At 42.4% G+C, this 255,174-nt stretch overlaps 1 protein-coding gene across 2 annotated transcripts; it reads right to left on the bottom strand.

Annotated features, from left to right (window-relative positions):
- Window positions 1-69,749: 69,749 nt before the first annotated feature.
- vta1 (vesicle (multivesicular body) trafficking 1) lies at window positions 69,750-249,733 on the bottom strand. Of its 2 annotated transcripts, XM_059648754.1 has the most exons (9): window positions 249,537-249,636; window positions 204,196-204,258; window positions 186,031-186,125; window positions 161,239-161,366; window positions 150,245-150,320; window positions 116,057-116,168; window positions 107,714-107,905; window positions 93,833-93,916; window positions 69,750-71,338 (listed from the first exon to the last, which is right to left on the bottom strand). In XM_059648754.1, exons 2-9 carry the CDS (start codon window positions 204,197-204,199, stop codon window positions 71,193-71,195), a joined length of 837 nt encoding a protein of 278 aa, XP_059504737.1. In that variant the 5' UTR covers window positions 204,200-204,258; window positions 249,537-249,636; the 3' UTR covers window positions 69,750-71,192. The 2 variants fall into 2 exon arrangements, with proteins under 2 accessions (XP_059504737.1, XP_059504736.1); XM_059648753.1 differs by lacking the exon at window positions 204,196-204,258 and having other exon boundaries at window positions 249,537-249,733.
- Window positions 249,734-255,174: the final 5,441 nt, after the last annotated feature.

Genomic DNA, 255,174 nt, shown 5'->3' with positions numbered 1-255,174 from the left:
AACCCTTCAATCATTAATAATTAAGGCATTCTATCCTCTGCCTAAATTTACTCAATGTCCTAACATCCACCACCAAACTCTGGAGTAGTAAAATCCTATGACTCATTTGAGAGAAATAATTTATCCTCATCTCTGTTTTAAAGCTGCTACCCATTACACTAAGCTTGCAGGATCTTTTATTATGGATTGCTCCTCATGAGCAAGCTCTCTACATCAACTTTTAGCATCTTATATATCTCAATGAGATCTCCACTCATTCTTCTAAACTGTATCAGTCTAGACTGTTTGATTTCACCTCATAAGACAAACCCTGTATTGTTGGAATCAATCTTGTAAACCTCCTCTGAACTGCTTCCAATTTAATTACATCCTTCCTCAAGTAAGGGGACCGACTCTGTACACAATACTTTGGGTGTGGTCTCACTAATAGTTCAGTAACTCTCACTTGTACAATCTCCATTACCCTGTCTTCCATTGTTATTCAGATAACCACAGTGTGTACTTTAAACATAATCCATGACTGAACTTCCACGGCCCCTTCTGAGGCAGGGAAAATTTCACAGCTTCGCCAACATCTGAGTAAAATGACTTCCCACCCATTTGTTTATCAAAACTATTTCTAACTCAGTTTTGAATAAATGTGAAGAACCAGCCTCCCTCAGGTTCAGGGGGAAAGAGCTCCACAATCTGTTGAGCCTCTGTAAAAAAAATACTCCTTATCACTGCCTTAAAAGAGGAATCTATGGAATGGGAGGTTGACTCAGTGGTAAACACTACTACCTCACAGCGCCAGGGACCCAGATTCGATTCCAGCCTCGGGTGACTGTCTGTGTGGAGTTAGCATATTCTCCCTGTGTCTGTGTGGGTTTCCTATGGGTGCTCCAGTTTCCTCCCGCAGTCCAAAGGTAGGCAGGCTAGGTGGATTGGCCATGGGTAAGGCAGGATTACAGAGATGGGTAGGGGGAGGAATGTCGATGTTTGGATGGAATGTTCTTCACACAGTAAATGTTGACTTGATGGGCTGAATTCCTCTCTGCAGGGATTCTATGATCTAATAAATAATAGGAAGTTTTAAAAAGGGCAAACACACTGCTAGGAATACACTCAGAGATAATAGGAACTGCTGAAGCTGGAGTCAGAGATAACACAGTGCGGAGCTGGGGCAACGCAGCAGGCCAGGCAGCATCAGAGGAGCAGGAAAGTTGATGTTTCTAGGAATATACTACAGATCCCAAATAGTGAGACCAGAGATAAAAGAACGTATCATGGAATGATAGAATCCCTACAGAGTGGAAACGGGCCCTTCATCCAACATGTCCACACTGCTCCTCCGAAGAGCATGCCACCCATTCCACTACCCCTATATTCCTCTTGTATAACCCACCTGACCCACACACCCCTGAGTACTATGGGTAATTTAGCACCGCCAATCCACCTATCCTGCACATCTTCAGTCTGTGGGAGGAAACTGGGGCACCCAGGGGAAACCTGCGCAGACACGGGGAGAACATGTAAATTCCATACAGACAGTCGCCCGAGGTATGTAGGCAAATTTTGGAAGAAGAGGGCAACAATAATAGAAGACTTTAAGTATCCAAATACCACCTAGGTTTCAAATAATGTGAGTGATATTGAGGGTGAAAAATCCAGGATTATTTTTTAAACAATATGTGACAAGCCCAACAAGAGAACATGCAAATCTGGATTTCATTTTGGCAAATGAGTGACCATATCGGGGATGGTGGCCACAATTAGGTTCAATTTATGGAAAAAGACAGAGATAAATGAGGAAGTTGATAAGGGAAGGCAAATTTTACAAAACTGAACAAGGCTGTTAAAGGATAATCAGCAATGTGAACCAATGGGAGGCATTAAAAACTGTAATCCCTAGGGCACAAAGCAATCATGTTCCCTTCAAAAATAAGAATTGTATTACCAAATCTAGACCTCCATGGCTGTCCAGAAAAATACAGGGGAAGAATGAACAGAAAAAGAAAGTGAATGATAACCACAAAAAATTCAATGCTGCAAATAGCCTGGCGAAGCATAAAATGTACAGGGATCAAGGCAAAAAAGAAATAGGGAACTTGAAGAGAGGGCATGAGAAAAATGTTAGCCATCAAGATAAAAGGAAACCCAAAGATGTTTTGACAGACATATGAAAGGATAGTTAAGGGAAAAGTGTGACAATATCAGATGAAAAAGAAAACTTATGTGGAAGAGTCGATGATAGGGGAAATTTCTGTATTTACAAAGGAAAGGGTTGATATGGATATAGTAATCCAAGGGAAGCAGTGAGGAAATTTACACAAAATAAGTGTCAAAGGATTTAGAATCCCTGAAAGTAGTTAAGTTGCCAGGGCCAGATGGATTGTTCACTAGGATGTTGAACGAGGTCAGGGAGGACAGAGGAGAGATGTCGGAAGGCTGAGGAATTACTTTGGTGATAATCAAATAGTTAGAATCAATCCTGAGAGACTGGATAAACTGACACTTAGGCATGGATTGAACTGGGATAGTCAGTATGGCTTTGGTAAATGGATGCCATGCCTTACAAATTTGATTGAATCCTTTGAGGAAGTGGCAAGGAAGATTGATGGGGTAGTGTAGTGGATGTTGTCTACATGGGTTATAGCAAAGCATTTGACAAGGTGCCAAATGGCAGTCTACTAAGAAAAATGTTGAATTGGATTCAAAGTTGGATTTGTAACAGGAAACAAAGGCTTATGGTCGATGGCGGCCCTTATAAATGGCAAGTTGTTTCAAATTGTGTTCTGCAGGGCTCAGTGATGGGACCCTTGCTGTTTGTTTTATATATTAACAACTTGGACCTGAACATGGCGGGGGGTGGGGGTCACAATTGGGAAATTTGCAGATGATACAAAAATTGGCTGGATAGTGTAGAGGATAGCTGTTAGCTTCAAAATAATGTAGATGGGTTGGTGGAATGGTCAAGAAAGTAGCAGATGGAGTTCAACTTTGACAAGTGTGAGGTAAAGCATTTAGGGAGGTCAAACAGTAAAAGGGAACACACCACAAACAAGAATATATTGAGATGGGTAGATGAAGTGAGGGATCTTGGTGTGCAAGTGCACAGGTCCTTAAAGGTAGCAGTGCAGGGATAAGGTTATAATGAAGGCACATGGATGTTCTCTTTCATTGGCAGAGGTATAGGATACAAAAGCAGGATGTAATGATGAAACTTTTCAAGACACTGGTGAGGTTACAACTGGAGAATTGTAACTATGAGGAGAAATTGGAGAGTGCGGGGATTTTTTATAGAACAGAGAAGGCTGAGTGACAACAAGGTTAATATCTACAAAATTGTAAGGAGGTAGAGATAGAGCAGACAGGAGGACCCTGTTTCCCTTGACAGAGAGTTTGAAAACCAGGGGACCCAGGCTCAAGCGAAGTAGCAGAAGGAGTGGCAGAAGGCAGAAGGAGATGTGAGGAAAATCGTTCTTACTCAGTGAGTAATGGGTGTCTGGAATTTACTGTGTGAATTGGCAGTCAAAGACTCTAAACTCTTTTAAGATCACCTCTTGTTCTTCGAAATTTCATTGAGTATCAGCTCAACATCATCAATTTTATTTCATAAAATGAGCTGAGGTATGAGGTGAATTAGTCAGAAGGCAGCAAGATAATTACAAACAAAGCCAATGAGAAATCCAGGAGAAACATTGTTCACCCAGAAATGTGGAATTAGTTAACATCTGAGTGGAAGCTTTAGTGATTGTAACAAGATCAGCCAGGTGGATCCATAGAATATGAGTTCCCTGATTGGAGCTGTTAATCTGGTCCAATCAGGGAGCCCTGGCTGACAGAGATAAATAGGATTTCTTGTAGATGTCCCGTTACAACCTAAACAGCCCTTCACATTGTCCACCAACCTTCATGTCATTGGCAAACTTGCTACCCCACCCTTTCACTTCCTCATCCAAGTCATTTATAAAGATCACAAAGAGCAGAGGTCCCAGAACAGATCTCTGTGGCACACCACTGGTCACCGAGCTCCAGGCTGAATACTTTCCATATACTACCACCCTCTGTCTTCTATTGGACAGCCAGTTTTGTATCCAGACAACCAAATATCCATGAATCCCATGTCTTAGACTATTTGCTGTGTAAATGAAAAAAACACGATTTGTGCTGCCGGAAAATTGAAGCTGTTATTTTCCATTCACTTGAGAGACATGGATATCAATTGTTGGGGCCATCAAAAGTTGGCAATTGTTACAATTGAGTGGCTCAGTATTGTGCGCAGTTTTGGGCCCCGTATCTCAGGAAGGATTTACTGGGCCTGGAGCAGGTTCAGAGCAGGTTCACGAGAATGGACCAAGGAATGAAAAGCTCAACATAAAGGAACGTTTGAGGACTCTGGGTCTATATCTGATAGAGTTTAAAAGGATAAGGGGGGATCTAATTGAAACTTACAGAATACCGAATGGCCTGGACAGAGTGAATGTTGGCAAGATGTTTCCATTGGTGGGAGAGACTAGGACCCAAGAGCACAGCCTTAGAGTAAAGGGAAGACCTTAAAGAACAGTGATAAGGGTAAGCTTCCTCAGCCAGAGAGCGGTGACCTAGTGGAATTCACTGCCACAGAAGGCTGTGGAGGCCAGGTCATTGAGTATACTTAAGATGGACATAGATAGGTTCTTGACTGTCAAGCAGATCAAGGGTTATGGGGAGAAAGTGGGAGAGTGGTGTTGAGAAATGTATCAGCCATAATTGAATAGTAGAGGAGACTCCATGGGCTGAAAGGCTCAGCTTCTGCTCCGAAGTCTTCTGATCTTATGGTGGCTCACTTGACATTTTCCGAGGGCAGTTGAGAGTCAACCACATTGCTGTGGGTCTGGCATCACACAAAGGCTTGGCTGGGTAAGGATGGCAGATTTCCTTCCCCAAAGGGCATTAGTGGACCAGGCAGAGTTTTCCAACAATGGTCATCATTAGGCTTTTATTTCTGCATTTTTTTTCATTGAATTTGAATTTGACCATTGTGGGATTTGAAGCAGGTCCCCCCAGTACATTATCTGGGTCGCTCGATTAATTGTTTAGCATTATTATCACAAGGCCATCACCTTCTCGTTATATGCTGCTTTGCCTTGTACACCTCAATTTGAGGTGACCTGCCAAAATTTCACTGAACAAAAAACTAAAGAACTGTGGATGCTGGAAATCAGAAACAAAAGATTCTGAGGAAGGGTCATTGGACTCGAAATATTAACTCTGCTTTCTCTCCACAGATGCTGCCAGACCTACTGAGTTTTTCAAACAATTTCTGATTTTGCTGCCAAAATGTGCTGTTTGGGTTAACAAATGTGAGCAATGAGAGACTTGAAGAGGATGCAATATTCAGTATCATCAGAAGAGAAGAAGTCAAAAACAAAGTCAAAAATTAAAGCAAGTGCTGGCCAGAGGTTTGTTGCAAAAATCCATAAGTAATAATTAAAACTTTCGATGTACCGAGGATCATTGAATCTTCAGGGGCAGTTAGGCTAGTTGAAGACTATGTAAAATGTTGAAAATGGAATTGTCTGCTCACAGCACATCAGAGTTTAATTACCACTGAAATGACTAGAACAGAAACTAGGTTGAGCACTTCATGGGCAGGTAACTTGATATTGGCTCAGTGGAATTATTTCTTCACAGTTGTCAAAAAATGTATCATCTTTGCACTTAGCCATTCAGCTAGGTACTGATAAATAAACACAACTGATCGTGCTGCAGCTATAACGATGTGATTATCACAGCCAGTAAAAGCTTGCCCCAATGCAAGAACGTATGCATTGATGATACAGTATGATTTTGCTAAATGAATGTAACAGGCTTTGGTTGTCGAAACTAAGAGCAAGTCAAGACATGTATTTTGCAATGGATGTGACTCAGCCATTTCATATGAACAGGGTTTACCGGTTTTCCACCAACAACCTGTCAATTTAGACCCCACCCCCGCAACATTTTACCATCAACTTCTTGACCCTGGGGATACCTCAGTCAAGTGTATTATTTTCAAACCCAGAAAAGAGAAAGGCTCCAACTAACAAAAGATACTTTGTCAGAGCATGTCTGCATTGCATATAGCTCATGTCATAGCCAATACTTATTGCCATTGGATAAAGAACATAACTGCTATTGTAGAATCAGGAATAGACAATTCAGATCCTAGAACCTGCTTCCTCATCCAATTCCATCATTGTTGATTAGCCCATCAACTCCACCTTCCTACATTCGCTTTCCTTCAGGGCCAAATCCAATAAAAATATGAAGTTAAGTGCGTAACTGAATCTACATCAAATTGATCCTATGGTGCAATCATATCTAGAGTCAAACAGATGTACAACACAGAAGCAGACCCTTCAGTCCAACCTGTCCATGCTGACCAGATATCCTAAATTCAGCTAGTCCCAATTACCAATATTTGGCCCATATCCCTCTAAACCCTTCCTATTTATGTACCCATCCAGATGTCTTTTAAAAGTTGTAATTGTACCAGCCTCCACCAGTTCCTCTGACGGCTCATTCCATACATGTATCACCCTCTGCTTTAAAATTTAGGCTTTGAGGTCCCTTCTAAATCTTTCCCCTCTCACTTTAAACCTATGCCCTCTCATTTTGGACTTCCCTACCTTGGGGAAAAGACCCTATCTATGCCCCTCATGATTTTATAAACCTCTGTAAGATCACCATCAGGCTCTGACACTCCAGGGAAAATAGCCCCAGCTGATCCAGCCTCTCCCTATCATTGAAAGCTTCCAAACCCGGCAACATTTTTGTAAATCTTTTCTGAACTCTTTCAAGTTTCACAACATCCTTCCTATAGTACAGAGATCAGAATTGAACACCGTATTCCAAAAGTGGCCTAACCAATGTCCTGTACAGCCATATCATGAACTCCCAGCTCCTATACTCATGCACTGACTAATAAATGCAAGTGTGCCAAACACCTTCTTCAATGCCCTGTCTAGTGCAACTCCAGTTTCAAGGAACTATGAACCTGCACGCCAAGGTCTTTTTGTTCTGCAACACTCCCCAGGGCCTTACAATTTAGTGTGTAGGGGAGGCAATGGCCTAGTGGTATTGCCGCTGGCTTGTTAATCCAGAGTCAGATAACATTCTGGGTTTGAATCCCACCACAGTAGATGGCGGAATTTGAATCCAACAAGAAGTATGTGAAATTAAGTGTCCAGTGATGACCAAGAATCCGTTGCTGCTTGTGTCTTAAGGGAAGGAAACTGCCATCCTCACCTGGTCTGGTCTACATGTGATTCCAGACCCACAGCAACGTGGTTGACTGTTAACTGCTCGCTGTGCAACTGGGATCGGCAATAAATGCTGCCGAAAAGTGATGTCTTCATTCCTGTGAATGAATGAAGGGGGAAAAAAATAGTCCTGTCCTGATTTGCCCGACCAAAATGCAACACCTCACATTTATCTAAATTAAATCTTATCTGCCATTCCTTGGCCCATCCAATCAAACTCCTGTTGCACTCTGAGGTAAACTTCTTCGCTGTCCACTGCATCACCAATTTTGGTGTCATCTCCAAACTTACTAACCGAGCCTCCTAACACCACATCCAAATTATTTATATAAATGACAAAAAGGGGCACAGCCGGTCACAGGCCTCAGATCCGAGAAGGAATCACCACCACATTTCATGGCATTATTGCCATAATTCTTATTGTGTCCCTGCTATGTTGTATCCCCTCCCCACCTTGGCCAAGGGGAGTGTACCTTGTCACTGAAATGGCAATCCAGAATCCCAGGCTGTGGTTCCATGCACATGAGTTTAATTCCGCCAGGATGGTGGTGCAGTTGAATTCAATGGAAAACCAAAAGTCTGGGATTTAAAAATTAGCCGAAAGGAGATTATGTCACTGCTGCAGAATTGTTGCCAAAAACCTGACTAATGTCCTTTAGGGAAGACAATCTGCCGCCCTTACCAGGTCTATATTACATGTGACTCCAGGCCAGCAACAAACTGGTTGACTCTTATCAGCCTCTGGGCAATTAGGGATGGGCAATAACTGCTAGCTTAGCCAGAAAAGCAGCAATTTGTAGGAACAATATCATAAATATACAATTTTTTTTAAATTCCATGCACCAATAAAAGCAAATAAGTCTTATATTGTCCTATTATATATCCATGACATTATCACTATGAATTTTCATTGTTTTTCTCTGATGTCTTCATTCACTCATGCAATTTTGGCATTACTGGCTGGGCCAGCCTTTCTGATCATCCCTAGGTACCCTTGCAAAGTGCTGTGAGCTGCCTTGTTGAACCACTTTGAGTTATTGGGTGGAAGTACATCCCAAATCCCATTGGGGAGAGAGTTCCAGCATTCTGACCCGGCAACACTGAAGGAATGGTGGTATATTTCCAAGTCAGGCTGGTGAGTGGTGATGTATCTGATCCCATAACAGCTAATAAGAACATAAGAAATAGGAGCAGTAGTCGGCCATTTGGCTCTTGAACCAAGAAGGACCCGAGGGGCAACTTCTTCACGCAGAGAGTGGTGCGTATAAGGAATAGGCTGCCAGAGAAAGTGGTTGAGACAGGTACAATAGCAACATTTGAAAAACATTTGGATGTGTACAAGGATGGGAGGAGCTTAGAGGGATACGGACCACATCCAGGCAATTGGAAATAGCTGAGTCGGCACCATGGTCAGCAGGGATCAGATTAAGCCAAAGGGCCAGTTTCCACGCTGTATTACTCTATGATTCTATGACTCTATGACTCTGCTCTTCCATTCACTAAGGTCAAGGTTGCTCTGACTGTGTGGTCTTACCCTCAGTTTGCTGTCTGCCCCCATGTAACCCAGGCTTCTTTATTGACTAATAATTTAACTCATCCTTCAATATATTCAATAACGCAGCCTGCACTCCTCTCCACAGTAGGAAATTTTAAGACTATCAACATGTTATTAGGTTTAGACCTTAGGTTTAGGTTAAAAGTTCGGCACAACATCGTGGGCCAAAGGGCCTGTACTGTTCTGTGTCTATGTTCTATGTTGTATGTCTGGGAAAAGAAATTATTGTCTTAAATGGAAGACCCCTTACATTGGAATTTTGTTCCCTAACTCTACGCACTTTACCTGTTATGTGGATGCATATGATGCCATATTTTGTGAAAACAAATGTACTTCTGCATTTAGGTCCACAGTAATAATTTACTTACAATTAGATATTTGGATACGTTAATCTGGTCATTGAGTCATAGAGTCATACATCACAGAAGCAGGCCCTTCGGTCTGACCAGCCCATGCCTACTGTAATCCCAAACTAAACTAGCCCCACCTGCCTGCTCCTGGCCCATGTCCCTCCAAACCTTTACTATTCATGTATTTATCCAATGTCTTTTAAAAGTTGTAACTGTGCCCACATCCACCAGTTCCTCAGGAAGTTCATTCCACACGTGAATCACCCTCTATGTAAAATATCCGCATAATTTCCCATCGTATTTCATTTCAAATTGAGCTGCCTTTACGATCATATTCATCAAACACATCTCCAGAAGCCAGCAGCATTTATGTCAACATTTTACAAATAGGGCTACTTCGACAACGAACAAGTCATACAGCACAAAAACTCATCCGTGCCAACCAGATATCCGAAATAAATCTAGTCTCATTTGCCAGCATTTGGCCCATATCCCTTAAACCCTTCCTATTCATATACTCATCCAGTTGCATTTTAAATGCTGTCATCGTACCGGCCTCCACCACTTCCTCTGGCAGCTCATTCCATGCACGCACCGCCATCTGCGTGAAAAAGTTGCCCCTCAGGACCCTTTTAAGCCAGAGACTATTTCCCAGGGCAGAAATGGCTAGCACGAGGGGTCATAGTTTTAAGCTGGTTGGTGGAAAGTATAGAGGGGATGTCAGAGGCAGGTTCTTTACGCAGAGAGTTGTGAGAGCATGGAATGCGTTGCCAGCAGCAGTTGTGGAAGCAAGGTCATTGGGGTCATTTAAGAGACTGCTGGACATGTATATGGTCACAGAAATTTGAGGGTGCATACATGAGGATCAATGGTCGGCACAACATTGTGGGCTGAAGGGCCTGTTCTGTGCTGTACTGTTAAAAAAAAAATCTTTCTCCTCTCACTTTAAACATATGCCCTCTAATTTTGGACCCCCTTACTCTGGGGAAAATACCTTGGCGAATCATTCTACCTATGCCCTTCATGATTTTATAAATCACTACACGGCCATCCCTCAGCCTCCGACGCAGCCTATTCAGCTGCTCCCTGTAGCTCAAACCCTCCAGCCATAAAAACATCTTTTCTAATGAGAGAAGAGAACAGGCGCCATGCTGAGGTAACGCGGGGATCAGCTCGCTCTTTGAGAAGATTTCTGAAGATGGAGAAGTGGTAGAAATAGCAGTAAATTAAGGAAGTAAAACATATCAAACTAAAAGTTGAATTTTGCCAGCTGCATTAATATGTAACATGCAGCAGAAATTTAATCAAACAAATCTACTTGGGTATTCTATAAATTTTTACTTATGCTTCAAATGGAGCGTGGGACATAATCATTGAACCCAAACCAACGTATTCCTATTTGCATATGATCAAGCAGTGAATAACCTCTGTTACACAACATCCCAAACGCAGTTTAATTACTCCACCATGTTTGTCTGTAATGCTGCAAATGATTGTATCTTGCAGCCGAGGATGACGGAATGGCACTCATTGCAACACAGAGCTAGGGCATGCTATACTGAAACAGGTCAGTCAAGCTTAAACATCAGAGTAGAGAATGAAATCTACCTGAGTCAGGGCAAAACCTGATTTACAGGAGCTAGGGAAAGTGTGGGTAGAGGTGTTAGAGAATTCACTGGCTAACTCAGGACATCAAATCAAATCAGATTCCTATTGAAAGAGCAGCCTGGGTCAAAAGGAAGCCAAAGCAAACCCTTTGTACCTTATGGTACCCATTGGGAGTGTCACCAAAACCTCCCTGGGTTTATCAATTTCAACGGGGCTATATCCTGTGTCCCCCAAAACATCCTTGAAATAGTTTCAACCCCATATTGACCTGGATGAATATTTACAAGCGGTGAACTAAAGCCAGTTTTAACATTCTTTGATGATTTATTAATATGTTTCAGGTCTCCTGCCTGTAGCTGGGTTGCTCTGTGCAGGGTTAGCTCTACCCATAAATTATAAGAAATATGAACAGGAGTAGGGCATTCAGCCCTTCACCATTCAATAGGACCATGGCTGATTCAAAATTCCTCAAGCCCACTTTCCTGCCCTTTCCCCATAACCCTTTGTTCCTCGACTGATCAATAATCCTTCCATCTCAGTCTTAAATATACACAAGAGCTCTGGCCGAACAGCTCTCTGTGGCAAGGAGTTCCAAAGAATCTCAACCCTTTGAGAGAAGAAATTCCTCATCATCTCAGTCATAAACTGTGCCCCCCTTCATATTGAGTCAATGCCCTCTGGTCCTAGACTCTTCCATGAAAGGAAACATCCTCTCAACTCTTACCCTGTCAAGCTCCTTAAGAATTCAGGATATCATGGTTTTCTCCTGTGGCCAATGACCAACCAATGACCAGTAACATTTTTTTTTCTCCAGTAAACTATGTCAAACTGCTGCCCGTCCATTTGCCAAAGCAGGAAAGAGGAACCAGTCTGCCTTCCATGACTGTTTTATTTACATTTCAGAGTTCAATACAAACTGTAGGCTGTTTTCTCCCACTTCCTGACCAACTGGCCCTGCCCTTCCTTTCTTTGTAAATGACTACCAAATCACCCAGTTTAGACAGGCAACAAATCATAAGGACTGCCTGCCAGGAGCAAAGCATCCAATAACAAAAATGAAGGGAGGAAGGTTAGGCAAAGAGAGAGAGGTTAAAATTAAAATAGAACAGGAGGGGGTAGATAATGCACTCAAGCCACTGTTGATGCCCACCTCTCACTGAAAGCTTTGAGGGCGTTTGGGCACTGTACGCTCCCTCTCTGAAATCACCACAGTGTAACTTTGGAAGGGAGGAAAATATCATTTTATTCACCTGCTGTGCCAAATTTTATGAGCTCAACTCTTTCCTTTTGTAAATTTCCTTTTCCATCAACTTATTCAAAGATGTTGGAATACAACTCTGGAGTAGGCGGGACTTGAACCCAGACCTCCTGGCTGAGATGTAGCAACGCCAGCACTGAGCCACAAGGACACACCCCTTTTCTTTGCCCAGCCACCATCAAGTTTATCGCAACTGGACCAAGTGACCACCAGGGATCGTGCAACAGTAACAAAGATGAAGAAAGGGTTAAAAAAGAGGAAGGGGACTAAATTAAAATTGAGGATTCCTTTTGATATATTCACAGGATGTGGGCATCACTGGCAGGGTGAGTATTTATTGCCCACCCCTAACAGTTAAGGTCCAACTACCTTGCTGTGGGTCTAGAGTCACATGTACGCCAGGCCAGGTAAGGATGGCAGTTTCCATCCCTAAAGGACATGAATGAATCAGATGGATTTCCCCAACAACTGGCAACCGTTTCATGGTCATTATTAGATTCTTAATTTCCAGGTATTTTCTGGATTCCACCATCTGCAATAGCAGGGATTCTCAGCGAGCTCCCTGGATTAATAGTCCCATACATATACCATGAGGCCATCACCTCCCAGTGTTGAATGGGAGGTAAAGCATTCCATCCTCCGAAGTGTCCACCTCTATCAAAAAGCTTCAAGGGCAATGGTGCAGACTGCATGCTCCTTCTCCAAGGACACCCAGGCATGAACATAGCTGCAAAAGAGAGGCAGGCATTCTGGATTTACAACCGAAAACCAGCACTTCTTAAATTTTTTATGCCTGCCCACCACCAATCACAAATTAAACAAATGAATTGTGGAGCTGGATGAACACAGCAGGCCAAGCAGCATCTCAGGAGCACAAAAGCCGACGTTTCGGGCCTAGACCCCTCATCCCTTCCTCTCTGATGAAGGGTCTAGGCCCGAAACGTCAGCTTTTGTGCTCCTGGGATGCTGCTTGGTCTGCTGTGTTCATCCAGCCTCACATTTTATTATCTTGGATTCTCCAGCATCTGCAGTTCCCATTCCCATTTATTCCCAGAGGGACTAAATCAAAATATGAGTGGGAGGGAGATGAAAACTACGCTGGCCAGCCCCCATGTGAAAATTTGCTCCGAGCAGCATTAACACTGTCTGCTATCTCTTGAGCCTATCCTGGTTTATTGTTAAAGTGACCAACAGTACACTTGTTATGTGGAGCCAGGATGGGGCTTTTTGATTCAGGTACAACCCAGTATTGAATTTCTTCATGTGTACTAATCAAATCTCCGTGATATGTCATTCCTAGGTTAGTGCCACTCATTGCTAATTTCACAATTAACTGGTATAAAGGTATCCTTTGCTTTGTCAACTATTTTGTGAAGGCTGGCATTAGCCTTTGATCACAGGCTGCCCACAGCTTCCAGGTACCTGACCGGAATGCAGCTTGTGCAATTCCATGGAGACCAAAGATTCTCACAAAGTTGCATTATCTCAGGTGCACCATAGACATTGATTTCCTGGCTTATATACAACTTCTGCTGGTCATGCAGTGTTAGGACAGCACAATGTTACCTGCTGGACCAAGTGCAGAGGGCTGAATGGCCTGCCTTTGTTCCCGAGCTCCTGTGAGCACACAAACTTGGTGGGCCACCTGTCAAGCTGGACTTTTCTGTTACCATTGACTTTCTGAAAGAAAGTCTTCCATTTGCATAGCACCCTGCCCCGAAAGAATGTCTTCCATTTGCATAGCACCCTGCCCCGAAAGAAAGTTTTCCATTTGCATAGCACCCTGCTGCTACCTTAAAGTCCCAAACCACTTTGCAGCCAATAACACACTTACAGTGAGCAGCTGCCCTTGCAATGTGAGGAACGCAGAGACAATGTATGCACAGCAAGATCCAAAGTAAAGCAAAAGTATTCTTATTTAGAGTAATATTGATGGAATTTAACCAAAAAACATAGGCATGGACACTGGGGAAAATTCCATCATTTGGCTTCAAAGTATCTCATAAGAACTTTTAGATCCACCTGAGAACAGACTGGGCCTTAGTTTGATGTTTCTCCTGAAGGACAACACACATCCAACAGTGTGGCATTCCCTCGGTACTGCACTGAGAGAGTCCACTTGGGTCTTCAGAAAAATGAGAAGCTGATAGTGGGAGTTGAAACCTCAACTTTGTGTTTCAGAGGTGACACAACTCAGAGTGGAGCTGGAGAAACACAGCAGGCCAGGCAGCATCAGAGGAGCAGGAAAGATGACGTTTTGGGTAGGGTCCCTCTGATGCCGCCTGGCCTGCTGTGTTCCTCCAGCTCCATACTCTGTTGTCTCTGACTCCAACATCCGCAGTTCCTGCTATCTTTCAGAGGTGTGGCTGTTTTACTATCCTTTTCAACTGTGTTCACACAAATGATTGCTACCTTCCCTGGGCAAAATATAATAAAAAACCCATCACAAGACAAGGGATAATTAAATTGCCATATAAAGGACAGTACTAACCCCAAGCAAAATTCCATGAGAAACAGTCAGATGTCACAGAGGAATATTTAAATCATGCAAGCATTTGTCAGGCTGCTTACTCCAGTTTTGAGAATAGCCATAACTGGGCAGTCTCACCAAGGCAATGACCCTTGGTAACAGGGGTATGACTTGAACCAATTCAACAGAATGCAGCATATTATCAACCAACCCTACTACATCCAGATAGCACTGCGTTCAGAGCAGTCTGTGACTGCGTTTCCAAGAGGTATTCAAAGATCTCCACTCGGGAGGAAAACAGAAATTACTGGAAAAACACAGCAGATCTGGTAGCATCTGTGGAAAGAATTCAGAATTAATGTTTCAGGATCACGACCCTTCCTGGATCCAAAACGTTAACTCTGATTTTTTCTCCATAGATGCTGCCAGAACTGCTGAACGTTTCCGGCAATTTCTGCTTTTGGTTCTGATTTCCAGCATCCACAGTTGTTTCTTTTTTATTATCTCCGCTAGGAACACTGTCTGGCAAGGATGATCTTCCCAATGTCAGTACAAGGTTCAACTGTAGCAAGCCTAGTTATTGAAATGAGGTCAACCAGCTGGACCTCATAGAATGCGAGTTCCCTGATTGCGGCTGTTAACATGATCCAATCAGGGAGCCCTGGCTGACAGATAAAAAGGGGAGGGGAAGAGATTCTACCACTCTTGGTGCTGCATCTGAACAGGTAGTACTGTAGCCAAGGGCTCTTCATTGTGTATATAAAGGGTGACTTGGCAACAGGATGCCAGCCTTTTTGCAGTTACTTTAGTAAGAATTAAAGCTACAGCCAAAACTGGTGAATGGTAAAGACTGTTTTGAAACTATGTGAGCATTGTCCTCATAAAACCTACAACCAATGTCACTCAAACAGATAAGCTTGTTATTTATCTCATTGCTGTTTGTGGATGCTTGAGTGTAAAGATTAAATGCCACGTTTCCTTTATTTACATCAGTCGCTCCATTTGAAAAGCTCTGATCACTAGTTCACCAAAGATCCTTAGACATCTTCCAAATATGCAAACACTTCCATCTACAAGGACAAGGGGCAGCAGATATATGGGAACACGACCATCTTCAAGTTCCCCTCCAAGCCACTTACCATCCTGACTTGGAAATATATCATCATTCCTTCGCTGTTGCTGGGTCAAGATCATGGAATTTGCTCCCTAATGACATTGTGGGACAACCCATAGCAGGTGGGCTGTAGCGGTTCAAGAAAGCAGCTCACCACCACCTTCTCGAGGGTAATTAGGGAAGGGCTGGCCCAGCCAGCGACGCCCACATCCCTCAAATTAATAATTTTTTTAAAAAAATCACCATCCCGAAAATGATCCCCTTATTCCACTTGGAGGACACCCCCAACTTATTCCAACTTCGTTCATCCCCTCCCCCCACTGCATCCCAAAACCAGCCCAGCCTGTCTCTGCCTCCCTAACCTGTTCTTCCTCTCACCCATCCCTTCCTCCCACCTCAAGCCGCGCCTCCATTTCCTACCTACCACCTCATCCCGCCTCCTTGACCTGTCCATCTTCCCTGGACTGACCTATCCCCTCCCTACCTCCCCACCTATACTCTCCTCTCTACCTATCTTGTTTTCTCTCCATCTTCGGTCCGCCTCCCCCTCTCTCCCTATTTGTTCCAGTTCCCTCTCCCCATCCCCCTCGCTGATGAAGGGTCTAGGCCCGAAACATCAGCTTTTGTGCTCCTGAGATGCTGCTTGGCCTGTTGTGTTCATCCAGCTCCACACTTTATTATCTCTTATTCCAACTTCTGTTCGTTAGCCAATCCTCCATCCATGCTGCACGCCATGGCCTCTTATTTTATTGTTTTAAAGTGGTGCTTTATCAAACACATTTCTGAAAATCCAAATCTAATATATCTATTCATCGTTATCTATCCTGTTTGTTGTTTTCTCCTCAGGCATGATCTCTCCTTCAAGTGGCAAGTGATTCTGTGCAATTCGTCTGTGGTGGGCTTAGCTTTTTTAAAAAATTCATTCACAGAATGAGGGTGGCACTGGCTAGGCTGCATTTATTGTCCATCCCTAATTACTCAGTGACAGTTGAGAATCAACCACATTGCTGTGGGTATGGAGTCACATGTAGGCCAGACCAGGTAAGGATGGCAGTTTGCTTCCCTAAAGGACATTAGTGAAGCAGATGGGCTTTTCCTTCCAACAACCAACAATGGATTCATGGTCATCATTAGCCTCTTAGTTCCAGATATTTTTATTGAAATCAAATTCCAATTGCTGCCATCGCGGGATTCAAACCCAGGTCCGCAGAACATTCCCTGGGTCTTTGGATTGACAATCCGGTGACAATACCACCAGGCCATCGCCTCCCTTGGCAGTGACAGCTACTGGAAGGAATTTGAACTTACTGTACATTCCTGCTGGCACACCTACAGTGACTGAGCTTGGGTGTATTTCATTTCAATTCTATTGACTCATGCACTAGTCTTGTCATATGGTAATTTTCATTCTTAAGCAGTGAGTATATTTTATGCACAGATAAAAGATAATAAACATGCGCAGGCCATTAATTCAGGATATTTGTAACTATGCCCATAAAAGAATTCACTTAGCTTAATGGAAACATTGGTCGTGTTTGAACAAAGCAGTCTGACCGAATATCACACAAAGCTGCCAATCTCACAGAACTAGTTGACCGGGATTATTAATAAAATTTTTCTGTTGACATATCTGTCTCAGCTTATCACTCAAGATGACGGGAATTAGCACTGTTAACGAGTTGGAACAATTCACTTTAAAGCACTGCCAAAATTCCATGGGAACAGAATATCAAGTTAGAAAAAAAGGCATTTGCCAAATTTGTATCCAAACCAATCCATCAAGACAGTGACAGCTATCAGCCCTCAAGCAGAAAACTTGCTAATGTTCATAAACTGGGATGCTGCTAATTCTCTTCTGAGGGTCTGCTTTCAAGAGGAGATTTCACATCGACAAACATCAAGACTTTGTTCACCTACGATCCAACAAGTCTCATTTACACATTGTGTAAGGATCATTGACCTGCGTTGGCTCCGACTTCAATAGTAGATTAAACTTAACTTTCTCATAATCTTAAGTTCCAATCCCTCCCTGGCCTCAGCTCATCCTACCACCACCAACTCTACAGCCTGAGAAGATCTCTGCTCTCCTCCAGTCCCATCACCTTGAGCATCTCCCATTTTCATTGCCACACCATCACCTTCAGCTATCAAGGCTGTAAGCTGTGGAATTCCTTCTTTAACCCTCTTAGCCTCTCCAACTCTCGCCCCCTGTGCAGTGTTCATTTAAACCCACCACTTTGACTAAACCTGCAGTTGTCTGTTCTAATATCTCTTTCTGCAACTGAGCAAGAAAATTTCTGTGAAGCTCCTCAGGATGTTTTCATGCATTATATTTATGTCGCTGTTGTTCATTCTAATGAAATGGGTGTTCATATGACTTTCTAAAGCCTACAGCGGGTACAAGAGACAACATTTCTGAATATGAATTCGAGCTTCGTTCATTCTATGCAAATGCAACACAGAATCACAGAGTTGTTATGATGAATCTGTGTGTCTCTCTCTCCTGAGACTCTGAGAATTTTCTCAGTGCCAATCTCCTGCCCTTTGCTCTGTAATTCTGCACATTATCTCTATTTAAATGATCATCCTCATGCCATTTTTGAAGGCCTCAGACGAACTTACATCCATCAATCTTCCACGCAGTGCATTCCAGATCCTAACTACGTCAGTTCACATTTGTTTCTTTTGCAAACATTTTAACACTGGGCTCCCTGGTTTTTGATTCATTTATGAGCAGAAGAAGTTTCTCTCCATCTATCCTCTCCAGGCCCCTCGTGAATTTGAAAACTTCTGTTGAGTTTCCTCTTAGCTTTGTCCTCTCCAAGGAGAACCGTTCGCACTTCTCTAATAAAAACCGAAAGAACCGCAGATGCTCTAAATCAGGAACTAAAACAAAGTTGCTGGAAAAGCTCAGCAGGCCTGGCAGCATCCGTGAAGGAAAAGAACAGAGTTAATGTTTCAGTTCCGGTGACCCTTCCTCAGAACATTTCTGCCAGACCTGCTGAGTTTTTCCAGCAACTTTGTTATAGTTCCAACTTCTCCAATCTTTCCTCATAACTGAATTGTTTCATCCCTGGAACAATTTCCTTCTGCACTCTCTCCCATGCTTTCACACCTTTCCTAAAATGAGGTACACAGAACTGTACACAATACCCCAGCTGAGACCTAACCAATGTCTTCCTCACAACCTCCCTGCTCTTAACCCACATGCTACTATGAATGGAGACTCGAATACTGAGGCTTCACTAACAACTGCCCTACCATCTTTAATGACTTATGTACTGAGACAAGTTCTCTCTGCTCATGCACACCCTTTCGAATCACACCCTTTCATTTTATTCTCTCTCAATATTCTTTGTCCCAGCCTTTATCACCTCACACTTGTCAACATTGAACTTTATCTGCTATTTGTCCACCCACCTCACTAACTTCTCAATGTCCTTTTGAAGTTCTACACTGCCCTGCTCATGGTTTACAATTCTTCCATGTTTTGTATTATCCACAAATTTGAAACTGTCAGTTGAACACAAGATCAAGATCATTAAGGTATATCAAGAAAAACAAGGGTCTCAATATTGACCCCTGAGGAATTCTACTGAAAACCCATTTGCAGCCTGGAAAGTATTGACTGAACATCACACTCTGTTTCCTATCACTCTGCTAATTTTTAGCAACTGAATCCTTTATTCCATGATCTGTAGAATTCCTCACACTTCTAACACTTCTCCCAATCAGAGTCCACTTGCCAATCAACCAGTACTGTCCTCTCACACAACTTAAAAAATACTGTTCCACTTCACAATTGGTATTTCTTGAGACTGTCCTGATGAATATAGAATGAAAACGTTAATAAAACACGTTTTTTTCAGCGGTACTCAACATTTTACTGCCAAATGAGTATGTTGAAGCAGAATATTAAATCTGATAACACTGTAAAGGGCCATGTTTTAATGGACTTCACCTGTGTTTTGTAGGCATTTCCAATGCAATGTCAACCCAGCAATGTGGCCCTAGGCCACAAGTCCGTAACAACTCAGAACATGAGTAGGCCACTTGGCCCTTTGGGCCTGCTCTGCCATTCAGTAGGATCATGGCTGACCAACCTTTCTTACATCAACTTTTCTGCTTTTTGCCCAGAAAACTTGAATCCCTTATGGATCAAGAATCTGTTCACCTTTGTCTTCAATGTCAAGAACTCTAACCTCAAAGCTGTCTGTGGTAAGTAATTTCAAAGACTCACAACCCTCTGAGAGAAAAGAATCCCTCCTAATCTTAGTCTTAAATTGACACTCCTCAATTCTGAGACGATGACCTCTGGTCCTTCTGTCTCAACAATCTTTGAAATGGCCAAATCCTGGTTTTGCTGATTGATACTGTTAAAATGTGCGGACACTCCCCTTCTGTTTGCTTTGTCAGTATGACTCGCATCTCAGAATCACAACCCTGTGAGTTTAAGCACTCCACCAGGTGCTTGAGTCAGTCACAGTGCACTGAGCAAACAGTGGAGCTGCTGTCTTGTGGATCTTCTGCTAACTCAAAATCTTGTTCATTCTGCCGAAAGGTCAAAATGAAAGGGTGTAAGGGGTGGGAATGGAATTAAAACATCAAGGAGATTTCCATGTGTCTTGGTCAGCACTTACCCAACTGAGTCCCAAAACAGATTGGCTGCTAATTTCGAGATAATGGGAATTGTCGATGCTGGAGTCTGAGATAACAAGGTGTAGAGCTGGATGAACACAGCAGGCCAGGCAGCATCAGAGGAGCAGGAAAGCTGACTTTTTAGGTCTGGACCCTTCTTCAGAAATGGGGGAGGGAAAGGAGACTCTGAAATAAATAGAGAATCCCCACCGATTCTCACTTTTACTGGCTCTATCCCCACCTCTTTGACCTGTACGCTTCCTCTGCTCCTTTATCATCTTCCATCTGCCTCCCCCTACCCCTGACTATTTATTTCAGAATCCGAAACGTCAGTTTTCCTGCTCCTCTGATATTGCTTGGCCTGCTGTGTTCATCCAGCTCTACACCTTGTTATCCCTGGCTGCTAATTTAGATCATTTACTGTTATTGGACCTTGTTTTGTGCAAATATCATCTACAGCATATTTTAAGGCTGTGAACCCAGGTGACATTCTTCAATAGTGACCAACAGCCTGTAGGAAGTACCTTTACTTATTTGACTGAGGGTTACGGTGCTGTTTGATATTTTCAAATGTTGGGACTTCACAGATGGATCTCAATGCTTCCCGTTCACTCTTGCAGTCCTTTGGTGACAACTTGCAACAATGATATGCATATGACTAAAAACAAGTAAGATAGTGCCCCTCCCAGGCACAGACAAAACAGGTCTTGGAATTTCCTGTCTTATGACGCCTGATGCACTTTAGATAACATTCCACCACACTCCTTCCACCTCACCCACTGCAGGCACAAGTGGAGACACAGGTGGAGCAAATTTTCACCTTCGCTATTGTACCAATTCGATGATTCCAAAACTGGCACCACCAATACCCGGACTCCTTTCTACTGTCCTTCACTTTCAACATGTGCCCCTAAACATACTCCCCAAGTACGATCCTGCGCTGACCTAAATTGCAGGAAGGAAGCTTTGAGTTCACAAACAGTTCACAGCGCAGCTCCCAGATCACAGACTGAGCAAGTGTACACCTACCAGCTTGCCATTCTACCTCTATAAGGAGCAATAGAGTGTAGCTGCCTACAGGCAGCCTTCTCTGGGGAATGCCAAACACCAAAGAGCAAAGACTCATACAGCATGGGAACAGGCCATTCGGCCCACCAAGCCTTTGCCAACAGAAGACAACTTTCTATATTAAAACCCTTTGCTTCTACATGGTTTATATTCATGTATTCCCTACCTATTCACATATCTGTCAGGAAGCCTCCTAACATTGAGATGGCCCTTAAATGTTGAGAAGTCTCTTAAACATTGAGTTCCATGTGCTAGGGCTGCTTTGTTGCCCAATAAATGACACAGCCTCAACCAGATTATGGCCCAAATACATTTTGGGTTCAGATGAACATATAGACTGGAGAAGGATGATGTTACCAACTTGGCCTATCCAAGAGAGTGAAGTTTATCTTTCAAGCTGTGTGGGCTGTGATTGTTGCAGACTGCACAGTGCTCTTGACATTGCTTTCAATTGAAGGGACAGCATGACATGATACAGGCCCTCTGAGGAAACATCATTCTACTACCTGAGTCCAAAAACCACAACATTTGTTTCATTGTCTCATAGGAGTTTGGTGATTCCTATACCACATGGGCTTAGCAGTTTGGGAAGGCAGCTCACCAACACCATATCAAAGGCAAATCTCCACCTTAGGCCACTGCACTGTCATGGAGAGTTCTCACCCTTTCTGCTTTATATGAGTTTACTAAGTTATTACTGCACAGGAAGAGATCATTCAGCCAATGCTGCTTGTCTTGTCCCTGTAAAAACATTAAAGACAGTAGCGTGATGAGGCCATTCAGCCCTTCAAGCTTGTGAGGAAGCAATTTATCTGCAGTTGCAACCCTAGTCAAGACATTGCACCTTTTATCAAGAAAAACTCTGATACTTTCTTGAAAAACTCAATTGATCCTCTGCCACCACACGCCCAATTGGTTTTGTACACAGGTATTTCTACGATAATGCATGTTTCATTAACAGAAATTGGCTGCAACACGATTGATGAATAGTAGATGCTGTTTTGATAATAAGGACCTCCAGCTGTACAAGCATAACGATTTGCCCATTATGTGATTTTCTATAGTGTGAGATCTCACAAGAACGCAACTGTCATATTATAGGAGAAATACTTATAATTCAAAATGGAGGTCAATTAAAAACAGCGTGTTAATTTCCAGATACTGTTGCTTTAACTGGTTTCTTCTCTCTCTAGGAAACCAAAGATCCAGGTTAATTCTCTGATGATGAATTCAAATCATGGCAGCTCATGAAATTTAAATTAATTGAAAGGTGAACATGATCTTGATTGATGTAAGGTCCCGTCTCAATCACCAGTGCCCTTCAGGGATGAAATTCTGCCATCCTTACCCAGTTTGGCCTGTATGTGGCTCCTGACCTGCAGCAAAGTGGTTGACTGGTAACTACCTTCTGGAGTGGCCCAGTATACCACTAAATTCAAGGCCACTTAACGATGGGCAACAAACAACTCAAGTATTGTGCACAGCGTTGGGTTCTTCACCAAAGGAAGGATTTCCTTGCCATCGAGATGGTGCAGTGAAGGTGTCAGACTCATTCCTGGGCTGGTGGGACTGTCCTGGTATTGAGAAGAGATTGAGGAGATTAGGCCTGACCTCTCTGGAGTTCCAAAGAATGAGAGGTGATCTCATTGAGAAAATCCAAAACTCTTACAGCCTCGTCAAGGTCATTGCAGAAAGAGAAACAGAAAGTGCTGGAGAAACTCAGTAGGTCTGGCAGCATCTGTATAGAGGATTCTAGAACTCAGGGGCACAGTCTGAGAATTAGGGCTGGGCCGTTCAGGAGTGATGTTAGGAAGCACACTGATGCACAGAGGATGTAGGAGTTTGGAACTCTCTTCCACAAATGGCAGTGATTGTTAGATCATGTGTTAATTTTAAATCAGAGATAGATACATTTTTGTAAAGCAGAAGAATTCAGGGATATGGGCTAAAACTCGAGCATGGAGTTAGGCCACAGAGCAGGCATGGAATGACAGAACAGGTTCAAGGGGCTGAATGGCCTACACACCTTCTCCGCAGCCATAACATTTTATTCCTTGCTCTGTTCTATTATCTGAATGCACTTTGTCTGGTATGATTTACCTGTACTGCACGCAAAACAAAACTTTTCACTGCACCTTGGTACATGTGACAATGATCAATCAAATCAAATCCTAAAAACAGTGTTGTATTTTGAGTCCAGTGACCTTTCATGAAAACTGATCAAGTATCACAGGGCTCGAAACATTAACTCTGTTTCTCTCTCCATAGATGCTGCCATTCCTGCCGAGTTTTTCCAGCACTTTCTGGTTTCAGGCCTCCAGCATTGACGGTTCCATGTTATTATTTTAGATGCAGGAGGGACTATTCCCCCAGCTAGGGAGAGGTGCAGGAACAGAATACACAATGTCAGACCAATTGGACAGGCAATATAGCACTGGGAAGAGGTGGGATTTCATTCAAATGCTGGTGAATCTTTGCAATTAACAAAGCACCTCAGAGCGCTGTAGAAGATCAATCATTTGGTATACTCAAGATGGTGTTGGCAGAGTTCTAGATATTAAAGTCACCAAGGGACATGGAGCCAGTGCAGGAAAACGGTCCTGAGGTAGATGATCAGCTGATCTCATTAAGGGGAAGGGGAGTGCTAGGGGTGGTGATGGCCTAGTGGTATTATCACTGGATAGTTAATCCAGAGACCCAGATAACACTGTGAGGACTAGGACTTGAATCCCACCACGGCAGATGGTTGAATTTGAAATCAATAAATATCTGCAATTAAGAATCTACTAATAACTATGAACCCATTGTCGATGGTTGGAAAAACCCACCTGGTTCATTAATGCCCTTTCAGGAAGGAAACCCCTATCCTGGACTGGTCTGGCCTACAGCTATGTGGTTGATTCTGAACTGCCCTCTGGGCAATTAGGGATGGGCAATAAATGCTGCTTGATCAGCAACACCCTCATCCCATCAATGAAAAAAAGAATTAAGTAGGACAGCAGGTCAATGGGCAAAATGACCCCTCCCGCTCTTATTTCCAATGTTTCTCCAGTACTACCCATTTTGAGCATGAATTCTAAACAGAGTTTATCATGATGGATCAGAATGGGATCCTTGTCTTTGCTCCAAGCAAAGGTATCAAGAGATATTGGCCAAATGGAGGCATATGGAGTTACGTCAAAGATTAGCCAGGATCTAATTGAGTGGCAAAGTAGCCCTCAGGGAAGTTGAATGGCCTACTCCTGTTCCTATGTTCTGTGCAATGCTGTAATTTAAATTGTCAGGAACACTCCAAACAGAGACAGAGGAAACAGAAGAGATAATGGGAGGTGTAGACCATCTCCCCCCTGTCAGCGGAAAGCCACATCCATCAGACACATCTGCAGGAGTACACATCCACCAGACACATCTGCAGGAATACACATCCATCAGACACATCTGCAGGAATACACATCCACCAGACACATCTGCAGGAATACACATCCATCAGACACATCAGCAGGAATACACATCTATCAGACATATCTTCAGGAATACACATCCATCAGATATAGCTACAGAAATGTACACCCATCAGACATATCTGCAGGAATACACATCTATCAGACATATCTGCAGGAATATACAGGGACAGGGGTTAAAAAGTCTGTTTCAGTTCTCCTGGAGTGGACAAGTTGGACTGAGTGCCACACACACACGCACGCACGCACGCACGCACGCACACCCACACACGATGAGACACTCAATGACTTGTTATATGAAGCCTGAGTGTCTGGCAGTATTGCAAGGATTCAAGATCAGCCCAGGTCTATATATCCTGATGTCTCATGCCTGTCAAAGAGGCTGGGATTGTTCGCCTCAAGGAATGTGACTACACTGACAAATTGCATGCCACTCTCAATGACGGTATTACTGGGGTTTTTTTGCTGGTAACCTCCTCCATGTTCCCTCTATTTAGGTGACCTGTGGCAGTCTTCTGCCTCATGAGATGATGTTTTGCATGGAATGATGAATATTATAGGATTGTTATTGACCGGTTTTTGGTTTTGAGTGTTTTGTTTAAACCCAGTCATAGTGCATAAGCAATTACGCGGCTGCAGACTCATAGTAAAACAATCAGTTTGTTATGTTAACAAAGTGTGGAGCTGGATGAACACAGCAGGCCAAGCAGCATCCCAGGAGCACAAAAGCTGATGTTTCGGGCCTAGACCCTTCATCATCCTCTCTGATGAAGGGTCTAGGCCCGAAACGTCAGCTTTTGTGCTCCTGAGATGCTGCTGGGCCTGCTGTGTTCATCCAGCTCCACACTTTGTTATCTTGGATTCTCCAGCATCCGCAGTTCCCATTATCACTGATACAGTTTGTTATGTTGATTAGGGGATAAATATTGTTTAGGAAACTGGGTAAAACTCTTCTGCCCAAGATATCATTAATGTGACACAGCAATTAGATGCACCAGCATTGTCTGAATAGGAGATAACAAAGTGTGGAGCTGGATGAACACAGCAGGCCAAGCAGCGATTCTCCAGCATCTGCAGTTCCCATTATCTCTGATACAATATTGTCTGAATAGGAACTCATTAAGCTTGTGAAACTTTCAGTTCATGCATTTGAGTTCAGCATTGACAATGACATCAATGAATATTCTGCTCTGAACCATTTTTGAGAGAATGAGACCTAACCTGCCACCTCTTTGCATATATCCAATATATAGCTGACAGGATTGATATATTTGAATCTAGCTGCATGTAAGACTATCCTAGATATTGCAATCCAGTGGGATTTGAATTCATTGAAAAGCAATCCAGAATTAACAGTCAGCTGATGCTCTTGAAAGCATTGTCAATTGTCTGAGAAACCCATTTGGTTCATCAATGTCCTTCAGGGAAGGAAATCTGCCATTCTTACCTGATCTGGCCTATCTGTGACTCCAGGCCAAGGTAATGGTCGACTCTCAGCTGTTCTCTGAAACGGCCAGAGCAAGCCAACCTGTTGTCTCAATCGCAGTGAACTCTCAACAAAGAAATGAAATGGATGGACCACTCGGCATTGATCTAAGCACCAGAAAAGACAACGGCAGAAACAGCCTTGTCAACCCTGCAATGTCCTCCTCACTAACATCCGGGGGTTACTGCTAAAATTGGGAGAGCTGTCTCACAGACTAAGCAAGCAACAGCCTGACAGAGTCATAGTCACCCTTACAGACCCAGGCCTATATATCCTGATGTTTCTTGCCTGTCAAAGAGGCTGGGATAGTCAGCCTCAAGAAATGTGACTACACTGACAAAATGCATGCCAGTCTCAATGACGGTATTATTGTTTATTTTTGCTGACTACCTCCTCTGTGTTCCCTCTATTTAGTTGACCTGTGGCAGTCTTCTGCCTCATGAGATGATGACTTACATGGAATGGTGAATCATACCTTACAGGCAACATCCCAGACGGCACCATCACTGTCCCTGGATTGGCCCTGTCCCACTGGCTCGAAAGACTCGGCAGAGATGGCAGCACATTGGTATACAGTAGGGAGGGAGTTACCCCAGGAGTCCTTAACATGGATTCTGGATCCCGTGAAATCTCATGGCTTTAGGTTAAACACAGGCAAGGAAACCTCCTGCTGATTACCACATCCCATCCTCCCTCAGCTGTTGAATCATAGAACATAGAACAGTACAGCACAGTTCAGGCCCTTCGGCCCACAATGTTGTGCCAACCTTTTGCCCTACTCTAAGATTAAACTACCTTGCATACCCTTCATTTTACTATCATCTATGTACCTATCCAAGAGCCACTTAAATGTCCGTAATGTATCTGGTACTACCACCACCAGTGAATTCCACACACCCACCACTCTCTGTGTAAAGAACCTGCCTCTGACATTTCTCCTGTACCTTCTTCCATTCACCTTAAAATTATGCCCCTTCATGGTGGTCATTTCTGCCCTGGGATAAAGTCTCTAGTTATCCACTCTATCATCGTCTTGTACACTTCTATCAAGTTACCTCTCATGTTTCTTCGCTCCAATGAGAAAAGTCCCAGCTCCCTCAGCATCTCCTCATAAGACCTGCCCTCCAGTCCAGGTAGCATCCTGGTAAATTTCTAACACACCCTCCCTCCTAACATTAACTTCACCCTGTTCGAGCATAATCAGTGCTCAACCATGTTGAACAACACTTGGAGGAAGTACTGAGGATGGCAAGGATGTAAACATGTACCTGGGTGGGGAATTTCAATGTCCACCACCAGGAGTGGCTCAGTAGCAGTGCTGTTGATCAAGCTGAGCGGGTATAAAAGGACATACTGCTAGACTGGGTGTGCAGATCTAAGGCTATCTATTTCTGAAAAGTGCCCAGTTTCCCGCAAGTTACCCTGGAAGGATAAGATCTCCTAAATATGTTAGCAATAGATGAATTTCATCCTGATGCTATGCTGTAGCAACTTGGATTTCTTTTATTCGTTTACGGGATAGGGAGGCTGCTACTGGGCCAACATTTATTCCCCATCCCTAGTTGCCTTGTAAATGTGATACTGAGCTGCCTTACTGAGTATTCTGCAACTGGGCAACACTTATTCAACAATCACAAGTGCGCCAAGTATTATACAAACAACCAATTTAAGGTTATCTGTTGGATTTGTAATGTGGCTCACTAATGCTTTTGATATATTCGTACAGAAGACATAGCCCTCTGCAGGAGAAACAAACCTGTTGAGACATTATGCCATTTTCATTAAACTAAAGCTTTGCCATTCAGAGTCCACTTGTTGATGAATACAGTGTTCTGTTTATCATTCAGTGTAACGTGATGTTCCTTTCGAAATTTGATGCTCCTAATGAGTGCAAGATGTAATACGTCAACAGCATCAACTTGGAGAACCAATCTAATTACCAGAGCTGGGCCCCTCAGGACTGCACAGAGGTGTCAGCGTAGGTTTGTAAAGGAACTAGAGCAAGACTTGAACCAAAATCCTTCTGACTCAATCAAGCATGTACTCACTGAGCCACAGCTAAACTGTAAAGCCATTGCTTAGATTAACTCTGGCATTGTGATGGAAAAGGTTTACGCATGCTAGAAACTATACAGATTCATACATGGAGACCCAATGCAAACAAAAAGCATATGTTCAAACCTTGTGCCATTTTTAATTGCCTGGGGGCTTGAGGAGCCTATGGTTCCTTATTATTTTGCCTGTGGTAATGTTGCAGCTAATCAGAGTCAACTTGCAAATAATACTGCTTCTTTTCTCCTGTTCTATAAATTGCTGTGATCGCTTGAAATTTGACATTCTTGTTTTGGTCCTGATAAGTATGGGACAAATCACTTTCTTAACATGTCTCTATTTTCAGTGAGATTCAAGTTAAGAACTTTATTGATTTGGTGGTGTTTCTGGATTCCTTTAATGTTGTGAACTGCTAGTCATTTTGACTATAGGAGCAATCTTTTTTGTTTTCATCCACTGCTTACTGCCTTTTTGCCTTGCACTCTGAATTCAAAATAAATGTTGACTATGGAATAATGTGAGGCAGGACATCAGCAGAAAAACAGCATAATAAACTCTTGCACAAATCCTGCAGGGATGGAAACAGCCATTATTAGTACGTAGCTAACCTCCCTACCCTGTGGTGTGCTCCACCCAGAGGACACACCTCTGAGCAAACAGTAAAGCTTCTAAAAACTGGTCCCAAAGAGACCTGCATGTTCTTTCACTGTTGGGTAATTGGTGAGGGGGCTCCAAGCAATCAGAGGAGCTCACTTTTAACTAGTAACAGCAGCTAATAATTGTTTCATCTTCATAATTGATGGAGAAAGCATGGCTGGATAGGAATGGCGACAGTGAAATGAAACATAGCAGGCATGATGGCTCAGTGTTTAGCACTGCTGCCTCACAGCGCCAGAGACCCAGATTCGATTCCACCATTGGGCAACTGTCTGTGTGGAGCTTGCGCATTGTGTGCGAGAGTTTCCTCCGCATGCTTCAGTTTCCTCCCACGGTCCAAAAATGTGCAGGCTCGGTTGGTTGGCCATGCTACAAGCGTCCAGGGATGCGCAGGCTAGGTGAATTAGCCACAGGAAATGTAGGGTTGCAGGGATGGGGTGGGTCTGTGCAAGATGCTCTGTAGAGGTTCGGTGTGGTCTTGAGGGACCAAATGGCCTGCTTTCCCACTGTAGGATTCTATGATCTGTGATCAGATGTGCCAAATATAGAGGCAATGACAGGTTTGATCACCGCAATATTAATCCGAAAACAAGTCAGCATTTTCCTGTTCCTTATTTGCAAGTGTGAAATTCTAGGTGTAGATGGTGTCTCAACGTATGTTTCAGTTTGATCCTGCATTTCCAAATGGGAAATCTACAGAGCTCCAGTTCAATCAGATTGAGAAACTGTTGCTTATGTTATCCAGGTGGAAATGATTGGCATTGATAAAAAGACAGCATTTCTGTTATAAATGAAAACAAACTTTGAGCATTGCATCACAACCATGGTATCCACCAGGAAGTGATCTATATCATAGCCAGACTCAACAAGGCTGTAAAAATTATCGGGCTGCGGTGGAAACATGTCACTGTGGTTTGTTATTGGCTATGCTTAAGGCAAATTCCAGGTCAAAACAAAGGCGAGGTGCATAGCACACTGGGTGGCTTTAAAGAAACTTTGAAAATGATTTTGAATAAAGCATTCCATGTACCAGAAAGAAACTGAATACAAGCTCACATGACAGAGATGGTCAAAAATAATCTTTCAATGTGCCAATCAACAAACTAACAAAGGGATTTTCCAGAGGCTTTAACTGATAGCTAGACAACACCACTAAATCACACCATCTTTAAAATTGCAGGAGTAGCAAATTTGATTTGACTTAATCTTGATAGATTAATTATTTCACACTATTTAAATAGATTTCAGCTTTGTAAGAGAATATCTATTTTTTCCTTTTACACTATAAATTGTAAAGTGGAAGTTGGTCATTGCTCCATTCGTAAAATATTAGAAAATGGTATAACTTGAAAATCAAGTGATGTACATTTTACTAGATTATATTGCTTTTAGAGCAACGTGTTTGTAACATCATTGTAATCAAACACTTTTTTTGAGTTAAGGAAACCCTGCCTGAGGACAGCCTTCAGAATGGTCCAGCTGCAGTTTGTTACAGATCTATGAGGGCAGTGCAACCAAAAACATCCGGAGTCAAGAAACAAAAAAAAATTCTCTCTCTACTCTCTTTGTGAGCAAAAAGATTAAAAAAGAGCCAAGAGATTAAGATTAAAAAAATTCTAATATCGCAAACTTCGCTTTAACCAGCACCTTACGTTTTGGCGCTCTCAAAACACTGGCAAAAATTACATACCTGAAATACCAGAAGCCTTTGCAATGCCCAAGTAGTCAGTTGCAGCTGTGATTGAGAAGGCTGTATTATTTAAAGCAAAGTTACACTATCATTTCAGTGATTTATGCTGTAAATAAAGTAGGTCAGTGACATGTATACCTCTCGCATTATGTTTCCATTACTTAGTGTGTGTGTTTTTATTGATTATGTAGACCTCTTGATAATCCAGAATATTTGATCAGTCAACACACTCCTGGTCCCATAGGTTGATAAAATGTTTGCTGTGCAAGTAAAGGTGTAGGTCCACCTGATCAGCTATTAAATCAAAGAACAATCATTGCTCTGCAACATCTTGTCTGAAAAGAGAGATCAAAAGGAGAATCTCACCAAACTAATTGTGGGTTTAACAAGAAACTACCCGGATTTAAGATAAACTCTGCTGTGACTGCCGGAGATTAGATGAAAGACAAAAAGGGTTTCTGTCGACAGAAAAGATCATGCCTTCTTTTCAGGTGATCTAAATCCTGACAGTGTGGAAGCTGGCCATTTGGCCCATTGAGACCACTCTGACCAATTAGATTAGATTCCCTACAGTGTGGAAACAGGCCCTTCTGCCCAACAAGTCCACACCATCCCTTGGAGCATCCTACCCAGACCCATCTCCCTATAACCCATACACCCCTGAACACTACGTGCAATTCAGCATGGCTGATCCACCTAGCCTGCACTTCTTTGGACTGTGGGAGGAAACCGGAGCACCCGGAGGAAACCCATGCAGACAAGGGGAGAATGTGCAAACTCCACACAGACAGTTGTCTGAGGCTGGAATCGAACCCGGATCCCTGGTGCTGTGAGGCTGCAGTGCTAACCACTGAGCCATCGTGCCGCCCCAATCCCATTGACCTCACTCTGACCAATTAGATTAGATTCACTACAGTGTGGAAACAGGTCCTTCTGCCCAACAAGTCCACACTGCCCCTTACAGCATCCCACCCAGACCCATCCCCCTATAACCCACACACCCCTGAACACTCCAATCAATCCCATTGCTATATTATGAGAAATGGGAACTTCTCAAACTCTTTAGTTGGAGTAGGTAATACTTATTTGATTATAAGTCTTAGGAGTAGAACTAAGCCATTCAGCCCATCAAGTCTGCTCCACCATTCAATGAGATCATGGCTAATCTGATAACCCTCATTTCCATTTTCCTGCCTTTACCCCAGAACCCTTGATTCCTTTTCTTCCACAGAGTGGTATGAATGGCAAAATGTTAATAGACAGGATACATGGAAAGTGTTTCTCAGTTCCATCACTTAAAGTGCACTTCAAATGTGTTCAATTTTCTGGCACAGTGGCATCAGAAATTGTCAAGAAATTAGCTGTAATTAGTTGACACATTCCTAGGAAATGTTCACTAGAGGGAAACTTATAGTTTTGTCCATAATCACAGAAAGTCCAAGTGAGGTTAAAGAGATAGGACTGCTACATGTACACATTCCATCCGCATTTCCACAGAAATATTATCGTAGTATTTAATCTTGCCTTTAGAGGAAGGGTAACAGGAAGATCTTGAAGAACGACTTAGGAACAATAAGATAACGTGTAGAGGTGTACCTGGATGTACAATATTGGCTAGACATGTTTTGAGCATAAAGGACAGTCAGAACTAGTAAAACAACGTTGTTAACAAAAATCGAAGAATGACCGATGCTGTAAATCAGAAACACAATTAGAAATTGCTGGAAAAGCTCAGTAGATCTGGCAGCATCAGCGGAAATAAATCAGAGTTAACGTTTCAGGTCCTGTGACCCTTCCTCAGAACTCAGACAAAGAAAGAATATCAGGTGGAGACAAAGATTCAATACGTGTTGGAAAATGGCATGATCGAGACTACTCATAGAAGTTGGAGTTTACCATTCATGTTAGTTCTGTAATGTAATGGACCAGTTCAATCCCGTATAGATTATAGGAAGATAAATGTGGTTATGAAGAGAGATTCGCACCCACTTCCACAGACTATATTGATAAGGTAGGCACTTCCTTATTCATGTCTAAGACTGTTCAACTGAAGGGTGCCTTACAGCAACATGCCCACTCTCTGAATTGTGTAGTGCTCTGAACTACGACAACCTGCCTGCTTCTGCCTCTGTGTTAATCAGCAATGCTTATAGAGGCTAGCATCTCCCAAATAAATATAAAGTAAACAAGCACCAGGATATAGATTAAGAACCTTAACGTTAATCTTGTTTGGATGTGTGTGTGAGAGACTCTCAGTGGCCCCACACTCACCGTCACTGCCACATCGGCCCCACTTTCACCACCACTGCCACACCGGCCCCACTCTCACCATCATTGCCTCACCGGCCCCACTCTCACCGTCACTGCCTCACCGGCCCCACTCTCACCGTCACTGCCTCACCGGCCCCACTCTCACCGTCACTGCCTCACCATCCCCACTCTCACTGTCACTGCCTCACCGGCCCCACTCTCACCGTCACTGCCTCACCGGCCCCACTCTCACTGTCACTGCCTCACCGGCCCCACTCTCACAGTCACTGCCTCACCGGCCCCACTCTCACCGTCACTGCCTCACCGGCCCCACTCTCACCGTCACTGCCTCACCATCCCCACTCTCACTGTCACTGCCTCACCGGCCCCACTCTCACCGTCACTGCCTCACTGGCCCCACTCTCACCGTCACTGCCTCACCATCCCCACTCTCACTGTCACTGCCTCACCGGCCCCACTCTCACCGTCACTGCCTCACTGTCCCCACTCTCACTGTCACTGCCTCACCGGCCCCACTCTCACTGTCACTGCCTCACCGGCCCCACTCTCACCGTCACTGCCTCACTGGCCCCACTCTCACCGTCACTGCCTCACCATCCCCACTCTCACTGTCACTGCCTCACCGGCCCCACTCTCACCGTCACTGCCTCACTGTCCCCACTCTCACTGTCACTGCCTCACCGGCCCCACTCTCACTGTCACTGCCTCACCGGCCCCACTCTCACCGTCACTGCCTCACCGGCCCCACTCTCACCGTCACTGCCTCACCATCCCCACTCTCACCGTCACTGCCTCACCGGCCCCACTCTCACCGTCACTGCCTCACCATCCCCACTCTCACTGTCACTGCCTCACCGGCCCCACTCTCACCGTCACTGCCTCACTGGCCCCACTCTCACCGTCACTGCCTCACCATCCCCACTCTCACTGTCACTGCCTCACCGGCCCCACTCTCACCGTCACTGCCTCACTGTCCCCACTCTCACTGTCACTGCCTCACCGGCCCCACTCTCACTGTCACTGCCTCACCGGCCCCACTCTCACCGTCACTGCCTCACCGGCCCCACTCTCACCGTCACTGCCTCACCATCCCCACTCTCACTGTCACTGCCTCACCGGCCCCACTCTCACCGTCACTGCCTCACTGGCCCCACTCTCACCGTCACTGCCTCACCATCCCCACTCTCACTGTCACTGCCTCACCGGCCCCACTCTCACCGTCACTGCCTCACCGGCCCCACTCTCACTGTCACTGCCTCACCGGCCCCACACTCACCATCACTGCCTCACCATCCCCACTCTCACTGTCACTGCCTCACCGGCCCCACTCTCACCGTCACTGCCTCACCGGCCCCACTCTCACTGTCACTGCCTCACCGGCCCCACACTCACCATCACTGCCTCACAGGCCCCACTCTCACTGTCACTGCCACACCGGCCCCACACTCACCATCACTGCCTCACCGGCCCCACACTCACCATCACTGCCTCACCGGCCCCACTCTCACTGTCACTGCCACACCGGCCCCACTTTCACCACCACTGCCTCACCGGCCCCACTCTCACAGTCACTGCCTCACCATCCCCACTCTCACCGTCACTGCCTCATCGTCCCCACTCTCACTGTCACTGCCTCACCGGCCCCACACTCACCATCACTGCCTCACCGTCCCCACTCTCACCGTCACTGCCTCACCAGCCCCACACTCACCATCACTGCCTCACCGGCCCCAATCTCATCATCACTGCCTCACCGGCCCCACTCTCACAGTCACTGCCTCACCATCCCCACTCTCACCGTCACTGCCTCATCGTCCCCACTCTCACTGTCACTGCCTCACCGGCCCCACACTCACCATCACTGCCTCACCATCCCCACTCTCACCGTCACTGCCTCACCAGCCCCACACTCACCATCACTGCCTCACCGGCCCCACTCTCACCGTCACTGCCTCACCGGCCCCACACTCACCGTCACTGCCTCACCGTCCCCACTCTCACTGTCACTGCCTCACCGTCCCCACTCTCACTGTCACTGCCTCACCGGCCCCACACTCACCATCACTGCCTCACCATCCCCACTCTCACCGTCACTGCCACACCGGCCCCACTTTCACCGTCACTGCCACACCGGCCCCAATCTCATCATCACTGCCTCACTGGCCCAGTCTCACCGTCACTGCCTCATCGACACTCTCTTATGACTAAAGTGTTGAAGTGTTGGATAAGTTTTTCTGAAAGTACAAATGATGCTGTGAAAAGGCTGGTATTGTGAGGACAGTGTGTGGAAGAGAGCTGTATCCATGGAGCATGCAGGGAAGTTAACTTCACGCTGCCAGGTTACTGTGTGGCTACCCTGTCAAGGATTGGTGGCATCTACTTTCTCATGTAAGAGCAGGAGAATTGTTAGCTACATAGAAATGAGACACATTTTGTCAGTAATGTGCTTTATGAGAAAATGCCTGTGATGAATATATGTGCACATTCTAATATGTGTATATGATATTCACATAACTTAGCTTTAAGAGTCTGCATTTCAAAATAGTGGCATATGGGCATTATCTTTGTGAAGAGCAAGTTTTTAAATAGGTCAGACAGTTTTTGTGGAATAGTAACTTTTGTCAGTACATGTCAGAGAACAGGTGACTGAAAATGCCTGGGCTGTTCCTGGAATATGATATCTATACTGTGGGTTTAAGGCAGGTAGAATTAACATGCAGAGTCATTAGTTTGTTTTAAGGTCAGAATAATCACGGATTGATTTTAGTTTTGATATCCTAGAGACTGAACGTTTTTAGAACCGTTCAGAGAAGCCTGATTGGGGTGAGATGCACATTTAGTTTTTCCTCCTTAAGGAAGTATGGGACAGTGCAAGAAAAATACAGCCTCCTCACTGGAAAAGAGGAGCTTGCATGTTTTCCAATCGAGAATGGCTTGGGTTGAAATCAGCATGATAGTAAAAGCTGAGAAAGTTTAAGCTCCGTTTGATTGGTATTCAAGTAAGAAAACTCTACTGTTTACAGGACAGAAACTGGGAATTATCAGTTAACTTGATTTGATATAGAAAGGAAGTTTATCAGGGTTTGAAGCTCTACACCAGATAGTGACAGGAACAGTTTGAAATGTTCTTTTGCTGTGATTTGAAATCCTGCGTTCTAAATTTAAACAGTTTGGTTTTCATGTACATCCTCTTTTATGTTGGAATCAATTTTACATTTTTTATATTTACTCATGGGATGTGGGCATTGCTGGCTAGATCAGCATTTATCGCCCATCCCTAGTTGCCTTTGGGAGGGTAGTGGGTTGCTGTTTTCTCGAACTGGTGCAGACTATGCGCTGTGGGGTTGACCCACAATACAGTTATGAAGGAATTCCAGGATTTTGACCCAGTGTCACTGAAGAAACAGTGATATATTTCCAAGTCAGGATGGTGAGTAGTTCAGAGGAAGCTTGAAGGTGCTGGTGTTCTAATGTATCTGCTGTTCTTGACCTTGCATTTGGAAATTGTCGTGGGTTTAGGAAGCGCTGTTTAAGGATCTTTAATGAATTTCTGTTCCTAAAGAAACTCAGCCACCTTACGTTTCTGTGCATGATCACCAAATTAGCTATGCACCAGGTTTCAGTGTGGGATCTAAATTGGCCAGTAGTAACATCAGCTGGGATCATTACAGTTGCAAATGCATTGAAATAACGCAGTTGCTTCACATTTGCAAGATTCTGCACTTTAGGCTGTTTAAAACTTAAGGGAAAAATTAGAAACGTTTGTAATGTCGAGTACTTTTTTTATTTTCACCTTATTTTCCCACGATTAAAAACAGACAAAACTGGAACAGCAGTAGCCTGTTTGGCTCCTTGAGTCTGCTGTGTTTTCAACAGGATCATAGCTATTCCAGCATTCCTTATATCCTCTTTCCTGGCCTTTGGCCTATAACTCTTGATTCCCCCAAGTAATCTAGAATCTTTCTATCTCAGCCTGAAATACAGCCTCACAGCTCTCTGTGGCAAGAACTCAGCCTCACAGCCCTCGGAGAGAAGAAATTCCTCCTCATCTCAGTCTTAAATTGGCACCTCTTCATCCTGAAATGACAGTTTTTGCTTGTAGATTCTCTGATAAGGGGAAACATCCTCTTGGCATTTGCCCTTATAAATCTGAATGAGATCACCTCTCATTCTTTTAAATTTAAGTGAGTAGAATCCAACGTGTTTAATTTTCACTGATAAGACGATCCCTCCATACCAGGCATCATTGTAGTGAACCTTCTCCGAACTGTCTCCAATGAAACAAAAAATTTCTTAAATAATGGGACCAAAACCTTTTGCATTTCTTGTCCCTTATACACAAAGCTCAAGGAAGCACAAAGTTTCACCATTCGTCTTAGTGATGGGTTAGAGGGTTTGAGTTAGAGGGAGAGGTTGACCAGGCTGGGGCTACTTTCCCTGTAATGTTGGAGGCCAAGGGGTGACATTATAGAAATTTATAAAATCACGAAGGGCATAGATAGGGTGAATAGCCAAAGTTTTTTTGCCTACAGTAGGGGAGTCCAAAACTATTGGACACAGGCTTAAGGTAATACAAGAAAGATTTAAAAGGGATCTAAGGAGGCAACTTTTTCACCCAGAGGGTGGTGCATGTATCGAATGAGCTGTCAGGAGAAGTGACAAGGACTGGTATAATTACAACTTTTAAAAGGCATCTGGACTGGGACATGAATAGGAAGAGTTTGGAAGGATATGGGCCAAATGCTGGCAAATGGGACTCAATTAATTTAGGATATCTGGTCGGCATGGATGAGTTGGACTGAAGAGTTTGTTTCCATGTTGTACATCTCTATTGGTCTGTGTAGACCATGAAACTATTATGGACTGTTGTGGAACCCTCTTTGGTTCATGGAGGCCTTTCAGAGAAGCAAATCTGCCACCTTGCCCAGTCTGGCACACAGATGACTCGATAATCACGGCAAAGTGGTTGACAATTAACCACCAACTGAAATGGCTATCCCAGCTGCTCAGTTCACAGGTGAATAAGGATGGGTAATAAGAGCTGAGCAAGCTGCCACAAGCCAAAAGGGAATGGTTAGAAAACTACTCTTCAAACCCTTGAAGAATTTGATGTAGGGTAGGATGAGTTCGTTTTGAATGCAATACTTCTTTAAAAGGGGTCAGCAAGATGCTGCTGCTGGAGCTTCACATTTAAGGTAAATTACAATCAAGGGCCAGAGTTTGAGAATAATGGATCTCCCAGTTAAAACAGAAATGACGAGGGTTTTCCTCCTCTGCAGTATCATTAATCTCTGGAATACTCTCTAACAGTGAGCAGTGGAAGCTGAATCCCTGAACATGTTGGAAGCTCATTCCAAGAGGTCTTTTAATTGGTGAGGTCAAGGATTATGGTGAAAAGACAGGAAGGTGGAGTTAAGGCTACAATTAGATTATCCACGTTTTTATTCAATGGTGGGGCAGGCTCGATGAGATGAATGGCTTACTCAAGCTCTGTTTTTCTTCATAATTCATGTTCATAGATGCTGGATGCCAGTTCACCAAGCCGCTGGGAATTGAGCTGGGAAACACAGATGTTATTACCTCATCCTCTGCAACTCCAGCATTTTCCATGTCAGGAGCAGCTATCTGAAGCAAGCCTCTGGCCACACGCAGACAGAGCTCCGAGCCGAGACCAGTACCTTGGCTTTATTCCTCCATCAAGGGAGCTAACAGTGTTATAACCACTGGATTGTTCATTGAACAACACTCCCTAGTCCCCACATCGCTGGCCAGACAGCATGTGTCTCAAACCACAATTTGGACTCAGTTTTTAAACATTGCAGGAAAACTCTCAGTTCTGCTTTCAGTGTGGATCATTGTCCTGAAGGTTATGTTGTGGAAAATCTTTTCCTTACGAGCAACAGAACTAAGACCAGACAAAAATAGACCATATCAAATTCACCCTAAATGTGATCTGTTCTTGCTCTTTCTGCCCCATATTAGAACATAGAGCATATCACATTTTTCCAATGTCCCCTTGTGTTCTTTTTCTCCCTCACATATGCATCAAACCTCCCTCAAATCATCCAATGAATTATTCATTCTTAGCAGCTACTGATTTGCTCAATGTCCCCCCTACTCCCACCTTCAATGCCCCCCCTACCCCCACCTTCAATGTCCAAGGCACCAGTGAAACTGCAACTAGCCCCACCCTGGCTACGTCTGACACAACTCCCAATCCTGCTCTCTTCAGTTCAAGGCAGGTTGACTCGACTATAACGGACAATTGGCTTCATCATCCAGAACCAGTGTTGACTGAAGCATCATTGGGTGCTGCTCTTGTTTGCTAAACCCCACACTATTCCTTGATCAGCCCAAGAGCAAAGTTTCTTTATCACTTTTCTCAGTCCTTCCCCTCCAACCTCATGTGTAAGGAGCTCATGAATATCTTCGTCACTAAGAAACCAGCTGTCTCTGTCACATCCTTCCTTCCACCAGCCCACTTCCTGTTCACTCATGGGATGTGGGCATCACTGGTTGGGTCAACTTTTATTATCTATCTCTAGCTACCCTTGAGAAGGTGACCATGAGCTGCCTTCTCGGTGGGGGTGGGGGAGCGTACAGTGGCTCAGTGGTTAGCACTGCTGCCCTACAGTGCCAGGGATTCGGATTCGATTCAAGCTTCGGACAACTGTCTGCGTGGGTTTCCTCCGGCTGCTCTGCTTTCCTCCCACAGCCCAAAGATGTGCAGGTTAGGGTGGATTGGCCAGGGGAAATTACCCACAGTGTCAGGGGTGTGCAGCCTAGGTGGATTAGCCAATGGGGAATATGGGGTTACAGGGATGGGTTGGGTGTGGGTGGAATGCTTTTCACAGGGTTGGTGTGGACTCGATGGGCCAAATGGCCAGCTTCTACACTGTAGGGATTCTATGAATCTTGAACTGTTGTGGCCTATGTGCAATGATGTTTGTGTAACCCAGTTATACTGAAGGAACAGCAATATATGTCCAAGCCAGGATGGTGAGGGGCTTGGAGCAGAACTTACAGATGGTGGTCTTCCCAAGTATCTGCTGCCCTTGTCCTTCACGATGGTAGTGACCATGAGTTTGGAAGGTTCTATCTCTGGTGAATTTCTGTGCTGTATTTTGCAGGTAGTACACACTGCTACTATTGTCCAAAGCCCAAAGGCACCACCTTTGCCCTAACTCTGAAGTTGGATCTTACCCTCATTTCTCAATAAATTCTACCTAGTTCTACCTCATCACCACTGCTGCCGGCAGTAATTAGCACTGAATGATTAGAGTGCTAACCTGACTTGCCGTATTGGATAAACAAAAAAGTCCTTCAATTATTGTTTTCAGTTCCAGCACCAGACTCTGTTTCCTAGAGACCGACTCCATTCCTCTTGCTGGCACCAGCCTGAGGAGCAATGAAGGAAACGTTGGTCAATCTGACCTAGTGTCTCTTTTGAGTGGCTCACGATTATATTTTGCTCCTGTGCTTCTATTAAGCTCTTTGGGATGCTTTACCACTTTAGTGGCTCTATACAGATACAGCGAAGTTGCTGCATTTCTCAGCACTGTCTGGGTAAAGGCATTCTGACAAATTTTTTATTTCTTGGAACACAGGAGTCGACACTGGGAGTAGGCCATTCAGCCCTTCGAACCTGCTTCTTCACTTGACAAGGTGAACTTGTTCTCACATTTGATCCTGAGATGAGCTGCTGATATCCCATTCATGCCATCACTAACACGATCTGTCTCCAGCTGAGCACCATTGTTCGGCTTTGCTTTCACTCATCCGCAAAAGGTACCCTCATCCCTGCCTTTATTACTCCTCAGCTCAGTTCAATAATTGCACTGCACCCCTGGCTGGCATTCTGCATTCAGCCCTCCCAATAATCAAAACCACTCTATTACCCGGAGTGCCCGGAGGAAACCAACGCTGACACGGGGAGAATGTGCAAACTTCTTGCAGGCAGTCGCCCGAGGGTGGGATCGAAGCTGAGTCCCTGGCGTTATGAGGCAGCAGTGTTAACCACTGAGCCACAGTGCCGCTCCTGAGCCATAATGCCACCCATTTGGTTTTGGTCTCAACTCCACCATCCTGCCCGCCCCCTGTAACACTTAAACTCCTCATATTCAAAAATCTGTCTAACTCAGCCTCGAATAAACCCAGGCCTCACTAACCTCTGGGGAACAGATTCCCAGAAATTGAAGCTGAAGCCCTCTGAAATGGAAGTAATTCTCCTCATCGCCAACTTATTCTTACATTGTCTGTGAGTGGCTAGCCTATTTTTTCCACAGCCTTATCACAAGCCTACAAATTAGGAGCAGGGGTAGACCATTCAGCCCCTTCAATAAGATCACGGCTGACTGATTACTCCACATTCCCACCCACACTCAGTAACATTTCACCCCTATCTTTAGCCAAGACCTATCTACCTCTACTTTAAAAACATCTAAAAACTTTATCATTGCCTTTTGAAGAAGTGTTCCAAAGACTAACAGTTTGCTTTGAGAAAAATATTCTCCATGTCTCTGTCTTAATGCTGTACAGGACATTGGTGAAGCCACTTTTGGAATGTTGCATTCAGTTTTGATCTCCCAGTTATAGGAAAGATGTTGTGAAACTTGAAAGGGTGCAGAAAAGATTTATGAGGATGTTGACAGGGTTGGAGGTTTTGAGCGATAGGGAGAGATTGAATAGACTGGGGCTATTTTCCCTGAAGCGTCAGAGAATGAGAGATGGCCTTTACAGATCACCTTATAACCTCGTGAGGGGCATGGATAGGCTGAACAGCCCAGGTCTTTTTCCCAAGTTGGGTGAGCTCAACAGTAGGGAGCATTGGTTTAAGGTGAGAGGGGAAAGCTATAAAGAGGACCTAAAAAGTGACTTTTTCATGCAGAGGGTGGTACGTTTGTGGAGTGAGGTGCCAAAGTGGTGGGGACTGGTATAGTTACAGCATTTAAAAGGCACCCGGATGGCTACATGAAAAGGAAGGGTTTAGAGGGGTGTGGGGCAAATACTGGCAAATGGGGCTAGATTAACTTAGGATATATGGTTGCCATGGACAGGTTGGACTGAGAGGTCTCTTTCCTTGCTCTACAACTCCATGACTCTAAATGGGCGATCCCTCAATTTTGAACACTTTATCAAAAGTGGAAGCATTTCCTCTGTAACCAGCTGTCAAAACCATTAATCATTTTATAGAAAATGAAAACCAAAAGAACTGCGGATGCCGTAAATTGGGAACAAAGACAGAAGTTGCCTGAAATGCTCAGCAGTTCTGGCAGCATCTGTGAAGAAAAAGTCAGAGTTAACGTTTCTGGTCTGGTGACCCTTCCTCAGAAGCATTTTTTTGGCCAGGAGGAGCAAGCCTTCTCAAATTCTCTTCTCCAGACAGATGAATCCTAGTCCGCTCAACATTTCCTCTAATTGATGCTTTCCTGATACATTCTCTGGAATATTAATGCTCAAATCAGAGAAGAGAACAGACCAACATCCAAGCACTCTACTTACGGTCCAGACTTCACTCTAGGCTTGGTAGCCATTTGAAGAAGAGCCAGTTCGTTCTTGTACACTGGCCAGTATTTGTCATAGAAACAGAGCAAAAACATAAACAGGAACAGAAATAAATCACCCAGCACCTCGAGGCTGGTCTGCGGTTCAGTTAAATCACAGCCGATTTGCAACTTAACTCCAGGGAGCTGGCTGGAGGTTCTAGAAATGGGGTCATGGTCTGAGCATACATACAGAGTGCATCATTTCAAACTGAGATAAGGAGAAATTTCTTCAAGGTGGAATTCTGTGGAGCCCTGTGGAATTCTCTGTCATGTAGGGTCATAATGGGACAGGACATAAAAGCAGAAGCAGGCTATTTGGACGATCAAATCCGTCCCACTGTTTAATGTGATTGCGGCTGATTTAATCATTCCCAATTCCACTTTTCTGCCTTTACCTCATTAACTTTGGTTATTATACTAATTTTAAAAAGCGCCAATCTCAAATTTGAATATACCTGATGGCCCAGCCTCTACAGCCCTCTGTCATAAAGAATTTATAGATTCACGTCCGTCTGAGAGAAAAAAGTCCTCCTCATCTCTGTTTTAAATTACCCCTTACTCTCAGATTATACCCTCTGGTACTAGAAGCTCCCAGAGGAGAACAATCTGTCTGTATCTAACCCATCTAGCCCTGTTAGAATCTTCTATGCTTAAATAAGGTTACCTGTCTTTCTTCCAAACCCCAATGAGTGCGGGCCAATGAGTAGACTAAGTCACAAAATACATTTCAGAAAAGAAATAGATTTCTAGACACTGAAGGCATCAGTGAAGAGAAAGTCAGAAAACCGAAAGAACTGCAGATGATGTAAATCGGAAACAAGAACAACAACGGCTGGAAAAGCTCAGAACACCTGGCAGCATCTGTGGAGAGAAATCACAGTTAACGCTTCAGATCTCTGAACGTTAATTGTGATTTCGCACCACAGATGCTGCCAGGCAGAGCCTTTCCAGCATTTTCTGATTTGGTTTGTGTAAGAGAAAGTTGGAATGTGGTATGGGAGATAGGGGAGCTGCCATTAGTATAGTGAATGGTGGAGTAGGCCCAATGAGCCAAACAGCGTACTCTTCTCCCTCCTTTCTATGTTTATTTGATATATCTATTCCATTTCCTTTGTTATAGAGCAAAAACTGTCAAATTCTGTCTTGAAAATTATAATTGAACAATGGTATTCACAACATTTCTTTAAAAAATATTTCAAGGGTGTGTGTCATCAGTGAGGCCTGCATCCGTTGCCAATCCCTAACTGCCCTTAAATGAGTGAGTGAAAAGACATGAGTGAACAAATTGGGCTTTCTGATGATCAGCAATGGCATTATGATCAATATTAGGCTCTTAATTGCAGATTTCAATTGAATTCAAATTCCACCATCTCCTGTGGTAAGATTCGAACCCTGGACACCAGACATCACCGGGTTGTCTGGATTATTAATCTGGTGCTATGCCACTATGCCAGTTTTGAATTGGTTCATTGGATGTGGCTAGGGCAACATTTATTGCCCATCCCTAGTTGCCCAGGGGGCAAATAAGAGTCAATCACGTTGTTGTGGGTCTAAAGTCACATGTAAACCAAACCAGGTCAGGATAACAGATGATTAGCGAGTTTTGAGAAGATTTGTAGCTCAGGTTGAGGTTCTGGATATGAGCTTGCTCGCTGAGATGGAAGGTTAGTTTTCAGACGTTTCGTCACCATTCTAGGTAACATCATCAGTGAGCCTCCGACGAAGCGCTGGTGTTATGTCGCGCTTTCTATTTATCTGGTTAGGTTTCCTTGGGTTGGTGATGTCATTTCCTGTTCTTTTTCTCAGGGGATGGTAGATTGGTTCCAAATCAATGTGTTAGTTGATGGAGTTCCGGTTGGAAAGCCATGCTTCTAGGAATTCTCGTGCATGTCTCTGTTTGGCTTGTCCTAGGATGGATGTGTTGTCCCAATCAAAGTGGTGTCCTTCCTTATCTGTATGTAAGGATACGAGTGATAGTGGGTCATGTCGTTTTGTGGCTAGTTGATGTTCATGTATCCTGGTGGCTAGTTTCCTGCCAGTTTGTCAACACTACATTGGACAAACTGGCAGGAAGCTAGCCACCAGGATACATGAACATCAACTAGCCACAAAACGACATGACCCACTATCACTCGTATCCTTACATACAGATAAGGAAGGACACCACTTTGATTGGAACAACACATCCATCCTAGGACAAGCCAAACAGAGACATGCACGAGAATTCCTAGAAGCATGGCATTCCAACCGGAACTCCATCAACAAACACATTGACTTGGAGCCAATCTACCATCCCCTGAGAAAAAGAACAGGAAATGACATCACCAACCCAAGGAAACCTAACCAGATAAATAGAAAGCGGGACATAACACCAGCGCTTCGTCGGAGGCTCACTGATGATGTTACCTAGAATGGTGACGAAACGTCTGAAAACTAACCTTCCAGCTCAGCGAGCAAACTCACATCCAGAACAGATGATTTTTCTGCCCTAAAGTGCGTTCATGAACCCGATGAACTATAATTGTTACAGTGGTGCCTTTAAGGTAGCTTATTCCAAATTTCACTGTCATATCTGTATTTGAACCTAGGTCTCCCAGAACATTAGCCTGGGTCACCGGTCTAGCGATATTACCACTTCACAGCCTCCCCATATTAATATTCCACTCGCTTGTTCTCTATAATGCAGAGAGCCTTTTTAAAACCAAACACAAGGATGCGGAGAACACTCATATCAGCCTTGCCCTCACTGAATGGCGTACTTCTGCTGCCACGTTTTATGGTTTAAAAAAACCCTGAAAACCAGTTTCTACAACAGTTAATGCATGCGGATGTACTCCAAATAACGAAGGAATTCAGGTTAAAATAACACAAAGCACATGTTTAAGATGCCTCAGAAAGATGTCATCAATAATAACCAGGCTAGCACCTTTGTTATAACAGCTAAAAAAAATCTCATTTTAATTCGTTACCATATTTATTATTAGTAAGGCATTGCACAATTTCATTAAATGGATGATTGTTGGACAATGACCCAGGCAATGCTGATCTGAAACATTTTGTTTTGTTGCCAGAGAGCCCAGCTGATAGTCAGAACCACCTTGCCCTCAGTGGTGTCTCTGGCAGATGTGCCTGCATTATTCTATACTTTTGTGCTTTGTCTGACTCTATTCCACATTCCCTATTTTCTTGCGTTTTTCTTCTGTACTCTCTGTTTCTGTTTGAGAAAATCAATGAAAAAATGCTGGAGATCAGAGCAGGTCAGGTACATCGGTGGAGAGAGACAGCAAGCTAACATTTCGAGTCTGGATGACTTCTCATCAGGGATCTTGAGTTGACAGAACTGGTGCATGCAGAAAGATTGGATCGGTTAGGACACAATATACTCACTGGAGTTTAGAAGAATGAGGGAGCTCTCAAAGAAAATGATAAAATTCTAACAGAACTAGACAGGGTAAATGCAGGGAGGATGTTCCCAATGACCATGGAATCCAGGGCCAAGGGTCACAGTTTAAAAATATGGGTTCGGCCATTCACAACTGAAATAATGTCTTCACCCAGAGAGTGGAGAGTTAATGAAATTCTCTGCCACAAAGTGATCAAGGCCAAAACACTGAATGTTTTTGAGAACGAGCTAGATATGACTCTCTGATGAAGGGTCTAGGCCCGAAACGTCAGCTTTTGTGCTCCTGAGATGCTGCTTGGCCTGTTGTGTTCATCCAGTTTCACACTTTGTTATCTTGGATTCTCCAGCATCTGCAGTTCCATTATCATAGATATAATTCTTATGGCTAAATGGGATCAAAGGGTGTAGGGAGAAAGAGAGAAAAGGGATTGAGTTGGACGATCAGCCATGACCATATTGAATGGCAGAGCAGTTTCATCGGGCTGAATGGCCTATTCCTGTTGTTAGGTTCTCTGTTTCCGTGTGGATTGAAACCTTCCAGTCTGGATTCTAAATCTGGCATTTTAAACTTGCGTTAGATCGAATTGCCTTGATAAGGTGTTTTCCAAAAATATTTTTATTCGGTATTTGCCCATCTCTGATTGCTCTTTGGAATGGCAGTGGATGAGTGAAACACCCGAATAAAACTGCTTTTGCCGCAAAATGTGTAACAGGTACCCATTCCAGTGAGTTGCTCGACCCAGCCCAGCTTCCTGGACAGACACAGGCTCCCAGAAATGCCTGAGCCTGCAAGAGGCTTGGTGCAGCTGAAGCTTTCTTCCCTGTTTCAAGTATTAAAAACTCGTGATTGAGAATGTCAAAACTTGGAAGGCTTCATTATCTTCCCATCTCAGAAGTAATGATAATGTCACCAGCTTAGTAACGTTGCGAAGTTAGATAGAGTACTTTTGGATTGGGAGTCAGGAATTTAGAAATTAGTATTTGCACAATGCTTGGGCTGGGGGTGTGGACAGCAGTGCAGGGTCCCTTTAAAAGATGATGTGCTTTTTCTATGCTTCGATATTGAGAAAGAGAATGTCTATGGGCAGCAGCTTGGAATTTGAAAGTACACAGAGAGCACTCACATTGAAATGTTTGTATCGAAAGGCTGCATAGTTAGCAGGCCAAGCAGCAGTTTTGTTATCAAGGCAATTTTCAATCTAGCAATCAATTTGAACCAGGCACATAGATACCAAAAAACAATTAAATTTAAATCCTATGTTTTTTTTTGACAATATAGGACCAATCCTAGTGGAAGAAATTGATATGTCATCAAGGGTATAAAAGAAGAGGGCAGTTGGACAAAGACAGGAGAATCAACTGCCATCTGCTTGAGTTAACAGCTCTTAGTTCGCAAAACAGAATTGCTGGCCCTCACTGTCTTCTCTAAGTTTGAGAGAAAGCACCTTCTAAATCAAAGGTATGTGCAGCACAACCAGTTAATATTCCTGGCAGAACATTCGATGGAGAAGGCACAGAACATTCTGGAAGACGCCAAATCTGGCTATAATTTCGAGAGATTAAATTACATTTTTTAAAAAAATATTTTACATAAGTGGAATTTGTATTTATTGGAACAGCTTGGTATTAGAATCTTTCTTTATTCAGAAATAGTTAGTAGTTATAAGGGGTTTATTTGGTTTGTTAACAGTTTAGTTAGTTTGTTCATTTTTAGAGTTAGATAAATAAATTGTTACTTGTTAATTGGAGTTCTGCTAAGTGTGGATGGGTGCAGTGTTGGTGTTCAATTCTTCATACAGTTATAGGATCCCTACAGTGTGAAAGCAGGCCATTCAACCTATCGAGTCTACACCAGCCCTCTGAACAGCATCCCATGCAGACCCACCCCTGACCCTGTAACCCTGCATATCTCATGGCCAATCTACCTCGCCTGCACACCTTTGGACTGTGGGAGGAAACCAGAGGAAACCCACGCAGACACGGGGAGAATGTGCAAACTCCACTCAGACAGTCGCCCAAGACTGGAATTGAACCCGGGTCCCTGGTGCTGTGAGGCTGCAGTGCTAATCACTGAGTTACCCAGTTCTTTGGCCTGCAGGCCATTATTAATGATTTTTTAAAGTTTTTTCATTCAAATTATTGTAAGTCTGTGGCTTGTCTTCCTGTCAGATGTAGCTTCCTTGTTCCTTAGAAACAAAAATCCCTGCAGTGTGGAAACAGGCCCTTCGAGCCCTACAAGTCCACACTGAATCTCAGAGCATCCCACCCAGACCTATCCACCTATAACCCCACCTAGTGTACACCTCCCTGAACACTACGGGCAATTTAACATGGCCAATACACCTACCCTGCACATCTTTGGACTGTGGAATGAAACCGGAACCCCCAGAGGAAACACACGCAGACACAGGGAAGAATGGCCAAACTCCAAACAGACAGTGGCCCAAGACTGGAATTGAAGCTGGGTCCCTGGCGCTGTGAGACAGCAGTGCTAACCATTGTGCCACCATGCCGCCCTCGTTACATTTGGATTAACTGCCTGTTCAGAGACACAGCTTTCCCATAGTTAACACCTTAAATTCCTTGTCATTTGTAGCACAAAAAGCCCTGAATTTATCAAACAGGTGTTAAAGCAGTTTTGTCCATAAAATCGTCACTCCCCTTCCCAAGACATAGCTAATTATCTTCGGTCTCATTGTTACAGCTTGTCTGTTTCTTAACAGCTTATTCCAGACAGAGCTATCACTGTTCCTTTTCATTTAGCATTTGTTGATTCCTTCAATCAATGAACTGTTATTAAAGTTCTGAAGTCTGTAAAACCACAAAACTCAAAGGCAGAAGGAGATGGTGTTGGTTGTCTTGAAAAACATTGAGGTATATAAGTCCCCTGGATCTGATGGGGTCTATCCCAGGATCCTGATGGGGGCAAGCAAAGCGTTTGCTGGGACCTTGACAGAGACTTTTCTATCCTCTTCAGCCACAGGTGAGGTCTCAGAAGACTGGAGAATAGCTAATGTTGTTAAAAAGGGAAACTTGGATAATCAAGGGAATTAAAGGCTGGTCAGCCTTACATCAGTGGTAGGGAAATTATTGGAGAAGATTCTTGGGGACAGGTTTTACTTGCATTCAAAGAAGAATGGACTTATTAGGAAAAATCAGCATGGCTTAATGCAGGGGAGGTATTGTCCCACAAATTTGATGGAGCTTTTTAAAGAAGTAATGAAGATGATTGGTGAGGGTAGGGCAGCGAAAATCGTCTGCATGGGCTTTGGCAAGGCCTTTGACAAGTCTCTCACAGTAGGCTGGTCAAGAAGATTAAATCGCGTGGAATCCATAGTGAGCTTGCAAGTTGGATACACTATAACAAAGTGTGAAGCTGGATGAACACAGCAGGCCAAGCAGCATCTCAGGAGCGCAAAAGCTGACGTTTCAGGCCTAGACCCTTCATCAGAGAGGGGGATGGGGTGAGGGTTCTGGAATAAATAGGGAGAGAGGGGGAGGCGGACCGAAGATGGAGAGAAAAGAAGATAGGTGGAGAGGAGAGTATAGGTGGGGAGGTAGAGAGTGAAAAGGTCAGTCCAGGGAAGACGGACAGGTCAAGGAGGCAGGATGAGGTGGTAGGTAGGAAATGGAGGTGCAGCTTGAGGTGGGAGGAAGGGATGGGTGAGAGGAAGAACAGGTTAGGGAGGCAGAGACAGGTTGGGCTGGTTTTGTGATGCAGTGGGGGGAGGGGAAGAACTGGGCTGGTTTTGTGATGCAGTGGGGGGAGGGGAAGAACTGGGCTGGTTTAGGGATGCAGTGGGGGAACGGGAGATTTTGAAGCTGGTGAAGTCCACATTGATACCATTGGGCTGCAGAGTTCCCAAGCGGAATATGAGTTGCTGTTCCTGCAACCTTCGGGTGGCATCACTGTGGCACTGCAGGAGGCCCAGGATGGACATGTCATCTGAGGAATGGGAGGGGGAGTGGAAATGGTTCATGACTGGGAGGTGCAGTTGTTTATTGCAAACCGAGCGGAGGTGTTCTGCAAAGCCGTCCCCAAACCTCCGCTTGGTTTCCCCAATGTAGAGGAAGCCACACCGGGTACAATGGATACAATGTACCACATTGGCAGATGTGCGGGTGAACCTCTGCTTGATATGGAAAGTCATCTTGGGGCCTGGGATAGGGGTGAGGGAGGAGGTGTGGGGGCAAGTGTAGCATTTCCTGCGGTTGCAGGGGAAGGTGCCGGGTGTGGTGGGGTTGGAGGGCAGTGTGGAGCGAACAAGGGAGTCATGGAGAGAGTGGTCTCTCCGGAATGCAGACAGGGGTGGGGATGGAAAAATGTCTTGGGTGGTGGGGTCGGATTGTAGATGGTGGAAGTGTCGGAGGATGATGCGTTGTATCCGGAGGTTGGTGGGGTGGTGTGTGAGAACGAGGGGGATCCTCTTTGGGCGGTTGTGGCGGGGGCGGGGTGTGAGGGATGTGTTGCGGGAAATGCGGGAGACGGGGTCAAGGGCGTTCTCGACCATTGTGGGGGGAAAGTTGTGGTCCTTGAAGAACTTGGACATCTGGGATGTGCGGGAGTGGAATGCGTCATCCTGGGAGCGGAGGCGGAGGAATTGGGAATAGTGGATGGAATTTTTGCAGGACAGTGGGTGGGAGGAGGTGTACTCTAGGTAGCTGTGGGAGTCAGTGGGCTTGAAATGGACATGGGTTTCTAGCTGTTTACCTGAGATGGAGACTGAGAGGTCCAGGAAGGTGAGGGATGTGCTGGAGATGGCCCAGGTGAACTTGAGGTTGGGGTGGAAGGTGTTGGTGAAGTGGATACACATTGGCTTGGCCATAAGAAACAAAGGATTGTTGTGGAGGGTTTTTTTCTGACTGGAAGCCTACGACCAGTGGTGTTCCTCAAAGATAGTGCTGGAACCCCTGTTGTTTGTAATATATATAAATGATTTGGATGAACGTTTTAGTGGTCTGATTAGTTACTTTGTAAACAACAGAAAAACTGGTGGAGTTGTGGATAGTGAGGGTTGTCAACAGTTACAGAAGGATATAGATCAATTGGAAAGTTGGACAGAGAAATGGCAGATGGAGTTTAATTGGGACAAGTGTGAGGTGAGGTGTAGACATGCTCGTCGAGCTGGTGGGTTTGGTTGCAAATGTTTCATCACCCTACTCGGTAACATCGTCAGCGGGCCTTCGGTGAAGCGTTGGTGTTCTGTTCTGCTTGTTATTTATATGCCTCAGTTTGTTGGGGTGTTTGGTATCACTTCCAGTTCTGTTCCTCAGTGGTTTGTACACAGGGTCTAATTCAATGTGTTTGTTGATGGAATTCCACTTGGAATACCAGGCCTCCAGGAATTCCCTGGCATGTCTCCGAACAGCTTGTGTGATTATCAACGTGTTGTCCCAGTCAAATTCACGACCCTCGTTGTCTGTGTGTAGTGAGTCAAGTGAGAATTGGTCATGTCTCTTGGTGGCTAGTTGGTGTTCATGTATCTGTACTGTCAGCTTTCTTCCAGTTTGGCCTATGTAATGTTTCTCACAGTCATTGCTTGGAGTTCTGAACATTACATTAGTTTTATTGGCTACGGGTATGCGATCCTTTATGTTCATCAGTAGCTGTTGTAGGGTGGTTGTTGGTCTGTGGAGTATCCTGAACCTAGGGGTCTGAGTAGTCTTGTGATCATCTCTGAAATATTTCTGATGTATGGTAGGGTGACTAATGAATCTGGTTGTGTCTTCCTGTTGTGGTCTTTCTCAGAGGGAAGAGCTGATTGTGCTTTTTGGGTATCCATTTCTTTTGAAACTCCACAGAAGCGTTCTTGTTCTGCTTTGTGTAGTTCTGGGTTGTTACAATGTGTTGTGGCTCATGATGGAGCTCCATTTGTGGGCATTGGGGTGGTTGCTAGTGTAATTAAGTATCTTGTCCATTTTGGAAGGTCAAATGCAAGATGAAAGTATACCCTTAGATCCATAATGACCTACCTTAATGGCCGCCCAGTGGCCTTGACATCTATCATTATGAAGTGCCGAGAGAGGTTAGTAATGGCTCACATCAACTCCAGCCTCCCAAATTGCTTCAGTCCACTACAATTCACCTAATATCTGCAATAGGCCCACGGCAGACACTATCTCTCTGGTCCTACATTCATCCCTGGAATACCTGGGTAACAAGGACATCTATGTTAGACTTCTATTTATCGACTTTAGATCTGCCTTCAACACCACAATTCCAAACAAACTCATCTCCAAACTTAGTGACCTAGGTCTCTTCTCCCATCTCTGCAACTGGATCCTTAACTTCCTGATCCATAGACCGTCATCACTAAGGATATGCGAGAATACCTCCTCCACAATAATCCTCAACACAGGTGTCCTGCAATACTGTGTACTCAGCCTCTTACTGTACTCCTTATACACTCACGTCCGTGTGGTCAAATTCAGCTCTAACTCCGGTACAAATTTGCTGATGGCATCATTGTAGTGGATCAGATCTCAAATAACAACAGGAAAGAGTACTAGAAAGAGATAATAAAATGTGAGGCTGGATGAACACAGCAGGCCCAGCAGCATCTCAGGAGCACAAAAGCTGATGTTTCGGGCCTAGACCCTTCATCAGAGAGAGATAGGCAGCTTAGCGTCATGGTATAAAGTCAGCAAAATGAAGGAGCTGGTCACTGACTTCAGGAAGCTGAGTAGAGGACAAGAGCCTGTCTGTGCCAATGGAACTGAGGTGGACGTGGTCAACAGCTTCAAGTTCCCAGGTATAAATATCACCAACAATCTGTCCTAGTCCATCCACATTGATACAATAGTAAAGAAAACACACCAACACCTCTACTTCCTCAGAAGGCTAAGGAAACTCTGCATGTCCACAGTTGTTCTTACCAATTTTTATAGATGCACCATAGAAAAGATCTGATCAGATACATCACAGGTTGTTCTGGGCAACTGCTCTGCCCAAAACTGCAAGAAATTACAGAGAGTTGTGAACTCGGTCCAGTCCATCGCACAAACCAGCCTTCCTTCCACTGACACCGTGTACACTTCCCACTGCCTCGGGAAAGCAACCAACATAATCAAAGACACCTCCTAACCTGGTTATTGTCACTTCCACCCTCTTCCATCAGGCAGAAGATACAAAAATTTTAAAACACCTATCAACAGATTTAAGAACAGCCTCTTCCCCGCTGCATCAGACTTATGAATGGACTTCTCATATATTAGAGTTAATCTCTCTCATCACCTTCTCTGTAGCTGTAACACTATATTCTGCATTCCATTCTATTATCCTAATGTACTTATGTAAGGCATGATTTGCCTGGATAGCATGCAAAACAATACTTTTCACTGTATCTCAGTACTTGTGCCAATAATAAATCAAACCAAATCAAATCAGAAGGAGCATTGATATACAAAGGGGTCTTGGGGCCCAAGTTCGTAACTCCCTGAAAGTGGCAACACAAGTGCGTAAGGTGGTAAAGAAAGCATACGGCATGTTTGCCTTTATGATCATGGCATTGAGTATAAAAGTTGGCAAGCCATATTACAACTTTATAAGACTTTAACAGGTGTGTTTGGCATATTTTGGGGAGTTCTGGTCACCGCATAATCAGAATGATGTGGAGGCCTTGGAGAGGACGCAGAAGATGTCTACCATAGTGTTGTCTGGACTGGAATGTTTTCACTTGAATGTCAGAGGCTGAGGGGTGACCTGACAGAAGTATGTAAAGTTACAAGAGGCATGGATAGGGTGAATGGTCGGAGACTTTATCCCAGGGTGGAAATATCAAATACTAGGGGACATAGGTTTAAGGTGAGAGGGAGAAAGTTTAAAGGAATCATAGAGAGATATTCATATAGTTGTACAGCATGGAAACAGATCCTTTGGTCCAACTCATCCATGCCGACCAAATACCCTGAATTAATCTATTTCCATGTTCCAGCATTTGGATCATATCCATCTATACCATTCTTGTTCATGTACCTATCCAGATGCCTTTTAAATGTTGTAATTGTACCAGCCTCCACCACTTCCCCTGGCAGCTCATTCCACACATGCACCACCCAATGTGTCAAAAAGTTACCCTTCAGGTCCCTTTTAAATCTTCCCCCCTCTCACCTCAAACCTATGCCCTGTAGTTTTGTATTCCCTACCCTCCCCCCTAACCCTGAGGAACAGGCCTTGGCTATTCAGCCTATCTATGTCCCTCATGATGTTATAAACCTCAATAAAGTCACCCCTCAGCCTCCGACACTCCAGGGAAAATAGCCCCAGCCTATCCAGCCTCTCCCTACAGGTCAAACCCTCCAACCCTGGCAACATCCTTATAATTTTTTTTTGAACCATTAGAAGTTTCACAACATCCTTCTTATAGCAGGGAGACCAGAATTGAATGCAGTGTTCCAAAAGTGGCCTAACCAATGTCCTGTACAGCCACAACATGCCCTCCCAAATCCTATGCTCAATGCACTGGCCAATAAAGGCAAACATGCAAAACACACCTTCTTCACCATCCTAGCTATCTGCCACTCCACTTTCAAGGAAGTGTGAACCTGCACTCCAAGGTTTCTTTGTTCAGCAATTCTCCCCAGGACCTTACCACTAACTGTATAAATCCTGCCCTGATTTACCTTTCCAAAATGCTGTACCTCACATTTATCTAAATTAAACTCCATCTTCCACTCCTTGGCCCATTGACCCATCTGATCAAGGTTCTGTCGTACTCTTAAGTAACCTTCTCCTTTGCCCACTACCTCTCCAATTTTGGTGTCAACTTTATTAACTATGTGTCCTATTTTCACATCCAAATCATTTACCGAAACGACAAAAAGCAGTGGACCCAACCCTCAGCTCAGAGGTCCAGACTGAAAAGCAACCCTCCACCACCACCCTTAGTCTTGTACGTTGGAGTCAGTTTTGTATCCAAATAGCTATTCTCCCTCTATTCCATGTGCTCTAACCTCGTTAACCAGCCTACCATGAGGAATCTTGTTGTATATCTTACTGAATTCCATGTAGATCACATCCACTGCTCTGCTTTCATCAATCCCCTTTGTTACTTCTCCATAGATGTGTGAGGCATTTTGTTTTACACAGAGGGTAGTAGGTGCCTGGAATGCACTACCAGCGGAGTTGGTCGAAGCAGATAGCAATGTTTAAGAGGTAATAGGAACTGCAGATGCTGGAGAATTCCAAGATAATAAAATGTGAGGCTAGATGAACACAGCAGGCCAAGCAGCATCTCAGGAGCACAATGTTTAAGAGGCATTGAGTCAGACACATGAATGGGTAAAGAATAGAGGGATACAGACTATGTGCTGGCAGATGGGATTATGTTAGGACGGTATAATGGTCTGCACAGACATGGCAGGTTGAAGAGCCTGTTCCTACACTGTACTGTTCTATGTTCCATGTAACATGGGCAAAGAAATTTCTCGTCATGTCAGGCCGAAATGACCTACCATGTTTCCTTAGACTGTGACCCCTTTACATTTCGATGAGAATATCTATCATTTAAATAAACTCCAGAAACTATCAGCCCAATATACTCAGTGTAGAACAATCCTTCAATGCCAGGAACAAGTCTAGTGGTTCTGAAGAAGGGTCACAGGACCCGAAACTTTAATTCTGTTTTCTCTCTGCAGGTACTGTCAGACCTGCTGAGAAATTTATGTTTTTGTTTCAGATCCCCGACAACCGCAGTTTTATACCAGTTTCATGGAACCTTGGTCGCATCACCTTCAGTGTTGGATCGCTTCTGTCATATACCTGCATTCGCCCTGTGAGCTGAAGACAAATCAAAAGTCTTGGCAGGTAGATTGGAGATTGCAAATCCGACTCGCAGTCGTGCACCTCATTACAAATGATCACTTTGAGTGGCTATCCACATCATGGAATGATATGCTAATGGGCTCTTGGTCTCAGCATCTATCATTGGTTTTGTTCAGAAGCTAGGTGGCTGGATACACATCTATCGTGGTATTCATATCTGTGACAAGACATTGTTGTAATTAGATGGTGCTGAATTAAATGTACATGTCAGACAGAAAACAAAAGAGCAAGAAAGATAAAGCAGAATATGCAGTCATCAAAAGGCAAATTGCTAAGAGCGAACAAAAGAAAACCAATGGAATTGGAATTGGATGTGTTAACAGAAAAGTGGGGTTATATCAGCAAAAGCAGATACCTGCACAAACAAGGATATTGAGTGGAAGAATAATATGTCTCAGCTCACAAAGTAAAGCAGGTAAAAGTATAGAGCAGCAAGACCTGTAATAAATGACGAGTCACATTTGGGCAAACACAACATGGGAACAGGAAGTCTGCCCACTCTGTTAGTGTTTATCGAGCAGTATTCCTAATCACATGTGCCTGTCTTGTTCCCATATCAGTCATTTCTACGCCCATCTGTCTAACTTATTTTTAAACATTTACACAGTCACTACTTAAGTCAGCAATTCCTGGCATAGTTTCCACGCCCTCAGGATTCCAGCTGAAAGAAAATGTTTTGCCCGTTTTCTGTCCTAAAGTATTAATGTCTGATCTCATACCTTGTTTCCTTGGTTAATTTCCTGCAATTACTAGAAACAGTCTGTTTCAGTCCTTAACAGCTTTAAATTCCTTGATCAAATTACCCAGGAATCAAGTAAAAATACCCCCAATTTTCCCAGTCTTTTCTCACATTTCTACAATCTACAAGGGACATCTTGATTGTAAAATTCTGATATTCTTTTCAATTCTTCCATGGCTTCACTGCTCCCTCTTTCTAAGTACCAGATATAAAACCTGTATGATTTTAGACATTATAAAACATTGGTTCGGTTACAGGTGGAATATAATGCGCAGTTCTGGTTACTATATGACTGGAAGGATATGTTTACACTGGAGAACGTACAGTGGAGAAACACCAGGATGTTGCCTGGGATGGGATTATGAGGAGAGAATGCATAGGTTGGAGTAGAGGAGGCTGACGGGGCACACGAATGGGTTATACAGAATTATAAGAGGCACAGACAAAGTAGATTATGAGAGCCTCTTCCCCATGGCAGACACATCTAAGATCAGTGGACATAAATTTAAAGTAAGGAGTAGGTGATCTGAAGAAAGTTCTTTTTTTTCACACAGAAGGTGGTAAAAATATGGAACGTGCTGCCTGAGATGCTGGTAGAGGCAGGTACTCTCACAACATTGAAGAAGATTTGGGTGAGCACTTGAATTGCCAGGACGCAGTAGACTAGAGACCAAGTGTAGGTAAGTAGGATTAGTATAGTTTGGTGTCTGTTGGTTGGCATAGCCAAAGGGCCTATTTCTCTGCTGTACGACTCTGAGACTCTATATCTGCATCTCTCTAATTCTGGTCTCTTGTGTATTCTAAATTATAATGACTCCACCATTGGTGGCTGTCTCCTCAATTGCCTGGACCTCAAACACTGTAATTCCCTCCCTACAATTCTCCACCTCACATTCTTCCTCTAAGACCATAGAAAATATGAACAGGAGTAGGCCATTCAGTCCCTCTGTCATTCAATAGGATCATGGTTGATCTAACATTCCTCACATCCACCTTTATGCATCATTAACCTTGATTCCCCGATCAAGTATCTACCTATCGCAGACTTAAATATTCACAAATTCTCTGCCCCCACAGCTCGCTGTGGCTATGAGTTCCAAAGACTCATAATTCTCTGAGGGGAGAAATTCCTCCACATATCTTAAATTGGTGCCCCTGTATTCTGACACAATGCCCTCTGATACTGGACTTTCCCATGACGGAAAACATTCCCTCAGCATTTACCCTGTCAAGGCCCCTAAGAATCTTGTATGTTTCAATGAGATCACTTCTCATTTTGCTAAACTCCAATGAGTAGAATCGCAACCTGATTGTGTTGCTTGTAAGACAATCCTTCCATGTCAGGGATCAGCCTAGTGAAGCTTCTGTGAACTGCCTCCAGTGAAATGATAATTTGGAAAGGCAGATCAGGGCAGGAGTTACACACTTCATGGTGAGGTCCTGGGGAATGTTGCTGAACAAATAGACCTTGGTGTGCCAGTTCATAGTTCTTTGTATGTGGAGTCGCAGGTAGATAGGAGAGTGAAGAAGGCGTTTGGTATGCTTGGCTTCATTGGTCAGTACACTGAGTATGGGAATTGGGAGGTTGTATGGGACATTGGGTAGGTCACTTTTGGAATACTGTGTGCATTTCTAATCTCTCCTGAAACTTGAAAGAGTGCAGAAAAGATTTACGAGGATGCTGCCAGGATTGGAAGGTTTCAGCCAAAGGGATACATTGAATAGGCTGGGGCTATTTTCCCTGGAGCATCAGAGACTGTCGGGTGGCCTTATAGAGACTTATAAAATCATGAGGGACATGGGTAGAGTGAATAGTCTTTCCCCAGCTTGGAAGGATGCAAAGCTAGAGGGGCATAGATTTAAGGTGAGAGGGGAAAGATTTAAAAGTGACCTGAGGGCAACCTTTTCACACAGAGGGTGGTGCGTGCATGTAATGAGCTGCCAGAGGAAGTGGTGGAAGCTGGTAAAATAACAGCATTTAAAAGGCATCTGGATGGGTACATGAATGGGAAGGGTTCAGAGGGAGATGGGCCAAATGCTGGCAAATGGGACTACATTAATTTAGGATATCTGGTCAGCATGGGATGAGTTGAACTGATGGGTCTGTTTCCATGCTGTACATTTCTATGACTATCTTCAAGTAAGAGAATCAATCCCAAGTGTGTAATGACTTCAGTTACTATTAATGTGTAAGTAAATACCCATTGCACCGGTTTGAAAATCTGTTCAATGGCCTGGTAATGGGTTAAAAATTCATAAAGATGGATCTTTCACAGGCCTACCTGTAGATGGGAGAGGCTGCTGCATCCCAGTTCCTGCTGATTACAATGACTCATTGGGGCGTGTTTTGCTACACGAGGCTCCACTTTGGGATCATGTCAGTTGCAGCTTTATTTCAGAGATATATGACCCAAGTGCTACAGGGACTAAAACAGGTGCAATGCTGCCTTGATGACATCTTGCTCACTGCCTCCACAGAAGAGTAGTCCTGGAGGAATCTGGAGGAGACCCTAAGGCAGCTGCGAGCACACAAGTTTCAAAAAAAAATAGTAGGAACTGCTGATGCTGGAGTCTGAGATAATAAGGTGTGGAGCTGGAGAAACACAGCAGGCCAGGCAGCATCAGAGGAGCAGGAAAGTCGACGTTTCGGGTCACCATTCCTACTTCCTACCTCCACTCACCTTTACTGGCTTCATCCCTGCGTCCTTGACCTTTCCATCTTCTCTCCCACCTATCCACTCCACTATCTACCTGCTATCACCGCACCCCCTTCTCTATTTATTTCAGATTTTATTTCGCTTCCCCCTACCATCTCTGAAGAAGGGTCCCAGCCCGAAACGTCAGGTTTCCTGCTCCTCTGATGATGCCTGACCTGCTGTGTTCCTCCAGCTCTGGGCTTTGTTATCTCAGATCCTCCAGCACCTGCAATTCCTACTATCTCTGTGACTTCTTCCTGAACTTGATGGGATACTTAAAGAACATCATTGACAGCTGGGGGCTCCACAAGGCACCAGAGATAATGGAGACAATTATGAGGCTCCTCAGCATTTAGGCACAACATCGAGGGCTGAAGGGCCTGTACTGTGCTATAATGTTCTATGTTCTAATGCAGCCCAATTAAAGTCATTTCGGCTCCCTTGAATTTTTGTCATAAATTTATTCCAAATTTGATGACCGTTTTGAAACTGAAAAGGCCAGTGTTGGAAATGGATCCCAGATTGAGTGAATGGATCTCACTGTCTGACAGGCATTCCAGAGGTCAGACATCCTAACTCACTTTAAGCTGAGGTTTGACCTTGCAATTGGTATGTGATGCCTCACTCTGTGGAATTGCTGTTGCATAGCCAACCCAACAGAGAGCAGAGGCCAATTGTTTTCACTTTGCATTCTCTCACTAGTCAAGAGACATGGTATGTCCACACTGGAGAAGGAGGCCCTGAGCATCATTTTTGGTGTGAGGCAATTAGTTATCTGGTTGCTACTTTGTCCTGCTAAACAATCAGCATTTCCTCATGCTCAGCTTTGGCGCATACACTGGGATTTCCTCAATGGTAGCCAGGCAACATCGGGCATGGGCCTTCCTTGTGTAGGACATAAGCTACAGGCACTTGGAGTGACATCCAAACACAGGTGCATTGTCCAAGCTGTCCCTGCCCTGGAGTGAAGGGCAAAGCTGTAGTAAGTTGAAAATTCTCTCCTGCTTACAATCAGAAAATGTGCTGATGATGGTGGCCTAAGTGAGGGATGACCCTGTTTTAAGCCAAGTGCTGGATGGCCTGCAGGAGCCAGTCCAAACTCACGCCCCAGAGGTGAGGAGCAGTCACTTCTGAAAGATTCAGAGATAATGGGGACTGCAGATGCTGGAGAATTCCAAGATAATAAAATGTGAGGCTGGATGAACACAGCAGGCCAAGCAGCATCTCAGGAGCACAAAAGCTGATGTTTCGGGCCTGGACCCTTCATCTGAAGGGTCCAGGCCTGAAACGTCAGCTTTTGTGCTCCTGAGATGCTGCTTGGCCTGCTGTGTTCATCCAGCCTCGCATTTTATTACTTCTGAAAGATTGCCCACTGTGGGGAACAAGGGTAATTATCTCCATGAACTTATGATGCAAGCTGCTGGATCAGTTGCACCAGGATTATCTTGGGGTGGTGAGAGTTAAAGAACTCACCAGGGGCTAATTTGAGTGACCAGGTTTGGATGCTCAGTTTGAAGCAAAAAACAGTTCATGCCAGGCTTGTGCCAAAATCAGAAACACACCACCACTGTTACTGTTACACCCCAGGTATGATTTGGTTTAATTTGATTTATTGCCATGTGTACCTAAATACAGTGAAAAGCTTTGTTTGCGAGCAGCACAGGCAGATCAGAGCAAGCAAGGACATACAGATCATAGGGTGAAAAATAACTTGGACAGAGTAAGGAATACAGGTAACATCAAAAAGGACATGTGCCAGGCAAGATTAATAGTAACACGGTCAGTGTTATTTGAAGTGAGAGAGGTCCATTCATCAGTCTAATAACGGCAGGTAAGAAGCTGTTCCCAAACCTGCTGGTGTGTGTTCAAGCTTCTGTATCTGCTGCCTGATGGAAGAGGTTGTAGGAGAGCATTAGAGATAATGGGAACTGCAGATGCTGGACAATCCAAGATAACAAAGTGTGAAGCTGGATGAACAGAGCAGGCTAAGCAGCATCTCAGGAGCACAAAAGCTAACGTTTCGGGCCTAGACCCTTCATCAGAGAGCTCTCTGATGAAGGGTCTAGGCCCGAAAAGTCAGCTTTTGTGCTCCTGAGATGCTGCTCGGCCTGCTGTGTTCATCCAGCTTCACACTTTGTTATCTTATGTAGGAGAGCATTACCAGGGTATGATGTGTCTTTGATAAATTTGGAAGCCTTTCTGCGGCAATGAGCCATGTAGATAGAGTCCATGGATGAGACATTGGCTTCTGTGATGGTTTGGGCTATGCACACCACCTTCTGTAGTTTCTTATGGTCCTGGGTAGAACAGTTGTCGTACCAGGCCATTATGCACCCGGACAATGGTGCATCTGTAGGATACGGTGAGGGACCTTGTGGACACGCTAAATTTCCTGAGCTGGCTGAGGAAGAAGAGGCATTGTTGTGCCATCTTTACTGTTGCACCTACGTAAGAAATCCAGGACAGTTCGTCACTCTGAGGAACTTGATGCACTCCACCTTCTGAACCTCAGTTCCGTTGATGTAGATGGGGCCGTGTTCTCCTCCTTTCTTTCTCAAGTCAATGATCCGTTCTTTAGTTTTGCTGATGATAAGAGAGGTTATTGTTGCACCATGTTACCAAGCCCTCATCCCCTTTCTGTATCGTTATCGTTTAATAGCTGTCCTATCACGGCGATGTGGTCAGTGAATGCATTTGTTGGCATTTGTTCAGAATTTGGCTACACAGTCATGGGTGTACAGGGAGTACAGTAGGGGGCTGAGAAAACATCCTTGGGGGGTCTACAGTGTTGAGTATAATTGTGGAGGGGGTGCAGTTGTCTATCTTCACTGATTGCATCAGAAGTTACACACACCAGGTTACAGTCCGATAGGCTTATTGTAAATCACAAGCTTTTGGAGTGATGAAAGCTTGTGCGATTCCACATAAATCTGTTGGACTATAACCTGGTGCCATGTGACTTCTGGCTTTGTTCAGCCCAGTCCGACACTGGCATCTCCATACCTTCACTGATTGTGGTCTATAGGTCAGGAAGCTGAGGATCTAGTTGCAGAGGGTAGAGCCGAGATTCCGTCTTGGAGTTTTGAGGTTAGTCTGGAGGAGATAATGGTTTTGAAGGTGGAGCTGTAGTCAACCAGCAGGAGTCTGATATAGGTGCCCTTGTTGTCCAGATGTCCCAGGGATGAGTGCAGGGCCAGGGACATAGAGTCTGCTGTGTACGTGTTACGTCGTCAGGCAAATCGCAGGAGATCGAGGCAAGCTGGGAGGCGAGAGTCATCCGACTTGAATGCTGCACGTCTAGTCTTTGGTAGGGAATGGATTTCCCAGTTTTTCTCAGATTACCAGTTGGGAAACATTTGGATTGAGCTCTTTGGCATGCAGGCCCCGAGGTGCAGTGGCAATGTGCCCACATTAATTCTGATGGCCACTTTTGAGGGTCAGATGCTGCTGTAATAGTTGATACTCATTCTGAGAGGCCATAAATGGTGGTAACGAAGTCCACTTGTGGAGACTGGACTGTAGAGAAACTGGACAAAATGTTCAATAGGTTTGGTAAACCTGAGCAGGTTGTTAGTCACAGTGGTCCTCAGCTCTTCACGCAGGAATTTACTGACTACACGGAACGTTGAGGCATTCGGCACATTATGTTGGTGCTCTATCATCTCTGGACCAATGGTGCAGAAAGATTCATACAATTGTTAAAATACCCATTGAAAGTGTCAAAGGAGGTAGGGGTCACTTGTTTATTGAGTTAACAGCTTTCTGGTCATGTACCAAAACACGCCTCATGGCACCACCCAGAACTCATGGCATACGTGCTGTTTAAAAGGAAATTATGAACCACATTCGACCTGTCACTACCTGAAGGTATGCATGAGGTTGTTGAGGAGAGTCAATGAGCCCAGATGCCCAGAAGAGCAACAAACACCAAGGGATGCCTTCGATGCCAAGTTCTGGTCTGGAGCTACAACACAACTGACGAGCGAGTACCTGGCCTGGATTGATTGCATATCTGACACTGTCCAGATCCAGCATGAGATCGCGTGGCTATGGCATGTTGACCAGCTGTTAGCAGCTCACTCCCAAGTGTTGGAATCAGCCATCTCTACAGAGTCTCAAGAAGGGGCGTGTTCCCTACCTCCTGGAGGCAGCACACTGCCCCTGAAGCAACCCACCATAGCTAGTAGGGGTAATGGCCCTGGGGAAGAGGCTGTCTCTCTGTGCCCTTGTGACAGTCCATCTTTACATGAGGTTTTCTGGATCACTAAGGTGGGCTAGACATAGGATAACAACGGTCTGAAACAGATGCATGCTAAGTAGACTCTCTTATTAAATGGTGCCTCTTGTTTGTTGTATCTAATGGAGCTGGGTATGATGACTACATTGATTTTTTTTTCTGCTTGTACGCATATGTTGTGTTTGGAACTATGTAGACATTGGGGTGGTTGGTTTAATAGGATGTTTGAAAGTAAAGGGGAGGGATGTCATGTATTATAGATGGTGTATATTATGTTGGGAGAGTGTTCCTTTAAGAGGTGAGCTGTGTGACACTGGTGGATGCTCCTGGGCTTGTTCAGACTTGTTTCAGGCTTTACAGAACACACACCTACAGAAAAAAACTCCCCTTTTGAGTTACAGACCATGACGACTTTTTTCTTCAGTTCTATCTGGAGGCTAGAAACTCTCCGGCACAGAATACGGTTAAAATAGCAGCCACCAAACTACTGTAATTCCCTTTTCCAGCACTTGGCACATAGCCTTGTATGCAACTGTACATCAAAATACTTGGAGACAGCAAGAACTACAGATGCTGGAATCAGAGTCAACACAATGTGCAACTGGAGGAACACAGCATTTCTGCTGAAGGGTCCTGAACTGAAATGTTGACTTTCCTGTTCCTCTGATGTTGCTTGACCTACTGTGTACCTCCAGCCCCAAACTGTGTTGACTATATCTACTTCTTCAATGTGAAGTATGTTTCTGCCTTACACATAGTGAGCTGCAGATTCCTACCACCCTCTGGGTGAAAAAAGATTTTCCTCATATCTTCTCTAAATCACTTTCCATCTTGTCTTAAACCTATGCTCTCCTCCCCAACCCCCCACCCCCCCAGTTATTGATTTCTCCAATGATAGGTATGTTTTATTTACCTGTCTATTCTGTCCAGGGCTTTCATAATTTTATACATTACAATCACAAAGGGTGGCATGGTGGCTCAGGGGTTAGCACTGCTGACTCACAGCACCAGAGACCTGGGTTTGATTCCAGCCTTGGGTAGCTGTCTGTGTGGAGTTTGTACATTCTCCCTGTGTCTGTGTGGGTTTCCTCCTACAGTCCAGAGATGTGCAGCCTGGGTGGATTAGCCATGGAGGGTCGGGGTGGATCTGGAAGGATACTGTTTGGAGGGTTCATGTGGACTTACTGGGCCAAATGGCCTGCATCCACACAGCAGGGATTCAATGGCCCCACTCGATCTTCTATTTTGCAAGGAAAACAACCCCCAACTCTATTCTATTGTAATGTGTGTGGTTGACCTTTAAGATTATGATAGCTCATTAAGCCAGATAGGTTCCCAGCTCTTCAGGCGGGTTAACATTTACCAGTGACTGTGGAGCAAACTGTCATTTATATTATCTGGAACACTCAGATTAAAAGTATTTCTGACTGTAATAGAGCAACAAGGAACCAAACAATGGATAATCATGATCGGCTCAGCAAAGTATCACTGATTGACCCAGTTCAGGCCTTTTAAAGGTTGGAAATGGAGAAGATGGTTCTATCCATTGTTTGTGAGATGGTCACAGTCGAAAACATTAAGTAAATGCGGCATCTGATCCCTGCTCAGGGCAGCTTTCTGTAAGGATATTGTATACCCCAGTACATCAGGTGTGTCGATAACACAGCTCACTTTCCAGCAAGTGGAAGCTGAGTTCTACTATTGTACTTTGCGCTGGGACAGAAAACCATAAGCTGAAGCACAGAGCACCATTGCCTTGCTTTGTAAGCACACAGATAGAATACATTCCAGCTGCTGTTTTCCATCAGCTGGAACATATTAATAAAAATAAAACCAGCAGTAATCAGTTTTCTGAGCACTTGGGATTCGTCCATGCATAATACAACTGACCTTGCAATTAAATGCTATTTCATTTGAATTTCTTAACAAGAGATCTTTGTGCATTATGCAGCCTATGTGGAAGATGACCTACATTCGGCCGAGTTCAGTGAATTAAATTTGATACAGTTCCCCTTTATCAGATTAAGCTTTCAGCAAATTGTCTACATTTCAGCTACTCTGTGCTTGCACCAGGTAAACTGCAGTGGGCCTACTTTTAATCAACCTCTTTCAACGTTATGACACACTTCTGGGTCAGGTGTTTGTTCAATCTGGACTCCTTGCCCAGAGGAAGGGATGCTACCACTGCACTGCAACAGTCCTGTCAAACATAATATATTCTAAACCAACCTGCTCAGGAGTGTTGCGACAAACTTTTGGAGTAGGTAGGCCAGCTCAGAGTTAGGGACATTACTACCACACCTCAAAGCCTGGCTTTTATAGATATGTACCAATCAAACAGTCCAGCTTTGTTGTTCCACATTTCTGGGTAACGGTTAAAGACAGCTGAGTATGCTGTACTTCAGCTGGAGTCCGAACTATTGTGGCAAAGTGCACTTTTACACGGGGGTAGCCTGGAACTGTGGACAGGGATGGAAGTGGCTCCATTGTTCATTCTGTCACGCAGTTGAGCAGGTAGGTCTTGAGTCAGAGCCTCTTGGGCCAGAGGTAGGGACATTACCACTATGCCTCAGACACCTACTTTTGTATGTGCTACAGCAGTCTGTAGGGTTAGGGGAGGAGGTGAAGTGGCAGAAAGGACCAGAGGGTTATTGCCTGCTAATGCAGTCAGCGAGTAATTTAGAAAAAGCAACACACCAAGCTCTTTTGAAGTCCTGTAACACTTTGTAGTCAGGTAGTTACATTTAAAAGAGTCCCTGCTGTTTTGTGGGGGAACCATAGCAACGTCAGCCTGAAGTAAATGGGAAAGGGTTTCAGTTTTGTTTGTTTATGGAATATCGATGTCAATAGCTGGGTCAGCATTTATGGACCATCTGCAACTGGCCTGGAGAAGGCAGTGCTGGTGATGCAAAGCTGCAGTATTAGGTCTGCACGTAAATCAGCCTTTTGGATTTAAAGGGATAAAGAGTAACAGATTCTCCACCTCCGTCCTGTCAAATCCTTTAGGGATCTTTCATCCTTTAGAAGCTAACACTTTCCCAACTGGCCTATAGATTTACTCGGGTTGATTCTGATATGGAGATTTTCTTATGAAAAGCTCAGTGGTTTGGGCGGGAGCTGTCAAGGTTGATTTATTGAGTATGTTCAAGGCAGAGGGAGTAAGGACATCAAAAGATTGGGAGAAGGCACAAATTGGAGTTGAGCCAAATCAGCTATTATCTCATTGAATGGTAGAGCAGAGTCTACAGACTGAATGGCCTCATTCTCCTATCACATCATATAGTCTTATAACAATGAACAATGTAGCACATTTGTTATAACAGCATGAAAAATTAATAGGTGGTTTAATAGTATTTAAAATGATTAAGAGTTGTGGAAAGGAATGTAAAGACGATGGTATAGAGGTCTGTTATTTCAATATATTATCAGATTTTTGGCAGAGGGCTGTTGGAGAGGATGCAATGTTTTGCTGTGTCTTAGAAAACTGGGTAACGGTTAAAGACAGCTGAGTGTGCTGCACTTCAGCTGGAGTCTGAACTATTGTGGCAAAGTGCACTTTTACAGGGGGGTAGCCTGGAACTGTGGACAGGGATGGAAGTGGCTCCATTGTTCATTCTGTCACGCAGTTGAACAGAAATCTCTCCTGCTCTTACAGCCTGCCATTGGCACTGTCTCATGGAAGATTTGCAGGTTGATACTCAAGCAGCTTGGTGATGTTACAAATGCATGCTCCTTGGCCTGGGATAAGATTCTGGCTCAGATGGAATGCTACTCTATGCATCACAACATCATCCATATTTAAAGGAATCAGACCGTATCTGGAATAAGAAAGCAGAGTCGTATGATGAGTTTAAAGGAACACACATAATATGGGCCAAACAGGCTCCACAAGTTTTTGGGGTTACTTTAGTCCAATTGAACCAATATGGGATGCTCAATACTACTGCTTAATGCAGTAGGGTACAAACAGAACCTGCACTCAGCTAACATGCACATTATTCAAATAATTCCCATTTATGTAGCATTTTTCTTGTTGTAAAACATACTAAAAATATCTCTCAGAAGTCGCTTCAGTCGCCAGTTCTTCAATTTTAATTGTATGGAATGGTTGGTGAATTAAGTAGTAACTTACTATAAACTAGTTACCCCTTCCATGAAGCTCCTGTTAATCGGCACCTATTGTCATCAGTAGCATTGCAAGGGGAATGGCAAACAAAGAGAATATTGTCATTGTTGCTGTGACTAGTTAAATTTTACTACTACACAGGACTAGAAGATGGTTACTAAATGGATTTAATTCTGCACATTTTTTTGTGACAACTGCGAATGAGTATCCACAATTATGGGTTAGAAAGGGCTGATGAACAGCCCTATGTTTAGAAGTGCGAGAGGCAATGGGCATGAAATATGCATAGTTCAAAGGGTCTTAAGAAGGTGGATGTGATGAGTTTAGAAATAAGGAGTTGCCCACTTAAGACAGAAGTAAGGAGAAATGTTTTCTTTCAGAGGGTTGAGGACCTCCAATTATCAAAAGGCAGCGGAAAGAGAGTCTGGAATAGTTTTATGGTGAAAGTTTGTAAATTCTTGGAAAGCAAAAGGGGGTGAAATGCTATAATGGGTAGGCAGAAATATGGAGTAATCAGAACAGTCATAATCTTATTGAATGATAGAGCAGGCTTAAGGGGCCAAGTTGCCTGCTCCCACCCTTACATTCTCCAAGTAGTGGATATAGAATAGAAAAGAAATTTATCATAACATGTACTTCTACACGAAAAATACAATGGAAAATTTTATGTCACCCCATCACTGTACTTACATCAATGAGAAAAGTCATGCATAATGATAAACAAAAGTAAAATGAAGACAAATTTAATCACAGTTCAGTTAATGGCTCCTGGGCTCAGGGAAAGCTGATTTGGGAATGATGGAAAACTCAAATTGCAACCTGGGCAAGGCCGGCAGATTGAGCTGTTGCATGCTGGGCTGGAAGCCTTCGTCAGAAAAGCCCACCATGCCAGGCCGCAGGAATACTGGGACACCAAAGACAAAGAAGACCTCCACAGTGGGATGAGACCACTACATCGGGAAACCATCACACAGGGAGACTGGCACGCTGGGCCGAGACTGCCTTTCTTCTCTTTCAGGCACCTGGGCCTAGCTGCAGGCCTGAAGCCTCAGCCTAGCCCGAGACCCTGGGCTAGGGGCGGGAAGGCGTGTCCGGCTCATCTTGGCGTTGCTGTTACAGCTGTCATCACCAGAGGCCTCCTCAAATACATTCAGTTGTGCAATGTGTGGCATTGACAATTTCGCTATGCAAATAAAAATAAGAGAGAATGACAACATTTGGACACGATGAACGTCGAGGAGAGCTGGAACCCTTAGATCTAAAGAACACCAATTTGTGGTCAATGGCAAAAATACCAGCATAAGGAAAATCCTTTTATGCAGTGGGTGGTTAAGATCTTAAAAGCAGTGAGAGGCGGAGGCAGGTTCAATTGAGACTTTAAAATGGGAATTGCATAACTTGGGGGAGTTGGTGGTGTTGAGGTAATGTCACTGAACTAGTAATCCAGGATCCCTGGCTAATATTCTGGGGCCATGGGTTCGAACCCCACCATGCAGATGGTAAAATTAGAATTCAATAAAAAGCCAGCCTTTTGGCTGCCATGTAATGAATGTCAATCGTCACAAAAACCCATTTGGTTCACTACTGTCCTTAGGGAAGCAAAGTTTCTAGCTTTACCTGGTCTGGGCCTACACATGACTCTTGGGCCACAGCAAAGTGGTTGGCTCTTAAGTGTCGTCTGGACATTTCGGGACGGCAACAGATGGTGGCTCAGCTAGCAACATTTGGGAAGTTATCAGATGATGGTAAATTTGCAGGGCTATGAATCGGGGAGTGAGACTCTTGCAGACAGCCAGCATAAACACAACATGGCACAAACACCTGTGCGATGTAACCATTCTAAGAAGACAAAGAAACTCTGACAATACTCCAAAATGCCTTCCAGTCAAGAAAGTGCTTTTGATGTGTAGTCACTATTACAACAGTGGAATGCAGCAGCCAATTTGCACACACCAAGCTATTACAAACAGCAATGAGATAAATGGCAAGATAGTCAGCTTGAGTGATATTCAGGCTGACAAATGAATGTTTCCCAGGGCACCTGGGCAATCTTCTCTATCCTGATTTGGAACCCTGTTGCAAGCTTTCACATGTGCCACACCACACTGGAATTTTAGCCCAGATATAGTACTCAAATCTCTGGAGTGGGACTAACACCCATATTTTCTGAACTGAGAAGAGAACACTGCCTATGAACCTTGCCTAACACTAATTTAAAGAAAGACGATCCTCATGTATTAGGCTGGAGACTCGATTAATTTTATTCGAGACAGATATTACAAACATGAAAGATGAGCAACACAGTCACAATGTGCACTGAAGAGTGAATGCCTCATTGTCACGGACAGTCCTGTGCAATAAAGTGACAAGTCCAACACACATTTTATTTCTGTTCTGGTTTGATCAGTACAAATAACAAAAAGTGGAAGCACTTCACAACAGTCGCAAATCGGATCCATAGAATCTTGTTGCTAATGGGAAGTGGATGCGCTCACTGATGATGGGCTTTGCTTGGTTTGAGAAATACCTCCAAAGGTGCAGTGATTCTTTTGCTTTACTACATTTCTTTGTCAAGCTCAAATCAAGTACAACTGTATAATGTTAAACCTATTATGTACTGACTCTAGTTGCAGTAAGCTTACTTTACTTTGCAAACAATTAATGAATGGTAATGTTTATTGTTAGACACACACACACATTCACACACACTTCACTCTCTTAATAGATAGTGCAAGTTATCTCACCATACATCCCAGAGAAAAAGAGAAACAGTCTGATACATATTTATTTATTACAAGACATCATGCTTAGTGACACTTCTCCATGCATGCTGAACAACTCCTCTGGCAACTGGTTATATTAGCTCCAAGGCTACATTGCTCCTCTGAATGGATATTTGGTTAAACATTCAAATTGGGTTTCAAAAGACAGTGGAAGGTACTGCCGACTGGCACCGTGAGGTTTGGCTGTCTGTGCAAATAACATTTAAGATATGCTTTGAAAAAGACTGCGCACAAAATTAAGATACCCACCACCCTTCTTTCAAATGTGCTTGGAAGAACTTGGCTTTCCACTGTTGTCTGAGGTGACACTTTTTGCATTTGTATAAGTCTCAGGTCATCTGAGGTCTCAGAAGCGAGCTGGATTCAACAGTCAAGCTGACTTACATAACATACAGCTATGGACCATCCTGGACAAGGTGTCAGAAAGATGGGAAAGAGAAGGGAAGAGGCGTTGATGTGTGAATTATGCTTTGCTATTGGAATCAGCCAAATAGGACAGGATACACTTAACCTCCTCAGTGCTATGAAAGGGAATACTAGACTTGCATTAAATTATTGTAACGTCCATATACGGGACAGTTACATTGCAAAACAAAAAGCAGCAGAATTTAAGATCCTGATTCATTATTCTTTAGTGTTGCCATTGCAAGTGCCATTAAAAAAAGGTCCTTAGGGATTAAAACCAAGCCATTAACATTCACAACTGGCACTGAAGGCATATTCAATCCTTCCATCAGGATAAAAAAATGCATCATGACCTGTTGATCAAAGTGTGGTACCAATGGGGAAACAAAAGGCTCTTTAGTTATGCAAGGGTGGAGTGGAGCCACGTACTGGTTAGTTCTTTGTGCCAGTGGAGAGTACGTAAATTATGTGTCGGTACAGTTGGGCAGGGTCTCATTCCCTCCCTGTGGTGAGCAACTTGAGGGCCTTTTGGAGATTCTGCACGGCGGTCCCCACATCTTCGTACTGGAGGGCGCTGCCCGCATATTTGCAGTACTTCTGAGCCCTGGCATAGTCTTCTGGGGTCAGGCGCACCTCCGCTGTGGGAAAAAACAATAAGTCAATCATTAGGGGATTCAGTAGAGGTGTTAAAAAGAGCGTGGGAGAAGCTGCTTCTGTTGGCAGAAGGGTTAATAATCAGATAACAGGAATATTGTAAGTGCTGAACACATTTTCAAAGAAGGTTACAATGAAAAACCAAACTGATTTAACACTAGTGCTGAAAAATGATAATCCAGGACAAAATTAACACTCACTTTGACAATGATGGACTGGCGAAGGATGGAATTGTTGAAGGCAAATTATAGGAACAAATTACTGCTGATACTGAAATCTGGAGTGAAAACAAAAACTGCTGGAAATCATAGCAGGTCAGGCAGCATTCACAGAGAGAGAACAGGCTAATATTTCCAGTCTGGCTCAAAACATTAGCTTGCTCTCTCGCCATGGATGTGGCTTGACCCGCTGTGATTTCTAGCAGTTTTTGTTTTCAGTGAAGGAAAATTATGTTGACCTAACTTGATTGACTTGTTTTTTTTCGATGGGGTTACAGAATAAGGACAGTGTACTGATGTAGTGTATATGGACTTTCAAAAGATATTTGATAAACTGCCAGGAATGTTAAGTCCCATGGATCACCAGCGGCCGCATGGAGAGATGGTTGAGAGACAGGAAACGAGCAATAGTGGTGAATAGAATAGTGTTTTACAGATTGGAGGAAAGCAGATTGTGGGGCTTCTTGAGGTCAGTATTAGGACCACAGCTGCCCTTGAAGCATATTAATGACATGGAAAGACAATAAGGGCTGCCACTGCTGGAAGCCAGGGTCTATAGGTGTGAGGCTGGAAAAGCACCGCAGGTCAGACAGCATCGGAGGAGCAGGGAAGTCAACGTGCCTGAAACATTATGCTTTTCCAGCCTCACACCTACAGACTATTAAAGAACCTGGTTACAAGTGCACAACTCCAAAATTGGATAACACAAAATTTAAAAGAATTTAACACATTTCTACCGGAGATGGGCAAGTTTGTGCGATGTGTGGTCTTGTGGCAGTTGCAATTTACTGCAGAAGTGTATTATGAGACATATTTGATAGGAAGAATGAACAAAGTAAGGCAATTAGGCCGGAACAGAGATCTGAGGATATGTGCGCACTGTGATTAGGGATATTACACATTATCATTTGTGAATTTGGATTTTAAAGTGGAGGTAAATTGATGTGTGGTTAGAATCTGGAATGCAGTGCTTGCAGGGGTGGTGGAGGCAGACTTAATTCTGGTTTCAAAAGACTACTGAGTAGATACCTGATGAGGAAAACTAATTGCACAGCTATGGGAAAAGGGCCAGCTCATGGGAGTTGCTGAATTTCTGTTGCAGAAAGTCAGCATGGTAACAATGGGCTGAATGACACAGTTGTTGCAGACAGAGGCATGTGAATTGGCTCTCTGGTAGTTCACTAAGTGCCATTCTCTAGCCTTCTACCAGTAACTCTACTTGTTATTGCTTTTCAAATCACAGTCTAACTACCTCCTCTATTGGTGGTGTAAGCTGTGTAAGACACAGAGTAAAGATAATTGTTAAAAGAATAGGGGGTGGAAGGGAGCTTTTTGAAAGTGTTTTTAAGTCAGTAGCTTTCATGTTTTGGTGTTTAGTGCCTGAAGGAGTAGTGGAAAGACTCAGTATTAACTTTTAATAAAAAAAGCACCAAATATACTTAGACCACACATACTGTTGGGTTATGGGCGATGAATGAGGTAGTTTGACTAATGCATAACACTTTCAAAGAGCCAACAAAAAAGCAATGGACTGAATAGCCTTCTTCTGCTGTGTTCTCCGAAACTATTTTGTAATGACTGGGAGACCATTAAAGCAAAGGAGAGTGGAGGGACTTCAATAACAATGCTGTGAGTGAGCTTGATGAAGTGGCTGTTCAGATGTCCCAGTTCATGTTACTGTTCACTGTGCCCTGGGACTGGATCTGTTACATACAAAGGGCTGAGTGATTAGAACAAAGAGTAGGAGCCAATGTTGAAGACTAGTTTAAAACAGACCTGACTCTCACATGGTTCTGCTTTAAAGATGCTTTCAAACTAGCATTAAATGGGTGGGAAGTACAGAAATCTGAATTCATTGTAGAATACAGAAAAACCTCATATTTGCAAACCATCTTATTCCAAAGTACTCAAGTGCTTCTCACAATTAGTTATGTTTTGAAATGCAGCTAATTGTTACATCGCAAACTCAGCAACCATTCTACAACTGACACCCCACAAACTAAAAGGCAACTGGCTAATTAACCTGGTAGTGGGCGGCAGGCCGGTGGGAGGGGTGTTTTCAACTGGACAGTTTGAAGATTTGCTTGACAGAGAAGGGGAGAGGTTTACAGCTTAGTAATAAAAACAGTATTATAAATCCTCCCCACTCGTCACCACAAAGGGAACATCTTTAAACGAGCACCCATAATTCACATGCCAGAGTGAGCTCAATGCTTTTCTTCTTCCACCCGAATCCCTCAAAGGGATACATTTACCAGACAGTGAAAGCACTCCAAGCTTTGTAACTTATCTGCCTTTAATGAAACAGCATGAAAGAATAATTAAGTAGAAAGAATGACTGGTGCCACTAGAAAAATTAAGAAGTTAGAACGTAGGTCATTCAAGATAATTAAAAGTATCAGAATCTTCACTAAAGCAGTCTAAACGTGTAATCAACTTTTCATTTGTCACAAGCAAAAAAACTGAAACTGTCAATTAGATTCCAGCCTGCGATTCACTCCCTGATATCCATTAACCATCCTTCAAAGGGCCATGTCCTATTCCAGATTAACGTCTTAGTCACTCCTTACGTTCATACACTATCGTTATCTACATACCTTGCCAAAACTAAACGACAGTATGAACTTTCCTCACCAAGTCTGTGTGTTTCTTTGCATTACTACCTTTCCCTTCATGTTAGGTACCTTCACTACAGTTTGAAGATGCTGGAGAATTAACTATTTGGTCAATATCAATAAGCTAGACAGCAGTTTCCTCTGACCTCACTGGAAAGAAAGCCCAATGTTTTGAATTGCCAAACATAACAATTCTTATTTAAAATAAACTGACTTATTTTCTTAGAATCTGATAGAATTGAAAGTCAGGATTTTCCAAAGGACACCACTATCACTATGTGGGATCATCATGGAGTTTGGCTCTCTACCTCTCATACCCAAGCTTCACTACAGGAGTTGCTCAGGTGCTTTTCGAGCCTCTGTGAGGGAACTGAGCCACAGCCGGACAAAACAAGCAATATTTCAGTATCACTTTGATGTTTACTTGCAAATTCCATCCAACTAGTTGTGGTAATCTGAATTGCACTTGTATCGCTATTATTCCATAAACCGGTCAGTGTAAAAGCCCAAAACACAAACAGAATTTATTGCAACAGCTTAGCAGGTCTGGCAGCATCTGTGGAGAGAAATCAAAGTTAACATTTCGGGTCAAGTGACCCTTGCTCAGAACTGATGCTGCCAGGCCGGCTGGGCTTTTCCAGAAATTTCTGCTGGTGTTGATTTACAGCATCCATAGTTCTTTCGGTTTTTATTGTAAAAAACCCATCTGGCTCACTAAAGTTTCCTATGGAATGAAAATCTGTTGTCCTTACCTGGTCTGGCCTACACGTAACTCCATGCTTTTAACTGTCCTCTGAACTGGCTTATCAAGGCACTCAGTTCTATCAAAACCGCAGAAAAGTTTCAAAGGAATGAAACTAGACGGACCGCCTGATATCAACCCAGGCAACAAAAACAACAATGGCAATCTCAGCCTTGTCGACCCTTCAAAGTCTCCTTATGAATATCTGGGAGCTACTGCCAAAACTGGGAGAGCTATCTCATGGTCCAGTTAAGCAACAGCCTGACATAGTCATACTTGTGAAATTGTCCTTCATAGCTAACTCTCAGGCACCTTCAACATCCAGATGAAAACCTAAAAGAATTGCAGATGCTGTAAATCAGGAACAAAAACGGAAGTTGTTGGAAAAGCTCAGTAGGTCTGGCAGCATCTGCGGACAGGAGTCAGAGTTAACATTTTGGGTCCGGTGACCTTTCCTCAGAACTGTTCTGAGCATTTCTAAGAAGGTTCCTGACCCGAAATGTCAACTTTTCTGCTCCTCTGACGCTGCCCGGCCTGCTGTGTTTATTCAGCTCCACACTATCTTAGCTATGACTCCAGCATCTGCAGTTCTTGCCATATCTAACTCGGTACCCCGTTCCAGCTTTCTTCTAATAACCAACAGTTGGAAGTACCCTGGCTGGAGCTGTTGGAGTATCCTGTGTTCTTACACTATCAAAAGTAGCTCTTCTCTGAAGAACGCAATATTGAGCTGGTGGGCAAGGATTTAGAATGAGAAAATCCCCAGGGTTCCAAACATCAGGAAGCTTGGCAGCATCTGTAGAAAGAAAAACAGAGTTATTGTTTCGAGTCCAAAGACATTCTAGACTTGAAACATTAACTCAGTTTCTGTCTCCACAGATACTGCCAGATCTGCTGAGTTTCTCCAGCATTCTCTGTGTATGTTTAAAACAAAAGCCTGAATGGAAGTGTGAGAGAGAAGACAAAGGTTTAAGAAAAAAAAACCATAATTTATTTTGGACAACGGTTTTCAGTTGAGCTGTAAACTTTCCTACCCATAATTGATAAGTGAAATAAAGCATTGACAGTTGACTCAATCTTCTTAGTCATTTACTGTACTGCCTCAGTGATCCAAAGAACCACACAGCATTGTCTTTGAATTGTGGAACAGGAGTATAGGAAAGAAGTATATCATTTAAAAATCAACCATGAGAATCCTCATGCCCACTGTCCTACGGTATTAATCCTAGAGTTCAAATCCCTCCATATTTCTGGAACCTGCTCTGGTGTCAGATTTCCCAAGATATGCTTTTTGAGTAACACTGATTTGGGCTGCTCTAAAATTGCAGTGAAGCACTTTGGGATATTTTATGACATTAAAGGAGTCATATAAATGTAAGAGGTCATTGTGTCATTGCAGAACTTTTCCTTTTGCTGAAACCAGAAAAAGACCGTTTAGCGGTTTAGCTGTCCCAGCTGGGAGTCCAGAGAACTGGGATTCATCAGATTTCTGTAAGCTTTTTCTTGAATGTGTATCAGCGTTATAGTATTTTTATGAGATATTTTCTGATTACACTGCATTTTCTTTTGGCAGTTAATGGAATTTTGGAAATCCTTCTTACCCTACCCCACTATATCTTTCCACCCTTCTACCCAACTCAAGAAGATTGAACTGTCAGCTAAAAAATAAAGAAAGAACAGAAAGCAGAAACTACCAGATATCAGTGAACTGAATACATGTATGAATGAGTGGGTCTGAATGGAGAAGTGGGGGATGGAAGAAAGGGAAAGAAGGAACCAATCCAACATGTGGTATCTGTCAGAATCATCTTTTCAAACTTCTATTTCTGGCTCCTATAGAGTGATACAAAAAGAATGTTGAGAACCACTGAGCATTCCTTTGTTCTTAGCCCATTCGTGGCAAATTATTCTCCTTCACTGACTGGCTGTGCTCTCAAGCTAGTAAACACATGGCATTGACTAAATGATGTAATATACTTCCTTGTTCCTTCTGGTGAACGAACATCAGAGGTGAAGTTTGTCAATTTTTCAATTTAAAACCAAAACCCTCTTGAATGAATTGCTTTCTCACATCTCAGCAACTTTGCTGCAAATTATTTTGTCTCTTGTACAAATTAGAACACGGTTTTGAACTGTAGGCCTTTAATGTTTTGGGCAAAGAAATTTCACCACTACACAATGTAATACATCTATTGTATGGATGAGGGAAACCAGAGAGCTTTCTCCTTTAGTGTTTTAGTTTGCTTCTCCTTTTTCACCAGTCCTCTTTGGTGAGCAGCAGTGCAAAAAAGAGAGACAAATGTGCTAGTCTCTGTTAGTACACAACCTCTCCATTGTTAAGTGCACAGCCATGCCTTCTGATGGTGGTTCTTTGAAACTGGGTCCCTTGAAACACAAAGCTGAAGGTTCACAGGAACTCTGAGGGAGTTTTGTCACCAGACATAAAGCACACACCAGCATGTGAACACACAGAACCCATCTACCTGCTACGGGCAAAATACCTAAAAATAGAAATCTTTAGTGAAGCCCAAAGATGGACGGAAATCAAAACATTTTGTGATTTCAGAAACCCCTGCATCCAAGCTAGTGTTAAACAAAGCACTTTTCATTGCTTTGCACTCAACTGGGGAACACAACAGGGCTTCCCAACGTTCAGATAGCTCAGCATCACCAGAGATATTAGCCCAGGTTTACACTCTGGAGAGAATACTTCACTTTCAATGTAGTGCTAACATGGGGGGAACAATTACCAATGAGAAGCCCAATTCACCTGGCACACAGAATGGAAGCTACAAGTTCTCTCAGATGGTGAGGAATCTGTCCCACTAGTCAGCCACCACTCATGTCAAGTGAGGCAGCCTTGAATGAGTAAGGTGTTGACCTGTTCTGGTCCATCTATTTCAATATTAGCTTTGAGTTTAAAGTCTTGCTGTAAAAGGGTACAGAATCCATCCTAGTAGGTAAACAAGCAAAACAAAATGAGAGGATGATGCCAACTCTTAGATTGGCCAGCTGGAAAGGCAGCTTAGCAAGGAAGGTAGTGCAGCAGAATGCCAGGAGTTTCTGGGGGTATTTTAAGAGATAGAGCAGAAATTCATCCCAAAGAAAAAGATACATACCAAGGGAAGAATGAGACAACCACGGCTGGCAGGGAAGTTAGGAAAGCAAAAATGCAAAAGAAAAAAAACTTACAATGTGGTGAAGATTAATGGGAAGCCAATGGCTTAGGAAATCTTTAAAAACTAGCAGAGGACAACAAAAAGATGACTGTGGGGTGGGACGTGGGGCAGCAGGAGAAACGATGAAATATCAGTTTCAGCTAGCTACAAATATAAAAGAAGATTGAAACAGTTTGATTTTGACAGATTGGCAGTTCAACTGGCAGTTAGGAAGGCAAACGCAATGTTAGTATTCATTTCACAAAGGCGAGAAAACAAGAGTACAGATGTGCTGCTGAGGCTGTATAAGCTCTGGTCAGATCAGGTTTGGAATACTGTGAGCAGATTTGGGCCCCATATCTAAGGAAGGATGTGCTGGTGTTGGAGGGAGTTCAAAGAATATTTACAAGATTGATCCCGGGGATAACTGGGTTCTCATTTAAAAAACACCAGAGGACTCTAGGTCTGAACTCAACAGAGTTTAGAAGGATGAAACTTCTAAATGAAACTTTGATATTGATAAGCCTGGAGAATGTGGAGATGGAGAAGATACTTCTCTGAGTAGGAGAGACCAGGATACGAGGTTACAGGCTCAAAGTTAAACAACAATCTTTTAGAACTGAGATAAGGAGGAATTTCTTCAGCCAGGGGGCAGTGAATCTGCAGAAGTCACTGTTGCAGAAAGCTGTGGAGGCCAAACAATTAAATGTACTTCGGACAGAGATAGGTAGGTCCTTGATTAGTAAGGGAATCAAAGGTTACCGGAAGAAGGCAGGAGGACGGCATTCATAGACATATCAACCACATTCAAATGATGGTGAAGACTTGATGGAATGAATGGCCTAATTCAGTTTTTAAATCTTATGGTCTTATTGTGGTTCAGAACGTGGTTCACTCCATTTGGTTTGCAAATCAAACAAGGTAGTTATCCTCAACAGCATCTATATTCCAACACATTGCTTCAACACGGAGCGTAAGAATGTTTCATACTGTACTTCACTACAGAGGGAGAGACCTCTAAGGAGTTCGACACTGCAATCCCAAGTCAAAAAGTTTTCAATTGGGATGCTCAGTGTGTGGATGGGTGCAGCTCATGACGCACGACCCTCCAACATCAGACATCATGGCCTGGAACAGATAAACCTGTATGGATAGAAACTGCTGAAACTTTGCTGTTAGCATTAGCTTTGTGTAGCTAATACCTTTTTTCAGAAAAGTACATGCCACAACATGTGAAGATATCCACGATCAGGGCATTGCCACGAGCTGGCTCTGATCATTACCAGACATGACTGTCACAGCAAGATTTTCAACGTATGCAGTTACCACAGCGCCAACTGTGAAACACAAGAATCCCAGGTCTAAGCCAGGGTCATGGTGCAATACTGCCCATACAGATAAAAAGTAGCAGTCCCTTGAATCAAGTGAGCAGAAGCTCTCCAACATTCCCACACAGTGTAGAATAGAAATGGAACAGAATTTTGAGATGCCATCTGAAGTACTGCGCTCTCAGCATATGGGAAGCAAAGCAGAAAAACGCTGACTGGTTACAGACAACATCACTGTGATGGAATGTGGCATGCTCTCATAAATACAACAGACGTTTGAACAAAAAGACTCTGAAAGCATTAGGAACGGAAGAAAAGTCCAACGGACTGCTAGATGATGTACCAATGACCACTGACTACAACTTTGCCAGAATATTGACAAGGGAATTCTAAGGTCATATATGAAGGGTTCAAAAAGGCAACAAATGAATGAATTCCGCAAACGGCTCAATTTAAAGTAAAGATGCTAACTGCAATGAGCAGTTGTAAAGAATATTTCCTTGATCTGTACACTGTCACTAAGCAAGTTTGGTCTGGACACAATAGAAAGCTTGTCCATTTGGATATTAAACCAACAGTGAAGAGGATTATGCAAAGCTATTGATTTACTTGTCATGGGCAAAGCTCCAAGTATACTATTGCAACATGGGAACCCACACAGCACAGGAAGTTGACATGCTGAAACATCTTTCAGGAACTTGCATTATATTTTGTTCTTTCACGCAATGTGGGGGTTGTTGACAAAGCCAGCATTTGATATCCAATCTTAACTGTCCTTGTCCTTAGTGGCTTTCTATGCCATTTCAGAAGACGGTTAAGAGTAACCACATTACTGTTGATCTGAAGACACGTGTAGACAGGAAGGAAGGACTACAGATTTCCTTTCTTAAAGGCATGAGTGAATCAGATGGGTTTCTATGACAATCGACAAGAAATTTCCCACTCATCATTATGGAGACTAGCTTTTCAATCCAGATTGATTAATGAAGTTAACTTAAATTCCACCTGCTGCCACAGTGGAATTTGAACTCTGATCACCAAAGCATTAGTTTGGTCATCTGGATCACTACTGCAGTGACACTGCAACTATACTACCATTGTCCATGACATGGGGACCTGGTGTATGAACAACACAAGAAATGATATCTGGTGAGCACAGCTCATAAACAGCAGGTTACTTTTGGCCAATGGTTCCCAAAACTCCCCACTATGGGCGCGTTTTCCCCACCTCTTGTCCAAATCTGCTGCAGATTTTAGTATAGAGGTTCATTGCTATGATTAGTCAACAGCTCTATTATTGTCGTATCGTGATGTGTGAATGCCGGTGCTGGAGTGAGGTGGACAAAGTCAGAAATCACATGACACCAGGTTACAGTCCAGAGGTTTATCTGAAATTTTGAGAAGATTTGTAGCTCAGGTTAAGGTTCTGGATGTGAGTTTGCTCGCTGAGCTGGAAGGTTCGTTTTCAGACGTTTTGTCACCATTCTAGGTAACATCATCAGTGAGCCTCCGATGAAGTGCTGGTGTTATGTCCTGCTTTCTATTTATCTGGTTAGGTTTCCTTGGGTTGGTGATGTCATTTTCTGCATTGGTGATGTCATTTCCTGTTCTTTTTCTCAGGGGATGGTAGATTGGCTCCAAATCAATGTGTTTGTTGATGGAGTTCCGGTTGGAATGTCATGCTTCTAGGAATTCTCGTGCATGTCTCTGTTTGGCTTGTCCTAGGATGGATGTGTTGTCCCAATCAAAGTGGTGTCCTTCCTCATCTGTATGTAAGGATACGAGTGATAGTGGGTCATGTCGTTTTGTGGCTAGTTGATGTTCATGTATCCTGGTGGCTAGCTTTCTGCCAGTTTGTCCAATGTAGTGTTTGTCACAGTTCTTGCAAGGTACTTTGTAGATGACGTTTGTTTTATTTGTTGTCTGTATAGGGTCTTTTAAGTTCATTAGGTGCTGTTTTAGTGTGTTGGTGGGTTTGTGGGCTACCCTGATGCCAAGAGGTCCGAGTAGTCTGGCAGTCATTTCGGACATGTCTTTGATGTAGGGGAGAGTGGTTATGGTTTCTGAGCCCGTTTTGCCTGTTTGTTTGGGTTTGTTGCTGAGAAATCGGCGGACTGTGTTCATAGGGTACCCATTCTTTTTGAATATGCTGTATAGGTGATTTTCCTCTGCTCTGCGTAGTTCCTCTGTGCTGCAGTGTGTGGTGGCTCGTTGGAATAATGTTCTAATGCAGCTTCGTTTGTGGGTGTTGGGATGGTTGCTCCTGTAGTTCAGTATTTGGTCCGTATGTGTTGTTTTCCTGTAGACGCTGGTTTGAAGTTCCCCATTGGCTGTTCGCTCTACTGTGACATCTAGGAATGGCAGTTTGCTGTTGTTTTCCTCCTCTTTTGTGAATGTTATTCATGCAGGAAGTACAGCTGTTCGCGGGTGGCACTCTGTCGGATGGCATTGGTTTCCCTTCTTCGGGCCAGTTTTAGCGTATTGCGCCCATAGGTGCGAGCAAGTTTTGAGAAGATTTGTAGCTCAGGTTGAGGTTCTGGATGTGAGTTTGCTCGCTGAGCTGGAAGGTTAGTTTTCAGACGTTTCTTCACCATTCTAGGTAACATCATCAGTGAGCCTCCGGTGAAGCGCTGGTGATATGTCCCGCTTTCTATTTATGTGATTAGGTTTTCTTGGGTTGGTGATGCCATTTTCTGTGTGGATGTCACTTCCTGATTTGGTGATGTCATTTCCTGTTCTTTTTCTCAGAGGGTGGTAGATGGGCTCCAAATCAATGTGTTTGTTGAAGAAGTTCCGGTTGGAATGCTGTGCTTCGAGGAATTCTCGTGCATGTCTCTGTTTGGCTTGTCCTAGGATGGATGTGTTGTCCCAATGTGGTGTCCTTCCTCATCTGTATGTAAGGATACGAGTGATAGTGGGTCATGTCGTTTTGTGGCTAGTTGATGTTCATGTATCCTGGTGGCTAGCTTTCTGCCTGTTTGTCCAATGTAGTGTTTGTCACAGTTCTTGCAAGGTATTTTGTAGATGTCGTTCGTTTTATTTGTTGTCTGTATAGGGTCTTTTAAGTTCATTAGCTGCTGTTTTAGTGTGTTGGTGGGTTTGTGGGCTACCCTGATGCTAAGAGGTCCGAGTAGTCTGGCAGTCATTTCGGGAATGTCTTTGATGTAGGGGAGAGCAGTTATGGTTTCTGAGCCCAAACAGAGACACGCACGAGAATTCCTAGAAGCATGGTATTCCAACCGGAACTCCATCAATAAACACAATGGCTCCAAATCAATCTACCATCCCCTGAGAAAAAGAACAGGAAATGACATCACCAACCCAAGGAGACCTAACCAGATATATAGAAAGCGGGACGTAACACCAGCGCTTCGTCGGAGGTTCACTGATGATGTTACCTAGAATGGTGACGAAACGTCTGAAAACTAACCTTCCAGCTCAGCGAGCAAACTCACATCCAGTTTATCTGAAATCACCTGACGAAGGGTCGGCACTCCAAAAGCTTGCGATTTCAAATAAATCTGTCGGTCTATAACCTGGTGTGGTATGACTTCAGACACTGTAGTATCACCTCAGTGGATCCTTAACTTCTTTGGAACAGGAGGCTGGAAGTACACAGCAAACCAGGCAGCTTCTGGAGGAAAGAAGCTTTCAATGTTTTGGGTATTACTCTTCTTCAATAAAATGCAGAAAAGGAAGCTGATAAACAAGATAAGTGCCCATGGTGTTAGGGGCAAGATATGGCATGGATAGAGGATTGGCTGACTGGCAGAAGGTAGACAGTGGGTCTTTTGCTGAATGGCAACTAGCGACTAGTGGAGTTCAACAGGGGTCAGTGCTGGGACAACAATTATTCATATGATACATTAATGATCTGGATGAAGGAACTCAGGGTATTGTTGCTAAATTTGCAGGTGATAAGATGATAAATGGAGGGACAGATGGTGTTGAGGGAGCAAGGAGGCTGCAGAAGGGCTTGGACAGGCTAGGAGAGTGGGCAAAGTAGTCGCAGATGTAATACAATGTGGGAAAGTATGACGCTATGCACTTTGGTAGGAAGAAGTAGTGTACACTATTTTCTGAACAGGGAAGGCTTTCAAAATTTGAAGCGCAAAGGGATTTAGGAGTTCAGGGTTATCTTAACATTAAGATGCATGTTCAGTTGGCAGTTAGGAAGGCAAGTGTAATGTTAGCAATCATTTCAAGAGGACTAGAATACAAGAGCAGAGAAGTACTGCTAAGTATATATTAGTCTTTGGTCAGACTGCATTTGGAATAATTTGAGAAGTTTCAGGCCCAGTAAATTAGGAGGCATGTACTGGCCTCGAAGGGGGTCTGGAAGAGGCTTAGAAGGGTGATCCCGGGGATGAAGAGATTGTCATTTGAGGAATGGCTGAGGACTCAAAGTCTCCTTCTACTGATTCCCAGGTATTGGGAGATCCAGGTACAAAACTAATCCCAATCCATAGCACAATGCATGCACAGACTAGCCATGAGAATTTGCCTGTTAGTATAATTAGCAAGAAGTATTGTCCTTGCATCTAAATGTGCAAAACATCCATTGTGCTATGACCACAGTACTTGTCACGAGAGTAGGAATAACTTATTTACAGAAGTTATAGACTAGGATCATGGGTGAAACTGAAACCAGAAAGAGGACACGAAATATGAGAGAAGGGGAAAGCAACAATCAACTTCCGTTCCTGGACATCAGGGTAGAACGAGTGACCAATGGGGAGTTCCAAACTACAGTATATAGGAAGGCAACCCACACTGACAAATCCTCAATTTCCATAGCAATTACTCAACGTCCACAAGCAAAGCTGTGTTTTGAATAGTGTCCAATGAGCCACAAACACTGCAACAAGCCAGAACTACACAAGGAGGAGGGAGAGCACCTACACAAGGTATTTGCTAACAACAGGTATCCCAACTTCATCCACAAGTGCATAGTAGGTAGATAATGCCAAGAGGATGCAGCATGTCCAAGACGCTGGCCACACTAACTATATTAAGAACTTATCAGAACTGATGAAACTCCTACGATCACTAGGAATCATGGTAGCACACAAACCCACAACCACACTACAACAAACACTCACAAGGACCAAAGACACTACACCCATGACATGCAGGGCCAACACAGTTGACAAAGTACCCTGCAATGACTGCAACAAACATAACATTGGCCAGCCCGGAAGGAAACTAGCCATCAGGAAACACGAGCACCAGCTAGCAGCAAAATGAACTTTCCCTCATCTCAGTGCACTCAGACAATGAAGGCCATCAATTTAATTGGGACAATATGACCATCCCAGCTCGAGGCAACCACAGACACTCACGGGAATTTCTAGAGACTTGTTTTTTCAATTTGTAATGCAATCAACAAACATGTGGAATTAGACGCTATGTACAAACCCATGCAAGAAAGAACCCGAACTGACACAACCCAACTTAACTGACCGGATTGTATAAATTCCAAGTGGAGTAGAACAAGCTTGCTTCAACGCAGGCCGCACTCTTGGTATTACTTAGCATCGTGATGAAACGCCTGTACAGTAATCAGCCAGATTGGGGAGCAAACCAACAACCTCATCAAATCACATGCGTGACATTAGAAAGATGACAGGATGTTAAGTGAAAACGCTGTGTTCTGAGAAGAATTTGTCAAATAAAAGCAGAAATTTAGACAGCAGAGTGAGTTGGAACAGGAATTCCAAAGGGTGAGCAATGGATATAAAATATTGAGAAATGAGAATTAATTAAGGTATTTTGATTTTTCTGTCATTTCACACTTGAATCTCATCTTTATTATTTTGGTGAACCCTTCCAGAATTTCTTGCACAAAAGTGAACTTTAATTTTCTCTGCGCTCTGTTTGTATTCACACAAATTCTAGTCTGCATTGCTTTAGCACACTCTGAAGCAATTAGTATTAAATAGATTAATCACTAAATGGCACAATTAAATACAAGCAATATAGTAAAGTAAACTGCGTCCAGTTCTGGGCGCCCTATTATAGGAAAGATGTGGATGCTTTGGAGAGGGTTCAGAGGAGGTTTACCAGGATGCTGCCTGGACTGGAGGGCTTATCTTATGAAGAGAGGTTGACTGAGCTCGGCCTCTTTTCATTGGAGAAAAGGAGGAGGAGAGGTGACCTAATTGAGGTATACAAGATAATGAGAGGCATAGATAGAGTTGATAGCCAGAGACTATTTCCCAGGGCAGAAATGGCTAGCACGAGGGGTCATAGTTTTAAGCTGGTTGGTGGAAAGTATAGAGGGGATGTCAGAGGCAGGTTCTTTACGCAGAGAGTTGTGAGAGCATGGAATGCGTTGTCAGCAGCAGTTGTGGAAGCAAGGTCATTGGGGTCATTTAAGAGACTGCTGGACATGCATATGGTCACAGAAATTTGAGGGTGCATACATGAGGATCAATGGTCGGCACAACATTGTGGGCTGAAGGGCCTGTTCTGAGCTGTACTGTTCTATGTTCTATGTAATATAAAGTGTGTCTTTGCTGCATTCCTGCTTTACTTGTGAGATAATGTTGCTAAATTGAGCCCACATTCTTGGGTTATCTCGAAAGTTAACTTAACACTGGATATAGCCTCTTTCTTCTCCTAGCTCCTTCTCCTACTCACTTCCAAGCAAAAGTTGTTCAAGCAGACTCTTGATTATCTTGATGTTATGACTTGTAAGAGTTTTGAGAATGAGGGTTTATCATAGTTCTGAGGAAGGGTCACCAGACCCTAAACGTTAACTCTGTTTTCTCTACAGATGCTGCCAGACCTGCTGAGCTTTTCCAGCAACTTTGTTTTTGTTCCCGATTTACAGCAACTGCTGTCCTATTGGTTTTTATTCACTGGCCAGGGGTGTCTCAGTAAGCTAATTATTGAAATTACGGTCCTTTCTATCACCTTCTACACACCATCACACTTCTAATTTCACCATGACAATTATATAAATATCAACAAAAAAGAATATCACAACTACTTGAAATCTCCTTTTTATTTTTCAATAGAAATTTATTGTTCAAAGGTCTGAAAATGTTTCTCTTCTCCTCTCACCCCACCCCATGACCCCCTCAAACATTATGTTGCCTGCAGTAGGGAAGGTACGCATTAGTTAATGAAAGACCTTTTCCGTTATCTAGCAATGTTGAGAGCTGAGATAATATCTTGGGTCACCGGTTCAACTGCAATCACAACTTTGGTTGTCAGCTGCTGGCTGCCGATAGATAGTTAATCAAAAAAAATGGAATCTGTCTTAGTTCACTTTTGTGCTGTTTTTCATCCATTCAATTGCATCCCACTGCATTCTGTTCCTAAGGCAGGATTCCTTCAGTGAAGTCTCACTCTCTTTCCACACCCCTTTGCCCCTTAACTGCCTTGTGAAGATGACGGCCTCTTTGTATTTGAGACATTATGGACAATAGGGGGGAAAGTAATAAAAAGGCAGACCCTCTCGAAAACAGTGACCGTAACATGGTGGGATTTAGCATTCAGTTTGAGAGTGAGAAACTTGGGACAAAAACAACTGCACTGAAATTAACCAAGGGCAGTTACAAAAAACAGAGGGCAGAACTAGCCAGACTGGGCTGGGAAAGGGGTTTAGAAGCAAAACTGATGAGGAACAATGGCAGACATTTAAGAAAAAATTGTGACTCGCAATAAAGATATATCATAGTGAGAATGGAGTAAGCCAACCATTGTTAACCGAGAAGTATAACACTGAAATAAAAAAATACAATGTGGCAAAGATTGGTAGTAAGCCAGAGGCATGGACAAGTTTTAAAAGCTAACAAGACAGGACCAAAAATAAAGTGGAAGGAAATTAATTTTGAGGGTAAATTTGCAAGTAATACCAAGACGAACAGCAATTGCTTCTTTAAATATATGGAAAGATAAAGTAAGTCCAAAACATAGGGCCCCTTAGAGAGCAAGGTTGGGCATTAATAATGGGAAACCAAAAAATGGCACAGGAGTTGAATAAATACTTGAGGATAGTATTTAGGGTGGAGAGCACCAATAAACTTTTAGAAAGAAAAAATAATCAAGGGGCTAAAGATGGGGGAGTAGATCAATATAACAACTATCATGAGAGAAACTAATGGGGCCAAAAACAGATGATTTCCTTTGGCCTGTTGAGATGCCTCCTTGGATATTAAAGGATGTGGAGTGTTGGACTGGGACAGACAAAGTCGAAAGTCACATGACATCAGGCTATAGTCCAGCGAGGGAGACACAGAATATATAACTGTATTATATACCGCAAGCCCACAGATAACCTTACGATGTCTCACTTCTCCAGCTTCCAGCCTAAACACGTTAGAAAAACATAAAATATGTATTCTGTGTCAGTGCGCCTCCTTCCACTTCACCTGACAAAGGAGTAGAGCTTCGAAAGCTAGTGATTTTAAATAAACCTGTTGAACTATAGCTTGACGTCGTGTGACTTTTGAAATCAAAGGAGGTAGTTACAGAGATCATAAATGTATGGTATTAATCTTCCAAAAATTCTTATATTTTCAAAAAGTCCCAGAGAATTTTAAAAATACTGACTTAACAATCTTATTACAAAAGGGAAACCGCCAGAAAAGCAAGCAATTCCAGTCCAGTTACGTCAACATCCGTCATTAGGAAAATGTTAGACCATAATCAAAGACAGTCAGCACAGTTTCAGGGAGGGGAAATATTGCCTGGCCACTTGGTGGGAATCCTTTGAAGAGATAACAAGCAGGATGGATAAAGGGGGCCCACTGGGTGTAATATATTTGGATTTCTAGAAAGTGTTTGATAAGGTACCACATGTTTAGCTGCTTCACACTATGGGCTTTTGTTTTGTTACAAGTAGCATATTAGCAAGGGTAGAAGACTGGTGCACTAATTAAAAACAAACTGCAGGTTGAGGTAAAATGGTAATTTCAGGCTGGCAACCTGTAACTTGTTGATTGTCATATGGGTTTGTCAGGGCCTCATTTATTTAGAATACTTAAGACCAGGAGATATATTGAGCAGAATTAGGCCATTCAGCCAGCAGGTCTGTTCTGCCAGTCAATCATGACAGATACATTTCTCAGCCCCATTCTCCTGCCTTCTCCCTCAAACCTTTGATTTCCTTATCAAGAATCTCTGTCTAAGAACACTGAATAACTTGGCCTCCACAGCCTTCTGTGGCAATTAATTCCACAGATTCACCACCCTCTGGCTGAAGAAATTCCTCACCTCAGTTGTAAAGGGTTGTCTGTTCACTCTCGGCCTATGCCGTTGGGTCCTAGTCTCTCCTACTGGCGGAAACATTTTCTCCACGTTCACTTTTAGGAATCCGACTGTGTGCCTGGGACAACTTGAGTTAGTTCAGATTCCAAACCTCAGAAAAGTGTGAAGCTAATTAGATGCAAAATACTAGTGAGAACTGGCACATTTCACTTGATGCAAATCCCATTCAGAATTGTTTAGGCCTGAAAAGCTCTAAACTTCAAAGAAAGCACTGTAGTCCACTGAAAGGTAGAGAGGGAATTCTAAAGAGAAGCATGCAAAGGTATTTTTAAACAGATTACATAATTTAAATAACTCAATAAACTTCTTCTTCTCATCCACCCTCCTGCAAAAATGCTATCCCATGCTCTCAATTTGTCTACCCCTGCAGCATCTGCTCCCAGGGTAAGGCATTCTACTCCATGACGTCCCAGATATCCTCTTACTTTAGAGTCTGTGGTTTCCACTCCTCTGTAATTAAGGATGCCCTCAACCGCATCATCTTGATTTTCTGCACTTCTGCTCTCAATCCCCCTGTCCCCAACAACAATAAGCTTAGGGTCCCCTTAGTCCTCACATACTACCCGATCAATCTCCAAATTCAACGTATCATCCTCCAACATTTCTGCCACCTACACAACCAGACCCAACCACCTGAAAGTCATTTCCCTCCACATTCCTGTCTACTTTCCACAGGGTCCATTCATTCCATGACTTCCTTGACAGCTCTACACTCTTCACCAATTTCTCCACTACTTCTGGCACCTTTCCCTGCAACCGCAAGAGGTGAAACACCTGCCCCCACACCTCCCCTCTTGCCTCTACTTAAGGCCCCAAAAAATCCTTCTGAATCCAGCAAAGAATCACCAGCACTTCATCTAATCTCATCTACTATATCCGTTGCTCCTGATGTAGTCTCCTCTATAATCGGGGAGGCCAAATGCAGACTAGGGACTGGCTCGTGGAGGATCTTCACTCTGTTGCACCAACCGACCTGACTGCCATTCATTTTAATGAAATGTGAGGCTGGATGAACACAGCAGGCCCAGCAGCATCTCAGGAGCACAAAAGCTGACGTTTTGGGCTTCCCCCTCCCACTCCCCTGTCCATTCTTGGGGTCCTCCACTGTCACTGTAAACTGGAGAAATAACACCTGATGTTTCACCTTGGGAGTTTACAGCCCAAGGGCCTGAATATTGACTTCACCTTCAAAATCCCTCCAGTCTTATCCCATATCCCACCTCTGTGACCTGACCTAATCTGTCCATCTTCCTACACATCTATCCACTCCACCCCTCCAACTGACCAATCACTATAACCCCTTATCTGCATCCACCTATCACTATCCCACTTACATTTTCCCAGCCCTACCCGACACCTTCTATTTATTTCTGGGCTCCTTTCCTACTCCCCTGTTCTGACAAAGGGCTTTGGCTTGAAACGTTGACTTTCCTGCTTCTCTGCTGCTGAGAGACCTGCTGTGTTTGTCCAACTCCAAGTTTATTGGTAGATTATAGTGACATCTTGTAAAAATATCATACAGGAATATTTTCTTTCTTTACTAAATGCATATTGAACGGTGACTTGAATCTGAAAACCCCTCAGTTGTTAAACTCAACTGGCATTTGGTAAGCATAAATAACTATTTCTAAAAGCTACAATACACTTGTGCTAATTAGCATAGTTTGTGTGAACAACCTGCATGAACCTCCAGAGAGACAAGTGGAAAAATGACGTAAGCTGCAAACTTGAATGGATGTGTCAATATTAGATAAAATATGAGGCTTAATACTGTCTTTTTTGTTCTTCTTTCAAGTTAAACCTTTTCTGTTCTGCTTCAAAAGCCCTACCTGCGATTTAAGCCATGTTGAAAGTGAATAGTAAAAGCAATTTAATTTTAAATAGAAGGGAAAAAAAATCATTGAACTATATTACTTAGCCGTCACTTGTGGTTTAGTTCCAACTACATGTCCTGTTCGTTTTCAAGAATTTGATAAAAAAACTTGGAAGGTCACAGAGAATCAAAGCCACCATTCATGGCTGGCTGTGGTCCCTTCATCAGGATTAATGAGCTTGTAATGAAAGGGATCTAGAGACTACCAAAATGACCATGTAACACATTTGGTCTCACTTAAATAAGTCCTGTAAGTTTTTTGTCTGTAAATGCTCTTCTGTTGTGGTTCATTACAGATTTAGATTCCAGGAATCCACTTCCTGTATTTATTCGATTATGCCCATTTACTGTAACCCAGTAGCTGACTTTGAAACTAAGGTAATTCCGAGTCTAAATATCTGCTGCCAACTAATTTAGTAGCATTAATGCTGAGACTTGGCCCTGAATTAAAAGCTTGAGCAGCTGATGACAGTGATAACTAACTCTGAATACACTGCAGACTTGCTGTGATTCACAGAAATGCAATAATGAAAAATGACTTGGTTGTATCAGTGAGCTGAACTCTTTACAAGAACAATCAATTCAAAACTTTAATCAACAAGACCTACAAATACCAGATCACATCCAAACATAAATGGTTAGAAGCCAAAAACACTCTGAGGTTGAGTGGTATTAATTAAATTAGGTTGATAATGCAGAGTCTCACAAGAATACATAGGGAGAGAACAGGAAATGTCAGGGAAATAGATGATGTGTGCAAAAGGAAAAGCCTCAAGGACAGCTTGGGCTATCCTATTGTATATTTTATTGCATCCTGTAATATACTCAAGTCTATGCATTATAAATGCTATACATAATCAATTTTGGAAATTAATATGTTTGTATCATGCTGTGTCTATTCTGAAGGATGTTAAAAATTTCATGATATTGCTTAAGGTAAAGCATTTTAGTCCTCTACACATCTTGGCAAACATTCCTCCCCAAAATCAACATCACCAAAGACAGATAAACAATTCCGATAAAAGCCCATTAACTGTAAACTTTTAACATGATTCCTTTTGCAAAGATATTGCCAGACCTGGTTATTTCCCGCATTTTCCAGGAAGGTTTTGCAGTAAGCGTGCATGATCAGAAAGAAGGTTTTTTTTCTCAGAAAAGTAGAAATCTGGATAGGTAAGATTTGGCAACTTTAATGTGCCTCATCACAGAAATTCAACTGAGGCCAAGTATGGATCTGTGTAGTAATGAAAATGCATCGATCTTCGGTTGTTTGGATTATTTTCCAAATGCAGAAGATTGTATGGAATAGGAAACGGAATAATTCTGAAAGCAACAACTTCTATATTTATCTCCAAGACAGCAAAACTCCTCAAGGTGTTTCATAGGAATATTATAAAATAAACATTTGATATCAGAAGAGGAGGTATGAGGGCAGTTAATCAAAAGTAAGTTTTACGGAGTATCTCAGACTCATAGATATTTACATCACAGGAGGTCATCAATTGGCCATTGTGTCCACAACAGTCAACAAAGGTCTGAATATACTAATTCCATTTTCCAGTTCTTTATCCATAGCCCTGGAGGCTATGGCAATGCAAACAAATGTCTACATACTGCTTGAATGTTATGAGCGTTTCTGACTCAAACATTCATTTAGGTCACGAGTTCCAGACCCCCAATAGACTTCAGTGAAAAACATTCTCCTTAACTTTTCTCTTAACCGTATACCCCTGGCCTCAAAAACATGTTCTGGTTATTGGCACCTCTGGTAATGGAAAAAATGTCTCCCTATCCATCCTACCAATGCCCCCCAATCTTGTACACCTCTACCATGTGCCCTCTCAACCTTCACTGTTCCAAGGAAAATACTCTAAGTCTAGCCAATCTTATTCTATTGTATCCCATAAACCTTCTTAATCACCTTATCTACCTGTCCTGCTACTTTCATGCATTAATGGCTAGCTACAGCAAGATTTCTCTGATGATACACCATTCATTGTGTACTTTCATGCTTTGTTATCCCTTTTCAAGGGATATTTCTCAATTCCAGGTTTAATTCCATTTGCCCACTGTTCTGCCCACCCAACAGTCTGTTAATATTCTCCTGCAGCTATCCTCCTCACTTTGTAACACTCTATCAATTTTTATTCTCATTAATAAGCCTCTTGATCATAAATCTAGGGGTGGTAGGTCCCAATAATTAATGTACATCCCAAATAGCAAGGCGCCCAGCACCATGCCTTGTTTAAGTCCACTGGAAACAGACTTCCAGTAACAGAGACATTGGCTACTGTCACTCTGTTTCCTGCCACGCAGCCAAAGGTGATCCAACATGCTACTTTGCTTTTGATCCAATGGGTTCTTACTTTCTTGACTACACTTACCATGAAAAATCTTATCAAAGGCCTTGAAGTCCTTCTAGACCACGCCAAATGCATGACACTTATTTGACACTCCTGCTTAACCTCCTCCAAAAGATTTGATCGGATTTGTCAAACATGACATGTTTAGCACAGTTTCCTTGTGTCTGCATGGGTTTCCACCACTTGCACTGGTTTCCTCCCACAGTCCAAAGGTGTGCAAGTCAGGTGGATTCGTTGAAATTGCCTGTAGTGTTCAGGGATATGTAAGCTAGGTGGTGTAGATATTGGAGAAGACACAGGCACAACAGATCATCAAAAAGCTTGGCATCAATACCACCCATATCTATACAATGGGTACAATTTTAAAATTAAGAAGCTATCTGGCTGCCCCTGTGGCTTAGAAGGATATTTGAAAATCCCACAGCATGTATGTAAAAGAGGAGGATGCACACTTGTCCTGAAGACCAACACTTGTCGCTGAATTGATACAACCAAATAAATTCACCTCAATTGGCCACAGGAGCCTGCTATTTAAAAAAGAATGCTTGCCACTCAATGGAATGGAAACACCTCAGAAATGACTTTTTATGAGACTTGACAGTGTGACGTATTTACATGCAACATTCCTTCTTGGCTGACTGCCCCCAAGTTTTCATGGCTTTGCTATGTGATTGCACTCTTGATTAGATGTACTGGCAATTCAGCTTCAGGCTATTGAGCTATTGGTTGTTGCTGTCAAATTGACATTGATTCCTCACTAAATGTTCTGAATGAATGATCTATATCATGATGTGTTGCTGCCAGCACTCAGGTCACATGTATGGCATCAGATCATTACATCTTCTTGTGCACAGCATGAATTATCTTATTGCTGGAAATCTTGCAAGAATTTCTGATCTTACCCTGAGGCTTTACGCTGTACAACGATGGGTCAATTATTGGTATATTCTGTGGCACTGGCTGTATTGTTGGAGTATTCTGCAATACTGCAAAGAGAGAAAAAGATAATTATTGGGAAAAGAACAAGTGAGATCGACACAGCAGTAGAAAGCAAGGATTTCATCATGAGGAGTGGCCTAGCTGAAATTTCTGCCTTACATGTCAGTATATTCTGAAGTGGATCCTTACTACTCTTTAAATGGGATTGAAGTCTCTATTTTAATTAAATTCTACCATCAATGCAACTTCAAAGTCACAATTTAGTCAGCTCATATTACCAATATCTATGAATGTCACTTTACCTTTAAAAGATAATGAAACCCCAGCAACAGTGATTGCTGGTTACACAAAACACAAATTCCAATCTGACATGATTTTCTAAAATCTGATATTACACTGATAATAAAAAAACACTCAAAGATCTTCATAGTCATTGTTTATTACATACAAAATAATACCACTTTCTCCAAATACAGGAGGCACATTAACATTTTTGTTCTGCATTATTAAATCTCAAAGCAAAATGTAACATGGAGCAATGCAGTATGACATATGTTCTTTAATCGCAGCTTTAGTAGACGTGACAATGATCAGGAAAGTGTGACTTTCAGTTCTCTTTTCTGTTTGACTTTCTAAAATAAGCCGAGTAACCTTTGATTTATTCCTCTGATCCTTTCAGATAGAAGTCATTTGTAGAATAATGTCCAGGCTGTGAGGCTTGTGTCTACAACCGCACATGTTTTTATCCAGGAAGTGGTTAATGCTTGTTTGCTTTGACTTTAGTTTCTTCCTAGTTATTTCTCCACTTCCAATCCAAAACAATCCTCTAGTGGCGGTTAATCTAGCTCTAGCAAAACTGCCAGAGAGAGTCTGGCTTGTCAGTTTGGCTTCCTTTCTCATTGGGAGACTAGTAACTGAGTGAGCGAGGGAACGTGGCTTGATTATATACCTGACAACTTCATGAGCCACTGAGTCATGAAACCAAGGGCATAGCATGATTTAGAAGAGTGTATAACTTGTGGTCAGTTGGCAAAGTTAGCTTGTAACATAGTCACGCAAACAGAAGGCTTTAGATCCTGTTTTCATCCAGATTAGGTTAAAGAAGAGCTGTGTCAGTAGGTTGAAGCTACTCTGAGATAAGCAAAGAAATAATGGGCCTGGGCACCAATGTGATCACTGTAAGTGGAAAATACCCAACTTTAGAAGCAGGGTGAGAGGTATGCAGAGAGGTTTAGGGAGAAAGTTCCAAAGTTTAGAGTCTAAGCAGCTGAAGGCATGGGTGCCAATGGTAGAATAAAGAAGACTGGAGCTGTTACATTAAACTAGAATTAGAGCTCTGCAGAGATGTTATAGGTTCATAGGGCAGAAGGGGTTACTGAAAATACAAAAGTTACTGTGTTTGGAACCAGAAGCCAATTTAGGTTAATGAGTCCAGCAGGGATGAGAGAACAGGACTTATGCAAGTTAGGATTATAAAAGCAGAGTTGTAGACGAACAACACTTGCAAAACAGAAGTGGGGGCAAAAAAAAAACTAAGTTCAGACTTCAGTTACTTTTGCTCAGACGTACCTGGGATACCATCAGTCAATGCTGTGCCAACCCAAAGGATATGAGACAATATTATATTTGCATGCTTTAAATCATTCTTTCTCTAAAACCTTGTTCACAAAAGTGGAAGTGGTGAGAAGACCAAATGTCTGCTTTCCATTTTGTGGCTTTCGGTTTACTTTTGTGTTTCATTTCTTCTTTTAAAATAAATCAAATGACATTAACAGTTTACACACAAGAGCAACTGCAGAAAGGTGAAGGTTTGTACAGTCAAAGCAAGTGCTAGGGACAATAGGAGAATGTGGAGAACTCAAACTGAGATGTAAAGGGCACAACCAGATGCTTCTGAAGACTAAACAAGCTGGACCAGCACAGGTTTACCATAGCACTTGTGTAATATAGTTCTAACTAGTTTTGTTGCTTGGAAAACAGCAGAGAAGTTCCAAGAAAATTTGAAAATTCAGTTCGATGATGTATCAGGTACGACTTGAAAAGTCATTCTCTCAACTACACAATGCTGCTGCATCCTAGATAAACTGTACTTAGATCAAGGGCTCCTGTTGTCACATCATGAAGACAAACTGATGGAATCATCAGAGACACATGGCGCAGCCATTTCCAGCTGCTCTGCTTGGGCATTCTGTATTACTCAATGTGATCTTCCATGGTGGAATAAAATTGTTTCAATCTTCGCACTGAAAAGGATGCCAGCTCAGAATAGCAATTTCCTCTCTGAAATTGATCCAACTGGCACACATCATGTAGCCAAAATATTATCCTTGGGATTCACTTCAATGTCCCAAATGGAAAGCTGCTCAGAAGCCAGAAAAGATGATGGCCAAATCAGCTAGTAATTGCTATTGATTTTTGTTAAGACAAGAAGCAGAGCCAGTCAATGATAAAACTTGGGATGCACTACCTCCAAATGCATATGGAGAATCAACTGTGGTGTCAGCCCGCTAGAATCACTCACTTTCAATGCTGACGGTAACAATGAAATGTCTTGAGAAAAATGGTGCAAATGAAAAATACTGCATGCCACCTCCTCAGTAGGTGTTCAAGGAATAGCTGAAAAGAAACAGTCATAAACACAAAGATTTTTGTCTTGTTTTCAAAGAATATTTTTGTCTGCGAGTTTCCATCCATGCTTTGAACACAGGAAAACTCACACCTAACCAGACCATTGCCAAGGGTTGCCACAATTTTACAAACTATCACCTCTCCCGAAGGCTGGGGCCCACAAGGAGAGGGCAGAGCTTTATCCATACAATTAGCCAAGAGAATGCAGTGCTGGCCATTTCCAAACATCATACTAAGACTGGGAATTAAATAAGCTTCACTACTTAATTAGCAATCCGCCAAGAGATTCCTGCCAATCTAGTTTGCATTGTCGTGCAATTGTTGCAGCTAATTTAACAGACAACTGGGATTAATTGTAACTATATTGGAAAATTGTTTGAGGATAATTCCTGCATGGATTTTTATAAAGATTTATTTTGGCAAGGAAAATAAATTGAACTACAGAATAAAAGGAGCCTGGTGTTGCAGTTTACAGAAGACTGATTAAAACAGAAAACAAATTTGGAAGGATAAAATCACTTATTGTTTGGGTATGGTGTCGATCTTGGTCAAAAGCACTATTCTAGAGGCTTGAGGAGTACAGTGGTATACAATTAGGAATGGAACAGCCTTGGAGTCCTCAAAGTTGACTGAGTCAACTAAATTAACTTAACCCTTTGAAGTTTCACTGAATCAGGTCAAACATGGACAAGGAAACCTCCTGCTAATTATCACTTACGGCCTTCCCTCGGTCAATGAAACAGTACTTTTCTATATTGAACTGTATTTGGAAAGAACAAAGAACAACGAACAATACAGCGCAGGAACAGGCCCTCCAGCCTGCACTGACACATTTTGTCTTTCCATACTGAAATATTTTCACTTACAGGATCATATCCCTATATTCCCTTCCTACTCATGTATTCATCCAGGTGCTTCTTGAATGTTGCTCTTGTGTCTGCTTCAACCACCTCTTCTGGTAGCGCATTCCAGGCACTCACCACCCTTCGTGTGAAAAACTTCCCTTGCACATATCTCTTAAACATCGCCGCGACCACCCTCTCGCACCTTGAACCCACGACCCCTGGTAATTAACCCCTCCATCCGAGGAAAGTGCCTGAATTATTCCACTAGAGCACAAATGGTGAAAAGGGCACAGAATGCATTCTCGCTGCAGACTTCAATGCCTCTTGAAGAGACAGCGCATTAGCAGCCCACTACAACCAAACTGAAGGACAGTGGGAATGTCAATAAGAGGGAAAAAGTACTTGAACTGGCCTCACAAACCCACTTACTGCAAATATATCTATTCATGAGTATCAGTGGGGGTAACTACAATACATTCCTTGTGGAGGCAAAAGACAAAACCCTATCTTCACAGAGGATGCCTTGTTGAACAATGCTAATGTTGTGCTTAATGAAACAGACTCACAGCAGGTATAGGATGCATGACACATTACGTGCCTACAACAGCAGCAGACCATATTACAATTGTGCTACGTCCAGTCTTGAATAGTGGTGGACAACTGACGGTGCCACAAATATCTCGATCTTCAATGACACAGGAGTCCAGCACATCAGCGAAAAAGACAAAGCATTTGCAACAATTTCAGACAGAAATGCCAAGTGGATAAGCTACCTCAGTCTCCTCCTGAGAATCCCACCACCACAGATGCTAGTTTTCAGATAATTCAATTCACTCGAATCTGATTTTAAAAAAATGCTAGGAGCACCAGATACAATGAAGACTTTGCCTGACATCATTCCAGCAATTATACTGAAGATTTGTACGACAGAACCTGACAGGCCCCTAGCCAAGCTGTTCCAGGTGAGGTACAACACAGGTGTTAACCCAGTAATGTGGAAAATTGCTCAGGGATGTCCTCAAAATAGGACAAATCCAATCCTTCCAATTAGAACCCCATCAGTCTATTCTTGATCATGAGTAAAATGATGGAATTGTCATATTCAGTGCTAACAAATGGCTTTTAGTCAGCAATAGCCTGCTCATGAATGCATGGGTTTCACCAGGGCCACTCAGTTCGCTATCTCATTACAGCCTTAGAACATAGAACATAGAACATAGAACAGTACAGCACAGAACAGGCCCTTCAGCCCACAATGTTGTGCCGACCATTGATCCTCATGGATGCACCCTCAAATTTCTGTGACCATATGCATGTCCAGCAGTCTCTTAAATGACCCCAATGACCTTGCTTCCACAACTGCTGCTGGCAACGCATTCCATGCTCTCACAACTCTCTGCGTAAAGAACCTGCCTCTGACATCCCCTCTATACTTTCCACCAACCAGCTTAAAACTATGACCCCTCGTGCTAGCCATTTCTGCCCTGGGAAATAGTCTCTGGCTATCAACTCTATCTATGCCTCTCATTATCTTGTATACCTCAATTAGGTCCCCTCTCCTCCTCCTTTTCTCCAATGAAAAGAGACCGAGCTCAGTCAACCTCTCTTCATAAGATAAGCCCTCCAGTCCAGGCAGCATCCTGGTAAACCTCCTCTGAACCCTCTCCAAAGCATCCACATCTTTCCTATAATAGGGCGCCCAGAACTGGACGCAGTATTCCAAGTGCGGTCTAACCAAAGTTTTATAGAGCTGCAACAAGATCTCACGACTCTTAAACTCAATCCCCCTGTTAATGAAAGCCAAAACACCATATGCTTTCTTAACAACCCTGTCCACTTGGGTGGCCATTTTAAGGGATCTATGTATCTGCACACCAAGATCCCTCTGTTCCTCCACGCTGCCAAGAATCCTATCCTTAATCCTGTACTCAGCTTTCAAATTCGACCTTCCAAAATGCATCACCTCGCATTTATCCAGGTTGAACTCCATCTGCCACCTCTCAGCCCATCTCTGCATCCTGTCAATGTCCCGCTGCAGCCTACAACAGCCCTCTACACTGTCAACGACACCTCCGACCTTTGTGTCGTCTGCAAACTTGCTGACCCATCCTTCAATTCCCTCGTCCAAGTCATTAATAAAAATTACAAACAGTAGAGGCCCAAGGACAGAGCCCTGTGGAACCCCACTCACCACTGACTTCCAGGCAGAATATTTTCCTTCTACTACCACTCGCTGTCTTCTGTTGGCCAGCCAATTCTGTATCCAAGCAGCTAAGTTCCCCTGTATCCCATTCCTCCTGACCTTCTGAATGAGCCTTCCATGGGGAACCTTATCAAATGCCTTACTGAAGTCCATATACACCACATCCACAGCTTGACCCTCATCAACCTTACTAGTCACATCCTCAAAAAAAACTCGATAAGGTTTGTAAGGCATGACCTACCCCTCACAAAGCCGTGTTGACTGTATTTGATCAAGCCATGCTCTTCCAGATGGTCATAAATCTTATCCCTCAGAATCCTTTCTAACACCTTGCAGACGACAGACGTGAGACTTACCGGTCTATAATTGCCGGGGATTTCCCTATTTCCTTTCTTGAAGAGAGGAATTACATTTGCCTCTCTCCAGTCCTCAGGTACGACTCCAGTGGAGAGCGAGGATGCAAAGATCTTCGCAAGTGGCGAAGCAATTGCATTTCTCGCTTCCCAAAGCAGCCGAGGACAAATCTGATCCGGGCCTGGCGACTTGTCAATCTTAATGTTTGACAAAATTTTCAGTACATCAGCTTCCTCTATCTCTATCCATTCCAGCATGCACACCTGCTCTTCAAAGGTTTCATTCACTACACAGGTCGTTTCTTTCGTAAAGACAGAAGCAAAAAACTCATTTAGGGCTTCCCCTACCTCCTCAGGCTCCACACACAAGTTCCCTATGCTATCCCTGATCGGCCCTACTCTTTCTTTGACCATTCTCTTATTCCTCACGTAAGTGAAGCCTTAGTCCAAACATGGAAGCAAAAGAATGGAACTTGAGAGGAGAGGTGAGAGGGACTGCTTTTCACATTAAGGCAACATTTGATGCAGTGTGGTATCAAGGAGCCTGAGCCAAAATTCACTCAATGGGAATCAGGGAGAAAATGCTTCAGTGGTTGTACTCATAGCTGGTACAAAGAAAGATTGTTATGGTTGAAGGTGACTCATTTACTTCCTAACAGTCTGCTGTAGGAATTCCTTAGAGTAGTGTCCTAGGTCTGCAAATCTTTAGCTGCTTCAACAATGACATTAATATCAGAAAGCATGCAATATATTCACAAAACCGTTGACTGTGAAGCAGTCTGTATCTATTTTCAGAAAACCTGGGCAACATATGTGCAAGTTGTATTTGCATCATATACGTGCCAGGCAATGAGCAACTCCAACAAAAGAAAGTTTAACTATCTACCATTGATATTCAATGGCATTATCATTGCTGAATCCTTCACTATCAGCATCCTGAAGTTACCATTAATCAAGGGTTGAACTGGACAAGCTACATAAATACTGTGGCTATAAGAACAGGTCCTAGGTTAGGAATTATGGCAAGAGTAAACCATCTCCTGACTCTTGAAAGCCAGTCTGTCATCTACAAGGCACTTTTCAGAGTGTGATGGAATAGTCTCCACTTGCCTGGATTGGTGCAGCACCAACGACACTCAAGGAGCTCAACATCAGGCCAAAACAGTCCTGCTTGATTGGCACCCCACCCACCAGCTTAAACATTTGCTCCCTCCAGCAAAGTCACACAGTAGCAGACATGTACAGATGCATTGCAGTAACTTCCAAACCGCTATCATTTAGAAGCACTAGGGCAGCAAATATATGGGAACACCTCCACCTGCAAATTCCCTTCCAAGTTACACACTTTCCCAATTTGAAACTACATTGCTGTTCCTTCAAGATTGCTAGGTCAAAATTCTGAAAACTCACTTATAACAACACCGTGGGTGCACCTAAACAACATGGACTGCAAGTGTTTCAGATAGCAACTCATGACCAACTTCTCCAGGACAATTAGGGATGGGCAAGATTTGAGGCCTCGTCATGTTCTACCAAAAATTAAATAAAATCCCAAGAATGATTAAAAGACAAGCAAAAAAGATAGTGCATCAAAGAATATGAAAACCTGGCTCCACCTGCCCTCTCAAAGCTGCATAAAAATTCCACAGCACGACACAGACAGCAGCAAGGGGGTTCTCTGGCTGCCCCTGTTTAGAATTTATATAAAAATTCCTACAGTAGGTCACCTGGTCAGTTATTTCATCACTGCTAATGGAATCTTCCTTTGCATTAACTGGGTTGTTGTACTTACTAATAGGAAAATAATTACAATTCAAAAAATACTTGACTAGCTGTGATTTATTTCCTGAATAGTTGGAGGAACATGAAAGGCACTACATTAGTGTAATTGTTTTTCTTGTCTTATAGTCATTTGTACAGCAATGGTTATAGGGCCCCTTTAAGAACCCTTAGAGCAGCTCATGAAACTGCAGTTTCTCAACATGAGCACAACACAAGAGGCTTGATGCCCACTCAGCAGAGTAGTGTTTTATTCCAATATTCCACCAGGGCTGAACAGTACAGGCTGCAATGTGAAATAAAGACAAATGAGGCATTGTGCACATGAATGACCTAGTCTCAGAAATATGATGATAGTCGGCTATTACACTATTTGTTGTAGAAAGCTGACTGTTATCTTCATAGGGTTAACATGACTTACTGGAAGATAGTGCTCACTGTGGGAGTGAGGGTAAGGGAGGGAAAATGCTTTGCAATCTGGTCTCAATTCAAATTGTTTCATTTTGCAGCAGCAACTTCCATATAATCACTTGTTTGTATTATTTACTACAAACTAACCAGTTTCAAGAAAAAAAACTTGAATTCTCAGGAGTTATGCCAATCTGTCTTACTAATTTAAAAAAAGTGTTTAGAAGAAGCTGGAATGAACTATTGATCTTCATTCTGATAGCACAGCTGGTCTCTTACAAATGGAGAAATTCCTGCCACAATTTTCAAACCAGGTTCCTTTGGAGTTCTCAATTTTACTGTCTCAAAAAACGAAAAGGTTGGCTTGTACTTTCAACAAACAGTGAAGACTATAAATCTGCCAGACCAGCTTGACTGAATTTTTCAAAGTGGTAACCAGGTGTATAGATAAGGGCAATATATTCAATGTAGTTTACTTGGACTTCAACAAGACTTTTGGTAAGGCCTCAACATCGGAGACTGTTAACAAAGTAAGAACCCATGGGATCCAAAGAAGTGCAGCAAACTGGATACAAAAATGGCTGCGTGGTGGGAAGCATAGGGTAATGGTAGAGGGATGTCTTTGAGGCTAGAAGCCTAAGTCCAGTGAGTTCTACAGTGATGGGGCTCCTGCTGTTTGAGGTCTGAACAAATGATTGAGACTTGAACGAAGGTGGGTTGATCAGTAAATTCACAGATGATACAAAAATCAACATTTGTTCACATGCCCGCCAGTGTCTCAAAACAGCAGGTGAGGTAGGTAACATTGTTAAGAAGAAAAATGGAATAATTACTTTGTTAGCCAAGGTACAGAGCTCCCGAACAGGGAGGTGATATTGGAACCATATAACATGTTCGCTAGACCACAGTTATTGCACACAGCTCGGCAATCCACATTATAGGAGGGATGTGATTGTACTGGAGAGGGTGTAGAGGAGATTTACCAAAATATCACCCAAGTTGGAGGATCGTAGTTTATGATGAGTGATTTGATAGACTCAGGTTGTCTTCCCTGGAGCAGAGAGGACTGAGGTAGGGGGACATGACTGAAGCGTGTAAGATTATGAGGGGTCTAGACAAGGCAAGCAGGAAGAAACTTTTTCTCTTACTGGAGGGGTCAATAACCAGGGGGAAAGGAGCAGGAGGTTTAAGGGGTTGTAAGGATTTTTTTTTCAGCCAGAAGGTGGTGGGAATCTGGAACTCACTGCCTTTAAGGGTGGTAGAGGCAGAAACCTTCAGATCATTGAAGTAGTACTGAGATGTGCACTTGCGATGCTAAGGCATACAATGCTATGGGCCAAGTGCTAGAAAATGTGATTACAATAGCTAAGTTAACGAAGTGTGGAGCTGCATGAACACGGCAGGCCAAGCAGCATCTCAGGAGCACAAAAGCTTTTTAGCTTTTGTGCTCCTGAGATGCTGCTTGGCCTGCCGTGTTCATCCAGCTCCACACTTTGTTATCTTGGATTCTCCAGCATCTGCAGTTCCCATTATCACTGTTACAATAGCTAAGTGGTTGTTTTAGACCAGCACACGCTCAAATGACTGAAGGGCCTTTTTCTGTGCTGTAGACCTTTAAGACTCTGTGACATTCAACCCATAAACTAGTAGGTTTGTATAAGTATCCACTGTTGATCAATTTGTTTTCCTGTTAGAATGAATCTTACTTTATGACTAGTTCTATTCTTGCTAATTAAGGGTATATTTTGCTCAGAACTGTTCTTCTCATGAAGGTTGTCATGTTTCCAGTAGAAGTTAGGATCAGAGGGTGCCCGCAGGAGTATCTGCATTAGTTAAAGTTCGAAGAGTTTGTGTATTTCCTGAAAGTTCACCAAGGTGCATCAACATTCATGATAATCACTGATTTGGAGGTCTTCCAAATCAAAACTTCCTTTTAGTTTCTGATATGCAACTCTCCTTCTGATTCTGAAATAGTGCAAGAGCCATACTCCTTAATATAAACAATTATAGGCAATTTTATATCTGAATTGCAAACAGTTTTGCCAATAGGGTTCCTCCCAGCCCTGATTCCTTGCCCTTTCCCATACCCCTTTGAGCTTATATTTTTAAATTCTTTACCCTCTTCATTTTAAGTAGCTATTGAGTTCTGCTTTCACCACTGTTTTGGAGAAGATCTTCCACATCCTAACCAAGCCCCTTGCATGACAATAGAAAATGCTGTCAACAGTGTGCAGCAATACAAGCTGAAGCAGGAAATTTCAAATATAAACCAAAAATACAGAGTTTAGAAAATATCAGCGTGAATAGAGAAAAGTTTAAGGTCGATGCTATTCCATCATAAAGCTTTAATAAAAGTTTTTGCTGACTCAGAACTTGAACTCCAGTTCCTTCACTGAATGCTGCCTGACTAGCTGAGTAATGTCAGCACTATCCATAATTCTATCCATAATTCAATTTCAGCCTCTGCAGTCTTTCACTTTTAATGCACGCTTTTTACTTTTTGATAGTCTTTCATTAATCGTGGATCCCTGGAAATATTTAGTGAATCTCTTTAGCGCCCTTGCCATCAACAGACCTTAATCCTAAAGAAGGGTGCTCAAAACTGCAATTAATGTCCAAAGCATATTTTGGCCTGTGATTTGTATAGTTCCGAGTTCAGCATTTCAATTCTATATTCATTATGCTCATTTACATTGGATCCCTCATGCCTCTTTTTTAAAAAAAAGTCAGCTTTATTGACTTATTTATCTACCGTCATAAAAATTTATAAATCTGAACTCCCAGCTGTCTCCTGTCCTCCACTGTTTTTACAGGTTAATCATTTTAGGGTGCGTTCCTTCTCCTTTTCTTACTCAATATCAGCTCACATTGTTCCAAAATAGATTCCATCTTGTTTTTGCTAAGTCCATTACTTGATTTTTCTTCATCTGAGGCGCCCCTTATTTTAGCATCATTGCAATAGGGAATTGAGACGTTTTCCGAGCAGTGCATTACGATGATCTGGAATGTAATGCCTGAAAGGCTGAAGGAAACAACCTGGAAGGTCAGAGAGCTAAAGGCAGAGGCAGAGATAGGGAGCAGGCAGGGAGACAGACTGAGTTGCACCAAAACAAGTTTTCGTGGAAAAACCGATGGAGGTCTAGGAGTTTTTTTGGCTACCCACCCAGATATTCCAGATGATCCATAATGGAAGGAAACCAAGACAAATGGGGATTCAGAACGTATAATTAAACTTTGTTATTCAAAACCAAAGTATTCAACCAGGAAAATAAATTACAAAACTCAGTCTGAAACCTGTTATTTGACCCTGGAATCTTAAAGATAGCATTCTAATTCAAAACCCTTCATTTTCAGTAGTTCCCAAACCCCCCATAAAGCTGGCTTTCAGCTTGTTTCCTGCAAATGGAATGTTTTAATTTTATGCATGTAAACACAAACTCTCCCAAGCTCCAAATGTGCTTGGTAGCTGGAGAGTGCTTGATGCAGAAATAAAGCTTTCTGTACGCTGCTCCACTAATAAACCCAACTAAACCAAAGGACACTTCCTGTCAGAGCTAATCGGTCATTTCAACTGTGTATCATGAAAAAGGTGGCTTGAAACAAAAGTGATGCCTTTCAGCCAGGGGTAGCATATAGGACACCTAGGGCAAGATTCCTGGATGCAGAATGGGGGCTGAAATAAGGTGTGGGGGAGTGGAACGTCTTGCAATGTGTTGACATACCAGTTTGCTGAGACTAATCTTCCCCAATTCAGTTTTGGAGTTGCCAGGTTGGGGGTGGCTCAGCTACACGCCCTCCCAACAAGTAGTATGGATTAGGACTGGGTTCAACTCTATGAGCGCCTCTCTCTGGCAGAGTTGTAAAGCAATTGTTACAGTTCAATATCATGGTTTTGACTCAATAAGGAAATCCTGTCACAAGCGTCAACTTTAGCACAGGTAAAGTTGCTTCAATTTCCTTCCAGACTGATAGATAAGATATAGATTCTAGCTGCAGTAAACAGTTATGAACAGCTGGCTTATACCAATGGCCAAACATTCACACTCATGCTAGCCTGGAGACAATCATGTTTGTCAGGGCAGAAGGCTTTCATCACTGATCTACAGAATGATGTCCAGGTGTCAATCAGATATAGGCCAAATCTTTGTAAACAAACCCTGGTTTCAGCCTCAGAGATAATGGGAACTGCAGATGCTGGAGAATTCCAAGATAATAAAATGTGAGGCTGGATGAACACAGCAGGCCCAGCAGCATCTCAGGAGCACAAAAGCTGACGTTTCGGGCCTAGACCCTTCATCAGAGAGAGGGATGGGGAGAGGGAACTGGAATAAATGGGAGAGAGGGGGAGACGGACCGAAGATGGAGAGTAAAGAAGATAGGTGGAGAGAGTGTAGGTGGGGAGGTAGGGAGGGGATAGGTCAGTCCAGGGAAGACGGACAGGTCAAGGAGGTGGGATGAGGTTAGTAGGTAGATGGGGGTGCGGCTTGGGGTGGGAGGAAGGGATGGGTGAGAGGAAGAACCGGTTAGGGAGGCAGAGACAGGTTGGACTGGTTTTGGGATGCAGTGGGTGGGGGGGAAAAGCTGGGCTGGTTGTGTGGTGCAGTGGGGGGAGGGGATGAACTGGGCTGGTTTACGGATGCAGTAGGGGAAGGGGAGATTTTGAAACTGGTGATGTCCACATTGATACCATTGATACCTGGTTTCAGCCTACCTGGAGTCTTTCGCCTTCTACCTGAGCAGTGCAAACAGCACTTAGAAGGAACGTCAGGTAGCTTGCTTTTAAAAAATGCAGAAACCCCTTCAACTGTCCTTGGTTTTTAAAACAATCCTTCTCCCATTTTTGATTGTGGACTGAAATATTGAAAAATAAAAAGCTATGGTCTTCATAAAGTGAACAAAATAAGGAAGTTAGAATGGATTTTGTGGTGTGATTTTTTTGGTCTCCCAGGTAGTGTCTAGGCTTCATTTAGTTTAGCCTAAGAAGTTGCTCCAGATTTGTTTTTCAATGTGCAGTTCCAAATGAGTAACTGGAGATGGATGGGGTTGCATGGTCCAACAGTTTGAGAGAATACAGCTAAGTGTACGTTATTTTAAATTTCCTCTCATATCTCTTTTAGAAGTGTTAAGTACTCCACAGTTCATAGATGATGCGCACTCAGAGACATTTACTTAGAGCTTGTATATTTTATACATAAGGACACAACCCAACTTTGAATTTTTGCATATTATTGGCAGGAGAGGAATTGTCAATGAATGTGTACCGTGTATTGCTGTGAATATAATTGATGAATTGTCCTTAGAAAGTCATCGCTGAAATTTAGACCAAGACAAAGCTGCAAGGATACCAAACATGTTCTCACCCAAACCTTGTGTGACTAGTGCTAAACAATTGACAGCACCAGGTTTCGCTGTGCGTTACTGAATGTGTTAGCTGATTGTGATGATGTACTCCACAATTTTCATCCAGAAAATTCATGATGTATATGCTTGTGATTTCCAAACATGTATGTTAGGAGTGGCTCTGTGTCAAGATTGAACAATCAGAAAACAGCTGCATGCTGGCAATACATTGTATGCACCTTAGAGCCTGTTCCTTGCATTCTGTACAATTACTGCGGTGTATCATACCTGAGCTGCCTGGCACTTCGGCTGGAGTGTTGGCTGGAGCATGTGCGCCAGGAGGGATCTGAATGGTTGAGAAATTTGATGGAGGGTGATCACCAGGATGCATGTGTATGCTGGAGAGGTCTGCAGCTGGCATGGATTCAGTGGGTTTATTCAAGATTGGTGACTGTGAATCATCATGTTTACTCTCGTTTTCTGTAAATAGATAATATATTTTGTTACTCAATATTTTTCGAATCAACAAAGAAATGCAGCATGTCTAACTGATCTTAGACTCTTGGGTTGGAAAAAGAGCAAATTAGCCATTGTTCATCCATACATAGCAATATTCAGTTGGTTCTGATTGCATTAAATTATAATGCAGCTGATCTCTATTATAACTTCATTCACCAAATTTGTATTGCACCTTAGGGTCATACAGCATGGAAGCAGATCTTATGGGCCAAACAGTCCATGCTGACCATAATCCATTCTAAACTAGTCCTACCTGCCTGCACCTGACCCATATCGGTCCAAACATTTCTTATTCATCTACATATCCAAATGTCTTCTAAATGTTGTAACTACACCTGCATCCACCACATTCTCTGGCATTTCATTACACACACAAACCACTTTCTGCCTTCATGTCTTTTAAAATCTTTCTTCTCTCACATTAAAAACATGCCATTTGTCTTGAAATCTTTCATCATAGGGAACAAAAACACCTGCTATTCACCTTTTCTATGGCCCTCATGATTTTATAAACCTCTATAAAAGGTCATCCCTCCTTCAGCCCAGGGAAAAATATCCCAGCCTATCCAGCCTCTCCTTATAATTCAACCCCTCCAACCCGCTGCAGCTTAACTATATCTTTCCTACAACAGGGCAACTAGAGCTGCAGGGTGTACTCCAGAAGAGGCGTCACCAACGTCCTGTACAACCTCAACTGACGTCCCAATTCCTCTACGCATAGATCTGAGCAATGAAGGCAAGTCTGCTAAATGCCTTCTGAATCACCCTGTCTAAAGGTGATGCAAACTTCAAAGAACCCCTAGGTCTCTCTGTTCTACAACCCTGCTTAAGTTCCTCCTTTAACCATATAACTCCAGCCCTTGCAGTTTTACCAAAATGCAATACCACACATTTGTCCAAATACTCGATCTGCCACTCCTCAGCCTACGGACCCAATTGATTAAGATCGCTTTGTAATCTTCGTTATCTTAGATAACCTTCTTTACTGTTCACTATCGTGAGTCAATTCTCCACTGGTGCAGAAGAAAAATCGCACGAGCAATTAAAAATAAAAACCATATAAACATTGGAGATACACAGAAGGGAAAAGCAAAAAGCTAATATTTCTGGTGTAATTCATTTAGTGGACACTGACAATCTTGAATTGTTTAGCAATGGAATTTATTCTTTTCTTTCCTTTTATATTGTCACAAACCACTTGGGACAATATTCTGACAGCTAGTCACAGTGTCAGAGTTATAAATGATGTGGAGGTGCCGGTGTTGGACTGGGGTGGACAAAGTCAGAAGTCACACGACACCCAGGTTGTGGTCTAACAGGTTTATTTAAAATCACAAGCTTTCAAAGTGCAAGATAATAAAATGTGAGGCTGGATGAACACAGCAGGCCCAGCAGCATCTCAGGAGCACAAAAGCTGACGTTTCAGGCCTAGACCCTTCATCAGAGAGGGGGATGGGGTGAGGGTACTGGAATAAATAGGGAGAGAGGGGGAGGCGGACCGAAGATGGAGAGAAAAGAAGATAGGTGGAGAGGAGAGTATGGGTGGGGAGGTAGGGAGAGGATAGATCAGTCCAGGAAGACGGACAGGTCAAGGAGGTGGGATGAGGTTAGTAGGTAGAAGTTGAAGGTGCAGCTTGGGGTGGGAGGAAGGGATGGGTGAGATGAAGAACAGGTTAGGGAGGCAGAGACAAGTTGGACTGGTTTTGGGATGCAGTGGGTGGGGGGGGAAGAGCTGGGCTGGTTGTGTGGTGCAGTGGGGGGAGGGGACGAACTGGGCTGGTTTTGGGATGCGGCGGGGGAAGGGGAGATTTTGAAGTTGGTGAAGTCCACATTGATACCATTGGGCTGCAGGGTTCCCAAGCGGTATATGAGTTGCTGTTCCTGCAACCTTCGGGTGGCATCATTGTGGCACTGCAGGAGGCCCATGATGGACATGTCATCTAAAGAATGGGAGGGGGAGTGGAAATGGTCAACTCATATTCCGCTTGGGGCCACCCGAAGGTTGCAGGAACAGCAACTCATATTCCGCTTGGGAACCCTGCAGCCCAATGGTATCAATGTGGACTTCACCAGCTTCAAAATCTCCCCTTCCCCCACCGCATCCCAAAACCAGCGCAGTTCGTCCACTCCCCCCACTGCACCACACAACCAGCCCAGCTCTTCCCCTCCACTCACTGCATCCCAAAACCAGTCCAACCTGTCTCTGCCTCCCTAACCTGTTCTTCCTCTCACCCATCCCTTCCTCCCACTCCAAGCCGCACCTCCATCTCCTACCTACTAACCTCATCCCACCACCTTGACCTGTCCGTCTTCCCTGGACTGACCTATCCCCTCCCTACCTCCCCACCTATACTCTCCTCTCCACCTATCTTCTTTTCTCTCCATCTTCGGTCCGCCTCCCCCTCTCTCCCTATTTATTCCAGAACCCTCACCCCATCCCCTTCTCTGATGAAGGGTCTAGGCCCGAAACGTCAGCTTTTGTGCTCCTGAGATGCTGCTGGGCCTGCTGTGTTCATCCAGCCTCACATTTTATTATCTTGGATTCTCCAGCATCTGCAGTTCCCATTATCACTTTCAAAGTGCAGTCCCTTTGTTGAAGGGCTGCGCCCTGAACGCTTGTATGATTTCTGACTTGGTCATGGAGCTGTACAGCATGGAAACAGATCCTTCAATCCAACTCGTCCAATCTGACCAGATATCCTAAATTAATCTAGTCCCATCCTTCAGCATTTGGCACACATCTGTCTAAACCCTTCCTATTCAAGTACCCATCCAGATGCCTTTCGATCCAACTTATCTATGCTGACCAGGTATCCTAAGCTGAACTGGTCACATTTGCCCGTGTTTGGCCCATATCCCTCTAAACCTTTCTTACAATCCTTCGCCCATTTTGGTCCACAATCCAAAATAAGCTAAAAATGTGACCTTCAAGTACAGGTAAAACAGTATAGATTGCAATCAGTACATCAAGAAAAAGATTTCTAAATTCAAACATGAAGTTCAAATCAACAGTTTGCACACACCTCAAGTTGCTGATGCTGCTTGACGAACATTGGCCAAAAAGCAACTCATGACAATATTTGCAATAACGTTGGCCCTCCAAATAAACTGATAGATATAACATTTAGGCACAGAAACAAAAATTTCTGGAAAATATCAGTAGGCCTGGCAGCATCTATGGAAAGAAAGCAGATTTACTGTTTTGGGCTCAATGACCCTTCTTCAGAAGGATTTGTTTGCTTCTTTTGTGTTTTTTTGACACATAGACTTAAACACGTGCAGTTAAATTGCTGTAGTAATTAGATGCAATTTAAATCAAAGCATACTGCTTACACTGTAGTCACAACACATCATAAAGCCCAATACAAGAATGGAACCTGTGATAATGAGTGTTGTTTGAAGGAATGGTGGCAAAATTTTAAAAAGGTAACTTTTAAAAGGGAAGTTTTAAAACAAAATCATTCATAGGATGAGGACATAGCTGTCTTGCCAGTATTTACTGCCCATCCCTAATTGCCCAGAGGGTAGTTAAGAGTGAATGTTATTGCTGAGAGCCTGGAATCACCTGTAGGGCAGGTGAGGATGGCAGTTTTCTACCCTAAAAGACATGAGTGAATCCGATGAGTTTTTCCCAATGAATTCATGGTCATCATTAGACTTTAAATATCAGATTTGAATTGCGTGCAAATTCCACCTTCTGCCAAGGTAGGGTTTGATCCTGGATCCCCATGACATTACCTGTGTCTCTGAATTAACAGCCCAGCAATAATACCACTAGGCTGTCCCTTCCCCAGCCTCTAATTGGACATGGAACTGAAACTTTGAGGTTAGCACTGCTGCTTCACAGCATCAGGGGCCCAGGTTCGATTCCAGCCTTGGGCTGTATGGAGTTTACACGTTCTCCCCGTATCTGTGTGGGTTTCCTCCAGGTGGTCCGGTTTCCTCCCACAGTCCAAAGACGTGCAGGGTAGATGGATTAGCCACGCTAAATAGCCCATAGTGTCCAGGGATGTTTAGGTTAGGTGGGTTAGACATGGGAAATTAGGGGAATAGTTCTGGGTGGGATGCTCTTCAGAGGGACAGAGTGGACCTGTTGGGCCGAATGGCCTATTTCCATGCTGTAGGGATTCTACGATCTATGAAAACTGTGGAAGATGAAGTGAGTGAGTCTAACTGAATAGCTCTTTAAAAGAGCTGGCACAGCAATAGTGGGTCACATGGCTTCGCTCTATGGTGTACGATTATATGGTCCATCTGTGACTGTCTGCTATAGCCAGGATTACTCCACTGAATATGTTTGAAGTTTCTGTGGTGCCAAACTGCAGAATTCTTGCAAGCGCGTTGCTTAAAAGCAGGAGGTATGGGATACAGGGTGATTTGGCTGTCTGGATTCAGAATTGGTTGGCTGACAGGAGGCAGAGAGTGGTTGTAGATGGTAAGTATTCTGCCTGCAGGTCAATGCTGAGTGGTGTCCCGCAGGGGTCTGTTCTTGGGCCTCTGCTCTTTGTTGTTTTTATAAATGACTTGGATGAGGAGGTTGAGGGGTGGGTTAGTATGTTTGCTGATGACACAAAGGTTGGAGGTGCCGTTGATAGTATCGAGGGCTATTGCAGGCTTCAGCAAGACATTGACAGAATATAGAGCTGGGCTGAGAAATGGCAGATGGAGTTCAACCTGGATAAATGCGAAGTGATGCATTTTGGAAGGTCAAACTTAAATGCTGAATATAGGATTAAAGGCAGGATTCTCGGCAGTGTGGAGGAACAGCGGGATCTTGGTGTTCAAGTACATAGCTCCCTCAAAGTTGCCACCCAGGTGGATAAGGTTGTTAAGAAAGCATATGGTGTTTTGGCTTTCATTAACAGGGGGATCGAGTTTAAGAACCGCGAGGTTATGCTGCAGCTCTACAAAACCCTGGTGAGACCACACTTGGAATATTGTGTCCAGTTCTGGTCGCACTATTATAGGAAAGATGTGGAGGCTTTGGAGAGGGTGCAAAGGAGGTTTAGCAGGATGCTGCCTGGCTTGTCTTACGAGGAGAGGTTGACTGAGCTCAGACTTTTCTCTCTGGAGAGAAGGAGGAACAGAAGTGACCTGATCGAGGTGTACAAGGTAGTGAGAGGCATGGATAGAGTCGATAGCCAGAGACTTTTCCCCAGGGCAGGATTCACTGCCACGAGGGGTCATAGTTTTAAGGTGTTAGGAGGAAGGTATAGAGGAGACGTCAGACGGTGGGTCTTCACCCAGAGAGTTGAGGGTGCATGGAATACTTTGCCAGTGGTAGTCGTGGAAGCAGAGTCATTAGTGACATTTAAGCGATTGCTGGACATGCACATCGACAGCAGTGAATTGAGGGGAATGTAGGTTAGGTTATTTTATTTTTTGATTAGGATTATTCCACGGCACAACATCGTGGGCCGAAGGGCCTGTACTGTGCTGTACTTTTCTATGTTCTATGTTCTAAAATTTGTCAGGTTTCAGTAGGAGGTACTCTGAAGGTTTTTCCAAAAAATATTCCAAACATGTAAATGAAGCACTTGGCATATATGCTAATAAGTGAGGCTATACAGCACTACTTATACATTGTTTCAACATGGACCTTTCTTCCATTCCGTTCGACTTACTCATTAGTTTTCTCAATTTGCTAATGGAAAAAGAACAAGACTTGCAGGCTATGTTTTCAAACAATGGAGTTCTTGTAATGGCCATGAAAGTGAAAAAGAATCAGCAACTATCTATCTTTCAAAAATCTTCCAATGCTGGCTTATTTGCATTTGATATTTTGCTCTGCACTACACAAGTGTTGCAGCTAACTTACTTCTTAAGCTTACACAATGTAAACAATATGCCAAAGTCAATAACTGAAATGACAAAGCATCAGTGAAGGCTTTAATGAATACTTTTATCAGCTTATAATGGGAACTGCAGAAGCTGGAGAATCCAAGATAACAAAGTGTGGAGCTGGATGAACACAGCAGGCCAAGCAGCATCTCAGGAGCACAAAAGCTAACGTTTTAGGCCTAGACCCTTCATCAGCATCTGCAGTTCTTTTGTTTTTTTTAAACAATGTGATAATGACTTGATGAACCTGTTTTTATGATATTGATTGAAGGTTAAACATTAGTTAGGATTCCGAGAAGAATTTCCTGCTCTTCTTGCTATTGTGGTATTAAGCTTAGTAACCTGTTTGTTAATGAAATACCAGGTTTGGCGCCAAGTGCTAATGAATTGGTGAGTGCAGGTCCATGCAATGTCGATCATGACCAACAGGAATTAATTTCACCTTCAGACTTTGGCAGGATTGGGAGCAGAAAGAACCAAGTTCAGAGGTTAAAAGGACCCACTAGGCTGCAGAATATCACAATCAAGATTTAAAGTTATGATCTGTCTAAACATGGTAATAATGGTTAATTTAAATATTGTAAGTAATTTTGGTGTTTTATTTTTAAATTGGAAGCATTTGATCAAGGAAGAAATATTTTTAAAACTATTTTTAAAACTAACTTGCATATTGAAAGAAATGCATCTTTTAACTCAGTGATTAGCACTCTCACCTGTGTTAATCATCATCAATCATAGAATCCCTACAGTGTGGAAACAAGACCTTTGGCCCACCACGTGCAGACTGACCCTCAGAGCATCCTATCCAGACCCATCACCCCGTTACCCACCTAATCTACACATCCCTGAACACTACGGGCAATTTAGCACGGCCAATCTACCTAACCTGCACATCTTTGGACTGAGGGGGGAAAACGGGAGCACCCAGAGGAAACTCATGCAGATAACGGGGGAGAACATGCAAACTCCACACAGACAGTCCCCGAGGGATCAAACCCGGATCGCTGGTGCTGTGAGGCACCATGTTAACCAATGAGCCACTGTGCCGTCCCCAGTCAGCTCACGTTGTCTGTACCATCAGCCCATAATACAAACTGAAATTCCCTGCTTTGCACTGAGCAGCACTCTCCAAAGTGATGAAAGATCCTTTGGCACTTTTTGAAGAGTTTTAGATGAATTTTCCCTGGTATCCAAGCCATGCTAAATTGACCCAGAGTCTGAGTTATGAAATGCAGGTATCAGGTAGGGGGTGGATTGGTGTGGACTTGATGGGCCGAATGGCCTCCTCCCACAGTGTGGATTCTGGATTCTGTGATGGTCCAACAATTATTCTTCGAACCACTGGTTATTTAGTCATGCGGTTGTGGAAATGCTACACTTGCCCCCACACCTCCTCCCTCACCCCCATCCCAGGCCCCAAGGTGACTTTCCATATAAAACAGATGTTCACCTGCACATCTGCCAATGTAGTATACTGTATCCACAGTACCCGGTGTGACTTCCTCTACATTGGGGAAACCAAGCGGAGACTTGGGGACCGCTTTGCAGAACACCTCCGCTCGGTTCGCAATAAACAACTGCACCTCCCAGTCGCAAACCACTTTAACTCCCCCTCCCATTCCTGAGACAACATGTCCATCATGGGCCTCCTGCAGTGCCACAATGATGCCACCCGAAAGTTGTAGGAACAGCAACTCATATTCCGCTTGGGAACCCTGCAGCCCAATGGTATCAATGTGGACTTCACAAGCTTCAAAATCTCCCCCACCCCCACTGCATCCCAAAACCAGCCCAGTTCGTCCCCTCCTCCCACTGCATCCCAAAACCAGCCCAGCTCATCCCCGCCTCCCTAACCAGTTCTTCCTCTCACCTATCCCCTCCTCCCACCTCAAGCCGCACCTCCACTTCCCACCAACCAACTTCATCCCGCCTCCTTGACCTGTCCATCCTCCCTGGACTGACCTATCCCCTCCCCACTTATACTTTCCTCTCCACCTATCTTCTCCTCTATCCATCTTCGGTCTGCCTCTCCCCCCTCCTTATTTATTTCAGAACCCTCTCCCCATCCCCCTCTCTGAAGAAGGGTCTAGGCCCGAAAAGTCAGCTTTTGTGCTCCTGAGATGCTGCTTGGCCTGCTGTGTTCATCCAGCTTCGCACTGTTATCTTGGATTCTCCAGCATCTGCTGTTCACATTATCTCTGATCACATTTATAGCCTGGCTGGTTGCTATTAGCTCCCACTTGTATTGAAGCACCAGGGGTTAGTGCTTACCAAGTATTTCGTCTTCCATCCCTACAGGTCCAGACTGTGGAGTTTCACCATTTTTCAAGCAGTTGTGGATATACGCTGCCTTCCATTTTGCATATTTCCTGTGTTGAACATTCTAGCATATTGGGAAAAATAATAATAAAATCATCTTTGTTGCATAGTTAAAGGAAGGAAATAGACTCCATTAAAATGATCAGTTACTGAAAAAATGGTAACAAGACTTGTTATAAACAGCAGGTTCCTAATGACATACATTTACATTGCTTCTGCAACTGCGAACTGATCTATAGGATGAGCATCAATTTTTGTTGAAAATTTTAGCTTGAATTCTGTAAATGCAACTGCCACATGAAAGAAAAGTTGTGACATGATGTTACTCATGTATCAACAGGTCATGATTAACTAAGCAGCAGACAATTATCTCATGGGTTAGACACTTAAAGACCTATTTGCCATTCCATCAGACATTTGAACGAGCACTGCACTCAGAACAAATCTTTCAACTGTTTATTTTAAATGTCATTAATGGGTCCTAAGATTCACAGGCACTGAGAAACTCAGCACTGGATTTGGGCAGGCAAAGAAACTTGGGAGTTTAACTGTCCGCAGGGAAATTAACACTGACATAGCACCTTTAACAGAAGAAGATATTTCAAAGTTCTTTACTGGCTGAAGGAAAAATAGACATTTACACTTAATTTATTGAAATTGAAGTGACTTTGCTTGGTAAGACCAATAGCCTGGTCTGACAACTACAGCATGTTTTTCAGACCCAATGGAGGATGACATGATTAAATGAACTGCTAACAGAGGGATGTACAGAATGGAAACAGACCCTTCGGTCTAACTCATCCATGCCGACCAGAAAATCCTGCACTATATCCCCCAGCTTGAGATAAAAACTAAACTTCTATTCTGAAATAGAAATATTGATTGATTGCTACGTCAATACCAATTTTTCTCTCCATCCTTTAGTCATATGGCACTGAGCGTGTTAGGTGCCATCACTTAAGTATTGGGTAAGCTGAGACAGCAGACAGTAGTTAATAAACCAGGAAGATAAATGGATCATGGAGGATGGCAGTCGGACCATGAGAACATTTTCATTGTCTATTCGAGATGAAGAATCTGACAGATGTTTGGATCAAACAAAGTTACAGTAGTGGAGGCAGCCAGTCTGTGATGGAAAATACAAGGACAGAAGCTCAGTTTGATAAGATGTCAAGCCTGCAAATAGTCTGATTCAACCACAGAAGCCAGCAAGGGAAATGGATGAAATCAATGCAAAGGGTATGTAGCTTTGGGATGAAAAGAAACCAACTAATAACTTCAGTGGAAGTACAGAAGAGTAAGAGTAGAAACCAAACATATCAATCGTCAAACATAATAAAGATTTTGAACTGGAGAACTCAACCTGAGAATTGGAGGCCAAAAACTATGCAAATGTACTAGATTTGGGTCCATTATTTATACAGTGGCCAGATTATTCATCCATTTGCAGAAAATCCAATTATGTAAACCAGTGAGTTTTAACCTGGGAAAGAGCTGACCGAACTTTCAAAACAAAAAAACAGCACCAGTACGACCACAACAGTGCAGCAGTCTGTATCTCTCTCCATGTTCCAGCTCTTTCCAAAATACATAATGGCCTGAATTGGCAAATGTACAGTGCTAGCCAGCCAATCATTCCATGCATTCATTTTATTTGCCCATGGGCTTTCATACTAGAAATAGCAGTGATTTGAAATGCATTTGGTGTGATACCATTCAGGTATGTGTGTTTCTGGGAAAGCAAGGCATGTTAATAGCAATTTCCTGATGTCTGCATTTATGCGTCCCAATTTACTCATTAATAAAGTCAGTGCTAATCGCTTCACTGCAATTTTTACCCTCAAAATTCAAGCCATTATTTAAAAGACATCAAAATTACTTTCAATACAAAGTACACATCCTGCTGTACTTGGATTTTATTTTTAAGATTTAAAATGGTTTAAGATAGCCTATCATGCATTTAGTCTTGTTCTCACTTTGCTTTGTTTCAGTTTGGGAATGAACTGATCAACTGATGTCAACTACGGTAACAAACTAATCATTGGAAGGCAAGACATCAAAAGTCATAGTCAGGAATTATTATTACTTTTGACACACAAGTTTCATTTTCCTGTCCTTAATGGCATTCAAGGGATTTTGCTGCTCTGGATGCAGTTGGCTAATAGCACTGTTACCTTAAACAAACATTAACTGTCCCCCGCCAATTCTGAGGAAGGATCACCAGACCCAAAACATTAACTCTGATATTTTCTTCACACATCCTGCCAGACATGTTGAATTTTTCCAGCAACTTCTGTTTTTGTTCCTGATTTACAGCTCTGCTGTTCTTTTGGTTTTTATTAACTGTTCCCCACTATAAGTAACCTCTCTAGAATTGTTAAAGCTGAGTTGGGAAAATTACAAGGAAATCACAACAGAATCTAAAAAATATCTACATACCCTACAATGGGAAGTGATACAAGACAGAAGCACTTTCCTTCCAAATGAGAGTATTTAAAAAGAGAGAATTAATTATAAACTTGGGCATTAGAGATGGCGTTAAGTGGCAATTTTTAGTATATTAAGTATACATAAAATCCCATGAAGGAAATTTGATGACAGCGTGCCAATTTCTTGCTCTGAACTTTACGCTCCTATTTAAGGGAATCACCAGGACAACATGCAATGACGGCACTGATTTCAACATTTAAACTGTCACCCAAGGGGACTAAATGTGAACAGTTCAAGTGCTTCAAATGTTAGCTTAAAATGCTCCAAAGAAATGAATGGTTTCTTTTGTTCAGCAGTGTGCATGGTGCCTTTCACACTTCCTGCTCCATCTCATTCCATAAGTCTTTTACAAATCCTTTAAATTGACAAAAACAGAAGAAAAATAGTTTGAAAAATACTGCTTTTGCTCGTTGTTTGCACCTATTTTGTCAGCCATGTTCCTGAATTTGTATAGTCAGTCACATCAACAACAAAATGGCACAATGTAATATCATATTATCCCGAGACCATAAGATATAAGAGCAGATTCAGCCTATGGAGTCTGCACCACCATTCAAAACCTTGAGAGCTGAGATGAAAAGAAATTTCTCCAGCCAAAGGATTGTTAATCCATGGAACTCATTACTGCAGAAGGCAGTGGAGGCCAAGTCATTCCGTGTATTTAAGACAGATAGCTATGTTCTGAACTGGGAAAATGGCAAGAAAATCACAACAGGAACCTAAATATTTACATACTCTACAATTTCACCCTTGGGAAATGATACAGACAGAAGCATTTCCCTTCCAAATGAAATTTACATATAATAGCTAGTAAATTTATTAAAAGGAGAGAATTAACTATGCCTGGATAAACGAGTGCAGAGGTGGTGTTAAGTGGCAATTTTTAGTATATTAATCATACATTTACCATGGGACCAGAACTGCATCCTCCCAATCAGCAGTTTTAATACACAACCTATAATCGGCAAAATACTGCATTCTGGTAACAAATCACAGTGGCCATAAAGTGAACAGACTGTCAATTCTCAAAATCCAAAATCCTTGCTAAATGCATATGTTAATTCTGTCCAGACAATCAAAACAATTAATCAAAGTTTTTTGCATCATAAAACACTCAGTTTCTTTTATTCATTCATGAGATATGGGTTGCACTGGCTGGGCTAGTATTTATTGTCCACACGTAACAAGTGGTGGTGAGCTGCTTTTTTGAACCGCTGCAGTCTTTGTGCCTCACAATGCCCTTAGGGAGGGAATTTCAGGATTTTAACCCAGAGACAGCAAAGCAACAGCATTATATTTCCATGTCAGGATGGTGAGTGACTTGAAGGGAAACTTCCAGATGGCGTTGATATCACATATTTGTTGCCCTTGTCCTTCCAGAGGTCAGTGGTTGTGAGTTGGAAGCTGCTATCTAAGAATCGTTGGTGAATTTGCACTGCCATATTAAAAGCCAGCTATATACCATTTAGACATTGCAAGCTAGGAACTGTCTCTTACACTATGGCCTTGACTGGTATCGCTAAGGCCATGGCTCAAGATAAAAGGGCTCAGGAGGTCTTGATGGATAGGATGGAAGAGAGAAGCGCAGTTCTTTCTCCTATGGACCACTACAGGTAGCCAATCCATTAAACCATGACAACCTGACCCAAATGTCAGCCCAGATCAGCCCTGTATCCTCGGTGAAGCAGCACATTTAGCCATGTAGGGGAAAGGTCAAGTCTTCCGAGATAAGTGCCACCATCTTCTCTCTGCCACCTCACACACACAGGGGCATTACTCACTCTAACTCTGCCATTGCATGTGCCCTCCAACAAGACTCATGGATGACAACTCTAGACCACTCATGTAAATGGTATACTGGCAGCGACAGCATTTTACTGTATCTCTTATAATTGCTTCAAATATTTCCTAATGTATCGCCATCAAATACAATATCACTGACAAATTCATCTGCCATTTTACACAGAAAAAGTGCTTGTAAATTAGGGATAGCTATTGCAGTTAGTTAATCTTTTCATACCCAGGTTGATTTAGAGAAATATGCTGGCCAATAAAACCAACAGACCTCCTTAGTCCTCTTTCAATAATGTTGTAGGTCATGAATGCCTATCTCAACCACTGAAGCAAGTAGATGAGAAAAAAGATGCTGCTTGGCCTGCTGCATTCACCCAGCTCCACACTTTGTAATCATCAACTTATTGTCTTGGTTTAAGAACAACACTTCTAAAAATAGGATATCCTTGCTGCAAAGTCAGGTAAAAATTACCTGCTTAATTGCTGGAGTGGAGCTCAAGGCTACAACTTTCCATTCTCGTGGTGAGCTTATTTATAAATGAGCTAAAACAATGCAAAGTTAATTAAGGGAATTGGTCTCCAATCTAATCCAAATTATAACTGCCTTGGATGAAAAACCTTAATAGTTTTCTCTCTTCAAGCACCAAAATTCCTAACTTTACTAAGTATTAAAAAGCACATGGGCCTGAACAAGATCAAACTGATAAGTCCAAACAAGTACCTCAGCCTAAATCGTGAAAACCACATCTGCTACTCACTTCATGTCCCACCCGTGGCCAGGACAGACAATTACCATTCTTCTGCACCTACCAGTAGTTACACTTTTCCTTTTTCCCCCAATGGCAAAAGTCCCAAATGGTGTGAATATTGCTTGCTTTCAGACATGCAACTGAAAAACATTAGGATGAAAGAATTTGATTTTGTGATGAAGTACAATGCAGTTCTCTTTTTTTCTATAACACAAAGTAGCTCTTTGTTACTCATGTTTCCACCACTCGTGTCATGGAGGTTTTAGTGCAGGGGGGAAATTTAATTGGAAATAACCCAGGAAACAACAAGTCGCATCCAGGCTATTTGCCAACTCTGCCTTTCTAAAAATGGTTAAATTAAATAATACTGCTGGAGTGAAGAAAGATGAGCTGTTCAAGCCAGTATTGAGATTTATTAGCTTTCAAAGATTTAAATCAGTTAAGCAAGCCTGTGGGTTTTTCCACCAGAAGTTTTTGTAAAAATATCCATCGATATGTTCACCTGGTGGCCTAATATACTTGAATTCTTTTTGCTGCATGCATAGATATGCAGGTTGTCCCAGGGTTAATTAAATGAGGAGGCTATTTTCTGAAAATGTATCACATCTACCAGTCCAGTGTAAGGAGGCTTGAATTAGATAGCACCTTCCATAGAGCCACAAGATCTAGAAAGAGAATTAGGCCATTCAGCCTACTGGGTTTTTGCCCACCATTCGATCATGGCTGCCTTGATTCTCAGCATCATTCTTCTCCTCCTCCCTGTAACAACTGATCCCCTTACTAATCAAGAACCTACTTCTCTCACATATACACTCAATGACGTGGACTCCACAACCCTCTGCAGCAATGAGTTTCACAGATTCAATACCCTTTAGCTGAAGAAACTCCACCGCATCTCAGTCCTAAAGGGTCATCCCTTCACTCTAAAGCTGTGCCGTCAAGTCCTAGTCTGTCCAACTAACAGAAACATCTTCTCCATGTCTACTCCATCCAGTTCTCTCAATATTCTGTAAGTTTCAATAAGATTCCTTCACCCTTCTAAACTTTGAGTACGGAGTCAAGAGACCTCAGGTGCTCCTCATGCGAGTGGCCCTTCATTCTTATAAATTTCCTATGGACCCTCTCCAATGCCAGCACATCCTTTCTAATATTCAGGACCCAAAATTCCCTCAAACAAAAGCATGAAACAAGACCAACTGCTGTTATGAAAATACGCTTCTGGTTACATTCCTAATAACCAAGCTCTATTTTTAATATTATCCCCCATCTTATTCCAAATTCATTTACTCAACAAAATAATTTCTCTGCATTCTTCTAACCTCAAGGAATTTTAGACAGGTTTATGCAATCCATCTTCATAATTTAACTATTTAAAACACACTGGCATTATTCTGCATGGTTCCCTTCCAAGGCTAATAGGTATTTCCTGAAAATAGGGCAGCACGATGGCTCAGTGGTTAGCACTGCTGCCTCAGACAGCCAGAGACCCGGGTTTAGTTCCACCCTCAGGTGACTGTCTGTGTGGAATTTGCACATTCTCCCTGTGTCTGTGTGGGTTTCCTCTCGGTGCTCTGGTTTCCCCCCACAGTCCAAAGATGTGCAGGTTAGGCAGATTGGCCATGCTAAATTGCCTGTAGTGTTCAGATGCATAGCTTAGGTGGGTTATAGGGGAATGGGTCTGGGTGGGATGCACCAAAGGTCAGTGTGGACTTGATGGGTTGAGGGGCCTGTTTCCACACCGTAGGGATTCTATGTTCTATGTATGTTTAATAGACAACTGAAACTGAATACTGTACTGCAGTCAGGCTGTGGCCAAGGGTGTACAACTGAAACATTTCCTTACTTTTTGAATTCTAGTCCCTTGAGATAAAAATTAATACCCATTAGTCTTTTTGATTACTTCTTGAAATAGCTTTTAGTGGTTTATGCATTTGAACACCCAAATCTCTTCACTCCTCTACAGCTTTGAGGGTCTTATCATGAAGAAAATATTCCAGTTGGGCTTTCTCACATTTCAAGTGGATGACATCACACTTTCCTATACTGAATTTCCATTTGTAATAATTGCACTAACTCACTTAAATCTCTCTATATTCCCTTGCAATTCTCTCCACCCACTCTCACAACTTACTGTGCTTTAGTGTCATTCGCTGACTTGTATATGCAGCCTATCATCCTTTATTCAAGTCACTATACTATATGAAGAGCTGAAGCCACAGTACAAATCTCCTAGGAATACCACATGTAACAGCCCATCCAGAAGATTATTCCTATTCTTCGTCTTCTAATTCACAATAATTATCAATTTATGTCACAAGGTTATTCAGTGTGCTCTCATTCTTGAGAATAATGGAACCATAGAAAAGCCACAGTGCAGATAAAGGCCATTCAACCCATTGTAATTGCACTACTGAATAACTAGCGGCCCATTCTACTGCCCAGCATCTAATTTGTAACTTTACAAGTTACAGTGCTTAGGGTAGTAGATCTAACTTTAGAGACCCTATCCATCAACAATGTTGAATTCACCAAGTCTTTAAAAGTTGGAAAAAAACATTAGTCAGATATTGTCTCAACTCCACATTGACACTCTTTGATCAATCGCTAGTGTCCAAATGCTTTGTTTCAGATGATAGCCCCCAGTAATTTACCCACACTGAGTTTTAACTACCAGAACAGGTTTGAACAGTCAGTATGTGACCACTAAAAACTGACAGACTGCCCAATTTATTTCATACTGGGCCTAGCAGACACAAGAGGGCTTCATCACACTCAACTGGATTGAATTTGAAATCGAGGGATAACAACCGAATGAAACTGCATGTACTCATGATGAGAATAACAGAGTTCAGAAATATATGCAACAGTATTTACAGGTTACAATGAACCATCTGGGAAATCACTGAATGAGAGATTAACAATGCACTTGATAGTATGACCGCTTTCCAAGATCTATTTTGGCTAATAATTAGCTAAATGAAGCAGTGATTCAGTTGGGTTAATTATCTACATTTCTTTTTGCAGCATGTGGTTTAAATAATTGAGATCCACACTGCAGCTCAATAAATGCTTCTTTCCTCCAGATGGCCAGTTTCAGCAAAACAAATTGGTTCATTCTAAAATTGTGACACAACTTGTTCATGGTAAACAAGATTGAATCAAAAACAATCCTCTTCAGGGGTCAAATTACTCACTGAAGAACTCAAAGGAAAGTCAATCAGGGAACTGGATTGCCTTCAGCTTGGTTCATTTTCAGGAAAATGAAATATAAAGTTCTCTTAGCAGTCTTATACATCCACTAAATTTATACAAGGATACATAAACATTAATTATATTTGGTAAAGAGTAGGTCCTGCTCATAAATTGCAACAGAATGAAGAAATGAATGAACTTGAATATGTTGAAAATTCAGTTGGGCCAATCTTTACTGGTTGCAAAATGGCCCAGTTTCCGAAGGTGGGAAGACAAGTGCTGAGGGTGACACAGAGTCTGCAGAGGGATACAGAACAGGTTAAACATAAGGTTATGTACTTTGATGGGAAGGATTGAAGCATTGAATATTATTCAAATGGAAAAAAACTACCGAAAGCTGCAGCACAAAGACAGCCTTCATACATCACGAAACATTAGCATTTAAGCCCAAGAGTTATTAAGGAAGGCAAGTTCAACAGGTAATAAGGCAGGCAAATGGAATATTTGCTTTAATTTCAAAAGGGAATGGATACAAAATAGGGAAGTCTTGCTAAAACTGCACAAATCAACAATTAAACAATACCTGGTTTACTGTGAACAGTTTTGGTTTTGTTGCCCCAGGTAAGCTATACACTTGTATGGAGGGCAGTCCACAGCAAGTTCACTAAGTTGATCCCAGATACAGGGGGATTGTCTTCTAATGAGAGGTTAAATAGTGTGGGCCTATACTCATTGCAGTTAAGAAGTATGAGCAATAAACATATTGCAACGTATAATGCTTTTAGGGGCTTCACAGGGTAGTTGGGGAGAAGCTGTTGCATGTTTCTCCTATAATTCCTTTATATCCAATCTCAGGCCCATAAAATTTGGGAACTAGAAGCAGGAGTGGTTCATTTAAGTCTGCTCCACCGTTCAATATAATCATCGCTGATCCTCTATTGAAACATTGTCTTCATGTTTTCTCTCCAAATCCTTCATGCATTTAATAGCTAAACAGTTATCCTTCTTGAATATATTCAGTGACACAGCCTCCACTGCCTTCTATGGTAGTGAATTCGATAGATGGACTGCCGCCTGACTTGAGAAATATTTCTTCGTCTCAGTCCTAAATGGTCTATGTATATTCTGAGATTGTGACCCCTGATGTGAAACTTCCCAACTAGAAGAATCATCCTCCTTACATCTAGTCTGTCCAGTTAGAATTTTACACGTCTTTCATCCTTCTAAACTCTCGTGAATACAGGTTGAGTAAAACCAATATCACCTCATACAATAGTCCTGCCATTCTTGGCATTACCAAATGAATTGTTGCCACACTGCCACTGTAGCATATCCTCTCTATTTGGAAGACCAAAACTTGCACAAAATACTCTCTGTATCTCACCTTGGCAATGTATAACTACAATAAGACATTATTGCTTCTGAGCTCCAAATGTCATGCAATGTAGACTAACATAATCTGCTTTCCTAAATGTTTACCCCATTCCTGCCTGCCTACTTGTGCTGCAGTTAGTGAAAGAACACCCAGATCCGATCATACATCCACATTGCCCAACATATCACAATTAAATGGTACGCTGCCTTTTTTGTTTTTGGTACTTTTGAAAATACTTATCTTTGATGGGCTTTGGAACTTATTTTCAAGTCATTTTGCTCCAATGAAGAGTCCTGAAGGTCATGCCAGGAACAGAACCAGATGTACTGAAAAATGAGGTGTTAACCTATAAAACAGGACTACCTGCACGCTAAACAACGTAAGCAGCAGTGATAGTGAGGGTTAAGCAATTTCACAATAAAAGGAGATCTAAGTTCAGCAGTACAGACACATCCAGCATGAATGGTCATGGACAATTAAATAACTCCCTACAGGAGGATGCTCCACAAATATCCCCATTCTCATGAGCACAAAAGATAAAGCTTTGCTACCATCTTCAGGTAAAACTTCTGGAGTGGATGATCTATTTCAGCTTCCTCCAAAGGTCCCCTGCATCACTGATGCTGGTCCACAGCCAATCCAGGGTAATGTCAAGAAATAGCTGAAGGCACAGGACACTGAAAACTATCAGTATTTTGGCAATATTACTCAAAAACAGTCCTCCAGAACTTGCAATGCCCCTCGCCAAGCAGTTCCAATACAGCTACAACAAAGGCCCACATGACAATATAGAAAATTGCCGAGGGATGCCTTGTACACAAAAAAGCAAGATAAATACAACTGAGCAAATTATTGCATTATCAGTCTGCTCTCAAGCCATTATTCAAGAAATGGTAGGGGTCAACAACAGCATTAGCAGTTGTTTAGTAAAAATCTTCTCCCCAAAGCTCAGTTTGGATTCTGCCAAGTACACTCAACTCGTGACCTCATTTCAGCTTTTCCTGAAACATGGACAACGGAGCTAAATTCTCGAAGCAAAGTGGGAGTTGCAGTCCTTCTATCAAGGCAGCATTTGACCGGGCTTGGCATCAAAGAGATCTAGAAAAACCAGAGTCAATGGGTATTAAGGAAGCAACTCGCTGTTTGTTACAGTCATATCAAACACACATAAGATGGTTGTGATTGTTGAAGGTCAGTCATCTGAGTTCCAAGACATCTCTGCACAAGTTCTTTGGAGTAGTTTTTCAGGCAGAACCATCTTCAGTTCATCAATTCATCAATGATATCTCCTCTTCCATAAGATCTGAACTGGGGATATTGCACAGTATTCTGTGCCATCTGTGATTCCTCAGGTATTGAAGCTGTTCATGTCCAAACACAGCAGGATCTGGACAATATTTATATCTTGATTGTCAACAATAAGAACACAAGATGTAGGAAGAGGTCATTAAATACTCTGCATTCAATGAGAACATGGTTGATCTGATAATTCTCAACTTCACTTTCCTGTCTTTTCCCCATAACCCTTGATTCCCTTACTGATTAAAATCTTTCTACCTCAGCCTTGAATAAACTTAATAAATCAGCCTCATTATCTCTCAGCGGTAAAGAATTCCACAGTTCACTATCCTTTAAGAAATTCCTTTTCATCTCTGCCTTCAATGTATGACCTCTTAGTCTGGGATTATGTCCTCTGGTCCTAGACTCTTCCCACAGTGGAAACAACTTTTCTGCATCTATCCTCTCAAGTCCTCTAAGAATCTTGCATGTTTCAATAAGGTTTCCTCTCATTTTTTAAAATTTAGTAAGTACAGGCCCAATTTGCTTGTCTCCTCATAAAACAGTCCTTCCATATCTGATATCAGCCTAGTGAACATTTCACAGACCCTCTCAAATACCAGTACCACAGGTGAAGGGCCGAACACCATTCATAGTATTCCACCTGTAGTTTGTCTAGTGCCTTGTATAGTTTAGAAAAGCTTACCTATTTTCATACTCCATTCCCTTTGAAATAAAGGCCATCATTCCACTTGCCTTCCCTGTTACCCACTTGGATGATAGCTTTTTGTGACTAAGGACTCCCAAAGCTTACTGTTCTGTAACTTTCTGCAATCCTTCTCCATTTAAATAATATTCAGCTCCTCTATTCTTCTTGCCAAAGTGCATAACCTCACATTTTCCCCCATTATATTCTATGTGCCAAGATTTTGCCTACTCGCTTAATCTGTCGATATCCCTCTACAGATTCTGTCATCTTCGCCAAGTGCCTTTCCACTTACATTGTCACCTGCAAACTTGGCCGTAGTTCATTCACTTATCTCATTCAAATTATTACTAAATATTATAAATAATTGTGGTCCCATCGCTGATACCTGTGACATTCCACTAGTTACAATTATCATACTGAACATGCCCCTTTTATCACAATTCTCAATCTTCCATTAGTTAGCCAATCCTCTATCTATGCTAATATACTACCCCCAACACCAGGGGCACACTTGCCTTATTAAGTAACCGAATATGTGATAGTTGACCAAGTGCCTTCTGAAAATTTATACATTATACATCCACTGCTTCCCTTTTGTCTACCCTGCTTGTTACCTCCTCAATGAATTCTAGTAAACTTGACAGGCAGGGTTGCTTCTTCAAGAGGCAAGTAGCATTCATGCCAAACAATGACCATCTCCACCAAGAGAAAATGTAATCATCAGCCCCGATATTAAGTGGCAATACCATAGCTGAATTCCCTGATGTCAGCAGAATAGTCATATAAATGCTACAGCTGCAAGAGTAGGTCAGAGGCTAGAATTTCTGCTCCAAGTAACTGATCATCTGACTCTTCAAAGTCTGCCCACCATATACATGGCACAAGTCAGGAGCTTGATGGAATACTGCCAATTGCTTGGATGAATGCAGCTCCAACATCACTTAAAAGAGGCTTCACACCAACCAGGAGAAAGCAGTCCACTTGACTGGCACCATATCCAAGAACATTTGTGCCCTCCGCCACTGACGCACAGTAGCAGCAGTGTGTACCAACTACAAAATGCCCTGCAAAAATTCAACAATGTTGCACAGCATTTCTAAACCAATGACCACTACCATTCAGACATATCTATACAGTAACATGATCACTTATAAACTCCCTTCTAATCCATTCACCATCCGGACTTGTGTCAAAATCCCAGAATCGTGTCCTGAACAGCAGTATGGGTGTACACGTAAAAATGGTCAGCAGCAATTGAAGAAGGCAGCTTGACACCAACCTCAAGAGCAACTAGGGATGGGCAATAAATGCTGGTTTGGCCAGCAAACCACATCCCAAAACTTTGTTGACCTATTAACAGAAAGAAAATTTTGAACACTGAGACTTAGTCCAGGAGGTAGCACAGAATTCAGGTGAACACTTATGCAATACTGACAGAAATACAGCGCTGCAAAACAAAACACGCCGTTTGGATGGGATGAAAAAAAATGGAAACACCCTGCATTTGCTCTGATGACCTCAGGTAGACATTAAAGATCCCAGCACCAGAGATTAGCTCACTCCAGTCTCTTAGCTGGTTGTCAGATCAAAGTGTCTGCTCTGCTTCTCAAAACAGTAACAGATGCTAATCTTGGTTCTGTGGTAATACTACCACCACTGAGTCAGAAAATTGGCACCCAATGCAACAAATGTAACTAATTCAATGTGAAGGACTTTGAGATATTTGAAACAGCAGGCGAGACCCAACTACACTTAAGACTTTTTTTAGGTTGTAAAGTAATCTAGCAGAAAAAGCTTGAGGGTAATCATATCTCTCTTTCAGCATGAATTATAGAACATAGAACAGTACAGCACAGAACAGGCCCTTCAGCCCACAATGTTGTGCCGACCATTGATCCCAATGCATGCACCCTCGAATTTCTGTGACCATATGCATGTCCAGCAGTCTCTTAAATGACCCCAATGACCTTGCTTCCACAACTGCTGCTGGCAACGCATTCCATGCTCTCACAACTCTCTGTGTAGACAACCCGCCTCTGACATCCCCTCTATACTTTCCTCCAACCAGCTTAAAACTATGATCCCTCGTGTTAGCCATTTCTGCCCTGGGAAATAGTCTCTGGCTATCAACTATATCTATGCCTCTCATTATCTTGTATACCTCAATTAGGTCCCCTCTCCTCCTCCTTTTTTCCAATGAAAAGAGACCGAGCTCAGTCAACCTCTCTTCATAAGATAAGCCCTCCAGTCCAGGCAGCATCCTGGTAAACCTCCTCTGAACCCTCTCCAAAGCATCCACATCTTTCCTATAATAGGGCGTCCAGAACTGGACGCAGTATTCCAAGTGCGGTCTAACCAAAGTTTTATAGAGCTGCAACAAGATCTCACGACTCTTAAACTCAATCCCCCTGTTAATGAAAGCCAAAACACCATATGCTTTCGTAACAACCCTGTCCACTTGGGTGGCCATTTTAAGGGATCTATGTATCTGCACACCAAGGTCCCTCTGTTCCTCCACGCTGCCAAGAATCCTATCCTTAATCCTGTACTCAGCTTTCAAATTCGACCTTCCAAAATGCATCACCTCGCATTTATCCAGGTTGAACTCCATCTGCCTCCCATCTCTGCATCGTGTCAACGTCCCGCTGCAGCCGTCAACGTCCCGCTGCAGCCTACAACAGCCCTCTATACTGTCAACGACACCTCTGACCTTTGTTTCGTCTGCAAACTTGTTGACCCATCCTTCAATCCCCTCATCCAAGTCATTAATAAAAATTACAAACAGTAGAGGCCCAAGGACAGAGCCCTGTGGAACGCCACTCACCACTGACTTCCAGGCAGAATATTTCCCTTCTACTACCACTCGCTGTCTTCTGTTGGCCAGCCAATTCTGTATCCAGACAGCTAAGTTCCCCTGTATCCCATTCCTCCTGACCTTCTGAATGAGCCTACATGGGGAACCTTATCAAATGCCTTACTGAAGTCCATATACACCACATCCACAGCTCGACCCTCATCAACTTTTCTAGTCACATCCTCAAAGAACTCGATAAGGTTTGTGAGGCATGACCTGCCCCTCACAAAGCCGTGTTGACTGCATTTGATCAAGCCATGCTCTTCCAGATGGTCATAAATCCTATCCCTCAGAATCCTTTCTAACACCTTGCAGATGACAGACGTGAGACTTATCTTTCAACATCTTTAATAAACTTAATTATGCCAGGCTAGGAATGCTGATGGTACCTTTCAGACCACTGTTAATACAGTCCTCATATCCTCTGCACACTTGCTGTGTGGATCAACAATGTTGTAGGAACATAGTGTGGTAAGAACTTGGGTTCCTTTATTACAAGCCTAGTTTGTTTGGTTAAATGATAACATTTGCATCAGGCTTAGGCTTTCCCTTGTAAAAAGAATGAATATTCATTTTTCTCCCCCTCAAAAAGCAACTATAGATAGGCATGAAAGAAATGTTGTCATGTAGTGAATTATGTTGAAAGATACTTTACTGGATTTTCAATAAACCAAATACCCTGACAGTAGGCCCCTACAATATCAAAAGATAAACATTCAGGTTAAAATAAATCTGTCATAAACATTCATAGCTCAACATAAATTGTACTCATTGAGTAATATGACACTTCCAGCCCATTTTCCACCTCACGAGCTATTCATAGACTCTCCCTATTTAAAACATCCCAATGCAGTAATAATGCTTCTTTTCATATAGAACTTGTACCACAGAAGGACACCTGAACTACAAGTGTGTTCATGGGTGAATGGCAGGGCATTTCAAAACCTCTCCACGAAATGCTCTACTTTCATCTCATGAAGGCATATTATTAATGCTTGAACAACCAAAACCATTGAGCTGATCAACGTCATTGCATCATTTATTTTAACCCAACTCCAGACAATGTTAAAAACATCATGTTTTGTTTGGTTGTTTCACTTTTTCCTAACCGCCTACCCCTCTGTGCATGAGGACACTTAGTGTCACAGCTGCTCATTCACAGCAGGCAGTGAGAGTTTATACTGGTAACAGCAGGAATTCCGAAGTGTGTAATGTTGAACAAGTTCGTGGACACAGCTGCAAAGAACCTGCTCTGCCCAAATACTTTCTCAATGTCATGGAAAGACATCTTTCCATTTATAACTCAAATAAGAAAGGAAGGTTCCTTCACTTTTATTTTGGTTTCTGAGTTAAAGCTGTTTATTATTTAAAGAAACTTTATCTGTGTAAATTAATTAAAGTGACGCTTTGTTTTAGTTGTAAATCAAAGACATAAATCTACAATACTTCAAGCCTCCACTGTGACATTCTGTTTCATATCAAGTGCAAAGAAGCAAAAACATTTTTCTTACAATGATTCATTTGAATAAATCAGAAACAAGACTGTAATATTGAATTAGATAATAAGATTCAATTTACAACATGTTGAATGTTTCTGTCAGTTCAAGTAGATTTAGTGGTGTGTGTCTCTGAATATACAATGTCAATTGGCTAATCAGGTTGAACAACATTGTGTTGAAAGCTTTACTTACATGGTTATCCTCATTTCCAAATGCCAATCACAAACAAACTTGTAAAGGGCAAAGTAGTTGCACAATAATCTGAAAGTTCATTGTAAACAGGCTATTGTTGCGCAGTGGGCCAGGCTAACAGACTTTCTCTCAGATCCTTTATCAATGGAACCAAAAGATCAGTGCTCCTGCAAACAGAAAGGACTCTCCAGCAGCACAGAACAGACTTCGTTCCATTGCGCTACACTTGGGGGCATGGATCAGGACAAAATAAAAACTTTTACTCGTTTAATGCTTTCAGTATAATAAACTTTTCAACTCACTTTGATGGTCAAATTTAGGAATTCCCAGAGGGAGTTGACACAGATGAGGAAAACATACAAACTCTTTATAGACAGCTGCCTGAGACTGGAGTCAAACCCAGGTCTCTGGTACTGTATGGCAGCAGTGCTAACCACCGAGCCCCCATGATGATCCGCTGTTTCTTGCACTATGCGTTTATGGCAGCACAACTTCAGGTCAGTTCTACGTACAGCATTTCAGAAAGGTTTGTCTTTTGAAGGGGAACAACACAGATTTACCAGAATTAATACGAGGTCCTCCATACTGTCCCTCACCGTTACTCCTGCCTCAGCCACTGCTGACACCATTATCAATGCCTCTGTTCCCTTTAGGTTCTACTGTTCCAATGTACTCCCAATCAACTGTCCATATCTCCTGCTCTATTAGCTCTGAGCTGTGAGGCAGCAGTGCTAATCACTAAGTCACCATGCCACCCAATTAAAGAAAGATTGAACATGTACTTAAACAGCATGTCTGTGAACAAAAGACTTTCAAAGTGCTTTAATACTACTGAAATACTTTAAGGATGTTTGTGTTGCAAACTAAGAAACATGGGTATATTTGTGCAAAACAACATCCCATAAACGACTAGATAAAGTGTTGTTGTTTGAAACAAATATGTTGGCTAAAGCACTGAAATTACTCCGCTCTTCACTTAATTGTGCTGTTGGGTCTCATATTCACTTAAGGGGGCAAATGGGGTTTGATATTTGATCCAGTGTTGCGCATCCTTGGTACTGCACATAATTGTCAGATCATGATTGGGAGAGGAAGCTGGGGAACAGAGAATGAAACTGTGCTCCACAGAATCTCAGAGGTGTATGGCAAAGGAGGACAGTTCTTTGTTCGAATAGTCTAAAACCAATTGGAAGCTAATCTTTTCCCCCTCATTCTTTCCTGTCGATTGCTCACAGCTTCAGTTATCCATTTTTTTTTACTCTAAAGACAGTACACTCTCCCTCAATTATTCTTTGCGGCAAAGCACACTTTGCTAATTTAGCTCAGATGTCCTTTGAGACTCCTTCCTTACTATTAATGACAATTTTAAGATAATGATTATTCAACTAGAAGAGGATAGGTTTGGATCTGGTGTTTAGAACAGTAAAAGGTTACTTGATTGAAACAAAATATCCTGGCAGGTCTTCGCAGGACATATGTGCAGAGAATATTTCCTCTTATGGGAGTTGCAAGAGCTTGAGTGCCACTGTAATAACAAGGGGTCACCCATTTAAGGTAAGGATATACAGAAATTTTCTTCTCGCAAAGAGTCAAAAGTCTACGGAACAGTCTTCCTAAAACGGCACTGGAAGCAGAGCCTTCGAATCTCTACGCAGAGATACGTAGATTCTTAATTAAGGAGGTGGAAGATGATCATGGAAATGTGGAGTAACCTGCTCAGCCACAATGTAACTGATAGGTGGAGCAGGCTTGAGGGTCTGAGTGATCTAGACCTGATACAAATTTGTTTTTTTGATTTGATTTATTTATTGTCACATGTACCTTTTTACAAAATACAATGAAAAAAAGTGTTGTATAGTGTTGCCACACTCCGGCGCCACGTTACAACACAGAAAAAATATACCAAAATATAGAATATAAAAGCAGAAAAAGAAATGAATATATAAATAAGCGTTCAACTTTGCAGTTCTTCTTAAGTACTCCATCATGGGTCTAGTAGCCAGGAACAGGTCCCTTTTGCCACAATGCTGTTTCAGGAACAAAAGTCACCCATCTTCAGCACTTTCTCATTTCCACTGACACCCTTGCAAACACCCTCACTGGACCTCAACAATGCAGACACCACCAATGTTGCTAGGTTCCACGCCAGGCCAAAGTCACCTCCGCCTCCATGGACCTGGGCTGGATGCAGACGCTGCCGGGAATCCAAAAATGCCTCCACCACAGCAGCCATGACTCAGCTCTAGGACTGCCTCATCGAAGCAGAAGCCAGGAATCCAGACTCGCTTCCAACGCTGCCACGAGTCCTCCCTGATTTTACTCACTGACGTCAACCTAGCTCTCCATCATAAGGTAAGTAAAATAAAATAGAAGGCATTAAAAATTAGAAGAGAGAAAAGAAAAGAAAGGAAAAGCAGATGGAGTGGATGAGTCCAAGATCAGAAGCCCTACTCCACCACCACCGGTGTAAATATTTTGTATATATCACTGACAATTCAACCACAGGAAGTAGATTTTCCCGACTCACTGTACTGAAAATTAGAATTTTATAAGATTACATTAAATCTTGCCAGTGTTTTCCTGTGGTAACAACCAAAACTTGATCATGGGGGATTCAATATGCACGTGGACTGGGTGAATAATGTTGCCAGTGAATCCAAAGAAAGGGAATTCATGGAATGTTTGCAGGATGGCTTTTTGGAACAGCTTGTGATGGAGCCCACAAGGGAGCAGGCTATTCTGGACTTAGAGGGTATCACAGCTACAGAAGATTCCATTGTCGAGGAAGATCTGCCTACCGAGTCAGTATGGGTGGAAATTAGGAACAGCAAGGGAGTAGTCACCTCGTTAGGGATTTACTACAGGCCCCCCAATAGCAGCAGGGAGATTGAAGAAAGCATAGGTCGACAGATTTTGGAAAAGTGTGGACGTAGTAGGGTTGTTGTAATGGGTGACTTTAACTTTCCCAATATTGATTGGAACCTCCTTCGAGCAGAAGATTTGAATGGAGCTGTTTTTGTAAGGTGTGTTCAGGAGGGTTTCCTAACTCAGTACGTTGACAGGCCGACGAGGGGAGAGGCCATTCTAGACTTGGTGCTCGGAAACGAGCCGGGGCAGGTATCAAATCTTGTGGTGGGAGAGCATTTTGGTGATAGTGACCAAAACTGCCTCACATTCTACATAGCTATGGAGGAGGAGAGGATTAGGCAAAATGGGAGGATATTTAATTGGGGAAGAGGAAACTATGATGCGATTAGACGCGAGTCAGGAAGCATGGACTGGGAGCAATTGTTCCATGGTAAAGGCACTATAGACATGTGGAGACTGTTTAAGGAACAGTTGTTGCGAGTGATGAATAAATATGTCCCTCTGAGACAGGCAAGAAGGGGTAAGATAAAGGAACCTTGGATGACGAGAGCGGTGGAGCTTCTCGTCAAAAGGAAGAAGGTAGCTTACATAAGGTGGAGGAAGCCAGGGTCAAGCTCAGCTCTAGAGGATTACATGCAGGCAAGGAAGGAGCTCAAAAATGGTCTGAGGAGAGCCAGGAGGGGGCACGAGAAAGGCTTGGCAGAACGGATTAGGGAGAACACAAAGGCATTTTACACTTATGTGAGGAATAAGAGAATGGTCAAAGAAAGAGTAGGGCCGATCAGGGATAGCATAGGGAACTTGTGTGTGGAGTCTGAGGTGGTAGGGGAAGCCCTAAATGAGTTTTTTGCTTCTGACTTTACGAAAGAAACAAACTTTGTAGTGAATGAAACCTTTGAAGAGCAGGTGCGCATGCTGGAATGGATAGAGATAGAGGAAACTGATGTGCTGAAAATTTTGTCAAACATTAAGATTGACAAGTCGCCAGGCCTGGACCAGATTTGTCCTCGGCTTCTTTGGGAAATGAGAAATGCAATTGCTTCGCCACTTGCAAAGATCTTTGCATCCTCGCTCTCCACTGGAGTCGTACCCGAGGACTGGAGAGAGGCAAATGTAATTCCTCTCTTCAAGAAAGGAAATAGGGAAATCCCCGGCAATTACAGACCAGTAAGTCTCACGTCTGTCGTCTGCAAGGTGTTAGAAAGGATTCTGAGGGATAGCATTTATGACCATCTGGAAGAGCATGGCTTGATTAAATGCAGTCAACACGGCTTTGAGAGGGGCAGGTCATGCCTCACAAACCTTATCGAGTTCTTTGAGGATGTGACTAGAAAAGTTGATGAGGGTCGAGCTGTGGATGTGGTGTATATGGACTTCAGTAAGGCATTTGATAAGGTTCCCCATGGTAGGCTCATTCAGAAGGTCAGGAGGAATGGGATACAGGGGAACTTAGCTGTCTGGATACAGAATTGGCTGGCCAACAGAAGACAGCGAGTGGTAGTAGAAGGGAAATATTCTGCCTGGAAGTCAGTGGTGAGTGGCGTTCCACAGGGCTCTGTCCTTGGGCCTCTACTGTTTGTAATTTTTATTAATGACTTGGATGAGGGGATTGAAGGATGGGTCAACAAGTTTGCAGATGACACAAAGGTCAGAGGTGTCGTTGACAGTATAGAGGGCTGTTGTAGGCTGCAGCGGGACATTGACAGGATGCAGAGATGGGCTGAGAGGTGGCAGATGGAGTTCAACCTGGATAAATGCGAGGTGATGCATTTTGGAAGGTCGAATTTGAAAGCTGAGTACAGGATTAAGGATAGGATTCTTGGCAGTGTGGAGGAACAGAGGGATCTTGGTGTGCAGATACATAGATCCCTTAAAATGGCCACCCAAGTGGACAGGGTTGTTAAGAAAGCATATGGTGTTTTGGCTTTCATTAACAGGGGGATTGAGTTTAAGAGTCATGAGATCTTGTTGCAGCTCTATAAAACTTTGGTTAGACCGCACTTGGAATACTGCGTCCAGTTCTGGGCGCCCTATTATAGGAAAGATGTGGATGCTTTGGAGAGGGTTCGGAGGAGGTTTACCAGGATGCTGCCTGGACTGGAGGGCTTATCTTATGAAGAGAGGTTGACTAAGCTCGGACTTTTTTCATTGGAGAAAAGGAGGAGGAGAGGGGACCTAACTGAGGTATACAAGATAATGAGAGGCATAGATAGAGTTGATAGCCAGAGACTATTTCCCAGGGCAGAAATGGCTAACACGAGGGATCATAGTTTTAAGCTGGTTGGAGGAAAGTATAGAGGGGATGTCAGAGGCGGGTTCTTTACACAGAGAGTTGAGAGAGCATGGAATGCGTTGCCAGCAGCAGTTGTGGAAGCAAGGTCATTGGGGTCATTTAAGAGACTGCTGGACATGCATATGGTCACAGAAATTTGAGGGTGCATACATGAGGATCAATGGTCGGCGCAACATCGTGGGCTGAAGGGCCTGTTCTGTGCTGTACTGTTCTATGTTCTATGTTCTAATGAGCCAGACTTTATAAAAAGACCTTAAAGTAAGGGAACACTTAGGAGGCAGCGTCATAATATGGTAGAGTTCAGTCTGCAGTTTGAAAGAGAGAAGGCAAAATCGGATGTAATGGTGGTACAGTTAGAAAAAGGTAATTACAGGGGCGTGAGAGAGGAATTGATGAAAATCGACTGGAAGCGGAGCCTAGCGGGGAAGACAGTAGAGCTACAATGGCAGGAGTTTCTGGGTGTAATTGAGGACACAGTACAGAGGTTCATCCCAAAGAAAAGAAAGATTATCCGGGGTGGGATTAGGCAGCCATGGCTGACAAAGGAAGTCAGGAAATATATCAAAGAAAAAGAGACAGCCTATAAAGTGGCCAAGAGCACTGGGAAATCAGAAGATTGGGAAGGCTACAAAAACAAACAGAGGATAACAAAGAGAGCAATAAGGAAGGAGAGGATCAAATATGAAGGTAGGCTAGGTAATAATATTAGAAAGTATAGTAAAAGCTTCTTTCAATACATAAGAAACAAACGAGAGGCAAAAGTAGATATTGGGCCACTCCAAATTGATGCTGGAAGGCTAGTGATGGGAGAACAAAGAACAAAGAAACCTACAGGACAGGAACAGGCCCTTCGGCCCTCCAAGCCTGCGCCGATCAAGATCCTCTGTCTAACCTGTCATCTATTTTCTAACGGTCTGTGTCCATTTGCTCCCTGCCCATCCATGTACCTGTCCAAATATATCTTAAAAGACGCTAACGTGTCTGTGTCTACCACCGCCGCTGGCAACACGTTCCAGAAGCCCACCACCCTCTGTGTAAAGAACTTTCCACTCATATCTCCCTTAAACTTTCCTCCTCTCACTTTGAGCTCATGGCCCCTAGTAATTGAGTCCCTCACTCTGGGAAAAAGCTTTTTGCTATCCACCCTGTCATTACTCCTCATGATTTTGTAGACCTAAGAGATAAAGAAGTAGCTGAAGAACTTAATAAGTACTTTACGTCAGTCTTCACAGTGGAAGACATGAGTAGTATGCCAACAATTAGGGAGAGTCAGGGGGCAGAGTTGAGTATGGTAGGCATTACAAAAGAGAAAGTGCTAGAAAAGCTAAAAGGTCTAAAAATTGATAAATCTCCTGGCCCCGATGGGCTACATCCTAGAGTTCTGAGGGAGGTGGCTGAGGAAATAGCAGAGGCTTTGGCTGTGATCTTTCAAACGTCACTGGAGTCAGGGAATGTCCCAGATGATTGGAAAATTGCTGTTGTAACCCCCTTGTTTAAGAATGGATCAAGGCAAAAGATGGAAAATTATAGGCCGATTAGCCTAACCTCGGTAGTTGGTAAAATTCTTGAATCCATTGTCAAGGATGAGATTTCTAAATTCCTGCAAGTGCAAGGTCAGATTAGAACAAGTCAGCATGGATTTAGTAAGGGGAGGTCGTGCCTGACAAACCTGTTAGAATTCTTTGAAGAGGTAACAAGTATGTTAGACCAGGGAAACCCAGCAGATGTTAACTATTTAGACATGCAAAAGGCTTTTGTTACGGTGCCTCACGGGAGGCTGCTGAGCATGGTGAGAGCCCATGGTGTTCGAGGTGAGCCACTGGCTTGGATTGAGGATTGGCTGTCTGACAGAAGGCAGAGAGTTGGGATAAAAGGCTTTTTTCCGGAATGGCAACCGGTGACGAGTGGTGTCCCACAGGGTTCAGTGTTAGGGCCGCAGCCGTTCACCTTATATATTAATGATCTGGATGAAGGGACAGGGGGCATTCTGGCGAAGTTTGCCGATGATACGAAGGTAGGTGGACAGGCAGATAGTACTGAAGAGGTGGGGAAGCTGCAGAAAGATTTAGACAGTTTAGGAGAGTGGTCCAGGAAATGGCTGACGAAATTCAATGTGAGTAAACGTGAGGTTTTGCACTTTGGTAAAAAAGAATACAGGCATGGACTATTTTCTAAACGGTGAGAAAATTCGCAAAGCAGAAGTGCAAAGGGATGTGGGAGTGCTGGCCCAGGATTCTCTAAAAGTTAACTTGCAGGTAGAGTCCGTGATTAAGAAAGCGAATGTGATGCTGTCATTTATCTCAAGAGGGTTGGAATATAAAAGAAGCGATGTGCTTCTGAGACTTTATAAAGCTCTAGTTAGGCCCTATTTAGAATACTGTGTCCAATTCTGGGCCCCACACCTTAGGAAGGACATACTAGCCCTGGAGCGTGTCCAGCTGAGATTCACACGGATGATCCCTGGAATGGTAGGTTTAACATATGATGCACGGCTAAGGATCCTGGGATTGTACTCATTAGAGTTTAGAAGGTTGAGGGGAGATCTAATAGAAACTTACAAGATAATGTATGGCTTCGAAGGGGTGGACGCTGGGAAGTTGTTTCCGTTAGGCCGGGAGACGAGGACCCGTGGGCACAGCCTTAAAATTAGAGGGACTAAATTTAAAACGGAAATGAGGAGACATTTCTTCAGCCAGAGTGTGGTGGGGTTGTGGAATTCATTGCCACGGAGTGCAGTGGAGGCTGGGACGTTAGATGCCTTCAAGGCAGAGATCGACAAATTCTTGATCTCACAAGGAATCAAGAGCTACGGGGAGAGTGCAGGAAAGTGGAGTTGACTTGATGGGCCGAATGACCTTACTTCCACTCCTATGTCTTATATAACTTATTAATATAAATAGAATTAGGCCATTTACCACACTGCCCTCAACTCTGTTCTGCCCCTTCATTATTATCTTTGCAGATACATTTTTTAACTTTATCTACCTGACTTGGCTCTTGTCACCTCTAATCATCTTGTCTGACAATCAGCTGAGGGAAGAAACAGATTTTAGTGCGAAGGCGGAAGAGTGTATAGAATCAGGTGCAGGAGTAGTTAGGTTGCTACCCTACTCACTGGAGTTTCGAAGAATGAGAAATGATCTCACTGCAATATTTAGGATTCTTAAGAGGCTTGACAGGGTAAATGCTGAGAGGATGTTTCCCCTCACGGGAGAATCTCAGAATAAATGGATGCCAATTTAAGGCTGAGTTGAGGAGGAACTTTTTCCCTCAGAGGGTGAATCTTTGGAGCGCTTTGACACAGACAGCTGTGGAGCAGTGGCCTTATGCATATTTAAGAGTAACAGATCAATTCTTGATGAGTCAGGGAATCAAGGGTTATAGAGAACAAAAAAGTACAGCACAGGGACAGGCCCTTCGGCCCTCCAAGCCTGCACTGATCAAGATCCTCTGTCTAACGTGCCATCTATTTTCTAACGGTCTGTGTCCATCTTCTCTCCGCCCATCCATATACCTGTCCAGATATATCTTAAAAGACACTAATGTGTCTGCGTCTACCACCTCCGCTGGCAACGCGTTCCAGGCACCCACCACCCTCTGTGTAAAGAACGTTCCACGCATATCTCCCTTAAAACTTTCCTCCTCTCACTTTGAACTCATGACCCCTAGTAATTGAGTCCCCCACTCTGGGGAAAAGCTTCCTCCTATCCACCCTGTCTATACCCCTCATGATTTTGTAGACCTCAATCAGGTCACCCCTCAATCTCAGTCTTTCTAATGAAAATAATCCTAATCTACTCGACCTCTCTTCATAGCTAGCAAACTCCGTACCAGGCAGCATCCTGGTGAATCTCCTCTGCACCCTCTCCAAAGCATCCACATCCATTTGGTAATGTGGCGACCAGAACTGTACACAGTACTCCAAATGTGGCCGAACCAAAGTCTTATACAACTGTAGCATGACCTGCCAACTCTTGTACTCAATACCCTGTCCGATGAAGGAAAGGATGCCACATGCCTTCTTGACCATCCTATTGACCTGCGTTGCCACCTTCAGGGAACAATGGACCTGAACACCCAGATCTCTCTGTTCATCGATTTTCCCTAGGACTTTTCCATTTACTGTATAGTTCGCCCTTGAATTGGATCTTCCAAAATGCATCACCTTACATTTGCCCGGATTGAACTCCATCTGCCATTTATCTGCCCAACTCTCCAATCTATCTACATTCTGCTGTAATCTCTGACAGTGCCCTTCACTATCTGCTACTCCACTAATCATAGTGTCATCTGCAAACTTCCTGATCAGACCACCTACACCTTCCTTCAAATCATTTACATACATCACAAACAACAGTGGTCCCAGCATAGATCCCTGTGGGACACCACTAGTCACAGGTCTCCAATGTGAGAAACTCCCTTCTACTACTATTCTGTCTCCTGTTGCCTAGCCAGTTTTTTTTATCCATCTAGCTAGCACACCCTGGACCCCATGTGACTTCACTTTCTCCATCAGCCTGCGACAGGGAACCTTATCAAACGCTTTCCTGAAGTCCATGTATGTGGCATCTACAGCCTTTCCCTCAACCAACTTTGTCACGTCCTCAAAGAATTCTATCAAATTGGTGAGACATGACGTTCCCTGCACAAAACCATGTTGCCTATCACTGATAAGCCCATTTTCTTCCAAATGGAAACAGATCTTATCCCTCAGTATCTTCTACAGTAGCTTCTCAACCACTGACATCAGGCTCACCGGTCGATAATTAACTGGATTATCCTTGCTACCCTTCTTAAACAAGGGGACAACATTAGCAAGTCTCCAGTCCTCCGGGACGTCACTCACATCTAAGGATGCTGCAAAGATATCTGTTAATGCCCCGGCTATTTTCTCTCACGCTTCCCTCAACTACCTGGGATAGATCCCATCTGGACCAGGGGACTTGTCAACCTTAATGTCTTTTAGGATACCCAACACTTCCTCCTTCCTTATGTCAACTTGACCTGGAGTAAGCAAATATCTATCCCTAACCTCAACACCTGTCATGTTCCTCTCCTTGGTGAATCACGATGCAAAGGACTCATTAAGAATGTCACCCATTTTCTCTGACTCAGCGCATAACTTTCCTTCTTTGTCCTTAAGTGGGCCAATCCTTTCTCTAGTTACCCTCTTGCTCTTTACATATGAATAAAAGGCTTTGGGATTTTCCTCAACCACGTTTGCAGCAATATCTCATGTCCTCTCTTAGCCCTCTTAATCCCTCGTTTCATTCTCGATGTTTTTCCAGAGGTTCGTCTGTCTTCAGTCGCCTAGACCTCATGTAATCTTCGTTTTTCCTCTTGGCTCGTCTCACAATTTCACCTGTCATCCATGGTTCTCTAATCCTGCCTTTTCTATTCCTCATTTTCACAGGAACATGTTTCTCCTACATGCTAATCAACCTCTCTTTAAAAGCCTCCCACATATCAAATGTGGATTTACCTTCAAACATTTTCTCCCAATCTACATTCCGCAGATCCTGCCGAATCTTGGTAGGATCTGGGAAATGTAGATTGGAAATGTAGATTGGAAATGAGAAAGCACAGGAAAGTGGACGTAAGGATTGTTGGATGAGTCATGATCCTATTGAATCGTGGGGCATCTTCAAGAAGCCAAATGGCTCATTACTGTTCCTTTTTCTTTGATTTTATGGTATTACAGAGAAAGTGCAATACAGCAACAGATAATTCGGCAACAAGATTATAGTGGCAGTAGTCTTCAATATGAGTCATTTACACAACATGTCCTTGTATCTATTTGCTCCTAACTACGCAGTAGACTATTCTGAGATTTTACTGCATTGTCTGTTTGGCCACGATCACTGGCAGGGCAATTCACCCCCCATACTTGTCATAAAACAGATGATGACCCCTTTGCTGATCATTAAAACTGTAATACCCAGAGAGGCTCACCCCACCCTATAATCTGTTAAAAGAAGTGTGAAAAGTTGTATAACCTGCCTCTCACTCTCAAGATGTTATAAAGTGGAAGTTAAATTAAATAAACTCCAGATAGTCATTTTATAATCAACAAGTAATAATTCATTTACATAACACTAACAGTAAACAAATTAACAGAACTACTAACAAACCAAACAATTCCCACTCACTACTAACTCTTCCCAAATAAAACAAAATTCTAATTCTTTGCTGCTCAATTAGTTAAATATAAGTCCTACTTATATAAACCAAAATAATAAAAGAAATTAAAACGTAATCTCTTGAAATTACAGCCAGGATACACTTTTTGGAATGCCCCACTTTCTCTGTTGTTCTTCATTCAGCAACTCCTTTCAGTGTCAAATTCTTGTGTCAGGAATATTAGCTAACAGTGTTGCTCTACATTTAGTTAGATGATGGTTATTCTGAGAACTTAGAAAATTTTGAGAGCCAGGAACTTTCGCTTTAGAGCTGGTGGGTTGTTAACAATATTAGATGGCAGTTGCTCTCACACGAATTTTCAAATACCATCGCCTTTTATACCATTGATGGCCTATCAATGTCTTACAACAGGATTGGTCTTAGGTTGTCAAAACCATCAAATTTAAATTTAAATGGTTTTCAGTCTCTAAGTGCATAGTTTAAATTAACTGGCTGATTTTTAAAATGGTTAGCTTAATTACAAAATGAGCTACTGCCTGGGTTGCAAACCACACAGCCTTTGTATGCGACATTTCAATTTTCGGAGCTCTCTGTGAACCTGCACTATTTAAAAAAAATCTCAAAGTCTAGAAAAAAATGTAATCCGCAAGTACTCTACCCAAATTTGTTTACACACTAAAGACAACATCTTGCCTGCTGCTTTTCATAAATCTTTAAAACTTATTCTAACAGCTATAAGTTTGTGCTGCAAAGTTTTCAACCAGTGGAAACAGACTCTTCCAATTTATTCATCCTTCACAGTTAAATACTTTGATTAAATTGTTTATAAAGACCATTGCATATTTGACCCTGCAATATCAGGCAGAAGTGAATTAGATTTGTCAGAATCATCTTGCTGATTGATTCTTAAGTCTTAGCAGAGGCAAATAATACCAGTCAGAGTTTTAACCCAAGCCCCAGCCAGTGATCCCGACTGTAAATGCCCATGCCCATATGTTTTGTTTTCTGCCAGTGGTCTACAATCATTTCACTTTCCCTGCACTTGCTTTATTAATGGCAATCTAAGTATCAAGATCACTCAGAATTTAGAACTGCAGCAGGATCCCCAACTCCAAAAAAAATTACAGAATGGAAAAAGCAGTCAGGATTAAGGTAAACATATTGATGCAGTCCAAATTAGGACTCATTCCACAATTCCTTAACAGAATCAGTTTGACAGAATACCTTTCCTTAAGTGGACAAAGTCTTGTGCCATGATTTTGCACAATGGCAACGGCATTCTCCTCATGTTCAGGCAATATGCACCCCTAAACCTATCACTAAAACAAACATCCATTGATTTACACTGAAATAGCAATTATACCACAGAAGTCTTTTATTAGTTTTTGAAGTGTTGCACAAGGTACTGCATGAATCTTTGGGAATATAAAACAGAAAATAATTAATGGCTGAAAAGGAAATAAAACTATCCTCAATAACCTAAAGTGTCTTCTGCGCTGATCTGATCTTAAAGGAAGGTCAGGGGCTGCATGCAATAGCATTGCGGAAGGAAATAGCAATGTTAGGGAACAAGTCACTACTGGCCACTCCCATTATAAATAGCTGAACTCTCTTTTCTCTTTTTTTTAAACAGAACTCAAAGAGAAATACCATTGGCTGGAAATGACCACAAGAGGATCCGATCTCATAGCAAAATGGGCAGAATGGTGGAAAGTCCAATGAAACATTGAAAAGCGTGGACTCATAGAATTCATCAATAAAACAAGAAATGGGTTTTAACTGAACGTAATTACTTGAAGTATGAGGATAACAGAACCAAGAGGGTCAAACATAATACCTTCATTCATAATTTCAGGGCAGTTAAAACCAGTGAAGAGGGGCCAAAGGGTTAGAATGCAGAATATTAATGCCATAAATGGATATAATATCAGGGATAGCAGAAGGGTTTCAAGATGCCAGGAGATCTTTCATTGGAGTACAGCAGTAGAGGACATTTTTTAAACGATGAAACATTTGGTTTGGCTGAACAGGGTAAAGAATATTTCCATTGGCACAGGAGTCAGTGACAAAGACCACTGAGGTAATGAGGAGAAGAGCTGTTTGATTGTGCAGAACTTGAGTTCTGTTAACCAAAGGGACAAGCTGTCAAAGCTTTCTATCTTTTGCAGAATCACAAAAAATATCAAATTTCATAGGGAACAACAATTTATATGGCATGGGAAAAGGGGGTTGAATGGTTGGACTCTGATTAGTTGTTGTCTTGCCGTGGGTAAATGCATTTGGAAAAAGTTCCCTGTCATGCTTTTGTTTAAATTCAAAAAAGGCAAGGTAACTTTGATCAATCGAGGTACAGCCATGAGGAGGACCGTAGTGTGTTCAGTACCAGTGTGAAACCAGGGTACATCCCAATGACTGGTGGACTGCATCAAACAGCATGTTCTTTTAACTGTGTCCACTAGGCAGTGCACTTACCACATGCAACCAAACTATGCAAGTAAAACTGAATCGTATCCAATTTTAAATGCTTTACTGTGACTGGACAGCACATACTGATTAATTCCAAGTGTGTTGAGAATTACACTAAGTTACTGTAAAGTGGCCACTTTAAGACCATTAAGCTCTCAATGTGGCCTTTACTGGATATTAATAAACATGAATGGCGTATTAGTGGTGTAAGTCAGAATGGTGTGTTACATAAAAGGAAATTTAAAGTTGATAGGCTGTTCCCACATCATTCCTCAGTATCAACTTTGGAGCCAGGCTCTACGATCAAACGTACTGCACTAAATTTAAAATAATCAAAATAAGAAAACGCTTTCATAGAAGAGGAGCTTTTAACAGAATTAAGAATATCAATATCCCACTTTGCCTCTCCTATTGCAGCTTTAGATGACCATTTGCAAGATGCAGTGCTCTTGATATCAAACATCACAAACAATCTTTCATTAGCTGCTAGCATGAGTGGGAGTTAGTTGATAGTAACAGGAAGAGGTTCATTGTCAAATCTTTATTTCTGAAAGGATCAAATAGAAAGTTCATAAAGTCTACAGAGCCTCTCTATGAGAATTTTTTTTAAAATCAGGAGTCCACTCAGTTTTGTAAATACACTGCAATTCTGCTATCGAATAATTTACGAAAGCAAGTGATGTTTAAATTATATCAATTACATACTTCTTTTTAAAACACAGAATCTTCAATTTGCAGTGGTTAAACACTGCAGAACGAATTACTGCAGATGTTGGAATCTGTACTGAAAACAACCACTGCAGGAGATCACAGCGGGTCAGATAGCATCCATAGAGAGAGACAGCAAGCTAACATTTCAGGCCTGGACGACTCTTCATCTCTCTTTCCATGAACTATCACACCTCTTTGTTACCAAAAAGGCAATGTTAAGATTAATGAGCCCCACCAAACAGATCACCAATTGGAGAAGGCAAGAAGTGCAGATGCTAGAATCAGAGATAACAGTGTGGAGCTGGAGCAACACAGCAGGCCAGGCAGCATCAGAGGAGCAGGAAAGTTGACTTTTTGGGTCAAGGCCTTTCATTTCTGAAGAAGCGCCCCGGCCCGAAACGTCAACCTTCCTGCTCGGCCTGCTGTGTTCTTCCAGCTCCACACTGTCAGATCAGCCAGTTGCTCATCATGTAAGGGCTTCTGGGTCTTGTTCTGTGTAAACTGGCTGCTGCAGTTGAGAATTTGATTTTATATTTGTTGGGGAATGTGGTGTAGTATTTATTGTTCATCCCTAATTGACCGAGATGCTGGCTGAGAGCAGTCTTCCTCAAACACTGCAGTCCTTAGGGCATAGGTACAGTAACAGTCCCAATAGAAAGGGAATTTCAGGTTTTTGACCCAATGAAAGTGAAGGAGCAGTTATATAGTTCTAGATGAAGACGGTGAGAGACTTGGAAAGGAGTATGCAGATTGTGCTGTTCCTGATCAATTCACACACCTTGGAAGCCCCAGTTAAGACATTGCAGACATCGACAATGAAACTCTTCCTCACCTCCAGTATCCCAGCACATCCTTTGGCCTCTGGAGACCTCAGATCCGACACCAATCTCATGGTTTACAGAGTAGTATTACGTATTCTGACAGAAAAAAAATACTAATGTTGCCTCTGCAAAATCTTGCAAATTCAATAGTAAGATAGGTGCTCTAATATCAATGTCCTGCCTCAGGCTAATATCCTCAGCCTCAAGGCACTAGTCTATCAATTAACTGCATTGGGTGGACAAGATCATACATATGTCTGACCTAACACTTACAAAACAAGCTTTCTATTCCAAGAATTGTCATGGCAAGTAGTTATCAGGAAGGCAAAGAAAACACTTCAATGACATCTTGAATAGCCGCAATGTTCTCACCAACACACAGGAATCTCTGGCTCAAGACAGTTCGAACTAAAGAAGCATTCAGGAAATTGCCAACCTTCTTGAGTATCTCAGACAGTCCCACACTCAGCAGGCCATGTGTAAACAGTGAAAGTGGCACTATTCACCAAGGTTCCTGAGACAGCGTGAAGGCTATATCTTTGTTGTTTTTGTCAATTTTTGATTGTGGATTGAAATGGAAAAAGAATTGTTTTAAAAACCAAGGATTGTTGAATGGATTAGTTAACTTTGTAAGAGCAGGTTACTGATACTCATTGCTGTTTGTTCAAGCAGTGGTGAGGGGGTGTTCCAGACACACACACTACTGCAGATGAGCAGGTACCAGAGAGTGCGCACACCATGAATTGTGGCCGGCTAGTAGCCAATTGGCCTGTGAAGTGGCGACCAGTTGTGGATGATGAAGACTTCCTGCCTGCCTGCCAGTACGTGATTTGCTCCCAGGTAGGTGAACAGCTGTGGCCATGACCAAGATACTCAGAAGCCTTCAGACTTCAGGAAAAGAAGGTGCTGCATTTTCCTCTGCAGCAAATAAACACAGAAAGACTGTTTATTTCCCCTCATCAGTTACTGTAAACTACAGGGTTTAACCAATAAGTCAGAAATGTTATAATTTGTAAACTAATTCCTCTATTTTTCGTGCAAGGAAGTCAAAGTTCCTCAACAGACAGATAGAAAGAGATCAATGAACAGAAAGGCCTGAATAATCAAAAGGTTCATCTTGGTGAACACTTGCACCTGAACCACTGAAATGCCTTCCAGTTTTTTTGCCTATGCATAATACCAATTCTATTCTGTGTGCGCACACACATGTGGGAGGACAGTTTTAGAAAGGGGCTACAGTTTGAACGGCTGGAGTTTATGTTGATGGCTGATAATTGTTGATCTCTAGCTAGAATCTATTTATTATGATAGAATAAACTTTAGTAAATACAGAAACATGGTCTGTGCATTCTGTCAACCTGGGTCTAAAAAGACAGACATGTTGGGGAACTCTGCATATTTTGATAAAACCTTTCACTTTTATGATGATTTTGGAAGCAATACTTTGGCATAGTGACAACTACTACCATCTAGAAGGACAAGACAACAGATACACAGGAACTCCACCACTTGCAAGTTCCCCTCCAAGCCATTTACCACCCTGATTTGGAAATAAATCACCGTTATTTCACTGTCGCTGGGTCAAAATCCTGGAACTCTCCATCGATGGCATTGTGGGTCTACCTACTGCACATGGAATGCAACGGTTCAAGAAGACAGCTCATCACCACTTCTCAAGGGCAACTAGGGATGGGCAATAAATGCTGGCCCAGTCATTTTCCTACCGATCTTATTAGAAGCTCCATGCTTCACTCAAGCGGTGGAGTGTCATAGGGAGTACAATTGAGAGTATTTGTATGATGATGCAGCCTTGCTGCACTTACAGGTGCAGACATCTGGGTCTGTGGTGGATCCATTGATGAGGACTGGCAGAGAAAGGCAATGAATTTTGATGGGGAGCCAAATAAGAAGACAGTCCATAATCCAATCTAGCCAGCCTACCACCCCCACCCCACCACCCAACCCCTGCCTAACCCAAATATACTGAGGGTTCCATCAGGGTGGGCACTGGGTTGAATGAAGAAGAAAAATTGAAAATGATGAGAAACATGTGAAAATCCAAGATCTTCAAAACACCATTGACCCCCATCTGTCACAGATGGACTGTTCAGCCACTCAGGACCCACAACTCCAGCGTGAAAGAAAACCATCTTCGAATCTTGACAGAGACTGCCGGAGGAGAAAGTCTTGCTGAGCAATTGCTGATTGACAGCACTATTAATGACTCCTTCCATGATTTTACTGATGTTTGACAACAAACTAATCGAATGGTAATTGACAAAACTGGATTCTTCCTGCTGTTTGTGGACAGAACGTATCCGGGCTATTTTCCACAAAACATACCTGGGCTATTTTCCACATTGTTGGGCAGTTGCCTGTACTGGAACAGCTTGCCAAGGTGTATGGTCAATGTTAGAGAATAAGTCTCAGTACAAATTTTGTCAGGATCTATAACTTTTACACTGTCCAGTGATTAACTGCACTTCAAAAATAATTCATTAGCTTTGAAATACTTTAAAACAACCAAGGAATGTTGATGCTGCTACATCGATGCAACTTTTAAAAAACAATCTTTCAGATTAGATTCAAAGCCCCCCAGCCCCGCTTACTTGAGCGTATCATACTTTAACAGTGGTCATGTTGCAAGATCTAACCTTAAATCACAGCACACAATGCACTTCTGGATCGTAGCTGCACACTATACTTGCCTCTTCCGTGAGCTCTCCAAACACAGTAAGGACATCGTATAACAGGCTGGCGGTGTAGAATGATTTGATCATGTTTCTGTGAAAAACAAAACATTACTTCAAACTTACAGGAATAGACTCTAAATCAACATTTAAACACTGATTTCTTGCCTTTTTAGTAAAGCTATTCCCTTGTGCTTATCAGAACTTGGACACATAAAAGGGCTTCAGAGATAGCAGGAACTGCAGATGCTGGGGAATCTGAGAATACAAAATGCAGAGCTGGATGAACACAGCAGGCCAAGCAGCTTCGGAGGAGCGGGACCTTGTTATCTAGCTCTACACCTTGTTATCAAGCTCTACACCTTGTTATCACACAAAGAGGCACCAATTTATAAAAGATTAGAAGAGGGTACTGACATATATGTCATAGAGATGAAGCATGAACAGTTAACTGTCAATCTTAATTCTTAGAGCCGACTCAGTCTAACTGGTTAAGATGCTGTCATAGAAATTCAGCAAAGATTAGCAGTTTCCATGATTCCTTTTTGTTTCTGAATGAAAAAGGCGCAATAGATTTAATTTTTTTTATTTACATAAAACAGGGCCCTATATGTTAACATATGTAGTTTCTAGCATGCACAAATGCATCACATTGCGGGCATGACTGATAAATCACCCTTGTCTATTGAAAAGCAGCAGTGCAAAACAGTTTCACCTGACGCTCAAATTTCTGAGACACCTTCCCCTTCCACAGTAATCTGGAATAGAATGGGGCACTTTTCAGGGCCAAAGGTGGTGGGCACAGATCCTTTCCTGTGTTTTTACAATATGCATTAAGTGATTATTTGATCAGGGTAGTTAGCTATTATCTCAAGGAACAGTTTTGTCATGCCCCACCTTGGTATGAAGCTTAAATAGTGAGTAGGTGGCAAGGGTTCTATTTATGAGATTACCAAAAAGATTAATCTGGTAGCACATGGACTGCAGGAATCACAATGCGTACATTAATCTACAAACATAGGGTTTTGGTAGATAGGCGATGAGAACCTATTGGCAGATTTCTCAATTAACACATGAAGCAAAGGAACCTTGTTTGATTGTTCCATGTTGGTCATAAATTTGAGCATTGGTTGGAGTTTATTATATAGTGTATCCTGGAAAGGAAAGGTGTCTCAAAAATATGAGCAAAGTGAAATTAGGTGTCTCACATTGCTACTTTGCAGTAAATCCCATGAGTGAATTTCTATACAAAATCTAGCTGAAAAGGTCCTTTGCATACAGATGAATAAAGTGATACAAATTTCAGTGCTAGTGCATTGCCAGGAATGTAGGCAAATGCCCCAACAACTGTTGGATCATATCACACAACATACTCCAGTGACCATTTGCACTAAGCAGCATACTCATCATGCTCAATGCTTGCAAGCCTCTGAACAATATGTCTATAATTTGATGTGATTCTGCCATTGGACATTCTTTATTAAATAATCCAGGTTGCTTGAAGAATGACTCCAGAAGTCAATTTTGGCTATCAGTCAGGCTTGCGGTGTCATGCATTTGCACGCTCTAAGCTTCATATTCTATATTAATTTTTATGTAGGCGAAAGGAATTTGTACATACATTATATTTGTTTCATTGGGACAAAGGAAGGGCATGAAACCTGCCAATTTTACTGCATTTCCACAACAACACTGAGCAGTCATAGTCTACCTTCCTAGTCTTGCAGTTAACTGTTCCTGTTGTATCTCTACGCTAACAATGGCCTTACAAATCAGTATCATCTTCTCCTTTTGCACAAATTGGAGTATCTTGTCTGAAGTCTAGTTTTGGTGCCCCAGTCCTGATGGGTACAAGACAGAAAACTTTGATTTCTTGTCTCCTTGTACCTGATCAAATGTTTAAGTTCTAAACTACCAAGCAATTATTTACAGAATCATTGGGGTCTACAGAAAAAGGCCTTTTAGCCCACTGAGTCTGTCACAGTCAAAATAACCACTTAACAATTCTAATCCTATTTGTTACGCGCTTGGTCTGTAACTTTGGATGCCTGGGCATCACAAGTGGATATCTGAAAATTTCTTAAATTTTATGAGGTTACCTGCTTCTATGACTCTTACTGGCAGTCACTTCCTGATTTCTACCAGCCTGTGGATGAAACAAAGAATCCTCACATTTCATAGAGTGATACAGCACGGAACAGACCCTTTGATCCAATTTGTCTGCGCCAAATAGACATCCTGATCTGCTCTAATCCCATTTGACACCATTTAGCCCAAATCCCTCCCAACCCTTCCTATTCATAGACCCATGCAGAGGCCTTTTAAATGTCATCACTTGTGGCGACCTCCACCATGTCTTCTGGCAGCTCATTCCATACATGCACCATTCTCTGTACATAAAAGTTAACCTTCCGATCCTTTTTAATTCTTTCCTCTCTCATCTTAAACCTATGCCCTCTGGTTTTAGACTCCCCTACCCTGGGAAAAAGACCTTGGTTATTCACCCTATCCATGTCCCTCATGATTCTATAAACTTCTGTTTAGGTCACCCATCAGCCTCCAACCATCCAAGGAAAATAGCTCAAGCCTATTTAGCCTCTCCTTAAACTCAAAATCTCCAGTCCCAGCAACATCATCGTAATTTTTTTCTGCAAATCTCCTGACCCTTACCCTAAATCTATACCTCGGTTATTGATTCCTTCACCAAAAGGAGAAGTTTGTTCCTCCCCACCTCGTCAAAACTTTTAAATCCAAGGTTTAAAAATATTAGATGGAATTTTTTTTTTAAAAATCGCTTTCACTATTTCTTCCATACATATATGACTGATCTGATCCTTGCCATTGCTAGTTAAGATTGGATCTGCATTGCAAATATTTTTGGAAAATAAATGCAAAATAATAGGTCTATTGTTCACAAAGAAGAATTGTGCAGTGAGCATCAAACACCTGCACACAAAGTATCACTGTTAGGTTTTTGGTTGTAAAGCAATGTACCAACCTAAGTCTGAAAGCCTGACATTAAAAGGTTCTTTCATCTGTTTTCAGCATGCGTCCAACATTTCTAAGGCGATACTTCTCTACTGGGAGTACTATGAGTCGACCACAGATTGGAGCCTTATTTAACCAAGTAGGGTTTGTGGGTTGGTTGCTTGTTTGCCTCAAAAACCATCAACAAACTATTGGGTTTATCCTAATAGGAATCCCTTTTAATAAATTAATAAGAACTAAAAAAACACTCAAATTGCTCATGTCTGAAATCTTTCACAGGAGGAGTTTATTCCTTAGACATTGGGATGGATAAGGTCATATACTCTGACCAATTCAGAACCATTAGAAATGACTGGAAACTCATTAACTAATGTTTACAGAGGAAAAAGGGGTGGTGGTCTGGGGTACACAAACCTAGCAATTTATTTATTTTGGTAGGTTATCATGCAACATAATCTATATTTTTAAAAAGGAAAATGAGTGCCACAGGAGGTTTTCCAGAACACATTTTCCTGACCATCACCGAAACGGATTTGGGACACAGAGACAAACAATATTCTTTTTGATCTGTTTTCAATATTTTTCAGCCAACTGGTACTAAGTGGAGTCCATTGCCTTGTTTACACTATATTTTCCTTAGTTCCTGCATGCAACAATACAATGAGGTTAAATTAGTGTGATGGTTATGATTTCCCTGTGCAGTTAGCTAAGTTGCTGCCAGTAGTCTTTGAAAATTTGAGAACAAATATCGAGCAAAGAACATTCAGAGCGCCACTATAAACACTCACCAGCTATGACTGACAAACCTACAGTGGCTGAAACACTTGGGAGGTCCTTGCCTGGTGGCTTGGCATTCCTTTTAAAAGAAATTCCTATTGTCTCAGCTGGCATTCTAACTTCTGCATCAGAAGAGTGTTGGTTTAAGTTCCAGAATGGATTGGAAATCAAAATTGCTGCTGTCACCTCAAATATGGTGCTAGGGGAATATTGCCTTACCAGATGTGCTATTCAACAGACAGAAAAAAAGAACAAAAACAGAAACTGATCGAAAAGCTCAGCAGGTCTGGCAGCATCTGTCAAGAAAAGTCAGAGAAATGTTTTTTCCAGCAACTTCTGTTTTCGTTCCTGATTTACAGCATCCGCAGTTCTTTTGGTTTTCATTAGATAAAATAGGAAACTGAAGCCCTTGTGGACATTAAAAGATCCAAGGTGATAACTTAAAGGACAACAGTGGATTGCCTGGTGTTCTGCCTAACATTTCTCCCTTCAATAACAACAAATGCAGGCTAACTGGTCAAACATCACACTGTAGAATGTTACATGCAAAAGGCTTGACACATGCTTTCAAATAATTAATTTGTTGCAAAATCACAGCATCCTTCCTGAGCACACCGCCAGATAAAGGAAGCCTTGATGTGGAGGCACTAGTGTTGGACTGGGTTAGACAAAGTCAGAAGTCACATAACACCAGGCTATAGTCCATCAGGTTTATTTGAAATCACAAGCTTTTGGAGTGTTGCTCCTTCATCAAGTGAAGTGGATAGATAAATGAAGATCAGCTATTGATGTGTCATAGAATCATAGAATCCATACAGTGTGGAAGCAGGCCATTCAATACATCAAGTTCACAATGACCCTCCCACAGCATCCTATCTAGATCCAACTCCCTACCTATGCCAATAACCCTGCATTTCCCATTCCTTACCCAGCTAGCCTGCACATCCCTGGATACTATGGACAATTTAGCATGGCCAATCCATCTAATGTGTAAACCTTTTGGACTGTGGAAGCAAACCAGAGCACCCAGAGGACGCCCATGCAGACACTGGGAGTATGTGCAAACTCCATGCAGACAGTCACGGAACCCAGGTCCCTGGTGCTGACAGGCAGCAGTGTTAACAACCGAGAGACCGTGCCACACGCGTCCAACTGTATCATTTTAGCATGCATTAAAATGAGCTTATTTATTTTTGAAATGCTCTGTGTAAGTGCTTTCAATGCAGACCTTTCAAAGAGCAGGCACAGCCATTGTGCTTCAAGTTACTCCTTTGTGTCCTGAATGATGCTTTGGTGTTGTCTACAAGAAGACTTAAAAAAGGCATCATTCAGGTGGTCAGCCAACTTAACTATGCAAGTTATGCTGTCAACTGTACAGTTTGCAAAGAGGACATTAGATTGTTTTGTAAATACATCAAATCCCACCAGTGCAGATATTGGAATTCAATAAATATCTGGAATTAGGAGTCTAACGAAGACCGTGAATGCATTGTCGATCGTCGGGGAAAAACCCATCTGGTTCACTAATGTCCTTTGGGGAAGGAAACTGCTGTTGGTCTGGACCAGGGAAGGATGGCAATGTGGCTGACTCTGAACTGCCCTCTGGGCAATTAGGGATAGGTAATAAATGTTGCCTAACCTGCGATGCCCCCATCCCATGACAGAATTAAAGAAAAATCCTTACACCGTTACCCTTGAACAAGGAATGCTTTGAGTGAAATATGATAGGCTGGGACTTTTTTCACTGGGGCATAGGAGGTTGAGGGGTGAACTTAGAGGATTGTGGAATCAGAGGTCATGGATGAGGTGAATGGTGGGGGTCTTTTCCCGGGGGTGGGCGAGTTCAGGACTGGGGGCATATTTATGGGGTGAGAGAAGAAAGCTTTAAGGGGGACACAAGGGGCTGTTTTTTTACGCAGTGTGTTCCTGTGTGGAGTGGGCTGTCAGAGGAAGTGGTGGATGCATCTGCAGCTGGAACATGTAAAAGACATTTGGATAAGAACATGAATGGGAGGGATATGGACCAATGCAGGCAAGTGGGTCTGGTTTAATTTGGGAATGTGATTGATGTGGTTGACTTGGACTGAAGGGTTTGTTTCCATGTTGTCGCTCTGATGATTCTTTTCTAGAAATCTAAAGAAGTCATATTTGATTCAAAATGTCAAATCCCTTTCTCTTTCCACAGATACTGTCAGACCTGCTAAATATTGTATTTTTCTCTTTCAGATTTCTGTCATTGCTAAAAGAAAGGCAAAAAAAATTTTTAAATTATCAAAAGCTAACAAAAAGGTTAAAGAAAAAACTCTTAAATATAGTTACTGAAGGATTTTTATGAATTATAGAATTTTACAGCACGAGGCCATTCGACCCATTGTGTCGGTACCAGCTCCCAAAAGAGCTACCCTGCTCGGCCCACTCTCCAGCTCTATCTCCGTTGCTTTCTAACTTCATGAGTTTCAAACAAATACCCAGTTGTCCTGTGTTTCCTTTCATCTGGTCAAAATGAAATATAAAAGAAGGACTTCACTTGGATAGGGTTTTCACTTTCAGCACACATACCATGTAAGGTGATAATAAGGAGTTGAATATTGGAACATTTATATTACTGTTGACTGGTTATTTTAAACAAGTTAACACAATAACAGTGTGCATGGAAAGAGATAGATGTATTACATTTTTGTAAGGAGTTTACACATTCTCCCCATGTCTGCATGGGTTTCCTCTGGGTGCTCCAGTTTCCTCCCACAGTCGAAAGATGTGCAGGCTAGATGGATTGGCCATGCTAAATTGCCCGTAGTGCCTAGGGATGTTCAGGTTAGGTGGGTTAGGCATGGGAAATTAGGGGAATAGGTCCAGCTGGGATGCTCTTCAGAGGGGCAGTGTGGACTTGTTGGGCCGAATGGCCTGTTTCCACACTGTAGGGATTCTATGATCTACATAGTTTTATTCTCATGATCCCTAAAAGCAAACAGTTCATTTGGCTTCAGGCTGCTACAGCCACTCAAAAACTCTCTCAGTTGCATCAGACTTGGGCAGGAAGTTTTTTTAGTGTTTGCTGTGGTTTACTTCTCAACTTAGATCAGGAACATACTGCGAGAAAATCCGTAATCTTTTTCGATGTGGCACCCTCTAAAAGTGCACCTACATTGAACTGGTGGTCGCATGCACTCCATACATATTTTGACATTGTGCATAACAATGTGCAGTGAAGTGGGGTGTGAATGATGGGTACTGTTTAATTTGCATCCTGCTGTAGCTTCAGAGGTAGGTCACAGGTCACTGTAACTCCTTGCTTACATTCATCTGCCCTTCACAGATAAATAGAATCTTACAGTGGAGGCAGCAAATGTTCAGCCCATCGTGCTTGTGCTGGATCTTTGAAAGAACAATCCAATCAGGCCCGGTGTGTCAGTCCTACCTTGATTGCTCTAAACATTTCATTTTCCAGTGTGTATTTAATACTGACTTTTAAAGGGAATTGAATCTTCTAGATAACATGGTGTGGAGCTGGATGAACACAGCAGGCCAAGCAGCATCTTAGGAGCAGGAAGGCTGACATTGAAGGGTCTAGGCCCGAAACGTCAGCCTTCCTGCTCCTAAGATGCTGCTTGGCCTGCTGTGTTCATCCAGCTCCTCACCTTATTATCTCGGATTCTCCAGCATCTGCAGTTCCTATTATCTCTGATTAAATCTTCCACCATTGTTTCGGGCTGTGCATTCCAGATCATAACAATTTGCATGTAAAATGAAATTCACATTGACTCTCTGGTTTTTTTGCAAGTTATCTTAAATTTGTCCTCGCTCGTTACCAAACCTTGTGCCATTGGAAACAGATTTTTTTTCTCATTTACTCTATGAAAATACTCTATAATTTTTAAATACTAACATTAAATCTTTTGTTAAGCGTCTCTGCATTTATATCAGCTTGGTGCTAGAAGTTCAGAGTATGAATTATGGTTCACATTTTTTAGATGAAAGCAAGCACGCAAGCTTATTTTGCACAGCTAGTTAATTGGAGACCTTGTTAAAGCTTCTAAAAACACCAGAACTGAAAACTGTTTCAAAGGCTTTTTCTGGGAACCCTGACGGGAATCTAAACCCTGTGGGAAGGCCATAACTAAGTGAACACTTTTCTTTTTCAATGCCTCTCATTAATTTATACACTCTAGAATTCACACTCTCCAAGCAACAATAAAAAACATTTTTCTCCTTCCTCCCCTTTGAATTTTACTAGAAGCCATAAAAAAGTCTGTAAATTAACTTAAAATTTAGAAACCTGGTTTTAGTTACAGCAGGTTAAAAGAGCCAAGGAACACATTTTGCTAATAAAAATGTGGACTGTGCTCATTAACTGGGATTCCTTGCTGTAAACAATTTGTTCCGTCAATGCATCTCCCCATTTCTAAGCAACAGCCCACCAACTAAATCTTCATTCTTGCCAAAGGCCATGCTGGACTCAATTTTCCCAGAAACATACTCCTATTTGCCATTACTTGCCTTTTTTGTATCTTCCTGTGCCACTTTCACCAAGATGGCAGATGGCTTGGCTACCTTGACCCTTTCTCCGGAATTCTCTCACTAACTTCACTCTGCTTCTGTTTTCCCTTCCAATGTTAATACCGTGTCAATACCCACCTATGCTACATGTTTCCAGCCCTCAACATGGCTCAAGCATGCACTTTTATTCTCTCTTCCACATGAAGCACTTTGGGTGATACTTTGCATAAGTGCAAATAGTCATTTTCACTCTATCAACTACACAGAGGACAGCATCAGAAATTAAAGGTGCACAAGTTGATTCAGTTAGTATTTTACTGTTTTCCTCTAAAAATCTAAACTTAAGACAGAAGTCTAGTTTTACTGGACTAATACTGGTATGCCCCACAATCAAATGTCCAAAGTGCTTTACGTGCAGCAATGAGCAATATCAATCCTTCCTCTCTCCAAAAATCAATCGCATTAGAATAGCCTGTAAACATGTTAGTAATCATTGTTAATGTTGGTGGTGCAAATATCATCACAGAATGAAGTACTACTGTAGCGGTGTGGCATTTAATTGGCCCAAACTCCAAGTTCTCAAACTTGGCTTTAACATTGCGAAGGGACAAACAGCAAAGAAGAAAGAAAATTACAGCACTGGAACCGGCCCTTTGGCCCTCTAAGTCTGCATCGACATGCTGCCCATCACAACTAAAAGCCTTCCGGGGACCGTATCCCTCTATTTCCATCCTATTCATGTATTTGTCAAGATTGATAGCTTTAAATTGAGGGGTGAAAGATATCGGACAGATGTCAGAGGTAATTTCTTCACTCAGAGTAGTAAGGGAATGGAATGCTTTGTCTGCAATGGTTGTAGATTTGCCAACTTTAGGCACATTTAAGTCGTCATTGGATGAGCATATGGACATACATGGAATAGTGTAGGTTAGATGGGCTTCAGATCGGTATGACAGGTCGGCACAACATCGAGGGCCGAAGGGCCTGTACTGTGCTGTAATGTTCTATGCCTTTTAAAAGTCACTATTGTATCTGTTCTAATACCTCCCCTGGTAGGAGTTTCAAGCACCATCACCCTCTGTGTAAAAAACTTGCCTCGTACATCATCTTTAAACCTTGCCCCTTACGCCTTAAACCTATGGCCTGAAGTAAGTGACTGTTCTACCCTGGGAAAAAGCTTCTGACTGTCCAATCTGTCCATGCCCTTCATAATCTTGTAGACCTCTACCAGGTCACCTCTCAATCTCTGCTGTTCCAGGGAGAATGATCCAAGTTTCTCCAACCTCTCCTTATAGCTAATGCTCTCCACACCAGGCAACATCCTGATAAAACTTTTCTGTACTCTCTCCAAAGCCACCACATCCTTCTGGTAGTGTGACAACCAGAATTGAAGAAAATATTCCAAATGCAGCCTACCTAAGGTTTTATAAAGCTGCAACATTACCTGCCAATTTTTAAACTCAATACCCTGGTCGATGAAGGAAAGCATGCCATATGCCTTGTTGACTACCTTCTTCACTTGCATTGCAATTTTCAGTGTACTTGGGTTCTGTCATTTACTGTATATTTTTTTAATCAAGATTAGACCTTCCAAAATGCATGAGAAACACTGCAAGTCACAGCTGTCCATTCAGAAATGCATTCTTCCACCACTATCCTCTGTCTTAGAACATAGAACAGTACAGCACAGAACAGGCCCTTCAGCCCACGATGTTGTGCCGACCATTGATCCTCATGTATGCACCCTCAAATTTCTGTGACCATACGCATGTCCAGCAGTCTCTTAAATGACCCCAATGACCTTGTATGACCAAGCCAGTTTTTTTAAAATCCATCTCGCAAGCCCACCTCTGACCCTGTGTGACTTTACCTTCTGTATCAGTCTGCCATGAGGGCCCTTGTCAGAGGCTTTACTGAAGTCCATGTAGGCAACATCCACTGCCCTACCCTCATCGATCATTTTTGTCAACTCCTCAAAAACTCAACCAAGTCAGTACATGGACAGTGAAGGGAGAACATGTACAGAGCTGATTCCTATTTCTATCTCCACGTCATTGCTGATAGAAGTTTGACCACTTTGACCAGTTATTCATTTGCCAATCCACTGTTTGGACCAACAGCTCGTGTGGGGCTCCCAGGAACTATTGGAAACATGGAGGCAGAATCAGGTTCTCTCAAAAGTGCAACGCAAAATGAAAACAAACAACTCTTTAGGCCTTTTACTTTGCTCTCAGAAAATCATCTCTTCTCATTAAGGTCCATTGAGCTCAAGATACAACTGCTTTCCTCGTGACACTATTCTCCCTGGGAGACTATGTTCAGATGGCATATCTTATCATGTGGCTTTATGAGTGACTGAAATTCCTGCAATATGCTTAAATTCATAGATATGCTATTCTCGATAATGATACAAACTGGTTTTGCATGCACGTGATCAAATCTTTGAGAATTCCAGATATCTCCTCCTTGTTATTTGCATGTCTCTGACAGAGAGACGACTAAACATTGATCATCAATTGTTTAGATCATCAGCAGACTGATCAAAGAAACTATCCTTTTTCCCCACATAACGACAAACTTGAAACTACTTATTTCTTCCAACTTCTGTGGCTATGTACGTTACTTATGAGCAGTGACTTTACAAGTCTTGAAAGAAAGGCCGCAGCTGGCGCAGATTGCATATTGCACCACCTACTATGCAATGTTGTATTAAAATTTTTCTTTTTAAGATAACATATTGGTTGACTCACTTGTGAAATCTTCCTGCACGATCTTCAGTATCTGCATACAGAAACATCTTATAGGCATAGTTCTCGATGTGGGCATTGCCCACCACATCCTGTGTAATGGATTCATTGTCACCCAACTGCTTCTTCATCTGGAATGCAGAACAAAATAAACAGCAACAGGCTTTAATATTACAGCAGTAGCTCTTCCAGATACAATAGCATTTTTTGATAGCAAGGGGTAAAGTTATGGGAGGAAGAGTTTTCGTCACCGAGTGATTTGAAGTGAAATGTTTCCTTCTAGCAAGTTGCGAAAATATAAACTGCTTGCTGTCACAATAGCACTGATCGCTAATTTATCTACTATCCTCTGGAATTCTACTCAACTACAAGGCTTGGCCTTGTATCTTGACCGAAAAGAATTGCTGTTCATTACTCGGTTCCAGAAGAAAGCATCACTAAACAAAGTTCTCTAATCCATAAGAACATGTTTAACTGTTAACATATGTGGAATTACTAGTGGATCTAAACATGTTATGAGACTCAATTTTTGAATGGATAAAAAACTGTGTGAATAGCATTAATTGCAAGCTCCACTGGGAGTCCTTAAAATTCTGGCGATATTTATCAACACGTAGAAGTAGCTCTTCTGCGCTTTATAAGGATTCCACTGGAGATGAGATAGAGAATCATATTTCAGATTCTACCCTTGGAAGTGGTACTTTCAGGTAGGAGGTCAGGCTGGCATTTTCCATGTAGTTTCATTTATACGTTTTATTTGAAAGAAAAGCTCCCAATAAACCAGTGTTTAACCACAAGTGATTTCCCAATAAAATGGGAAAACAACTACAATGATATTTCTCATATGGCTATTGCATTTCAGCACAATAAACAGGAATTTTTTAACAAGTAACTATACTTATGTAATTTCATTCTTGGAACGATGTTCATTGAGAAGTGCTGTATGTTTTTGTACATTGTTTGAAAGATCTTCAAACAAGCTTATGGAAAGTATTTTAGAAGACAATGCAGGATATAAACATGTACTTTTTTGACCTTCAGTGCTCAAAGGATCCATATTGTTTGATGGTATGACTTCTTCCAAAGTTCCCAGCAGAGTTAAATGCAACAACTTTAACTAGTCATATTGTCATAAATGCATACCCTTCTTACCTTTTAAATGATAAAAGCCACCAATGAATTATACCACAAAATCAAATATTAACAATCTGTTGGTAGGGAATTTGAGACAGGACATGAAACAGATGTATTAGAATTGCTCTCCTGGATTGAGAGAGAGGAGAAGAATATCAAATATCCCACTTCTCATGGAGGAGCAAAATACTGCAGAAGCTGGAAATTGGAAATAAAAGTAAAAAATGCTGGGAATATTCAGCAGCAACGGAAAGAAAACTGGAGTTAATGCTGAAGGTCATTCCTACAAAAGGTCATCCACCCGAAACACCAACTGTTTTTATTCTCCACAGCTTCTAACCGATCTTGCATATGTCTAGCTTTTTCTGCTTATCCCATTCAGAATAGCTATCTAGTCACTCTTTAGAATTCAAATGTGTACACGAATGTCAGGTGAAGGCAGATTTGCACTTGAATTTATAAACAAACTGTCAGCAGATTAAATCAGGGATTGTTTAAAAATCATGAAGAGTTTGTACAGGAGGGAAGGAGTATTTTATCTGATCAGGGTGTTAATGATGAAAAGTTGTTGAGAATTGAAAATAAAATGGTCACTAAATGACTCAGAAGGAAAATCTTCAAGGAACATCCAGAATAGAAAAGCTTTAAAAATGACCAAAAATATTTAACACAATTGCGAGCTTAGTGCAAGAATTCAACGTTTGGGTGACATGGGCATGAAAACTCAAGCTACCTTCACAAGCTTAAAGATATCGTTCCATTAAATGATGGCTTGGCACCTTGATTCTATTTGGAGAAAAGTAACTGAATGATCAACAGATCTTTGAACTTGCTCCCTGAATCCTAATAAGCATTTGGTGTAGTTGAGAATTAGTTGCGTTGGCTGTATGCACCCAGTGTGAGGAAGGAACAATACCTAAACCTTCTCTTTGGCCTGGTAAATTTTAAAAAAATAGAAACATACCATTTATGGGCAGGTTACAATCATAACAATTGAAATTCACAAGAACTTTACCCACCGAGGCTAAATATTTAAACGTGGCAATCGTAGAAAGTGCGTTTTGGCACAGACTCCTCCAGCCTGTCATCAGTATTATACTATCCCTCCATTAAATAAGGTGTTGAAACAGCAAATCCAAATACAAGCAATGAAAGATACTAGAAATCTGTATCCCACTTCACAGAAATTGAGCCTCACCATCAATGGCTCGTTTTGAACAGAATTATAATTCTAACTGAAAAGTGTTATGACCCACTTTCAATTTTATTCTCTCCTCGTCTGTGAGATGGTCAGGTGTAATTTAAGTGCAAGACATTCAGTCCCTCAAAAAGCACCTCCCAGATTATCATGGTGCAATGAAATCACTTGAGATAACCAGGTAGACTTGCAAATCTGAGAGCACCAGTACTGTAAACTGCAAAACAAAAAAAAATGCAGAAAAACCTGAACTGACGACTTCACTGCAGCCCTGGCAACAGTACCTTCAAAAATACAACATGACTTCACCCACATGTTGGAATTTGGGTTGTGAGCCCATCTGACTGTCTTGGAGTTCCAGGATTAAAAATTAATCTCTGGGAATAACAACTGGAATAAAAACGAATTGCACAGCTACTTTAAAAAGTGCACATTTTTTCCATTTCCTTTGAACACTTTTATTTGTTACATGAAAAAAGTTAGGAGATTGGTGAAGGGCAAGAAATAAAAACCTATTTGTTTTGACAGTCAAGAATCACTGAGTTAAGAGGCATGCTGCCTTCTAAGCGGTGGGGGAAAGTTTTGCCGCCTGGGGATGAATTTGTTGGTGCTCAATGTTTAGTGGCAGTCTGGAAACCAGGTAGAAACATGATTAGAAATCTGTAAAGATACGTTGAATTTGTTGGGCGACCAATAGCAAGATTGTGTAGGTCGGGCAGTTGGGCCATGTGGCAAGGTATCCAGGAGTGAGGCCAAGCAAAGGCAACGTGTCATCTGGATTATAAATTCAAGGACTGGAACAGGATCCATAAGCATATCCCTCCAGGTCAGATGAACAAAACCACCAACTGAGCCAAGCAAACATTCTTCTAATGGTAACACTCTAACAAATGAACTAGCCTCTAGATTGGGCCAATTTCTTGCACTCCACCACTTTAATTTTGGTGCTGATACAGAAGAAACTCCCAATTCACATGAATAGACTGTGGTGGAGCAGCTTCAAGGAAATTGTTGAACTTGGTGTCATGTACAAACCCCATTTCTTCTTTATTTCCTGTTCAAGACTCCACTAAGCAGACGAACAAAACACGGAAGATGCTGTCCTGCTTGATTACAAGGTATCCTTGACTGTTACGCCATGGGACAAAATGTGCAGCAACTAATGGGGGATGATTACAGGTTGGGCAATCAAATCTGAATGAAAAACAGGCAGGAAAGGACCAAAACAGGAAAAACCCTGGTGACTTCTGAGCTCCTTGCAATGATTTTCAATTGATACTCATGTACCTTCTTTGGCTACGCTGGTCTTATTTCAGACTGTGGTTGAAATCATTTGGTGAAAAGGGATAGGAAGACAGAAATAAAAAAGCAGAAAAAAGAAAATCCTACTCAACAGTGGATAGGTCATCTCAGAGCTTATATAGATTGAACTGCTCGATTGGCACCTCCTAAACACAAGATAAATTATGAAGAATTGGGGCCCCAGCAGCTAGCCCTGTCTGCAGTGATCAAGGAGGTAGTTCATAATTACTTTCTCAAAGGCAACTAAGGGTTGCCTGCAATTGCTGGCCTAGCCAGTGAGGCCCATATTCAGCAGATGAATAAAAAATAAAAGCTAAACTGAGCCAGGAGGCATCCCTTACAGAAATTGTGCTCTGGAGTTGAAGTAAACATAGAACAGTACAGGCCCTTCAGCCCACGCTGCTGTGCTGACCTACCATCTTCCTAAGATCAATCTACCCTGCATTTTATCCTTCATGTGCCTATCCAAGTGTCGTTTAAAAGTCTCTATAGAATGTGCTGCATTTGTTGTAAATCGAAAACAAACACAAAGAATGCTGAGGGACTCAGCAGGTTTAACAGCATCTGTGCAGAGAGAAACAGTTAGCAGTTCATGTCCATGGCGGCTCGTCTTCAGAGCCCAGTTGAGATGCTGCCAGATGTGCTGAATTTCTCCTGCACTGTGTTTGCTCTTGAACAGACATGCTTGCTACAGGCAATCGCATCACCATGAATCTGCAATCATATGTAGGCCAGACTACAGCAAGGGTGACAATCTCCCTTCTCTAAAGGGATGCTGCAAACCAGATGGATCATTACAACAATCAATGATAGCTCCATGGTCACCAGTGCAGAAGCTCAGTTTTATATTCTAGATTTTACCAATTTTATTTTAAATTCTACCAGGTGCTGAGGTGCAATTTGAACGCTTGACTACAGAGCAGTCGCTTGGATTATTAATCCAGTGAAATGACCAGAAGTGCAACCCCTCCCCTTAAATGGAGTACTGCAAGCAATAACCAAGGCAATAAAGCTTAAAAAAAAGGACATCAATGCAAGAGTAGAAATGACAGAGGAATGACAAGCAAATCAGTGCCAGGCTCAGAATCATTGAATAGTTACAGCACAGGAAGCCACATATTTTGCCATGTCTGTCAAAGAGCAATTCACCGAGCGCTACTCCTCAGCCTTTTCCATGTGGTCCGACACATCCTTCTTTTTCAGATATTAATCCTACCTCCCTCTTGAAAGCCTTGATTGAAGCTGTTTCCAACGCACTTTCAGAACGTGTAGTCTAGACCATAACCATACACTGTGGGGAAGTTTTCCTGTTGCCATTACTCCTTTGGCCAATTGCCTAAAATTTCTATCTTCTAGTTCTTGGTTCTTCCACTAGTGGGAAGAATAGTTCTTAACCTCTGTGTCGAGACCCATGTTTCTGGGCACCTCCATCAAGTCTCCTCATCGAGATTCTCTTCCCCAAGGAAGACATTTCCAACATCTCCAATATCTATGTATTGGAAGTTCCTCTTCACTGAGATCATTCTTGTAATCTTTTCTGCACACTCTTTGATGCCTTCACATACTTCCCAACAAGCACCACCCCAGAACTGTTAACAATCCTCCAGTTCAGGCTGAACCAGTGACACATATCAGAAAAAGCAAGCATACATTTTAAACGAAGTGCGTTGATGCAGGAGTGCGGTATATGGAAAGCTTTATATGTAAAGTACTCTTTTACCTTATAATGGGAAATATGAAAAATATTTGATTTTTTTAAAAAATGCATAAATCTTGTTTCCTAGAATCTAACGGTTCGAATCAATGTCTGAGTTGGTTCTTAGTTACATCTGTAATTGTATATAATGAAAATTCTGCAGTAAAGATTCAAGGACAATGAAATGACAGGTCATTATTGGAGTGGAAAATTTGACACATCAAAGAAATAAAATCAGCCACTACTCTTAAATTTTCATCCTACAAAATCAGAAGGTGCACTGATTCACTCTTTTGTGAAGCATTTCAAACCTAGTGCTCTATATCTGGTTGAACAATATGAACATACTTGAACGGGTTGTTGCAGAGGACAACAATCTAGCTCTTCTCAATGCAAGCACTGCATTTCTTCTGCTCAAATATCAAGATTAGTCCACAGTTGGCAGCAACACTTCAGATTCCAGGTGTACTAAAACTTACAAGAACGTGAGCCGACAGCTTAGGAAAGATCTCTACTATATCCATTGATAGCTCATTCCAGATAACTATTTTGTGCACTTTCAGCAGCTTGCTAATTTGCAGGTATAGAAATTCCAATTCCACACCGGTGCTCTTCTTGCTTCTGAGAGAGTTGTTAAGTTCTCACTGGCATACATCATTAATTAAACGCACCAGTGCATGTGAATCTGAGCCATACAGACTTGAGTGACCCTGGTTTAACGGCAGCTCTGTGACAAGCCCACAGTTATTACCAGGAATGAGGTAGGAATACAACTATTCAACTCATCATTCTGAGGTGGGGGGGTACTTTGTGAGTGGTGAAGAGGAAGAATCTACATAAGATTTTCACTCAAAATTATCACCCTGCAACACCTTTGCCAGAAAGCCTGCATTTGTGAATTTGCCAGTAAAGGGGGAATACGGTTGGCTCAGATGGAGAGGACAAGGAGGTGGTGTTCTTATTACTTGAAATTATTCAGTGAAAGACCAATTCACTGGTGTCTTTGAACAAGTGGCCATTCTCATGTGAACCTATAAAGTCAAACCTACCCTGCCATTCAGTACTATCATGGCAAATCTTCACTTCCATTTTTCTGCCTATTTATGTCACTCAATTTCAAGAAACACCAAAAATGCAGTTATCCTATTTTTAAATGCATTCAATGATGGAGCATCTGCTGTCGAAAATTCCAAAGTGACACAACCATTTGAGTGATCAATTGCATTTAAGAGCCACATCACAGCTTACAGTGGAAAAAAATGTTCATGGTGGAGTGGGGAGCATATTGACATGGTTAGAAGATTGGCTGGCTAATGTGGATCAGAGAATTGGCTTAAGGGAGTCTTTTTCAGCCTGGCAAGTTTCAGCATGTGATGTGCCACAGTGATCTGTGATCAGGAACAGACCTCAATTGTTTACAATTATGTAACTAACTTGGATGAAGGGATGGAAGATAGGTTGCCAAATTTTCAGAAGACACAAAGAAAGGGTAGGCAATGGTTGAGTGGTGTCAACGCTAGACTATTAATCCAGAAACCCAGCAAATGTTGTGGGGACCCAGGTTCAAATCCCATGATGGCAGATGGTGGAAGTCTGGAATTAAGAGCCGACTGATCACCATGAAATCATTGCCAATTGTCGGAAAAAAAACCATCTGGTTCACTAATGTCCTTCAGGGAAGGAAAGCTGTCACCCTGGCCTGGTCTGGTATACATGTGGCTCCAGACCCACAGCGATGTGGTTGATTCTCAACTGTCTTCTGAAATGGTCGAGCAAGCCACTCAGTTGTAAGGATCGCTACAAAGTCTAAAAAAAAGAAATCAGACTGATCACCTCGCATCGAACTAGGCACCGGAAAAGACAACAGTAGAAACAGCCCTGTTGACCCAACAAAATCCTCCTCTCTGACATCTGGGGGCAACTTCCAGAATTGGGAGTGTGTCTCACAGACAAGTTAAGCCACAGTTTGACATAGTCATATTCACAGAATCATACCTCACAGACAATGTTCCAGACATCACCATTACCACCCCTGGATATGTCCTGTCCCACCGGCAGGACCGGCCAAGCAGAGGTGAGGGCACAGTGGTATACAGTTGGGAGGGTGTTGCTCTAGGAGTCCTTAACATTGACTTTGAATCCCATGAAGTTAAAGATGGGCAAGGAAGTCTCCTGCTGATTGCCACATCTCAGCTTCCTCCAGTGGTCTCCAGCATTACAGATACCAGTCTTCAGCCAATTCGATTCACTCCATATGATATCAAGTAATGGTTGGAGACACTGGATACTGCAAAGGCTACGGGCCCGGACAATATTCCAGCAACAGTACTAAAGACTTGCCACTCCAGACTTGCTGCCCCCCCCAGTCAAGCTTATCCAGTACAGTTACAACACTGGTATCTACCAGACAATGTAGACAATTGCCCAAGTATGTCCAAAAAAACAGGACAAATCCGGCTTGGCCAATGACTGCTCCATTAGTCTACTCTCAATCATCAGTAAAGTGATGGAAGGTGTCACTAACAGTGTTAACAAGGCAGCACCTGCTCAGCAAGAAACTGCTCAGTGACGTCCAGTTTGGATTTTGCCAGGGCCACTCAGCTCCTGATCTCATTACAGCCTTGGTTCAAACATGGACAAAAGAGCTGAATCCCAGGAGGTGAGGTGAGAGTGACTGCCCTTGACATCAAGGCTGTATTCGAGAGTGTGGCATCAAGGAACCCGAGCAAAACTGTAACCAATGGGCATCAGGGACAAACTCTCTGGTGGTTGGAGTTATACCTGACACACAAGAAGATGGGCGAGGTTGTTGGAAGTCAGTCATCTCAGCTCCAGCACATCACTGCAGGGGGGCCTCAGGGCAGTGTCTGAAGCCCAACTATCTCCAGCTGTTTCATCAATGACCTTCCCTCCAATCATAACGTGAGAATCGGGGATGAGCGCCGACGTCTGCACGACGTTCGGCATCGCTCGTTGACTTGTCAGATACTGAAATAGTCCATGTTCAAATGCGACAAGATCTGGACAATATCCAGGCTTGGGCTGACAAGTGGCTAGTGACATTTGTGCACAGCAACGCTAGGCTATGACCACCACCAATAAGAGACAATCTAACCACCACCCATTGACAGTGAATGGTGTTACCATCACTGAATCCCTGACTATCAACTTCCTGGGAGTTATCATGGAGTAGAAACTCAACTGGGCTGACCACATAAACACAGTGACAATAGACGCAGGAGTAGGCCATCCGGCCCTTCGAGCCAGCAGCACCATTCAATATGATCATGGCTGATCATCCATAATCTGTATCCTGTTCCTGCCTTATCCTCATAAACTTTGATTCCACTATCGTTAAGAGCTCTCTCCATCTCTTTCTTGAAAGTATCCAGAGAGTTGGCCTCCACTGCCTTCTGGGGCAGAGCATTCCATATATCCACAACTCTCTCGGTGAAGAGGTTTTTCCTCAACTCTGTTCTAAATGGCCTACCCCTTATTATAAAACTGTGTCCTCTGGTTCTGGACTCACCCATTGGCAGAAACATGCTTCCCGCCTCCAGAGTGTCCAATCCCTTAATAATCTTATACGTTTCAAGCAGATCCCCTCTCATCCTTCTAAACCCAAGTGTAAACAAGGCCAGTCGCTCCAATCTTTCAACATATGATAGTCCCACCATTCCGGGAATTAACCTTGTGAACTTACACTGCACACCCTCAATAGCAAGAATGTCCTTCCTCAAATTTGGAGACCAAAACTGCACATAATACTCCAGGTGCGGTCTCACCAGGGCCCTGTACAGCTGCAGAAGGACCTCTTTGCTCCTATACTCAATTCCTCTTGTGATGAAGGCCAGCATGCTATTAGCTTTCTTCACTACCTGCTGTACCTGCATGCTTGCTTTCAAGGTCACCTAGATCTCATTGTGCTTCCCCTTTACCTAACTTGACTCCATTGAGATAGTGATCTGCCTTCCTGTTCTTGCCACCAAAGTGTATAAACACACATTTATCCACATTAAACTGCATCTGCCATGCATCCGTCCACTCACCTAGCCTGTCCAAGTCACCCTGTATTCTAATTACATCCTCCTCACATTTCACACTGCCACCCAACTTTGTGTCATCAGCAAATTTGCTAATATTACTTATAATGCCTTCGTCTATATCATTAATATGTCATAAACAGCTGCGGACCCAGCACCGAACCTTGTGGTACCCCACTGGTCACTGCCTGCCATTCCGAAAGGGACCCGTTTATCACTACTCTTTGCTTCCTGTCAGCCAGCCAATTTTCAATCCAACTCAGTATTTTGCCCCCAATACTATGTGCCTTAATTTTGTTCGCCAATCTCCTATGCGGGACTTTATCAAAGGCTTTCTGAAAGTCCAGGTACACTACATCCACTGGCTCTCCCTTATCCATCTTCATAGATACATCCTCAAAAAATTCCAGAAGATTAGTCAAGCACGATTTCCCCTTCGTAAATCCATGCTGACTCTGACCTATTCTGTTACTGCTATCCAAATGAGTCGTAATTTCATCTTTTATAATTGACTCCAGCATCTTTCCCACCAGTGATATCAGGCTAACCGGTCTGTAATTTCCTGTTTTCTCTCTCCCTCCTTTCTTGAAAAGTGGGACAACATTTGCCACCCTCCAATCCACAGGAACTGATCCTGAATCTATAGAACCTTGGAAAATAATTACCAACGCTTCCACAATTTCTAGAGCCACCTCTTTAAGTACCCTGGGATGCAGACCATCAGGTCCCAGGGACTTAACAGCCTTCAGACCTAACGGTCTATCCAACACCATTTCCTGCCTAATATAAATACCCTTCAGTTCGTCCATTACCCTAGGTCCTTCAGCCACTATTACATCTGGGAGATTGCTTGTGTCTTCCCTCGTGAAGACAGATCCAAAGTACCTATTCAACTCATCTGCCATTTCCTTGTTCCCCATAATAAATTCACCTGTTTCTGACTTCAAGGGCCCAATTTTAGTCTTAACCATTTTTTTTCTTTTCACACACCTAAAAAAGCTTTTACTATCCTCCTTTATATTTTTGGCCGGTTTTCCTTCATAGCTCATTTTTTCTCTGCGTACTGCCTTTTTAGTTATCCGCTGTTGCTCTTTAAAAGATTCCCAAGTCCTCCGGCTTCCCACTTATCTTTGCAATGTTATACTTCTCTTTTATTTTTATACAGTCCTTAACTTCCCTCATCAGCCATGGCCGTCCCTGCCTCCCCTTAGGATCTTTCTTCCTCTTTGGTATGAACTGATCCTGCACCTTCTGCATTATATCCAGAAATACCTGCCATTGTTGTTCCACTGCCATCCCGGCGAGGGTATTGTACCACTGAGCTTTGGCCAGCTCCTCCCTCATAGCTCCATAGTTCCCTTTATTCAACTGCAATACTGACACTTCCGATTCTCCCTTCTCCCTCTCAAATTGCAGATTAAAACTTATCATATTATGGTCAACACCTTCTAATGGCTCCTTTACTTTGAGGTCCCTGATCAAATCCAGTTCATTGCACAACACCAGATGCCTCCTCCCTGGTAGGCTCCAGTACAAGCTGTTCTAAGAATCCATCTCGGAGGCACTCTACAAACTCCCTTTCTTGGGGTCCAGTACCATCCTGATTCTCCCAGTCTACCCGCATGTTGAAATCTCCCGTAACAACTGTAGTGATACCTTTGTGACAGGCCAATTTCAACTCTTGATTCAACCTGCACCCTACCTCCTGACTACTGTTTGGGGGCCTGTAGATAACTCCCATTAGGGTTTTTCTACCCTTAGAATTTCTCAGCTCTATCCATGCTGACTCTACATCTCCCGACTCGATGTCCCGCCTCGCAAGGGGCCAAATATCATTCCTCACCAACAGGGCTACCCCACCCCCTCTGCCCACCAGTCTGTCCTTTCGATAGCAAGTATAGCCTTGAATATTCATTTCTCAGGCCCTGTCCACTTGAAGCCACATCTCAGTTATCCCCACAACATCATACTTGCCAACTTCTAACTGAGCCTCAAGCTCATCCACCTTATTTCTTATGCTTCGTGCATATATATATATAATATATATATATATAAAATATTTTTTATTTGTTTCTCCCCTCACCCTTCCTATCAATCCCTATTTCACTTGGCCATACTGTACGATCCCTTCTAGAGTTTTCTGCTCTGTTGATTCTGTTGACCTTCTTAACCTCTCTTATTCTCACTTTCTCTTTAACTTCATTCTTAAATTTCCAGTTTGGCCCCTCCCCCCCCACTACTTAGTTTAAACACACCTGTGTTGCAGTGGCAAACCTGCCTGCCAGAAAGCTGGTCCCCCGATTACTAAGATGCAAACCGTCCCTCCTGTACAATTTATTCTTACCCCAAAACATACCCCAGGTGATCCAAGAATTTAAATCCCTGCTTCTGACACCAGTCCCTCAGCCACACGTCCAGGTCCATTATCTCTCTGTTCCTGCCCTCTCCAGCCCGAGGAACTGGAAGCAAACCAGAGATAACTACCCAGGAAGTCCTGCTTTTCAGCCTTCTTCCGAGTTCTCTGAAGTCCCGCTATAGAATGCTCCTCCTTTTCTTCCCGACGTCATTTGTGCCAACATGCACCACCACCTCTGGGTCTTCAGCTTCACCCTCGAGGATCCTCTGCCCTCTGTCAGAGACGTCCTGGATCCTGGCACCAGAAAGGCAACACCATCCTCAAATCTCGCCTGGTGCCGCAGAAACCCCTGTCAGTCCCTCGCACAATAGAGTGCCCTATTACCATAGCCCTCCGTGATGTCTGACTTCTCGCCTCTGCCTTTACAGCAATTTTTGACTCGCAGACCTGTCCACCTCTCAGACTGGCAGTGTTGTCTGTCTCGGCAGTTTCCAAGACAGTCAGTCTGTTTACAATAGGTGCTTCCCCTGGGGTCTCTTGTACTTCATTCATGTCTTCCTTTGTCATCGACATCCCCCTTCTCTCTTCAGGTATCCTTGGTGTAGTGACCTTGCTGAAGGTCCTGTCCAGAAAATTCTCATTCTCTCGGATGAGCCTGAGGTCTTCTCGTTCTTTCTTCAGTGCTGCAACAATCTCCTTCAGAAGCTGAATGTGTACACACTTACCACAGCTATAGGAGCCAGAAACATCATCAGTGTCCCTGACCTCCCACATCATGCACGCAGCACACTGAATCAGCTTGGCAGTCATGTCTTCACCCTCTTCAACAGTGGCGTAATCTCCTCACTGAGCCTCTTCACCGAACACTCGCACTTTACTCACTGGGCACTTGCCTTAGCCCTTGTGTGTTTGCTGTGAGTCTGTGGACTCTTAATTAGGTTAGAGGAGGAGGGTGGGAGGGAGGCCCTACCATGTAGGACCTGAGGCTGAGAACACACCTACTTAAATAGCACTCCACTGCAAAAAGGACCCACTGGCTTTGAGGTAAGTATTTAAATAGCACTCACTTACCTTCCCAACTGCCTCGCTGCCCTGACCTCATGTCCGCCCGGCTTGCGCCGCTCTCCGCTGCAAAAATGATCCACTTCTTCAGGAAGAAGGAATAAAGCATATTATCTAAATGGTGACACATTGCAGATGTAGAGGGATTTAGGTACCCTGTGCATGAATCACAAAAGGTTGGTATGCAGATCAAAGCAATGAGGAAACCAAGTACAATGTCATCACTTATTACAAACAAAGTCGAATACAAAAAGTAGGGAAATTATGTTTTAGTTGTACATGGCACTGGCAATGCTACACTCTGCACAGCACTGTTCACTTTATTCAGGGACGAACATAAATGTGTTGAAGCAGTTCAGAAAAGGTTTACTAGATTAATACTTGGAATGAGTGGGTTGTCTTCCGAGGAAATACTGGACAGGCTAGGCTTGTATCCACTGGAGTTGAGCAGAGGCTACTTGATTGAAATATAAAAGATCCTGAGGAATCTTGACAGGATGATTGTAAAGTTGATGCTTCCTTGACTGGGGGAATCCAGAAGTAGGTTTAAAAAGCTTAAAAATCTGTTCAAAAATTAGGGGCCAGCATTTAAACAGATAGAGACATTTTTGTCTTGGAGGACTGGCAGTCTTTGGAACTGTTCCTCAATTGGAGGTGGAAACAAAGTCATTGAACATTTTTAAGGTAGAGATAGCTAGACACTTGTTAGGTTATCAGGGGTAGGTGGAAACGCGGTAGGTTACAACCAGATCAGCCACAATCATATTCTTCAGCAGAATAAGCTCAAGGGGCTTAATGGCTTACTCCTCCTTATTCATATGAAGTAATTCCTTCTCATCTCAGTGCTAAATGATCAGCCTTTTATACTGAGGCTGCCCCTGTATTTAAGATCCAGTGAACAACAGTCACAATTTTGCCTTGATCGCTTTATGTATCTTATGTTTCAGGAATTAACTGTTGTTCTTTTCATCTCCAGAGAATTAGGCCCTATTTACTCAGCCTCTCAGCATCTATTGCCCAGAATCATGAACCTTCACTGTACCTCGTCCAGTTCAAGAATTTCCTTCCTTAAATGTACCAAATAAAACCTTTTCAAACAAGAATCTACACTACATCAGAAAGTAAACCAAGCATAGACGGCTTACTGCTCAAACACCAGCTGGTCCAGTCTACACAGATGACATTGGTCAGCAGAGACAGGTCCAAAATAAGAACCTCGATTTATTTTCCCTGCTGACCACAGGAACTGTAAGCCAAGTATCGATGCTTTTGTGGTACAGGATCCTATGAAATACACTTTGTTAAAAACTACTAACGCAACTGGGCAACAAGTTTAGGATCATATCCCTCTCTGTGATTTAGTAACTCATGCATGTCATGAATTTCACCAATAAGAAACAAATATTATGGCATTGCATGGGGCAAGCTAATGAAGCACAAGGTTGTAGGTGTTTTTTAAAAAAAACTGATATCTATGCATCAAATTTGACAGCAGAGACTTTGGGTTTTATTGTAAATTTGTACTTTAGCTCAAATACCAGTTTCTCCCCTTCCCTTCTGAATCCTTTCTCTAACCAGAAGCCAACCCTCAAACCAGTGTGAAAGTACCCAGCTTCGTTATTTAAAGCAACCTGTTCTAGTGTGTTATGTCACACCTCATTAGCAAGTGGACCTTGAACCAGAGTCTTTTGGCTGAGGCAGCGATGCAATAACTGCACTACAAGAACCCTTATTTAAACATCAACCAGTTCATTATCTCTCAGTCCTGCTGCAGGTGGAGCTTAGCTTCTGAGCCAGAGGGCCCAGGTTCATCAGTGTGCTACAAGAACATAAGAAGCCAGCTCCTGTTATTTAAATCAATCTGTTCAGACATGCTATGACAAACCTCTGAAGCAGGAGGACTTGAAATATGGCCTCCTGGTTCAGAAGTAGGGGCACTACCACTTCATCACAAAAACCCTGAAAAGCCAAAATGGTGATTTTGTTTAAATCAACCTGTTCAGAGATTGGGTTTCACACCTCTGGAGCAGATGAGACTTGAACTCATGTCGTGTGGTCCAGGGATAAAGACAATACTACTGCACCACAAAAAGCCCCTTACTGTAAGGCCAAATGAAACACACAGTCCATTGAGCATCATCTGCTCTGAATAAATTCTGCAGTTGCGCTGGTTGGCATTTATAATTACTTTGAAATTTTAACACTGACAGAAATTGCTACATTACAAATGAGGGGAGGTATGGTGGCTCTGTGGTTAGCACTGCTGCCTCAGTGCCAGGGACCTAGATTCGATTCCACCTTCAGGCGACTGTCTGTGTGGAGCTTACACATTCTCCCCACGACTGTGTGGGTTTCTTCTTGGTGCTCCGGTTTCCTCCCACTGTCCAAAGATGAGCAGGTTATGTGTACTGGCCATGGGGAGTGCAGGGTTATGGAGACGGGGGTGGGGGTGTCTGGGTGGGATGCTCTTCAGAGTGGTCGTGTGGTCTTAATGGGCTGATTGGCCTGCTTCTGCACGGCAGGGATTCTATGAAGAAGTTCCTGCTTTCAGGTTTCAGTCCATGACAGAAAAGAAAATGACCATCTTCCAATTAGCCTTATGAATTGTCAGTGAAGATGTAAGAGGACGGTGCCTATTTAAAATAAAATTTAAAATACAGTAAACTTTTTATTAGCCTGTACCAATGGGATCAGAAGTGTGTCAGTTTAACAAATATTCCAGGCATCAAAGAAGTGCGCATATCTTCGGTAAACTCTGACTAATCAAAGCTCCAAGACGTCAACATCCCTCAAAAAATATGTCTAAAAACATCAAATAACCTCCTGAAATCAATGTAAAAACACATGGTAGGTAATAGAAACATAATGCAGGTGATACACACATCACTGTCATAGTTTATTTAAATACTCGGACACTGTGGTTGATCATGGTATTTGAGGTTAAAACATTTTACTTTAAACAAAATTTGCTGTAATCTATCGTCCGGAGGAAATAAAATATCGGCACGAGGAGGATTCGTACAGTTGAAGAGATTATCCATAATACACACAATACCAACTCCAAAACAAATCTTTTGAAAGACAAACTTACATTCATTCATTTCTTTTGAAATGTAGTCACTGTTGTATTATAAAGAAATGTGGCAAATTTTTACACAGCAAATTTCAGGTGTTGGTTAGGGCTAAGTATTGGTCATGGAAACAGTGGGAACGTGGCGCAATGAGTTCTTGGACAACCTGAAATGATTGGTTTCAAATTCAGTTAACAGCTATGAAGGGGCATAGTTTTAAGGTGAAGGGCAAAAGGTTTAGAGGGGATCTCAGCAAAGTTTTTTTCACTCAAAGGATGGTGGGGATACAGTGCCTGAGAGGACAGTAGAGGCAGGGAGCCTCACAACCTTAAAAAGTATATAAATGAGCAGTTTAAACATAATAACCATCAAGGCTTTGGGCTAATTAAGTACATCAGTGCAGACTCCTTGGGTCGAAATGCCTCTTCTGCAATGTATTACTCATTGAATACAACTACGAAAAGTAAATTGACAAGGAACCAATACAAAATCAGTACGTGCTACTGGAACTTTATGGAGTTACAATCTTAAAGGAAATGCGCAAGTGCTACTCAGAGTTCATCACTTTTCTACAGTGAAGGGATTAAATTTGAAAGGCTAGCATGGACGGAGTTGCTGCTCTAGCTCATCCTCTTTAACAAAGAGAAGCACGATAATACGGAAATGACTGTATGAACACAGATGCGAATTAAAAAGAAAAATGAAAAGGTGAGTGCATCATCGTGTCTTTCTTTCAGTGTTTTTCAGTGAGATAAAAAGAACTTGATTAGCTTGCTGGGTGGAAGCTAGCAAACTATTCAGGCAAGTGGAGTTCATCTGAATCAATGGCTATTTTCTGGGCTAACTATTTACCCTTCAATTGCCAGGCCACATTAGTTTGTACAATCTACAGGCTGCACTGTAACAAGTCAGTAATCGTACTTCAACAATACTTGGTGCTGCTGTTGAGCTTCAGGCATCATGGGTAAGCTATCACTAGCCTGACTGAGGCAGATGGCACTGTTTCTTCTTTACTGCTGAGACAGGGTCTTCAAATTCACTACCTAGCTCAAATGAAAGAGCACCATTGTTACAAGAACTATAATGATTAGGGAGAAATCCCTCCATTTCCTCAAGACAATGAGGGATTTGCAATTTCTAATGCAGCAGTGTCCACTTCCCACAAAAAATCACAGTGAGGAATACTACATAAGGAAAACATATTTCATCACCAGCAATTAAATAATTATATTGTCTGGAGCATGGAGACATTTTTAATCCATAAGCTACACACTTACTCGCGTATGTAGCTGCTTTATTTTTGGAATTGTCTGCCAGGTCAGTGCCCTCACAAGGCTGCAATGGTAACACTGTCACTGGTTAAATACAACTCCAGCTGCAACGCGCAACATTAAGCATGCGGCCAAGAAAGCACTAGGAGAAAGACAAAGCTGGGAAGGGGCCAATCTTTTTCGGAGGAATGGTCACCGCACCCGAAACGTGAACTGATTTTAATTCACAGATGCTACCAGGTCTGCTGAGTTTTTCCAGCAATTTTGTTTTTGTCCCATCTTTTTCAGTTTAGTTTGCTCGTCTATCCGCTTTCTCATAATATTCCTCTGTAAAGAGATTGCCCCAAGTTCACATTCCATTTCTATTACCCAGTCTCAGGGATTTCCTTGTCCACTGTTTCTTGCAGAAGGCGGCTTGTCTGACCTCTCCACACGAACCGTTAACAAAATAAAACTCAGTACAAATGGGTTTGTAGCCAACATAGCTGTTCAAAAGAGGTACAGAATTATCTTTGTTTTTCTTTTTATGGTTGAATTCCTCTTTGATGGAGTGACGGAGACTAAAATTTAAAACAAACACTGCATTTCTTGTGAAAATGTTCAATGACCCCTTTCACTGCTGATGGCTGCTGCTGCTTTACCCTACCTGGAAATCCAAGGCTTTTACCTAAACTCAACCATTTATAGGAACAGTGAGCTACACGTGTGCAGCAAGCGTTGAGGGTGGAAAAACTGTCAGCCACAATTGATGAAGATCCTTGCTGATATTTCACCACAATGGGAATTCCTGGCTACGGGTTAATTTTGCAGAAAAAGGAAACACATTTATACAGAAGGAAAATAAACAGAATCTTTATTAATGGAAGCCAGAACAAAAAGACAGAGAGGTGTTCAGTTCTGCAAATAAACCTGCTTTAGGAAGGGAGACAATTAAATGCTTTGTTCGTGATTTGAGTTATTATGCTGCCACCTCCCAACAACTGTTATAACTTAACTAGTTTAAGGTTCATATTTGGTGGACTAACACAAAGTCGCATGGCAGATTATGCACATCTGAAGACAAGGTTTCCCAAATGTCAATCCTGGCCCTGACTGAGGTTGCAATGATAGGGAATCAGGTGATGAGAAATAAAATCTCACTCCCTTTTGTTTTGTCCTGGCAATGAAATTCCAAGATAAACTGCTGGTCATTAAAGTCCTAGAGTCGCACAGCACAGAAACGGGCCCTTTGGTCCAATTCATCCATGCCGACCAGATATCCTAAATTAATCTAGTCCCATTTGTCAGCATTCGGCTCATATCCCTCTAAACATTTCCTGTCCATGTGCCTTTCCAGATGTCTTTTAAATGTTGTAATTGTACCAGCCTCCACCACTTCCTCCAACAGCTCATTCCACAAGGGCACCACCCTCTGCATGGAACTCTTGCCCCTTAGGCCCCTTTAAATCTTTTCTCTCTTACCTTAAACCTAGTTTTGGACTCCTCTACCCTGGGGAAAAGACCTTGGCCATTCAGGCTATTCATGTCCTTCATGATTTAATAAACTATTCTCAGATCACCCCTCAGCCTCTAGCTAAAATGGGTAGACTTCAAACAAATAAGAGACTCAAAACAGGACTGACATCTAATGACATTGTTGCACTCTTTGGCTGCAGCACGTCTGATCTGGCATGCTGTTACATGACTATATGATTAAATGATCTGCAATGCTGGAGATGGAGGCAGACATGGACTGAAAGGCTGGGATTTTCGGCACAGATTTTCATACTCAAAATATTTTGTATTGATCAATAACATTTAAATTTTAATAATTGTATACTGAATGTTTATATTCTGTTTTATTGTTTTTATTTGTTTGCTCTTTAGCAAACAGGGTTAAGGAAAATTCCAAAGCCTTTTATTCGTACATCAGGAGCAAGAGGGTAACTAGAGAAAGGATTGGCCCACTCATGGATAAAAAGGGGGAAGTTATGCGAAGAGTCAGAGAAAATGAGTGAGATTCTTAAATGAGTACTTTGTGTCAGTATTCAACGAAGAGAGGGACATGACGAATGGTGAGGCTAGGTATAGGTGTTTGATTACTCTAGGTCAAGTTGGCATGGGTGGGGTGGAGAAGTGTGTTGGGTATTCCAAAAAACATTAGGGTGAACAAGTCCCCAGGTCCAGATTGGATCTATCCCAGGTTACTGAGGCAAGTGAGAGAAGAGACAGTTGGGGCCTTAACAGATATCTTTGAGGCATCCTCGAGCACGGATGAAGTCCCAGAGGACTGGAGAATTGCTAATGTTGTACCTTTGTTTAAGAAGGGTAACAAGGATAAACCAGGTAATGATACCGGTGAGCCTGACGTCAGTGGTGGGGAAGCTGCTGGAGAAGATACTAAGGGATAGGATATATTTACATTTGGAAGAAAATGGGCTTATTAGTGATAGGCAGCATGGTTTTGTGCAGGGAAGGTCATGTCTTACCAACTTAATAGAATTCTCTGAGGTAGTGACAAAGTTGATAGATGATGGAAGGGCTGAAGATGTCATTTACATGGACTTCAGTAAGGCATTTGATAAGGTTCCCCATGATAGGCTGATGGAGAAAGTGAAGTTGCATGGGGTCCAGGGTGTACTAACTAGATGGAGAGAGAACTGGCTGGGCAAAAGGAGACAGACAGTTGTAGTGGAAGGGATTTTCTCAAAATGGCGAACTGTGACCAGTGGTGCTCCACAGGGATCCGTGTTGGGACCACTGTTGTTTGTGACACACATAAATGATTTTTGAGAAGCTACAGATAGTCTGATTAGCAAGTTTGCACATGCCACGAAGATTGGTGGAGTAGCAGATAGTGAAGGGGACTATCGGAGAATGAAGCAGAATATAGATAGATTGGAGAGTTAGGCAGAGAAATAGCAGATGGAGTTCAATCCAGGAAAATGCAAGGTGATGCATTTTGGAAGATCCAATTCAAGCGTGAACTATATGGTAAATGGAAAAGCCCTGGGGAGAACTGATGCACAGACAGATCTGGATGTTCACATCCACTGTGCCCTGAAGGTGGCATGCAGGTCCATAGAATGGTCAAGGCGGCATACGGCATGCTTTCATTTATCGGACGGGGTATTGAGTACAAGAGTTGGCAGGTCATGTTACAGTTGTATAGAGTTTGGTTCGACCACATGTGGAATACTGCATACAGTTCTGGTCGCCACATTACCAAAAGGATGTGGATGCTCTGGAGAAGGTGCAGAGGAGGTTCACCAGGATGTTGCCTGGTATGGAGGGTGCTAGAGAGGTTGAGTTGATTAGGATTAAGTGGTTGACACTTAATTGTCTGCTGGATCATAAATGCTGGCCTGGCTAGTGACTATTACATCCTGTGAACGAATAAAGAAAGATGACAACAAAACCTACTGCTAGTACTCCAAACCCTGTACACACTGACTTATCTTCTAGCGCAGGCACAACAGAATCCAAGATCCTATTTCTTCTGATCCTACTGCTCAGAAGAAAGTTCAAACAACTTGAAACATTGACTTTGCTTTCTCTCCACAGATGAAGCCAGTCTGCTGAGTTTCTCCAGCAATTCTTCCTTTGTCCAAGATCCTATTTGCTTAATATACTGTTCTTACACAGCCTAGAAAGTTTCAAACATCAATTTACTAATAGTGTAAATCCATTTCTTGCATGGTGTCCTGTAAGCTAACATCTTATTTTGTATTTCTTGACTTGATAGTCGCCTATCAAGTCACTTCAAAGCCCATTATAAGTCAACCACGGAATGTGCACCGGAGTTTGAGTGAACACTAACAAGCACTAGCTGATTCTTGATAAAAGGTGCTATAGAAACACACTTTTTCCCGTGTCCTTAACAAGGGTCTGGCATTATTATCATGTTCTTACACGACCCCATAAACTGCCTAGTTTATTGAGTCCAATAATAATGGGTAATGGTGGAAAATAAACTCTCAATTTCAGATTGCAAATCCAGAGCCAAAAATCACACTATATCTGTAGCAAGAGTTACAATTTTGTGCTTAGTTGCACTGTCATTCTAAAATGTCACACAATAGAAGCCTTAAAGACATAAAAGAGCAGTGGGGCAGAAAAGACACTTGAAAATTCCAAATAACCCCAAAGGGTCTCAACCTGAAATGGCAGCTTTCCTGCTCCTCTGATGCTGCTTGGCCTGCTGCGTTCATCCAGCTTCACACTGTGTTATCTCAGATTCTCCAGCATCGGTAGTTCCTACTATCTCTGAAAATTCCAAATGTTTACTTATCATGAATTTCCAACAAAACCAGTTTTATTTGAGACACCAATATGTACTGATTTTTTCTGAGATTCTCAAAGAGGCAAAATGTCTCTTGATATTTTCCTTTTAACCAAATAGCTCAGCTTTGAAGTTACAATGATTTTAAGATTACTGCCTGACCTTACAATATGAACCATGTCAAGTAAAACTCTCCTTTTGCACAAAACTGAATTCAAATGTTCAGATCTCTGTCATGACCAGAATATTAATTCCAATAGATCACAACTCTCAATACTCTTCATAGCTCCTTTCTATGTTACTGTATAAAGTGTGTAGGCATTTGTGCTCCTTTTACATTATGTAAGACTTGTGCAGAGTCCAGCTGGATTAATATTCAGTGCTCAGGTCCACTATTCAGCTCAACAACAGACATCTGTCTCCTGCAAGGTGCTCAAAAATTGATTGTACAGTAAAATACAAACAAATACTCAATAGTAGTCAGAAATTCATCTACAAACGGCTCATAAATAACCTAAATACAGGTTAGAAACAAACTCAACACGGCATATCAATGCTGTGGAATGACATCTCATAAGTAGACACCTGACATCAGTGCTCAAATGAAAACATAGCAACTTTATATCCAGTTTTGTTTTCCGAATGAACTGCGAGTGTCTGTTGGACTTGGGAACAGGAGCAAGCACTTCCAAACCTACAAACACTACCACCTGGAAAGAAAAGGGCAGCAAGTGCATGTTGACATCACCATCTGTAAGTTGATTGATTTATTGTTGTTAAATGTATCGAGATGCAATGAAAAGTGTTGTTTTGCGTGCTAAACAGGCAGATCCTACCATACTGGTGGACAGGTTAACAGGAACAGAGTGCAAAACTCAGAATTAACATTTGAGAGGTCTATTCAAAATTGGGATAAAAGTTCAATGCTCTGATTACAGATCCCCTCAAAGCCACACACAATCTGGATTTGTAACTATGTCACCGCTCTTTCACTGTCACTAGGTCAAAATCCTGCAATTCCTTTCCTAACAGAACTGTGGGTGACCTGACTGATTGCAGTGGTTCAAGAAGGTAGCAAACACTCACCTTCTCAATGAGCCTGTTCCTGCCCGACCGAACTCATCTCCACCTATCTGGACTCCATTTACTCCCCTTTGCTTCAGGAACTCCCTACCTACGTCCGTGACAACACCCACGCCCTCCACCTTCTCCAGAACTTCCAATTCCCTGGCCCCCAACACCTCATTTTCACCATGGATGTCCAGTCCCTACACACCTGTATTCTGCATGCAGATGGTCTCAAGGCCCTCTGCTTCTTCCTGTCCCGCAGGCCCGACCAGTCCACCTCCACCAACACCCTCATCCGCCTAGCCAAACTCGTCCTCACCCTCAACAACTTCTCTTTCGATTCCTCCCACTTCCTACAGACTAAGGGGGTGGCCATGGGCACCCGCATGGGCCCCAGCTATGCCTGCCCCTTTGTAGGTTACGTGGAACAGTCCCTCTTCCGCACCTACAGAGGTCCCAAACCCCACCTCTTCCTCCATTACATTGATGACTGTGTTGGCGCCGCCTCTTGCTCCTCAGAGGAGCTCGACCAGTTCATCCACTTCAACAACTTCCACCCCAACCTTCAGTTCACCTGGGCCATCTCCAGCACATCCCTCACCTTCCTGGACCTCTCAGTCTCCATCTCAGGCAACCAGCTTGTAACTGACGTCCATTTCACGCCCACCAACTCCCACAGCTACCTAGAATACACCTCCTCCCACCCACCCTCCTGCAAAAATTCCATCCCCTATTCCCAATTCCTCCACCTCCGCCGCATCTGCTCCCACGATGAGGCATTCCACTTTCGCACATCCCAGATGTCCAAGTTCTTCAAGGACCGCAACTTTCCCCCCACAGTGGTCGAGAAAGCCCTTGACCATGTCTCCCGCATTTCCCGCAACACATCCCAAACACCCCGCCCCTGCCACAACCGCCCAAAGAGGAACCCCCTCGTTCTCACACACCACTCCACCAACCTCCGGAGACAACGCATCATCCTCCAACACTTCCGCCATCTACAAACCGACCCCACCACCCAAGACATTTTTCCATCCCCACCCTTGTCTGCTTTCCGGAGAGACCACTCTCTCCATGACTCCCTTGTTCGCTCCACACTGCCCTCCAACCCAGCCACACCTGGCACCTTCCCCTGCAACCGCAGGAAATGTTACACTTGCCCCCACACCTCCTCCCTCACCCCTATCCCAGGCCCCAAGATGACTTTCCATATTAAGCAGAGGTTCACCTGCACATCTGCCAGTGTGGTATACTGTATCCATTGCACCCGGTGTGGCTTCCTCTACATTGGGGAAACCAAGCGGAGGCTTGGGGACCACTTTGCAGAACACCTCCACTTGGTTTGCAACAAACAACTGCACCTCCCAGTCACGAACTATTTCAACTCCCCCTCCCATTCCTCAGATGACATGTCCATCATGGGCCTCCTGCAGTGCCACAATGATGCCACCCGAAAGTTGCAGGAACAGCAACTCATATTCTGCTTGGGAACCCCGCAGCCCAATGGTATCAATGTGGACTTCACCAACTTCAAAATCTCCCCTTCCCCCACCGCATCCCAAAACCAGCCCAGTTCATCCCCTCCCCCGACTGCACCACACAACCAGCCCAGCTCTTCCCCTCCACCCACTGCATCCCAAAACCAGCCCAGCCTGTCTCTGCCTCCCTAACCTGTTCTTCCTCTCACCCATCTCTTCCTCCCACCCCAAGCTGCACCTCCATCTCCTACCTACTAACCTCATCCCACCTCCTTGGCCTGTCCGTCTTCCCTGGACTGACCTATCCCCTCCCTACCTCCCCACCTATACTCTCCTCTCCACCTATCTTCTTTTCTCTCCATCTTCGGTCCGCCTCCCCCTCTCTCCCTATTTATTCCAGAACCCTCACCCCATCCCCCTCTCTGATGAAGAGTCTGGGCCCGAAACGTCAGCTTTTGTGCTCCTGAGATGCTGCTGGGCCTGCTGTGTTCATCCAGCCTCACATTTCATTATCTTGGATTCTCCAGCATCTGTAGTTCCCATTATCACTGATACATATTTTCCAAGACTGTTTGAAGACCAATGTGAACTAAAAGTGATAATAAAGTGGCAGTAGAATTACGTAGCACACCGAGCCACAGGTCGGTGTTCTGTTGCTTCTCTTCTCTCTTCGACGTTCTCCAAAAAACAAATCCAATAATGCATAAGGAAATCCCATCAAGTGATTCAAATCAGGAAGACCCTGCAAATTCTATCTCCTACATTAACCAGAAACTATATTTATTCATGATTTACTGAACGAAACTCCACAGAAGACTGACTTTTCTAAGAATAAGGTTTCAAATTGACACTTACAGTCTCTAGCTGATCCATTAGTTTCACCAAGAACTTATGGCATTCTGGTGTTTTGCTATCAATCTTCATTCCAGTCTGCATAGCATATAGGCGACCTGTACAAATAGACAGAAGTTAAACTTAAAGGAAATGCAAAGAAAAGAATAGAAAATCTGATTTCAGGTACAGATGTTATCTCAGGACAATGTTCTTTCTTTATTACAAGGTACAAACACACAGGAAGATCAGCTTAGGCTCTAAAGCAAGACAGCAACGAAATGTTTATAATTACTTCAAGGCATCTAGAGAAACTGTAAATGGTTTTAAGAATGTTTGGAAATGCTAATTTTCTTGAATAATTAGAAATGCAATTCCATGTACCCTTTGGTCCTTGACCTGGAAGTAGCACCCACATACAAAAGCCAGATAACCAGAAATGAAGAAGAGAGAACAAAGCAGACCAATTATAAAGGAGCTGTGTGTGTGTAAGAGAAATACAGTTTAACATGGCAGAGGGCTGAAGATAATATTAGAGCGGGCATTATTTACTAAAACTGACTTAGTTTAGTCAAACTGACCAGGCTATTTAATAGGTTCATTAAAGAAGTTAGCTTAAGATGTCTCTGGAAAGTATGTACTATCAAGGCTATCGTGAATCTTGCTCTGCAAAATTTGTAGTTTGGACAATAGCTATCTCCTGGGACCCTGGATGTAAAGCAGTTGCCGATGGCTGGGGGTCTGAATCAATTGAGTGAAAGATCCGACATAGTCAAGGCTAAACCAGGTAACCTTTGAATTGCACATGGTGCCATGTGTCTGCAGGAAGTGATGCAGATGTTTGTGTAAGACACATTGGATTGACTGCTTAGAGCAAAACATGTGTTTTTGTTTGAAGTATCATTTGTCTGTTAATTCATGTCTAATATGCATAAATTCTGATTCATATTAGAGTCAAAGTTACAAGATGTGAAACCATATTGACAATTTCTTCATTTGGGAGTTGATTTAGAAATTTGGTTATTTTCATTTATGGTTCTCCACAGAGTCAGGAACAATTGCAAACGGTACAAACCTCCGATTATTTGCCTTCCACTTCCCAACAACTTGGATCGAGGAAACAAATTTTTACGAATTAGCAACGTAAAGCAAGAGCAGGTGCAAGGCTGCACATTGATTGTTAGGAGTGTCAATTAAGGTGAACTTTATACAGCTAAGGGCATTGACTGGATGCTTACTCTGACATATATAAAGAAACATTGACTGGTGCAGAAGTAGAAGAATGGAATCAGGCCATATATAGAACATAGAACATAGAACAATACAGCGCAGAACAGGCCCTTTGGCCCTCAATGTTGCGCCGGCCTGTGAACTAATCTAAGCCCCTCCCCCTACACTATCCCATCATTATCCATATGCATTATCTCATATGTTTAAATGCCCCTAATGGTTCAGGGGAAGAAGCGGGACAATGAGGAGCAGATGGCAACCATTCACATATATACTTGTAATGTTTTACTCCTACAGATAACTTTATTCCAAGTAAAGCCTGGCTTTATCCTTCATCAACTGGCTATCAAGAGTATAACATTAATTTTGGGGATAATGGGAACTGCAGATGCTGGAGATTCCAAGATAATAAAATGTGAGGCTGGATGAACACAGCAGGCCAAGCAGCATCTCAGGAGCACAAAAGCTGACGTTTCGGGCCTAGACCCTTCATCAGAGAGGGGGATGGGGGGAGGGAACTGGAATAAATAGGGAGAGAGGGGGAGGCGGACCGAAGATGGAGAGCAAAGAAGATAGGTGGAGAGGGTGTAGGTGGGGAGGTAGGGAGGGGATAGGTCAGTCCAGGGAAGACGGACAGGTCAAGGAGGTGGGATGAGATTAGTAGGTAGCTGGGGGTGCGGCTTGGGGTGGGAGGAAGGGATGGGTGAGAGGAAGAACCGGTTAGGGAGGCAGAGGCAGGTTGGACTGGTTTTGGGATGCAGTGGGTGGGGGGGAAGAGCTGGGCTGGTTGTGTGGTGCAGTGGGGGGAGGGGATGAACTGGGCTGGTTTAGGGATGCAGTGGGGGAAGGGGAGATTTTGAAACTGGTGAAGTCCACATTGATACCATATGGCTGCAGGGTTCCCAGGCGGAATATGAGTTGCTGTTCCTGCAACCTTCGGGTGGCATCATTGTGGCAGTGCAGGAGGCCCATGATGGACATGTCATCAAGAGAATGGGAGGGGGAGTGGAAATGGTTTGCGACTGGGAGGTGCAGTTGTTTGTTGCGAACTGAGCGGAGGTGTTCTGCAAAGCGGTCCCCAAGCCTCCGCTTAGTTTCCCCAATGTAGAGAAAGCCGCACCGGGTACAGTGGATGCAGTATAATGTGGTATACTGCATCCACTGTACCCGGTGCGGCTTTCTCTACATTGGGGAAACCAAGCGGAGGCTTGGGGACCGCTTTGCAGAACACCTCCGCTCAGTTCGCAACAAACAACTGCACCTCCCAGTCGCAAACCATTTCCACTCCCCCTCCCATTCTCTTGATGACATGTCCATCATGGGCCTCCTGCACTGCCACAATGATGCCACCCGAAGGTTGCAGGAACAGCAACTCATATTCCGCCTGGGAACCCTGCAGCCATATGGTATCAATGTGGACTTCACCAGTTTCAAAATCTCCCCTTCCCCCACTGCATCCCTAAACCAGCCCAGTTCATCCCCTCCCCCCACTGCACCACACAACCAGCCCAGCTCTTCCCCCCCACCCACTGCATCCCAAAACCAGTCCAACCTGTCTCTGCCTCCCTAACCGGTTCTTCCTCTCACCCATCCCTTCCTCCCACCCCAAGCCGCACCCCCAGCTACCTACTAATCTCATCCCACCTCCTTGACCTGTCCGTCTTCCCTGGACTGACCTATCCCCTCCCTACCTCCCCACCTACACCCTCTCCACCTATCTTCTTTGCTCTCCATCTTCGGTCCGCCTCCCCCTCTCTCCCTATTTATTCCAGTTCCCTCCCCCCATCCCCCTCTCTGATGAAGGGTCTAGGCCCGAAACGTCAGTTTTTGTGCTCCTGAGATGCTGCTTGGCCTGCTGTGTTCATCCAGCCTCACATTTTATTAACATTAATTTTGGGTTTCAGTTACCTGACTTGAAAAAAGTAAGGCATTTGCATGAAGATAAAATATTTACACAGGACAAAATCTTTTCACATTGGCAAAAAAAAATCTCAAAATGCTACAAACTATTTCTAGAATTGCAATGGGCATTACATAGCTACCAAGTACAGTCATAATGCAAACAAAATGTGCTTTTTGTGTCAATTGAAAGCAAGTGTTCAGTGAAAAAGCCCACTATGGGCCCTTAAATATCCAACTAGGCAGGCAGACTCACCTTTATTTAACTTACCATCCACAGAATTACAAGTCAAATAACTCAGTACTCAAATGATGCACTGAGATGCTAGGCTGGGTTATGCTTTCAAATCATACCACAAGACTTAAATCTGCCAGTACATGAGCTCGAGAAAAGTTACTACAAACTGAAGTATTGCCTACAACATTACTCTCCTGTTTAGAGGAAGTATTGCTGTTGTCTCCTCCTCGTCTTGCTTCCCTATGAAACCCCTCAGTCTCAACATTGATACAGGGCTGTGGTTTCTCCCATTTTCAGATTATTTACTCAATAACATGTTCAGACTCATGGTAACAACAGACCTAATAATGCCCCCAGGGACAACTGCACCACCAGCCATGCCATTAGCCGGAGGATCCCAAAAGACTGAAATTCCCATCCTAAACATTTCTGCTCTTCTTCCTCCCTTTAAGACTTGCCTTAAAACTTATTCTTCCAACAAAACTTCTGTCCAAATATTTCCTTATGTGGCTCGGTATAAAATTTTATTTGAGAATGCTGTTGCGAAGCAACCTGGGATATTGTACTACAGTAAAGGTGCCACTTAAATTATAAGTTCTTACTGTTAACTGTGATGTCTGTGTGCAATCAGAGAGGATCGGGCAGAATGCCGAACGCATCATCGGCTGTGAAGAGTTGGAACACTACACGTTTTTAATACTATGCCACCATACCTGTCTTGAAAGAGAAGTTAGGGAGTAGGAACTGCATAAACTGTACACCTGACCTTAATAAGCCCAAAGGTTCATCACAGATATTGTGCTACTGTACTGATTGGTCAAAATGACACAGCAAATTATCTAAACAGGCCTGAGGTGATGATATTTAATTAAGAAGTGTAAATATCAACATGTATCCATGCCAAGAAAATTGCTGCCATTGTCCATTCTGAGAGGTGAATAAGAACATAACAACACAAGAACTAGGAACAGGAGTAGGCCATCTGGCACCTTAAGCCTGCCCTGCCATTCAATAAGATCATGGCTGATCTTTTTGAGACTCAACTCCATTTACCCGCCCGCTCACCAGAACCCTTAATTCCTTTACTGTAAAAATTTATCTAGGCTTGCCTTAAACACATGCAGCGAGGTAGCTTCAACTGCTTCACTGGTCAGGGAATTCCACAGATTCACTACCCTTTGGGTGAAGAAGTTTCTCCTGACCTCAGTCCTACATCTGCTTCCCTTTATTTTGAGGCTATGTCCTAGTTTCACCAGCTAGTGGAAACAACCTCCCCGCCTCCACCTTATCTATTCCCTTCTTAATCTTATATGTTTCTATAAGATCTCCCCTCATTCTTCTGAATTCCAATGAGTATAATCCCAGCCTACTCAGTCTCTCCTCATAATCCAACCCTCTCAACTCTGGAATCAACCAAGTGAATCTCCTCTGCACCCCCTACAGAGCCAGCATATCCCTTCTCAAGTAAGGAGACCAAAACTGCACACACTACTTCAGGTGTGGCCTCACCAGGACCCTATACAGCTGCAGCATAGCCTCCTTGTCTTTAAACGCCATCCCTTGTCTTTAAACGCCATCCCTTGGGCAATGACAGACAGAATTCCATTTGCCTTTTTAATTACCTGCTGCACCTGCAATTCCACTTTTAGTGATTCATGCACAAGGGCACCCAAGGCTCTCTGAACAGCAGCGTGCTGCAATTCTTTACCAATTAAAACATAATCCATTTTGTTGTTAATCCTACCAAAATGGATGACCTCACACTTATCAACATTGTACTCCAACTGCCAGGCCTTTGTCCACTCACTTAGACTATCCATATCCCTCTGCAGACTTTCAACGTCTTCTGCACACTTTGTTCTACCACTCAACTTAGTGTCATCTACAAATTTTGACACACCACACTTAGTCCCCAACTGCAAATCATCAATGTAAATTGTAAACAATTGCAGTCCCAACATTGATCGCTGAGGCACACCACTAGCCACTGACCACCAACCAGAAAAACACCCATTTACCCCACTGTTTTTTACTAGTCAACCAATCCTCTATCCATGGCAATACATTACCTGTAATACTGTGCAACTTTGTCTTACATTGCAGCCTTTGGTGTGGCACCTTGTCAAATGCTTTCCGGAAATCCAAACACACCACATCCACAGTTTCCCCACTGTCCACCATGCAAGTATCGTCCTCAAAGAATTCCACAAGATTAAACATGACCCACCTTTCATAAACCTATGTTGGGTGCTCCCAATGGGACAATCTATATCCAGTGTCTTGCAATTTCTTCCTTAGTGATTGATTCAAGCATCTTCCCCACTATGAAGTTAAGCTAACTAGCCCATCTGCTTTTTGTCTACTTCCTTTTTTAAACAGTGGCATCACATTGGCTGTTTACCAATCTACGTGAGTCACCAGTGAATCTTTTATGTTTCTGTAAGATCTCCCCTCATTCTTCTGAATTCCAATGAGTATAATCCCAGCCTACTCAATCTGTCTTTATAATCCACCCTCTCAACTCTGGAATCAACCAACTGAATTTCCTCTGCATTCCCTCCAGTGCTAGTATATGCCTCCTCAAGTAAGGAGAACAAAACTGCACACAGTACTCCAGATGTGACCTCACCAGGACCCTAGGAAGCTTCAGCATAGCCTCCATAATGTCCAGTGAATTTTGGTAAATAATTACTTGTGCATTTGCTATTAAGGGGCTCTTTAAAAACTAAACTGTATCGATTGAAATAATGCTAGTGTCTCTTGTATCGTATACAAGTTGACTGACTAACTCAAAAGCTGGTATTGCAATTTTTAAACAAATACAGTGCCTCTTTTGCGGATAATCGAGATAAAAAGGTTTGGTTACTTGTTGCTTCTATTGCAATTTCTTACTTATGCCAACTGCAAAAACACAGACCAAACAAATTGAACATATCATCAGCGACACTTTAGGCATGTTGTCAATCAACTCCATACCCTTCGGCTCAGACAGATTCTAGCACTACCTGGCAGCTTAGGTGCTGACTCTTCTCTAACTTGCCCTTTAACTTCTGACACTGAAGACTGAGGAATGCTAAAAATGATGCCTTCATATTAGTACATGGTTTGGTCTCTGCAATGAACCATTGTGGCACATGCAAATTACTAAATTAAGATATCTGAGCTATGGACAATAGGTTGCTTGGGATTGTTTGAGGGCACTTGAGATAAACTGTGAATCGACAGTGGATCAGTTTATGGTGCTCTCCTCAGCGCCCCACTTCAAAGACTCTAAACAAAGTCTAGGCCAACACTTCAGCTCAATATTGACAGAATCCCAGAGAGGTGGAAGTGCTACCAGTTGACTGACACATTAACCCATTACCCCATCCATTCAATATGGTGAACGTTAAAGATTGCCTGAAATAAATCCAAGGGAGTGTAGGCCTTGTATACTGAACAGTTATCCCTCAACCAACCAAACTCAGTACGACAAAATATCTGGTCACTTATTCTGTGTCATTTACAACAGCTTGCTGAGCTTAAATTGGCTGCTTGTTGGCTACACTACAACTTAAAAATGGTTCTTTGTCTGTAAATGTAAGGCTACAAATGAAAGGTTTCCTTTGTTAAAATATTTAAGGTTCTGGACTGAATTGTTAAATGACAAGATTCAACATTCCACAGCATTAGGGGAAGTGGTGTTAGAAATATTAGATATTGGTAATCATCTTCTAAAGTTTGATAAATGTGTCAGAAGTGGTCTAGAGTTTGAGTATGTCAAATGTAACTTAAAAAGGGAGAAGAAAAAGAAATTAGACATAGCAGTTAGCTTAACATCAATAAAGGGGAAAATGCTACAGTCTAATATAAAAGATCTGATAACAATTTTTGGAAAGCATTAATGAGATTGGATAAAGCCAGCATCAGCTTTTGAAAGGCAAATAATGCTTAATAAATTCAGTGGAGAATTTTTTTAAGGATGGAACGAGTAGAATAGATATGGGAGAATCTGTGGATGTGGTCTGTTTTGATTTGAAGAATGTTTTTGACTAGGTCCGTCTAAGAAGTTGGTGGACAAACTTAAAACACATAGTAAACGGGAACAATATCAAGAATTGATTGAAAACTGGTTGACAGGAAAGCACAGGGTGGGAAATAAATGTGTTTTCCCCCTCTCCCCCACCCCAAGTGGCAGGGAGTGACTAGCGGGGTGCCGCAAGGATCAGTGCTTGTGCCCCAATCATTCACGATATACCTGATTTACTTATTGTTATGTGTATTTTGTTACAAAATGCAGTAAAAGGTGTTGTATAGTGTCACCACTCTCCATTCCCATCTTAAAACAGGGAAAAATAAATAAAAATTAGAATATAAAGGCAGAAAAATAAAGAAATAAAAAGTGTTCAACATTGCAGTGCTTTTTGTTGAGTGCTCTGCCATGGGCCTGGTGGCCTGGCACGAGACCCCTTGCTGTGTCCCTTCTGCTGGAAACAAAGTCGCCATACTTCAGCGCCATCTTGCATTCACTGTTGTTCTCACCAAGTGTCTTCGTTGGACCTCGCCATCAGTGCCGCCAGGTACTGCGCCAGCCCAAACTCAGCTAAGCCGCTGTCACAGAGTCATAGAGTTGTACAGTATGGAAATAGAAACATTGGTCCAACTCATAACAGAGTGAAGAAGTCAAGAATCAGATACAGATACATGAATGACCTGAATTGCAACAAAGGGAACTAAATACAATATTTCCAAGTTTGCTGACAACAAAACTAGGTGGGACAGAGAATTCTGAGGATACAAGAAAGCTTCAAAGTGTTTTAGAGAAGTAGAGTGAGTGGGCTAACACATGGCAGACACAGTACAAGTAGCTAAATATGAAGTTATACACGTAGATGTGAACAACAGAAATAAACAGTAATATTTAAATGGTGAACTGTTGAGAACTTTGATGAACTATGGATGTACAGGGGATATGGGTGTCATTTTAGGAACATAATCAGGATATCTTACTGTAAATGTACAGGGCTTGGTGAGACCATACTTGGAGTACTGCATGTAGTTTTGTCTTCCAACTCAAGACATGCTTGCCGTCGAGGGGGTGTAGCAGATATTCATTGAGCTGACACTAAAGATTGTAGAACTATTAAATGAGGAGAAATTGATTCAACTGGGCTTGTATTTACCGGAGTTTAGCAGGATGAAAAGGGACCTGATAAATGTATAAAATTCTAACAGCGTTGGGCAGACTCAATGCAGAGAAAAATACTCACCTGGTTGGGGAGCCTCAAACCAGAAGACAGTCTCAAGGTAACAAAGTGTGGAGCTGAATGAACACAGCAGGCCAAGCAGCATCTCAGGAGCACAAGAGCTGATGTTTCGGGCCTAAACCCTTCATCAGAGGAGGGGGTCTAGGCCCGAAACGCCAGCTTTTGTGCTCCTGAGATGCTGCTTGGCCTGCTGTGTTCATCCAGCTCCATACTTTGTTATCTTGGATTCTCCAGCATCTGCAGTTCCTATTATCTCTGAGACAGTCTCAAGGTACAGGGTAAACCATTCAGGACTGAGATGAGGAAAATTTTCTTCAAAGTAGTGAACCTGTGGAATTCTCTACCACAGTTTGCTGTGGAGACCAAGGGGCCAAATATATTCAAGGAAATTACTAATACATTTTTTTAAAAAAAAATTTTGAAGTCATCTAAGGGACTGGAGAGTAAGCAGGAATTGGCATTGAGAGAATCGGCCATGATCACGTTGAACGGAGAGCAGGCTAGAGGGCCAAATGGCCTACTTCAGCTGCTAATATCTATTGTCTCAAAATCAAAACTGCAGGACATCCTATCCACTTCCAGGATGAGGAAAGATACAAAAGCAGTTTAGACTTGACCACTTTACACAGAATGTGGTGATTAACATGGAATGATCTACTAAGAGGGAAAATACAGGCAGATGGTGTGGAAACATTCAGGGATTTGTTAAGTATTTCAGTAAGTGAATGATTGCAAGCTCTGTGTTTGGGATGGCCAAATGGACAGAAGCTGCTTCTTCTGCTCCAAACTTTTTATTATTTTTTACAATTTAACAGTGTAAATAGAGAGCCAAGTGTGCATACTTACACAATGCATGAGACTGCCACAACTGAAAGATGGGTGTTTTTGAGCATGTTATCCTTTTTAAAAAAAAATTGATTTCCAACAGGATGTGATAGAACTTAGATGATAAATCTGCTTCAAGACTCGTTCTCAAGGGTTATGACCAAAGCGGGATCGACCTGTTTTTCTAAAATACATTTGTGCCCTTATGCACGACTTGCAAATTATTTCCAATCTTGGACAACATAAACAGTCTGCATTTCTCATTACTGCTCATGAAATTCTGCACATGGAGAAGTTCACATGATCTTAACAACCCTGCAATTCTTCAAACCTGTTCCTTTCCTATCATTCTCCTGGTTCATGGAAAGAAATAACCCATTCCAGTCTCAAACAGGTCCTCCTACATCAGTATTTTCAGAAGGCTTTTGATAATAGAGTCAGAGAGTCACAGGGCATGGAAACAGACTCTTCAAATAACTCATCTGTATCAACCAGACATCTCAATCTGATCTAGCCCCACTTGGCAGCATTTGGCCCATACGCCTTCCTCGTCATTAACCCATCCAGATGCCCTTTAACTGTTGTAATTGTATTCGCCTCCAGGATTTCCTCTGGGGTAGCTCGTTCCATAAACGCACCAGCCTCTGCGTGAAAAAGTTACTCTTCAGGTCATAGAGTCATACAGCGCAGAGAGAGACCCTTCGGTTCAGCCAGTTTATGCTGACCATAATCCCAAACTAAAGTAGTCTTAGCTGCCTGTGCTTAGTCCCATATCCCTCTAATCTTACTCAGATACTTACCTAAATGTCTTTTAAAGGTTCTAACTGTACCCACATCCATCACTTCCTGTGAAAATTCATTTTGCACACAAACCACTCGTCTTTTTTAAAATCTTTCTCCTCTCACGTTAAAAATATAATTCACTTTATCTATATCCCTCGTTATTTTACAAACGTCTGTAATGTCACCCTTCAACCTCTTACATTCCAGTGCAAAAAGTCCCAGCCTATCCTGCCTCTTCCTCGAACTCAAATCATCCATTTTATTTTGGACTTCCCCACCCGAGGAAAAGGGACCTTGACTTTTTTTATTAGTGAGCAAACACAAAGCATGTCGGATAGTGGTACAATACATTGGCATGGATCGAGAACTGGATGGCAGACAGGAACAGAGTTGGTGCGGGTATGGGGGGGGGGGTTGTGGGAAATACTTGGTTCTCTTTGAGTGGCTAATGGAGTATAGCAAGGATCATTACAAGAGATGATATCTTGGCAGGGTCATCAAACGAAGATTTACAGGTAGAGCTTAGGAATAAAAAGGGGTCAGTCACAACGATATGAGTGTATTATAGGTTCGCAGACAGACAATGGGCAATTGAGGAGAAAAGATGTCGACAATTCACTGAAGTGTGTAAAAATAATAATGGGGTAATTATGTTGGAGGATTTCAACTTTGACAACATTAATTGAGATAATCATAGTATAAAAGGTTTTGAGGGTTTGAGTAATGTGTTCAGGACAGCTTTTTATAGCAACGTGTAGATGGTCCTACAAGGGGTGGCGCAGTTTTGGACCTAATTCTGGGCAACAAAGCCAGACATGGGAGAACATTGCAGTGATAATGACCACAGCTTCTCTGCTTGTTGTGGCAAAGGGAAAAGAGGGTCTGCAAAAAGGGTTTTGGATTGGGGAAGGCAGATTTTGATAAAATAAGGCAGGATCTGTCAAAGTAGACTGGGAACAGCTACTTGAGAGTGAATCTACAGCAAAACTGTGGGAGTCAGTCAAAAAAGAATTGGGGTGAGTACAGACCCAACACATTGCCTTTCATGTGAAATGTAGGAACAAGCTAGAATTTATGAATATTCAGTACTTGACAAGGAGGAAAAAAAGAGGCTTTTGACAGATACAATGGTAATGAGTCAATGGAGCCCCTAGTGGAGTCCAGAATGTGCAGGGGTGCATCTTGAAGCAGTTAGGAGAGTAAAAAGAGGACATGAAAAAAGAAACTGAAGGGCAAGATTAAGGCGGATCTTTTGTTATTTTACAAGTACATGAAGGCAAACAACCAGCAAAAGTGTAGGACCGATTACAGTCTAAGGGTGAACATTTTTGCGTGGAGCCAGAGGACGGTGGTGGAGCATTAAACAAGTACTTGGCTTCTGTCTTAATTCGAGAGGAGGATGATGCAGGTACAGAATTTTGGAAGAAATGTTATGAGGTTCTTTAGCACAGGGATCCCCAGGTCTGGATGAGTTGCATCTCAGGCTGCTGTGGAAGACGAGATTGGAAATCATGGGGCCGGGACACTGATGTTATTTCTTCTCAATGAATGTGGTTCCGCCTTCAAACTAAGTTGTAGAGATAAACCAGGGAATTACGGACCAGCGAGTATCACATTAGTGGCAGGAAACTATTGAAGAAAATTCTGAAGGAGGAAAGCTTTTTCAGGAGCCCCTTTCGTTTTGAAAGGCAAAGTTTGATCAGGGATAGGCGACATGGTTTTGTAAGAGGGCATTCATGTGTTACAAATTTAGTTAGTTTTGTTTTGAGGCAGTGATCAAGTGTGGAGATGAAGCAAGGGCAGTTGATTATAACTATATGGATTTCAGCAAAGCCTATGACAAGGTCCCACAGATCCCAAAATGTCGAAGGAGTAATTGATGATTGGTAAGACGTTAGGGAGCTCAGAGGAGCAGAAGGATCTGGGAGTTCTTTCCACAAATTGCTGAAGGTGGCAATGCAAGATAATAGGGTAGCTAAAGCTGCATAGAGGACACTTGCCTTTATCAAAAATGGCAGAGATTATAAGAGCAGGGAGATTATGTTGGAACTGTAAAGAATTTGCAGTTCTGGTCACCACGCTATAGGAAGGATGTGATTGTGCTGGAGAGTGCGCAGATGAGATTCACCAGGGTGTTGCCTGAGACGGAGTACTTTAGCTATGAAGAGAAGTTGGATAAGCTTGGATTATTTCCTTTGGAGCAGAGAAGATTGAGGGGCTCCTGAAAAAGCTTTATGAGGGGCATGGACAGGGCTGATAGAAAGCAGCGGTTTCCCTTTGTTGAAGGGTCGGTAACAAGTGGGCTCCCTTTTAAGATGGAAGGTAGGAGGTTTCAAGGTGGTTGGAGGACAAAGTGTTTCACCCAATGGGTGGTGGGAGTCTGAAATGCATTGCCTGGCAGATAGTTGAGGTGGATAACCTCATGACATTTAAGAAATACTTGGATGAACATCTGAAATGTCATAACATTCAAGGCTATAAACCAGTCACTGAAAAGTGGAGCTAGGGTAGATTGAGCATAGTTACATGCGTGCGGACTCAAAAGCCGAAAGGCGTCTTTGTACTCTGACTCTGATTAAATCAAAATAGAAATTCAAAATCACACGATTTTGGAAACACAGGTGTTTGCATTTTAACTTCAGCCTTTTTATTGACAAGGTTTTACAATTATGCATGGAAACTTTAGAAGTCTGCAGATTTAAAGCACACTATTTGCATCTGGTTTTCATGGTTAACTGGATGGAATCAATTCACCCCTGAGAAGAGTAAAATTCCAGAATGCTATCAAATAATTGCTGAATTTGAATATCAAAATCACTATAATCTGACTTTCACCCAGAAACTTCAGTAATATTGTTCTCCACTATGCAGTCGTCTATCTTGATGTTGAACACAAAAGTTAGGACACAGTGGCCTACTTTAATTTATTATTTTTCTAACATTTTCTCCACTCAACTAACTTTGCCAATGTAGTGTTTTCACAGTGGAAAGACTTTCTCTCTCTTCCTTCTGCAAGGCTTTTAAAATCCAGAACAGAAGTCAACCGGTCCTATCTCCTTCTCTTAGACTCTATTTAGCTATAGTCGTGCCCTGTGGTCTTCATCTGGGTTAGTCTGTCACAATTTTGAATAAGCAGGCCATATCACTACTATATTTCGAGATGTCAAATTGACACCAGTGTATGGGTCCAAGCATAGGTAGCAATGCACTATTGAGTTCACTACAGCATGCCAACAATTACAAAACAGACACTAACAATAATACCAGAGATAATGGGAACTGCAGATGCTGGAGATTCCAAGATAATAAAATGTGAGGCTGGACGAACACAGCAGGCCAAGCAGCATCTCAGGAGCACATTGTGCTCCTGAGATGCTGCTTGGCCTGCTGTGTTCGTCCAGCCTCACATTTTATTAACTAACAATAATACGTCTTGTTTGATGTACAAGGTATAGCCATATGGAAAAAAAGGGACCTACATTTATCCAGTATCTTCCATCACCTCAAAACTACTCAAGGTACTTTCAAGTCAGCTAAGTAGTTTTTAAAAGTCTGACAAAGTTGTAGGACTAAGACTGTAATAATGCATACATACTGTTGACTTCTCAATACAATTGTTTCCAAATTCAATAAAGCCTTAACTTTCATTGCCTAATATTCTCTCCATTTTTTTTTGTTTATATGCCTCATCTTCCGTAAAATATTTAGACAGGTACATATTGGAACAGTGAATAACACCACAACCACAGTTCTCTGTTAACCCACATAATTAACAAAAGCTTGGGGTCTTCAGTCAGCATTCTAGCTTATGCCTTGGCTCACTGTGCTGATTCAAGATGAAGTGAGCTGGCTGGAGTTTCCAAAAGATTGGCATTAATCAACTTAAGTATTTGAGCCAATCTACCAGTTGCTGATCCTCATGAATACCAGAACACAACAGCATCACAGAGCCCAGTGGTACTCTGGAGCTGTTCTCCTATTAGATCTTTACCTGTATTTTCGATCAGCATGAACTGACCTCATTGTGGATAGCAAAAGACAAATGCAGCAGGAAACTGCACAAAATAAAGACTGAAATTACTTGGAGTAAAAAAAACTTAATGCTCTATAGGAAAGAGCACTCTATTTGTATTTGGAAAATTTGGTAGACTAGTGGTTCGGGGTGAACCACTAAAGTACCACTGATTGATTCCTGGAATATACCTGTTATTACTAGGCTCAAGTAGTAAATTAATCAGCGAAGTACAGCTCGTAGCTTATTTTGAGTATTTCTGACACCTGGACTTGAGGACATATTGCTGGTACACAAACTCTTTCTCCCCCAGTGGCTCAGATTAAGAATGAAAAGGTAACTTGTAATATAAGGTGGAAGGGTCAAATCCAAACCCCACACACAATGATGTTGCTGAACTGAACAAAACCAGGGAAAAGCAGAAGAAAGAAACAAGAACAGACAAGCACTGAAATGTGAATGGTGCTGCCAAATAAATGCAAACTCGAGGGGGAAAAAAATAGTTACAGCGATTCCAATCTGAACACAGACATTTCCATTTGGATCGTTTACAATCCCAATGGGAAAATCAACATCAGATTTCATGGAATCAGAAATTTCACTGCAGACAGCCATCATGCCAGTGGAACAAATCAACTTCACTGTCACTTCCCAGCTCTTTAAACTCCTTTAATACTTTTACATTTAATGTGTCAAACAAGATTAGACGACCACTTATTACTTTTTGAGATATTTTCATAATCAATCTGTTCAGGGTGACTGTTACACACCTCTAGAATAGGGTGGGACTTGAAGCAATCAACTGGATGCTTGACAGCTGACCTAAAAATCAGACAACAAAGAAAGAAGCTACTTAATCCACTGTGCCAGTGCCAGCTCTATTATACAAATATACTCAATTTTATTTAGTACCCAAACAAATTTTTCTCAAAGTTTATTGCAGAGATGTGTCATAACAGACTTGAACAGGTTGGTTAAAAATAATTCATATCCAGTTCTCTTTATCATTGAATCTACATCCACCTTTTCAATCAGTGCACAATAATGCACTGAGTTTTAAACTAAGCCTCAGTATTTCTCCCAAGTTTTTTTTGCCTATTCCTTTATTTATTCCTTCATTCATTCATGGGATGAGGGCATTGCCGGCTAGGTAGCATTTATTGCCCACCCCTAATTATCTTCAATGTTATCTTTGCACTGACGCCATGTAGCACATGAAGTTTCTCATTTTTTAAGCACCTCTATTATATGTTCCCTCAAACTTGAATGCAATCGCATCTCTAGTCTCTCTATATAAATGAATTCAAATCATCATCACACACCTCCTTTTCTCCCCAAACACTGATCCAAACCTATTCCAGAATTTATTAAAAGCAAAATGCTGTGGATACCTCAAGTTAAAAATAAAATCAAAATTCAGGAGAGAAACAGAAAGAATCTGGTTCTATGAAGAGTCATATTGAACTCGAAACATTAACTCTGTTTTTCTCTCCAACAGATGCTGTCAAGAAATACTATTTCAGACAAACCAAACAAAATTAATAGCAAATGAACTAGATGTAGTTTTGAAAAGTAACTTTCTTTTTTATTTGTTAATGGGGTTGAGAGTGTCACTGTGGGTGCCAGTGAACATTTGTTACTCATCTCTAATTACCCTGGAAGCATTTAAGAGTCAACCACTATGCTGTGTATCTGCAGTCACATGTAGGCCAGGTTACGCAGGGATGGCAGATTTGCTTCCTTGAAGGACATCAGTAGAATAGACAGGTACTGACAACAATCTATAATGGTTACTTTTTTTTATTCCAGGCTTTTAGTGAATTCAAATTTCACCACTGGCCATGGTAGGATTCAAGCCCGCCCTTCAGAACATTAGCTCAGGGTTCTGGATTATGACTGCCATTTACATTACAGCATCAACTTGTTCTAAGGAGATTGCAAATTACATCAAGGAGCTGACATGCAACCAACAATGTTCTGAAGAACCACCACACTGGACCTGAAACATTGACTGTTTCTCTCTCCATTAATGCTGCCAGATCCGCTAAGTACTTCCAACACCTTGTTTTTTGCCCCCAGTTGTGAGCAGCACTCCTGGGTGGGACTGCAATGCTGGAGAACTCCAAACAGAAAATGCTTTCCAACATTTTCTTGGTTTTTCATGGCTCATTAGTCAGTGGATGGGCACCACAGCGGTCTTCAAGAATCAAAATATTTGAGTTACTCTTTACGTCAGTAATATAATTTGAAAAGCAGCAGTACAGCAACAGCTGGCTTATTGATTTCTCAATGATTGCAGTCATGAAATAAAACTTAGAACCAGCAATTCGAAGCAAGATAAATGAGAAAACAATGGTGATTTTTCGTCATCAGGTACAGGAGAAATTTCTTAACCCTGGAAGCAGTCATAATGTACAACTACCACATGGAGTTACTGAGCTTAATAGCATAGATCCATTTAAGGAGTGGTTAGATAAACATAGGAAGGAAAAGAGAATAAGTGGAAGAAGGGTGGAGAACATTGATTGGAGCAAAAAGTTTCAACCTGTCAGGGAAGCAGACAAGTTAATGTCTTTGTCAGATTAGAACTATGGTCAAAAAGGTCACAGAATACAATTATTAAATCAGCAAAGGAGTCATGATTGGAACAACTTGGCTCAGCAGCAGAATGAAGCAAAGGAAGTACGGGAAAGGACTTTAAAGAAACACAGGGTATGGTACATCATCCATTTCTTCATGATCTTCTCTCCATTACTTCACAAGGCTTTGCCACCGTTCCTCTTGAAGGCATGTACAGTTGCTATAGCATGACTTCTTTGGGATTATCACTACTCCACTGTCTAAGAATATTCTTTGGGTAACAAAAACATACTTGCCTTCTGGTATGTACCTCTAAACAGCATTTATTTTGGGGGTGCTGTTGATCCCCAGTGTCTTCACTAGCACTGGCATGTACAGAAAGCCATTCAACACTGTAAAGCAGTTGTTCTTTTCCTTTTGTCCCTGCATCTAAATCCTCTTTAGGCCTTGTGCCTATGTTAACCGTAGCTCAATGCACAACAGTCTCACCTCCCAGCAGACAACCCTAAGACACAGGAGCAGAAGTAGGCCTTTCAACTCTTCAAGTTTGTTCTGCTATTCAACGTGATCAATGAGATCCGACAATCCTCAACTCCCTTTTCCTGTCTTTGCCCTATAACCGATGATTTCCTTATTGATCGATAATTTGTCATTCACTGTCTTGAATACATTTAAATGATCCAGCCCCGATAGTCCTCAGTGGTAAAGAATTCCACAGATTCAATTCCCTCAGAGAAAAGATCTCACCGCATTTCTGTCATAAATATGTGACCCCTTATTTTGAAATTATTCTCTTTGTGTCCCCTTGTAGGACAGCCTAGGACCAATCTCTCTACATCTACCTTGTTGAGCCCCTTAACCCTTGTATGTTTCAATAAGATCACCTCTAATTTTAAGTACAGGCCTAATCTACAATCTTTTCTTGACTGCCTCCAATATTTTCCATAGATGAGAGGCCCAAAGCTGATCACACTTATCTCCAGGACCTGACTGTGACAAGGGGAGAATTCTTCAGTTTTACATTTCATTAAGGTTCTCACACAACCACTAACTAGCAAATTCCTCCCTTCTGCCTTATGCCACAATCTCTTTCTCAGTAAGATCAGAGAAGGTTCCTAGCAAATGAGCTCTTCTGATTAGAGTTCCTATTAAAACCCAACAGCAGGAAAAGTAAAATATTACAAGTGAAAAAAACCATTAAAGTATCCCAGGTAACCTGCAATTTTAAAAAACATTATTAACTTTACAAATGTAGAATGTTGTAAAGTTAATGATATTTTGAATCTCTACTTGTATTAGTCAGGTTGTAGGAATTTGGGGTAACCAGCAAAGAGTGGTCATTTTTGTAATCACATAGGTTAATTAAGTGGCCTCACCCATGTATGCTCATTGGCCTCAGCAGACTATGTACCTTTCATACTGATTGCTTCAACAGATTTCTGCAGACAAAACACAGTAAAGAAAGATGTTAAGCATAATTATTCCATTTTTAAAAAGGCTTGGGTTATAGAAGTCAAGCTCCGCTGTGTAAAAGTAGCACAATAGCTTTTGTGCCATAGATTTCAGACATGACATGTATGCCTCCAAGCAAGGTATTTTGAATTGCAGGAAACAATTGCCATATATTAAAAAAAATTAACATCTACTTTTTGTATCTGGCATTGCAGGGTCATGTCTAAACTGAAGTCAGACTTCTATGTGACAATTTAAATACTTCAACTATATGTGCTGTTTTAACAAATTTAGGATTTTGTGCTGCTGTTAATTCAGATGAAAGCCTGTCTAAACTACAGAAATTTCTCAACCTCCATAAGACCTTCAATTTACCAGCTATGTCCTCAAACATATTCCAAAGCCGAGTGTCGCTCTGCTACATGAACCGTTTCTCTCAATTAAACATAGCTGTACTTGCCCTGTAGGCAATCTATGTCCGAAAACCACAGGTTTTGGGGAAAGCAGCAGCGCCACACAAACAAATAGTCTTAAACATGAAAACCAAGAGGAGAAGCCAACTCAGTTGCTATATTGATCTGAGATTTTTTTTTAATTATATAGTTGCTTTCTTATCAAGAGGATGGATTGATGTGCCCTCTGGAGGACTCATTAAGAACATTGGATCAATTTATCTTTAAAGCCTCTTGCTTGCATCATAAAATGGGAAGGAAAAGATTATTAGAAGAAAACTATGCCAGTATATTGTGGATGTGTTCACTTTCTAACTGCTGACTGAAAACATTCCGAAGACCACATATTAGCCCATATATACTACCCATGTTTGACTGATCACTCAAATAGGCTGGCGGATTTTAAAAAAAGCCCTGTTCATTTCCCTGAAGTATTTTGTCACAACGCATTATACTCCACAGTGGGATCCACTGAAATAATTATTTAAGTCCTGTCCAATGAAAAAAAAGACCTGGTTTTGATTAAAGTTAAAGACTTCAGATCAATGAAGTCTTCTTGTACAATTTTTAACACAAAGACAAAAAACAACAGGATTAATTTAAGGTGGAAACAGATAATTGACTTTTTAAAAATCTGCATTTGTATAGAACCTTTTGTAATACATCAAAAGATCCTGCAGCTAATTCAGTACTTTTTTTTAATGTAGTCATTGTCCGTGCTATTGGAAACTTGGCAGTCAATATGTGGTCCATATCTTTCAGATTCTATAAACTTCAGAATTTGGTTGAGAGTTTTTCTAGTTTTGGCCTCTTGTATAGCTCTGATTTCTATCATCTCACTAATGATGGCCGTGTTACTACCAGGAGTTGTCTGGCCCTTGAGCTCCGAAATTCTCATAAAACACCCCTTGCCTCTGCTTCCTTCTTTAAAACATCCTTACACCCAACTTTTTTGACAGAAGGTTTTGATCACCTTTTTGAATATCTCTTAATGTGAATTGAAATCAAATTAATTTAGCTAATGTTCCTGTAAACTGCCTCACTTTTCCACAATGAAGGTACAGCACAGATACAAAAGTGGCTAACAAAGTGATAGTTAATGGGTTTTTTGGTTTAATACAATGGAGTTCCTCCAAAGTTTAGTGATGTAACTACATGTTTTTTTTAAATACACATAATAATGGCGTAAAATTAGAGATTTAAGCCAAAATTTGAAAGACATAAACAATGAAGATAGTGAATAAACTTCAAGAGGACATAAGCTGGCTGATGGAATTCAAAATTTAAAAAAAGTGACAGATAATGCATTTTGTCGAGACAAATGAAGAGAGATTACTGCTAACAAATATCCTTATTGACTGCAAACAGAAAAAGACCTGAAAGTGTATATGCACAGATTTCTGAATTGGACAAGGTTAACAGAAGCAGTTAATAAAGTATGGACCTGAAGATAAGGAATACGATGGCAAATGTTAATAGGCACACACATTTGTGCTTACAACTGCGTACCACAAATGAGCTATGAAAACTGCTTAGTAGTACCTACATGCAGTCTGTACAATATTACTTCGTTACCAACCCTAAGTCTGGTCGAGAAGCTCCCACGAGGGTACAATGAGATACCAAATCTGTGTCCACATAAAAGCAGGAATCAAACGTCTACCCAGTCCAGCCAGCAAATGACAAAATTGTAGTTGGCCAAGTGTGGAAAGACAGCATTCAACTGGGAAGAAAGTCAAATGATTCAGGATTACGGAGTGATTTTAGTACTGCAGGGCAAGGTCAAATAATCTTTCATGTGGGTCAGATTTGGTGATAGATAAGTAAACAGCTGTGAACCAGAGACACCATAATTTTGCATCACTTGCCTTTAATAGTGCAAAGATGTGGCACTACTAGAGGGCCAGGTGGGCAAATGTAAAGACTTTGCTGTGGTCAAGGGCCAAGATGGAAATAATGACAGTTTTCAACACTGTTTTATTTCAGATCCTCAACATTCAAGGTTTTTTTAAATAAAAATAAAACATTGCAAACAAAATTAGATATTGCTGGCAAGGCTCAGAAAAACTCAGTTCTGAAGAAGGGTCACTGAAACTGAAATGGTAACTCTGCTTGATCTCCACAGATGCTGCCACACCTGCTGAGTTTTTCCAGCAACTTATTTTGTTTCCGATGTCCAGAATCCGCAGTTCTTTGGTTTTGTTTTTGTTTAGAATAACACGAACGTATTGTCTCATAAATCAAAATTAAAACCAAAGAAAGAATTTCTGAGGAGATTACAAAGATTTTGAAAGCACTGCTCCAGAAAGGTCTGAATGCAGAATTAATTGCTGTTTCAAAAGGGAGATTGACAGGAGGCAATAAATTGGAATTGAAGAGCTACTTTAGTTAGCAAAATGGTATGGACTAAGTGGGTCAGCTGGCCTATAGCTACATCCATGAAATTAGAAGGTCCTTCCTTTGATGCACTCGAGAATGGGAGGGGAAAAAAAGTATCAAAAAGTCGAGACATTTTTGTTCTTAAAGCACTGTCTTGTGTTCTTTTAAACTAGCGTCCATCAATATGTAAAAAATGAACATTCGCTTTTTTGAAAAATTTAATTTTGTCCACCTAGATTTTGTCCGGGGAAGGGAATGAAGAAATAACAGAAAAATAAATCAATAATTGGTTGAAAAACAATTACACAGCAACGTACAGCCTTGCAGTCAACAAAAACAACTTAATTACTCAACTGCTCAAATTCTTTTCGTGATATGTTCACCAGAGCCAAGTTTCAGATTGCATTCTTTCATGGGATGCGGATGTTGTTGGTAAAGCCAGCCTTGGTTATGTCGCCACTAATTGCCTACAGCAACATGGCTTGGGGCAAAACCATTTCGGGGCGGTATTAAAAGTCAATGACATTGCTGTGGTTCTGGAGTCAAAAGTCGGCCACACCAGGATGGCTGGTTTTCTTCCCTAAAGAACATTAGTGACCACATGGTCTTTATAACAATCAATGGTAGCTTCAATGGAACTAGCTTTGAATTTCAGATTTATAATTGGATTTGAATTCCACCAGCTGCCTGATTCTATGGGTCATTAGTTAATACCATCTCAACACCACCTTCACCATTTGGTGGCTACTTGGCAATCAAAACATTCCCAGAAACCAATTCATTCTTCTTAAACTGTTGACACAGCATCACACTGAGAAAGGCTAAAAGCAACTCTCAAAATTTTTAGATGACAGAACTAATGAGCAATGGGTCAGAGACCTGCGTTAAAGCATGTGCAGCCTCACATGTATTAATGTTAAATTGTTAATTGCTCTTAAAATCTTCTACCTTCGAATGTACTTTTTTAAAAGTAATTTGACAGCCCCCAACGGACTGCAACACTGAAATGCAAAGTGGAGCATCTGACTTACTGACTGGAACAACAAGAAGATTTTGCTTGCCAGAAAGATGTTCCACTAACAGATTAGCCTTAACTTTCTTTTCCACAGGGACTATGTTTATGGAAAGTAACGAGGGGAGGGAGGAAATGGTGAAGAAAAGCTAACTGAAATACACCCGGCAAGGGGAAATAGTCAAAGCAATACAGAAAGCATTGCTTCCAATACAGCATTCTAAACTTTGCAGCGTAGCTAATCATTTGGCTTCTTTTCAGTTCAGAGGAAGAGTAACTCAGCCCGAAACATTAACTCTTGCCACAGAAACTGCCAGTCCTACTGAGTTTATCCAGCAATTTCTGTTTTTGATTCTGATACACAGCATCTGTAGTCCTTTCAGTTTTTAATCATTTGGTATGTTGTTCCTTGCTTAACAACTTCTGCAGCAACAGTTCTATAACAACCAAACGTGTTTCCTCATTGCCCGTTTTACCGAAGAGTGGTATTTTATAAATTACATTCACTCCTCAACCCAGCTTAGATCCTGTGCCATGAAGTAGGATAATGTTTCTTCAACTGACTTTCTGTGAATTAGGATTATTCCACGGCACAACATTGTGGGCCGACGGGCCTGTACTGTGCTATACTTTTCTATGTTGTACGTTCTACGTTCTACGTTCTATTAAAACCCTGTTTGCTCTCCAAACTGAATTATTATTATGAAAGGTGGCTATGATTGATTGATTTGTTGTCTCATGTACCGAAATACATGAAAAGCTTTGTTTATGAGGCAGATCTTAGATGCAAAGGACATACAGATCAAAAAGACTTAGACAGAGGCATACAGGTTACATTGCACAGGGCATGCGCTAGGCAAGATCAATGTCAGCAAGATCAGTGTTATTTGAAACATTAGAGTCCATTCTGATAACAGCCAGGATGACACTGTTCCTGAATGTGCTGGTGCATGTGTTCATGTTTCTGTATCTTCGGCCTGATAGCAGAGATGGTTGGAGATCATTACTGGGACATGAAGGGTCTTTGATGATGTTGACAGCCTTTCCACAGCAGCAAGTTGTGTAAATGGAGTCCATGGATGGGACGGTGACCCTGTGATGTGATGCGCATAGCCCAGACCCTTATTTAGTTTCCTATGGTCCTGGGTAGAACAGTTGCCATACCCAGGCAGTTATGCACCTGGGCAGTATGCTTTCACTGGTGCATATGTAGAAGTTGGCAAAGGATCTTATGGACAGGCCAAATTTCCTGGGTTGCCTGAGGAAAAGGTGTTGTTGTGCCTTCTTGACTGTCACATCTATTGGAGAATTCCAGGGCAGGTTGTCGGTTATTGTCACTCTGACGAACCTGATTTTCTTCACCCTCTTGACCTCAGTTCGATTGATGTAGATGGGGGTGTGTTCACCTCCTTTTTTTCTGAAGGCAATGATCAATTCTTTAGTTTTGCCAATGTCAAATTTTGCCCACGTTACCAGAATTGGCTTTTTAAACGAAAGTATTTCTATAATGTCGATTTAACATTCTCCTTGAAAGGAAGCCAGCAATCTAGAAGAGGCAGAAGGTCACAAGTTCATATCTCACTCCATTCTGAGGACAGAATCAATGTCCACACCCCAGTTCAGCACTAAGGGTGTACTGTATTATTGAACTACTGTCTTTTGGAAAAGATGTAACTTTAAATAGCCTGAGTAAATTCGATAGCCAGAGACTTTTCCCCAGCGCAGGATTGACTGCCATGAGGGGTCACAGTTTTAAGGTGTTAGGAGGAAGGTACAGAGGAGATGTCAGAGGAAGGTTCTTCACCCAGAGAGTTGTGAGCGCATGGAATAGTTTGCCAGTGGTAGTCGTGGAAGCGGAGTCATTAGTGACATTTAAGTGACTGCTGGACTTGCACATAGACAGCAGTGAATTGAGGGGAATGTAGGTTAGGTTATTTTATTTTTGGATTAGGATTATTCCACGGCACAACATTGTGGGCCGAAGGGCCTGTACTGTGCTATACTTTTCTATGTTGTATGTTCTATGTTCTATTAAAACCCTGTTTGCTCTCCAAACTGGACGGAATCAACCCCACAATACTATTGGCAGTAGAATCTTCCCTGGTGACCCAGCCAATATTTATCCCTTAACCACCACCACTAAATCACGTTGTCTGGTCATTATCTTACAGCTGTTTGTGGGAGCATGCTGTAATCACATTGCCCGTTGCATTTTGTACATCTATGGCTACACTTCAAGACTGCAGTACCTCATTGACCGTAATGCACTTTGTGGTATCCTGAATCTGTGGACATCTTTCAGAAAGATCTGAAAACATTTCAGCTGATCTTCAGAAGCGTGTTGTGACATTTTACAACATTAAAGGTGTTATATAAACGCAACATCGGAGGTTCCATTTATCGTTCCATTCCATTCAACAGGAGGAGCTTAACTAAAAAACAGATGCCAGAGGATATGCATGTCTTACATCAAAAAGCAGACATTGACCTCCAAGGGCAGGCTCAGGAAAAGGTGGACCATGAGGGAGCAGCTAATAAAATGGCCTGTTTCCTCACCAATAGCAAGAAACCACCTGTTCCTTGAACTAACCTCACATCATAGACTTAGTGGAGAAGGTAAACGCATGCTCGGGTCTAGTAAATAGCATAATTTTTTTTTACATTACCAAGGATCTTTGCAAGACTGCATATGGCACTTTCATGTTCACTATGTCAATAAGAGTTTTTTTTGGGTTTAATGTGACACTTCACATTCACCTTCTGTGCAGAAAAGTCACTCGATAGATGTGCCAGTCAACAGAGTAACAGCTCTTTCAAAAGGTACATTAATAGGAAAAGGCTAGGAGCAGGCAGTTGGGACTACATTAGTGATAATGGGAACTGCAGATACTGGAGAATCCAAGATAACAAAGTGTGGAGCTGGATGAACACAGCAGGCCAAGCAGCATCTCAGGAGCACAAAAGCTGAGCTAGACCCTTCAGAAAGGGGGATGGGGAGAGGGAACTGGAATAAATAGGGAGAGAGGGGGAGGCGGACCGAAGATGGAGAGAAAACAAGATAGGTAGAAAGGAGAGTATAGGTGAGGAGGTAGGGAGGGGATAGGTCAGCCCAGGGAAGATGGACAGGTCAAGGAGGTGGGATGAGGTGGTAGGTAGGAAATGGAGGTGCGGCTTCAGGTGGGAGGCAGGGATGGGTGAGAGGAAGAACAGGTTAGGGAAGCAGAGACAGGCTGGGCTGGTTTTGGGATGCAGTGGGGGGAGGAGACGAGCTGGGCTGGTTTTGTGATGCAGTGGGGGGAGGGGACGAGCTGGGCTGGTTTTGTGGTGCAGTGGGGGAAGGGGAAGAACTGGGCTGGTTTTGGGATGCAGTGGGGGAAGGGGATATTTTGAAGATTGTGAAGTCCACATTGAAACCATTGGGCTGCAGGGTTCCCAAGCGGAATACAAGTTGCTGTTCCTGCAACCTTCGGGTGGCATCATTGTGGCACTGCAGGAGGCCCGTGATGGACATGTTGTCTCAGTAATGGGAGGGGGAGTTGAAATAGTTCGCGACTGGGAGGTGCAGTTGTTTGTTGCAAACCGAGCGGAGGTGTTCTGCAAAGCAGTCCCCAAGCCTCCGCTTGGTTTCCCCAATGTAGAGGAAGCCACACCGGGTACAGTGGATACAGTATACCACATTGGCAGATGTGCAGGTGAACATCTGCTTAATATGGAAAGTCATCTTGGGGCCTGGGATGGGGGTGAGGGAGGAGGTGTGGGGGCAAGGGTAGCACTTCTTGCAGGGGAAGGTACCGGGTGTGGTGGGGTTGGAGGGGAGTGTGGAGCGGACAAGGGAGTCGTGGAGAGAGTGGTCTCTGATGCCACCTGAAGGTTGCCGGAACAGTAACTCATATTCCGCTTGGGAACCCTGCAGCCCAATGGTATCAATGTGGACTTCACAAGCTTCAAAATCTCCCCTCCCCGCCACTGCATCACAAAACCAGCCCAGCTCGTCCCCCCCTCCCACTGCATCACAAAACCAGCCCAGCCTGTCTCTGCTTCCCTAATCTGTTCTTCCTCTCACCCATCCCTTCCTCCCACCTGAAGCCGCACCTCCATTTCCTACCTACCACCTCATCCCACCTCCTTGACCTGTCCGTCTTCCCTGGGCTGACCTATCCCCTCCCTACCTCCTCCCCTATACTCTCCTTTCTACCTATCTTCTTTTCTCTCCATCTTCGGTCCGCATCCCCCTCGCTCCCTGTTTATTCCAGTTCCCTCTCCCCATCCCCCTCTCTGATGAAGGGTCTAGGCCCGAAACGTCAGCTTTTGTGCTCCTGAGATGCTGCTTGGCCTGCTGTGTTCATCCAGCTCCACACTTTGTTATCTGGGACAACATTAGTTTGGGATTATATTCAGCATGGACTGGTTGGACTGGAGGGCTTGTTTCTGTGCAGTATGACTCTATGACGGAATCTTTGGGTTACGCTATTACTTAAATTAGGTACTGGGCAAAATAAAAGCCATTCCTTATCATGTGGCATGGGAGTACCTGTTGACAATGCGCCCAAGTTAATATTTAGCTTAAAAACCAAAAAGTTGTAAAGTAGCATTATGGTGCAATTAAGCTGAATTGCAATTTGGTATTTTGTTCTTTCATCTTCAGAATCTAGTCTTGAATCCAGCAAACATGCTCTTATTAGCAATGATAATGGCCACTGTTAAACGAGCTTCAGAAAGGTAGTCTGGTTTACAATTTGTACGCAAGGCCAATTCCCTTGAGAAAGTGACCCACCTCATCAAAATTAACAAGCATCTATATAACGCCTTTCATACAGTAAAATGTCCCATTGTGCTTCACAAGAACACTATCAAACATTTTACACCAACACAAATCTCCAAGCAGATGACCAAAAGTTTGGTTGGAGGTAGGTTTCAGAAGTGCCTGATAAGGAAAAACAAGAGGTGGAGAGTTGGAATTTTAGAGGGATGCAATTTTAGAGTTTAGAGCCTCGCCAGCTGAAGGCATAGGTGTCAATGGTGGAGCAATTTAATTCAGGGATAAGCAGGAAGCCAGGAATGGAAGGCTGTTGAAGTTGAAGGTGACTACAGAGGCAGTGGTGTGCAAGGCCATGGAGAGATTTTAAACAAGGGTAAGAATTAACTGGGAGCCAGTGTAGGTCAATGAACATAAGGTTGATGAGTGAATCAGACTTGGCATAAATTTGGAAATGGGCAGCAGTTTTACTTGAGCTGAAGTTCATGAAGATGGTCAGGGGGACCAACCACAACTGCATTGGTATAATCAAGTCTTGAGGTAACAAAAGCATGGGCAAGGGTTTCAACAGCACATGCACTGAGATAAGGCTACATTACAAAGATGGAAACAGGGAGCTTTGTCATGGCTACCAGGAAACCAATCCTGAAGAATCTACAGTACACAGAAAAGAATTCAGATCTAAGCTTATACACAAACTGTGCACAATCGAATGATTCATGACAAAACAACAGATTATGGCATGTAAATTCATACTATATAAAATAATCACATTTTCAACACCAAAAACTGTTTTTGCAGCAACTGATTTCCCTTTTCAACCACCTCATCCTAATACTTGCATTAGGAATCAGTCTCAATTTGTCACCCCACAAGTCAATGTTTTACCTATAAGGTGGGTGGATTGAAGTGAATGATATGACCATATGGCAAAGTTCTGCAGTTTAACACACATCCAAACAGATTAGAGCCAGCATGGTGAATGACAAGGCTGGCAATAACCCATACTGTGTTCATTCTTATACTATGGGGACTAGTCGAACTTTATTTTGGGAGGAACGTAAGGTTTTAAAAGTCAACTTATACACTAGCATCTAAGTAGTTTGCTGTTCACTCAAAACGAGGTAAGCAGTACAGTATATATTTTTCAAGTTCATTAAGCAATACAATGTTAAATCAGGGTGGATATAGCTTGGAGATGAACTTGTGCGTGTGGTGTTCCCATGTGCTTGCTGCATTGACCTTAAAGATTGCAGAGACCACTGGTTTGGAAGGTGTTGTCAAGAGCCTTGGCGAGTTACCACAGTTTATCTTGCGGATAGTACACAATGGCAGGGCTGTAAAGAATGAATGCTGAAGGTGGTGGATGGGGTATCAAACAACTGCGTTGCTGCCTTGGATGGTATCAAGATCGAGTGTTGCATTAGTCATGCAGTATTCTTTCACGCTCGTAAACAATACATCTTGTAGATGATGGACAGTCATTGGGATGATGGGAGGTGAGTAACTCGCGACAGAAGTCCTTGCATCTGGCCTTCTCATGCAATCACAGTATTGATCTGGCTAATCCAGTTCAGTTTCTGGTCAATGGCAAGCCTAAGGAGTTGATAGTGGTGCATTCAGTGCAGGTAATGCCATTTAATATCAAGGAATGGTATTTTGATTCTCTCCTTTTGGAGTTGGCCATTGCCTGACATTTATTTGACGCATACGTTACTTGCCATTGTCAGCTCTGGCCTGGACATATATACAGACTCATTCAGTACCTGAGGTGTTGTGAAAGGTGCTCCACATTGTGAAATCAAACACCACCACATCTGACTTTTTGATGGAAGGCAGGCCATTGATGAAACATTCTAAGTTATCTGACCAGGACACAACTCTGAAGAATTCCTGCAGAGATGTCCAGGGGCTGAAATGATTGATCTCCAACATACACAACTATGTTTCTTTGTACTAGGTATGACTCCAACCACTGCAGAGTTTTCCCCCTAATCCTTACTAACTGCAGTTTTGCTTGGGCTTCGTAAATAGTACCCTTGGTCAAATGCTGCCCTGATGCCAAGGGAAGTCACTCTCACCTCAGCTGTTACATTCAGTTCTTCTGTCCGTGCTTGGTCAAATGACGTAATGAGGTCAGGAACATCAGTTTTTTTTTGCCTTGTATAATAAACATTTTATCCTTTTATTCTCAAAAAAGTGCTCGTGAATGTGTTAAGTAACTGACCTCCAGGGTTAAAAGAAAAAAATAATATTGGGTCTGTCAAGATTGGTTTCACTCTGGGACTTGACTTGTCCAACCTTACTATCAACTGGGATTGTAACACAATTGGAAAAAAAAGGAGCTTTACTTCAATAATTGAATGATATAGTTTTCACAAATAAGATAAGCATTCTGGGTAGATAATACCACTCAAAGGCATTTGACAAGGTGCCTCACAAAAGGTTAAGTCATTGGGTAAGAGCCCACAGTGCTGGAGGCAGTGCATTAGCATGGAGAGAGAATTGGGTCATGGGCAGGAAACAGCGAGTGGGGAGGAGTTGTTCTTTTACAGGCTGGCGACCTGTGGCCGGTGAAGTCCCACAGGGATCAGTTGTTGGCATTGCAATTTTTCACAATATATATTAATATCTGGAGGAAAGAAGTGAATGTACTGGAGCCAAATTTGCAGACGACAGTAAAATAGGTGGAAAGGCTAGTTGTGAGAAGGATAAAGACAATTTACAGAGAGATACTAAGATAACAAAATGTGGAGCTGGATGAACACAGCAGGCCAAGCAGCATCTCAGGAGCACAAAAGCTGACGTTTCGGGCCTAGACCCTTCATCAGAGAGAGGGATGGGGAGAGGGAACGGAAATAAATAGGGAGAGAGGGGGAGGCGGACCGAAGATGGAGAGAAAAGAAGATAGGTGGAGAGGAGAGTATAGGTGGGGAGGTAGGGAGGGGATAGGTCAGTCCAGGGAAGATGGACAGGTCAAGGAGGTGGGATGAGGTGGTAGGTAGGAAATGGAGGCGCGGCTTCAGGTGGGAGGAAGGGATGGGTGAGAGGAAGAACAGATTAGGGAAGCAGAGACAGGCTGGGCTGTTTTGTGATGCAGTGGGGGGAGGGGAAGAACTGGGCTGGTTTTGGGATGCAGTGGGGGGAGGGGAGATTTGAAGACTGTGAAGTCCACATTGATACCATTGGGCTGCAGAGTTCCCAAGCGGAATATGAGTTGCTATTCCTGCAACCTTCAGGTGGCATCATTGTGGCACTGCAGGAGGCCCATGATGGACATGTCGTCTGAGGAATGGGAGGGGGAGTTAAAATGGTTCGCAACTGGGAGGTGCAGTTGTTCGTTGGAGAGATACTGATAGGTTAAGTGCAAAAAGTTGGCAAATGAAGTTTAATGTGAGAAATGCCAAGTTGTTCATTTTTGAGGGGGGAACAAAAGGACAAAATATTATCTGAATACAGAAAATATTCAGAAAGCTGCAATATAAAGGGACTTTGGGGCACTTATCTGTGCCAATGGAATACTGGCCCTTATTTTAAGGGGGTTGGAGTATAAGTGTAAGGAATTCTTAATGCAACTGAACAAGGTGCTGGCGAGACCACAGCTGGAATGCCACCAGCAGTTTTGATTCCTGTATTTAAGGCAAAATATTTCATTGGAGGCAGTTCAGCAAAGGTTCACTAGGATGAACCCAGCGATGAAAGGATTCTTTTATGACAAAAAGCTAAACTACTCACGGCAATTTAGAAGAATCAGAGTTGATCCCATTGAAAAATATAGAATTCTTGAGACTTGACAGGATAAATGCTGAGAGGCTGTTTCCTCTCATGGGGAAGTCTAGGACAAGAGCACAATCTCTGAATAAAGGAGTGCTGATTTCAGACTGAGATGAAGGGGGATTTCTTCTGAGGGTTGAGAGTCTTTGAAATGGTTTGCCACAGACAGCTATGGGAGCAGAGTGCTTGTGTATTTTGAAGGCTGGCTAGTCAGGAATCGAAGGTTGGGGTAAGTGCAAAAAAGTGGACAAGGAACTTCGGAACAGCCACGATCCTACCGAATGGTGGAGCAGACTCAAAGGGCTGAATGCCTTACTCTTCTTCCTATTTCTTACGGCCTTATATGAATAATTGTTGAAAAGAGAGCTTGGGAATCAAGCATGCTTCAGGGCTCCATTCCTCAATTGGTAAAAAATTGATGCAATGCGAAATGCAGCAAGTTAAATAAAATGCTTAACAGGTATTAGGTACTGTCATGCCAACACAGCAGGCAGTAGAGGTGCGAGACATCCCAGAGAAGAGTAAAGTTACATAATTTGCCTCAGTAACTTTGCAATGCTTGATTCTAAAGACTGTATTGTATTTCACAATGTGTGTTTTTAGATTAATTTTGATACAAAGTCTATTTCTATGCCAATATTTAATGTGTTCTAAAATGCCAGCTCCAGAAGTAGAAATACCATGGACCATTTAGTTAAATAGTTTGATGAAAATTCACATAGCATTCTGCTTTCCAAATAAACCTGGAAAATTAGGCAGTTGCAGCATAGCCTATCTTTGGTAACCTGCAGCTTGTGTTTTCAACATCTGATCAGTGTTTAAACAAGGACCCAACACCAGAAATAAAAAGGCTCTTGTGGTACAGTAATAGTGTCCCTACCTCTTGAACAGGACGCCAGATTCAAGTCCTACCTACCCCGGAAGTATGTAAGAATGTCTCTGATCAGGTTGGTTAGAAAACATCTATCACTGGAAATTAAACAATTGTGTGTGTTAGTGGACACTGCAGATTTTGAACTTGAAAGCTTCTTTTCAAACCCCTACACATCCTCTGCTGAAACTACCCAGATCATTAATTTTTCAGCCATACATACCAGCATGCGGTCTTTCTTGTGCTCTCCCTTGACGATGAATGTCCTCACAATTACATCAGAGCGAAACTAGTTCATTAGGTCCTTGCCTCTGCAAACTCATCTAAAACTCTCACGTCGTTGTGTGGGAAGACAATCATGTTTTAAAACGGCAGCCTACTACCACCTTCTCAGGGCAGTATTCCCAGTGTTGTCCACCGTCTAGAAGCATTCCATTTCAAAAACTAGCACTGTACCTTCTCACCCTGACTTTCAGAGAATCTGTCACACCTCTTCATCCATGTAGGGGAGTGGGGAAATGTGAAAGGAAAATTTCTGCCACATGTTCCTGGCAGCTGGTTTCACAGAAACACTGATGGAGATCTCTGGGCAGCTTGTTAACTTATTTGCTGAGCCAAAGTTCGTTCAGTGTACCATGGACTGTTAGATATATTGCAATAAGGGCCATGCTCAATTCCAAATTTTTGTTTTGACAGAGGTCACCTGGAATTGCAGCAGACTGTTGAACTGTATGCCTTAACCAAGCTTGGGATGAAAAATATGCATATTCAGTTGTCCTACAGGAAATGACATTATGATGTGACCCTTACTACAGTCAAGAAACCTGTTTACACACACTATGAAGAGCTATCACGCTCAAATAGCAAAAATGTGACCCTACTTAGACAACAAAGTGGGAAGCTGGATGAACACAGCAGGCCAAGCAGCATCTCAGGAGCACAAAAGCTGACGTTTCAGGCCTAGACACTTCATCGGAGAGGGAGATGGGGAGAGGGTTCTGGAATAAATAGGGAGAGAGGGGGAGGCGGACCGAAGATGGAGAGAAAAGAAGATAGGTGGAGAGGAGAGTATAGATGGGGAGGTCGGGAGGGGATAGGTCAGTCCAGGGAAGATGGACAGGTCAAGGAGGTGGGATGAGGTTAGGAGGTAGGAAATGGAGGTGCGGCTTGGGGTGGGAGGAAGGGATGGGTGAGAGGAAGAACAGATTAGGGAAGCAGAGACAGGCTGGGCTGGTTTTGGGATGCGGGGGGGGAGGGGACAAGCTGGGCTGGTTTTGGGATGCAGTGGGGGAAGGGGAGATTTTGAAGCTGGTGAAGTCCACATTGATACCATTGGGCTGCAGGGCTCCCAAGCGGAATATGAGTCGCTGTTCCTGCAACTTTCGGGTGGCATCACTGTGGCACTGCAGGAGGCCCGTGATGGACATGTTGTCTCAGGAATGGGAGGGGGAGTGGAAATGGTTTGCGACTGGGAGGTGCAGTTGTTTATTGCGAACCAAGCGGAGGTGTTCTGCAAAGCGGTCTCCAAGCCTCCGCTTGGTTTCCCCACTGCAGAGGACGCCACACCGGGTACAGTGGATACAGTATACTACATTGGCAGATGTGCAGGTGAACATCTGCTTAATATGGAAAGTCACCTTGGGGCCTGGGATGGGGGTGAGGGAGGAGGTGTGGGGGCAAGTGTAGCACTTCCACAACCGCATAGCTAAATAACCAGTAGTTCGAAGAATAATTTTTGGACCATCTGCACCTCCCAGTCGCGAACCATTTTAACTCCCCCTCCCATTCCTCCGACGACATGTCCATCATGGGCCTCCTGCAGTGCCACAATGATGCAACCGGAGGTTGCAGGAGCAGCAACTCATATTCTGCTTGGGAACCCTGCAGCCCAATGGTATCAATGTGGACTTCACAAGCTTCAAAATCTCCCCTCCCCTCACTGCATCCCAAAGCCAGCCCAGCCTGTCCCCGCCTCCCTAACCTGTTCATCCTCTCACCTATCGCCGTACCTCCATTTCCTACCTCGTAACCTCATCCCACCTCCTTGACCTGTCCATCTTCCCTGGACTGACCTATCCCGTCCCTACCTCCCCATCTATGCTTTCCTCTCCACCTATCTTCTTTTCTCTCCATCTTTGGTCCACCTCCCCCTCTCACCTTATTTATTCCAGAACCCTCTCCCCATCCCCCTCTCCGATGAAGGGTCTAGGCCCGAAACGTCAGCTTTTGTGCTCCTGAGATGCTGCTGGGCCTGCTGTGTTCATCCAGCTCCACACTTTGTTATCTTGGATTCTCCAGCATCTGCAGTTCGCATTATTTCTGATACATTTACTTCTGACCCTACTTAGACTTGTCTTTTCTTGAGTTGTGTTTTCCTTCAGACGGTATTGAAAGAAAACGGGAGAAAAATTTGTACCTTTTTAAAATCTTTAACGATCAAACTTTTGAGCAAGATTCAGCAGTCATAGCTGTAACACAGAATGATGCAAATAGCCAGCCATAAACTGGCAACAGGCAAGCACAGTGATAATAATAGGACTTGTTTTTGCACAGGGCCTTATCAAATCACCAAAACATCTCCGAAATACTTAATATATTTTGTGACTCTGGAATATTATCCATAATCTCTATGCCAGAAAAGGCTCATGAACAACAAGGCAAATTGTTTTATTTTTGTACCGTGTTGGCTTATGAATGACTGCTGGCCCAGACATGAGAACTCCTGGCTCGTCAATGAATAAAACATGGGTCCCCCAGGATAACTATAATCTTGACTCAGGGTCTCATTCAATGGATTGCACATAGATAGTCCAGAAGATAGCGAGTGTTCCATTTGTTGTCAGCCTGGAATACATACTCAGATCTTTAGGATTTGCAGACAAATCCAAAGTAAACTATCCTCCCAACTAAAACAGAACATCCCTTTATATATAAAATCTGTGATCAGCAGATGACTTGCACATCACAAAATATAAATTGCCCAACCTACTTTCTTCTACCCAAATAAGATTCACAGCTTTTTTGCGTGGACCAAGCAGGCTTCTGGATTTGTTCTGAAGGGTCACTGGGCTCAAAACATTAATGCCATTTTCTCTCCATTGATGTTGCCAAAGCTGTTGAGTTTATTTTCAAACAGTTTCAGTTCTTTTTTCCATTTTTCCAATATCTTCAGTTCTTTTTTTTTTGTTTTGGCTAATAGATTTGCTGGCTGCATATCTGCTGGTCATTTGATGACTGTATTCAGACAGCAGTGTAGCAAGTGGTTGAGAAACTGACTAAAGTATTCTTTTGAAACTTGCTGTAAACACAAAACTGGCTAATGTATTCTGATGAGACCAAACTGATGATTGGTTCTGCCCTTCCCAGGGTTACAGTCTTCCTGAGATCTGACAGAAAGACATATACTGGAGTCAAGCAGACGGTACAGAACACATCAGTAGTGACTTGCATTTATATCACACTTTTAAACATGGTAGCACGTCCCAATTCACTTTGCAGGGGTTTTAGCAAACAAATTTTGTCATTACATCTCCCAAAATGCAACAATGGTTCTTTGAAGAATTCCCTGCTGGGCAGTGTCACTGCTTCTGAAAGACAACTGGAGAAAGTGCCAAAGTGGACCAGGAAGGATTTTTCAAAGACAGGGTGAACATTTTAAAACGGGCAGTTAATCCAGATAAATGTGAAGTGATGCACTTTGGAAAAAGTAACAAGACAAGGGGAATATTCAAAGAGTGGCAGGACACTAAACAGCTCAGAGAAACACAGGGATCTTTGGGCACTTGTCCACAGATCCCTGAAGGCAGCACAACAAGTTAATAGGGTAGTTAAGGCAGCTTATGGGGTATTTGCCTTTATCAGTCATGGCATAGATTATAACAGCAGGGAGGTTAGAGCTGTACAGGACTTTGGTTAGGCCACAGCTGGAGTAGCGTGTACAGTTCTGGTAACTGCACTATGGAAACTGCACTAACGGGAAAACAGAGATTCACTAGGATGTTGCCTGGCATGGGCCATTTTAGCTACGGAGAGAAGCAGAATAAGCTTAAGTATTTTTTTTAAGAGCAGAGAAGGTTGAGTTATGGCCTGACTGACATGTAAGATTATTAGGGGCATGACAGATAGAAAGCAACTATTCTCCTTAACTGAAGATTCAATAACAAGGGGCATGGAGGCAAGAGCTTTTAGACAAGATTTGAGGAAAAACGTTTTTACCCAGATGGTGTAATGTGGAATGAACTGAGGGTAACTGAGGCAGGAAAACTCAAACTCTGAAGAATACTAAGATGAGCATTTGAAATGACAAAACATTGAAGGATATGCCTAATGCGGGAAAGGGCATTATTATAGATTTAGAATAGTTCTTGTGCAGTCTTAATGGTCCAAAGGGCCTGTTCTGTACCTTATGGTTCTATGACTCTAAACAAAGTACCTTCCAATTCCTGACAAAATAACAGTTCACAGGACATGGATGACATTGTCAAAGCTATGTTTCTTCCCCATTCTAGTCACCCTCAGACAGAAAAAAGTACTTGGAGTCCTCGTGGCAATGACACTTTCACACTATCGCTTAGTGTGAAACTGCAAATGCACCGTAACCACACAACCTTCTTAGTGACAGAACTACCACTAAACTTGGTAACTCCACACATATGGCAAGCCCCACCAAGTGGGCCAATAAAAGATAAAGTCCAACAGCATAAGTCCATTATCATGCCACGGATGAAGTAGGGTCTATTTAGAGAAATGCCTTACAGTTCAATCTAATGGGATTACATACAATGCACAGCAAAAGTACAGAACATTCAGCCCATCTGCCCATGTCATGTTTATGTTCCAGACAAGCTTCCATCCATCTTTTCTCTTGCAGGTCTAGCACTGTGACAATCCATCCCTTCTTCCTTTCTGTTGTCTAGTTTTCCTCTAAATACTTCTACTCTATTTATTTCAACACTTCTGCAAGTGAGTTTCATATTCTCACCACTGTTTGGGCAAAGTCCTCTCTTCTGAATCCCCCGGCGGATTTCAGAGCGACTATGTTATACTGATGGTATCTAGCAATACAGTTAATCCACAAGATGAAACTTCATCTTTGAATTTACTCAAACAAAACATTTTGCAGTTTTAAAGAACTCTATTGGGTCAACCTTCAGCTTTCTCTCTCAAGAAAAAGCCCAGACTGTCAATCCTCACCTAAAAATAAATACACTCCTTGCATCATACTTGCACATTTTCTCAGCATCCTTTCCAGTGCTTCTATATCCTTTTGATAATATGGGAACTATGTCTCCATGCATGTGATCTAACCAAAGTTCAATCAGATTTAGTACAACTTCACTACATTTCAACTCTATCCCATTAAAAATAAAATTGAGCATTTAGTTTGCCTTTTTAAATGACCTTGTTCACCTGTAACGTAACTTTTAGTCGATCATGTATTTACCCTCTGAGAACCCTTTGTTCTTCTATCTGACCAAGACTGGTGAACTTCCACGCGATAAGACATCTCTCTATTCTTTCTACCAAAACGCATCAACTCATATTTATTCGGGCCAAACTTTACTTTCCAATTCTTTACCCATTCTGCAAGTTTATGAACATCCTTCTGGAATTTGCAAGCAGAATTTGCTCAGTGAGATTTGAAACTAGTTAGAATACATGGGGCAAAGTTTTAGTCAACCTGAACCTTTATGGAGTGGAGGATTATTTGTCTGGTCACATCTAAACACAGGAAGGATAAGCATTCAGACAGTGGCAAGGGTGAAGATTATATAATAAACGTGGAAACAGAAATTCACTGCAATGCAGAGAATATGATGCCAGAAATTCAGCTAAGGAAGAAGAAATCTGAGAAAAGATCTTACAGAACTACGTAAAGTAGTTCACTGAATGGGAAAATCAATCTGATATAAGCTGTAATAAATTCTGAGAATAGGACAAGGAAAAAAAGGTTTTAAACTTACTGGGGAGTTGTTCCAGTGAGAAATAAACAAACACAAATTAAAATCTCAGAGCACAGGTGCAACGTACTGATTCGCAAAATAAGGGATTCCTTTGCACAAGACTGAGAGTCTGTATTTGTTACACTTCACCCCATCCTTGTGCCAAAATAAAAAGCTGACAGGGGATTTTTCAGTGAATGGAATCCCTTTCAAAAATATTGGAAAAAGTCAACTTTGTGCTTCTTTTCGCCTCATCAGAAGCCAAGCTCAAAATTCCAACTTGCATTAAAGAGGGCTTTGTTTAATATGAATACTTTAGCCCTGGCATTGCCTGACTATTTAGGCAGGTAATTGAATGAATAACCTTCAGCTTTTTAATATACTTCATAACATTACACTTTGCCACGCATTAAAAATTAGAGTTCGCTACAAGGACTCAAAGTTGCCACATGGAGAGAGATATACTCTCGAAAGACTGGTTGCTGCAGTGCATTAGAAAATGCATCTTTTATCATTTGGACTTGGTAATAAAGTGCAACAGAAAAGAAATTTAGCACTTTTAATGTTGGCTATTAGCAGTAAAGCAGAACAGATTATCAGAAACAGGAATTAAGAGCTGGAAGCAGGCGATTTAAACAGGAATATTTTGAAGGTTTAAGTCAGAGTCATAGAGAGACACAGCACAGAAACAGACCCTTTGGTCCAACTAGTCCACGTGGACCATGCTCCCAAACTAAACTAGACCCACCTGCCTGCGCTTTGCCCACATCCATCCAAATCTTTCTGATGAAGGGGCTAGGCCTGAAACATCAGCTTTTGTGCTCCTGAGATGCTGCTTGGCCTGCTGTGTTCATCCAGCTTCACACTTTATTATCTTGGATTCTCTAGTATCTGCAGTTCCCATTATCTCTTTCCTATTCACATGCTTTTCCATATCATTTAAACATTTTAACTGTACCTGCATTCCATCACTTTCTCTGCTAGTACATTCCAAACATAAACCACGTGTTCCATAAAAAAGTTGCACCCATGTCTTCTTTAAATTTTTCTCCTCTCGTTATGAAAATAATACCCCCTAGTTTTCAACTCCCCCACCCTAGGCAAAAGGCCCTTGTCATTCACCTTATCTACATTCCTCATGATTTTATAAACCTCAATGAGGTGCCCCTCAACATCCTACTCTCCAATTAAAAAAGTCCCAGGTCTGCCCAGCCATTTACTTCACTGTGTGCCCCTCTGTGTGAGGCCCAAGAGGTTGCAAAGTACGGCTGTTGGAAAGACAATGAGCTCAGGCAAGGAGAGAGATACATAGAGAGCACAGCATATAATTGGTGGTCTAGATGGGATATTTCTATACTGTGGGTTTGATGAAGGACTGATAGCCAAAGCAGGCTATAAACAAGTAGCTCCTCCTGAGATGCTGCTCGGCCTGCTGTATTCATCCAGCTTCACACTTTATTATCTTGGATTGTCCAGCATCTGCAGTTCCCATTATCACTGATACAATGTCAACAAAGTAGGGTGCCTTTGTGTTAGAGTGTTTTCCGAGTTATAAATACATTGAAGGTTTTATAGGAAAAGACATGAGGTTGGTTAAGATGGCATTAAAGTAATCAATGTGGAAAAGAGCAACAGTTTGGCAAAGGGTTTGAGATCATTAAACAAAAGTAAATAGATAATTTGTAGACTGCATTAACGGTATCCACAGAAATGTGTAGTCAGCCTTGTAACAATGAAAGAAATGCATTTTGCTCACTGATTTCAGCCAAATCTCAAACATCCAATTGAGACAGATTTGATCCACCTTAACATTTTAACCACCCATTATGCACATTTATATACACCAAACTCATTAGTGGTCAAAAGCTGTGTTTGTGACACAGTGTTTTACACAGGGCAAATAAATGCCATGTGCTGCCTTTACTGAGAACATACTGACAACCTTCAGAATGCCTCTTGTTACTTTATCATCCCCAATTGTAACATACTACATTAGATCAGTGCTCCAGGCCAATACTTATCTCTTCAACAACCTCACAAAAAAAAAGTGGTCATTTTTTTCGTTTCTGTTTGTGGGAGCTGCTGCTTATTAACTGGCTGCTATATTTCCAATTATATGAGTAACTATGTTTCAGAAGTACTGACAAAGTCATAGGGTTGTATAGCATGGAAACAGACCCTTCAGTCCAACTTGTCCATGCTAATCAGATATCCTTAACTAGTCTGTTTGCCAGCATTTGTTCTGTATCCCTCTAAACCCTTCCTATTCATGTACCCAACCAGATGCTTTTTAATTATTGTTAGTTGTACCAGCCTCCACCACTTCCTATGGCAGCTTGTTCCATACACTCAACTCCGTCCGTGAGAAAAAGTTGCCCCTGAAGACCCTTTTAAATCTTTCCCCTCTCACCTTAAACCTATGCCCTCTAGTTTTTGACTCCCCTACCCTGGAAAAAAAAACTTCGCTATTCACCGCATCCATCCTTCATGATTTTATAAACTTCTATAAGGTCACCCCTCAGCTTCCAATGCTTTAGAGAAAATAGCCCCAGTCTATTCAGCCTCTTCCTATGCATAAGAGTACCAAATAAGTGGAAATCTTCAACTGCTATCAAATGGATTTGTGGTTGTACATACTAATTGCAGACCCTGCGCCGTGCATGGTTTATCTTTTGCCTCACTTGAGATTTGTTGTTCAGATACTCATCTTCCAAGGACTAAACAGCTAAGCTGAAGAACTGGTCAGACAAAGGGACAATGCTCTCCATGTTGTTGACTGTTTCAGCTTCTAAATGAAGTGTAACATTCACCATGCACACTTCAGTCTCAGTGGCTGCTATGGAATATTAGGCTAGGGAATCTCAGCCTACATGTCCTCCCTGCTCAGGCACAAGGATACCATTATTTGAGTTGAGTTCATTGGAAGGCTGGATGCCTGTCACCAAAGGAAGGGAAACTTAAGGTCAACAACTCACTGTGTTTTACTGCACTGTACAGAGTTGTTAAAAAGCCACTTCTCACTTTCTTACCCCAATAGTGACATTTCCATTCTGGCACAGATCATCATTCTCGAAAGAGACAAAGATTATCAGGCCCATCTCGCTTTTGAGACACAGATCAAGCAACATCTCTTTCCATATTGAGTGAAATTATAGTAAAGCTTCATGGAGTGTTCACTGATCTAAAAGCTCGTTAGTACCACCGATGCTGCATGCCATTACCTACAGTGTACACCACATCAAACATATTGAAAGTTCAATTTTACCCTTTTGAAAAAGGCTAATTGGGATACAAAATGCTGCAGCACAATTATTTGTGGGAAGTCATTAAAGTACGATGATGCACATGTATAGTAATACGTTTGAAAGGTATAACCAATTTTTCAACATCTGTTTTCTTCCTTCATTCTTTTTAGACTCAGATTTCAGGCCACCCATCGTAACAGAAACCTGCTCCAGTTATAATCATCACCATAAGTAACATGTATCTCCATAAGAAATTCCCCAGATATTCAGAGAAGGGAACTGATAGCATTATGAGTTATGAGGCACTCAAGTTTGAGTAAATAGGCATCAGCTCCTACGGTAAAACAAAATGGGTTCTTATCAGTCCCCAGGCAATATTCATACTGACACGAGATGTACACTTTCAAGCTTCAAGATGCATAAGAAACCATTAATGGGACAATTCCTTGCAGCAAAACGAAATCCAAACAGCAGATTAAAGGGAGTGCGGTTGGGAAGAATCAGCAAATCAAGAAAATGCTGACAAGTTGCCAAAGCTCAGCTACAAAGTACATTCTTTAGGCTGAAATGACCTAATTTCCTACTAGCAATGGTTGATTCCGGGTATTTCAACCTGAGTCACTTGAACAGTTAACGACCTAGACTGAAAATTATATAGTTAATGTAATCCCTGGAGCTCTTAAATTTGAAAAGCCAGTCCGAGTATGTCTGCTAACTCGGGCCCCTTCCATTAAGCTCTGTATGTCATCTCAGATGACCTCCCAATGACTTAACAACCCAAGTTAGAGATAAACAAAGACCATCAGAATGAAAGAGGCTACTTGCACTTGTAATGAGATCCTCACACATGACTTCTGGTAAGATGGCAGGAGAGTAGGGCTTTTGAGCTGGGGTTTATCGGCTCCATCAGCTTTGCTTTTTGTATTTTTTCCCCCCTGCCTTCTTTAATTTTCTTTTCTCTTCTATTTTATTTTACTTACCTCTTGGCGACGAGGTCAATCACAGCGATGGCATTGGCAGTGACCAGTGGGCCCGGCAGCGCGTACTCACGCCAGTGTCAGAGGCACATTTGGGTTCGTGACAGAGACTGCATCCAGCACAGATTCACGAATGCGGCAAAGGCAAGTTCGGGTCCGTACGACGCCCGACAGCATCAGCAAGATGGGCCTGAAGAGCACTCAGGGTAGTGGCAAAGTTGAGGTTGGGCAGGTGCAGTATCTGGCACCATCGGTGGTATCTGCCCTGGCAAGCTCCAGCAACAAATCAGTGGTGAGGGCGTCAGTGGAGGCTAGATGGCACAGAAGAGCGGCAACTTTCGCTCTGGCAGCAGCATTGCAGCGAAAGAGACTCATGCCTGGTCACCAGGCGTAAGGCCCTAAAGGGATCACTTAACAAGGAGATCTGTAAGGTTGGATACTTTATTTATTTGTTTTTCTGCCTTTATATTCTATCTGTTGGTGTATTTTTCTATGTATTAAGATGGCACCCGGGTGTGGCAACACTTTGACGACACTTTTCAATGTACTTTGTAACAAGATACATGCGACAATAAATAAATCAAATCAAGATCAGTCTGCAAACCAGTACACAACTTTCTTCAGTCCAGGTCAGATTCAGAAGCATACAGAACACCTGCGAGCTATTAAGAACATAATGAAATTAGCTCCAGTCCACTGGGCTGAGACCAGTGTCAGTGGGAGTCCAAATGGGAGATCTCACATTCCAATGCTGATACTCACTGTGTGCCATGCTCTTCTGGCGACAAAACTATTCACTTACAGAATGCTTCCAATCTCACCTGTGTATAGGTGTGTGTTATCTATACTGCAAATACAATTTGGTTTCGAATTATCCTGGTAAAGCACCAGCAATGTCAAGTACCAATCCAACATTTTCAGTGGTACATTTTCAATCTTTGTACTGCCAAAACATTTGAAGACTGTAGCTTGTTTTGTCTTGCAGAGAAATAGAGTACTTTCTTCTCCCCAATTAGTTCTTGGAATTTTGGCCCCTCCCCAGTTGCTTTCAGGAGAGTGCGGTGAGCCTTTGTTCATAGTGATTGATTTCACAACTGAGTGGCTTGCAAGGCTACTTCATAACACATTAAGATTAAACCATGCACAGTAGTATGGGACTAGACTTGTTGAGCCAGTTACCACCATTTTGAATGATTGATAGCTGGGCAGATTTTACTACTAATGTGAATGCTGGTTGTAGGAGAGCTTCAGGGTGCTTTTGCAGAGTTTTCTTCATCCTCTTGCAGTACACTTGAGAGTTGAGAAAACAGAGATTTTTTAGGGTGAGGGGTGGTTAGAAATTATATCCAGCAAACTGGACAAAGTGTTCAGTTTATCAAAACTTTATTTAAACCTGTATGTTGCCAGAATGCTTATAGAGTTGGCTTCAAGAAAGACAGTGGCATTTGTTTGATGGTTGTCTGATTGGATCTGCAGAAGGCAGCAGAAGCAATGCTGTTGGGGTTTCTCTAACACTCTTCTGTATTGCTGATACACAGTCCTGAGCTCACTGCAAAACAGGGAGATACGCAGGCTAACTACTGCTCTGTACAATGGGAAGGGGGCAATACATTCCGGAGTCTCTCCTTCAACATATATGGGAGGTGAGATATTTGGCATACCAGATAGAGTTGAGGAATTAGTTCTGGCTTAGCCATACCCAAGGATCGACTTTCATATGCAAAATTAAAGAGTGGATTACAAGCTTGACACAAAATAGAAATTACACTGTAGTCACCTCCATACCATAGGTCTTATATGTCAATGGTAGACAATTTAGTTTTGGCATGGAAGCAACTGAGATCAGTGAGATTTTCATTTAGGCAGCATTTAATAGTCACACCAGAGGACAGTTGATCTTTGATGAGATTAATAGCTGCTGATAGCTGGACTGTGACTAGTAAAGGAGCCTATCACACAAGTTTATTTGATTCAGTCAGATATTGAAAGCAGAAATAAAAACAGAAGTTGCTGGAAAAGCTCAGCAGATTCAACAGCATCTGTGAAGAGAAATCAGAGTTAACGTTCCAGGTCCGGTGACCCTTCCTCAGAACAACTCCAAGAATTGCTCATTATATTCAATAATGAGACCAAAGCATTTGAGTAAACTGCCAGGCTTTATGGATTGTTCTGAGGAAGGATCACTGGACCCAAAACTCTGATTTCTCTGCACATATCTGATTTACAGCATCCACAGTTCTTTCGGTTTTTATTTTAAAAACTGAAAGGATATGTTTCAGAATTCCCACTCAAGACTGTTACGCTACTACCATCATACCACAGTTACAGGAATATGAAGAACCTTCTTATATAGAAATCTCTCTAGAATAATCCATTTTACTTAGCAATTTACTTAAATGCTTTGGTCACATTGGTGATCATAATGAACAGTTCCTAGCGTTTTCCACATCTTTCTTGGATTGACAGCGAAGGCCATGTCAAAAATTCCACTGGAAGGTCTGTAGCAGCACCACGCCTTTCACAATAAATCAGGACATTTGCTACAATAATTAAGAGGTAAAACCTTAATAGTTTCCACAGCCAGAGTTATTTCCTTTCATAAAGACTGTTACATCCTTAAAGTCAAGTGTGTCTCTTGATGGGTATCTCTATGAAGGGTAGTTGTTCAATAGTGACAGATTGAATTAACGTTCTGTTTCAGTGTAACAGCAGGATGAATACTAGGGCCCAATCTGAGGAAAGCACAATGAAATACCTCGAAATAGGCAGCCCCATTCAAACTTGCTTTTCAGTCAGTTACAGTCTGCGTATCTCATTTGCACTCCAAATTTATTTAGGTGCAAGCCCTCCATAAACCTCTCCCAGGTAATTTTTACTTCTAGCAATGTATAGTTTTTATGTTAATGAGGAGGGGTACATTGTACTCCATTGCAGTACACCCTTGCCACAGGTACAATTCAGTTCTATTAAAAGACCAAACCTCTGGCATTATTTGTCTCTTTCAAAAGCTGATTATTCTGTATTGTATTTCATGGCACACCTGCTGCTGCCTTTGTTCATGTCTCACTAATGACCAGACTGACTACACTGATTTTCTCCAGACAGGTGTCCAACTTTACATCTTCTGTGAACTTGAGCTCATGCCACATTCTGCTGCCTACACACAAAATGATAGTCTCACTCTAGCATCACAGCAGGCACTTATTGACCTATATTTCTCTAAACCTCAGAAAGTGGCAAAGGATAAATCTTAAGATTCTCATTCTGGTTTTCTCCATGGCCTTACTCCTCCAATCACTAATTGTCTCCAGTCCCAAAACCCCCTCAGACTGTTGCGTTCCTGCAGTTCTAGCCTCGCGCACATCTGATTTACATGGTAAACGCACTATTGTGTTCAGGTGCCGAGAAGCTTGACCAGCACTTCGCACTGTATCCCCATTTTGATGCTTGACATCCACCATGGCCTGTGGAAGCAGGCTGGGGGCCATGGGAAGGGTTTATCTCATTTTCAGAGTTTTAGGCTAAGGATGTCTGTCTCCACAGGGTTTTGAAGCATTCAGGCCTCAAGACCACATGTACTTTTTAGAAAAGAAAACTCCAACAAATTAAAGGGGCCACGCAGACATTGCTGCCTTGGAGGTCACAATCCCAAAATTTCAGGGACTATGTTCACAGGGATTGTGGCTCAACACTTTGGGAAGCCCTAGATATTTTCACCTCCCTCACCCCTCCTTTAAAACATACCCTTCTGTCAAGCTCATGCCAACCTGTCCTGACACTGTGCATGGCCCTGCATCAAATTTTGTTTGATGCTGTTCCTGTGAAACGTTCTGGCATTTTGATCTGTCAAGGGCACTCAATCAGTGCAAAGGCTTGCATGTATTTTGAATGGCCACAGGGATTCAGTGATTATTTTGACAATAATATCAAAGTTATTTTCTACACTGCATGCTTTAGGAATGCTAAACTGCTTTAAACAGATACCACTGGATGAGGCATGGCCCGTGGTGAACATGGAGTAGCAGCCATCTGGCTGGCTCAGAAGTAGTTACACCTCAGCACTGGCCAGCCTCCTCTTCTAAAGCCGAACATCTGGGCTCATCAATTGGACTAGAAGCCTAATTTAAAAATAAGGAGGATGCCATGATGGCCAAGAGGAGGAGAATTATTTTTACTTAGAGGATGTAAATCTTTGGAATTTGCTACCACAGAGGGCTGTGAAAGCTGAGTCTGACTATCTTTAAAGTAGATGTTTGACAAATTTTTGATTTTCAGTGTATAAAGTGTAGTGGGGGATAGTGTGTAAAAAAAGCATTGAGGTATTCAGTCAGGCATGACCATGTTAAAGGATGGAATAGGTTCCATGGGCTGAGTCAGCAACTCCTCTTCCCATGTTCCTATGCCATGAAAAAGATACCTAAGACCAAATGTGTCATAAATAGCGATGATTCCATTGGTGGTTCAGTAGTTGAATTATCGCCTGCCTTGTGAGAGATTGGGGTTTGATTCCTGGCCAGTGCATGGTTTTCTTGTGGTGAAGTGGTAGTGTGCCTACCCCTGGACCAGGAGGCCCAAGTTCAAGGCCCACCTGCTCCAGAGCTGTGTAATCTCACGTTTGGACAGGGTGATTAGAAAAATAGGTTAAATTAAAGAACACGGACCAGTTACAGACCTGATCTTGAGAAGCATGCATTGGAATGAAAGTGTCAGAACAGTCACATTTCCCAGAATTGCAATGTATACTTATAAACATAAGTAGGCTAAATCAAACCCAGTCAAAAGATTTCAGACCAACAGTTTGTTACTGCAGTTGTTTATGGAATAAACTACATGGAAATAAGTTTACTCAAAGATTACCAATGACTTATGATGCAAAACTGATCTCTTTCTAGCAATTCATCATCAAGAAGAGGCAAAACATGAATTCTGTTGTGATTCACTGGGTAGCATGCTGAAAATCAAGCCCCACTATTCTAGAATTGTGGCAAACGTGGAACAATTTAAATAAATTATCAAAAGTCCCCAACTTACCTAACTGAAAAACACAAGTTAAGAAAAAACACTCATCAGTACTTAAAAAGAAAACAGCTATTTATATAATGCAAACAAATTGGTTTTAAACAATGGCCAAACAGAAACATAGATTGCTAACTCATGCATTTCTATAATTTAAACTCCATCCTTTTCTAAAACATCCCATTAACATACAAACACACAAAGACAAAGCACAAATATTATGGAAGGGGAATGAGGAAAAAAAAGGTCAGTAAAGCTGGCTCAGTCCGGATTATAGGCATCAGTGTGACATTCTCATTCAACTCCCCTCTGATTTCCTTCAACTCTTTGTTGAGGACAAAAGGTTTTGGAGACACCGATTCTCAATTTTCCAGTCGCCAGTTAAGAATTTGCCCTTTCAGTATCTCCAAGTGATTTTTCTTCTTTTCCTTGCAAGGAGGAATTTATAGAGAAGGAAGAGTACTTATGGTAAGTACTGATCCTGATTTTAAAAAAAATCAAAAATTTGTTACTGGGCAAAATTACATGAAAACACCCTGATCTCCTACCCGACTACTTAATTAATACAATCTTATGGATATGACACACAAAGTGTTCAGGAGGGTGCCTTTTATTTATACTATAACATCTTTTTGCGTGATCCCTCAGTTTAGAGCAATATCTCTTTCATTTTCACATCCACAGTCCAAAAATAGAAAAGTGGTCTTACAGTATCCATTTAATCATACTGTCAGGGATGGTCAAGGAGGGATGATTGGCAATATAAAATCTGATCCAGAATAGAAACCTTACAATAGTACAATGCCCAAATAACTCAATGAATATGATGAACTCTTTGCATTGTTTGCCAAAGACAATTAATTTCATGTGTTTTAAAACGCTTGATTAAGGGTTAAATTAACTGTGCAAAGATATTTTACATGATAAATCATGTCATTTTCATCTAATATGATTAACTAAAGGTCTTTTTAAACATTTTGAAGTGGTGAATACTCGACGTGATAATTCTTTGTTTTAAATGTGTGGAAATTAATTTTCCATTTTTTGAAGTTTCGAAAGTCAGTTTACACATTGATATTTTATGCTTTCAGGAGTATCAACTAGAATCAAAGTTAATATAGACATCCTGGTTATAGCCAGAGAGTTAGAACAGGACAGGACGTAAATCAAACAAACAGTCTATTTTACATCAACAGCGCAGCAGCATAGAGGTTATCCCAGTGCTTTTAATCCAGACACTTGAGAACAATGATTGAAGACTTCTACTGATATCTTACCACAGTAGCCACGGAATATGAAAGCATTTACTTGAAATTTAGAATACTATACACAGCTAGTGTCAGTAATGGTAATCATGAAGTAAGTAGATTGTCAGATAAACCCACCCAATTCATTAATGTCTTATTAGGAAGGAAGTCTGCTTTTGGTTTAGCAAGCTTCACAGTTGTATTCAACAGTTCACCACCATCATCTCAAGAATAACTACAGAGAGCAATAAATGCCAGCCTTGTCAGCAACACCTACATCATAAGGATTAAAAGACATTTGGACAAGTACGTGAATAGGAAAGGTTTGGAAGGATATGGACCAAATGCAGGCTGGTGGGATTAGTTTGATTTAGGAACGTAATCAGTGCGTGCTAGTTGGACCAAAAGGTCTGTTTCTGTGCTGTGTGACTCTACAACTCTATGTGAATGAAATATTTTTAAAAACTAATTAAAGCCTGTTTTACAGTTAAAGGCCCATTTAAAACAGAGCCACCACCTACTAACTTTAATCATGAGCAAACCACAGCCAAGACTCCTGATTAAAAAAAGCAGAGCAACTTCTCCCATAAAATGCAGTGAAATGACACTATTTACTAAATCCATTTATCTCAGTGTCATAAGGTTACACATTTAAGTTCCATGCCACAGCCTTGAACATATTAGCTCAACTGGTACTCTACTGTAGTGTTGTACTAGCAAAGGCATCATCTGCCTTTTCAGCTAGATTTAAAAATTCCACATTAAAGACAGAGGAGTTCACTGAAGTTTTGTAAAGATATGGTTGTGGCTTGCGGAACAAATTGCCTGCTGTGTGTTCTGCATTTTAACAGTAACTACTCTTCAAAACATGCTTTATTAGTTGCAAGGCACCTCCCTAAGTGCAAGTCTTATTTTCTTCTAAAAACCAAAGAACTGCGGATGCTGGAAATCAGAAACAAAATCAGGAATTGCTGGAAAAGTTCGACAAGTCTGGCAGCACCTGTGGTGAGAAAGCCCTTCGGATCCAGTACTGTTCTGAAGGAGGGTCACAGGACCCGAAATGTTAACACTGCTTTCTCTCCACAGATGCTGCCAGACCTGCTAAGTTTTTACAGCAATTTCTGATTTTATTTATTTTCTTCTAAGTGCATTTTATTTGTAGATTCTGAATATGTTAAAATATCCCCTAACAAATAGCTCTGTTGAAGAAAAATAAAACAATGACAGGGTCAGGAAATCAGATTGCACAGCTCCCCGAGCTTAGTGCAAGATGTCCTTAAGTCATTATTTCTGAACCATAACAAGTTCCATTGAAAACCACATACTTGCATTGCCACCTCGTGACGGGTTTATGCAATTACACACAACACAAACAGGGTACACTGTCATGCATGGTTAAAACACATCATTTCAATTCAACCATCTTTTCTTCTTAATCAGTGGTTGCCAGGCAACTGTAAGTCATAACAAATGTCTATAGTGTCACAGACAGAATTTGCAACAAGATTATTCAAGCTAAATAACTGGTTTAAAACTGCATTGTGAACCCAGTCTAATGTTCTAAGGCTCTTGACAGAGAAATCAATGCATAACAGCAAAGAGAAATCAGGAACACTGAGAAAAAGCATGTTTTAGAAAGCTTCAACACACAGAATTCTGTGAACAGCGTTGAGAGATCCACAGAAAGAACTGCAGATTGGATATGCAAACAGTATAACTACAACAATATATAGCAAACTGTTCACTAGTCTGCAGCAATGTTTTAGTCTATTAATGTATTCTTTTCTTCCATTCCTTTATATTTTGCCACCCTCTAATAGTGAGTGGGCTAGTGACATCTTTCCTCTTTATACGTCATGGTAACACTCCTTAGAAACTGATGCTAAAATAAGATCAAGACTTTCAATGTCTCTCTTTTCCAAGACAAGCTCTGTATTACAAACAGATCAAAAGTGCTGTGGAACAGGAGTTTCTACAAACTCTAGCCCAGAAAGTGTAATTGCCTCCCCTATTTTACCTATTCCTCATCAGCTACCCCACAATCCTCAACAACACTCTGCCTGAAGATCAGAAGTAGGCAGACATGAAAGTAAAAATGCTTTAATTAAACTGTCTTTCCAAAGGTGTGAAAAACCAATTATTGTGTCACTTTCTATTCTGGGTGAACAATAAATCTTAGCAGATGCTGTTTAATTCATTGACCCATTAGTCATTCTACAACACAGGATGTTGGTAAGCCATGTGACACAGAGTTTGACACTGGTGATTCACAGTGCGAGTCATTCTGCCCACCATTCATCACAGGCTATCTGGAACAGCACACTGCATTTCCACTCATTAACATGGCCTGCAATCCTTCGTAAATATGAGGGCACTGGGGATTCAATGCAGATAATTAGGACTTCTAATCAACTTATGTTGGCTTGTGCTATTATTTGCACTCGCATTGTAATCTGAAAGTCGGAAGGTTAACTCCTTAATGTTGTTTTCTATTGGCAGCCCCTTTTCATCAGCAACGGTTGGCATCAAGGCTTGCCTGGATGAGTGTAATTAGTAAACGTTCCCCCAACCCAGTCAAGGCAGCACCCCCGGTCTCCAAACTCCAACTGGTTTCAGTGAATGATGGCAACTTGAAATAAAAACAGAAAGAGCTGGAAAATCTCAGCTGGTCTGGCATCTGTGGCGGGAGAAATAAGAGTTAACAAAATCAGAAATTTCTGGAGAAACACAGGTCAGGGATGATCTGTGAACAGAAGGCAAAGTTAATGTTTCGGGGTCGGTGATCTTTCTTCAGAACATTGATTTTATTTCTAATTTCCAGTATCAGAAAATCTTATTAAATAATCGAAGAACTAACTGTTGAGTCTGACGTGATGCTTTGATCCAAGGAATGGGAGAAAGAGAGAACTTTGAACAGTGGCATTAGAATGCATGCAAAGGGTTATATATTCTGCTTGAATCTCTATATCTGCACTCTACCGCACAACATTCAGATCAACAGTTGGCACTGAAGTGTAGACAGAAGCTCTACAAACAAGTGCATAGCAAGAACCTCGCAGATACCACAAGCACCAGTTGATAGGCACAAATTCTTAAAATTCTACTCAGAGCCACTATTCTTCACTAAACAAGTCATTTTTGTTTTACAGTTTATATTTTCCTGTTATATTCTTAATGCAGCAGTAGTGTTATTTAATTGTGTGTCATTAATGGTCAAATTTGGTTGCTGATCTGTAATTATCAAATAGATTGTGTGTTACCCAACAAGGTAATGGGGCTAAACATTGTACTTCAGAGCAAATCTATGACTATATGCTGTATCCTTCAGACCAACTTCAAAGCATTCTAGTAAATCTTTCCTGCACTCTTCCAGTCCATATGGCATCCCACTAAATGTTTTCTAAACTTTACTGGGAACTGGAAATTAATAAATACCTCTCCATATCCAACCTACGCATGTCAACTCGTTCACCCTAACTTAGTTACTACAAATAATCATCCACATGTACACTTGGGGAGATGGTGACACAGTAGCAAATGTCACAGGCCTAGTAATCCTGAGGGCGAGGCTACAATGCTCCAGGTATGTGGGTTTGTATCCCACAATGACAGTTGGGGGAATTTAAATTCATTGGGTAAAATGTTGAATTGAAAGCTTGTCTCAGTCATGGTGACTGTGAAACAACCACTGATTGTTGTAAACACCTAACTGGATTCACTTACCATTCCTCAGGAAAAGAAATATACCACTCTTACCCATCCTGGCCTACACGTAATTCCAGATCCAAAGCAATGTAGTTGATTTTTTACTTCTCTCTGCAATGGCTGAGAAAGCCACTCCATTGAGGGATGGGCAACAAATGCTGGCATTGACATTGACGCCCACATCCTATTAAAGAGATTTTTTCAAAAAAAATTACAGTTTTAAATACTCAAAACAAATTGCTATGAAATCTATGCAACTAGTACGACTCTAACGTCCTGAATCTACTGTAATTGCTGAGGACTTTTAAGTCAAGCATTGATTTGGATACTCTGCTTTGAAGTTCTGAAAGCCTCCTTATCAATCCCCATTTGAGTAAACCAGAACAGGAGGCAGTGTACTAGGTGGGGTCTATTCAAAATCCTGTCATCCTAATAGCCAGTATGTTGGCCTCTCAGCTTTGGGTGTGGATCTTTGGATACTTGTACGCTGTAACACCCAGGTATCTATCCCTCTTCACTGAATTCAACTTTGAGCTCAGCAACTCAGTCTATACCTGCTATTAGCCTGATCACAACGTTGTATACAATGCTTATTATTTAACAGCAACTGCCCAGCATCGGCTCATTTGCTCAATGCAATTTGATCAGATTTCAAAATAACTATAAACTTGCTGACAAAACACACAATCCTTCAAACCAAATTACTGATACAATTGGTGAGATACAACAGTCCTGATATTAATCTCTGCATGGTTCCACTACTCAGTCACAACACGGAGCACCTACCACTAAATGACAGCACTCTCTCCCGAAAAGAACACCAGCTCATTTGCTACAGTTTTTCTAAAAAAATGTATACAAAGGTGGTCTACGTATCAACTGTGGCTACATTTCAAAAGGAGTTTGCTGGCTGTGGGAAACACTGTGCTACTTCTTGGACAACAAAAGGTACAAGTACTTTCTTTCTGAAAGTGTCTCGATCACGTACAGTCATTGTGGGAAGCTGTAAGGTGCTCTCGATGTGCTTACTTGCCCATTAGGAACCATTCAGACCTCTGGACACTAACAGAGTTGACAAGTTGATCCACGTACAATAGCTCATACATGACAACTGGAATTATGTCCAAATCATATGCACATTATAGTTGGGCAAAAAGTTTGGCAAAAAACAGTAATGTGAAATGAAAGGACAAGCTAGTGCTGACATGGTGAAATGATTGTCATTGGTGTTTTGCAGAGGACAAACCAAGACTTCTAACATGGTTTCTAAACTGAAACAGGAACAAATTGCAATCTTCAGAAGGTACCAGAGCTAGCATTAACCTATAAACAATAAACACAGGTGGAGACCATGTGGGCGAGTTTCTATTTTCAGCCAATACTGAGCATCAAAACAGACAGCTAATGATAGCAAGCTCCTGGAAATAAATCATATCATTTGAACTGTTGTGAGTTCTTGTCTGAGCCACACTAATATTGGTTATATTTAACTTCATACTCCAGAGTATTTGCACAATTGGGACATCCAACAGCATTTTAATAGACTTCAAAATAACGACAGATTTATTTTCTTAATCCAGATAGTTAATTTACCTTTCAACTTTTTAAGAGGCTCAGTTTTAGAGTGGTGAAGTGATGACCTCCAAACGAAATAAGCACTTTTACAGGTCAAACACATTCTCTATATACAAACACAAGGGGCAAATTTACAGGCACTCAAAATGAGTATGCAAACTCAATCACAGGAAGGCAGTATCTAAGAGTGTCCTTGCTCCACAAAAGACAAGGAAATTGGAGAGAGATACCAATAGCCAAGTAAAATGCAGACTGGATGAATCTGGCACTGTTTTGATTGATAAAGGCATGCCAACATGGGCAGATAATTCTTGTTGGAAGAGACTAGGCAGGGCCACAAACAGATGGAAGGAAAAGTACTTATTTGGCACTGGCATTTTATCTACCCTATGAATTATGCTTAGGGGCTTACGGTGGTGCAAAGGGAATGTCATTACACTAACAATCAGGAGACCAATATTAATATCCTAACATCAAATGTCACAACAGTAGCTAGGGGAATTTAAATGTAATTTTAAAAAAACAGTAATAGCATTTATTGCTTGTTGTAAAAACGCATCTGGTTCACGAATCGTTTTTAGGACAGAAATCTACTATTCCTACTTGGTCTAGCCTACAGATGTCTACAGACCCAAAGCAATGTACTTAATGTTAAAGTGCCCTCTGAAATGTGGGTCAAGGGCAAGGAATAATGGGTAATACTCACCTTACAAGTGACACGCATATCCCAATGAAAAAATATCATTCACACTAGATTCTGAGACCAGAATTGTATTGAAAGTTTTTTTTTGCTGAGAAGCTTGGATTTTCAGTGAAAACATTCTTCTTAGCAAAAGTTGGAATTAACAGGGAAAAAATATTTAAGATTGTAGCAACCCCAAGAACTCCTTTATTTGGTACCTGATCCAATATGCTGCATTATCCACACATGATGGTTCACTGACTCGCACTACTGTCTCACAGCACCAGGGAGCCGGGTTCAATTCCACCTCCTGGTGACCGTCTGTGTGGAGTTTGTATGTTCTCCCATGTCTATGTGGGTTTCCTCAAGGTTCTCCATTTTCCTCCCACAGTCCAAAGGTGTACAGGTAAGGTGAATTAGCTATGTTAAATTGCCCACTGTGTTCAGGGGTGTGTAAACTAAGTGGATTAATGATGGGAAATGCAGGGTTACAAGGATGAGGATAGGATGAGGGTGGTTCTAAGTGGGATGTCCTGTGGAGGAGCAGTGTGAACTCAATTGGCTCAAAGGCCTGCTTCTACACTATAGGGGTTCTGTGCTATTCTATTCTATATTTCTCAGTCACTACCATGCATTTGTATATATTAATCATGGCCACATCACCCTGTTTTGCCCTGGAGGTTCTTCGACAGTTACACATCTATTATTAGACTCAGTTTCCTGAAATATCATTGAGTCAGAGAAGGACAATAATATAAAGGTGCAGTACGATGAACCAGGTGACTAATACAGATCAGTTGCTCCTTGGGGAAAGTTGTTTGTAAGGACCACATACTTTCTTTGCCTTTCTTCCTGCTGTCTGTAAAAGGACGGTACTGCTTTAAAATAAGGAAACTTTGTGAAGAGATGGCTGCAATTTTAAAAAATCATGTTTAATGTAGAACATTGAGTATTTTGTACTGTTTGTACTTTCCTGGAACAGTGACAGCAAATGCAGACACCAAAGAGCCAATGGGTTCTGAATTAAGACTTTGACTGGCTCTAGACCAGGTGACCATGGTTTTTGTGGGGCCATTGCAGCATGGCTTCCAAAGCCAAAGCATCAAAAAAATCCTGTATTGCTCCCTCTTAAGCAGAGGTACCAGCAAGTTTCCAGTAATAGCTAGCTGATTTCTATTCACCTTTCTTTACGGATCCTTTATTGAAGGGATGAATTAAACATTTAGCAATGAAAAGTCAAATTCTCAAACCAGTCAGTGGAAGACTGAACATGGAAGTGCAAACAAACTTGTATCAATATCAAAGAATTGAAAGAAAGAAGAAAAAAAAACTCATTGAGCCTGCGGTCCAGACTAGTGTTATCAAACTGCTCCTTGACATTTTTTTCTTTTTTCCACCGTTAATATCCACATCTTGCCCTTAACTGTTTGTCCATCTGTACAGCAGAGGGGGGATAAAAAGGGATTAAATTGAACATGTTTCCCATTTTCCATTGGCTAAAGATAATTGCTCATAGTAAACAGGTATTTTTGTGATGTCGAGTGTTTGCTTTAAACCCGAGTTCATAAGGTCAATTAGGGACTTAGGACAATTTGACTTAAGGGGCTTGATTTCCAGCCTACTACAGTTTACAATGGCAGGTGGAGATGTTCCAAGTCTCAAAGACAACAACAAAAAAAATGCAATAACTTATATTTACATATCACCTTTATTGTTCTTAGGAAATCCTAAAATGCCTTACAGGCAGTGAAATGGTCTTGGAATGAAACCACATTGTGAAAGCAAACATTACCACAGCTGTAGAGATTATGCACTGCTTTCTCATTAAAGGAGGACAACTGGTAGACAGGTCAACCTGTAGATCTTCACATCTCAGGTGACGTCAGAGGTTGAGAAGACAGGGCCTTCACATTGCCCTCAGGCAGCACAAGAACTGAAATCTCACAGTTGACATCACTCTGCATTGCAAACAAACCATCCAGCCACAGGAGTGAACCAATCACCATGCAGTCAATTTACATACACAATCTTCCACAAACTGTGGTGAAATTAACGTACAGTATTTGTTTTGTGCGATGCTGGTGGTTGTTGAATACATAATAACCAGAAAATAAGATAGAACTCTCTGTTGTCTTGAAATCCATAAGCTATTTGACATTCATCCAAAAAGGACCAAAACTGAACATCTCACACTATTCTGGCACCAACTTCAATACAAAATTCCCTCACTCCAGCACCTAGGATACTCTACAACTTGTCTTAGATTGGCACTTGAACCTACGATCATATACCAACTGAGCTAAGGCTGGCCACTGAATGGAGACTTATGGATAAACTGACAGTGATCTCTGTCAGAGCTTCTCATAAACCATAAATCCAAAGTCACACCACTGCTTAGAAATCACACCAATTTATTAATTGTCTTTAGCTCAACCATAATGAAGTTATGAGTTTGTCATAGTTGGGAAGTGATGTTATCAGTCTAACCGATGCTGGTGACATTCCTGAAAAAGAAACATCTGTGCCAGAAGTTTATGACGTTACAGCTATCCCAAGAATTAGCAGTAGTAACGTTGATAAGGCGACTAACACTTTAGTGCAAACTGCAGTGACTATAGATATTTACAGCCTGTCCTCTTTTTGAGTAGAGCATGCAATTTGAAGAAACAGTAATGCTCACATTTTCATTATGTCTCACAAAAAAAGATTTTTATTTCCCCAGATCAGTTAAAGCAAGTTGAAGTCTGATCTCGCAAAATCCATAACTTGATGTCACAAAATGCCATTAAGGGTTAGCCAACAGAATTAGTGTGCATGTGTACAAAGCCACATTAACTGACTCAATCAAGTAAGAATAAAATTTGATTTGGTTTGATTTACTATTGTCACATGTACCTAGTAGTGTGAAAAATTTTGTTCTGCGTGCAGTTCAGGCAGATTATACCATAACAAGTGCATTAGGGTAATAGAACAGAGTGAGAAATATAATGCAATGGCTACAGAGAAGGTGCACAAAGACAGAGGTCAACAAGAAATTTGAAAGTTCCATTCATAAGTCCAGTAACAGCGAGGAAGAAGCTGCTCTTCAATCTGTTGGAATGGGTGTTTAAGCAATTACATCTTCTGCCTGACGGAATAGATTATAACTGGGGTAGGAGAAGTCTTTGATGATGTTAGCTGCGTTCCCAAGGCAGTGGGAAGTATAAATGGAGTCAATGATAGACTGGGTGGTGGTCACAATCATCATCCTGGGCAGTGCAGTTGCTATACCAAGCTGTGAAGCATCCAGATAGCATGTTTTCTATGTTGCATCTATAAAAGTTGCTAAGAGTCTGTTTGGACATACCACATTTCCTTAGCATCCTCAGGAAGTACAGGCATTGTTTAAATAGATTACATAGCTGAATAGAAAAATATTCTGTCAACATTGGGCAAGCATGATCTTTGACAAGTCTAATTTGAGCATAATCAAGTAGTAGATGCGTTGGTATTAATCTTCAAAAAATCCCTTTCTTTAGGAATGTTTCCACTGGACTGAAAAGTTGTAACTCTAACCCCTCTATTCAAGAAGGGAGGGAGGCAGTAGGCAGGAAACTGCAAGCCTGAAGCCTGCCATGGTAAGGTGCTTAGACATTGAACATTAAAGAGATTATAGCTATGTGCTTAGAAAACAAGGTAATTTGGAAGAGAGAGCCTGGTTTGGTCAAAGGGAAAACATTTTTGACAAAGTAATTAGACTGTGAAGGAATGGCATGAGCTTCGAATTAAGGGGAGCCTGTAAATGTACTTAACTTGGACTTCCAGAAGCTATTTGAAAAGATGCCACATCAAGGCTTACTGCAGAAAATAAAAGTTAAATGGTGTAAGGGTAAAGTATTAGCACAGATAGAAGATTGGCTGGCCAGCAGCAAATGGACAGTATGCATATGCATACATGAGTCTTTGAATGGCAAAGAGTAGCAAATGGAGTTCCTCAGACCTCAAATATTTGTAATTTACCATGACTTGGAAGACAGAAACAACGGCATGGCAGCTTAATTGGGGAATGATCAAGTTGTTATATGAAGTTATTATAGTTACTATATAAAGTTGTTATAGTTGATACAAAGTTATTCTCAAGTTCAGAATATGGAGACCTCCAGCGCATGAGGTACAAAAGGTTAATATCCAGGTACAACACAATCAAGGCAACAAATAGGATACTACCGTTTATCTCTCTATGCAGAGAGTGGTAGGCGTGTCCGATGTGCTGCCAGCAATGGTAGTGAAGTCAGATACTTTACAGACTTTTAAGCAACTCTTGGATAGGCACATGGAGGACAGTAAAATGTAGGGTGTGCAGGATACATTGATCTTAGAAGGATAATAGGTCGGCACAACTTTGTGAGCCGAAGGACTACTGTTCTATGTACAACAGGAACTGAACATAAAAGTATGTCATGCTTTAGCTCCACAAGGCATTGGTGAGACCACATCTTGAATACAGCGTACAACTTTAGGGAAGGAGACTGCTTTGGAGGCAGTTCAGAGGAAGGTTACTAGATCGATACGTAAAATCAGTGAGTTATCTCAAGAACATAAGGTGGATTTGCAGAGCCCGTTGTCATTGGGTTTCAAAGAATGAAGGGTGTCTGATTGGTCATGACAACGTGATCATGGAAAAGATGTTTCCTCTTTGGATGAGTCCAAAACTAGGCAGCACAGTTTTAAAGTTATGGGTCACCTTTTTAGAACTGAGGAGAGGAGAAGCTTGTCTGCTCCAAGAGGATTGTGCGAATTAGGAACAAGTTGTCTCAGAAGACAGTTCAAACAAAATCACTGAATAATTTTAAGGCAGTGGTAGATTCCTTATCTAACAAGAATCTAAGGTTATTCGGAATAGGTGATAACATAGAATTCAAAATATAACAGATCAACCATAATTTTCTTGAATGGCAAAGCAGCCTCAAGGGGGAGGGAGGCCTTCATCTGCTCAAAATGTATACAATTGTATGTCATGATAGCCCAATTGTAGGCTGATGGTTGGAAAGTGGTAATTTCTTAAATACTTTCACTTGTGCAAACCATACAGTAAATTTAGGTAGAATGAGTGTGATTTGTATTGCAAAGATTTCAGGCACATTAATTCTGCAAAGTATCATAAATCAACTTCCACTGAAACTATATGGATAAATGTAGCATTAGATTTTAGCCCGACCTCGGGTTTATGCTCTAAACAAACTTGACATCAAATATATGACACAGAGATTGCTCTATGCGAGCCTTTTTCCATTCCTCTTCATCCAATTCCATTGGCATATCTTTCCATTGGCCCCACCTTTAATATTTTACCCAACATCTCAAATACATCTGTGCTATTTACTTTAACCACTCCTTCTGATAGTGAGCATTCTTATTACTCTCGACAGTTTTTCTTTCCTAAAATCCCTATCACACATATTAGTAACTGTCTTATATTTATCACCTCTAGTCAGAAGTCACACAACACCAGGTTGTAATCCAAAAGGTTTATTTCAACTCACAAGTTTTCAAAGCATTGTTCCTTCATCAGGTGAGGTAGAGGGAAGCGCACAGGCACAGTATATGTAGGCGGAGATATTTGTGCCTGTGTGCTTTGTTTCACCTCACCTCATGAAGGAGTAGTGCTCAAAAGCTTATGATTCCAAATAAACCTATTGGACCATAACATGGATAACAAGGTGTGGAGCTGGCTGAACACAGCAGGTCAAACAGCATCTTAGGAGCAGGAAAGCTGACGTTTTGGGCCGAGACCCTTCATGAGAAACGGGGGAGGGGAAGAGGGTTCTGAAATAAATAGGGATAGAGGGGGAGGTGGATTGAAGATGGATAGAGGAGAAGATAGGTGGAGAGGAGACAAACAAGTTAAACAGGCGGAGAGAGAGCAAGTAAAGGTGAGTGTAGTTGGGGAGGTAGGGAGGAGATAGGTCAGTCCAGGGAGGTCGGACAGGTCGAGGGGGCGGGATATTCCGCTTGTGAACCCTGCAGCCCAATGGTATCAATGTGGATTTCACAAGCCTCAAAATCTCCCCTCCCCCCACCTCATCCCAAAACCAGCCCAGCTTGTTCCCACCTCCCTAACCTGTTCTTCCTGTCACCAGTCCCCTCCTGCCACCTCAAGCTGCACCCCCATTTCCTACCTACTGACCTCATCCCACCATACATGTTTGTGAAATTACAGAAGATTGTTCCATTACTAGTTGCAATGATTCTCCACCCTCAATATCTGAGGTACAGTGAGCAAAACTGAAACATAGAACTAACTACCATGAACAAATCCAAACCCTAACGTTCCAGAGATTAATAGAACACATCTTCCCTAAACTTGCAAATATCATCGGTCACTATTTAAGTGCATGTGACGTGAGAATTTCTAGTGCCTCTTCTATTCCTGGTATCACAACTAAGGTTCCATTTGTAACTTTCCTGCTTCCTGTTGCGTTTGTCTCTCCCATGTACACCAAGAAAAGCTTCATGAACCAAAAGACAAAATCAAATAAGAAACATCCCTCCATTGTGTTAATAATTTTGAATACAACTCACACACCAAAACTATCAAATCTAAATAGTGAAATAAACCTGAAAAGTAATTAATAAATATTTGGACACAAGTGAGTTAACATTGTAGAATTTGTCCCCTAAACCTCCTTGCCTTCTTTTAACTCTGACAGTTTTCAGGCATCCACTAATATCACTCATGCACATTGTCAAATTTGATTATGATTATGCTCCTGTGAAACACCTTGGCATGGTCTACTATATTAAAAGTTCTGTGAAATGCAGATTGCGTATCTACCACAATAAAGTATCAGACTGAAAAAACTACAGTATGTTGGAAGAACCTGTTATACCGCTAGTTACGACTTACACTCAAAATGGGCGAGGTGGCTTTCTGAAGGGGCCGGGAAATTACAGCATGCAGCTTTCGTCCACTCAGAACTGGACAAGTAAATCATAAACCACCTGAAACAGAGCAGCACTTCCTCAATACTACAAAAATCATGTGCTCACATCTCTGAAGTGAGGCTTGAAGTCTCAGTCATATGACTCAGGGGTGACAGTGCTATCAACTAAGCGAAGACTGGCGCTTAAATGGAAAACAACGAATAAACTGATAATAATCTCTTTCATATCTCCTTAAAAAAATCACAAGACGGTCACACCCAACATCACATTGCTGCATGAAAAGCATTATCATATTAATCTCAAATACAAAGTAGTTCTGGGTTTCATTCACAGCTGAGGGCAAATACTATCAGTGAAACTTGGTATTGTGGACACCTGCTGCCATTCCCACAGGAGTAGGAAAAACTGTGGAGCAAGACTACTAAGTGATAACTATCGTCAGAATTAATACAGTATCTGCTGTAATTGGGTAACTAATACATAGAATACCCTTCAGTGATATAAAAGTAAACAGCTTTACTTTCTAGAGAATGCAATTTGAAGAAACAGTAAAAGTTTTACCTTTATTACCTCTTAAATAAAAATGGTTACTTTCCTATTAGTTTAAAAATGAACTGTAATCTTGCAAAATCTGATTTCCTGTCATAAGGTGTTTATATTATAACTGCAGTTTGATGATTCAAGATGGCGCTGACACTGGGGAACTCTATACTAGCTACCTGCAGCAGGTCTTACTGTAACATTTCGTATAATTGTTCTACACTTCTAAACCTAAATTCTAAGTTTGTAGAAGTTACTACGTATGGATTCTCTAACTTCAAATAATGTTGTTCTTAATGGTGACCTTACTTTGTGCAGCTCCCGAGCAGTGTAACCTGTATGCCTCACTCTGTTCAAGCATCCTATGATTTTCATGTCCTTGCTTACTATGATCTGCCTGTACTGCTCACAAACAAAGCTCTTCACAGTACTTAGTACACATGACAAAAAATCAAATCAAATAGCTATAAAAAGTTGGAAAAGGTCACCCTTAACTGTGGTGACTACAGACAAGACAACTTATGACTGAATCTGCATGAGAGATGAGCAATAAAGTTGCCACGATTCAAAGGAGATACCATATTGTTATTACAAATTCATAGTACTGCAAGCCTCCATTAAACATGATCTTGCAATGAACCAACAGTCTGAAGAGATACTGAGGAGATAGAATGTATACCCACTGAAATAAATGTGTCCAGATACATGATAATAAGTCACTTTTTTAAACTAATAATTGAGTTGGCCAATTTTTCAATTAAGTCAATAAAAAAGTGGGCATCCATAAAAAGGAGAAAACCCAAATACTTCACAATGCATCTAAAAGCAATGGCAATTTTATAACACACTTCCTGTCTGCTAGATGCCAATGAAATATAATTCCTGTTCTAACATGAAAAACAAAAGCTCCCCATCAGAAGCCACGTTCAGAAATATGATAATTACTAGATAGTCTTTTTGAGATTACTTTTGGAGGAGCTGTGAATATTGGTCAGAACAATAGGAGTGACTACCCTATTCCTCTCTGATATTAAATTCAAATGGTTTAATATCTCATCCAGCAGACATTTCTGAAAAAAAATGCAGAACTCTGAGGGTAACACGAGACTGTGAAACAAAATTCCTTTGTTTGAGTCTCTAGAGCTGAACTCAAAATCATCTGACTCAAAGTGAGAATGCAAAGACCCAAGCCCTGGCTGACATAAATGTCACATATATATATATATATATATATATATATATACACATATACACACACACTATATATATATATATATATATACACACACAATTACATAAAATAGATAACATATACACATATGTATGCATACATATATAAATAGACACATAAATACATAAAGAAACAATGGGGGGGGGCATGGAGAATGAGATGATGACAGTGAAGAGTGGGATAAAAGAAAAATGTAACTCCAAAACTTTCACCAATACAGAAATATCATGGTAACAAAACAAAAGATGATGGATATAAAATCATAAATTGCTGGAAAAACTCAGCAAGTGGGCAGTAATTTTCAAGCACTTTCTGATTTTGTTTCTGATTTCCAACATTCACAGTTTTGTTTTATTTGTTTAAAAGACTAGAGATTTTGAATCGAGTGGCCTTTGCTCTGAAGCAGGATCACCGAATGTGACATATTAACTCTGCTTTTTTTTCCACAAACGTGGCAAACCAACTGAGTTTCTGCAGTAATGTTGTTTTGTTTGAAAAGTATCAGGAGCCCACAGGGTCAGGGGCAGGACCAGGGCCAGAACAAGGACCAGGGCTCTGAGGCTGGAAGGCTCCAGGGCCAGGTCACAGAGACCAGGACCAGGACCAGGACCAGATGCAATTCACAGGGTTCGAGCTCAGAACGTGGGCCAGAGGACCAGGTCCTAGGGGCCAACGCCATTAAGAGCCTTGGAGCACATTGGCAGTGTCCCTATCACTGGGCCAAAAGATTCGAGAGTTCACATGTTCTAGATGTGTGTCCATGCCTGGTCAGGTTGAATAGAACAACTAGAGAGACCAGGGAGAGATGTAAGACGCAGGGCTAGGGGCCACAGTCTGGGACCAAGGGACCAGAGCCAGGTGACAGGGCCTAGGGCCCAAGGGCAGGTTCCCTCCCGCTCCCACAGCAGCCCGCTGTGCGATCTACTCACAGACTTACAGAAATAAGCCACCACCGGATCGCGTTTGTCATGTTCCTGGGCGGTGCGCAGGTAATGCTGGATCGGTTTGAATTGCTGAGGCGCCAGGGGAAGCACTGGGAGCGGATCGGACGCCATTGACTCCGTTACCAGGGCTCCGAACCCTCCCAGCAACCGCTTCCGGGAGCAGGAAGCGATTTCCCACCGCACACCTCATCCCCCCCTCAAACCACCTCAAAAACAGTGCCGCCAACCGGCTGGAAGACCAGGCAGGCAGTACCCTCCGGAGGCAGCGCCACCAGCGGACCGGAGGATCCGTCTACAAACTACTGATACATCATGGCCGCACGGCCGGAGGACGCAGCATCACCCTTCGGGGAAAGCGACCATCCGGCCGGCGGATCAAGAATCACCCTCCGCTCACAGCGCCACTGACTGACCGGAGGACCCAGCAACAGCCATTGACAGTCATCCTAGGGTGATCACGAAGACAGAAGTAACGAAATGTTTGCTCCTCTGATGCTGCTTGGTTTGCTGTGTTCTTCCAGCTCTACACCTTGTTATCTCAGATTCTCCAGCAACTGCAGTTCCTATTATCTGTAAAATAGAAAATAGATAGTTAGAATCAGAATCCAGGAATTGGATTGACAAGCTTGAACTTCAATATTTGCTTTATTGGTCAAAATATATTCGTTAAACATAACCAGAAATAATAACATTTCACATGTATATGTCACCTTTGCACTAGTAACTGTCTGAAAGTATTTCAAGGGGACAGTTAAAAAGGGGCTTTGAGTTTCCCACACTATGGAAGACACAGCCTCCAATGAAAAAGAGATTAAAACTGGATAAAAACTGAAAGAAGTGTGGATGCTGTAAATCGAGAACAAAACAAAGTTGCTGGAAAAGCCCAGCAGGTCAAGCAGCATCGTCCAACAGGTCCACACCAACCCTCAGAGCCATGCAAACTCAGACCCATCCCCCTAATCTACACATCCCTCAACACAACGGGCAATTTAGCATGGCCGATCCACCTCGCCTGCTCATCTTTGGACTGTGGGAGGAAACCAGAGCACCCAGAGGAAACTCATGCAGGCACGGGGAGAATGTACAAACTCCACACAGTGACCCGAGGGTGGGATCAAACCCAGGTCCCTGGCGCTGTGAGCCAGTAGTGCTAACCACTGAGCCAGAATTAACATTTCCGGTCCGGTGACCCTTCCTCAGAACTGACAGTGGCTGGGAAAATGTTTATATGCAGAAAATACGAAGGGAGTGGGGTCAGGGGTGAACAACAGGGTAGAGCCTAATGAGAGGGAAAGACAATTGGACAGACAAAGGAATTGATAAAGATCAGTCTGGGAGGGTGAATAGTTGATAATGGGAGACTGTTAGTGACTAACAACAGATTGTGTAATGGCAGGCTATGTGATAACAAGGCCTGGTGTGGGGAGTAGGGGGTTGGGACATGGGACAGTTTAGGTCCTAAAAGTATTGAACTCAATATTGAGTCCAGAGGGCTACAGGGTCCCCAAGCGGAAAATGAATTGTTGTTCTTCCAGCTTGCGTTGAGCTTTGCTGGAACACTGCAGCAAGCTGGAGACAGAGATGTTGACCAGTGAACAGGGTGGTGCATTAAAGTGGCAGGCAACTGGTCGTTCAGGGTCTTATTTGTGAGCAGAATGTAGATGTTCTGCAAAGCGGTCACCCAGGCTACGTTTCGTTTCCCCAATGTAGAGGAGACCGCATTGCAAACAGCGAATGTAGTCGACTAGACTCTGGGAAGTGCAGGGGAAGTGTTGCTTCACCTGGAAGGTATGTTTGGGCCCTTGGATACTGGGGAGGGAGGAGGTAAATAGGCAGGTGTTGCACCTTCGCCGGTTACAGGGGAAGGTGCCGTAGGCCTGTGGGGGCATTGTTAGGGTGAACGGTCCCTGCGGAAGGCAGACGAGAGAGGGAAGGGGAATATGTGTCTGGTGGCCGACATCTTGCTGGAGGTGGCAGAAATGGCGTCTGATGATTTTCTGGATGTGGATGCTGGTGGGATGGTAGGTAAGGACAAGGGGAACCCTATCACTGTGGCAGGAGGGGAGAGAAGGGGTGAGGGCAGAAGTGCAGGAGATGTGTCGGATCTAGCTGAGGGCCCTGTCGACAACATGCTGGGGAATCCTTGGTTGAGGGAGAAGGTGGACATTTCAGAGGCTCCCTTGTCGAAGTTGGCCTCATCTGAACATATATGCCAGAGATGGAGGGACTGAGAGAATGGGATGGAGTTTTACAGGAAGTGTGGTGTGAGGATAAGAAATCACAATTGGAGGAGACCACAGTATAGTCAAGTTCAAGGGAATCATGATGATGCAGCTGACTGAACCATATTGTCTCCCATTGTGGGGAAGGCACCAGTCTATGAGAAGTGAGACAATAATATGGGTGAAGCTGTAGGACTGAGAAAAGATATCATGAAATAGTCAAGGCATAATCATGGGTGACTTTAATCTTCACAGATGTTAGAAAAATCACATTGGAAAAGGTAACCATGAGGAAGAATTCACAGAGTGTATTCAGGACAATTTCCTCCAGCCATTTTTTAAAATTCATTCATGAGATGTGCACTTTGTTGGCTGGACCTACAGTTATTACCTATCTTTAATCACTGAGAGGGCACTTCATAGTCAATAATATTTCTGAGGCTCTGGAGTCACCTGGATGCCAGACCAGTTAAGAATGACAGTTTCCCTCCTGTCCTGAATCACAGAGTATTGAATTCAATTATATGTAGTTGAGAGAAGGCTCGCCTAACGGCAATTTGCTTAAATATGAATGTTTATTAAACAATAATAAATAATTATAGTGTTAATAAGAAATAAATTATGAATAGAAGAGAAAAGAGGGAAAAAAAACAATAAGTCTCATGCCCTCCTGCCCGTCGGGGGCACCTTGACTGATGGTTGGTCTGCAGTCTTATGTTCGCTCCAGGCACCATTCCCAATTCCGAGCTGAGGCAAAATCCAGCAACTTGGAATGAAACTCTCCCTCTCTCTCTTATACAGTGTAACAAAACAGCCAGCATAAAGGAAGGAGATACAGAAAGACAAAACTGCTGACTGGTACAGAAAACACAGGATGGGAGGACAAGCTGTATGGTCAAGGCTGTAATGGAACGAGCAAGTTGTGCCACCTAAGTAAAGTGGCAGAAGATCATATATATTCTTTTTCAGTTAATCTATTCACATAATATGCTCTAAGATTCAGGCTCCTTAATTTGTGTGTATTTTTTTAAACTATCCAGTTCCCGATCCACAGATTCCTATACGACCTGAATCTAAACGCAAATCTTTTTCACATATTCTAACTGTCCCAACACATTACTATTCACCTCATAGTTTAGTCATTCAAGTGCTCAAGATGAGGCATCTGAATGTCATCTGATGGACCCTTTCAATCGGCCCACCATTACTCCCCCCAGAATCCGTCCTCTTCCAATTCTGTAACATTTTGACACAATAGCCAATCACATTTTTTATTTTGATTGTAATTTTTTTTACATCCCTTTCACTAATGTTACTTTCATTGTTTTAACGTCAGCTTCTCTCTGGATTTTATTAATTCTTCCAAGCCACAGTAATCCTTTCCTCAGGTTGGTGTATATGTCTGGGACCCAGTCTTCAGTGATAATGGGAACTGCAGATGCTGGAGAATCCAAGATAATAAAATGTGAGGCTGGATGAACACAGCAGGCCCAGCAGCATCTCAGGAGCACAAAAGCTGACGTTTCGGGCCTAGACCCTTCATCAGAGAGGGGGATGGGGAGAGGGAACTGGAATAAATAGGGTGAGAGGGGGAGGCGGACCAAAGATGGAGAGAAAAGAAGATAGGTGGAGAGAGTATAGGTGGGGAGGTAGGGAGGGGATAGGTCAGTCCAGGGAAGACGGACAGGTCAAGGAGGTGGGATGAGGTTAGTAGGTAGATGGGGGTGCGGCTTGGGGTGGGAGGAAGGGATGGGTGAGAGGAAGAACAGGTTAGGGAGGCAGAGACAGGTTGGACTGGTTTGGGGATGCAGAGGGTGGAGGGGAAGAGCTGGGCTGGTTGTGTGGTGCAGTGGGCGGAGGGGACGAACTGGGCTGGTTTAGGGATGCGGTGGGGGAAGGGGAGATTTTGAAACTGGTGAAGTCCACATTGATACCATTAGGCTGCAGGGTTCCCAAGCGGAATATGAGTTGCTGTTCCTGCAACCTTCGGGTGGCTTCATTGTGGCACTGCAGGAGGCCCATGATGGACGTGTCATCTAAAGAATGGGAGGGGGAGTGGAAATGGTTTGCAACTGGGAGGTGCAGTTGTTTGTTGCGAACTGAGCGGAGGTGTTCTGCAAAGCAGTTCCCAAGCCTCCGCTTGGTTTCCCCAATGTAGAGGAAGCCACACCGGGTACAGTGGATGCAGTATACCACGTTGGCAGATGTGCAGGTGAACCTCTGCTTAATGTGGAAAGTCATCTTGGTGCCTGGGATGGGGGTGAGGGAGGAGGTGTGGGGGCAAGTGTAGCATTTCCTGCGGTTGCAGGGGAAGGTGCCGGGTGTGATGGGGTTGGAGGGCAGTGTGGAGCGAACAAGGGAGTCACGGAGAGAGTGGTCTCTCCGGAAAGCAGACAGGGGAGGGGATGGAAAAATGTCTTGGGTGGTGGGGTCGGATTGTAGATGGCGGAAGTGTCGGAGGATGATGCGTTGTATCCGGAGGTTGGTGGGGTGGTGTGTGAGAACGAGGGGGATCCTCTTTGGGCGGTTGTGGCGGGGGCGGGGTGTGAGGGATGTGTTGCGGGAAATGCGGGAGACGCGGTCAAGGGCGTTCTCGAATTCTTCAGTGCCTGTTTTTTACTGTCTTGTGTTTTTACCTCCAAGATAACATTCACTTCTGCACACTTCCATCGGTGTCTTAAGACCATGTCACACATTCTTGACTCTCGTATGATCTTATCAAATGGTCAGTGAGGTTTTACTTATCTTCCCATGTCTGGTTCTAATGCTTCGGGTAGTGACTTGTAGGTTTTTCTTAAAAATATAGACAAGGATACAAACATCACCAAGAGGAAGATATCAGTTCTGACCTCTCATCTAAACCTCCATTTCTTGACCATAACGTTGCAACCTGAATTGTCACTTCAACCAATTATTCTAATTTATTTTGTCATGTGCCACCAGTCTCCACCCTTAATTACCTTGTTTCATCCAATTTTGCAATTTAATCATTGCCACCATATCTAATTTCAGAGATTTGCAGTCCATGGAACATTATCTTACAATATTTTAATACAAAAGTCAAACATTTCTGTTTGATTCAGACACAACATACTTTGATCTTTCTCGAAGATAACCCACATTTTTTCAAGTTACTTGATGACTTATTTATATTTCCCTGTAAATTTGTCCAAATTCAATATTCTGTTAACTCTCTTAAAGTCACTAACTATTTTTATGCATTGAAACCATCGAGACTATGAGCATGAACTTTATCATTTCTCAGAATCCCTTTAAATTTTCATGTAACTAACCCGTTGAAATGTTTTAGAATACCGGGGCATGTGAGTATTAATATAGTTTTTTTGTCATGATTTGCTTAAGTGTACCCAGGGTCAGTGGCTTTGAGATTCCTGACACTCACCACAAT

The sequence above is a fragment of the Stegostoma tigrinum genome, chromosome 9 (genome assembly GCF_030684315.1).
Source record: "Stegostoma tigrinum isolate sSteTig4 chromosome 9, sSteTig4.hap1, whole genome shotgun sequence".
NCBI classification, from domain to species: domain Eukaryota; kingdom Metazoa; phylum Chordata; class Chondrichthyes; order Orectolobiformes; family Stegostomatidae; genus Stegostoma; species Stegostoma tigrinum.
Note: the sequence above shows the minus strand (reverse complement) of the source record. Positions and strands in the feature narration are given on the sequence as shown.

Excerpts from the sequence above, each read along its gene's own strand:
- vta1 (XM_059648753.1), bottom strand. The coding sequence starts at position 249,654 with ATGGCGTCCGATCCGCTCCCAGTGCTTCCCCTGGCGCCTCAGCAATTC. Across the intron at positions 150,321-161,238 it reads CGTGCAGGAAGATTTCACAA|AAACATGATCAAATCATTCT; the intron begins GTGAGTCAACCA and ends TGTTTTTCACAG. Across the intron at positions 71,339-93,832 it reads GTACAGCGTAAAGCCTCAGG|CGGAGGTGCGCCTGACCCCA; the intron begins GTAAGATCAGAA and ends TTTTTCCCACAG.